The following is a 256,532-nucleotide window of genomic DNA, read 5'->3' as shown; positions in this document are numbered from 1 at the left end:
GCCCTGACTGAGGTTTTGACCTTTATCACAGGCACGTTTGAAGAGCAGTCTTGCCTGTCATGTCCATCTAACCCTCCTGTCTTTCTCCTATAGTATGGTTCTAACAAGCCACACTTATGACTCGGTTGCTTATCACTCATTCCTAACCCTTGTGTTAATCACTCCCAGTTGCTTCTCATTAGTTCCCTCGTTAGTCTCGTATATATGTGCTTCCCAGTCCTATGTTCCATAGTCCAGTCACTGATGGCATTCCCTCATGTTGTCTGTGCCCTTCCTTGCTACTCTCCTCCTGTCTAGATCTCTCATGATCTTATCTCCAGTTTATGTCTGGTGACCTCAGTAAAAACCTCCCTTTGATTTGCCACAATGCCTGCCCTTGAGTTCTTTGTTTTTCGTGCCAAGACCTTAAACCTTGTGGCTATACAATCAGCCCTTCCAGACTTCCCTGTAGCCCCCATGGACCAGATTGTCAGTGCTCCTCGGATCCAAAGACCAGCAAGTTCTCCAGAGCTGTGGGGTCTGCCAGAGCCACTCCACCTGCAGGCTGAGGATTACTTCGCCCTCCTGGACCAAGACCTGATGTGGAGGTGCAACCCCACAGTGTGGAAGGTGCCCAAGACAAGCACACTTTTCCTGTGGGCAGGGGTGATATTAGTGAGGCTTACCCCAGATGCAGACCCTCAGAAGTCAGAGGACACAGGCAAATTCGCCTGCTGGATCCCCGCAGCTCACTGCAGATTTGCCCACCAGCTCCCTGCAACTCACCATAGATTTGCCCACTGGGTCCCCGTAGCTCGCCGCTGATCTGTCCGCCAGTTCCTTACAACTCGCCACAGTCCCACTTGCCAGTTTCGTTGCAAAAGGATATAATGGAGGTAGTTGGCTGTGCCTGTGGCTGTTACCCCACCTGCTCTAGTGCCTCCAGCACCCAGCCCAGGAGAGATTGCCACCCCACATCTGTTGCCCAGTCCAGGAGATATTACTGCCATACTGCCAGAACCTGGCCCTGGAGGGGTTGCCGTCGTGCCTCCAGTGCCAGGCCCCAAAGAGATGAGGCTGCAGCTACGTCTACAGAGCCCAGCCCAGTGGGGGCCGCTGCTCTGGCAGATTGCCTAATGTCTGACTTGGGAGAGGCTGCATGCATTTCTCTCAGTTCTCTAGAACCTGCTATGCCCTTGGCACCCTCTGGCCCTGTTGGCCCCTCTGTAGCAACCAGTTCTACTAGCCTCCCATGATTATTTGGACCCACCCACATTTAACATAAAATATTAGTTTTATGCCATTGTGTCCCCCCCACATTCAAAATGCTTCTGACACACCTGGTCCAATCAAATCTTGTAATCCGGTGTCCAATCTGTCAGATGTCCTGTAGGTCTGCCCTGTTCGGTCCCTTTGGTCCCCTCCTCTGTTCGTTGTCCTTGCCCAGAGCGCATGTTTCAGGCAAGTTGTACTGACGCATCTTGCCCACCATGTCCATTTCACTTTCCTGTCTCCTAGGTTTAGCCTTAGGAAGCCACGCATGTTACATTTTTGTCTTACCTCTTGTTCCTAACTCTCATGTTATTCACTCCCAGCTGCCTCTCACTTGCTCCCTCCACAGTCTTGTATATATGTAACATTCCTAATCATGTAGTTCCCAGTGCAGTCTTTGTCACGTCATCTTTTGACATCATCTCGTTTATTTCCAGGTTTATGTCCGGTAACCTTAACAAATCTCCTTTTGTTGTGTCATAACTCCTGCCCTCAAGTTCTTCATCTTTCATGCAGTACTAAGCAGGGTACTTCTCCGAATAGACAATTTCTATCATATTCCCATGTTTTCCAGCCTAACATGCACATACTGCATGGAATGCTGTAGAAGTGTTTATTCACCTAATCACACTTTTAATTCTTTCTTGACCCAGAGTCTTTAGATTTTATTCAGATCTCCATTTATATAGCTGGTGATTTACTGAACTATTTCAGATAAAGCACTATGCTGACAGGTACAACTGCTCTTTTCCTCCCAGGATTTCAGCCGGATACATTTTGAAAAGCTTTCTAAGGAAGCTGAGCCTTTTGTATGCTGAATTGTGGATTATATTTCGACAGGGCTAAGATTTGTGTGTGGCTACACATTGGGACACCATCAACACGCTCTGCACATCTCCAGCCCTCTGTATTCAGAGCAGTTTACTTATAAGAGTAGTCAGAAAGTCCTCAGGGCCTGTTCCCAAAACCAGCGGCCCCAGTCACACGAGGAACCCATTAGTCGCACACCAGTCTGCCTCCAGCTAAGACGACGTTTCTGCATCTGTTCTTTTGAAGTTTTTGCAAAACTAGGCAAAAACATTTTTATATAATATATAGACGTGGGAATCTTACAACATTAAAATTGATTTACTTAGTCCATCTTCCATTTCCAGCAGAAGTTCACAGTGAGCATGTAGCCTATCGTAGGAAGTACAGAGCACAGGGCAGAGAACAGGATGTCAGTCCATCAAAGTGCACACAGAGTGCACACAATATATGTAAATGACACAAAACTGCATAACTATACGTTTTTGGACAGTAGGAGGAAACGAGAGTATCCAGAGGAGATTTGCACTTGATCCTGCTTTAATTTGCTCTTAACATGGTCTCTCACTGACATCACTGCTCTGGCTGGTGACCCCGTAAGCACCCATCTCCAATGGACAAAGTGATCCCAGTGATTGACTAGGCTGAAGCTTGATCCAAAATGTAACCCAAGGCAGCGACTGATTTTCCCAAGGACTATATTAAGTTACTCCCCAGTGTTTGTTATGCAGATCTAATTATCTGTCATGGCTTCCTGTATAGATACAAATGAGGAGGATGGCTCAGAAGAAAGGCACGAGGGAATAAGTTCACATACATTCATTCTCTCTTTTCATTTCAGTTACATGCCTTACCGTTACATTACAGAATTTAGTAACTTTAGTAACTGTGTATTTACACATTGATTAGCTACCTAACCATTAAGTTTAAAATGAGATGAATTTAATGTTCTTTAATGTTAAAAAACCTTAACTGCATTTTAGAGTAGTTTCGTAGAGTAGGTAAGGCAGACCGAATGACATTAAACAAATTCAGAATCAAAATTTATCCATAGCACTGGACAGGTGGAACTCACAAACACACAAACCCTCTCCCCAATTCTTTCGTCAGGCATCACAAAAACAGGGCAGAGGCAGTAATAATAATAATAATAATAATAATAATAATACAAATTAAAATGCATTTTATTTATAATGCACTTTACATTTTCTGAGAAAATCTAAGTACTACAAAACCTAAACAATCTAAAAATGTAATAGCTATAAAGCAAAAAATTAAGAATGATCAAATCTGCTAAGAAGGCAGGTTTTATGTCCTTTTTTAAAACTGTCAGTAGATTATAAATGTCTTCAAAGCTGCCCACATGACACACCCCCCTTGCAAAAGTGAGGCAGTCCCCAAGTTAAGAACAGCACAAAGGACAACTCGTTCTTACGACTGGACTGCCACAAAGCACATAATAATAAACATTTGGATTAAATGCAATGGTTTATAATAATGAACGCACACACTACTTTGTGAAGGTTGTGAAAACATTGTGTGGCTGCGTTGGCTCGAGGTACAGTACAGTACCATATGTAGTTACTTTTATTACTGTACACATTATTATGTACTCTCATTTTTCCGATTTACCTACAAATTTGACTTAAAGACAGACATAGGGAATGGATTTCAGCCTGTATTTTGCTGTTCAGACCTTTCCTCTTCAGCTGATATTCCTCATACTTGTAGTACACATGAGGACCAGGGCTGACTATCACTGACAGCAATTTAAGCTGTAGCACTTAAGATGTGCTGAAGGATTAAATAAGGTTACAAGATCCAAAACACAGAGCTGAAGGGGAGAACCTACTAAAATTCCAGGACCAAACAAACAAATTCAGATCCAACTTACAGATCCAAACTAGCGACCCAAGAAATTAGGCCAGAAAGTCAGACCTTAACCTTTATGACATTAATAAGAAGGAGATTAAATACAGGTATGCGATTACTGTCTGAGCGCAACCAATGGTGAAAATAAATAGTGTGCGAGGTTCTGGACTGGATGTGACACCAAGATGATGAGAGGCCACATCCCCACCTCTTATGCATTTGTTTGCATCCATCCATCCATCCATCCATCTTCTTGTTTGCATCCATCTGCTTAACCTGATCAGGGTTGCAGGACTTGCTTGTAGATGTCATTTAATTTAATATGATTTTATTGGAAATAAATAACTGGCCTCCCATCCAGGGTGGCCTTGTGCCCTGGGCTTCCTGGGATCAGCTCAATCAAAGTGGTCATGAAAGATGGATGGCGATAAAAATCTGACTTGGCTCAGCTTAATAATTTGAGGGCTAGAACCTTGGACAGGTGGGAGTCAGTGAGGGTAGATGAGACAAATATACATAAAAGAAAAGTTGTTGAAAATATGAATATATGTAATCATGACGCTGATAGCTCGCAAATGGACATGGTTTCCCCAAGGAATTTTTGGGAAGAAGGTGAATATAATAGAATTGTTGGACAGCTGTTGCTCTTGTTAATAGACTAATAAATCCCTTTGGTGTAATTAATTGACCAGCTCTGGGCCACTGTCCCATGCAATGTCACATATGTTTGACACCATCTGCCCACATTGGTAGGGTGCTGGGAAATAAGCTGGCAGTCAGATCCATGGAGTGGCCATGACACGTATGAGGAGACAGACCTGAAGTCTAAACAGATACAGAGAACCAGTTAACCAGAAATCCATCTCCAGGCGGCATCATTGTCTCTCTTTGCCTCGAAGAGAAATGATATCTCCTCCATCTATGACCCCTGTCAACTGCACTCAGATATTGAAGGCAAGAAATGTCCTGCATTTCATCAGCAAATCAGAAAGCCTGAATAGTGCACAACGTTTTGTGTACAGTCCACAAGGACCAGGGTTTTCATTAACTATGAAGGCAATTAAGGGCTCACAGTTTCCTGATTGCATTAAAAACATCTATAAATATGTATGAGACGTTTATACAGCAAATAGCAAATGTTACTGTATTCTTCAGGACACTGAAACATCAGATCTTTTTTGGTTTTATTGTAGTTATCTGCTACCTAGCCTGACACTGACACACGAGGCCATCTTTCCCCGTTTTTCAGGGTGTTCCTGGCCCAGACACCACTGTCTCATAAAGCATTATTTATTGGTGTTTGCCTTAATGAGCGTTTTGCGAGCATCTGCAGCCTGGGCGCCATGGGAAGTTAAATCAGCTGCTGAGCTGGAACAGCTGAGCTCTTCTGTCAGTCCCCACAATCGATTACCGCTCCAGGCACAAATAGAATTCCCTGCCTTGCTGAAAAAATGCCTTGCTTTGATTCAATAATGCCCGACTAGAGCCACCATTTTGAAAAGACGGTAAGTGATTTACAGGCATGTAATGAAGACTCATTGTATGAAAGATACATTCTAATGTCATTCGTATATGGAGCAATTTGGACAAAATCAACCAAGGAACATTTCCAAAGCAGCTCAGACTTCATGTAAATTCTGGGAGGAGGTTCTTCGCCCTCCGTTGTGATATTCAGGTGGATATTGACAGGCCCCTGTAGCTGAATGGTCCAGCTAGGTCAACTCAGTCCCTGGGCTGAAAGGAAGGGGGCCTTTCTCAACTGTCAATCTGAGCTCCTCCCCTGATTTGTGGGGGGTGAAACACATGGGAGGGGGGGAGGGCAGAATGGTAATCAAGTAAGTACACAGTCCTATTTGGTGACTTGCTATGCATTAAAACCCCACTGGTCACTGAGAAGTGCCACCCAGCCGGATTCTGCTGTGTGTCAGTTTTAAAATGACTCTCTGCAAAGCCTGAACAGGAGGGGACACTAACAGCAGCTTGTTCGCTAGACTGTTGGCCCAAGCAGATCAGTGCAATGCACTGAGACTGGAGCTGTGCCCCACTGCATAAACACCAGCCAGGACAGGAATCAGCCAATCAGCCACTCGCACACACTCTTCAGTCATTCATCTGCATAAACTCATCTGAAGAAAAAGGGGTAAAAATTTGTACCCTTGTAATTTTGCCTTTTAAGGTACCGAAATGGACTCTGAGGAACATGACAATGGTACAAACAGCATTAATGTCCCACCAATGGTACAGAGTCCATTTCTGCACCTTAAAAGGTACAGTTACGTACTGCTAAGGGTACAATTGGAAAACCCTTGAGGGTACAGCCCCAGTAACAAGCAAAGGTACACATTTTTACCCTTTTTTCTGAGAGTGTGGACATTGCTGGAGATACATAGTTCTGTATATGTTTTCTAAGGTGTTTACCTTCCTGATGAGTTACTTTATTCAAGAGTATGTAGCCAAAAGTAAAAGCAATAAGATTAAGAAGAAAATCTAAGTGTTGAATTGTTTTATACTGCACTATGGATTTAAATGACTTCTTCTCTTTCAGGCGCTCATCCAGGGTGTCCTGTCCCTCCAGGGTGCAGCTCCGAGCTCAGCCTGCACTGGATCAGTACAGGAGGGGCTCCGAGCTCAGCCTGCACTGGATCAGTACAGGAGGGGCTCCGAGCTCAGCCTGCACTGGATCAGTACAGGAGGGGCTCCGAGCTCAGCCTGCACTGGATCAGTACAGGAGGGGCTCCGAGCTCAGCCTACACTGGATCAGTACAGGAGGGGCTCCGAGCTCAGCCTGCACTGGATCAATACAGGAGGGGCTCCGAGCTCAGCCTACACTGGATCAGTACAGGAGGGGCTCAGAGCTCAGCCTACACTGGATCAGTACAGGAGGGGCTCAGAGCTCAGCCTGCACTGGATCAGTACAGGAGGGGCTCCGAGCTCAGCCTGCACTGGATCAGTACAGGAGGGGCTCCGAGCTCAGCCTGCACTGGATCAGTACAGGAGGGGCTCCGAGCTCAGCCTGCACTGGATCAGTACAGGAGGGGCTCCAAGCTCAGCCTGCACTGGATCAATACAGGAAGTGGATGGATAGTGAGATGTGCGTAACTCTGCAGCAGTATTCATGCCGCTGCCACACCAATTGTATCTATTGGAATAGCTACATCTCAGGCCAGCTCAGTGCAACACGTCTTCCCCATCTTGCTGCCAGCCTTCCCATCCCCCCTTGTGCATTAACTTAATTAGTTTAAAGGATGGGCCAGCTCTCTGCCTGCTCCTTAATATCATTTGTGCTTTGAAGGTTACAGGGTCCACCCTGGAAGCCTCTGATTTGGTTACTGTTGCCATGAGCAGACTGTGGGCCAGGTTAACCAGGAGTAAAGCAAAACCCAGAAAAAAAATAATCATTAATACATAAACCATTAAATTCCTCCTACAAATTTGCTGCTTTTGAGTCTGTTTTTTTTTGTTATCTTTTAAAATCTATTATCATTTCCCTCCCAGTGTGTATAAACTTTTTCTGTTCTATGATACACGGACCTTTTCAGACTGGACTGGGTAAGTGGTTAAGTAACATGAAAACAGAATGGATAAAATGTTCATTTGAAACTGAGGCTTAAATAAAGAACAATAATATCAAATGCTAATCCAACGTAAAAACAATCATATCAGGTATTTTATCTGTGTTCTATAAGCATATTTGTCAGCAGTCTGACGATAGATGGATGATGGATGGATTGATGCTCAGTGTGTGTTGATTGGTTGTACCTCTGCATACACATCACTGCAGTAGTTGTGCTTGATTAATGCTGCACAACTACAAACTCACAGCTGTAGATCACAATCCTGTTAAGGACATTCACTTATAAAGAAAAAGCCAAATGGTTTCAGCCTGCTGAAACTGTTGTGGTGCCCTTCAGGTGTATAAATGACGTGAGTAACATTTATGGAGCCTCATACATTATATCAGATAGACTTGTCACCTGAGTGACCACAATAAATACAGTGAAATGCTAACACTGTCTCTCCCGGGTGTACAGAGTCCCTGGGCTCTGGGCTCACAGACTCCACCCTAAAAACCGTCGTCGATTTTTTAACTGTCTTTTCAACAGATGACCCAGACAGACACGCAGACCAGCAGAGGTGGAGACCCCCCACCCAGCCCCCCATAAAGTGTGGCTGATTACTCTGATTGGGAAGAACCTGTAGGGCCCCACTGCCCCCCTCAGAGGATGCTTGACTTGATTAAGGCACAAGGAGGCATTGAACTAGCAGGTGGCCACAAATAATCTCTCACCCTCTGTCTCTCATTAAGTATAGGCACCACGATAGCATCTGGCATGTGTGAAGCAGGCATTATGATATTAATTAAAGATTTAATTTGCATCAAAAGGAGCCATATTTTGTGAGGTCTTATTACCAAAATTACTGCTTTCACATTATATGGAAAGACGGTATAGCATGTATGCACGCAAACCCAAAGCATTATCAACTGTACTCAGCAGAGAACATCTGCCAGCTGATTTCCCATTTCAGCAGGTATTCCACATCACCTTCCTGGGTTGGGGGGGGGGTAGTCAAGGCATCACATGATGTGACTGAAAGGTGGGGACTTTGACTGCCACTTAACAGGATACAAACTAGGCAGTTACATGACTTCAGAAATGTTGCCCAACCCTATGCCACCTTCAAATGCAAACATGACTGAAGTTTTGTTCCCTGTGTTGCCCAGTTCCCTTTGTAGGTTTATTTATGGTTCTGTTTGCCCCTGTTTAGTTTGTTCCCCTTGTGTCCTGTTATTGTGATTTTGTGTTTGTTTGTTTGTTTTAGTTTCACCAATGAACCCATGTTGTCTCAGAGCCGCTACGTGTATCGTCAACTTTTCCCTGTAATCGCCGTGACACAGAGTTGTATGGAGCGGTACTCATGTCACTTTGAAATGCAAACATAACTTCGGCATGTGCGGAAAAACAAACGACGTGACGTATTGTGTCTGGATGGTTCTCCAGAAGAAAAACATCCAGAAAAACAATTAGGAGGGTTTACATTATGCACAATTAAACAAAGAAATCTTGGCTCATCACACCGAAACGCAATGGTCATTTTTGCTTTGCAGTATTGCTCATTTTCATTTTGAAAAAGTACATGCTGAAATCCTGCCACCACGAAATGCAATCACTGTCCAATCACAGCGCTCTAACAAGCAGGGGGTGTGGTCATGGAAACCGGGCTGGGACACTTAAGATGTAATCGATAAGGTGACAGCCACTATATGACAGGCTACGGCTAAAACCACTACACCCCAGCTGTAGACAGCTGCCTCACTTCAGAATGTTTTTTACAGAAATAATTAGGCAAGAAATATCCTCCGTGTTCCAGCAGGTAGAAAGTGATGCTGTGAGCGAGCATTCTGTCATTTACAAAGTGGCTCCTGGAACACTGGCAGTGGGCAGTGGCTGTAACTGGCCAATATTTTCAAGACACCACAGCAGCTGTCATGTCTATTCTTGAGCAGTTTCAAAACCCGTGTTCCCGGGCAAGGAAGTCACTAACATCCACATCCCTTGGTGGCATCATTCGATACCTCCAACTGGGGCTGAATGTTCAAGTTAAAATATATGAATCAATGCGTCAATTAACTGTTCAGCCTTAAATTTGTCATGTTTACATCTATACGTTGTGCAGATATAAAGGGAAAAGTTCACAGTTTGTCAATTTCAGCCTCTTTCATCCAATGGCCAGTTACAGCTACCACCCGTTGCAAGTCTTCCAGGAGTCACTTTGCTGTATAAATTGCAAAATCCTTGCTCACAGTGTCGGACAAAACTTCAGAAACAGGTAAAGTACAATACAGGGTAACATTAGCACAACGACCAGAAAGAGGGCAAGCACTTGAATATGACACTAATGAGATATGACACGGGACAGGTGGGAACCAATAACTCAACCAATCACAAAAGGTGCAGGACAACAAGCAAGGGGTAAAATTAATAACACTAAATGAACACAAACTGAGAGGCCAGCAAAAACTGAAAACCATAAAGCTACGATGCCTGATGGCCAAACATGGAAGGAACACAAAGAGCAGAATTGGATGGGCACTGACCCTGACACATTGTGGGGTCTCTGACTCGGCTGCATTGCATATTTCAGCTTCTGCTGTAATTCTTATCATTGTTTTTTTTTGTGTAGAAAGTTGAAATCAGACTATGGGCCCCCACTTGAACCAGAACATTTCAACCTGGGCCGTCCATCCGTCCCTCACCCCAGGTTTCCTGCCCCCCAGCCCCTAAGACCAACAGTCCAAACACTGCTGGGAACCAGGAGAAACAGGACACCTCCAGGATGAGGTGAACTAGAAGGCAGACTCAAGCACAGAGGACTAAAGATCCTGGCCCAGAAACCAGGGAACTCACACATAGAAAACCCCCAAAGACAGGACATCAGCAACACAGCACACAAGCAGTGGAATGCTGGTTATTTGGAACCATGAATACTTTGTCCAATGTTAGCTTTCTGTTCCTATCTCTTATGTTAGCCAACCCATGTATTAAATCAGCCATAAAATACCTTCAATAATAATTTATCGTCCAATTTGTTTCTTACCTCTTGGTTACCTTGTTAAGTTTCCTTATCCATGAAAAGATTGGTTTTAATATTTTTGGTTTGGCTTTCTGGACCTTTCTTTTGACAGCACACCTCTCGTTTTCAAAAAAAGAAAAATAATGGTAAAATAAACCTCAAGAGAATTATATAAATAAACTGAACTGGTCTTATCTTGTCTTACATGTCTGGGCACGCCTTGCCTAGTGATTTTTTTGTATTTATTTTGTTTAAATACAGGTTCCTGATGCAGTACACAAATTTATGTGGTGCTTTTATACATTTTAAACTTAAAAACAGGTCCGCGCCGACCCTAGCACCATAGGAAGGATAAACAAGAAATTGGCTAATCAGAAATACAAAGCAAGATGCAGGTCAACAAGGACCATGAAACCCCAAGCCACCCAAACCATCATGCCAGTACCAGCTAGTAACTAACAAGCACAAAGGAAACAGACCTACTCCATCTATTCCCACAAAACAATACTCTGACTAAGAGCCAGCTGAGCCCTATGCTCTAAGAGCAATGGCGATAATTGAGCAGTGAGAATTGCTCATTACTATGATTAAATAAGGTTGGGCTTTAAAGGTGTACTTACACTAGGCAACCCATACCATGCCCAAACCCGTTTGACCCTCAAGGTCGTTTGCTTGACTTGAAGACATGGGCCCAGGCAGGGTTCTATTGGACTCGGGTACGGTAAGCATTCAGTGTGATCGCTAACTATGCCCAAGCATGGATCAGAGACATGATGTCAATGACGCGACAGGCACCCCTACTGTATGCGTACAGGTACACTATACATGAGCTGAGCCTTGAAGGAACAGCTTAGGTAGGCTGTACAAATCGGATAGTGCCAAACATTTAACAAGCATTGCGGCCAACGGATCAATTTGGTTTACGGGCTGATGAGAGTATCCAGGAACAACTGGATGCAACACACTAAAACTCTGGTAAATATACGGTACTATGTTTATACGTGCAGCATGATTAAAGGAAAATCACTGCGTTGCAAACTTGATAAATCTATGAGTACCATGTATCACTGTGCCCAAAACAACCCCAAATAAGCCACAAAATAAGGACATTAATCATGAACTCCATTGCGCTGTTCAAAGCTGACATTCTTCCTATGTTTTCTTCAGCACAAAAATTTGCACGGTAATGATGGAAAGCGTGCTCTGGCCAGGAATGTTAAGTGCAATGTGAACTCAGACCAGGGGGGAGTAGACAAGGGGGGAAATCGTGCTCAGGCGAGGCACGAGGCAACCAGGCTAAGTGTGAGTATGCCTTAACCGCGACCAGCTCACAGCAGGTGCAATTACCTGATTTACTAATCAGGGACAGGTGTGAGAAATAGCGCAGCAAATACAATGACTACCATCATTATTGCTGGTGACGTAAATCAAGTTAAGCTAACTTTTATTTTTGTTCAAATGCACCTATAAATTACTGTATGTATCTAGCAGCTGTTAGCAGAGTGTTATTTTGTAACAGTTTTTCAAACCGTGTTATGAGGTTAATTGTACGTGGCATGCAAAATAGCACCCAGGATCAGATAGAAACCCCCTTATATTCATTAAAATAAAGTGTATATACTCTGTATTTTAATGACAGAATAAAATGAATGGAGTTATCTCTAAAGCCTTCCTGAGTATTAACAAGACAGAGTATATGTTTTACTTTGTTAAATGGTGGCACCTTTCATTACGTCAACTTTAAGTGAATCAATGCTGTGTCCGGGTCTCTCTTTTCTGGGTTTTTTAAAATGACAATTGTAGAGCCTCGTGCAAATATATTCCAGTGTGACCCATTCTGGGCTCTCCAGTGATATTTGACCAATCACCCAAATTGTACGTTGATGTCACACTGACTGGTTTACGGTATGTGTTAGCTTTAGAACAGGCCATCTGAATTGACATGCCCTATAATACCCAAGGTTATCAATAAGGTAATTGTGAGGAGATAAAATTGTAAGTATTTTGTTGGCTTCTGTCAACTAGGATGCTGTCTCAGGGGGTAGGCTGGATTTAACCACACAACAGTGTTATTTGTTAATAATCCTAAAATAAAACAGAAAAGTCCTCCATGTTATAAGGGATTAAATAGGTAAGGCATGTTACGCCACTTGTTACCGTCTCTTTGCTCATGTTTCAAAGTGAAATATCCCAGACGTTTACTAAACAGAACTCTGTCCGTTTGTGATCATAGGAAAATTAGTAACAATTTAGACATTCATAGTCATAGGATAGACTGGCTATTTTTAAACTATACTTACTACATTTACGTTTATATCGCTTTTTTTCGATGCGTAACTACGTGCTGGACGTTACACGCAGGTGACTTGCCTGAATGTGCTGCGTCGAGCTGAGAAAACAAACCGGTAAGGATGGTTCACTTTGACAGCTCTGGACGTATGGCTGCTAATAAATCGGCAGCCTGTCGCCACCGCTATTTCGGGGCCGGGAAGCGGACGAAGGAGTGCTGTCCCGCTTGTGAATCAAATTACGGGGGAGTGGAGATTGATCAGCCGCGTCGCATCTCTCCGGAGCGGGCTGCAGAGCGCACTGCTGCGCGGGGACGGAGATTGATCGGCGGGAGCTTAGCTTGCGATCGGAGGGTAATTGAACGGAAAGCTCCAACACTTAGCTGACGATGTAACGTTCGGTCTCTGTCATAGACTCTAGTGTTTTCGGTAACATTAGGTAGGTTTCATAGACACAGTAAAGCCGATAGATTTCGTCTTAAAAGCTACAGGTCAATTCTGATGTTAAACCTGTGGAAAAAATACCGCTCCTTCTACGTTTGGCTTGACTTACATTTACGTATTTTCAGAAATACTCTTATTGAAAGAGAAAACATGCTTTTTAGTAGGAGAGAAACGACAAAAACCTAAACCCATCTTTTACTGGCCCGCAGCCTTGAGTAAAATTAATCGCGGTGTTATTAATGGCCTGTCGGTGAGCACTCCTTTTAATAAACTCCCCGACTACGCCTGGGGGTATCTGGGAAAGCACTGCGCCCATTTAAGCAAAGATTCTGGGGGAGGGCGAGCAGTAGCGCGGAACGCAAAAAAAACACGTCACCTGCGCTTGCGCAACATGTCTCGGTCTTTCGAGTGTTTAAATCTTTGGACGAAAAATTTTGGACCCAACCCAGCACAGACACTGAAAGAGTAAGCTAAGCTTAAACTTCAAACAATTTTAACGAGACTCGCAGTTATACTGCCCATTTCTTACAGCAAGAGGTGGATTATCAAAAGAATCATCAAAAGAAACTGCTTTAATAGAACTGCATACGGTGACACTGCTGACTGTTCCATCGTCATGTGTCTGTAACTATAGTATATTAACAAAGGGAATGCATTAATATGCTAGACAAGTTGTTAAGGCTGTGAAGCTTCTATTGGCTTCCATAACATTCAGCAGTGACACTGATGTGTGCATTAGTGGGATTACTCTGCGGCACACAGAGGACATGGCGGACAGCACCGCTGGACGGGCGCTGCCCCTACGTCACCACTCCAGCTACCTTCCTTAATTACCTATGTTCAGATTTAGGTCCCCACCCCCAAGGAAGGAGAGCACTCACAGTAATATGAATGACACTGGGCTTATTTTTAGTGCTCCATCGGTAATGAAAGGGAACAGACAGACAATGGAGCACTGCTGTAAGTCTGACTGCACCTCTTAACTTCCCCTCCCTGGTTTTGCGCCTTCAGAAGCTGCCTTTTCTTAAGAGCCCCTTTGGGAGGTATGAGGCCCAAACCGCAATTCTGTGTATATGCACCAGAAACCCCAGACACATGGGGACTGCTTTAGGGCAGAGCGAAGCGTTCCTGCTTTTGTGATGGAGCTTCCTCTGTACTTGATGCCATTGTCTGATGTGACTCCCAGCCTTACATAGGGAGCAAAAGACCAGGACATTATGCTTTCTGTGATGGTGATATGGGAGGTTTTGGTAGGTTTTTAGGGTGATGTGGGTGTATTCCGTAGATTCATATAACTATTCGATGCTGACTTAGGAAAAGCAGAACGTTTTCCACCTGTAATTATTCTGTCATCCCGTGCATATCACACACTACGTCATTGATGTGATATACAGTTGTCCCAACAAACCAACCGTTCCTTCCTCTACTTCCAGACTCTCAGCAAGGCCACCGGCTAATGTGTGTTACATTCAGAGATTTAATTACATTTTTGGTGCTTCAGGTCTTGGTGGGATTTCTCTACATGAGCCTCCACAGGCTTAGAGAGAATTAGCAGTTGCGTAAAATGTCACAGGGGCTTCCAAGATGAACACAGGAGGGTCTCTCACTCATACGTAAAGCACAAATCGGTATGTCAGGCCTCAGGCATGTCTCTGCACTATTATACACAGAGTAAAAAAATAGCCTTCCGAAAAGGCTCCTGAAGATCTGCTCCATGGTACCCAGCAGTACCACATGACGTGGGAGACTGCCTATGAGAAAGAGGAAAAATATTTCCAATGAAGAAAGTATATATGTAATACAAACATTGTACACAGCAAAAGCCACTGCACTAAATCAACTCAATCCATGGCATTTGTAAACAAGATTAATACAGGTGTTATATGAGGTTGTAAAATCCTTCATGGACAAACATTTGCACAGCTATTAATGGTGTGGGACAAACATTAATTACAGTGACACAGAATAATGGCTGCTTTGTTTGTATGGAAGCACTCGCGAATGTTCCTGCTGTTTCTGAGGAAGCACGGCTTCCCAGCTCTGCCAGTCTCTGGCAGTCCATCTCTGCCTGCTGCACGCTTCGGATCCTCCCATCCATCTTATATAATCCAGAAGCAGATGAAGTTGCGGTATTTCCTAGTGTCTACGTTTTACATTTCTGTGCTGAGCTGGAATTTGGCTGACGTGAGGGTGTTGGCTAGCAGCCCCATCAGGCCACTTTGCTGCCACACCAAGATGATGTTTTATCTCCGGTCGGCATCCAGAGGGCAACATCAATCAGGAGAAGCCACGAAATTTAATATGTGCAGCTGGTGGAAAACCACATCTATGGGGGTCATAAAGAAAGAGATGAGGCGGCCGTCGTCCTCATTCCTGTGGAAAGGACCGTGTCAGACTTGGGGGGCCGTCATGCACAATTGTCTGGAGATTAAACTGTCACATACAAGATGTGTCATTCTGCCGGCGCACATGCAAATCCCAAATTACAGTGACCCCCTGAAACTTCAAGGGATAAGAAACCATGGTCAGGAATGTCCATGAATGGCCAGAAGAGCTCTCCTCGTGTTATCAACTTCATGTCTGTAGATGCTTCCCTTTTTAAATGTGGAATTATTCTTCTATGGAACAAGTGATGTGGACATAAATGTGTTTTATCCGCCTATTCTTTTTACACGTCCCCTGTAGGATATAGTTTTTACACAAGGATGAAACAACACCAGACGGGATACTGATAAATAATATAATTTATTCAATATAACTTACATTTTGATCACAATAATTTGTATAGACACTCCATAAATAGAGATGTAAGTGGTGATTCCCCACCAAACTGAAAGGCGGTTTATACAGGTACATTTTAAAAGTCTATTGCATTATTGAATACACATATATATCTCTTTACATATGTATAATAAAACAACGAAAAAATCACAAGTATTTGTCTAGTCACACAGTAATTTCTGGTCACTTTATAGATGTAGAGTGAAACACTACATACTAATGTTTCTGTCTATTTAACCCTTAACAGACTGTACATTCACATTCAACAATACTTCATAATACTCTCCACCAGTACATTGCATAGAGTCCCCAGATGAATAAGGCGGTTAATGCATTTTAAAATCTACAGTATACTCATACGGAAAGCACACTACACATATATTTCACAATATGAAAACATTCACACATGTCGACCGAAATATGATACCATAACTAGTTTAAGCATCTTTTCCTGATACATCAGTTTTATACAGGCCAGACTAACACACCCTGAAGCAGCTTTAGTTCCCCGTTGTCTCCATGGTAATGACCGCACACTTGATCATATTTAGAAGAGACAAGCAGAAGGTTCTGACAAGCTGGGGACTCCCACTGTCAGTATTCAGCAGGACACGTATAGCACAAGAAATACAGTCACGTCATACTTTAACAGAAGTGTAGCTTACAGGAAGGACAGCTGGTGTCCATCTTTTCATGTTAAAAGGCTTGGTTCATATATACGGTATGTCTTCTACATCTTTAATAACAATGATATATTACCCTTACCAAGCTTTGGTTTTTTTTATATATATATATACATGTACAATGTATCTTTCTTGTTTACTGACTCCTGTGTGATGCCAGCTGGAGTTGTTTGGCACTGTTCGTACACCACAAATGGCTAAAAGCACAGGACTGGCATTTCAGCTTTAGTAAAGATCTACTACTGTTAGAATGTACCCATACATGTTTGCCTGCGTGAACACTTGTGAACTTCTTAAAAAATAAATATTTTTCTAAGAGATGTCAAAATAGCTTCTATGAGTTTTACCACTAATAAACATTATGGCTCTGGCAGTTTGCTCTGTCCTAAGCGCTACCTGCTGAAAGGTTTGAGAGCGTTCCATACATACCCACTGGACGGCTAAGTGATTCATGTCATTCACCACCATTCCCTGATTCTCCTCACTGCTTCTTGGTGAATTCCGCAGTCGTCCTCTCACTTCGCCCTCCTTCTCTGACCAAGTGTTTTTTTTTCTTTAAAATGTGTCTTAGCAGCAACTGAAGTGGATGAGAAACTGATTGGAGTGGCACATTTCACTGAATTACAAAACTTCGCTGATACTGAGCAGGAGGGTTTGATTGTGTCTTTACCCTAGCCGATGGGGCTCTAGTCGATGTCGTTATTAGAGGTATCGGGGCTCGTCTCCCCTTCGCTCAGCATCTCCTTGTTTGTGAATGTTCCCGCCAGCGTGGTGCTTAACCGCGGTTTCACCGGGGCAAGCTCCGACAGCGTGATGTTGTCACTGTTCATCAGAGTGGTCTTGTCCATGATCTCTCGGCTGTGCCTCGAAAGGACGGCATCCAGGAAGTCGTACTTCGGAGACAGTTTCCCGCTCTCGAAGAGGTACTTCATCAGGTAGGAGAACGCCACGTTTGCCAGGAAAGATGCAAGCATGGACATAGTCTTGAAGGGGAACTGCTGCACGACCACATATTCGACCTCCCTTGTGAGGTGGTGCACCTTCTCCTCCAAGTGCCAACCAGGGTAGTAGATGAATGGAGGCAGCTTGAGGTAGGGCTCCCCGCCCCCTATGCGTAGCACCAGGCCAAAAATGTAGCCAGCGACGGAGCCATATGTGTTGGTGCCCTTGACGAAAAGTACGCTGAGCAACTGGGGGAAGATGATGACGTAGACCAGGTCGGAGCTCAGGTACCACAGGCCGTACACCGTGCCTGTCAGCAGGGCCATCGCTGTGGCCAGGGCGCCAAATACGAAGATCGTGACCCTCATCACCCACACAATCTCGCGGTCCGATGCCTGTGAAAGAACCATCAACACTCAGGTACCTTTAAAGACTCCTTTAAGTGTCATTAGTGCGAGAAGCCTTTCACACAAATTTTCTGACATTCTTGTTGGTTTTACTGTACCAATCAATACTGTAATTTTATCAATAGCAGTATTTAGCAATATTGTCCCCTAAGTAGTAAAGCTGGGAAATGCTGCTATTTATTGTGATTGAAAAAGACAACATCCATCCATCATCATAACCGCATAGTCCCTACTGGGATCGCGGGGGGCCCGTAGCCTATCCAGGGAGCATCAGGCGCAGGTGGGAACCAACCCTGAATGGGCGCCAACACACCACAGGGCACACACACTCACATAACTACAGGGCCAATTTAGACATGCCAATCAGCCTACTTTGCATGCTTTTGGACCTTGGGAGGAAACCGGAGTCCCCGGCAAAAACCCACGTGAACACGGGAAGGGCGTCCAAAGTCCCCACAGAAAGGACCCCGGATTGAACTCGGGCCCTTCTTACTGTGAGGCAGCAGTGCTAACCACTGTGCCACCGCACCACCCAAAGAGAAAACAATGACAAATTAATAAAAAGCAACATATTCCAGATCCCAGAAAAATCCCTGGCGGTGGTTCATTACTGAGTCTGACACATTATAACAAGATTAGCATGTTGGCTCAGATGTTGCTAATGGGTAGCAAGCTGTACTCATTGGAGAGGACCCAAGGGTGGATTCCTCACAATAAAAACTGCTTCAGTAATGTGAAAAATGGTTGAGGTAGACTGTACAGGACACACATTAGGCACTTATACATTTACCTTTTTCCTCCAAAACAATTCACCACAAATATCCTGGAGAGATTTGACTGAAGGGTAACTGACTGCAACGAAAAGCTTTTATCCAAAACACACACGCACACACACAAAGAACCTCTTACCGACTGGCGGAAGGCCAGCTGGTAGATGTTTCGTGCAAACATTGAACTGGCAGAGAGGATGGATGAGTCAGCTGATGACATCACTGCAGCCGATACTGCACCCAGGCCAAAAAAGGAGATGTAGGGCGGGCACAGGTGCTGGAGCACGATGGGCAAGATCATGTCTGATTCGTCCTTCTCCATGGGCGGCATGGCCCCATAGGTGGTCATGTTCCAGTCTGTGAAAAACATAACAGAGGCCAATTTGGTTTCAGCGGGATTTAAGTCACAGCGATGCAGCATTCAGCATTAAATTAGTCATCTCTGTCCATCTTCAGTACATAGTTACATTAAATTGCCCCAAAACCATGTCAGAGTAGTTATACAGAATCATACAGTTACTGTAAATAAATGAGGGGTGGAACAGGTCCTGAGTTAGCTACCACACAACCTTCATGCATGTGAGGCAAAATCAAGCAGCACCTAGCCAGTAGGTTAGAGGAATGTGTCCTTCATGAAGCCAGTTATTCCCCAATGAGCCACTGAAGCAATACCTTGCTCTGGGGTCATGTTACAAATTAGAGGATTAATGTGTGTTTCAGCAATCATTTCATTTCACACAAACTGTCTCCAAGTGACCATAATTTGCATTTTTTCAAATCACTGTCTGTAAACCATGTCCCTGGACTGGCAATCTGATCAAATTCAGCTCACAGCCACTTGGCTAATCTTATACCAGCTTTTTAAAACTCTAATCTGTAAGCTGTCCTTTCACAAACATGGAGTCTCGGTTTTACACCAAAGCATGTTTTGTTATTTTATACTCATCCATAAAGTCTTTTTTCAACCTGCCTTTTCTTCTCACTGGAACTGTGGTGATCAGCTGTGTCTTTGATGGAAAAACCGCAGAGCAAGACGGTTAATTAATGTCATTCAGATGTAATATTTACGGAATTCATGCCATCAAATGGATACCCCTCAATAATAGATGACAGGAACCATCTGTTGTAATTGACTTGCTTGTGTGTGAAGTGTTTTTAAGATCTAATGGCAGAAGGAACCAATCCTGGGTGCAAACGACAAGGGCAGGAGGTTGGGAGGAACTTCTGGGGCCATCTGAGGTGTGTATGGATTATGGATTCAAAACGATGATGTTGCACTCTGCTTGCGGGAGAACCGCCCGGCATAAGATGTATGACTCATCATTAGATAGAAGGCTCTTCAGTCATGCGTGACTTTGTAATCATGTAAAAATGTCCTTAAAGCATGGAAGTATAACATACACAGTTAAATCCCATGTGTAACAGAGGTAATGCCGTAACTTGGTTTGTCCTTTTGCTAAAGCCTTACAGTGAATGCCACCAAGAAGCTCCTCTGTAAAGAGGAGAAAACTGACAGGAGGGGTCCTGCAGACCCTTTCAGAGAGCTGTGACTTAAAGCAGTCGTCGCACAGAGCCACTGTGGACGCCTCGCTGGTGTCAGCAGCTCGTCACCATGAGGACGCCGGGGGCACGTTTACCTGTGGAGGCCCCTATGGCTCCTATCAGGACCGAGGGCACGGCCATGACCAAGCAGCCGAAGGCAGCCAGGAAGGAGAGGACTTGGGCGTAGGTAGCTGAAGAGGCAGAAAGAACCCGTTGAAAATACACCTGCCAGGGAATCCCCCCCAACATCTAGAAACAAAAACGCCATTGTAAATACAGACACCAAAAAGGCAGCGAAAACAAAGTAACAGCCAAACATCACATTCAATACACAATAACTGTTATATTAGTGATATAGCACTAACACTGCAGCTACACTGATAACAGCTCTTACTGGGTTACATCTAACACATAGAATAATGCTAAGAAATGCATTTTTTCTATAGTTTTTAAACAATGCCAAGATTAAAATTAGCTTTTGATTAATTCAAATAATTTCTAAAAAGTCACTTGGTCTCATTACTAATTCATAAAGCAGACAAATTACTGTTATTTTAACTGTGTTTAGGATCATATGGCAGCGAATTGAAATTTGCCCTAAAGCTGAATAATCAAGCTAATCTGAATTACTGCCAGCAGTAACTAGAGCGTTTCAGGGCTGAATTTACCAGCAGGAAGAAGTTGTCAAGCCACATCCACATGTCTGAGGACTTGAGGCTTCCCACCCAGGGCTTCTGGTAGATCTGCTTGACTGCTGTGACCGTGATGTCAGACACAGCTGGGTTCGATAATGCGAACGGCACGCTGACCCACTGCAAAGGGAAACGAGGCAGAGCGTGAGCTGTTCAGGACACGACGGATGGTATTAATCGGCAATTTGTCACAAAGACGCTACTGCTGCATGGGCAAACGGACCCGAGGCTGCAGTTAAATGTATTAACCATGTGTATTTATTTCCCCAGCTGTTGAGATAACCATACCAGATAGTCAGGTCAGCAGACCTAGTGCGTGATTCCTAACCAAAGGAACCAAACCAAACCAGTTGAACTTATGTTACGTTTGTCAATCGACCGAAATAATACTTCAGTAAATGGGTGAAAGTTTATATTTGTGGTATTCATAAGCCATATTTTGATTGTACACTCCAAGCTATTTTGAATTGATCCCACATAATATACTGTATTACTAGCGTGTCCATAATTAATCAGTAGGTAAGTCAAGTGAAGATGGACATCTATCAAGGCAATACTAAAGTGGTTACAGTTATGCTTTAGCAGGTCCAAAAATTAACAGTGTGTGTGTGTTTTGGGTTATGGAAAAGCCTCTAGTTCTTGAAAAAGAAGGTAGGTAGACTCACCAAGCCAAGAAAGATGCAGAAGAGTTGAACCACATCAGTGTAAGCCACCGAGTAAAGCCCTCCCACAAGCGTGTAGAAAATGGCGATGAGGGCTGAGATGACTACCGACATGTTGATGTTGATATCCACGATGACACTTAGGGTGGCCCCTGTCACGTTAGAGAAGCCAGTAAATGGGTGATCCTGACTCTGGTACAACTCAAGTTGAAGATAAAGTGTATGCCTTGGAACTAGTAGTCTTTGATTACTGTGAGCATTGACACCAAGATGACTGTCTGCATACCCAGGGCTGAAAGAATCGCGGCTGACCAGAAGATCTCGCCCATGAGTGCTGGGATAAAGAGAAGACCTCCCATCCTTTTCCCATACAGCTGCTGGAACGGGTCGAGCATGGTCACGTAGCCCTTTGACCTCATGGGCTTAGCGAAGAACAGGCCACCTAAACGTTCAGGATGTACAGCGTGAATCCCTATGCTAAAGCAGCCCTCTGCTATTATACTATGCGTACTATACTATTATACAATTATATTATACAATTATAGCATACTACGATGCTATAATTTCATCCCCTTCCAGAATACACTATTTTTACTGCAGTAAAAAATTAACAATCAAAGTCTGTTTTCCAGTTCTGTATCTCCTAAGGGTTCAGAGCATTGTGTGACTGACGCATTAAAGACTTTGCAAACGCTTCATTATGTTTGGCAAAAAAGCAAATGTAAACACAATTTTTATTACAACACAACAAACAGAGACGTGCCTTTAGCGATCATCCTTATAAACGTATAGCCTTCTAAAAGTAGCCAGAAAGGCACTAGCTACCACAGCTGCACGCTAACGAAGGATCACAATAAGCTACACAGGAATGGGGTTTAATAGTTCGCACCTACAACCAGACTGAGCGCGTATCCGAAAGGAGCTTGCGCCCATGCCAGCCCGTAGCCCGGCAGGTACACATATTCGGCGGTGCCGTTTATATAGCCTCCTCCGACCCATGTTGCTGAAAAAAGAAAGAAAAAAAGATTCATTTATAAACTGTTTCGCCAAAATGACTTTTTGTTTTTTATGGGTCACCAGTAAATATTAAAACGCGAGTTTGTCTCTTGGATTATGCTTTATAGGCATAAAAAGATGGAACAAGACTGGTGACTCAAAATTGCCACAAAGCATTTTATTAAGTTAGGCTACACATCAATAATTCACAAATCCTCCGTTTAATAAAATGCATCTAAGTCTACTTTATCTTCGGGGCTTCCGAAATGAGGAAAACAGCATCAAAGAAAGTTTGTTGTTAAAATCATAAGGAGCATTTAATTATCAAATCAACGCAATAAGTGAGTTATTAAAACAATTATTTTGCTAATCAAACACACTCGAGAAAACACCTATTACTATGTGGCACTCTAAGCACGCAAAAGCAAATACTTTTACAAGATGAATTTTAATATTAATGTAATATCTTCAAAATTTGGATATTAACGATGAGAAAGAATGTATTGATGTTATATTTTGTTGCACATTTTATTTTCAGTTGTTCTCAACCACATACATAAATATATTTATGGGTTGATGGGTGGTAATACGAAATTAACTGAACTGAAAACAAAAGTGGCCCACAAACAGAGCAGGCAGGTTGCTGCCGTACTTACCAGTCATTGTAAATCCTCCTACAAACAGCCCAATATCCCTCCCGCCGACCATGATGATTTCGCTGCGGTCTGCGCCTTCCTCCACACCGGAGTTCTTGTTCTTCCACGCCGCCCATATCCCCACCAGGAGAATCAGCACGTAGAAGATCACGATGGCCGCCAACCCCTCCACGTGGATCGTCATCCTCGACCGTGGGGATCACTGTGGACTGGAGCACGCCTGGTTCATGGACAGCTGGGTGAAGGGAGCCAGCGGCAGGTCAGGCTGCCCCGACTACCAGCAAAACGAAAAAGAGAGCAAAGTTAGAGATTCGCTGAAACACGCCTAATTTGGCAAAATATGTTCATTCATTAAGATTTATTGAAACGATTATTTTAACGCACCTCAAAGAATTTATATATAAATGTTAATCTGACGTGTTTTCTGATTTATGTGTATTATAAAAAATTATAGGCTATAACTACATTTATTAAACAACGTGGGCTTTGAACCGCAGCATGCTTTAAGCCTGATATTTACTAAGCAAACGAAATAAAATTGGTAATGTTAGTGATGTGGCTTGGGTGAAGAATGAACTCTAACTCACTATCGTCTCATTTTATGAAAGAATTTTTGAAGGTACACGTTTAAGTACAGCTTTTATTTTGTGGCTATGGTGAAAAATAAATGATGGTCTCCTTATATTTTCACTGGTAGAGTAATAGACCGCTGAAGAAATGGCAAAAACGCAAGCAAATGCACGCACGTAACTTACTTTAAACTAGAAGTGTCCGAATTCGTTTTCATTTAGCTACTAAGGCATTTTTTCGTATTAAAACAACTTTTCCTTAGAATGTAACAGATTCAGTTGGACCTTATTCAGAAATGGGAAGACTTGGAAAGCTTTGCTTACCTTTGGAAATTGGTTCTTGAGATTGACTCCAGTAACACCTATAAACGACGGAAATCAAAAAAGAATACAAGAAATATCCAAGAACGAAAAACGTGGGGAAGTTGCGGTGAAGCCTCTTCTAATCCAGGAAATTGACACAGATTTTTACCTGGGTCTTATAAGGGACCAGTTTTCGTCAGAGGTCTGTGGAAGATTAACGTCAGAGAGATGTGAATGGAGGCCACTGTATGAATAAGGATGTCAGTTTGTGCAAATGAGGAGTAAGTCTCTGAAGGTCTTCCAGGGGGTAGACAAAAATAGCCCGATTGGTTAATTGAAAATAGCATGAGGCAGACAACCAGTGAGTTTATAGATGTATGTTTTGCAGCTTTCATTTACGTGCAGTGTCTACTTACTGTTACTTCATAATTTATTCTCTTTATATGCCCTGTTATGCAAACTTATTTATATACCACAAGCTGGTGATAAAGTGTCCTTTGACAGCGAAAGACTCTATCCTTGGTGCTGAAGTTGAGTTATTTGTTGCGGTGGTATTCCTAGCTGAATTACAATTATCATTATTTGCCACACCTATCACAAACAACCGCTTTCACTTATAATAAACGGAGAGTCTAAGTGCAATATGTTCCATCAATTATATATACAGTACTACCGTATGGTATTGCATTTAATTTTTATCCAAAATCGATAGTACCCCACTGTTCTTATTGTTGCATGCTATCTTCATTGTCTCGAACATTCTTGTATGCTAATTATATTAGACCGTATTTATACTGATTAGGCCTATATTAAATTAGACGAGGAACAGGACGAAGTTGATGCATTCAAATAAAGCGTAACAAACTATTGTTATATATAGTGTTCAATTTAATGTAAGTTAAAATTCGTTCTCTAAAGCGAGTCTGAATCAGAATGGTAAAAATCTGGTGAAGGCAGAGTTTCTTTAAATTTGGATTATCTGTGTATGAAATCTTTCAGTTTATTTTATTGCTTTTTAAGGTGTTTACAAGTGCTGCTGTTTTAGGTCACATTCTGTTCTAGTGGTTTGTGACTGTTGCATATAAATCATATTTGGAATAGTCCACAAATGATGGCTGGGATAACCAATGGACGTTAAACATAAAGCAGGACATTTGTGGAAGAAGCCAAACGTTTACAAACAAAACGATGAGCATAAACAAATTTTATACATACATTTTCCACACTTAGTTAAGACCGGCAAACATCACTTGCGCGAGCTGTGTTCTGGACTGAATTTTCTTCAGCATATTCAAAACCCGTACGTTAAACGGAGTCCAGTTCTAGAGAGTAACACGGGCTACTGTCTCCCCCTAGTGGTCACCCAAAGACTAACCGCGGGTACTGAGTAGACCAGGGGAAGCAATTTTATTCGCAAATGGTCAGTGTGTATGCGGGTTTTTGGGATAACCTTTAGGTCATCTGTTCAAACTCAGGTGTGAGACTTTCAGCCAATGAGTCCTCTAATTAGTAATCTAATTAGGGAGATGCAGCGAAAACCCATATACACAATGGCCCTTTCTGTATAAGATTGCCTACCCCTGGCATAAACGGTTGTGTCTCACCGGGAATGATTTAATGCACAAAGCTGTCATAGCAAGAGGAATAACAAAGGAGATCCATCATAACAATGACATTTTCAAATTTCTCAAACAGTCAAAAAAATAAATAGAAAATAAAAACCAAGCTAATGTATTATGGCATGGAGGCACAGCTGTTAGCACTGTTGCCCTGCACTTTTGGGTCAGGTGTCTGAGCCTTAACTCTGGATTCATGTGTGTGGAGTTTCGATGTTTCTCTCCAGAACCAGACTCCTGTAGCTTCCAGGATAGGCCCTCTGACCCTGCATAGGACAAGTGGGTACAGACAATGGGTGGATGGATATGTACTACTAAATGAACTAAGAGCAACAATTTCTGGGCTGAGAACAAGACATAAGTTTGATCTCAACATCAGTAGGGACCAAATCAGCTCAGAACCCCCCGCCAAATCACACACAGTACCCTCACAATATTGTTAGGGACATACACGTACTGGCCATAGCCGAGGGATATGCAAAAACTTAATTTAACCGATAAACTGGTACACAGTGCAAAATACTTGCATAATATAGATTTTTGATTGAAAAGTAGTTCTGCAAATAAAACATAATTGTATTGAATTGTATGGCTAGGGTTTGTTATATGTCTTGCCGATTCATATGTATCTGATAAATTTTATTGTCTCGTTTACTTATTTTAATTCACTTTAATGTTGCTGCAACCAGTTGGATTCATATGTAAGACACGAAGATGATGCATATAGATTTTTGGTCCAATATTGCATTCAGTGGGTGAGTTGGGGCTGTACTTCAGGAATTCAGGAATTAGTCACACACAAAAATTGCCATTTAAACTGTGAGGAACAGTAAGCATGATCTGTTTTTTGGTAAGAGTAGTTCCTTGTCTTAATGAGGCGAATGAGACAGTGTTATCTGTTTCTTAATAGTGACATGGTCTTACATGTTACTTCTAAATATATGCACCCCAGGTTGAAAACCACTAATAGTATGACTTTATATAAAATATTTCTTAACAAAAGATCAGAGAGAAAAGCACATACAGTCTCTGGAATCTAGACAGATCATACAGTACAGTACTGTGCAAAAGTCTTAGGCAGTCAAAAGATATGCTGTTTATGTGGGTAGTAAGTGCACTTTTGCTCAGAACAAAACACAATTTAGCATTAAAACATGTACAAATTAAGAGTAACGCAATAAAAACTTTTAAATTAAACAGAATTTCTTCTGTTCTCCAAAAAGTGACTTTGTAACTCTGTCGGACGGCTACATGAATGCCACTTCAGGTCCCAAGGCCCTCCTCAGGGGCACATCAGCTATTCCATGTGTTTATTAAATTTCACCACCAGCTCACTTAATTAATTGATTTAATTAGTTAAAATGGTCAGTGAAATATTGATTGGCTATACGAAGTGTGCATGTGGTCGAGTCCAAAAATACTGCAAACAAAAATGTGTGCAAACACTGTGAATTCCTGCAAGCACTGGGGTGATTTGGGGAGAGGTTTTGAAACGGCTAAGCTTCCGTGTTTGTTCCTGCCCAGTAACTGCACAGAATAGCGGAGGTGCGTGAAAATCTCTGGAGGTTGGTAGAGCGTGTCACGGAGAGGTGGCTTCAACAGATGATGCTATGCAGCAAGTGGGGCTCCAAGCTGCTGGTTCCCTCTGGGGTAACCTCGCCTCTGCTGTCAACCCCAAACCGGAGGAAGAAAAAGAAGCGGAAGGAGAAGAGACTGGCAGAAGCCCCGACGATTGTCCTGGGAGCTTGCTCTCTCTTCCCCGCTTCTTTCCCTGCCAGTGACTGGGGGGAATCCCTGATTACCTTGGACATCACCGCCGCATCGCCCCCGCAACCTGTCCCGCTGGTGCCTGATGTGCCTGTCCAGCCTGTCCCCTCGCTGCCTGACGTGCCTGTCCTGCCTGACCCTGAGCCGCACAACAAGACTCCAGTTCCTGCTGCAGCGCCCCCTGCTGGTCCCGAGTTGGTGGTTCCTGCAGCGGCGCCCCCTGCTGGTCCTGAGTCGGTGCCGCCTCCGCCTGCTGCTCTGCCTGAGGCCCCGGTGCCGCCCACGCCTGCTGCGGCGCCCAAGGCTCCACCTCTGCTTGTCCCTGCTCCGTCCAAAGCCCCTCTGCCTCCACCTGTCTCGCCGCTGAGATTCCTCTGCCTCTGCCTGTCTCTGCTCTGCCCGAGGCCCCAGTACCTGCTCCACCCGTCCCTGCTCCGCCCAAGCCTGTGGTCCAGGCGCCACCTCTGCCAGCTACTCCACCCGTCCCTGAGGCTCCTGCTATGGCACCGCCCGCTATGCCCGAGGCTCCACCCGAGGTCCCGGCACCAAACCTTCCTGCTCCTGATCATAGGACCCCAGTTCCTGTCCCTGAGGAGGTCCCAGACTGCTTGACCGTCGCTCCTCCTCCCTGATGGACTCCACCAAGGGGAAGACTCTTCCACCATCGCTCCAACTGTGGTGGATTACAGTCTGGTCCCCGCCTTTCGGTGTCCCGTAAGGGGAGGGGACACAGACGTAGGGACCAGGTCCCGCCCGCCCTGCCCCCTGGCTCACCCTCACACGCCTTGGCTAGGGCTTGGGGGGGTCCCCTACAGGTTCAATGGCTCCTACTCGATGGTCACCTGCGGGTCCCCCTCCAACGCCTTGTCGGCCGTCCTCAGTCCTGCCTCCGACGCCTTGTCGGTTGCCGTTGGGTTTCATTGCTTTGGCTCCTCGGTCACCTGCGGGTCCCCCCCACTCCGACGCATCGGTGGACGGCACCTTCGCCTGCTGTGACTGCGCCGTTGCTTGCTGCGGCTTCCATTCCCTCCTTGCCTTCGCCGGGGTCCTCTCCGACTTCCTCCTTGCCTCCCCTGGTGCTCCCTCCGACTCCCTCCTCGTCCACTTCAGGTTCTGTCATGACCTACGTGTCCAGTCCTCATGTGTGCCATGCCCCCGATCATCCATGTGTGCTTCACCGATTGTGCCCAGCTGTTTTCTATCAGTCTGTGTATTTAGTCCGCATCTGAGTCCGAATTCCCGAGATCTGTCATTGATGTTGTGTGCCGTATTCCCTCGTCTGCCCTTCAATAAACCCTCGTATCCTGAATCCTCGCCTGCCTGCCTCGTTCTTCCCCACTTCCTGCCTGCCCGTCTGCCGCTGGTCGCTACAAGCTGCATCAGATAAGCCCTATTTCTCATGACAGTCAGCCTTTTACGGGGCTCCCACTGGCCCCTTCAAAGGAACAGTAAAATGCTGAAATTGATTATAGGTTGTCAGGCATACCATTCCAACATCTGTACTTCTTTCAGTCATTGACAAACATTAAAAATCTATTTGTTCTTTGATAGCTGACAAAACTATAGAACAAAATTCTACAGTAGATAAGCAGTAATAATTATAGCAGTTATTAATTCAACTGCACAATTTGTCCTAGATTGCTGTATGTGTATGTTGTGCTTAAATACTTACATACCTAAACAACAGCAAAGATTCAATCAATCAGATAAAAACACAACGGAATGAGATTATAATGTTAAATTTAATGCATGTTCCTTTACTTATACATAGTGAACCTCTAACTTCAATCTGTACAGCTGCTCTAACTGCCCTTAACATCCATGTTCATGTTATTCACTTTTTGATAAGGTAAACTGTTGCTTTAGCTAAAATGAAAAAAACAACAACACAGCAAGACAAAGAAAATGCATTACAGAGAAACATTTTATAAAAGACTGCATTATATCACTAAGCTTCAAAAGGAAGGTCACGGACACGTGGATGTTAAAGACAGTTTCTTTAGGAGCCAAAATAAAAACTGCCAAATTAAACTTATAATAAAAATACATTTGTAATTTATTTACAAACAAAGAATCATATTATCTATGTTGCTTTCAGTAACAATGGCTGCTTATGCCACGCACCAGCTAACTTGTCCTAAAGAACTTTATATACATGGCTCTCCTCATTTCATGACAACTGTCTGTGGGAATTAACAGATGGGTGCCATACTATAAAGTTTCTCAGTGACTGGCAGGAAGCCACAGATTAAACTGACAGCTGGGCAGTGTCTGAAGACCCATGCTGCCCATCAGAGCAACGGGGCTTATGCTGCAAATTTGCACAGTTGTAATTAATGGGTTGCCTCAGATGATAGCACGTTATACCTTCTTTTTTAAAGGTATGGTTTGTCAAAGCTTGTTTTTTACAGACAGTCTGCATCAGGAGGATTTGGCAAAGAGTGCCCTTTGCTTTCTACACAGCATATTAGTTTCTCTACCTTGCTCCCCCAGGTCCTCAGATTTGCCCATATGGTGCCCTCTTCAGGTGATGTGCACTAAAAACCTCTAGTTACCTTTTTTTGGATGAATACACCTCAGCCAGTACAGAAAATATCAGCTACAGCATTTCCACAGTGCATCACCCAACAAATCATAAATCCAGCATTTCCCAATTTCTCTGTGTATCTCTTAGCATAATAACAGTCACTGTAAACATGAGAATCAGTCTGTATTTCGCCCCAAGTCCCAAGCTTTAACATCAATGAACCGAAAGCAGGGATGCCCACCTTTCTGGGTCTTAACATCTTCATGATAATCTCTCCCTCACCCTGCTCACACATAATCACTGAGCCTGTAGCCACTGCTGGAGGTTGAGTAATGAGACAGGGCATGATTCCATTCTGCAGGGGGATGGTAGTCAGGAGCCTGAAAGGCATTATGGGATTGGGGGATGTTTTTCTTTGAGTCGCCACAGAAGAGGCAAAGCAAGGCCCCGCCGGTGAGGCTAAGGCTGGCGGAGACAAACCCGACGTACACAGCCTGTCCCATCTCAAACTTCAAGGCATCAGGCAGGAGGGGGTTGGCCAAGTTCTGCATGACCTCGCTGGTGGTCCAGGACACAGTCACCAGGCAGAGCAGGCCAGCGATGGCAAAGCAGCTAGCTCCCGCCATGGCCAGGCCTCGCTTGGCTGGGGCCCGGTGGACACAGCGCGTGCACTCCATGCCCATAGCAGCGAGGGTGATGGCCAGGATGGAGCTCAGGCAGGATAAAACCATGAGGCACCGGGCTGCCTGCAGATCCTTGGGCAGACCCAGCAAGGAGCGATGGGTCTCGCATTGGTAGACACCCGCACTGTTCCACACGCACTCCATCCACAGCCCCTTCATGTACGCCATAGCCGTGATGATATTGGGGCCCACGTAGTCGGCGCATCGCCACTGGGGCATCACCATGGCAATGACTGTTCCAAAGAATCCCAGCATGCCCAAGAGAAAACCCAGCAGCTGGAGTGCCATGAGGGCCATCACTGCAGAAAGTTCCAGAAGTCTTCAGAAATGTCCAGAGGTGTAAACGTGTTCAAGAAGTACTCATGGCTAGGACATCTGGTAGGCAGGCATAGAAAATAATGAAACAGTAGTTAGCCAAAGAAACATGTAAATTGTTAAAGAACATTTAAAGACTAACAGTAAATATGACAATGCACATTTGACTTATACTCAATTCCTTCACTTTGAAATGAATTTCCAGCAATCATGTAAATTCCACTGTCTGGCAAGTCAGTTTTGTCAGTCAAGGGTTAACTGTCCCAGCAGTTAACCTGCTATTTGATGACGTTTCACAGCCTCAGGGATCTGATAGTTACCATGTCGGTATCCAAGGCTCCCTATGGAAGGAAGGCAACAGTCCTATAATCACGGAGCTTGGGCAGTATCTCATTTTCCATACCATCCAGATATTATGCAGCAGTGTATGATGTGGTATTTTGACATTCGGTATGAATTCTTCATGATACAATTTTCCATGTGGGCAGGGGGTCCTAAAATACTGAGGCATACTATAAGGTGAGTATTAGTCAAGTGGGACAAAGGGTAAACTGGCACATTTGTATTTTTGATACTCTGCATCAGGGGTGTCCAATCTTACCTGCAAAGGGCCGGTGTGTATGCGGGTTTTTGCTACAACTCCCTTATTAGATTACTAATTAGAGGACTGAATGGCTGAAGAGTCCTCACACCGGGGTGTGAACAGCTGACCTACAGGTTACCCCAGAAACCTGCATACACACCGGCCCTTTGCGGATAAGGCTGGCCACCGCTGCTCTATATCATTATACCTCTGTGGTCTATAAACTTAAGCTCAGTCCTTGAGCATTCAATACTTTTTTTTGATATGTATAATTAGGATCATATTTTTGAAGTGGAACAAACAGTAAAATTTCATAAACTGTTCCAGTTTACAAACATCCACCCTATTACCCTAATACCATCCAACCTCTCACCTAAAAGTACTCAATTATATGCATAGAAAAGCATGCAATTATGCACAGAATACATGTTTGTATTTTGCTTATCTGCAATGTCATATAGATAATATTAAAAAGATAAAAAGAAGGCACTCTTCCCTCTATTCATTCCTCCGAAAGTCCTATAACTTTGTCAGTCAGTCAGTCAGTCAGTCAGTCATTTTTTGTGATTTAACTTTACTCGAGACACAACCCTGGATGCCTCAGCCGGGAACAAAACCAAGAGAGACACAAATGGCAATAATGACTTCCTCTCAGAGACAGACATCAGGATGATGGTAATGCAGAGCAGAATGGACTTTTAGTAAGTTCTCCTCATACAGCAGGTATCACTACAGTACAGCAGTTTGAGATGCAGGAGGGACTTCGCTTGAAACTTTCATACGTATTTCTCAAATCAACCATGCCAGCAAGCGAAATGGCATATGTATTCTATCTGAAACAGGAAAAAATACGGTATACAGCAACTCAACACGTTTAGATGGGTGTGCCGATGTTTTTGGCATGCGAGATCAGCTGGCAAGACAGGAGGCAGAGAGGCTGCCCTGTGACATTGTTTTCAGTGCTGCTGGCACCAGCTTGCTCAGCAGAGATGTGACAGGGGGGCTTGCAGGACAAAGCAAACCCATGCATCACTGAGCAACTTCAAAAAATCAGAGTTTATATATAAACAAAAACAAACAGGACACAGGGCATTCTCTCTTATGCTGCCTCGAGGAACTGAATTTATGATTGAGAGCTGGATTAGGTACATGACTTGTGATTAACTTAGTAAATGTTGTTGCTAAATCCACATTGTGGAAACTGTATAATGAAATGTCTCAAAGGTCCAGTTATCTGGGCAGCATTTTTTTCCATAAACTTTATTTTATAGGGCTACTGGAACAGCATGTTTAATGAGATCTTTCAGCTATGTGGGTAGTTCTAATATACAAATTCCTGATGGTTACTGTAATATAAGTAAAATATAAGGTAACCTTGAGATACATACTGCCATCACCATTCTTCTGATCTATAAGTGATTTTAATTAAAATGTAGATTTTTTTAAAACTATTCCATCTGCTAACCTCATGTCTCTTTCTGGGGCAACAGTGCACTCAGTGTCCTTTCAGATCAATGCTTTATTCAAAAGCCAAGCTCTGTGGTTTTACACAGCATGCACACTGCGTTTTAGAATCTGTAACACATTCAGAATACAAAACGATGAGTGAATTTCTCAGTGTGACTGCCAGCTGCACACTGCAGGATGAGAATAACAGTAGCCTACAGTTAGATTGTCAGAAATTACTAAAACACGCAAAATCTTGATGAGGATTTTATAAAAGGTCTCAATTTACCACATACTGTACTGCCGGAAACAAATTATCTGAGAAACGTGATCCAGCTCCTATTTTTATTTTACATCTCACATTCACGGAAATACTATTCCTTTCCGACTTCAATAAATTAACTTAAACGGAGAAACTAGGCTCAAATCGGCAGGCAGAACACTAGCCCAGCGAAAACCCAGCGTCTTACCTGTTGCGACTCGTAAACCATATTCGTAGTCCTCATGCATGCACTCCGTACTCGCAGGCGCTCCGTTTATAGCGCGTAGCTGCGCCGAGATCACCGGCATCGGACCGAAACTGCCGTCGTTCCAGTTGCCGATCGAATGGAGGTTATTGTACCGTCAGGGGGGCAGATGCACACAACACTCACACATCACTCACGCTGCTTCCTGTGCTGTCAGAGCCATCCGAGATGCGGCGTTATACAGACATTTCACACAAAGCGCCCATTTCAGAGCTCAGCAAAAGTAAATGTCTCTGAAGCTTGAGATATACGACACGGATTACTGAGACATTAATGCTCATTGTTTCACTATCATAACTCATTAGATTGCAAACGGGCTGACCGAAAAAGCTTGCCTGTCGGAAACAGCAATATTACACTAAAACGGAAATATTTGCAACTGGGGTTTAATTTAAATGAGCTTTGCAGTCTTATAAAATAATCAGTGTCTGTTCATGTAGAAGTATTATATTTATGCGTAATATATGAATCTCTTTTTATTAATCGCATTATTCATAGCTACATGTACTTGCTACAATTTTAATGGGGAAACTGTCAAAATGTAGGCTAACGTTATAAAAAAAACTGCGCACAATACTACAAGCCATCTCAAGAAAAATAAAGTAAAATGAATGGTGGTGCAACAGTTAACACTGTTGCCTCACACCTTTGGAATCGGGGTTCGAGTCGCCACCTCGGTTACATGTTTGTGGAGTTTGCATGTTCTCCCCATGTCGTCGGATAGGCTCCGGACCCCCCGCGACCCAATAGGATAAGCGGTTTGGAAAATGGATGGATGGATGGATGGTTATTTAGGTTTTTGGGGAGTTATGGTAAGGCAGGGGTGCCCAACTCCAGTCCTGGAGGCCGGAGCCCAGCACATTTTTGGGTTTCCCCTCATTTAACACACCTGATTCAACTCCTTGAACTAATTACTACACAGCTCTTGAGCTGAATCATTTATGGTGGAACATGGAAGAACTAAGCTATACAGGGCTCCGGCCCTCCAGGACTGGAGTTGGGCACCCCTGGGGTAAGAGTTAGGGCTATCGATTAGCTCTACGGTAGCCTAAGTCTACAGAACACCTGCCAGAGCGGCTGCCCTGCGGGCATTAGGCTGTCTGCTCCATGAGGCTATTTAGGTCTTATATAGAGCTTAATAGGCTTGGTGAAGCGATAATCCTCTAAAAGGGGTCATCTTGGGCTTGCCTTTTTTGTGCACGAAAAGATGTGGCTTTATAACACAACTTTTAATTCTACATTTGTAAAATTAGCATTGTTCAGTACTTAAAAAGAAGAGTGCTTAACCAGGGTAAAACTTAATCAAACACAGCAATGATGAGCTCAGCTGAGAGGAAAAAAAGCAGCTTCTTCCACTACGTCTTGTTTATATCCCAAACACTAACACACTGGCAGTTTGGAAACACAATTTCACCTAAATATGCATTTCTGGGGACGGAGTTAGGGAGTCTGAGTACCCAAAATATCGCACATCGCAGGCAAACATCCTATCGGGAAATTATTTTAAAATAAAAGAAACTGCAAACAACCAATTACAGGACATTATGTACCGCCTTTGACCCTTTAAAAAGTGTAAGTTTTTGAGTGATCTTGATCTACCAAGGATCTCATTAGGCGTTACTGATAAGCAGCACGCTCCCCGTCGTTTTGGCGCGACTACGCTTGCAGCTCCCCGCCTCATACAGTCGTCTGCCTCACGCGCGCTCCGCTCACGTTACCCTCCTCAGGCGGCAGTAATTAGCTAGCAGGCCGCCGGCGCGCTGCATGTGTGAGTAGAGTAAGGGGCTTAGACCGAGTACCGACTCGCGTCATTACCTACACTTATTTGTAAATTATCTCCACCACTCTAGCACGTTTTTATAAAAACGTAATTACGCTCTTATTGTCCAAGGTTACAATTATTTTATTCATTTTAGTGTAAAATACGTGTGAGGTAGTGGTTCCGGGGAACGGTATTCGTATTGTGGTTATATCCATTTCAAGGGCTAGAATAATGTAAGTGTTAATACGCCTCGGAAATGCGGCGCTAATGAGGCTTTCCTCAAGACCCAATGGCTTTCTTAGGTGGGGTTAGTCAATTGTACTTCGCTGCTAGCACTGGCTTTTAAATGTTTCGCGAAGGAATCAGTCATACCGTTTTTATGCGCTTCTAGTATTTCTATCTGGTAGTAGCATATCTGACCGTAGCAGCATTTATGGATTCAAAGCTCAAACTCCTCAACTTTTCTAAATCCATCTGAACCCTTGTCCAAACTGGTGCCTCCTGGATGTGCTTGTAATGTAAATAATAGGTACATGTCCCCATTTAAAATTTTTTGCATATATCTGTTCACTACGTTTTGTCATGCAAAACAATTGGGTATGATGTTTGAAGTTAGGAACTACAGGGAAAGGTCTGAAGTGCAACATGGATGTTCTACACACTATTTTGTTCCCACAGTGTCAGGTGAGAGAGCACCTGACCCAATGGAGTCCATCTCAGGGAAGTTCACGGTGACAAACAAACGTCAGTGCAGGAGCAGGGCTCAGCGGCCATGCCCGGCCAAAACCGTGACTACACGCCGCCAGTCCCGGTCCACACAGGGATTCTTTGAAAGGTTGCCTGCTGAGGTCTTCGACATGGTGCTGGAGCTCCTTTCCTGTAGGCAGCTGGAACCGGTCATACATTTCTGCATTATCAGACCTCTGTTACTTTAAATAAATTAGTGTCTCCATTAGTTTTTCCAGATTTTTTGGACTGGTGACTTAAGTTTTATTTAATTTGTTTAAAGATAACTGCTTTATTAATAGCTGTGAAATTAAAAACTTTGGTGCCCCCTGACAGTGATGGAGACCAGTGTATTCAGCATGGTGTCCAAAGCAATCAGCAGTTACATTGTGAACTACATTTCCACACATACCTGGAGAAACAGAATGATTTTACGGAAGTTTCACTACTCATCTTCAAAAGAAGAGTGTATTTTAGATCACTATAAATCACTAGGTAAGAACATCCACTGCTTCACACATTTTTCTGTGTGATGACATCACACACCATAATTGTTTTATAACCATTTTTAAACTTTTGTCTCAGGCTTATTATTCAAGAGATGTACTCTCTTACTCCCAACAAAGGACAGGTTAAAGTTCATATGTAGCAGTTTTTCACAGGTAAGAATAGCTTAGAAAAAAGTCTACATAGAAACTTTTGCATGTACTGTATTTGAGCCCAGAGCCTTTTATAATCAGGCATATCTTAAGAAATCCTTGTATTAATAGAGAACTGGTTTGCCATATTTAAAAGTATTGCTAACAACAGAAATCCCAGAGAATTATTAGTACTCATGTTTGTCTTTTAACAACATTTAGGAGCATTTTAATAGATGGTAAGTATTACTTATTGTGCTTCAGGTTCCATGCTTCATGATGGAGGGCTGCACAGCATCCTCAAAGTGTTTGGGCTTTGCCAGCTATGGGGTGTTTTTGCAGGTAATAGCTTTCATATGATATAGTTGGAATTGAAGACGTGGGATTTAGCTATACTTCTTGACCACTCCTGGGACATACCCTTGCAGCCTAAAAATGTGTGGTAAAAACCTTTATCTGTTCAGACATTGATAGCTGGATGGGATGAGCTGGAGTGTCACCGGGTTTTTAATTTCCTCTGCAACTTCACTAACCTGCCCCGCAAGATGGAAACCACTGTTACAGGAAAACCAGGTGGGGCCAAAGGTTCGTAGTGCATTCCCCAACAGCTGGCTGAAGAAGTGATGCTGTGTAAGGCTGAGGCCGTCTTTCTTGGCAGGAGCTTTACAGAGGCTGGAGTTGCAGATCAGACTTTTCTGCAGGAACGTACTGCTGGACCCCTGGCAGAATGGACGGGACACTCTGTTCTGGCTCACTTGCATCCTGAAGCCCTGGCCTATGGTCAATCAGGCACGGCTGCTCTTCATCCTCTACGGCCCGCTTCAACCAAATGGTAGTGCCTTGTTTGTAGAAGGGTTACTTTTAACTGTCTGCAGCCTATTAACCCTCGCCAGAATCAATGCTGTTATACAGTTAGGAGGAAAGGGGGTGGCAGCCTCTGTGCTTGGGCTAACGTGTGCTAATTTTACTCCAGGTGAAATTTTACCCCAAATAAACTGTAGTCAAACAGAACTTACCTTCCAGTAGAGTCTGTTCTTAATGAGAAAGGCAAGTCAGTAGTTTTAACCATAAACGTTTAAAACATTTTTAATTAGGAATTTCAGTGAACATGAAGATAGCAGCACAGTAAATAGCTTCTCTTACACATGTTGCAGTGTGAAACAGACACAAAGCAGTCCTTAAAAATCATTGTGGGATCCAAAAAAATTCCCATACAGTAAAAGATGAATGTCATTTAGTGATCAGTTCTTGTTCATTTTTCTTCAACCGCAGTTAAATTAAATTTCTCAAACACACTACACTGTCTATGAGTGAGTCCAAAAGCAAGGACGAGAATGATTATCACTGACTTGTAGAGCACATGCAAAGCTCATGGAAGTGGAAGTAAAGTTTAGGTTTTCAAACACAGACTAGAAGATCTTGAAAAGGATCAATCACTAAAATTACAAATCTTGGGAGTTTTGTTTCCAGTGAGAGAGTAAAAATGCTTTAGTGTAACTGACTGGTCTCAAGCCAGCTATCACAGTACTAGTGATGTAAGAATTGCATGTGCACGCAATGTTGATTTTAATGTTGCACTTTGTGCAGGCATAGTTTACCTGCCAGCAAGTCTGTTGTACTCACTTTAGGTTGAGGTGATCATCTTCCATATGGTTTGTATTACACATTTTATGATTTTTTTCTTGTCTGCTTTTTCAGCATAGACCAGTGACCTATTTTGCTTTAGCAGTAAAGAAAAGTGCTTGTCTGAGATAACATGACTAGTTGAACCTCCCAGGTAAGATTGCCTGGCATGAGGTAGGGGATGGTGTGCTGGCACAGGGTGCCTTGTGGGACCTGGCCAAGGCACTCCTCCTGCTTCATGCAGATTCCAAAGACTGGACTGCGGACACCATCCTGAGTATCATTGAAGAACTGACAGGTAGCTACTTGGAAGGACTGCATTATTTTATATGGATTTTGTACCATCACTTTCCATCTTGACAACCCTGCAATGACATGCTGTTGAAAATCTAGGCTCCTTTTCCAGCATGTGTTGTTCACCAGTTGCGAAAGATCAGTCCTTTAAAACAATTAATGGTTATTGTAAGTAGCAGAATGGAAATGCAGCCATGTTGTGAAAACACCATGTTTATACAGACACCCCTCACTTAACTGTTTAATGGCCGCACGTACTTAGGACCAGCTCTCCGACCAGTCGGTATTGTACAGTGTAAAACTTCTGTCACGTAAACAGCAGCACAGTGTCTCAGCGTAAAGTATCTCATCTCACCTCACATCACCCTTTGTCAGTCAATATTCACTATACTAGCATTTGCCGTCTCTAAGACTATATATTTTGTCTATAAATTTGTACTTTACTGTGCCCACATAGTACAACATATTGATGAAAATAAATAAAAATGGTTAACTGCTACCTGTAAACATTTATAAATGTACAAAAATTTTTATAAATGGTGCAAAGGTGACATTAAAACAATATCTAGTTGACACAAACCCACTACCAGTACCGTAAGCTCGAAATATCTGTAAAGGGTGGCTCCTCGCTTGTCGACCAGGTCATAGGAATGGAACTCTCTTGTGAAGTGAGCAGTGTCTGTAATTGCCATAATGTCACTATTTGCTTTACGTCTGGTTAAGACAGGTTTAGGATATGGTCAGGCTAATCAGCATCTGTAAGTTGATTTTCATATTGTGTCCTTCTGCATATTTGGCAATTGATGTTTTCCCAATGGCTCACAGTGATGCCACAGGCCTGGCACACGGAGAACATGGCACGTCTTCTCATTCTGTGTGGAAACAGCATTTGCTACAGTTTCCTAGCCAGCAAGGCCATCAATGGAAGGCTGTTTGAGATTGCTAGGCTCATAGCATTTCTTATCCTGGTGAGTGCATGCTTGAGGTTATGGTGTACAAATAATTTTACACAAACTATCTGATAGAGCATATCTGGTATAGGATTTTAGGAGACATCTCAGTGTTCAGCCTGTTTATGGTCATCAGTGTATCTTTTGAATAATATGCATTATCAGGTATGTGAGAAGGATGGTTACTGCATGAACTGGTCAGTGAAGATGATGCAACACCTCTCCAAGTTTTTTTCCACTGCCCCAGACAAGTGGTCCTTCATACAGAGTGTGGAGAACATGTTCTCTGAGGTCACCATGGAGATGTATGAAGTGGTCCTTGCAGGTAAACGCTGAGTGGAATGTTACAAAACTGTCTAGTACGGCTGCACTTTAGTTATGTAAAACTATAAAATTACTTATGTACTGTATTTGTATTTCTTTAATTATTTACTAGTTTATATTCATATGGCAGTAAGTTATCCATGTATTTTATTTTTTCATATTTTTGCTTATGTTTTCCTTTGTGTTTTCCCTCTCTAAAGCAAATCATAATGAGGATTTAGACTCCTTCCAGAATTTGTGTAGCCTCCTGAATGCTAGTGCTCATTTCCACACTGAGATGATCTACACATTCCTTAAGGATTTATAGAGCACTTTTAGGTCAGAACAGAATATTTCTTGTTCTTTCCCCTGCATATTTCCACAAATTTAATCAATACTAATCACAGTTTATTCATATGCTTATGTATGAAGTCACGTTCAGCATTATTATATTTATTAATATGTTTTAGTAACTTCAAATATACTTAATGAATAGATATTTGAATGTACAGCTAAAGTTTAATATTATGAATTTAACTTAGTTTACTGTTATATTCTGATTCCATATTTTGAAGATATTAAATTTACAGATGAAGTTTTAAAAGCACAGAATAGATGCCGTCCTTGCTTAAACATAAATTTAAGATGCTTTGATAGGTACAAAGTGACATCCACTCGCTTGCTGAGTTATGCCTTAAGTACATGAAGACTAAATGTACTTTGTTGACAGTGTGTTGTATTTTTTTAAACATAAGAGAGATTAGTGAGCAATATGTTTGAAATGTTTGCACAAGTTTAGACCTTTGAGCCACCTTGGTTAAAACTGCTGAGAGGAAATTTTCTAATTATGCATAATCCCTTTTGACAAACCTCCATCGTCCTTTCCTATCACACAATTTGCATGTGAAAATGCCAGGCTCGCCAAATGTTCCAGTGAAATCACTCATCTTAAGAGATATACATTATACAGCACAATAATAGATCCATTGTATAACCACAAGATTGACTACTTTTGAGTTTACAGAACAGCCTAGTCCCAATGCACACAAAATAAATGAAGTTCACTCGACAACTCAATTAAACGAGGACAACTGTTGTCACAGTCAAACACAGGGAGAATAAACAAGGAAAGCAGGTTCACACAGTGTATTGTACATTATTAATGTACATATAGCATCTCTGATTTAAACTGCTGGGCTATTCCATGTCAAATTATCACACTTCCGGACTCATGAAACTGAAATTGGGCGTGTCTTGGATCAATATTCAGGGAGATTTAAGCAAAAGACCAAATTTTAAAAATATGGGTTTTTTGTTATTGTTATATAACCAGTTATGCCATCTCCATTTGAATAATTACTATGTAATATTATTTGTTCAATCTATAGAGCTGGACAATAGCTTTTAAACAATATGAGGACCACTTACTTATGTGCAGCTTACATTAAGGTAAATATAGCCAGTAAAATTCATAGCCCCCCCCCCCCCCCCCCCAAGTTAAAACTTTGTTCACTTAAATCTCCCTCAATATTGATCCAAGACTTGCCCAATTTCAAGTTTATGAGTTACTCATATAACCAAATCAGCATGTCAAGTTTCATAAAAAATTTGTGACGATGAGGTCCGAAAGTGTGATGATTTGACATGGAATGACCCTGCTTATACAGATTTTAGGTTTACCAGACCAGTTTCTCCAGAATGAACACCTATGCTTTTGCCAGTTTGGTAAACCCCATTTCTCCAGTACCAATTCATACGAATGAAAACATCTGTTTGAATGTACACCAAAGAGGCAACGACAATGGTCACTGAGTCACAAGCAATAGCTGCTCTTTATGCTATTTCATTAAAGACTTACTTAGTGTACTGTAGAATGCAGCAATAAATTGATATTCATTATCTAGCTTGTGAAATAAAATTGTTTAAAATCAATTCCCTTTATTGAAATGTTGTTAAAATTATTTTTAAAATTACTTCCACAAGTACTGGACAAAATTTCCCTGAGGGTAGGTTTCCTTATCTGATTCATTTATATTGTCTTGATTAATTAGATTGATGATATTTATTTGAAATGGACAAAAAGCATATACAAGCATGATGAACTAGGCAAAAGCCAACCTTTAAAGGTGTCATTCTCTAAAATATTGAGTTCCCCAAATAGGCTTGTTGTGCTGTGAAGACACCAACCAGACACAGCTTAATATGCATGCTTGATATCTGAGGATCAGCCATACACAGGGCACCCAATCCTACACTACAGCATTTATACTGAGTCAATGTGACTGTATACTAATGCCACAATTATTAACCAATCAAACATCTGGAACTTCAGCTGTTACATTGTTCCAGCAGAGATGGGTCATAAAAAACAAGCAGATGAAAGCAACATAAAATGTTAGGTCAGGCTCAGATCAGAGCACATGTGACTGCCTGCCATAAAAGCTAATTTGCTGGAGATACAGTAGATAATAAGCACATACTAGCTGGAAATGGTGAAGTTATAATTTTCTCAGACTATTGTAAACTACTATTTCATTTTCTATAGAACTGTTATATATGCCATGCCACACTTATCTGCTGAACTTGCAAACAGAATAAATAAGTAACTATGTCTTATGCAGTGTCCAGATAAAGTAACTACTGTTTTGCAGGAATACGAAAAAAAAAATATATATAGTAAGCATTTGTTCTACCTAAAATAAAAAATAAAAAAGACCTTCTCTTTTAGCAATGTGGTCACTACAGAAGGCCAAAAGTCCAGACCTACTGGGACATAGCTCAGGCTGAATAGGACTCTTCTGGGGACAGCTTGAGACCAGTCTGAGAGGATGATGTTGTTGTTCTCATGCTGTCTCAGTTCCTGTCCCGATGATGCTCATGTTTTCAGTGTTCTGATCTGATCTGTCAGGGAAAGGATGAATGAACTTTTGTAATTACCTGTATAAGTATTTCGTATAAGTGAGATGGAAAAGGCAGACATACATAACAAAATAATCTTCTATTATACCACAATTTCCCATTACATATGGAATGAAGGAAAACAAGTTTACAAATGAAAATAGCACCAAAATAAAATCATAGCTGTCCTTCCTTCAACACTGTCAGACTAAGAGAGAGCCATTTTGAAAATGAACACTACCTTGAAGCCAGTCCACACCTTCTTGCAAGCCTTCACCTTTCACAGCATCACTTGCACTGAAATGAAAATACAATGGAAAAATAACCTAAAGCATTATATTAAGTTTACTTGTATATCACATTTTCAAACAAAGGTCATTCAGAGTTCTTTATGGAAAATAAAATTAAATGCATACAGTTAAATAGTTATAAAACATGAACAAAAATAAACAAAAGAATAAAAGTTAACATTAAAAGTGAGATTGTGCTAGTCGTGTAAATTGTGAAAACAGAAGAAAATAAAACTTTTTAGCAAACACTTAAAAGTAACATTTGGAGCATTTTATATATTTGTTGGAAAGTCTAGCTGCATAATTACTAAATTCCAATTTACCCTGCTTTGTTTCAACTCTGGAAACCACTAGCTGACCGGTCCTTACTCATTATAAAAGATCTTCAGTACTAAGATTATATTCTTCAATCATATCAGCAATACAATTTGGGGCTAAACCATTCAGCGATTTGTAGTCCATAAGTGGTACTTTGAAATCAGTTCTGTAGAAGAGAGGAATGGTGTTATTTAGGATTCCAGCAGCAACATTTTGAAAGAGTTGAAGTTGTTTGATGGTCTTTTGGGGAAGACCAGTCAAGAGACCATTACAATAGGCCAATCTACTGGAGATAATTGTATGCACAAGTTTCTCGAGGTCTTGTTTACTATACCTCATCCTAAAAGAACCAGAAAGCTTCAACTTCCCAGGGCAGATCAGAATAGTGCCGTGAAATACTTACATCTCTACACACTGAAAGCAACTGCTTACCATATGTGCCAAGGCTTGTCTTTGATATTTTCCAAGCAGAGCAGCTGTGAAACTTTCACAGAGGACAGTGCATCTCGCAGATCCATCTTGTTTGCAAAGAACAAAATGGGAATCCTTCTGTGTTTTATGTCTAAATATGAGGGAAAATATGTAAAGGAACAGTTTAAAATTGCTTCATTTCACTGAAAATCACATCACTTGTGAATTCAACCACAATTAGCTATCAATATGAAATAGCACAGTGCTCATTTACCAAAAAATAAGAAGTCATTAAGAATCCCGATGAGAGACCAATAAGCATGCAGCATAACAAGGTGTGCATCTCTGCTAGGCCTGATAACACAACAACAAATGATTTACCTGGGTGATTCAAAAGTGTGTCAAGTTCCTCTTTGGCAACCACCATTCTTAGCTTGTCCCCACTGTCTATGACAAATATAATGGCCTGCCCCTCCCTGCAAGCATAATTATTGCTCTTTAAATTTTTGTTTACGACAATTCAGGTTTAAATATTTTACAGAAAAATCAATACTTGCTTGTAGTAATGTTCCCACAGATTCCTGTATCTGCCTTGACCCGACATGTCAAAAACTGTGAAGGACAGACTTGACAGGACAGCAATAAGAAATGCATAAGATTGCTGATAATTATTGAAAGTGGGTTTAACAAGATTCATATTAAACTAAACTAAGCAAGCAGATACCTTGATGTCTTAAACTTCTCTATGCTGAAGCCTATCGTAGGGACTATATCTTGTGTCTGAGCCTGAAAAACAACCATTTTTTCCCATTAACAAAGACATGACTTGGTAAACATTTAAGCAATTAACTACAATAAAGGAAATGAATTTTTTTTCTATCCAAAATAAATACACAATGTATTCCCAAAGAGGGGTGGCATGGTGGTACAGTGGTTAGCACTGTTGCCTCACACCTCTGGGACCCGGGTTCAAGTTTCTAGTTAACTAACTGCAGAAACAGCATTAACCTCATGTCTATTATAAATTAATTGGTAACACTATACTTGACAGGGCACACATACTTAGTAACTGAATTACTACTGAATTGCAGATTATAAACAAATATTGTTGATATTTGAGATAAATGATGCTTCATGATTCATTTATGATGAACAAATATTAGATCAGTATTTAACTTGTGTTATTCATGACCTGGTCCTTCAGTGGTTCACGAAGTTTACAGAATTAACAGATATAGTAACAAATATAGTAACTGCTTGAGATAAAACATGCATCACAATTCATTAATGATGCATTAACGTGAGATCAGCATGTAACTAAGACTTAGTTTAACAGAAAAGTAATACTATATTATTTGTGCCACGTCAAGTGTTACCAATCTATTAAAGAATAACTTTTCTCTATACACTGAACATTATACATAAACCTGCAAAAATATTCTTAAAACAAAACACTTTTTTTTTGTTTATGGTGAAGGAATTAATACACATATGATGAATTTATGGAATAGATTTTTTTTTAGATATCTTCTGGAGACTGCATTATCCAATAAGTCTATAGTTTTAACCCATTTTAAATAACCATGCAGTGTATTCAAAGTTAAAGGTGGAGGAATAGTTGTAATTAAAGCCATTTAAGCTAAAGATGCCCCACATTCGACGGCTTGAGTTGGTTGATGATGGTGGTCTTGCCGCTGTTGTCCAGACCCAGGCAGAGCACGTTCACTTCCTTCTTCTTCAAGCCGAGCCATCCAGCGAGTTTGTCGAACAGGCCCATTGGGGTCACCCTGTGACACAGTCCTGTTCAAAGCATCAGGTAGAGTTATTCATTTGGTTTAACTACCAGCCTGCTTTCACCTAAAGTCTGCCATTTTGATGGCGTTTATGTCAGAGATCCTAAGGTACCATGACTGTCAATACAGATGACTCCCATCTATATTTTTTATCTGATTTCGAATCATACATGAGATTATCAGACAAAAGAAATCTGCTTCTCGACAATGAAACAAATCACGGTACTATGGTAGTTCCAGGACTTGTATAAAAAGCATAAAAAGTAAGCGTTTCAGTGCGTGTTAGGTTTTAAACCAAATGCTTGTGCAAATGTCTCAAACAGGTAGATACGGGGGGGGAGGGGGGGTTGCTAAGAACTTCACACAAAAAAATGTTATTTTGGATAAACGAAGTTCATGCAGGTTTATGGGGTAACCTGTAGGTCAGCTGTTCACACCCCTGTATGAGGACTCTTCAGCCAACCAGTCCTCTAATTAGTAATCTAATCAGGGAGTTATAGCGAAAACCTGCATACACACCGGCCATTTGCGGGTAAGATTGGACACCCCTGCTTCACACAGTACACGTAGCAGTCAGTGATACTCTGTAAAATGGCTCTCCAGCATTTTCACCCGCTACCCATCGTGCAGTTCTCTGCTTTTATTTTGCAGAGACTGCCGTGGATATGTAAACATGATAATCCTCATTGAAGTGGACTAGCAAACACGATATTTCTTACGAGTTATGGCAGCATAGCGACTCGCTTGCGATTATCAAGATGAAATTATGGAGCTCACGCGTAAGATATATATTTTCCACATCTGGCATGGTGAAAATGAGAAATGAGACAAACATACGCAAACCGATAATCAAACACAAATATGCAGAAAAAGAGGCCGCTCACCTAGTAACGGCAGTAAGGCCCGGCGCCGCGGAAAACTTTCGGTTTCACTTTCGAATCCTCCAGACAAACGTGTACGTACCGGCAAACGTGGCTGTCCTGCTTTATTTCTTAATATTTCCCCGTTAGAACGGCCACGGCGGCAAATCCGCAGGTTTTCGAGAGGCGAAAAATGTACGCGACGTTGCTAAGATACTACAAAAACGTGCTCAATATCGCCACCTAAAGGAAAAAACAGCACTTTAACCGTCCAGATGACAATGACAGGGAGTAAAATCAAGAACTACCCGTGGCCTGTACTACGAAGCGGGGTTACTGGCTTACCGAGGTAATTTGTCGGATTTAAGGTACCACAGTTTAAATGGACTTAATATTCGTTCGCTTAAATTTTGCCCAGACTACCTTAAATCCGACAAGTTACCCCGATAAGCCAGTAACCCCGCTTCGTAGTACAGGCCACTGGTGAAGAGGGAATTGTAGGCCTGTATAATAACAACAATTATCATTATTATAACGTTAACGAAATTAGATATTGTAAAAATTTCCATAAACGTTACATGCATATTTATATAATCTATATTTATAACCTCTTATAATCAATATGTATTTCCAGGTTTTCTTATTCGCACATCTCAAGTCACACATGGATTTAATTTCTTTTTGATTTCTGTCAAATACTATTATTGAAACCAAATTAAATGCCCCTTATATAAATATATGTACTATAATCTGATCAATATTTTTTGACAATGTGATTCAGATATAGATGAAGTAGGTTTATCTGAAATGCAGAGGCTTACTAACATGGTAAGAGAACCACCTACAGTTTTCTGCAAAGCTGAGCATGTAATCAACCCTGGGTGGCAGGAGGGTTGATGGTAAAATTTTCTAAACAGGGGTGGGGGTGGAATTAAATTGTATTTTGGTCTGGTCAAGAAAATACAGCACAAATCACATCCCCTATTGGTTTAAAATGTCACTGACCATTTTATTTTTCATCACGGGATGACAGGAGGCAACTCCAGGTTTAAAATTTAATTAAACATAGTTAGACGAGGGCCTTTTTCAGCAGAGATCCCTGGGCCTCACCCTGGGTATACCTGTGCATTAAAGCTCCCCTGCTGAAATTACAATCACAACTGGAAATGATATGAGATCCACCATGCATCATACAGAATTTCAAAATGATTTATTCTGCTATTTTTAACTATGGAAGGTATTTTCTGCAAAAAAAAAATTCTGCGGATTCCGTTGTCATCGTGTTTCTTGCGCAAAATCGCCCAAACTAATGGCAAAGTCTAAGTTAGCCACTTATTTGTAGCTTCCGGTTCATTTAACTTCTTATTAGTTTGGGCGACACGGGCAACCATATTCATGGAACGCAAGGACAACGAGATCAGCAAACACACTAAGAAAACGCAACAGTCATCCATAGCTCCGGCTACAGCCCAGCTCTAATTAACATGCATATTGTAAACTTGAAAATTAAAAAGTAGGAAATAAAAAGTCTAATTTGAAAATGAAAAGACAAATAGGCTTTTTAATTACGTTTTGGAATTTTACACATCTGACTCATAAATGAGTGGAAAAATTAAAATTGAAATAGTACTTCTTTATTTTAATTTTGGTAGGGTTTTTAGACTTTGAAACTTAAATTGTAAAGTGGGGATTGTATTTTCATTTTATCATTTTCATTTTTGTAGAAAATACCTTCCATATTTAACCATTAAAATGTGTATATTGAATTCTAGAACATATTAGAGAGAAAATTGTGGCATCAGAAACACAGACTAGCTATATCACTAGCATGGTGAGTGAAGATTATTATCATTGTTGTCATCATCATAATTATCAATATTAATTCCAATACTACTACTACTAATAATAATAATAATTATTATTATAATAAAAAATAATGGAAAAACAGACTCGGGTACACAGAGACAACAGGTCACCACCAGAACTATTAACTTTTATTTGCAAATGAATATCTTCATAAATGGGCGTATATAGTCTGTAAGACCTGACAATGCCTCTTTGGAAATTATAGAAAAATAAAATACAAGAATTATAAGTACTTGTACTTTGTACAAAAGATTGCCTCCCATTGCTTAGCAGTACCATGCTAAACAGTGTTTATCCAGTTCCAGTGTCTCTGGGTGTCCTGTGTGAGAAAGCTTGAAATATTACAGTAAAATTCTGCTATACAGGATCACTAGTTTAGTATTCTTTTTGTCCAGAAGAAGGCTTTCTTTCTCATAATAAGAGGTATGGATAAGGGTGCTGCTTGGCGTGAGTGTGTGGAAATTACCATTCAAATGAAAGTATATCCCAGAGTAGGTTCTCACTTCTCCCTCTTGCAGTATGTACTGAGGATCTGTATGGGACGATGTAATTCTTCACAACCTGCATATAGAAACCCTACTTTTTTTAATCATAATTTTTTTGATTGGTTCGGTCGATTGATTCAATCATTACCGTTTCCCAGTTATGGAGAAAATCATTGCTCAATTCTTATCACAACTGGACAATACTTGGCCTGCACGTTGATGATGAAGGACGAACACAGACCCAGCTTTTGTTCATACAGCAAACATGAGGTCCAAAAGAAGGATCTAAAATCTACAACCATTTTCAGCTCTTTTCAGCTGCATTTTTAAAGCATACATATTTCATAATATAATTGTTGAGGTGGACAGTGTTGAATATTTGTTAAATAGGACAGTGTACACTTTTAATGCATGTCTTTGCCTGAAACAACTGCATATATTGCTATGATAAAGAAAACTGTAATTATATATCTAAGGAAATATAATTGAAATTGACTAGGGTTTCCACATACAGAACATCACATAGATAAATATCAGGTTAAGATAATAATCAGTAAATGGATTATACATGTAAAAGTTGAACATTCAATTTGTACTTAAAAGTTGGCTTTTCAAAGATTTCAAGTATCTGCATACCATATATTCTGGGAAGAAGTTTAATAAATTAAGAAGAACACCTTAAAACATTTACTTATAAAAAATCATAAGTATATCAAGGACAGTCCTTTGATTTCACATCTGATAGCAGCTACATGGTCACAAAACATGGAGAAAAAGTGTAGGTCACATTCCCGCATCTACCAAACAACTCTAAGTATCAGTTTTGTTGCTGAGTGGAGAAATGTCATTACAGCAGTTCCTTTTGGAAAAGCACAGTCAGTAGTACACTGTCCTTTGTCTGGCTAAAAAAAAGAAAAGAAAAGAAAAGCGGACACTTGTTCTTCTAAACAATGTTGATTACTGCATTGGTTTATTGGAAGTCAAAGGAAGCCAGAGAGTCATTCGAAGGGGAAGAGAGGCCTTTGCAGCGAGAGCACAGAGATGGGTTGTGACAAGGTGACTGAGGCACAGTCCTGGGCTGCCGGAGCGCAGTCTCATACATGAAACCCCTTTTCCTGGACGTGAAGGAGCTGCAGCCTTAACGCCTGTATACTGCTCACTATTCTCCTCTGGTGCCCAATTAGAGTCACGCCGATCTGCCTGATGTCCCTGAGCCAGACAAACAGCACATGGACAAAGTCGCCAAGAAATACAAGGTTAGCACACAGGCCTGCTCTGACATGACACTGGTCTTGGGCAAACTTAAACATCTTGCGCAAGATGCTAAGTCTTTTTCAGTAAATTTAAAAATAGATATCTGTAAGTCTCATTGCAGACACGTAAAAAAGTAGTAGTTTTTTTCCTCCTGCCTGTGTACATTCCATACAGTGTAGTGCACTGCCATCACTATTATTGAGAAAAGGCTCACTCACTCAATGCTCATTCTGGAGACGGAATCCAATGTGGCGAAGCCTGCAGCAAGGAAGTTGTTCTTGTATTGGCTCATTTTAATGGAGTCCAGCCAATCATCGATTGAGATATATAGAGGGTAGGCATGGACCTCTCCAGGAGAATCTGGTAAACTATAAGGCACAAAAATATTATCAAGGACTTTTTAGACATTCTCTAGAAAATGGTCTAGCTGGAAAACAAATGCAACTGTCCACTGATAAAAAAATAAAAAAAAATTTAGGGGAAGAATCATGTAAGAATAAAACGTATACAAATGTTTTTCCAAAACTGCATAGTTATTAAAAGAAATTCTAAAAAGCATGGTTTTGTCACATGCAGCCTAAAAGTCAAAGTTAACTTTATTGCCATTGTACACATGCGCAAGAAAATAAGGTAGTGTCCTTGTGCACGCACAAGACATAATAAGCAGCTTAATATTTTCATATTGGGATTTTCTGTGAGTGTGTGGATTATGCTTATATTGCTTTGTGGGGACCAAATGTCTCCCCCAAAATGTGACAAAAACATATTATTTTGACATTGTGGGGACCATTTCCCTGGTCTCCACAAAGATCTGTGAATGCAATCAAAAAACTAAAAATGCCACAAAATGTCTCACATTTTGTTTGGTTACCTATGGTTAAGGTTAGGGTTAGAGTTAGGGCTGGGTTAGGGTTGTCATGTTGGGATTAGAGTCTTCCACATAGAAATGAATGGACCTGTGTGTGTGTGCGTGTATACCCCTCTACACACACACACACACACACACACACACACACACACACACACACAAAGACAGATAACTCTATATGCACATAGTGCTGGGTAAAAAAAATGGGTCAAACCCTAATTGCACAATATTAAGCTTTTGCCCATTATTTTTTGCCCATAAGTACATATATCGTTAAATGATTAATTAACAAGCAAACAAACAGATAAATGTAATAATACACACATAAACATAGGTAGTAAATATACATAATGTGATACACATACAGATACAAGCTGTAACATACATACATACATGTTTCACACAAACAAATGAAATGGCAGCCAAAAGAAAAGCCTAGAATAGTCAGCACCCCGGCACCTACTGATCTTGTCTCTTACCCCTGGACATCCTCCACCAGTGTGAGCAGACTGCTGGGGGTGCGGATGAGCTTGTCCAGGAAGCCCACAACGTCGCTGAATTTGGGCCGGTGGCTGCGCTCCTTCTGCCAGCAGTGCAGCATGAGCTGGTGCAGGGCCAGGGGGCAGCCCATGGGCGCAGGCAGACGGTAGCCCTCCTCGATGGATAGGATGACCTGCAGGAGGCAGCACCCACATCAGGCACCTGGACTCCCCTTCCAGCACACTCAACCTGAACTGTCTGTGAACTCCCCCGTCTACAGAGATGGCTGGAACGAAGCCGCAATCTACCACACGACAATGTTAATAACGAAAGTAATGCTGAAAAGCACATGCTCTGGCACTGAATTAACTGGAAAACTTCAAACGATTACACAGCTTTCACAAGATGTTTTTTTTGTAAAATCTAAACATCTACCATAGAATTCATCTATTGCTATTTGCTATGTTTCTCTGACTGCTTTATATATGAGAAATTAAATAGCTTTTGAATACTTTACTTATTTGCATGTCAAATTTAATTTTAACAGTAGTTCTGATTATTTAGTTTTAAATGTACATTTTATCTGGCAGACACGTTTATGGAAAGCGACATATATTCTTTAAGAAAATAGGATCAGACAATCCCTGGACAAATTGGGGGTTATGAGACTTGTTCAAGGGCCTAACCGCAAACCACTGTGCCAACCCTGGGATTCGAACCTGACCCCTTCTGATCACCGGCACAGAGTCCTAACACATATCACCCCTACAAAAAATACAGAACACATCACAAATGTGCATGGCATCCTTGTGCAAAGGGCCTAGCTAATCTGGTCTGTTTCAAAAAATATATATAATTTTATGTATCAATAAATACATAAAGCAATGCAGGAAGTACGGCTTACGCCTTGTGATCATTTTAGACTCTGCCTCGGGATTGAGGTTTCGGTTTAGTAAAGGGCCACGCTGAGCAGCATAAACAGTCTCCCTCAAGCTCCCTCAGGACGTCTCCATCCCCCTAAAGGACCGGTGTGCTGCCTGAAGTCACTGTAGAGGCACACTGCCGTCCCCCGGCCAGTGCTGCCCCCGCCCTCCTCAGGGAGATGCCACATTGAGGCCATACATCAAGCTGCCACCGCCCTGCGGTGGGCACTCGCTAAAGGAAGCTTCCAGCGTTCGTGAGCCGTGTGCTGGATTACCATCCCGAGCTGCCCTCGCCAAACCTTCACGCGCTGCTACCCATGAGTTCAAGGGCTGTCTTGCAGCCTGATTTATGGTGAGGAAGATGCAAAGTCCACATTCAATACAGAGAACCTTACCAAATATAAATGACCCTGATCCATTAGCTGCAGGCAACAAATGTATAATATTTCCACTTTAAGACACCACTTTCGATTTTCAGCCAGCTGGGGTCCTACCAAGTTAATGGAAGAAATGATTTTGTGGTACAGAGAAGGTCTATAATGATGGGACGCTGGCCTTCTATGTGGGCAGCAGAACAGGTCAGTCGCTGCCACTGCCCCCTGCCAGCCCTGCACCCCAAGCAGGGCGGCTGCTGCAGGCGGATAGAGGAAGGTCTTTGTCTGTGAAACCGCTTCAGAGCAATTCCCCCAGAATGCCCAAATCCCCACACAAAGGATGACCGGGTGTGAATCCGGTCTGGGTAGGGGGTGGGGATTAAGGGTGGGTTTTTCTACTTTGTAGAGATAGGCCAGCAGGATCTGCACAATCCGGCTATGAAACACCTGAGACGCTGCAGCTCAGAAACCTTCCCCTTCAGCTGTCACTTTCCTGGTTGAAAGCGAAAATCAAAATATTAACCACGTGCTTTGCAGGGCCGAGACCTCAGCCAATTCGCAGGCCCCTGCGGATGGTGCGGTGGCTTAGCTGTTCGACGAGAGCAGACGAGATACTAGATATTAAGGTGCAATAGCATAGGAATGACACTCTCCATCTTATCATGCCCTTAATCCCCGGTGGAGGCAGAAGGTCAGCGACTCATCTCTTACAGTGCTGCTCGCGGCTCAGTGCAGATATCTGCGAGCTGAGGGTACAGCAGGAAAAACAAGGCGGATAAACATGGCAGTGGCTTCCTCGGGTTTCAAGGCAGACGCTGCCCCAGAAAAATAATGCAAATTGAAAATCGAACAGTGCTGTACATAGATGGAGAGGCTCAGGGATTTACTGGCAGTACCGAGGTGACCCCAGCCTTGCGCCCCATGCTGCCTGGCACAGACTACAGACCCCCAAGTGATGCTGTCCAAGGATTGATTTTTTTTCAATACAGAAACAAGACAGAAATATATTGAACATCTTGACAAAATACACCTAATAACTTCAATAGTAATGTAAGTTCAGGTAAGGACAGGCCATCCTAATTCTAATGCTGTCATCTAATACTGCAGCTTCTGATGCCAGGCCCTGGAATAATGTAAGAATATAAAGAGTGACGCATTCTGAACCATCGGCTTCAACCATTTATTTCTGAGTATCATCCACTCTCATCCACACCTACTCTGGGTAAGTGTGCCCTTGGCTGTCACAGACATCCCCATTTAAAGGGAACTCACATCATTTTCTCTAGACCTCCAGGGCATTAGTCCTCTTGTTACCATGACAATGGCCACATAGACAAAATATTATGACTAATGACAAACTCTAACTCACATCCTGATTGGACATTTCCCAGTAGGGCCGCTCCCCATACGACATCACTTCCCACATGACGATGCCGTAGCTCCATGCATCGCTGGCTGATGAGAACTTTCTGTAGGCGATGGCCTCGGGAGCGGTCCAGCGGATGGGGATTTTTCCACCCTAAAAAAAAAAAAAACAAAGTCCTCAAGAGTGAAGAATTTCCCTCACTTTCTCTTCTATTTCACTCAGTGCACACTTTTGTAAAAGCTGAACTAGGATATTGGCAAGTGTAGTTCTTGTCCTGGTTAATTTTTCTTCTGACACAGACTGTATGAAACATAATAATCAAGATGTAAAATTAATGAGAAAGTCTTTTTCAGGAGTCACCTTTCTAGTCCTTGGTATAAAAGTACTTTCTAGTCAATTAAACATAATTTCATGAGAAGCTGCATTTTCAGCCCCCAGGCGTAAATCATATGGTCAACTATTTACCAGCTTCTCTATAAGCACTGTCATTCAGAATGTGAGGCCGTCCTCTTCTCAGTGAGAATGAGCAGATGGCGGTGTTAGGGAGGGCGCCTCTTACAATAGCAGCTCGGTGGTGCCTAACAAGTCTGTTATGAATGACGCAGCCTTAGCTAGGCTGCCCACCTCCATCCATCTGACTGTCTAGCATAGGGGTGGGAGAGGAGTATGACGATGAAGGGGCGACAAAAGATGGAGGTGGAGTTTGGGATGAAGACTTGGAAAGAAACAGTAGTAAAGATGGGATGTGAAGAGTGTAGGCAAAGATAGTGGTTTAAAATAGGGTGACGTTGGGAATAGAGTAGGCTACAGATAGAGGTAGGCGTGAGGGCTGATGCGTTGGTAGGGATGAGACAGATTGGGGGTAGGCTGCGGATATGAGGGTAGATATGGGTTATGGATGAGAACAGATATGGGGGAAGAGGTGGGGGCAGAGATTAAGAAGCCTGTGGGGATTCTTCAGGTTCTGCTTTGTGCTTTTCAGATAAGAAGGTATGCTCCTCATCTATCACCTGCCAATAATTATCACACTGCCCGGGCACAGTGCATTGCCCAACTGCAAACAGCTACAGAATGACATCATTCTTCTTCTCCCTTAAAATTTGGGTCTGAGACAGATCCTCCGCAGATTACGGCATGTGCACTGTGCACCTGCCCCGAGGGTGCAAGGAGCCTTGCACAGGAATATTTCAAAAATAGAAGCTGTAAATAAATAAATGCCCATGTTTTATAATAAGGATCACGTTAGGCATAAAACATGTCATTCTTAAGAAAATGAAGCAGATTTGCTTAATTTGCTGCTGGAATTGCTGTAATAGTAACGAATACTTTGCCAGGACTAAGAACATCTTACATTGACCTGCTCTGCATTTTTATAGTCTGGGTAAGGATATCCCCAGCGCGTTTTCTTGCGTAGATATGTGTAGACAAACAGTTTGCTGTCATTTTTACAGTAAAAAAGAAAGCATCTCTCAGCCCCAAGTGTTTTCTAATCCCGATGATGAAACGGTCTCTGGGAATTGTGCGAAACTACTCATTTCTGGAAGCAAGGTCTGAATGCAAGTTTATGTAAGAACACTAGAGGGCACTGTGGGTCTGAATGTCCTTATGTACAGAATTTTCGAGGCCTCAAGTCACTGTGTGAAAGAAGCTTTTGAGTGTAAGTATTAATCATACTGGAAGTCCTAAGTGTTTATCAATTCAGAGGTTCACATATGAGATTCAATCTATTTAACATTTATGTCATTACTTAATATCACTATCCAAAGATTTCAACTTATGAGATTAATGGGACACCTGAAATCTTTCAAAGTGACTTCCATTACACAAAACTACACTGCTGCTTTCATTTATCTAACATATAAGCATACATGAATTATATTGGGAGGCCATAAATTAAGTACAAATCAAAAATATGAAAAGTAACAAATCAACTGAGGCCTCTTGAGATCTCCACAGACAGCAAACAACGGACATGGTGAGATCTTTAGAAGGACACGTTCTCAAAGGAATACCCAAAGAACTGCTGCATTCATATAATCTGGATGTGGAATGTGTAGAAGGTACCAAAGTATGGGTAAAGAAAGGCAGCCCGTTATTGCAAAATACTCTGAAAACACAATTCACCTCTGTGAACTCCAGAGTCAGGGATCAACACAGTGTCATAAGTAGGAAGATTAAATTCACCAGTGCTGTTGTAAACCTGGCAAATGTTTTTGCTTTTTTTCTCTTAGGAACAGAATCAGTGTCCTGTTTCCAAGAAGTTTTATTATTTCCACCCCCCCCAACACAAGGGTAAAGTCAAATAAGAAGCAGAGCCAAACCCAAACCCTTCACGCCTGGTTTTCGGATGGGACCGAAAACCAGCCTCAAAGCTTGTGTGCTGAGGTGTCTGTCATGCAGAAAATGGCTTATGGGTTCCAGAATGCAATATATCCTGCAGCAAGGGCCAGAAGAATAGAGGTCACGGCGATGTCAGCCCTATTTAGAGAGCTGTGTCCTGCCTCCCAGGGGATTGTGGGATACAAGTCTCAATGGTGGGGAAAAAGCACAACCGTTATATGCCTCATGTAAATCAAAATCAAGCCCATCCAAGTGACTTAATTAACTGAAGAATTCAATAAGGTGCACTACTCGGAAGTCCGTGAGGACTTTGTTTATGACATCAGGGTGCGTTCAAGGTGAAATCCTTACTACAGACTAAGTTATGCAAATAGTAACAGCAAAGAGGGCATTGAAAAGAGACTGAACTGAGACAGATTGGTGGCTTTTTTCTTTTTTTCTCCTTAAACAGGAACTTCAGGACTTACAGTAGTGGTGTAGGCAGCCTCTGGGTCGTCCTCCAGCACCCGCGACAGCCCAAAGTCGGACACCTTGCACACCAGGTTGCTGTTGACCAGGATGTTGCGGGCGGCCAGGTCCCGGTGGACGTAGCCCATCTCAGCCAGGTACTTCATGCCCGAGGCGATGCCGCGCAGCATGCCCACCAGCTGGATCACCGTGAACTGCGCGTCGTGCTTCTGGAGACGAGAAGAGGCAGGATGCGCCCTAAGACCAGGGCTGGCCCACAAGAACCTGCTCGCTGTGCTCAAGGCAGCATCAGGATCAGCATCGGCACGAACGGCATGGAGTAGCAGTCAAAAAGAGTCAAAGAGTAGAGGAGTCTCGAGTGAACAGCAGTCTGGAGTGGGAGCAGCAGGGCTGCAGGTTCACATGAACAGCAAACAGATTAACTGTGATATGTTACTTGTGAAAAGCCTGCCAAGTAAATATTATGGAAAACCAGAGTAACCACACTGAGTCCCAGCCTGAATTTTTAAACTCTGCACGTATAAGTACAGTAAACTTAAATAAACACAACTTAGAAGCGCTATCTATTCTCCTAACACCCTATTTCAAAATAATGACACACTACCCATACACAGCAGATATGTCACACTTCCAGATGCTTGGTGTAAACAGCTGGGAGACTGAATCCTCGTTAAGATTTCTCTAATAAGTAGCACCAACCAGACTCCAAATTCAGCAGATAGCCCAGCACTTCTAATGAATAATCCACTCATCAGAATTCAGAACTGATAAATGATTCAACCAGTTGGTCCATTTGAGAAAAGCGACATCAAAAGAACGTGACTGACATGTCAGAGCAAAGACACAATGCAAAGTGATTCTTTTCATGAGATAAGAATTCAGATGATGAGTTTATTGAGGATTTTTTTTTTTAAAGAGAGGAACATTCAACACACTCCACCAGGCGAGATTTTACAGGGAATTTTATAAATAGCATCTTGTATGGAGTGTTCTGATCCCCCACTGCCTCAATCAAAGCCCTGGCAGAAAGTGCCAGGATTCCGTCTACACATCCTGTTCACACTGCCGCATGAGCCTGCTGGAGTCACAGCTGTGGGTGAGACCCAGAGGAGTGAAGAGGAGAGTAGGAGTGTGTGTATGGGGGGGGGGGCAGCAACAGTCACAGCCTTCCAGAGGAGTCCGACACTATCATTAATGAAGTGGGTATTGTTTTAGGAGAGCTCAAAGGAAAAGGTGATGCTTCGGGCGAAATCACAGATGACATACCCCGGCTCTCTCTCACTGTGACCCCAGGCACCGCACCATCTTACATATCCTTATGGACATACTCTTAATGCTGAGAGTGGATGTTTACCGACAGCTTTCTTAAAAATAGATTAAAAACTGGCACTTGCATGGGATTTTTATTTGTAGTACAGAAGCAGGCGGATCTATTTGCAGTGGGCTCTTTGCACAGGACAGTGGTCGGATCATTGTTCTTTGTGTTTAATGTTATGAATCATCTTCTCATCTTCACCTGAAAGATAATGTTTGCAAAATCTAAACCTGTTTGCGTAACTGCTGGTAACTTCCAAAATGGGGAATTTATGTGCATTTATGCAATAAATTTGAACATTTTCCAACATTTATATATAGGATAAGGGTTTTGTTTTTTCAATATGGACATTTAACAGGGATTTTTACTTTGTCACTTGTATATATGGAGCACTTGGAGCTCCAGTGGTCTGTGATTGTAGGATGGTTCGCCGTCTTGCCTGGGAGAGTCAGGTGACTGGGTTCGTTCACATTGACTCAGTCCAGCTGGCGCTCATTATTGTGGTCCAGGTTAAACCAATGTGCTCGGTCCTTTCCAGGCCCCAGTAAACCTGTACAAACCTACATGCCAATGACATGGTCTTTCTCTGTGTTCTGCTGACCCCATGCCATCCCTGAACACTGCAGCATCACTTCCTACCATTAAAAGTCCCTCTTCCATGTCCCATCCCTGTGCTTTTAGTCCTGTGTTACTCCTGGTGCGAACCTGACTGGAGCCAGTCTTAGAGTAGCTCTTCAAAAAATCTCTATGTGACTGATGTACTGTTTGTGATTAAGTGTGTGTGTGTATATACATATATAAATATATATAACATATAAAGTCGCCATTTGAATTTTTGGTTGGACCGCCTTTAGCTTTGATTATGACGAATACTTGTCATGACATTGTTTCCACAGGCTTATGTAACATTTGACCCTTTATTTTCATCCAGATTTGCATTCATTCCTCACCGAGATCCTGCATTGACAAGAGAGTTGAACCTCCATAAAGCCTCCTTCAGCACATCCCAAAGCCCTTAGGGCCCTAAGGTCACAACTCTGTGGTGACCAAGTCATGTGTGAAAATGATTCCTCATGCCGGCTGAACCACTCTTTGCCAATTCGAACCCAATGAATCTTGGCATTCTTGTCCTGGAATATGCACATGCCAACCGGGAAGAAAAAACCCATTGGTGATAGATGGAGGTGTAACCTGGCCATTCAGTAGATTCAGGTACTCAGTTGACTTTACTTTACTGCTGCATAACGTTGCTGAGCTGTAATAATGATCCAGTCATTGGCTCTTAAGTACTTGCCGATACGAATTCAAATGGCGACTTTTTTTTTGGCCAGGCCGTGTATATATGTATGTATCATGGGAGGGGCACTTGTATATGACAGGTCAGCAGTAGAGGTGAGCCTTCCTACTGAAGGCTCAAACTGAACCTTACCCTCAGAAAAGAGTCCAAAGATCCATTCTCCATGTACTCGACCACAATCATGACAGGCCTACCTGTGAAGAAAGAAGAAAAGGACACTGGGAATCAAAGCAGCACCACTGTCTGTAAGTAGTGAGATTAGGCAGTTGGCAGCCAGTCTTCAGCAGCTCCCACCTAGGGAATGTAATCCTGGGCCGGGGTAACTCGGCCCATAATTACAGCTCCGTGTCTTTGTGAAGGAACAGAAAGCTGGCTTTTGGTTCAGGCCCCAGAGGATCGCGTCACTGCTGTCACATGACTGCTGCCAACGGGAAAGGGCTTAGTTGTAGGTGTGTCTATTGGATGGGACATGTTAGCCGTTAGCCGTTAGAGGATCTGCACGCTGCTCTGCAGGATGGTCTCGGCCCTATGGTTTAACAAATGAGGCGGCATGCTGAGACTGGAGGCAAGACTGTGGGAGAGGCGTGATAGCATCCACTCACACAGAGGAGCGTCTCATGCTAAAGAATACCGCAATCCAAACGCAACCTTTATGAAAAAGAATGCATGGGAAGATAAGAAAAAATACAAGGGCAGAAAGTGCAGCTACTTGGCTCCAGCCACAGCGCCCCCTGTCTGTCGGATGTCCATCGTAGCTGCGGACACGTGCCTGAGAGGGCGCCAAGCACCCGGGTCTCTCCTTACACGTAATTACATCAGACGGATATTTCGTTAATTGCTGCCGTCTACAGCCGTTCAGGCGTCGGGCAACCCGATCTGACCTGACCCATCTCCTCCGCCTGCGGGGGGAGGATGTGGAGCAGCCTAAAGCGCATGATTGGGTTAGATGGGCATCAACCAGTCTGGGCGAATTTGGCGCGTAAGTAATGGCCTGACTGGAAGCCTGTTTCTCGGCAGTGATTACCTGGCTTCCAGGCCGTGAGCAGCCAGCCACCCCCACCAGCCCAGTTCCCACACGTCAGCACACTGCTTTCCAGAAGAGTCCACAGCAGCGAGCTCACACAGAACAAAGTGAAGCTCTCCGGGCAGCAGGGGTGAGATGCGTCCTCATGCCCCCTGTAGCCTAATCCCTGGACATGAAAAATTCCCAGCTGCTGGCTCCGTTAGTGAAAATTTGGCGAGTGGAAAACGTGGAGAGGATGCCAGCGGAGGATGCCTCTAGGACACCTTCACTGTGCCATCACTCCGCCGGCCAGACTATGTTCTGGACTCATTCATCAGCTTTTCGTGACCCACCTGGACTGGTTTCCCTATGTGGGGTTCTGATGAAACATTATCTCCAGGCTCTTATCTTCATTTTGCCTGTAATATGCCGCTCATGTCCTACACCACACATTAAAAGCCAGTGATTACAAATACCAGGTGTCTAAATCCTCACTGCTTAGGACAACTATGCGCCACCAATCACTGTCTGATCCAACCAAAGTGAAATTAACCAATAAGCAGTGGGCTATATGAATTAACCAATCAGTAGTGGGCTATATGATTCAGCCTTGAGCCAAAAAGGACAGATTTCAAAAATTATGATTCCATAATCTGAGAATACTACTATATGTAGGAATGCTTCTGAAGCGTGGAGTCTAAAAAAACAAACTAACATAAAAAACAGATTCTAGACACGTGTTGATCCAGATATCAGAGCTGTGGGGTAGAACAGCATTAAATATCCACCAAAATATAATCCCCGGCGGCAGATGCTGGTGTGCAGTGGAGCTGGAAAGGTCTATTCAATGAAAAGGACAATGCAGAGGTATGACGGGTGTGAGCACAGAGCTAAGAAATAGAAATCCCACATCATCATTCTCTACAAGAAACAACAACACAAGTGTTAGGGCTTAGCGTGAAATAACTTGTTCCACTACCTGAGTCTATATCCCTCTAGGTCTTTTAATTTTCTGACCCCCCCCACCACCACCCCCTGGCAGCCCCCAGGCACAGACGGAGGATTTGGAGTGCGCACATTCTGCTACCTGGTCTTACCGCGTAGGTACCTTTCACGTTCACTTCAGTACCTGGCTTGTTTAATTAGTCTGCAATAGCGGGACAAACAGCAGATGGTGTCATGCTGCAGAGACGGAGGGTAAAGATGACAGAGAGGAGGCGGCGGGAGCCGGAGGTGGCACTGGACTGGGGGCACGACCACACTGGGCGGAGCCGGTCCTGATACGGAGCATCAGGAACATCTCGCCCATCAAGCCCCCTCCAGCAGAAGAGGCCACCTCTGAACCATGTCTGAACCACGGGAAAGATTCAAAATTCAGGGATATCAGACATCAATTATTGGCCAGTAGGGAATCCTCAATAGGTTATTTACCGAATGCACACAGTCCTGCTTGTGTATATGACAAGGAATTACACTGAATTACATTCTTAAAAATAAACATGTATCAGTTTGTGTTTTGTCATATGTAAACTGCATCTCATGAACCGCATCGTGAAATATGACTGATAAATGCTGGGTTATTTATTAAAGGAATCATTGCAAGCTTACAAGTTTTCCCTGCATTTAATTTCTTACTGTTATTCTGCATCCTGACATGAAAGCCATGAACAACAGGGAGCAGGATTAATGCAAATATATGTGCAGGGAAGAGCCAATGAGACTGATCGAAGCTGGGGGGGGGGGGGGGGGGGGCGGACGGGGGACGGAGGACGGGGGACGGAGAGCCAGCAGAAGCTGCCATTGTTTGAAAGCAGCGACTACCTGCCGTGCCAAGTTCTGCTTTATGTGATACGTGTCCGGACACTGACAGGCCTTACATGTAACGGGAGACTGACAGACTTCACATGTACAGGGACACTGATAGGTTTGTAACAGACAACTTACACATGAAGGTTATAATAAAATTACATTATTTAACCAAGACCCTTGTGTTATTCTATTGGACTATGATAAAACTGCCCAATAAATTTCAAACAATTGTTCAAAATTTCCAAACATACCACTTCACTGCTACAGTCTAATTTCCTAAATATGTAACAAATATGTAACTAACAGCTTCTCTGTGAAATGCTAACTGAATGTTTTGATAATCCGTTGTGAATTCAGGGCAGCGTCATACCTCAAGCACTCATGGTTTTTGCAACCAGGAAGGAATACTAAAAAAGAAAAATTATATTAAAAATGTACATTCAAAATCTTTGCTCATGCTTTTCTCCCATTTGGTTACCACAATTAAAGCATGTTGAAACGCAGAAATAATGTGTGCCAACACATTTATATATTATGAAGTACATGGGAAAAAAATTCTCTAGAAGAGAATTCACAGAAAAGGAACATTTTTTTTTTTATAAACATGAGTTTATAAAGAAGTCAGAGGTTTCTGGCTTCTGTCATGTCAGCTACTTTCTGTGTATGCCTGGGAACGATCTGCTTACCACAAATTTATAATCTGTACCCTTCTCATGTTATTTACTCCTAAAACACCCTTGTGCTTGCTGGGCACGCTCTGTAAAAGAATCAATAAAACTAATATCAGCCTCTGCGGCGCTAGATGCTAACAGATCTGATTTCAGGGTATCACACCTGTCATGAGAAGACCAATGAAACATTCGCCGGCTAATCGCTCCTTTCCCGTGGTCGGGTTTTGCAAATGGGAGGAGGGCAGAAAGTGATTGGGCTGTGATCTGCAAAGATTCTGTTCCCAAGGGGCACGTGCCCCTTACCCTGCATCAACTGGGCTTTCTGCCCTGGAAAGGACGCAGGAAGACGGAGAGCAACTGTCGCTCCTGGGGATTCGAACTTCACGGTGAAGCATCCCCCTGCAAGCAAGGACAACATGGCCTCTTTGTAAAGACTACAGTCACCGCTGCTATTGCCTAGGGGTGCACTGAAGTGATAATGGATTGAAAAGACTAATATTATCTTTCCTGTTGAGAGACAGGAAGAGTGAAAGAGGGAGAGCAATTATTTTCCACCCCGTTCCTTCAAAAGCAAGATTTATGGCACATTCGCGTGAAACAATCTGCTCCTCTTAACGTAGGCGCCAGTTTTGGGGACGCTCCTCTAATTACGGGGTAATAAATATCCCACGGCTACGCTGGAAAGCACATTGACGCTGGACATCCACTGCCTGCCAGTGACACGTGCCCAGGCTCCGTGGGCTGGCCCACCATGCAGAGGCTGATAGCGGAATCGCTGCACTGCGGCTGATAGAGGGCGGCGCCCGCAAGCCGTCAGTCAGCTGCACTTATCTCAGCCTTGGGTTCGACAAACTGCACCGGGAGTGGCGATGCTTCAGCCTGAATTCCCGTGGCCGTGTTATACCTTCCAAAAGATAAGAATCCATACAGGGGCCAGACAAAATGGTGCAGGACAGCTACACACTGGGGGCCCGTAAGCAGCCCCACCCCCCAAGCTCACGGCCGTCTGTGTCTCAGCGGGAGGCAGTCTTACTTCTGGTGACTACACCTTCCAGCCTGATGATGTTGGGATGGTCAAACTGGCCCATGATGCTGGCCTCCCGCAGGAAGTCCCGCCTCTGCCGCTCCACATAGCCGCCCTTCAACGTCTTGATGGCCACTGGGATCTCTCTCTTCCCCGGGGTGCGAAGACGCCCACTGCACACCTCGCCAAATTCACCTGCCACAGGAAGCCGAGCACCTCACCAAAAACACACATTCCTGGACACTTCATGCTAATGATGTTCCGCCGAAAAGCTCACAATTAAGTATTTTTTTACTGGTTGTCCACTGGGGGGCAATCATGATGTGTTAAAGCAAAGTTTTGTGTAAAGACGTGCTTTTCGCACTTAATCCATCTACTGAACAACATGTATCTTACAATTATGCTATACTGCAGCATCTTTCTGCTAATAAAATGAAATAAAATACATTTGAATCAAGCACAATAATAAAATAATCTTGAAAAGAACAAGAATTGTATAATATACTGAATACATTATGTATGCATTTCAGAATGAACAAAGAGTCCTTTACTCTGTACAAACTGAGCGAGTTTGTTATAATCTAGCAGAACATGGACCTGCAGAATCTAGCGAAACAGTAATATTATGTCCTCTAATATAAGCTGTGCATGTCCCTCCCCCCCAGATGCAGGAACACAAACCTGCACCGATCACCCTCTCAATGCGAATTCGAGCCGGCTCGATCTCCTTGGCGAACTCGTGCACAGCCTGCGCCGGGTCCTCGTAGGTGTCTGGGTCAATGTATGTCTTCATTCCCGGGAAGGGGACTGCAGTGCACACAGAGAGCGGTCACTCACATCGACGAGAAAAATGAGGTACGGAATCTCGGCTCTGTGGATCACAGTCCCAAAAGGCGGAAATGGGGCAACTAGGGGGCACCGTGGACACCAATGAAGCTAAACAGAGTCCTTATGCATTGTAGTCTGAACCGGCACTGCAAAGACTTGCTCACGTCACTGAACCCATGTGCAGTGCACTGGTCAGTAGACCTAAGCATCTTGAAGCTTCGGGTCAGCTGACGTAACAAGAGGCTAGGGGCTTACTGTGTAGCAGTGTGCAGCTCAGTATACCTGGCAGACTGTCAGTGTGTGTCCTCCATGCTGTGTGTGTGTGAGATTCGCATGCAATGTCAAAGCCTTGCCATAGACAGAGGGGGAATCTGTCACCACACAGTCAGGATTGGAAATTGGGAATGGCAGGAACAACCAACCACAAGACGGACGCCTGACGCCTCCAACAATGTTTATTTGCACAAAAAGAGACATTGACATTCCTGGGCGGGGGTGGGGGGGGGGGGTGGGGGCATGCTCGCAACCAGTGCATGGCAGACACACAGCTAAGACTGTAGGCATGATGATTTCATAAGACCCTTATTTATCGAGCACCTCCACAGCTGCACTGCCTGCACAATGTTGTCTGCCTCGACACTCTGCTGTTTCATCAATCTTTCATCATAGGAGTGGAAAAAAAGACTTCTTTTGGGGCCGGGTACATCAAGCAAGGGAATAAAGAGCTCTGGCTGAACTTGGGAGAAAGGTGAGAAGGAAATGCACACGGGAGGCTTTAAGGTACGTCCTCCTGGCCCCCTACTGACCCCTGGCAGCTAAAAATGCCTCAGAAGTCTATTGTTTACAGAAAAGTGATCCAAGGGCTGCACATGATCACTCATCTGGCCTTTTCGCCCCTACTGAGAATTTCACTGCTGCCCACAATTAACTTGTGCTATCTTAATTTATGATGCAAGTCCTGTTAAATCTTTGTGAAGGCTTTGGGACAACTGTGTTTACTAATAGGGAAATAAACTGAATAAAACTGGAAAGAGAATGATTGCCGTTCTGCTGGGAATAGGCAGGGGTGCTCTCTGATTGGAGGGGGGGGGGGGGGGCAGGGCTGCTACACCCTGTAAATGTGAACATGCAGGACCCTTTATTGCAGTCTTTCCTAACCTGGTCTTGGGGACCCAGAGACGGTTCACGTATTTGCTCTTTTCCAGCTCCAGGTAGGAGTAAAAACGTGGACTGTCTGCGGGTCCTTGAGGACTGGATTGGAAAACACTGCTTTACAGAACACCCAATAATTAACACATCTGAATTCTGGAGAAACATAAGCCCCCTGCACCTCAGCAGTTCATTGGGTCTAAGCACAGAGAAAGCAGGAGGATGTGGAGACGGCACACAGCACAGTGAGCAGACTTCTCTTACCATGTCCGTTCTGATAGGGGCTCCTCCTCTTCTCATCAGACTTCATCTTAGCCTTTATATACCACTGACACCTAAGACCACAGCAGGAGCACTGGTTAGAGATGCAAAATGCAATTTTAATCCCACCCCTGAAAAAGGCACTGCTGCAACACAGAAACAAATGACAGTGACACAAGACTGTCTTTCCCCATCCTGCACATTTCATCTGTGGATCAAAGTTCTGTGCAGCCAGAGGTCAGGGATTACAGGAAGGCAAAGCCCTTAATGGAATTCACCTCATCATTCCATCCTTCAGCCGGGCGTGCCGCTGAGCTGTAAAGCTCGCCCCGGCTCCCAGTCTATCCTCCGCCCTGCCGCTAACGCCTTCAGAAATTGAACATCAGATCTCCTCAAAATAACTTGACAAATCTCTCTAAAGTGGTGTGAACTCAAGAGGGCTGGAGACACCTCCGTTTTCTCTGCCCTAAACACTCTGTGGAGCGGTGAAGCTAGAGCAAGCAGGGGGCGACGAAGAGGCAGTTACACCGGGAACTCCGGCACCAGAAAAGGAGTCCCGCGTCCAGCTGACCTGACCTCCGTACCTCCTGTGGCGTGCAGACGTGCGGCTTCAGGCTGGACCATGCTGCTCATTAACCTGCACTTTCCAAGCCTTCCCCGTGCCCCCTCCTATGATGTCACATGATTTGCTGTAGGCTGGCGGGGGGGAGGGGGGGGCTGCTGATGTCTGTGCTCTCTCACAGTTGCTACATCCAGCTGGTCTGCAGTGATATTATTTCAGATTCCTCTACGTATGGGGCAACTGGATGGCTGGGGGGGGGGGGGGCAGTGCGACTCAGCAGGTTAGGATTCTGTGCCCTTGGTTGAAAGGTTGCCTGTTCAAATCCCACAGTGATTTGACCACTGGGCCCCTGAGCGGTGCCCCCAACCACTGAGAGCGCCACGGACTGGCTGATCTTACTTTTCCAACTGTACATCACTTTCGATAGAAGTTTCTAAATAAATGTAATATAATATAATACACATACGACTAATTATACAGCTGTATTTACACATTACTGTTTACTAGCATACTTATTTACATCTAAGAATAAAATCTACTAAATACAAAGTAGCTTTTTCAATTCAAATGTTTGCAACCTACCTCAAATGCTGCTTTTCAGTGCTTATTAAATGAGACATGATTGGGATATTCATAAATGCATTATACATCTAAATTGTATTAGCTGAGCTACAATTTTTTTATTGGATGAATCAAACAATAGAAAATCTAATGTTATTACGTATGTACTAATAATATTTATGTTCTCGTTTTATTCTGGTAACACCTAAATAAAACTGAATAAACGCTGATCTTTCAAAAAAAATTATATAGAAACATGTACTTGTTTTCCATCATCATTTTTATTCCTAGCAACGATCTCGGTCTCATACTACTGTGAAATAAAAATGATTAACATCTTGAGTTCAACGTGTTTTTGTGTGATTCATTCAATCAACAGCTTGATGAATCGCAATTTAAATTGGTATCACGTGAACCTGTAAGCAGAACAACAGAAAAGTCGATATTCATAGAAGGAGCAACACTTATGCAGGCGACGTTAATGGGAAGTAAGGTGGGAGATGAAATGGTTCCACGCTTGGCGTCAATGATGCTGCATTCACTTCGGCTCAGTCTTCCTGGCGGGATTGCACCTGGACCAGTTTCAGTAAATTTGATTAGTTGCCTGGAGATGTACTGAAAATCCCCACCCAAAAAATTCAATTGGGATATCGTATCCATTTTAAACACCCAATGCTGCTGCCCTAAAAATTAACAATGCATTTTATTCATAGCTAAGATGCATATTTTTAGGTTTGTGAAGTGAGAGAAAAAGGGAAAAGTTGTCTTTGGCAGGAGTTCGCTTGGTGACGGAGAAACTCTGCGACATTAGCATCTTGTTTCACACTTGAGAAGTTGCTGGCGGGATTTCTCTTCCATACACTTCCTAACCAGATGGGCATAGCTAATAACAGGCTGTGCTCAACACGTTCACACACTGCGTTCCACATCAAACTCCCCCACTTCTTCCTTGAGCTTATTGATTAGCATTCCCACCTTACCTAGCAGCAAACTCATTTCCTTTAATTGCTGCTGGATATAATTACGATTTACGTAAAGATTGCACTGAAACCTGTGAGGCACTGGGCCCACGATTACATACAGAAGAAGCAGGCAAACATCTTTTTTATTCTCTGCTTCGGACGGCCAGCTCAGGTTGGTTTATCGATAAAACAGAATCACGTGTTTCTCCAGCTAATTGCTGATAATTTAGCCCGTCACTATCTGACCGATATCTCGTCCCACACGAGGGGACTGAAGCCAAAGAATTCGTTTGTCCCTTACCTGACCCTGCATCTCTTCCCCGGTTATGCTTATACATAAAGAATCATGTGCCTGGTGCAAAAAGCCCCACAATGTTACCATGGTGACAGAATTTTTTGTGAACTGTCAAACAGAGCTGCTAGTTAACGTATCACCCTGGCTGGATAATAAGTAAGCCGCAGACTGGGCTGTCGATATAAATGAACGCGTCACCCAATCGGAGACACAGGTGCGAACGTGTTCCATGGATTCCCCGGCTCTGCCTCTTTCTTGAAAGCAGTTTGGCATTAAAGGGTCCTGCTGCAAAGAATGGGACATTTGACAGACAGGTTTACCAAGCTGTTGACTGACAGAACAGCTGCATACTGTCCCTCCCCTCCCCCCCACCCCACCCAAAACAGGCACAGCTGTGGTGTCTTTACCCTTCATGCAGGAGAGAAGCCGTGCTATTTTCACTGATGATGGAGAGCCAAGGAGAGCTCTTCCACACACGCACACGTAAATATGATATCGGAGGTGCTGTGAGTCTCTCGCCCAGCCTCCTTGCTCAGTGCTGTGTTGGAGATACATTAAACTGTCGGCGTGAGTCTGGACGACCTCCTTTTAACGTGTCAGTGGAGGACAGAGTGGGTGAACATCCACCATGCAGCTGTTTGCATGTCAACGCGCCCACAGTCAGAGAGCATAACGAACAGCTAGAAAGAGACGCTTGTGTCCAGTTCCAGGCCCCTGCTGAGCTGCCAGCATCAAGAAAAAGTTCCTCAAGTCTGCCATCCTGAACCAGTGAACCAGTGGACCTATGGCAAGGGCGCGGCGGGGGTGCAGGTACCCTGGCAGATTCCTGGGGCCCATTTCTTTACAAAAGTTCTTTTGAATACGCAAAATTATATGTAAAATTGGCCTTGGCGAGGGGTGCAAGGTGACATTTTGATAGGGGGCCCTTGCAGTTATTTGGGAGGCCAAAGCAGAGATGGAGGGGGCCTCATGAATGCAGGCGACAGCCTTCACAGACACGTAACGAGGGGGGGCACCTGCCTGTGTGGGAGCATGGGGCTGGGCCAGGCAGTGCATCAGCATGCACAGGGGGCGTCTACAGATGTCTGCAGGCTTCCGTCCTTGGCCACAGGCACACCGGCTTTTATTAACTCATGAACCGAGTGGGCTGAGCTGCTGACTAAACAAGCAAGCCACTGATCACCTCCACATACCATTTTTTGCTCAATCCAAATGAACTCTGAATCACTGTGGCGTGATGGGCAGGGCTCCCAAACCGTACCCTGTTTATCCTCTAGTGTTGCTGTGGTGACAGACAGAAGCACAGGTACGGATTTCTGCCAGGGTGGGGTTCGAACCATGGAGACCTCTGCTATACGTCCTGAGCAGTTTTAGCCAACATGCAAGAACCCCCCCTTCAGGCACTTGGGAAGCCCAGGGGGGTGTCCGATGCCCCGAGGATCATCTCTAATCATGTTCATGTAGAGCTGTGTGCCATACGTGCACCTAAGCAGGCATCAGAGCAGTAATTTCACCGTCAGTGGGTGGGAAAAGGAGACGAATGCCGATTGCAGATCGTGTGAGATGGGGACAAATGGAGCAGAGGCACCTGCACACAGCACCCTGGCTGAAGGGGGACAGATTAGAGTTGAAACACTGCGAGGTCACTGTTTGTTAAATCCACAGGCTGAGGACCGGGGTGTGACAAGCCGGGATCCTGACGCCATTCATTTCTGCACGGAGAATCTCAGAGCTTGGAGCCTGAGGTACTTGAAGCTAAAACAATCACAGCTCGAACATGGAAAAACACGCTGCAGAAGAGATTATAACAGATTATCAACGCCGTTAAGGCAGCTCACACGGCCACTAATGCGCGGGTCGCGGTAATAAGCCGGGGAAGACGTGTTGGGCGCCGTTTCAAAAGGATCATTTGACACGCGGTTTGCTGAATAAAGCTGCTGTTTCCATGGCAAATAGACTAATCCCATTAGGGGCAGCGCTGCTGACAGCCTGCTCAGCACACGGTCAAGGCGACAGGGCCACACTGCTCGCAAGGTCACATGACTCAGGGACCCTTTAACTGGGAACAACGAGAACATTTTATTAATGTTACTGAAACAGTCCTTGTAACAGGGAGGCTGTAACCCCAGTCCCATACGGTTATACGACGTACAGTGTTCTGCTGGAATCTTTTCTCCCGATGGATGACGTGTGGGAGGCGATCGTGGCTGAGGCATCTTATTAAGAGTGATAATGTGTTTAACCTTATTTACAGTAAGAGCTGCTTTTATGAAAAAAATAACATGGAGAGCTACAATTGGCTCCCTGTGGGCTACTTCTACCTTGCGAACAGTGTGTTGGTGTCACCCCCCACCACTCTCAAGTGCTACCTGCATGCCAAGGGGAGTAAGCTTCCCTGCGTATGATGTTGCCGTCTGTGGCCAGTCACCAGCGAGCTATAGCTTTCCTCACATGCGAGCTCAGCCAGAGACAAATTATCCCCTATTTTTCCTGCTTGTGTGGAAAATAACGCGTGCATAGCGACATAGCTGAAACCCTTTCTAAAAACCATGGAAATCTAAGCTAGACATTTTCCCTATGTATTATTACATTGATTTGGACAGCGTGAAGTGCATCATTGCAGTGATTCCTGTTTTTTCCTAGTTTGAATGATGGGCATTTATTGTTTTAAACTGTGAGTAGTTTAGACTGTGCTGTCTTTCGCTCAGAATAAGCCAGGAATGCCAACATTAACCCAGGACTCGTGCATCGCCATAGAAACAAACGTGTACATAAACAGCAGGGCTGCCAACTTTGGTCAACTTGCTGGCATGAGATTTTCAAGTCTGCGCAAACATGCATACACATTTAATGCATGTAACGGTTTTATTACCTTGTAAACTGTCTATAGGGTTTGCAATCTCCTGCAATGCTTGTGATGTAGCAAATTTTTTGTTTATAATGGAATGATACAGACTTGCCGTAAGATTTCTTGTGTGAGCATGGTAGTCAGAAAGCATGATTGTCACAACAGGTGAGAACCTTATACAGTAGCAGGTGGGGCAGCCTGGCAGTGACAGTGACGCAGTGAGGCAGCCGGGTCAGTCAGTGTGCCCCCGTGTGACGGAGGTCCCCTTCAACCCGTGCAAAAGGATCATTTGAATGCCGGCACAAACATCATTAAGCGTGCACACCGTGACTAGGGAACCTGCTGCTCCTTGCTGCCATAATTCCAAAGGCATCCTGTCTAACCGGCAGGAAAATCAATGGGGTCAGTTGGCAGAGAGGGCGATTGCTGTGTGACCGTCAGCCCGTTAATGGGTACCTCAATGGGCCAAATTGAATTATATTTAAAGACAAGTGCAGCGATAGCTGTCAGACAGCCGGAGGTGACTGGCCTCTGGTCAGTACTGAGGTACAGCCCCACCAAGTCTCTGTGGAGGACTGACCAGATGAGGCTACATCTCAGACTGTCCACCTCAGGACCCAATCACACCATGAACTTCTGTTCACCACCGCAGCCAAAAGCAGAAGTGATCCCAGTGGGACACCAGGGGGGTTCCCCTTAATGTAGGCATATGGAGAACAGAGTCATGTGACCCCATGTGAGAACAATCGCTCTACAGCACTCTAAAGCCAGAACGACTCCCAACAGAGGATTAACAGTCACCACCGAGTCACTTTCAAGTGGACAATGTCAGTACAAGGTTGCGCTATACAACTTTAAAAAGGTCTTTTATTCCTGAGAATACAGCAAGCTAGGTTAATGCTGCTTTGTAGCAGTGATATATTTAGATGTGCCTATTATAAAATGCATTTTTCATTGCTGAGGGCGCAAAGCCCTGTTCCTCCTTCACAGTGAAGGTGCCTCGTGGTAACAGTGAGGAGGTCCCGACTGCTACGTATATAAACGCAGCATGTGCCATCTGGGAAATGGAAGGGGCCTCTCTTACCGTCCTGTGATGAGGAAGAACAGGGTCAAGATGACCAGCAAGGTGAAGCCGCCCACCGCTGCCGTGACGATGACCAGGACCTGGCCTTGATCTGCCTCCATGTCCGAAGCTGGAGGGCACAGACAGCACAGACATGGGCACAGAAACCTTCAGCTTCCATGGATGCTCGGGGACAGCCAGTCATGTGGTTGGCTGGGGTAATGGCCATGTTGTCCTGCAGTGGCTAAGAGGACAGCCTTTCTAAAGTGTTTTTAACACATTTTAATCCAGGGGCTGGACTACAGGAACTTAAACCTGATTGGTCCCTGGAGTGTCCCTCTGTATGAATTATGGCCCCTCTTATGACCCCCACCGTAAAAAAAAAATCCTAGATTTACCCCTGTTTCAATCGCATACAAAGGGCAGCATGCCCCCTGCTGGCAGTGTATGCAAATAGTCCACGAGACTACACCCGATTTCCAATCAGCCACCAATGCTCAGACATGTCAGACCAATAATGTCTTTTGGATGGAACGGTGAGCGAACCGCAGACTTGGCCAATCAGGAAGAAATCACCACTGTGAAGATTCAAAAAGTAAAGACAAAGGGTTTCAACCACGGTCAAACTTTTATGAGATCAAAAATGTACTAAATTGCATATCATCATATTTTGAAGGTTAAACCTTGCATGTGGTTTTCTCCTGTTCAATTGGTTTTTATTCATCTCATAAAATTGCAATTTGATTGCCTTGAATGGAAGTAATTCGATATTCAGGATTCCCCATTTATTAGGAGGTTATCAAGCATCCTTAATCAATGATAATTGAAATGCAATTGTTGATATCTGCCTTTTGTGTGAACAAATAATGAAGATCAATTTGAAATTAAAATGTAGGGTCATGTTGCAGATGGATGTCAAGAAACTCAATGAATTTAAAGAAGAACATCAGGGCTGCTTAGATTTCCCCGACAGGCTCTGGAAATGATTGCTCTGCTTCTTATGAGGGGAAGCCGGCCCGTGCTGAATGGTGGGCGGCTACACAGACACTGTGGCCCAGCCAGGAACCTACATGTCCTTTACAGCCGTGAATAGCTGGACTGGGGTGAACTAACGAGGTCTGGAGACCTGCAGGATGTCACATGCCTTTGGCAGGAGTAAAAAATAAGGAGAATCTCTCAGTCTTCATTGTAGCCAAGCTCGCCTTAGCCCATAACAAACCCACAACATCAAAAGAAGATATAAGAGCTTCAGAGGTGAAGGTGGAGGCATGGTGGTGAGGATAGCCCCCCAGAGAGGGACCCCCAGTAGCAGGCGGCAGTGCCTTACTCTCGTCTCCTGTCTCGTACTCGAACTCGGGGCTGTAGCCGCTGTAGCCGGTGGCGGTGCGAGCCCGGATGTGGAAGATGTAGCAGGTGGAGGGCCGCAGCCCCGTGATGATAACACTGGGGACTTTGGTGCGGGTCGAGGAGTAGGTGAGCTGCTCATGTTCCTGCAGGGGGGGCCAGAGTGCGGGTGATGGTCACAGACACGGGTGTCCCCTGGGTGCACATGCTTATATTTCACTGAACGTGATGTTGCTTCACCGCCTTATCAGAGAAGCACAAACTGTGATGCAATTAGGTGTAACATCTCCTGTTCCATCCCCATCCGAAGCACAGGTGTTATGTGGAACAATCACTCATCATTGCTGCTTTTCCATCTTTGTTTCAAAATCACATTGGCTGTCAGGCATTCTGACTGGATGAGGAAATAGCCTTAAAGGATGAACTTCATTATAACATTGCATTGAATGACTCCACTGGTTGTGTCCTTAACATATTAACTACAAACTCTTATGGTTACAGTTTTAATCTGTCTAATAAATATGAAAAACCAGCTACTGTACCTTTTCGTAGTACTTGACTTCATAGTCCAACACAGCCAAATTGGGCTGTTCTGGCTCCTGCCAGGAGAGGGCGATACTGTTCTGAGAAGCCCAATCCTTCCTCACCATGCCTATCAGCAGGGGACCTGCAAGGCAGGGTATAGATGATCCCCAAGGTCGCAGCGCCGGCCCGCTCTCGCACCCGTCTGCCGCTTGCCCGGGCTCATTAGCACGTGTTAATGAGGGCTCTGGTAACGCCAAGCCCAGAACCGGCTACACACAGCGCCGACCCTTTAACAAGATCTGCTGCCTGATATGCAGACAGCCTGGCAGGTGAGACCCCTCAAAGTGCCTCGTCCAGTAAAGCAGAAGACTGGCACCTCTAGCATATGCTGTCAAGCCCAATTTAACTCGGGTTCCGTGTGCCCATCATCATAAACCTGCTTCAGTTAAGTCATTCAGACAGAGCAGTTCACAAATTGTACGATTTTGACGTGACACTGAAATACAAACAGCACAAACACCTAAAGAACATCAGCAAGATGCTGCTGATGAATTACCATGGGACAGATGCTGAGTATAGAAACGATTAAATTGTTAAATGATTAATGTTTCAATCAACCAAATGGCATTTCACGAATTAAACAGGTAAGGGTTATTTGTTAGAGACAACATGAGGCACACACATATATTTTGCATTCATGCTTAAAATGTATGGAATGGTTTATAATGGGGAATTACACTGATGCTTTTCATTTTCGAGTTTTTCATTTCTTAGTACCAAAATTCAATATCAGGCCAGCCTCCATGTTATTATTCATAGCAGAGAAAGAACAAATATTTAACAGAGAAGATTAAATTTGTATTATCGGTACTGATTGAATTTTTTCTTCTAAATATTCACCCGGAGCCCACTAAAGCAGCCAAGGAGCAATAACAACTTCTGTCCTGCTAATTAATGTCTCATTAGGTTTATAATTGCAAACAGAACAGGCCGGTGTTATCGATTCCAGGGTGTCGATGCTTACCACTGACGCTGAGACTCCGAGGGAGGTTGCTGCCGCGACGCTGCACACCTTAATACTTCACACCCCTGTCCGTTCCCTGCCTTCCTCCCCAGCGTGCAGGTTATTTTGGCATCTCAAGGTCCCGCCCCCCACGCCTGTGTCTGGCAAGTCCACCGGCTCAGGTGATCGACTCATGCTGGGAGAGAGAACCAGCTGCCGAGTTGCTGATAAGCTGGCGTGGAAATGCGGGAGGAGGCCGACCGCAAGCATGTGGCACCGGCTGCAGACAGTACCGGCAAAGAATCTCCCCTGCGCTACAGGCGACCTGCCGGCTGGCTGCCCGGAGAAGCTGGAGCTTTCAAAGGCCGCGGAGGGGGGAACACCCAGTGACTGGAGCGGTAAATAAACAAAGCGGGACCTGGTCTGCTGGAGCGTGTGTGTTGAATGGGCAGAGCCAACCTGCTCTCACAGACTGCAGGATTTGGGTGTTACTGCCAAGGGACACCAGACATCCGTCCCCTGAGGGGTCATGCTGTAATACCAAACAGTCTGTTCATTGTAGGTAAACTTCTAAATGTTATATAATGTTATGTAATTATTATTTCTAATTCCTGTTTTTTTCTCTTCACAAAAATCTCTTTGCCATCACACCACTGGAGTATTTTGGGACCATAACACCAGTAGGTAGGAGTATCCATGTCTGTTGTTTGACCATGGACTCTGGACCCTGCTTCTTATTTCCAGGTTCTTCTTGAGAAACTTTGCCACAATTCTGGACAGTAACTTTCCCTCTCTCAGGCCACCGCTCGACGAGGGTGAATGCCGTCCGATTAGATAAAAAGAAGCTGTCAGTTACTAGGCAGACTGGTTGGACCTGGCAATCAACCATTCTGAAATTCATAAGCACTAGCTAAAGTGAACTAATATAAACTCGTTAAGTGTGCTTGACCTGCATGCAATTTTCAATTAGCTTTTGTCCCCTTAAGGTTTCCATTAACTCCTTAAAAAAAATCAGTTCAGTCAGGTAAGTGCTAAATGAGGTGCTAACCCATACGATACACTGTAAACAGCACGTAAAGCTGCTCTGAGAAGCATTCGTGTGTTAAAACACCACTTCAGCCTTTGCCTTTAAACTTCAGTGTTTGTCCGCCAACGCTGTTACATTTATGCTGCATTAGAAGAGCAATATACCACAAAAGATATAGAAGACAGAAAATCAGGCAAAGTGCTGTAGGTTCAGCTCGCCTGAGATATGGGAGGACAACCCCTCATTATCAAGAGCAACTACAGTGCTGTGATTCTCTGCTTTTCATACCAATCACTCTTTATGAGGGTGCTGGGAATTCATGCCCAAAATGAGCCAAAGCTGGTAACTTCAGATCAGCAATGAGCAGCAGTCATTTCTAATCACCAAACCCACTGTAAGGAAATAGATGCAGCCCTTAGCTACCGAAACAATCCCTGGCACAAAATAAAAGCCAGACATGAAAAACAAACTTTTGTCTAAAAGTTTCGTTTCGAGCCTACTAAGCATTTTCAAATAATGGGCGATTCAGCCATACCAAGAATGTAAAACTAAGCCCAATATGCTTATAGGAGTTTTATACAAAACTGTTTTGGGGGCATAACGAAAAGGTTTCCTTCTCATACAGGCACTTGCTCATTAACCCGTCTTTGATTAAACAACCTGGACAGATTCAAGACGTACATCATTTTGTTTCTTCTGCTTTTGAACAGAGTCTGATATGATCTTGATAAATCCAGATCTAAGCTTCTTCCTTCACATTCAGGGGATCATTTAAGCTACAATTCTAAGACACCTCAAAAACACCACAGCACCAAATGGCACTGCACAGTGCAGCAGGTTAAATGCCAACCCCATGACCCAAGGGCTGCCATGGTAGCAGTTATGGTAGCATACTTGTGCAAGGTGTTCAGCCTAAATGGCTCTTCTGAGGTACCCAGCTGTGTAAGAGAGCAGACTAAGCTGCTTTGGATGAAAACATCAGCTCAGCAGCTAAACGTTGTTGTAGTAGTTTGTTCAATGGGCCATTTATCATGTGATTTACTGCTGTGCCTATTCACTACCTGTATAAGTGCTTTTTGAAATATGGTGAAATAGGAGTAGAATCAGGCCTAAATAATTCCTCCAGCCAACAAAGCTTTGAAAGGTCCTCACTCAAAATGTAAAATACTACATGAGAAGACTCTAATAATCGAAATACACAATGTCACACCCAGAACGTATGATATATTATGCATGATACACCAATACTATGCACACTCATATGCACCCAGAGAAATTTTAAATCCTTGTATTGCAGACAGACAGGCAGGCAGGCATACAGACAAACAGAAAGATAGACATTATAGAGTCTTGTGATTAGGGCCCATCCCAAGATACTCGTGATTTTAAAAAATACAATTACACAGCAGCTATGGGGTTCCAGGTTCAAAATTTCACACATCAAATATCCAGTGTGTAAGATGCAGAGCACTGCCAGCACAACCCGGAACCCAAGCAAGATCCTGTTCAGGCTCCAAGCGTCCTTGTGTGAAAGGGTAGGTGGAGATCTGGCAGCTTCGTCTATTAGTGTCCTTTTTCTAATTTGGGTTGTGGCTTTTTTGTCCTCACAAAGCTCCCATTTATGCTCCTGTAACTTCCCAAAATCCAGAGTGTAACTTTTCAAGGGGGATTTTAATATCCCCCTACAGAAATGTGAAACAGCTACACTCAAAAACCCATCTCACCGCCACTAAAGGGAACAGTCGGTGTTTCAGCTGACATTGAGGAGAGATGCCGATTGTGTTTCTTTAAAAAATAGAGTGATTAATATTACCTGAAAGCTCAAGCTGATAGACTGAATTTCCTTTGAAGGCAACATACACTAAGGATTGTGGGCTACGATAGTTAGCAATGCATTAGCACCTCTGCACTGAGGCCTGCCAACTCCAATGTGCTGACCAGTTATTTGCAGTCACATATCCCTTTACAAAACGGACCAAATTTTCAACTGATCACACACTATAATGCTTTGCCTCAGTCTTGAAGGTCTCCTTAATACATGCGCATAAATTTTTGGTAAGAAAAACAAGAGAAATCTGCTCTATTTTAAAAGAAGAAAGTCAAATGAGTTTGGGTACTAAAACTCTGCTCCCTTCCACCACAGACCTTAAGTGGAGCCCTTTTCTGTTCACGGTGAAACAGCAGCTGCTCTGATCATAGCTCGTATCCAATCCATCACGCACACCCGCTGAGCGCCGCTTCCTGGCCAGGTGTACTTAATGGGTAATTAAAACCATCAGTCATGGAACGGGGGCCAGAAGGATTCCCCGTCCATGAGAGCCTGCGACGGTTTGGACTTCAGCCCTCTCAGAAGCTGACAACTGTTCCAGGAAGGTAGAAACTGAGGGTGACACGGGCCAGGGCAGGCCGGCGAGGCTGAAGGCGGCACGTCCTAAATGGGGCCCTGTAAAGGGGACACTTCATCTTGTTTTCCTTAAATGGTCATTTGGAAATGTGATGAGACGTTCTGGCTGGGTGGCAGAGTGTGACCCCCGCCGCTCCATAAGAATCGATACTCATTTGCCCTCATCCTCAGGAGTAATTAAAGGAAAGAATGAGATTCTCGTGCCAGTGCCGATTTCTGTGCAGGAACAAATCATCCTGCATTTTGTGATCTTAAGAGCTTCATTAAGGGCAGATCACAGTGGGACAGGCCTGCCCCATGATGGAGAAGCAGCACCTGACTGCCTCTGGATCACTCCAAAAACAGAGGCTGGCATAAGTCTTCTTCGTCAAGCAATAAAGTGCAATTTGATTCTACTGCTTTTTCTGAAGGAGCAGCGTAAATCGTTTTCATTGCTAAGGGAACAGCATGTTCCTTTTAATAACTGAAATATTTGTCTTTTGCAAAACAGAGAAAAAATGAAAAAGAGCATGGGGGCTTCACACCCCCGCACATCTTAATTACAGCATTTCGAGGATCCATTACGCCAACCTAGGGTTCTGATGCGCCTCTTCCAGAACTATAATTTTCCTCGATTCGGCTTTTCAGACACATATAAATGCAATATGAGGGACAGATATGCCCTCCACCCCCCATATCTGTTATCTTTTACAAGTGGAATTATTGCATTAAGGTAACTTACACAGCTTTCCACAGGCTAACTGGCTGGCGAGCACTCTCAGGGTCAGCATGCTCTGCTTCAGTGTGCTCATTTACTGTGCTCAGCATCAGTGTGTTCAACCACACCATGCTCAGCTTCAGTGTGCTCAGCTTCAGCATGCTAAGTCACCATGCTTACCTTCAGTGTGCTCGAGGTCTCTCTCTTCACCCTGCTCAGCTTCAGTGTACTCCAAATCACCGTGCTCAACTTCAGCATGTTCATTCACTCTGCTCAGCTTCAGTGTGCTCGGAGTAACTCTCTTTGGCTTCAGTGTGCTCGAGGTCTCTCTCTTCAGCTTTATGGAGCTCAGAGTCTCTGTGCATGGCTTCAACGTGCTCAAAGTTATCGTGCTCAATTTCAGTGTTCTCAGAGTCAACCTCACCATGATCAGCTTCCGTATACACAGTGTTAGTGTGTTATGGGTCAAACCCCTTTGTGTTTATACAATTTTAACTTACCATGTAGCAGTAATTAATGAGCTGGAAATTATCTTAATAGGCAATAATTGACTAAAACTACATTACAAGTGCTGTTATAGGAGCTTCCAATTAGAATTTAAATTCTCAAGGATATCAAGAAGAAGCTGTACAGCGGGGTGTTTTTAAATTAAGGTAATGCTAAGGTCACGTTTTTCTCCACAACTCAAGAAAACGGCTCCATGAATGAACTTCAGTGATTAGTCCTTGGGGCACTAATATGTGGGAATGGAAAAGTCAATGAGCAAGTGATGGGGGGGTCTGATGAAACAGTATCCCCTTCCCTCAAAGAACTTTTCGAAAAAGAAAAAGCATCCATCACTACCTCTTAGGCAATTAATCAACTCCATTTCCATTAATGAGTCAATCCTTAAAATAGGACAGTCATTAGATGAAAGGAAATTGTCTATGCCAAAGGAAGGATTGCTGATAAAAACTCTATATTAATCTATGTCAAGGGGCAAAAGTGGATGAAAGTTCCTGCTAAAGCTACGCTAAACACCTGGCGAAGAAGCTTCATGAAGGTGGATCTCTGATTTGGCTTCCTTTACCAAACTCCACACTTCAGCATATTCCAGCATACTCCACCCAAACTCCTCTCCTAACCTTTTAATCCAGGGTATAAATATCAGGAACCCATACCATAAGTGATATTTGAAGAAAAACGGAAAAAGAGTCCAGTTCAGCTTGTGTGATATAACAGTGTATTTAATCACTGGGCTCGGGCAGGTTGAGCAGATTCTCTTAAAAAAAAAAAACAAGGCAAAAAAAACAACGTTGAGTCACAGTCCTCAGGATCTGATGAACGTCACTGCAGTACACACCGTATTTAAGGTAAAGGACCACGAAATGTGGTTTAGTTTTTAAAAATACTGGCTTCCTGAGTGACTGCGAAGTTATGGCAAAATGAAACCTCAAAGCAGTGCACTCTGGGAAAGTTACGGAAACTAACTGTTCCCTCTGGTCCCCCTCTGTAAGTGTGATGGGGGTAACTGCCCCCCCCCCTTCTGGCCCTCTGCATCACCTGCTCCTTTGCATGCTGTGACTGCTTCTATCTTTAATAAATGACATAAAGCTGGGTCTTTATTCACTGTGCACATCTGCATGCCTGTGATTCATCCTCTGCCTTGGAGTAGCTTTGTCTCATCAGGCCTGCAGCAGAACTGCGCTTGCCTAACAGCCCCACTGTCTCACTGGCGCTGTCTCACGCCGCCTCCTTGCGATGGGAGTGTAAACAATGCCGCATGGAGCTCCAGATGTGCGGCCAAGTCATTGCCCGTGGCTGTCGCACCGGGCTCTGACTGAGACCGCCGGTGCACACCAGTCGCCATGGTGACACAAGGCCATGTCCTGACGTGCTCCCAGGCTGCAGTCCAGATGGGCCGAGACAGACGCCGCCGGGCCCAGGGCCCCTCAGGAGCAACCACCATCAGGGTCGGAGCAAGGAGAGCACCTGTGGGCCCACGGCACTCAGGTTCTCTTGCAGACAGATTGGCCACCCCCCACTCTCTCTTACCCCCGCGAGCTCATAAATGCTGCTTCTGCTCCTCAATTGGTGGCAGACGCTGCTCCCGCAAACTACATCGTCAGCACCACGCGGGCAGGAGTGACACATGCCCTGGCTTAGCTGGTTGGGGTACCTGCCTTATCAAACCACTCAGTGCTGCCCTCCCCGATGCCAAAGGCTGCACTGGCCAGGTGATTTGGTGATATGTGCCTCCATTCATATTCATGAAGTATGAGGTTTATTAATGTCTTCTGGTTTTAACATGTAAGGAAATTAAAGTGAATAGAGAAAATCACAAATAATGTCACTTATCCTGCTCTCCTTATCTCATTCGGCATCTAAATCTTATGAGCTGGACTTATGTTTATTCAGTGAGAAAAGGTCTTATCGGTAGGAAACACATTACTCACGGCTTAAAGACGGGGCTCCCTTTAATACCTAGATCTAATGTAAGTCTTTATCTGTCTATTCTCTGAATTTATGGCCTATTTTATATATAGATACATTTCACATTAGGATAGTGATCTTTACATAAAGTCCAACAGCTTGCTTGTCTTACTCAGACAGCTAGGGATCACCTCAGTGTTGCCGCTATAGAAAGAAAATGCAGTGTGATAAATACCATTTTATTTCGGTTCCTAATGCCCAGGCACCTTAATGTCAGGGTTAACTATTTACTAATGGATTCCATCTTTGCAAAAATATGGCTTCAAATATTGTTCAAGCAAAGGTAACGCGAAATGACTGATTTATGAAAAGTTCTTATAACTGTCAGGCCTGCCAGTGTTGGCAATCTGTTGAACATCAAAACACCGATGTCAGTCTTTCATGTTACAGCATCATATACACAGAAATTGCAAGTGAAAAGAAGGCTTAAAAAACATGGGGAGAGCTGCATGGATACGGCAGTCATTTTGCAAGCCTGCTCTCGTGGCGGCATGATTACGGCAGATCCCCGGTGGCTCCCTGATGTCACAGCCTTCAGCCAGTATCCAGCTGAGTAACCGTGAAGCTCAGAAGATGGCCTTCCGCTGTCAGAAACCTAACTGCACCTCACTTCTGCAGTTTTCAAAGCCAGCGCTCTTAATTGGGTCTTTTTATCACCTGAGAACCTGAATAATTCAACACAGAGCCACAGTGGACATCCTTCAAACAAATGCAGGAATGCCCTTACAGAAATATCTGACCTTTAGAGTTAAGCCCTTAGATCTACAAGCGGATAATGACTGTTAAACAAGTGCAAGAAATGTTGTAGATACAAGGGGCAGACGAACTTACTTATACCCTCGAAAAATACACAGGCTTTAAGGTAGCTCACCCAGTGTGGTACACAAGCACAGCGGCACTTTACGAAAGAAGGAAACCTCACAGCACCAAATAAGGTTCTGCCCATTTTCACTCCTCGCGTTTTCCTCTATGCACTACATGCCGGTGACAGCTATTTGACTTAAACAGTAGAAGCTTTCCAAATGACACCCTAAGCATCTATTAATTACCGCCGACTGTCTGTCATTTCAAACAGACTGTGTCGGCTGGTGGGGTAAGCCTGACGAGTGTGTGCTGTGAGGCCGCTCATTCACTCCCAGCAGTCCACGGCGAAGACCCTGACAGTGGAAGCCTCGCTTTAGCCCAGAAACGAAAAGCCTGCTCATCACACTCTGTGTCACGCTGCTGCCTTGTCGACTTCACTTTATCGGCATGGCACATCTACAGCCTTACTGCTTGTTCGCGCCGTGCTTTAACGGTAACTGATGTCTGCTACGAGTCATGGAAATTATCCTAGACGATGCTGTCTGTGTAGCGGCAGAGTTTAAAGATGCTATGATCTCGTGTCAGCCAGGACACCCCCCTCACTGTCCTGCCCCTTTCCTGGATGGTATGAGTACAACAGCCCCACTTACTGGGCTTAGAATCTTTTTCGACAAACAGTAATCAATGACACTCAGAAAAGATTGCAAATGGGCCTGTGTGTAGGGGCCACACTTATTAAGAATTCTCACCCAACACCTCTCAGATAATTAAAATCATAATGCCTGAATACGCAATGTCCAAATGGTGAGCTGCAAATTGATTATTAATCTTACCGAATATTTTCAGGTTATGCCAAGTCGAATAATGCTTGGCTAAATAATAAGCAAACAATCATTCTTTGGCAAAACACAGAAAATACATTGGTGGCACTGCAATCAGTCATGTTGACAAGCAAGCGGCTACATAAAGCTAAATGACAGAAACATGGTCAAGTTAAAAACAGTGGCCTGAATAATCTTGGGAATTAACAAGGCAGCAATCTGATTTAGGACAGCTTTTAGCTAAGAACAGAACAATATGTCTGCATTACTAACTCAAAAAATGTTCCACAGTCACTTTTAGCTAAAAACAGAACAATATGTCTGCATTACTAACTCAAAAAATGTTCCTCAGTCAAAATGATCAGGAACATGTACATGAACATGAACAGAAGGTAATTTTGTAAACTACTGGGGGAAAAAAGTCAATTTTGAACTTGTTGGAGGAACGAATCCCACGATTCATCTACAAAGGAGACGCATAACCCTGCATACAGCACTCACAGATATCCAGCAATCTGCTATGAGTCTATCTACTAGATATGTGCATCCATCAATCCTGCAACCATTTATTTAGTACAGGGTCACAGGGGGCCTGGAGCAGGTCCCAGGAAAGACAGGGCACAAGGTAGGGGACTCCCTGGATGGGATGGCAGTCCATCACGGCAGTCCATTTCTATGGGGAAGACTCTATTCCCAAAAAGATGACCTTAACCCCTAACCTTCCTGCCCTAACCTTAACCATAAGTAACCAAAATGCCTTTTGGTATTTTTAGTTTTTTGATTGCATTCACAGATATTTGTGGGAACCTGAAAAATGGTCCCCACAACATCAAAATAACAGGTTTTTAATCATATTGTGGGGGACATTTAGAGGCAGCAACTCGCAGCCTATCAAGGCGTCATGTTACTTGAGATGCGAATGCAGAGTTTTTTAATTATCCCACATATACATTCATTACGGTCACATTCAATTACCTAAGGAAATACAGTCGTACTTTATGACTTCAAAAGGGAGGAACACACACCTAACTAATCAGGGGCATCACCCTGATACCCCGAGTTTTACTGCTTCAAAGCCAAAGGTCTGAATTAATGTGTAAAAGCGTTAAGATGCTAAAAGCTAGTTCTGCACTGTGTGCAGGATAACAATGGTTAAACAGCGTAATTAAATGGAACAGAAAGACAGACTAAATGAACAAGTGATAAAAATAGAACATGTACTACCCACATGAAAGCATGGTCTATAGAAGGCTATCAAGCATTTTTCTTATTTCAATTATATTTGTCAATAGATTCTTTATATGTTCACCACAAGAAAGTGTTTCTTCTTGTATGATTATGGCCACATTCATGCAAAAATACACACCTAACATGTAAGGCACTCAAGGGAAAAGCATAAAGGAAAAATATAAAACTTTCATATAAACTTTACATTTCACCAAATGAGTTAAGATATCGCTCTAGGACATGTAGGAAATACATGTCTATTGTTTGCTGTTTCTTAATAAAATTTTATACTGCTTCAATATTATTGTAATGAAAGACATGTATGATCTCTCCACACTTGGTCGGTTTAATTAGACATAGGAAAATTGTGTGACATTAACTCAAATTGAATAGATCAGATGAAAAAGGATGTTTCCTTTTCAAAATACTCATTCTAGTTGTGTGGAACAACTGTCCATGATTCAACTGAGTACATTCAGAGAATTCTGTATAAAAATGAATACTGACAAAATATTCACTTACAGTATTATGCATTATACATGTATATAGAATAAAAATTTCTGGCAGCATTAAATTCACATGTATTTTACGTGAATAAAGGACATATATGTCTACTGACACAATAAGTTTACAGTATACGCCTTTATTTCTTATGAGTATCACAAAAAGATCTTGTGTAACTTGGGTAAAACACGTCAAAGTCACGTTATTTTTAAACATCTTTTCCGTATGGATATAACTTAGCTTGTTCATGTAAGAAATCTCACTTCTGACATGCTTATATTGCAGGTACACAGACTGTTGCTTGCGTACACAAAGGCGCATAAATATACTTGTCAGATGGTCATATTTAGCTAATTTCATTAAATGTTGTCACTGTATTTGAGCTCCATTACGTCTTTCATTGCAGTTATTTCAAGCGTACGTCTTTCAAAGTAGTAATCAGGTATATTACACTATTTAATTAGACTGCAGTCATAAAAAGGATATGGTCCAGCAATCTGTGTATATAATCGATAGATACAGCAGGTCACTGAGGCTTGTGTTCCGCTGCTCTATTAGACCAGGGTGGGGGGTGGTTTTCTTGAGATAGCATCAATCCAACCCCCCAAATGCTGGTGTTGACTTCCATGCACAGCAAGTGTTCTGTGGATTCAACTGGACCTCTGTGAGTCTGCAGCAGTGCTAAGCTCTCATTGCCCCCAGTCAAGAGAGGGGGTCCTTCCCTCACCCCCAGGCCAGCTGCCTCTTGCCCCCCACTAACCTTAAACCCTGGACATTCGTGCATATCCTGCCCCATCTTTACTACCTGGGCTGCAGCTCAGAGGCAGGCCTCAGAAATCCTCATGGCTCAAGTTTACACATCACAGCCAGCATTATTTAAGTGTATCGCGATCTTTAAAACAAATCCCACTAACTGATCTATGCATAAGGCCAGCTCATTAGCAGTTGTGCTTAGCAGCGAATTCAGGCTGCATGCTGCCCTGGTTGAAATACAGAGAGACAACTTATTTTGAAGTCTAGGGAAGACGAGCCACTCTGTTAGAGACAAGGGTCCACAAAACATGGAATAGAAGCTCTGGGTTTGATTTAATGCCACTGACCCAAAAACAAGGAACCAAAGGAGACAGAAGCAGCCTTTAGAGAGGAAGCCTCCACCTCACACAAGCTGTAGGCTATTCCAAAGAAGCCTTCTTATTGAATGGGGCCCCAGTACTCTGCATCTGATTGGCTGAGGCACCTCAAGCTTTTCCTGGGAGAGAGGCCATCCCTTCCAGAATGTTCTCAGAAATGTCAGCAATAGTGATGTGCTTCACTCCTTAAACGCTCTAATAATCTCCCTGCAGCTTCAGACCAGATCCATTTACACGTGGCACCATAGCAATTGCAATATGGCCGACACGACGCGTTTCCACCTGCGTGGTTATATTTTGTAATCCCCAGCTGTACACATTCTAAATCTCAGTGCATCCAGAACGGAGATATAAAAATATTCAGCTGTGTGAAGTGGCTACCAAGGATATAAAAAAATAGATTAAAAAAGAACATTATACCATGAAAAACCACCAACACTATTCACCGTGTCTCACATGAAAACATCTCCTGTGCACACATACCTTATAATTTAATCATTTAATAGCTGGCATTTCAAGGTAAAATTTATTTGATTTCACAGCTGCTCTGTCCAATTTAGTCAGACCGACACACATAGACACGCGCACGCGCGCTCACACACACACACACACACACACACACACACACACACACACACACACACACACAAAGACAAACAAAGACGACCACACACACAGAGAGCACAGACAGTACTGCCCTGGTCGTACACTCTGTGCAGCCACACTGCACTAATCTCCAGCAGCTTTCCTTCTCCTGTAGCCCTCTTGCCCGTCTCCCTGGACAGAAGAGCACAGCAACAAAGCCACTGCCACTTAACCAGCACAGTACTGTCTGAGGGCATCGCCAATCTCCCAGGTTTCATTCAGACCCAATCAAAGGCTGGCAGGTAGAAGGTGGCCGTAGAGCGAGATGGAGCTTCTGGCATCGGCCTGTTCAGGTTCTGTTCTCTGCACTCCTACATGTGAATGTTCACAGAACCCCTGAGCTTCGGGCCCTGCTATGCCCTGGTGCTGGTTCTACAGGCCTGTCTGGCCCATCAGAACTGCCTTTTCTGCTGATGGACTAAACATGGAGAAAAGGCCGAAGAAAATAAAAACCAACTAGTAAAATAGCTGCTGTCAAGCAGGAAGCCAAAGGGGGTGGCTACCATGGCTGTCTTGTCTGAGCCCCCCCCCGGCACACTCTCGGGTCTCCTGTCTCTCTGTCCCAGACTTTCTCTCAGTCCCCCCTCCCCCTCAGGCTGGCCAGGCGTGTTTCCATCTGTCAGTGGCACCCTGGGTAAGTACCTGCCAGCAGAGATGCCTCACCCCCCACCCTCCCCGCCCCCCCCACCACTACCGGACAAGACAGACAGCCTGGGTGGCCTTTAAGCTGACAAAAACCTCAGAGCATGAGACACAGGTGAGCACATGGTGATGATGACGATGATGATTATTATCATACAGCCACAGGCTGAGGATGCTGCTTCATTAAACCGGGTTAATTAAAAAAATTACACACTCTGAAACTCTAATGCAATAACCAGCCAGCACTGAGAAAGAAGTTACAGATACATGTCTGTGAAAGGCAGGGGCCTGATGCCATTAACAATAAAAATCACAAAACAGATTAAAGGAAGTCAATTAATGGGTGACATCACAGACGTGAAACTGAGCTGTAAAGAATTAAAGACAAAAAGACAATTTAATAGAACGCAAGGAAGAGAAGGGGAGCTTTTAGAAAGGCTTCACATGGTATTAGTGGGAGACGGAGAAAGGACAATGGTGATGATGGTGATGCTGGCCGTCTAGCAGGCGAAGAGCAGACAGGGGTTGCTGCACTCTCTGAGCCTTGGAACAGCACGCCACATGCAAGCTAAATGTGCCTCAGCAGGTGTAGAGCAGGTGTAGCAGATCCCAAAGTGAGACACGGAGCCTCCTCCATCCACGTCTGGGTTTGGCGCCACCTGTCTGTAAATGTGTGTCCATCTTCCTGGAGCATGTGTCCACATATTCGGTAGTACAAGATCTATTTAAAACTACAGTCTCCATGCAGAGCAGGCAGGTCTCAGCGGGGCTGCTGTAATAATGCTTTAATGGCTGTGCCATCAATAACGTGCATTCTGGAAACGCCACTGCGCGACAGCACAGCAAATAAACGAGCAGCTGCTGGGGAGCCGGGCGAATAGGGAGACTCGTACTTTTTCTTCATCAGATTAGCTGCTAGAAACTGACATCTAAGAACAAGGGGCTCCTAGAGCTTCACACTGCAGCCTGCAGCATGCGGGATAAATGCTACTGTTCCCAAGCGGCGAGCCTTCCGAGTGAGGAAAGAGGGATGGGCACTGCACTGTGGGCCCTTGCCAGCATGATCCAGCATGAAGCCACAGATGTCTGAGCTCCCAGGATGCGTGCATCATGCATGGCCCTCAGACACACTCACAGCCCTTGACATGCACGCATGGCCTCCGAGATGCAATCATGGCCTCGGGGACGCACTCATGGCCACTGAGACACACTGAAACGCAGCTTCTGGGATAAACACAGACAGACCGTGTCCTGGTACTGAATCAGCACTATGGCCGACAGGGTTGGACTTGGATTAAAAATCTGCTCTGGACGTTGGCTCCTCCACAGTAAATACTGCCAAGTGTGTGGGGGGCGAGGGCCACAATGAATTTTGCCAGGCAAGATGGCTAGTCCAGCCCTAGCAATGGAAGATGGGATCATAGATGGACCATCATGTGGTTTTATTAAATCACTGTCCAGCACTGCGTGTCAGGAAGGACTCCATAAAAAATCCAATTTAACTGACCAGAGTCATATTCTGTGGTGTAAAGAATTAGGGATCAACGAGGAGGAAGTTTCATTTTGACACTTGTAGCATACGAACAATCCACCGACTAACTGCTTGAACTATGGACAAACAATTTCTTTGAATGGATTTTGAACGAATGTCTATAATGGGACAATAAGCATCCCCTCTCTGGACATTGGACATGTGGAGCATCTACAGCCATAATACAGCTTCTCTCTGCTGATTCGGCCATGAGGGACAGTTCAACACTGTTATGTTACAGTCAAGGGGTGCAGCCTTGATCTAGGGGGAACAGCTTATTCTCACCAAAATGTGGCTTGATCACACCAGGATGTTCAGTGTGCATGTCTCTGTAAATCTGTAAGTCTCTGTAAACTGCAGGTTTCTCCGATTTTCCCGGAAACAATGCAGATCACGGGGCACAGGACATCCTATCCGAATAACGGTTAGACTGCTCCGGGTTTAACGTGACAGTGAGAAATACCACTCTGAGTCAAATGGCACCTACAGGAATGGATGCGTATGGCAGCCTTGCCACAGGAACGCAGGAAGAGCTTGTCTGATAGTTCTATTTGTCATGGGTGTTTCCCTGCAGACTCCGCTGATACCCACATGGCTTTGCAATTAAAACAAATGAACTTCTCACTGGAAGGGATAGCTGACGAGGAGGCCGGGGACCTTTGCGGGGCCCTCGCTGTGTCTGATGGGCCCCATGCACTCCCTCCCTCCCCTTCCTTCTCTGTGGCTGCGAGCAGCTGGCGCCGACTCTGTGGGTGCAGCTCCATAATTACCCAGGCTGCCTGGAGGCAGAGTGCAGGTTATCTCAATCAAATTGGCTTCTTGGACAGAAATGAAGATAAAGCCCCATCTGAGGAGCGATTATTACAAAGCGCTTCCCAATCGCAGCGTAGGAAGCCGCCGCTGCATAAAGACGTCCGATCTCATCTATACACAACGTGGCAAAACACTCTGCTAGCCTTCTGACATCATATGGACATTTCAATGACATCAAGCGTCATGCTTCACTGTATCCCCTAGGGGGCGCATGATTTATAATGTGCTTGCTGGCCTTTTTAGGTTTACTTAGCTCTTTATGCAGGGTGACCGTGTGGAAGGTTTTTAGGGTTAGGGGAGATACAGTGCAGAATAATGAGCAATGAAAAAGTAATATAACTTTTTATCACTGGTATACTTTTTTGTGAATATATAACTAATGGGCACATATCAGAGCTTACAACAACATCCAGAAGAAAAGTGCATCCAGGAGGCATCCAGAATTTGAACTGAACTGTACCGAACAGCAACCAAATCATTCATTCGTCTTCTGTAGTGCTTCTGTAGTCGCAAAGCCAATTCTGGAAAAAAGCGGAGACAAGGCAGAGTAACCCAGCACATGCTGGCAGCTCATCACAGGGCATACAGACCATTCACACCTACGGACAGCTGCATGCACTTTCAAGCAAGTGAACCCAGAAGCAACCATGCAATAACATTGGGAGACGTGCCTAATGCACATCCTTAGAGTCAGGGCTGGGAATCCAGTGCAGGTCTCCAGAGGCATGTGACGACTGCACTCAGCACAGCACTACCGTGCAACTCATAAGCGAGTCAGTTTTCTTTATAGTCACTGGACTTTGCCGGCGAGGCCTGATGCTGTGAGTGCAGGGATGATGCAGCCTGACACCGTCAGCGTGATTCACCGCCAGTGTGAGACAAACGCGCCTGGTGGAAGACCGGGCTGGTACTGAAGTGCTGAAGGCTCCCTCCTGCCTGGGGGGGCAGAGTTAGGTGCCACTTAGACCGCCGTCTCGTAGGAGACAGATAGGCACGTGTGTTGGTCTGTCGCCTCCCACAATGCATCAGTCAAGTGGACAGTGGCATGGTGGAAATGGCGGGGGTGTTATTAGCCTGGGGTACATATCATGTGCTGCTTGGCAGACATTTCACAATGCCTCAACTTTGTTGGGTTTTGTACTTAGACACACAGTGAGTGTCAATGATCGGCATGATCTGAGCAGTCAGGCTAAAATAAGGGCCACATTATCCAGTGCCCTCCAGTTTTGGGTTCAGTCACTCCTCATGCAGGACCTAATGGCTGGAGATGTCCCCTGTATCGGTTCTGTTCCCCTGCAGACATGCTAATTACAACACACCAATTATCTGTGTCTGCTGAACAGAGATGGGGTGACCACAAGTCACAGATCAGGCATACGAGTAGAATGAGATTAATCTATTCAGACCAGCGTGAGCGCGGGGTTAATTATCAGCCAGAGGGCAACATTCAGACAGTTAAGAAGCTGAACGCTGCATCCAGAAGTTTCCTGTTCCCTAACACGGATCCATTCTGTTTTAAAACCAGGTTTTTGTATCGCACCACAACAGGGCTTTTTACAGTAATGAATGAAACCTTTAGTCCCATTGTACCCAGGCTTTCCCATCACCACCCCCCTGGCTTAATCACTCTCAGTCACCCTCCACCAGCATATACACTCACCGGCCACTTTATTAGGCACACCTGTCCAACTGCTCGTTGATGCAAATTACTGATCAGCCAATCACATTGTGGCAACTCAATGCATTTAGGCATGTTGACATGGTCAAGACAAACTGCTGCAGTTCAAACCAAGCTTCAGAATGGGGAAGAAAGGTGATTTAAGTGACTTTGAACGTGGCATGGTTGTTGGTGCCAGACGGGCTGGTCTGCGTATTGCAGAAACTGCTGATCTTCTGGGATTGTCATGCACAACCATCTCTAGGGTTTACAGAGAATGGTCCAAAAAAGGGAAAACATCCAGTGAGCGGCAGTTCTGTGGATGAAAATGCCTTCTTGATGCCAGAAGTCAGAGGAGAATGGCCAGAGTGGTTCGAGCTGATAGAAAGGCAACAGTAACTCAAATAACCACTCGTTACAACCAAGGTATGCAGAAGAGCATCTCCGAACGCACAACACGTTGAACCTTGAGGCAGATGGGCTACAGCAGCAGAAGACCACACCGGGTGCCACTCCTGTCAGCATAGAACAGGAAACAAGCTACAATTCGCAAAGGTTCACCGAAATTGGACAATAGAAGATTGGAAAAATGTTGCCTGGTCTGATGAGTCTCGATTTCTGCTGCGACATTCGGATGGTAGGGTCAGAATTTGGCGTCAACAACATGAAAGCATGGATTCATCCTGCCTTGTATCAACGGTTCAGGCTGGTGGTGGTGGTGTAATGGTGTGGGGGACATTTTCTTGGCACACTTTGGGCCCCTTAGTATTAAATGATCATCGTTGCAACGCCACAGCCTACCTGAGTATCGTTGCTAACCATGTCCATCCCTTTATGACCACAGTGCACCCATCTTCTGATGGTTACTTCCAGCAGGATAATGCACCATGTCTTAAAGCTCGAATCATCTCAGACTGGTTTCTTGAATATGACAATGAGTTCACTGTACTCAAATGGCCTCCACAGTCACCAGATCTCAATCCAATAGAGCACCTTTGGGATGTGGTGGAACTGGAGATTCACATCATGGATGTGCAGCCGAAAAATCTGCAGCAACTGTGTGATGCTATCATGTCAATATGGACCAACATCTCTGAGGAATGTTTCCAATACCTTGTTGAATCTATGCCACGGAGAATTAAGGCAGTTCTGAAGGCAAAAGGGGGTCCAACCCGGTACTAGCAAGGTGTACCTAATAAAGTGGCCGGTGAGTGTATATGCGTATGTCTGCTTGCCATTGGTCAGCTTGCTGTTTTTTATCTCTGCTGTTCTTCCTGTATCCTCTGTTGTTGGCTAGACCCACCCTTCACAAAACATAACCCCGTGCCCTACCATGCTATGAATCGTCATCCAGCCCCTGTAACGTGTTTACAACCAACCGACCACTAGGATTATCAAACTGGCACGTCACACACAGGCATGCATGAGATTGCCATATGCATCCAGGAATAGCAGCTAGAACCGCAAACTACAGATTTGTCTGATTTTCACATTTGTACAGAATTTGTGTATGATTACACCGGCACATGTGCCAGTCTCTATTTTCTGTGCTGAAATGATAAGAGTCCTTCAACAGAAACAAGTGTTCTTTGGGTATAAGTTACACAGCTACAGAGAAAGGACCGTTCGCTTCTCAACGGTTGCTGTAGACGTGTCATGCACTCTGCCATTAGCCATTAGGGCTGCCTTCAGTTATCCATAGACCGAGTCACTCTTCTTTGTCTCAAAAAAGACCATTTTATTATTGTAAGCAGCAAGATAAGGCAACGGTTCTATTCCAGCGAAACGGTACTGTCATAAATCCAGTTATAATTTCACATGATGCTTAACTAAGTGATTCTGTGAATGGGATTTACACCAGGCCAGCGCACCCTGCTGATAATCCCCTGCCATATAAAAGTCCCGTTGGAATATGTGGACATGCTGAGAAGATGAATGTGCATGTAGTTTATGCCCAAATTACAGCCAGTCCATGAAGATCTTCAGCACTGTGAAGGGTACAGTAAAGAAAGGTCAGATTTGATATACAGTTTTTATGGGGTATTTTTTGTGCAGATCAGGAGAACCATGAATATAAAATATCAGCCCTGCAATGGAGAAAAGGGTGCAGTGTACGAGTCACACATGAAAATATAAACATAAACAAATCTTAACATGCTAATTATTGCAGTGTTGACAAATACAAAAAAGAACTGTCAACATCGCGATAGATATATGGCGACAATAAGTGATGTTTACACCTTCACTTCAGAAAATGGCTTGTGAGACAGGAAATCATTTAGTAAGCTGATGCCCTTTCCTCCCATGGGAGAGAAAACATCAACCTAATTCATCATATTCCCAGGGCAATGGAAGAAGCGGTGGCACTCGACTCCGAAAGTGAACGAAAACTGCAGTGTCTCCAACACTTCCATTAATGACCTGCTAATAGATTTCACTGAACACAGACATCAAAGAAACTGTATTTTGGTCATTATATTTAATTGTTGGTTGATCTTTCACATCTTTCTCTTAAGCAGCAGGTGTTTCAGTCATTCAGAAAGACTTGGGAGGGCAGCACGGTCTGGTTGGAGCACACAGATAGCATTCGTAGCCATCTGGATTCGGCACAGAAAGAAGAGCATGCTTGGACATTCCCAGCACATCGCTGACATTTCAGGCCAGGCCGCGCTGCCTTGTTTGCCTCTCTCCGCTTTGTTGTCCACCTATTTGATACGTCTGGCCAGCAGATCAAGCCACTGATCCATTCCCATGTCCTGTTTATACACACAGAGGCTGCTGTCACACTGATAAACTACCTTTAATTGAGCTCAATCTGATAGCGGTAAAGGTGATGGGATAGCTATGGGAGGGCGTGGGGGGCAGCCAGTGGAGGCCAGGTGTGTGTGCGTGTGGGGGGGGGGAGGTCACTCAGAAGACACACACACACACACATCTTTGTTTTCATATATTTTTGTGGACCATCCTTTCATACCTATGGGAAAAACCCTAATCCCAACAATGTCAACCTTAACCCCAACCCAGCCAAAACCTTTACCCTAAGTAGCCAAACAAAATATAAGAAATTTTAAGTTTTTTAAAAACACAATGTACCCACAATATCAAAACAATAGGTTTTGAATTACATTGTTTTTCCACAATACCCCCCCCAACAATACAGAATATAATATATACATACCACCACCACCACCACCCCCCCCCAACACACACACACACACACACATACCCTCAGTCATGCAGAGACATATATATTTGTCTCCATTTACACTCATCAGAACATCCCAGTAAATTCCTCTGGGTTTTGTTGACTTACATATTGACCATACAGGTTTATATGATAAATGAGATGTGGAACAAGGTGCTCCGGGTCATTTTGTGTTTCTTTTTGCTTTTTTGCCAGCACTTTTTTCCAATAAACAGACCATTAATAAGCAGCCGGACAGTGTGAGGTGGTGTCTTGGCATTTCTTCACACTGGGCGGTAATGACTTCGCAAGCAGCCCAGCGTAATGGGGGTGGGCAGGTTTATACTGTATGGTCTCTGGACAAACACGGGGACGGTGGGGGGGGGGGGGGGGGGGGGGGCGGGGTTGGTAAACATGGCATGCGGCTGTGCCATTATGAAACACGTCCCCGAAGTCGGGAACCCTGGGAAAATGTCAGGGGGTGAGTACTGAGGCGTGAATGATGTGGCGGCACGTGGAGGAGAAGCGAAAGTCGGCTGCTGTCAGAGCTCAGGGGCGGCTGACACTCGCGGGAACCGGGCGCCATGCAGGACTCCGAGGTCTTAATGACCAGCTAGATGTGCCCAGAAATGCCTTCTAATGCTGACAGATTAACCGGTAAAAAAGTGTCAGTGAGACTTACCGCCCTGGTCGGTGTTGATGGTGACGGCCACAGCAGTCCGGGGGGATGAGCTCTGGCCGGACACCCCATTATGGGACTCAATCTCGAAGGTGTAGTTGGTGTGGGTCGAGAAGTCCATCACAGTGACGGAAGCTTCGGTCAGGCTGCGAGACCGCGGCACAAATCGCAGGTCGCCACTGCATGGCTGACAGCGAGGGGAGTCTGCGTCACATCTCTTACACACGACGCTGTAGGTGAGGTCCCGCCGCCCCCCCGTGTCGCTGGGGGGGCTCCACTCTAAGAAGAGTGAGGTCTCGTTAAGGCTGAAGACCACGTTGCGGGGAGGCGATGGGGGCCCTGTGAGAGGGAGCGAAGGCAGAGCATAACGCAGTCGCCGGCAGGGTTATTATCGGTGACGAAAACAAAAAGTAAAAGAAAACATATTGGTAAGCTTACAGCAAACCCAAAACTATAGCCTAAACGTTACCTCAGAAAGTAGCTAAAATAAAATAAAAAACAAACATCAAGTACTTCTCATTACTGATTTTTAATGATAATTAGCATGTTAAGATTTGTTTCTGTTTAAGTGATGATTTGTTTATCTTTAATGACCATTAATAATACCTGAAATATATTTTGCCCATCTTTAGGACATTAGTACATAATGAGCTCTCTATACTCATATAGTATTCGCAATTACATAAAATAGCTCTAAAACTTTCAGTCTATGCCTAAAAATGAAATTTAGAAAAACTTAACTGAGCTATATAAAAACGGAGTAGAAAGATATGTTTGAATAATAATAAAAATAATAAAGCCTAATAAAACCATACTGAAAGCTGACTAAAACTAAAGTAGATTTCAAATAAAATTATTTCAAAAGATCTGGCTGTTGGACAGCGGATCAAACGTGCCGGTTCATTAAGAGCGAATCGCCTGGCTTCAGAGGGATGGAACCAGAAATTCACACTCCAGAGCCACAGGAGAGACTATCAGTTGTCGTCTACCTGTAGTGCTGGAAATGAAACACTGATAGCACCACTCAGCCAGGCGATGCACTTTCTTAAAACGCATCATTTATTTTTTGGCAGCATGTGTGTATGTGTGGCACAGATGACCTTCCAGCAGGAATGTGCAACACTCACACCTACCTATCCATGATCAGGCTTTCAACCAGGGAAGGAAATGTGGATCAACATAAACGATAAACAGATTGAAAACAAGCCCTTTAGTGTGTCACTGTTAGGACTGCGCAGTGTGGTGGCCTATCCTTAGCACGCAGGGTAAGAAACTTCACCTTCGGAAATTCTACCATCACGTCACATCACGTTGGACGTGCCGGCTGACTGCTAACACTGAACACGGGGCCCTTTTCCTTAACCCCAAGACAAATAAAACCAAAAAGCTGATTATCTCCAGCATCTAGGCCGCCTTGAGGGATTTTTCAAGGGGCACAGCAGTGGAGGGTCGATGCCCACCTGAGGCAGGGCTGTTCAGAGGATCTGTGTGGGGACCTGCACGGTGGCAACGGCCAGTGGCCCCAGTGACACGAGCTGGACATGAAGCCTGTAACTAAACCCCACAGACAATAGCTCTTTGTGAGGCGCTCCCCGGACAGGCCAAGGGGACGCCTCCTCCTCTGCCGAGCAGCGCACGCCGCTATCTGCTTCTTTTCTTTGCATTGACGGCCTGAGAGCTGCCACGGAATGCCATCCATCAGCTCGGATTTGCTGCTGGGCCGCAGATGCTTATCAGCAAAGCCTTTCACACGACGCGGCTGTTTTCAGCTGCAGGGACACTGATTGCACCCTTTTAAGCCCATTATTAAGGACAGACAAAAGTCAACAGTAAAGCCGTACCCAAAGAATATAAGTGAAAATATCTAGAAGCAGAGATGCACATAACTCGTACACAAGTACACATTCACCTTTAAAGACAATACATACAGCAATCGATTGGCAAATGTGCACGTATTTTATGTGCATTTACGCTGCAGTGACAAGAAATCACCGTGCATTTTAAATGAAATATGAATTAGCACGTAAAGGTTAAATGCACAATATGTTGTCAAATCAGCGCAAATGTACATAAAATAAATATGCGTTTGTGCTAAAACTGATTTCAGCACATATCGCTTTTAATGGTGAATACGTACTTGTGTACCTGTTATCTCTGCCTATAAGCTTAGTTTCCTCCCATTACTTTTAATAATAAACATGGTATTACACTGACAAACTCGTGATACTGCTACCTGACGTACCTGTCCTGCTATATCGTATTCAGGCAGACAGCGAACTCATGTGAAAAAGAAACAGAAAGTCTATAACATTATGTTTCGGGATTAACACTTTTTAAACCACACTTGGTGAGAAAGTGAAGTCTCATCTCAGCCTGTGAGTAATTATTTTTCTGTTGGTTGCATTTGCTTAGCTAATACAAAAGTACACATATAACAGAATAAGTTATTACCAAAATGAGATGAATACAGTTTGATGACAATGGTTTTTCCTGAGAAGTTTCATCCAAAAAGCAACAGAACATAAAATCTAAAAGTAAAAGCCTGTGTGTTAAAACAACAACAAATGGAATACAGCAAACTGTGTAAATGGCTTTGAATAAAATACCCCTATGACTGTCATCCTGTCCTGAGTGTCCCCTGCCTGATGCCCTGCGATGGACTAGCATCCCATCCAGGGTGTCCCCTGCCTGGTGCCCTGCGATGGACTAGTAACCCATCCAGGGTGTCCCCTGCCTGGTGCCCTGCGATGGACTAGTAACCCATCCAGGGTGTCCCCTGCCCTGTGTCCTCCTGATGGACTAGCATCCCATCCAGGGTGTCCCCTGCCTGGTGCCCTGTGATGGACTAGCATCCCATCCAGGGTTTTCCCTGCCTGGTGCCCTGCGATGGACTAGTAACCCATCCAGGGTGTCCCCTGCCCTGTGTCCTCCTGATGGACTAGCATCCCATCCAGGGTGTCCCCTGCCTGGTGCCCTGTGATGGACTAGCATCCCATCCAGGGTTTTCCCTGCCTGGTGCCCTGTGATGGACTAGTAACCCATCCAGGGTGTCCCCTGCCTGGTGCCCTGCGATGGACTAGCATCCCATCCAGGGTGTCCCCTGCCTGGTGCCCTGTGATGTCCAGGATGTCCCTGTTTTGGTTTATGAGACTACCAGAGGCTGTAGGCTAACTGTGGCCATGTCCTGGGTAAGAGGCTGGACAGATTCAAGAATGAATCAGTGAGAGTAACTACTCAGATAATAACTACAATAAACGTGGCCTTAAATCCTGCACTTGATTTGCAACCACTGGCCAGGTTTACAGTTCACACTTTGTCCATAGACAGGAAGCATGATCTGGTGTTCTTCAATAAAAAATATATAGCAGTTTAATTGACCACAGTTTACTTTCAATAAATGGTTCTCTAACACCTTTGTACTAAAACCATACATTGTAACTGCTTTATGTGTGTTTATATATAATATATATAAAACAGACTTAGGAGGGTGGTCAGCACAAGAACTCACGGGTACACGCCATGGTGGGAGGGTCCTTTTCAGCACGGAAGAAGCCCTTCTCACAGATGCAGAGCGTGGCGCCCTCGTCAGGGCTGAAGCTGTGTGGGGGGCACTTGGCACACCGGAGATTCCCAGTAAAGGCTTTGTAGAAACCGGGTCTGCAAGCTGAGGGAAGCAGAGACAGATGGACAGACAGCCACATACAGACAAGAAAAGAGACAGACATAAACAGACATACAGACAGACAAACACAGACAGTCAATCAGACAGGTAGAGACACAGACATAGAGAAAGAGACAGACAGACAGAGAAACAGACAAACAGGCAGAAAGACAGACAGACAGGCAGAGACACAGACAGACAGACAAACAGGCAGAAAGACAGACAGACAGATAGGCAGAGACACAGACAGACAGACAGACAGAGAAACAGACAAACAGGCAGAAAGACAGACAGACAGATAGGCAGAGACACAGACAGACAGACAGATAGGCAGAGACACAGACAGACAGACAGACAGAGAAACAGACAAACAGGCAGAAATACAGACAATCAGTTAGACAGGCAGAGGCATAAAAAGTCAGACAGGCAGAGACACAAAGAAAGACAGACAGGTAGAATCACAGACAGAAACAGACAGACATAGACAGAGGCAAACAGACAGACAAACAGACAGCCAAAGAGACAGACACACAAAGAAAGACAGACAGGCAGAATCACAGACAGAAACAGACAGACATAGACAGAGGCAAACAGACAGACAAACGGACAGACAGGAAGACCGAGACAGACAGACAGTCAGAGACAGAGATAGAGAGAGAGAAGAAAAACAAAATGTCAGCATGCTGTTTCATCAATGACATCTACTCTGGTATTTAATGGAATTTCAGACCAAAGCTCCCCTGCCAGGGGGGCATTTTAAGCCTGACTGTGGTGCATCACTGTATCAAACATTTTGGATTTGGAAGCATTTTGGATTTCTTATCGTTTAATACTAAGAAAGACGCTTGTTAATATATAACATGTATACAGCCTTGCTGTATAGTTTTACAAGCTATTTGCAAAACACATGCACCATTTACTTCAAAAGACAAGTGAAATAAATAAATATAATTAAAAAACAACAGACGCCTGTCACATGGTGCATAAAGCCAGCCAAAGTAAATGCACTGTGCCTCCTCAGAGCTTTTTACATCGTTTCCCTGCCCCCATTTAACATCGGCAAATTGAAATAAATGTTTCAGGATCAGATGCAACCCTCCAGCTTGTGCGGGAAACAGATGTTTCCTGGAACCCAACATTTCGCAGACACCTCCACCTCTCTGGCAACAAGGGCAAGACAAAGGCTCCTGCCCAGGAGGGCAGAGAGAGGAGTCCAGGCTTCCTGTCGGCTTAACCAGGCGATACACAGCAAGCTGCCACCTCGAAACGGTGCATAGCTCTGTATTTTACATTCTTCCTAAAGATAAGTGAACGGGCTCACGCACAGGTGAGGTGTCCCTGAAATGTGCCTCACCGAACAGTGACAACTGGATGAAGTCATCATGAAAACCAGACTATTCATATGGAGAAAGATATAACTTCTGGAGGTGGCTAGATGCCTTTCACCCAATAATGCTTTGGTGTCCTTCAGGTCCAAACAGTCACACACTTTGTCCTCCCAGGTTTTGTCCTAGCAAGTTACTGAAATGATTATTGCGGCATATTCTTCAGTGCGTGACCTTCAAATAAGTATATTTCAGATTCAGATTTAGCTTCACTGTAATCAGGCAGTGTACAAGTACTTTAAAGTATGCTTTAATGCTTAAACAATATTCTTTGAGCAAAAGATGTGTGGTACATGCTAAATGGATCCTGATATACCAAGGTATTGGAGCAAAGTCATTTCATAATGAAAGAATGAGCAGAAACTTGGGAAATAAACATTGAAATTAATTTAGGAACAGAAATGTGAACTAACATCTGACATCCAACACGCCTTCTAACTAAATCACTAAGTCCACAAGTCACCCCAGGTCTCTCCTCTGGCTCCACTTTAGTCCTCTGTGTAAATTCGGGCCAGCTGGGACTCGGCTACGAGTAAGTTTCATGGGCTCAGGCTCTTAAAATCAGTAACGATCAATAAATCCACCTGGGTAGATAGCTTAGGCCAGTAAAAAGCTCAGGAATTATACAGGAAAAAGTCAGTCAAACTTTCTAAACACTAACTACCTTGTTACAGAACAAAACAAGCATCAACCATTGATTATTATGATTAACTTTGATATGCTATCAGACATTATCTGCCATACCCACAAACTACCCAGCATATCAGTATCAACACCAGATAAATTTAGCCTGCCTGTCATGGCATTGCCTATTTTTTTAACTAAACAGAGCATATTTAAAACATTTTTAGAGCCATATACAGTGAGAGTAAGCTTAGCCTAATGCTATATCATTGACTATTGTTGCTTTGCAATACACAGTTTAATGAAAAATACCATTATGTTATTACTTCGGGCTTCAAGACAGCACCCACAGCAGCAATGGACCTCTGGCAGCAGAAATCTGGCAGTGAACCAGCTGATGCAACTGGAACATCGACTGCACTCAATAACTGGCGGGGAATCACTACAGAGTCACGGGAGGTAGAGCTCAGACCGGAGGAGGATAATGCGTCAACCTAGAGGGCTCAGCTAATTCCTGTGCGAGCTTCCCAAGGTTAATTAGGTTTGGAAGACACCCAAAATGACAGCCTGGAGATACAGTGCCTCATGCCGGCCTTTCAGAACCTTGGACAGAGTTCGCTGCTGTGCCACAAGCGACCCAACCAGCTGAGCGGGAATTTTACCAGCAGTTTGTCTCCAAATTGTCCTTCTCAGTTCCTGGGCAGACAACTCTGCACAGCAGCACCATAGACCAATGGTTCCCCAGTAGAGATCCCTGCAAAGCACCATTAATGACCAACGGTTCCCGGGCTGAGATCCGTGCACCACACCAACAACGACCAACGGTTCCTGGGCTGAGATCCGTGCACAGCACCATCAATGACCAACAGTTCCTGTGCTGAGATCTAGGGCTGCCACTAATGACTATTTTTCTATAGATTAATCTATCGACAATTTGACCCTTGAAGATTCTATTTTGGCAACAACAATTAAACCGTATGCCATGGCAAGGCTTTAGACAATGTACACCGGGTTTTCGGCATTATATGAACACAATGTTTGTCAACAATTCGATTAATATTATGCTAAAAATATTAATAAGATGCGTATTGTGATGCTTAAAAGTTGGGTAATCTGTATAAAGTTTTGTAACCTCATGCTTAATATATTCGGTTAGCGGAGCACTTCACATGCGTCACAAGTGATAGCCACTTAAAGCAGGGACAGAGCAGCAGCCGCAACATCTTTTAAAAGAGGATGTACTGTGGTTAAACAAGGTAAATATATATTTTAAAAGATGGTGGTGATGTGGCGGTACTTTTTGCAAATTTAAGTCCAACGCGTTTTTTTTTTTTTGTAAATATGGTTTTTTTTTACCTGAGCTCACGAATTATTTTCTTTTTAGTATCCGTTTTCGTTAATGATAACGACACTATTCCCAACAAGTTCAATGCGCACGAACGCACACACTGGCACAGTCAATCAACGTCGAATAAGATCAGATGTTAGCCTATACATTTGTGCAAACACTTATTCAATGAAGATTCGTATCAGGCAGACAACTTTATGGTTTTATAAATGAGTATATTTAGCAGCTACAAGGACAGAAAATATAAGAAGCTCTCCGTCCTAATGGTAATTTAATAAACATGAATAGAAGACACGGTGGTTTTGCCTATTCTGGCGGTGTACAATACAGCGCCTGCATGAGTGTTTACTCTTCTGGTGCTAATGCATAGCGCTAGCACGTCCGTAATATATATGACACTTTTGCACGTTGTAAAACAACCTTTTTGTTTTGAGATAACTTTAACTACTCCCATATCACGTAGTGATATTATAGGAAAACATTATATTGAACTTAAGCGTGTTTGAAATCATAAAGGTAATTTTACTGAAATAAGAAACGATGCGCCGATTTAAAATATTGATGTCGACGACGTCATCGACTAATCGCGGCAGGCCTACTGAGATCTCTGCAGTGCCATCCAAAAACAAAGGTTTTAAGACGAGTAATGTATTTCAACAATTTATACACGGTCACACGGACAAATGTTGCAGAGCAGTTTGAAAACAAAGGATCCGGAACAGGATGTAAGCAGGCAATACCTCAAAGGGATTTAACCCACAAATACAACATAGTTAAATTACTCTCCTTTCTATTTCATCCCATACAAATAGGTTATCTTGCTTACTGGATGAAAACATTGCACACAATATTGTGTTTTTCATTAGAGCCAGAGGCAACAATGGTGACTTACTGTCAGTGATTATATATGCCATTCAAAACAAGAGACAATCCTTCCACAAATATAGTACTTGGCATTCAGCAGTTCTCAATAATAGACTTGATAATCTTATCTGTCTTGTAGCTCAGCAATTCTGTTGCTGAGGACAGTGTGTGGCTCACTAGGTTATGCTACTTTGTCTGTGATCGGAAGGTTACTAGTTTGAATCCCAGAGTTGGCTGAGTAGTTTTGAGACCTCTGTGCTAGGTCCTAAGGATTGACTGACCTGGCTTTCTCTCAAAAATAACACTAGGTAACAGTGTCTAAAAAAATTAAAACGGTAAATGATCATCATTAGAGCTGGGAGGTATAACCAAAAATGTATATCATGGTATTTTTGTAAGTTTCACTGTATACGACGGTATATTTTTTTTAAGTGTGACTGGGCGTTTACCACATTTTACAGGATTTTACAGGACACATTTTTGTTTTACGTTTTTGCATTGTTCCCACATTAACTATATTATTTTATTATTAGCCATTGCGCTATCCGCTACCTTAATGATAACATACGGCTAACGTGTTTGTTGACTAATTGCACATAGATGAACAGCTAATGTTAAGGTGTGCGCCGGCCAAGTTAACATTTTTGATAAGTGTTTAATAGTTCAGTGTTGCTGGACCACCAGCTTTACTGACCTCGCGAAATTTCTCATAAAGACTGGGGTGACGGTCTTTAAGATGCTTCGCCAAGTTTGACGTGCTACTTGATTTCGTCGCCACAACTTTGTAGCACTGTTCGCATCGAGGCTTATCGACATCCTTAGCCTTTCCATGCCCCTCTGCAAAATACTTCTTTTGCATTTTTTATACTAAAGTAGCTTGCGAAGTGCCTTCGACTGCAGCATATACCATGTTCGGCCAATTTAGTATGTGTATGTTAACCAGTGCAAATGCGTTCAGCCGCTATTGAGAGGAGAGGAGGAGCTGCGCGAGTGTGTGCGTGTAAGTACGCCTGCCCTGTAGTGGTGCTGTGTGAAGTGTGGCGAATGAGACGAAAACTGCACTGTTGGTATCAATGATGGTGAAAATGAGTATCTAATCAGATATTAATCGATTTTTTTGACAACCCCAGTGTCCCATTATTTTCAGCTCCAGCGTCAGCTATATCTGTTCCGTTTCTGACGTTTGTCAGACGGTACATTTTTAGCGGTGCAGTAGTGAAAAAGGTCCTCCCTTAAAATATCCAGCTGCGCCACTTTCCGAACGTTATGTTGGCTATTTAAACCGGTATTGCGGTATAAGAAAAATTCCATCCATCCATCATTTTCCAAACCGCTTATCCTACTTGGTCGCGGGGGGTCCGGAGCCTATCCCGGAAGCCATGGGCACGAGGCAGGGAACAACCCAGGATGGGGGGCCAGCCCATCACAGGGCACACTCGCACATCATTCTCTCACACATGCACTCTTATGGGCAATTTAGTAACTCCAATTAGCCTCAGCATGTCTTTGGACTGTGGGGGGAAACCAGAGTTAAGAAAAATTCATATAATAAAAATAATAATAAACGGTTTTCGGTATGAACCGGTATACTGCCCAACACTAATCATCGGATTTCTTTTTTCTTCGGACATCCATGTAGCTGAATGAATGCAAGCATAAACTGCCATGTTTGTCTTAAAATGGATGGAAAAGCCGACTCTCACTGTTATTTTAATTAATCTACATAAGATACTTTGCATATTTAAAAAGGCTAATTATTCAATAGAAAATAAAAGCCCTTTCGCTGGTTGGAAAAATCACATACAAATTAAATTATATACTAATATAGATATCACTTATTTTCTTGATTTTAATTAGTGCTTTTGCTTATGTTAGGTGTATGAATACTAAATGGCACATTTATTGGCAAGTTAGTCAGGGTCATTTGGAAAATATGTGGTAAAATATAGAATTCAGGACTACTTCCCACACAGAGAAAGTAATTATCCTGCTTGTTCAACGTTCCTATTAGTAGGATGTATCTACGGCACCGATTCATGTCGATGAACTTTCCAGAAGGAAAAGAGATGTCTTTTAAAAAACAAGTAACACTCATTTATGTAATGTGCACATTTGCATTAAAAATGTGTCATTAGCTTACTTATGATGATCCTATTTATTTATTTTAATATAACGAATGAAAAAGTGATATGGTTTGGGCGTTTCAGCGAGATTTTCTCGAGGTGTCAGGTGTGGGTGAAACCAAGGCGCTTGGGAGTTTCTATTCTACTGTGACGAATTAGATAAAACTCATAAAGCCTTGTTTACACAAGCCACGGATGGGTCTTTTCGTGCAAATGAGGGCACGCTAAAGCGGGGGCTTACTGAGCTTTAGCGTGCGGATTAGAGATGGGGGATTCACAGGCCCCTGTCAGCAGATTAGCCTCCGAGGGCTGCCAGTGACCTGACTGTCAAACTTCCACAAATCCAGTGTGCGTATCAGGCGTGATCGGTAGCACGCCACTCAACTGCTCAGGCCTGGAACCCATGTGGAATACTGAACTCTCATTAGTGCTGAGCAGAGTGGCACATAGACACAATTCGCAGAAATCCCATACAGACATAAAATTAAATGACCAGTGACGATACCAACCAAGATGCTAATTAAGATAATTAATGAGCACCGTGTTGCATTCAAATGACTGTATTCACAAACAACAAAGCACATGTCTATTAAAGATTTTTACATATATTACTAAAATCGAGCCCGATTTCAACGTACACAGACGTACTTAGAAGGGTGTTTAAAACAATGTGGCCTGAAAGTAAATGATATTTTAAAATTCACTGTCAAGTGGAACTGAAGAATATAAATACAAAGAAATCAAAGTGATGAAAGACACACACTGGTAATTATTAAATGTGCAAACATACGACAAAGCAATGAGGGGCGCAATGCCTGCATTTTCTGTATATTATGCATGGTGATCATGTATGAACAGTAAAAGTGTATTTCTCATCACCATATAATAATGACTTCAGTCAGATGGGAATCAACTGCACAGCTTGCAGTCTTGCTGCCATAAAGTGCTTAGTTATCAGTATTCTCTAAAACTGGCACCTCTAAATTTACCCTTAGAAAAAATCCTGGAAAAAAAGTGCTTTTTAATTTCCCCCACATAAATCAAGTTGTTTTTATTTAGAAAATGGTGAATCTTCATCAGTCATGGTTGGAAAAAAATATTTACAGCAACTGCCTTACAAATAAATGCAAACAGATAATTCTGACTATTCTATATCTTTATAGATATGGAGATGTAAATAGCTGTAAACAAATAGATAAACATATAAATAGATGTAAACAGACGCAAATAAACATTAATAGTTGTATTTTTAAAACAAATGCATGTTTTCATCCAAGCCCAATGAAGATATAAACCTCCATAAAAATGGGGCCACACCCTATGAGAAGTCACATTTTTCAGAGCCTATCCACACACAGTTTATATAAAAAGCAGCATATCCTCATAGGACTGTACTGAGCTACGGTACTGAACCAAATTCTCTTCAACATCCTTTTCTGTGCTGGTCAATGGGCCCTGATTCAATTAGGCTTTTGTTATCTGGTGTTCTATTGCTGGGTGACTTATTCCACACACAAAATACCAAAAATTTAAATTTGAAATGTCCACACTTGCTGTTAGGCATTTAAAGACTGAGAATGATTATTTAATCCTCTATTTCTGAGAAAAAATAACACCACTTTCAGTTATTACATGGTGTAAATTCAGAGGTGGAGATTTCAGATCCAGAGAGTACAAATCCAGACCAAAATTTTGTTTCAACCAACCAGTTGAGTTTAAGGAGTCACAGAGTACTCAATTGGTGGTTGAAACAAAATCTTGGTCTGGATTTGTACTCTCTGGACCTGAAATCTCCACCTCTGTGTAAATTAAAAACCAGTCAATTAGGAACAAGCACAAAGACAGCTGACCGTTTCAGACAGCCTGAAATAGTTCACTGTTCACTGCTTCTTCTGTCAGGTTTCAACACAGAAGTGTTGATATCAGCTCATTGTAAAACCAGATATTCTAACATGAAACAGACATGCAGTCATTTACTGAAGTGTTTATACAAAGTTGTTGTGCTTAGGACTCACCAAAAACCTGCTCTATGATAGTTTATTAGATCATAAGGTCTGATGTCTGAAATCAGGAGCTACAAATGAATATGAATTTACTATTGGCCTGGATTTGCACTAATCATTAGGATACAAAGTATACCAGCCAGTATCACCCCAACTAGGCACAGCTATCTCTGTTCATTGAACATGCTGTAGTCTTTACTACCACACAACTCATGGCTCTACAAATCACTGATATGATTCATGTCAAGAAGGACATCTCTGCTTAGAGGAACTCAATGCACTTCACTAGTGAAGATCATCCATCACCATAACCACTTAATCCCAACTAGGGTCACCAGAGCCTCTCCTGGGCAGAAAGGGCGCAGGCAGGAGCCAACCCTGGGCAAGTCGCCAACACACCACAGGATGCATGTACACTCACACAACTACAGGGTCAATTTAGACTCGCCAATCAACCTGCCCTGCACGCTTTTGGACCGTGGGAGGAAACCGGAGCCCCTGGTGGAAAGCGTGCAAACTCCACACAGGAAGGAGGACTGAACCCCCAACCTTCTTGCTAGGAGGCAGCAGTGCTAACCACTGCGCCACCATGCCGCTAGTGAGAACCAAGAGAACCAAAAATGTTAACAACTGATGTAGTTAACTGTAGATGACATTAAAAAAAAAAGTCTGTTTTGGCTCAATAGTTAAAGAAACTTGAGTAACTCCAGCAGCTCCTTGTAAGGACGCTGTCCCCTCCTTGCTTATACCCCTGATCGGTCTGATAAGCATTGCTTCAATCTCAAGTGACAGTCTTTGCAGCCTCTCTGCAATACACCTGCTTTGTAGTCATATGTCTCTTAAAAACAGGGATACGTTCAAAGAAATGCATTGTTAGGCACTTTCATTGTTGTGTGAACATCATAGCATTTACTTACACAAATCTAGATGGTACTGCCAACTATACACCTAGGCTATGTAAAACAATAGAAAAAAATGCAGTATACTATATACTAAATACATAAACCAATAACATAGTTGTTTATTATCAATACCAAGTATTATGTACTGTACAGAATGTGCTATACTTCTACACGAATAGCAGTGCAGTAGGTTTGTTAACACCTGCATCACTTCAGACATATGAGTAATGCATTGTGCTATTATGTTTCAATGGCTACAATGTCACTTATTTCATTATAATCTTATGGGACCACAGTCTATTCAACGACCACAAAAAGTCTTGGGACATTTGCTTAATTCTGTAAAAATGTTGCTAAATTATTGGTTGCATAGCATAAGTCTACTGATAAGCAATGTCTAAAATTTCTGCACATATCTTCCACATGGAAATATTCTTTTTATTAAGTGTAATTTTTTTTTTACTCATTCAGTGCTGTTCTTAACATTTTGCTATTAATCGCAACTGTACCCATTGATTCCCAAAGGGATACTAAACACAAATTTAGTTTTATGTTATTGCAAAGATGTTAAATCACATTAAATGAAATTAAATTAAAAAGCACCCAATGAGACTGATTGTCAATGAACATTTGAACTCAGAACAGCTCTTTTAGAATGAAGGTTTTTGTTTTCAATTTATTATTACTTTATCAATGTTTTACTTAGAATTACTGGTTGTTTCTAATGTGATATATATATATATATGAATATGAATAAAGTGATGAATTTTGTTATAAAAACAATAAATGTGCAGTATTTTTACTGAATCAAGCAAGCGCCCCATGACTTTATGTGAGCACTGTATGTGTCCGACATTGACAGAAACGTCGCCCTGTGGTGCGTATGACTTGAATTTTTTTGAGATTCTCGTTTTGTCAAAGTCTCACTACCATTTGCAAGCTGATATTCTGACATTATCAATAATAACATTCTTAAATGCTACACTTACCTATCTGGCCCTTTCCCTGGCTTGACATTTCAGAAATGATACTATACTTTAAGTTCCCTCTCAGATACTCTAAATCTTTATGGTGTAATACAGTCAATTACAACCATTTTATTGGAGAATGGAGGATAAAAAGGCTCTGAATAACGAACAGAAAAGGAACCTGAAGAATTACAGTCCAGAGTTAATGGCCAGGATGTATAAAATAACTAGTCAGTTTTATAACTGGAAGGAAATCCACTCAGACTTACAATGGTGCAGTGTCATCCATCACTAAGAAATGAAAGGTAATTGAAATTCAGTGTGTGTTCGCATGGCTACTTTGATGGATATCATTCAGGGACTCCCATTTCTACTCGGTTTAGACTCTTTCTTTAAACAATTATCCCATTTAGTTTCTATTTAGTGAGCCATAGGGCAATAGAAAGAAAGCATGGAACTGGTGACAGAACAATAAGCTGCGGTTTATGCTTTGACATAAATCTTTCATCATCTATACAGAGATGGCAATAGGAAATGGTGTTACAGGTGGTTATTCATCTATTTGTTATAATGTAACCCTGACTGTCAATCACAAGATATGATTACATAAAAGTAGCTTGACATATGGCTCTTGAGATTCAAATTATTAATGCAAATTGCTGTATTTTCCAGATAAGGAATACATACCAGATAAGGAATAAACCACCTTCACAGCCACTTATCTTGCTAGCATCATAACTCAAAAACATTTCACTGATCTTTTTCAAATTTTGCAGACACGTCATATGGAGCTAATCAAATTTTATATTATATCATACCAAAATTGAAGCAACAATGCTTAGTGGCAGCAAAGGGAACGGTAATCATAGAAAATACTTGATCTTTATGAAAGCAGTAACTGAAGAAGTATTTAATACATCTTATTACTACGTCACAAAATATTACATGAATGAAGATCTACACTTGATTACATTCTGAGACAAATCACACTAAAACTGAAGCAGCGGTGATGTGTGGCAGCAAAGGAAACAATGGCTCCAGAAGACACTTGACCTTGATAACACAGTAACTCTAAAAGTACTTGATGGATCTCTTTCAAATTTGTAAAGTTTGCAAATTACAGTATATTGGTCTTATCAGATTTTGCAAACCATTTCCACATAATTGAAGTAGAAATTCTTTTTGGAACCAGTTCTTCCTCATCAGCCTTGTCACAGATTCTATTTATTCAACAGTGTAGCTGACCCACCTATAGGCCGTGTGGTGTTTATCGCATGACACAAGTACAATATTTTTAGAAGTCCATTGGTATATACTTTTTTTCTCCCAATTTAAGTAGTTGATTAGAGAAGATTTAAATTTAAGATCTTTCTGACTGCTCCCTGGCTAATCACCAAGTTGAGATGATTGGGGGTCTATTTCATTTTGAGACACCAAGATTCAAGCAGTGTCACTTAGTGATGGCACATGAAAGGACAGCCCCAGATGGAGGTCTGGGCAACCTGATTACATTGAGACATCACACAAAGTTGGACTTTTAATAAAGATTTTTTGGAGAGGTAGGGAAAGTGTGTAAGGAAGCTAGAAGTTAGGGAGTGTTGGAGGAATAGGGATTAGATGGGGGAATGTGGTTACAGGGCTGTCTGAGAAATTCACTGTTGTTGTCATCTAGGCCATACTGTATAAGAACATGCATGTCTCCCAACCATATAGTTGTTTTCAATTCTATGTGATTTGTCATTCGCAATACTTTTAGCCAGAAATACCTATCCATCTTGTTTAACCACTTACTCAGGGTTGCAGCAAACACCTAACACAGGATGGATAAAATAGATCTTTCATCTAAAATAGGTTTCAACACAATTATCCCATGTCCATGTTGGGATTCATCCGAATTAATTTCAGTTAAAATGACCAACAATACCCTGTGACACGTTCATGCATTTTTAGCATTTCTCACTAAGTTCACGGAAACCTTGCCACAAAAATGCTACAAAAATTTCACTGCGACAATGTCCTTAAGCATGATAGTTGCTGATAAATGATTTGTCTTATAAACAAAGATAATGATCATCTCCAAGAATGGTGACAGCTATCAGGAATTGGTTGTAATGCAAAAATAATTATTAAAATTATCATTTCGGTTTTTTACTCTTATCTTGTATATTATTCTCTCAATTTTAAATAACTGAAAATTTCATAGGATGATTCCTGAGTGACCTGCCCTTGCTATCGAGGTGAGCATTTTTCAATGGAAGCTCCCTTGTGATTCTTCCAAGACCATCAAGATGACCATTAAAAACCCCACATAATTAATTATATCTGTGCATTTAGTTGTCCTTTTTGTTTATACTGAAATGCTTCATGTGTAAATAATAGAGCTCACTATTTTGTAAAGCAGCTTCCCTGCACATCTGGCAGCAGTACATTCGGCAGTAATGACAATGACAGCCAGGGCTGTCATATCAAAATGTACTTCTGCCTGCCAATGCAAAACAAAGCACTTTTAAGATAATCACAGCATGTTTGTAAAACAACTCAAAATAGCCGAGACTTTTGAACACAAGGTTGTCCTATTCTCTCTAATTATTTCTCTGATAATATGTACCACTGTGAATACTACAGCTTGAATGTTGGCTTTCAGTGCCTTGGCAGAGGTGATCACTGCCATTTGTGTAGACATTAACCCACCAGCACATCTGGAATCAGACAAACTCCCATTAAGATGCTACAGGATTCGTGGCTAGAGCAGTTAATGTGCACTGAGATGGACCTGTGAGAGATCAGGGATTACCAGAGAGAAGCATTTCTTCCAATAGCTGAGCTCACAGTATCTATAAAACTCCCAACCGAGGCATCAATGAAAAGACAGAAATTTCCAAATAAAGCATCTCGAGATCTCTCAGAATTAACCTGGCAGTAAAGTAAACATGGTGCTCACATCTTATCTGAGACCACAATGCCTGGGAGGATCATGGGTGTTGAGGTGGAGGGGGCCACCCCTCAGAAGATGCTACCCATCTTGCCCTTGCCAGGATCTGCCTCTGGGCAATGTAGTGAAGCTATTTTTGAAGGTGAGTAATTCACTGCTAACTGGGACTACTTATAAATTTTACTTCTGACCACTTTGTTCACCCCTACAAAACATTCAGCACTCCAGATATTTACCTTAAAGCCTGTGTATTGTAACTACTCCTATGTATCTGCATTTTGTATGGAAAAGCAGAATTAATGAATAGTTACAAAGGCCCATCACAATCTCCTTCCTCTTGACTGATCCTTATAAGACTGTTAATATTGCATTAAATCATTCGAAATGGGATTCTCGCAAAATCGTATTTGCATAAAGCCCATCCGCAGACCTAAATAATGTTCCAGAAACAGAACAGCTATGTCAATATTATAATGACAGTATCCCAGCTTGATCGAGGCCTGAGTTGTCATTACCTAGATTACTACCAAATGAAATGAACTTGCATGTGTACCTGAATGTCTTTTTCCAATGCATTCCTCAAACAGAAACTATTTAGTGACAAAAGTGTAATGCATAACATGACAGTTGCATGTCTGATTACTTTTAAGCAGTTTACAGGGAATAAAGGTGACAGGGTGAAACTTCTCAATGGTGCCTTCATTCCATAAAAAAAGATGTGATTTATAGCACTATTTACAGCTTTGAGAGCAATTAAGAGAGATAACCTGGTGCATTATGGTAAAAAGATGACTTCAGCACACAGGCTTTCCGTGACATTTAGATCAAAGTCACAGACTATGAAAAATGTGACGCACCAGGAAGGCAAATTGAGTGCAACTGGACACGACCTCTTTGCCTCCAAGTTAAAGAAGCGAACAGCCCCAAAATGACAGCTGGACCATCTCTCTCCTGCCATTTAAACACACCAGCTAGTGTCGGTTTCCTCAAGGTGCTCAAGTTTTCTGCTGCAGTCCATAAATGTGTCATTGGGTGACCTGCTGTCTTTAAATGGCATGTTTGGTGTGTGCCCTTTGTTGGACCGGTATCCCCTACAGTACCTTGTGCTCTGTGCTTCCTGGTATGGGCTCCAGCTCACCCCTGCCCCCTACTGGTGAAATGGTTAAGGAAGATGGATAGATATGTGTCACATATCTTTTGTATTCTGGAAGCTTTGCCAGTATCAAGCTACTGACCTGTCTGTACTGTGTTTCTTTTTTGCTATTGAAACCAGATGCCCCTGTCTGAATGCACAATAACATATATATTTATCAATAATGTTTACTAAACAAAGCTCCCTCTGCTGGCAAGGAAACAGATCTGCTGACTTTGCCATTCGGATTTCACCTTAAAAGCATTAGATAAAAACAGGATGTGGAAATCTAGCATGTTAGTGTCAGGCCTCTGCACGTTTCTCTGAGCTTCTGGTGTCACGATCTCCTTTAGTCTTGCTTCGAAGCATGCAGGCATAGAGGTGACACACTGAGCTATCTACATGTGACGAGCAGCTGCAGTCACACCGTGCCTCTCAGGGTGATGTTCTCCTCGGGTTCTCTGTCTGAAATGCTGACTGCTCACTTTTTCATTGTTATAATCACAACAATATTGAGTTGTCAGATCTCCTGAGATTCATTTGTCTGTGTTTTCTAAAAATAATAATACAACACATTACTGCAATATATATAACTCACCGTTTCAGTTTTAAATTGACTTATAAGCAACCAGCTTCAATTCAATTCATATTTAGTCACGACACATCATGGTTATTCCCAGTTTTCCTGTTATTTTAGAAAACCCACACAGGTATTAAGAGTGCATATTCAATGTACCAGGCTGGTTTTTCACATGTGTCACATCCTGATGTCAGACACCTTTGTATCTGGTGAGTCCCTGCGTCCACAAAGCCCTAGGGAATCACAGGAACCTGCTCATAAAAGGAGCAGAGAGAGAACCAAATCCAGATAGCTGGACAAAATACAAAGTGGGGAAATCACAACAAGGGATCATAAACACAGAGGTCAGAAGTCAGAATGCACAATTAGAATGCTCAGTACCGAGAAACCAGTGTGACATTGAACAAAGTATGGTATTTATAATATAGGGAAGTTATCAGGTGTTTTTATTTAACTGGTTCTACAGAGTCTGTGGAAGGTACAGTTGTGTTCAAAATTATTCAACCCCCACTGAAATTGAGTGTTTTGGCCAGTTTGACATTGATTTTGATCATTTCAGTCATCTTGTTTACAATTAAATCAAAGAGGCACTTGTAAGTCAGACAAATATAACATAACATTTATAATGAATTTCAACGTTTCAACAGTGCCCTTTGCCTTGAATTTGCGAATGATGCTTCCTATGGTGTCTCTTGGAATGTTTAACATCTTTGCAATCTTCTTCTAGCCATTGCCCTTCCTGTGAAGAGAAATCACCTCTTCTCTTGTCTTCCTGGACCATTCTCTTGACTTCACCATGTTTGTAAACACACCAGTAAATGTCTAGAAGGAGCTGAGTATTACAGTCATTTTAAATCTGCCTAATTGGTGCTTATTATGCTTGATTGCTGCTCGTTGACATCCACAGGTGTTTTCAATACCTGATCGAAAACACTTGAATGAACCTCTGTTCTTAAGAGTGGTAGTCTTTAAGGGGTTGAATAATTGTGTCAATGAAGAAATCACAAAAAAACATTTAATACTGTTTTACAAAAACAATTGATGTCATTTTAGTTGCATTTGGTTCTTTAAAAAGTCCTTGTAAGATTTCATTCTGAACACAATTACAAATGTACAATGAATTCCCTAAAACCCTTTACAGCATTGGGACTTGAATAATTCTGAACACAACTGTAACTTCCGGCCACATCAGAGCCCTCAACAATAAGTACTGACACAAATATAACTCAGTTTTAAAATCACATTCAACTAGAGCTGATAAACTTTTCTGCCTTTGTGAGTTTGCATTGAGTCACAAGGTGTGATTGCAGGCATGCGGGGCTGGATTCCCACACAGTAAATGTTCTCTGCATGTGCTTTTAAAAAACACGATTAAATATATCAGGCTAAATTAAGCTCAAGCTCCTTTTTTTAATCTTTCTAAGACCTGACTTTTCCTTGAGACCTCAAAGCACACAGAATGTACTGTAGTATTGCAACATGAAGTTTACATTAAAAAGCACAAGTAGAAATTTCTGTCAGTCCACACATGGAAAAATAAGACAAAAAGGTAAGCAGCCTAAAATTACGACTCAGTTTTCAGCCACAATGCAGTGGAGAGGCATTGAATGAAACCGCTGTAGACAGAATTAAAACAGTGCCCCAAAAGGAGCAATATGGTATGCGAGTTATTGATAACAAGCCCACAGGCTCTACTGTAGATAAGCTGTAAATCCTGTAGGCATATATCAAATAATAAGTATGGTGCTAAATCAGGGTCAAAACTGTTCACATACATAGCAGATTTATGTATGGAGAAGGGTCAGTGGCAAAAAATTATCTATTACTAGCACTGAGGTTTTATGAAAAACAGTATTTATCCATTATAATAGTCAAAATAGACAACAATAGCAGCATGTTATCTGCATGAAAGATTTAATAGTTTCCAATAATAGTTTATGGAGGCTGGATAGTACACCGTTTGTGCTTGGAAGAACAAGGCCACCGCCATGGCGATCTGCGGTAAGTGAATGATTAGCATGTTTGGCGGAAAGCAGGCAGTCGGCAATTACAGCACACGCTCCTGTGATGTATGTAGCTACGGCTAAATGACTGGACTTAATTTGCATTCAGGTACTTAGAGTGTGAACAGAAAAGCCTTAAAATGTAATCACACGACATGATGAAATCGCACTCTAAAGAACTTCCAGGTTCTAATTTTGCTGATGCAAAGCCAAGTCCCCATTAAATAATCTGTCTCCGACATACTGTGTTAACAACTCGCAGAGGTGTTATTTGAGTGTTTCACATTTAGAAGAGCCAAATAAAGAGCTGTGAGCATTCATATTAAAAAGGGGACTTCAGCTCTTGCTGAGGAGTGACTTCAATTTCAACATTTATCTGCAGGTAACAAAAGAAAGGGGGTTCAAACAGAGGCACTCGGTGTTTTGGAAACGTGAAGCCTTTAAATGAAATTGAAGAGAATAGTTCAGATCAAATATGAAGCACTCGACCAGGTTCAAGGACATAGCTTTCATCTTTCATTTTTCAGCAAGCCTGCTCACATACACACACACGGAACAAGTAATGAATGAAAACATGGCATTAATTTAATTTCAGAAAATTTTCAGCCATGTTAGGGGGAGTGTGTGGTATCCAGGTTAGGATTCTGGATACCATGCCTGTGATTGGAAGGTTGCCAGTTCAAATCCTGTGATTGGCAGAATGATTTTGCCATTGGGCCTTTAAGCAAGGCCCCTAATTGCTGCAGGGACTGGCTGACCCTGCTTTCTCAGTTGTACCCCTGCTTTGGATAAAAGTGCTAAATAAATTATGTGTATCATTTTTGTTACAGCACCATCCTGAGATGTTCTCTGTCTTGTGTTCTTAGCTTCAGGGACAGGCTCCGGACCCCCACAACCATGAGCAGGACAAGCATATAGATAATGCAGCACATCTTCCCTGAAGCCTCATGAAGGAAAAACTTCCATCTGTTTCTGACATGTAGGACTGAATCAGAGCTGCTGGCATATAAAAATGATCATTTCATCGACCAGATCCAATCGCAATGATGATGAGTCCGGTTATAGGTTATCACGATCCCTCCTACTCCGGGTGTGTCAAGGCTATTTACAGCCACTACCACATCCTCTATTTGTTTATTTTCTTCACTACCAAATTATTAATGAATGCAAGCAAAATATATGCAGACTACTTTAAAGAATCAATTGAATATACGGTGTGAGAACCGAAATGGGTGCAATGCGTTCATCTCAAACACCAAAGCTTGCCTGCCAATGAAGCTGGAACTGCTCCTTCACCAATGTCAAACCGGCCTGTATCTTAGCAGTGCCTTCGGGACATCGCCTTGTTGGCAACAGACACTGGGACCTATCAAATGGACCATAGGCTTTACAGTGATCCGGCTAAATGTGAACAGATGTGTTCCGCGCAATTACAGAGACAGAAACTGTTGTCATTTTGCAAAACACCCGTGACACACTGCTCTCTGCTGAGGGCAGCCGCCACAGGCATTAATCGGCCTTCATAACTGGATCCTCAGAACATTTACGCAAACAGTTAATAAAGGAAAGAAAATAAATAAAGCATCTTGAGGTCATGCGCGTGCCTGCGGCTTCAGTGATGCGTGTCAGGCAGAGCAGGCTGTGGACGACGATGGGAGGCCAAAACGAAAATCCGAGCTCTGCTGATCGATGCCAGTGACATCCAGAAGGACGCGATTCCGGGAGCGGTGCTGGGTTTGGGGCAGCACTGGAAATAGGTCCGGCTCTGTCACCGCGGCCGGCCGGACTGGAAAAGCGATCCATGCATCCAGAGAGCAGCGGCGTGATTTTGCTGACAGTAGAACCCTGCCATCAGCGGAAACGTCCGCCATTACATCACAGTTCTGACACCAGATCTGCCTGCATTGGCATAGCGTTTAGGCTCTTTGATCCTTTTTAGAAGCACAGACTGAGAGACACTCCACTCTCCAGAGCCAGTACTGGGCCTCTAGGGTCTCCCTGACAACCCGTACTGCACCGCTACTGCTTGTCAGAGCTCTCCACAGCGCCTCCTCTCAGCAGACACTTCAGGACAGCGCTGGCAAGGAGATGCGCCCAGAATGCTAATGACCCGCACGCAGCAAAAGACTCTCTCGGAATGTCCCAACTGGCAAAAGATGTCACGTGGACCGGCAGTAATGAGCCAGTCTCTGCCGTAATGTCTCAATTAGGCCAGAGTGCGGCCGATGGCTACACCGGATATGGTGCTATTTCACTTTGAGGAGCAGTAACTGTATAAACACTTATCACACACAGCGAGTCCACAAACACACTGCTAATGCAGGGAATTGCTGTGTGTGGAGCAGAGAACACTAATACACAATGGAGTGCTAAGGTGAGGCACATTTATTTACAGGGCAGATCGATAACACCCTTACGTAAACTGGCACTCGGCAGATAAACAATGCATTACAACGTCAGAACAAATTCGCTTTTGTCTTTAAAGTCATTAGAAGCCTTTTCAGCCGGTGAGCATTGGAGCTCCGCGGCCAAGCAGACAACAAAAGTTTTATCCTCCATACTTAAGTTTCAAATAAAAATCCTTTTTGCATACCTTACGTCAGCTGGTGGGGATCACCAGCAAGTGGCAATTTGGTATGGGGTGAGAAATGTTACACCCAAATGCAGGGGGGCAGGAGGTAGGGGGCAACCCTGCACAAGGTTGATTTTAAACAAAATGTTCTTAATCATCAAGGGAGCCACTGGAGGCCTCAATGTCAAAAACATTAATTCCATACAGATCAACCAAGTATCTGTACATCCCACTACTGTGAGGTCATATGAAAACTCCCAGAAGCCCTTGCTGTCGGTATTATTCATGGCTGGTCCAGATGCAGAAGTGGTAAGCCCAATAACCATGGTGACCTCTCAAGCAGCCCAAAATGATGCACTGAGATTTTCACATATCCAGCAAAACGACGCACTGATACGTCTGCCTGCTCTTTACATTATGGTCTGTAGTAGTATTATGACCTAACATGATAACTGGACCCAGCCCTGTTACTACTCACACTTTTTCATTTCAGATTTTGACATTTCATGTGTAAATTTCATGCAAAACATGTAAGAATACGGAATTTGTCTAACATGCACAGTAATATACCACATTCCAGCTCACACAGTCAAACACATGACTACAGTATAAGCTGACGAGACCATATGCTAGGCAAGGAACACTTCAGCTTCTCCAATGAGCACCATAGAACTCTTCATGTAAAACTGGACGCAGAAACAGCAGCATTGCCAAACGGTGCTTTTCAAAACAGGTTTCACAAGGAGAACTCACAACTATGCTGGTCTTTCCACTCATTAATATTCTGTTTCATTATGGAAGAGGCGCCACGTTCATTCCTCTAAATTATTTAAACGTATTACAGCTGAATTTCAGAAAAAAAAAGTTTTGCTGTAGTGTACACATTTTGCTGTAGTGTATATACAGTATGCTGAAACTCTGATTTGGGTAAACTGCAAGCGGACCACTGCAGGATGTTCTAGCTAAAGCACATCTCCTGTAGGTAGGTTTCACCTTATCTATATGCCATTAGACTGCAGGATTAACTGTACGAAACCTGCATGGCACAGGGGGAGCATGTAAACTCGGCACTCACAGGGAGGGAATGATGTTCAGATAGACTGATGCTCTGTAGTGTGACACAAAGCACCTCCAGCAAAGAAACATGTCAGCCAGCAAATGAGGGGACGGAGAGGAACAGCAGCAGTGACCTAAAACACACATCGGAGCAGCAGAGATGCATCAGCTCCACACGGCGTCCCCCTCAGCTTAGCACTGCATCCGCTGCACACAGGTCCACATCACACTCATATTTCCTGACACATAATAACAGCTGGCTTGCTCGTGTCTGACAGACCTGTTTCATCTTCCAAACAGACTTCAGTGGTTTCGATGATGTCAGGTGTTTTATTGGGATTTATGTTGGTTTGTTACAGGTGTCACCCGGGACTCTCTCAGGAAAAAAAAATCCCATAACCAGTCCGCACACCTGCTTGAGATTAAAGGAGAAAGGGAAATCAATCTCTGCCTTTAAGTCTACAGATGAAGGACATTTTTGGGGAAAAAAAAACAATCGTGGGTAATTTTCTTACAAAACTGCATTTTATTTCAGCAGTTATTATCGTGGTTAATTACCTTGTTAGCAGACTTTAGCCAAACAAAGCATCTTATCCAGTGAGACACTTATGTCATGTAAATCATAAACCGCATAGACCACACAAGCACGCAGTGAAATGCTGGGAACATGAAGAGAAATGATACATACATTCATTCGTTCATCTTCTATACTGCTTGTTCTTTACAGGGTCACCGGGGGGGGGGGGGGGGGGGGGGACAGAGTTTATTCCAGCACAATGGACATATAAAATTCAAATATTTTTTGCATAACAGATGTAAGCAGATGTGATATATGAAAAATGTGCACTTTCATGCAGCTGAGGTACCTTAAAAGGGTTTTTCACTAGACGCAATCATTATATGATCTGGCAAGCAAGGAAGAACATTAAACTGCAGAAACTTAACAAAAGGTCTTTGAGCCATGTGTTTCACCAATGAAAGCTGTGAATGACCAATAGACAAACTGACAGGTTTCAAGGCTTTAATGAAAACTGTTGCATAATTATGATATAAATTCAGGTATTTTCTGAGTGCCTTTTTGAAATGGAAGGGAGAAGTTGAGGCTGAAAGATGAGTGATGCCCTGCAGGAATGAGAACACCACATTTCATGGCAGTCACAGCACAAGCTGAGGTAGAAATGATAAGGATCCAATTCTCGAATTCCCTGTGTGAGTGCGTGTGCCCTGCGAGGGACTAGTATCCTGTCCAGAGCATCCCCTGCCCTCAGCCTCCTGGGATGGGCTGCAGGCTCACCACAACCCTGTACTAGACACGCGGTATGGAAGATGGATGGATGAAAAGATGGTAGACTATGTTTTAATAAAGCAAAATGGATGCAGAAGAGATGTCACTCAAATAAATGTCCAGGCAGTGTCCAGGCAGCGGGTGGAGTGAAGCTCAGTAGGGAGGGGCAGAGAGCAGAGTTGGGGCCAAACACAATTATGGAAATCGGTGCATTATAAAGCTGATTCAAATGAGTTTGAATACTTTTATCTCATGTAATATGTCCAGTGCTCGTTGAAGCCCACATGGTGCCCTAGGTAAGCATCACCACCTTCACCCCCCCCCCCCATCCGAGACAAAGGGAAATCAGCTTACTATGTTGGCACCCCCTCAGAAAGTGGCACTCTAGGTGGCTGCCTATGTTGTCTAATGGGACTGTAAAAAGCGCATGAAGGAAGCAAAGTTACTGAAAAGTTATAATATTAGGAGGTTACTGCTCTGTTATTAAACAGGGCAGTGCTTCCTAACGCTGCACCGAATGCTTTTGAGATGCTGCATGTATAGTTTTAAAGATGAATAAAAGAGCGAGAATCTTTAGGTTTCTATCGCATGACAATGATATATCATCGTGATGTCGTTCCACCATAAAGAGGATGCTGATATTAAGGCAAGGTGCATTGTGATGTCCTGATGCAGAGCAAGGTAAAAGCTCGGAGGTAAGATGGCACCTTCCTGCTGTATGCCAGTGCCAAGGTCACAGACTCTGGTCAATGACGCTGGGGTGAGTTAAGCCAATGAATGTTTTTGGGAGTCAAAGACCAGTTATTCATTAATTTTCCAGGAAAACATTTTTTTTTCTTAAAATTGTAGTGAGTGCTATGTCATATACACTGAAATATATACATTATTGGCACTTGCACCAATTCTTTTAAGACAGATTTAGATTCATGGTGACTTAAAAATATTCAGATGAGTAAAGAGCTGAGTTTGTTTTTTGCCACTGCTGTGGATTTCTGCAGCACTTTCCGCATGGGGTTGCAAAGAAGGGTAATTGTGTTTATGGTGCTTACTCAAATTGAATTTTTAAAATAAAATAAATATATATAATTAAGTCTTTGAGTACATAAACCAATGAGGCAATCACACTAAATGCTTTGTTACAGCCCTGATGTTACTGGAAGGATAGATATGCATTCAGCATATGCTGCATTGCATGCAGAGTAGCGTATCAGTACTGTACTCAAAGCGAGCCCCGTCTCCAAGGGTATGAGTGTTTAATAACAATCTCATTACTCGCTGACAATGCCGCTCTCTCATGCACACGCACAGTGCAGGCTCCATCTCCTGCCACCCGACACGTACAGCACGAAAGCTGGTCTGGCAGGCCTGCGAATGAAAAAGAAAAAATGATATAAAAGTACATGTGGCGGGTGAACAAAAATGGCTGACGGGTTTGTCACAAGTCATTATCCTGTCAATTTATGCCTTTTCATTTATCTTGGGTGGATGTACATGTACTGTATGCTACTGTATGAAGGAATGCATGATGTACTCAGAGGAACAGAAGGTAAGTAACAGAACCAACCACATACAGTACAGTACTGAAAGCCCTATTTAATCTCCTGCTAGATTATAAAAACTGAACTAAAATCATGGCTATTAGTTCTTGATTTATTATTACATTGTTATGGGCTGATGAAATATACTTTAGTGTTATCATTATTTTATTATTATTTGCTGTTTGCTCGGAGTCTCTCCACATTTTTGTTGGATTGCGAAAACCTGCCAGCCGCATGTCAGGTGACCTTCCTTACAAATGTCAAACTCCAGCTACCGAATGACGGCCGGCACCTCCACAGCTGGACCTCGGCAGGGCAGGTGATCTGGCAGCTCAGCGCTAAAAGCCCCCTCATGGGTGGAGTGGGCCATGACGGTTTACCACGGGGAGGCTGGCATGAGTGATGGGCCTCCTGGGGGGGGAGGGGGCTGTTTAGGGACCTTCACGAGCGTCTTTGCCTGCTGATGGGAACTGTGACTGTTGACAACAATATATGCATGAAAGGCTTCTAGAAGGCTCCTGCATCTTGTTGATCGTGCTCTGATAGATTCGCCGAGGGCAATGGGGCACTGACGCATCCTGGGCCTTATTTTTCCAACAGATGGAGGTGAGCCAGGTTCAATAATCCAGGTCTGAGTGAAGGACACACGTGCTATGGCCAGTCACCAGTGTTGATGGGAACTGTCACAGCAGTAGTGGATGTTAGACAACCTAGTATGGTAATGAGGAAAACTGAAAGAGGGCCAACAGCTACATGGAAGGTAAAGCAAACCACTGCTGAGCTGGAAATGTTCAGTCAGAGACACAGATCCTCACACCTGGCTCCTTTCTGACATACACCTATATGTATCTTTGAACTTTTTCGGGTTAAATACACATACTGTATAATACAACGTGTCGAGTCCTTGAAAGCGACCGGGTGACAGCCAATAGCTTCCCCAATAAATATGAAATTCAGAAGCAGCTGCTTCCAAATCAGCTTTGGGGGGAAAAGTGATTTTCTGTTTCTGTCTGAAATACAGGCCGTCACCCATCAATACTGCAGTGGGGATCCATTAAAAAGACCATGCAGTTCCCAAAGCACATGTGAGCTTGAGTCGCAGCTGCTTCTGTAAGGGTTTCTGTAGAACCAAGGCTATGATAGAGCCTATTTCCTCCCATCTAGATACCAGTCATGTTTCGCTACAGGCCAGAGACATACATACAGTTCAGTGGACTGACTCCATGACCTCGTACACGAACTGCCCTGTGACACAGACGGCCGAGTCTTCCAGGAACGATCCTGCCTTCCGCCCTGAGCTGATAAGCGTGATGCTGCCCGCTCAGTGCTTCCTCAACAGATACAGCTCATATATTTTTGAGAGGAGTGTTTTCTAAAAATGTTAAACTAAATAGTTGGTTTCTGCGAAACTCTGTGAAGCTGAGCTTCTGTATGTTTTGCCTTAATTTCTGAGTATGGGGTGGTGGAGTGATCAAGTCAATTTAAGTCCCCAAAATTTAACTAGAATGTAACATCTGCCTTCTAAGTAAAGTTTAACCAAACATAGCTATGGTGAGCAGGGGTGTAGCTGGGAAGGAGGGGGTCGCCACGGTAGATTTTACTGAGGTGGGGGAATGTACTGAGCTGATGTACAATGTTTCCCGGGCATGTTGTACATTACTATTTTGCTTATTTAGCAAGAATGAGCAAATCGATACTAAAATATCGATTCGTTTGATCTTAACGTTTCATCTAGAGAACTGATTCTAACGTTAAAATAAATGAACATTTTTTTACCTTTTTATTTAAAAGTTTATTTAGGGAGTCAGACATGAACTACTACCACTGAGCAGTGGAACGGGGGGATGGAATGATTGATATGCTCAATGCATTGTTCGTCTACCGTCAGCAGTTACATCATCAATAAAGATTAAGTGGGCCAGCACCTGTGGCAGCCATACATGCCCAAACCATAACACCCCCACCACCATGTTTAACAGATGAGCCGGTATGCTTTGGATTTTGGCCAGTCTCCACACTTTCCACTTGCTATCACTCAGACACCAAGTAATCTTCATCTGGTCTGTGCATGAGATCTTTTTCAAGAATTCTGTAGGCTCTTTTAAGTATTTTTTTCTGAAACTAATCTGGCCATCCTGTTTTTGTGGTTAACTAGTGGTTTGCATCTTGCAGTGTAGCCTCTGTATTTCTGTTCATAAAGTCTTCTGCAAATATTGCCTCCTGATTTGTTACTGATCTGTCGGACAGGCATTTGGGGATGTTTCTCTACCAGAGTGAGGATTCTTCTGACACCAGCAGTGGAGGTCTTCCTTGGCCTGCCAGTCCTTTTGTGATTACTGAGCTCACCAGTGCATTGGTTCTTTTTAATGATATTCCAGACAGTTAATTTTGGTAATCCTAAGGTTTGACTTATGTTTATAATGGTTTTATTCTTGTTTTTCACCCTCATAATAGCTTCTTGGACTTTCATTGGCACAGCTTTTCTCCTTATGTTGAACAATGCCAACTGAAGTCTCCAAATGGTAGAAGCAAGCCCAGGTATCTTATGCACTAATGTAGCAATGGAACACATTTGTAATCACAAACACCTGCCAATTGTCCCAAACATTATGGTGCCCTGACTTGAGAGGGACTATGTATAAAGAGTGTTGTTATTTCTACATCGGTGGAACCAGAATGTCTTGCAAAGAATTCTATATGAAAGTCTCGAATGTGCACTTGAATCATGTCTGAATTTAGAATTTTAAAGGAGGAGCAGAGAGGTAAAATGAGAAATGTGTCTTTGTCCCAAACATTATGGGGGACACTGTAAGGCTTACATCTATTATTATGATCAATCCATCCCTCTATCTATCTATCCAGCAATCCATCTATCCATCCATCCACTTTCTGAAACCGCTTGTCCTATTCAGGGTCACGGGGTGTCCAGAGCCTGTCACGAAGGCTATACTGTAGGTGCAAGGCAAGGAACAACCCAGGATGGGGTGCCAAGTCATCACTGTCTATTATTATTACTTTTAATTTGTTTGTTTGTTTTACTTCATTTATTGTTGTTTTCTGAGTTCATATCTTTTTCAAGACGGTGGTTCTATTGCATTTCAGTGGCAGGCTATTTGCATAACCAATGAACAAAGAAAGCGTTTGCAACTCTTACAGTACCCTAAAGTACCATAGTATCAAAAAAGTACCACAGCTGGTTTGACACTTTAGGTACTGTAATTTTTGGTACTGGTGATGAACCAGAAGCCAGTGGAAGAGGGAAAGCACTTAAGCACAGATGAGCAGTTCAGAACAGTTATAACAGTGAGGGCTATTTCCCACTGCATCAGGAACTGTATGATGAGTACCTGATGCAGTGGGATAGAGCACTCACTGTTATAACTGTTCTGAACTGGTCAACTGTGCTTTAAATTCTCTAATATATCATGATGGAAATGCCTTAATTTGTCATAGCTTAAAAGCTACCCACCTACTTAGGTAATCCATAGACAGAAGTTTTAAGATGGAGATGAAGATGCTATAGGTCATCCAAGCATCCAGTGGGAAACTGTTAAGTGGCTTTTAATGTGATGGTGTTTGCATTATTTGGAGAAGCTAAAACAGATATCAAGAGAAAGAAGAATATAAAAATATCAGTCTGCTAATTCATAACACTTAGAAAAGCTACTGCCATATACAGGAGTAATCAGGTACAGGGGCTGCTTTAATGCACGGGCCGACCCGGGCTGAATCCCAGGGGGATCAATCTCAGGGGGCTCAACCAATCTTGTTTAATTAAATTTTAAATGTAGAGGTACCACCCATCCCATATTTTCTAGGATCGTCCCATATTGGAAAATAAAAAGCTGTGTCCTGTTCTGGTTTGAACCAGTACAGAATCCAATGTGTTCCATATTTTCGTGTCTGGACTGAAAAAATGGCCGCTCGATCGTTCTCCCCAAACATTTTTTTAATTTTATCATTGGGACTCCTCCCCCCCAGTTGAGAACTTTTACTAGCAACCACCCCCCCCTGTGAAAATAGTATGGAGCCCTCTCATAGCTTAAATAGTCCAGGGGGCCTCTGGCTGGGTTACAAATCAGATTTGTTGAAATATTTACTCTTCATGAGGCAGCAGGCAAGGTAACCCTCCGTATGACTCTCACAGTGAAACACATTATCACGCAACATTAAGGCCTACTTCACGAGACCAGGTGCCAGAGTGGTAAATTAAAAGACGCTAGTATGGACTGCAGATCTCAGGGTGAACGTGAAGATCTCACTGATGACAATCAACACCCTTCCCTGGATACACTTAGACTACCGGATGGCCTTCTCTTGCCTGGATCTGGACAGAATTTACCTCTTCAAAAGAGACGAGGCAAGCTAAAATTTAACTTCCAAAGCCGTGTAATCCTGCACCGGTTTCCAGCCTCCTGCAAGACCAGTACGCTTTTTAAATGAACCATGAACACAGCCTGGTGCATCTTTCTGCACACCTTGGTTTTTATTCAGAAATAATTAGCATCCCCTTACTGCTGAAAAATACCCTCCACTCTTGTGATATCCATTAACAAATGCAGCACATAATTTAAGCCAATTAAAACAAATCCCATTTGGAGGGCTCTTTGTAAGGGTTAAAGTATGCATGCATCATTAAAGCCCTTTGAAGAATAAGACAGGGCTTCTGGTAGCTAAGAAAATATTTGTATTCTTGAACAGGCAAGGTAACGGTATTAATCATACTAGTCACAGACACACAATCCTGGGAAAAAGGTCCGGTCTCTGGTGAGCTTTCAGAATAGATCAGGAGAAATGTCGAAAGGAACCATTTACAATCTGAGGTAATTAGCCAAATCAACCAAATCAACAGAGTACAGATAACTGATTAATCCAAATTAAAAAAAAAATTTCTCCAGGACAAACAAGAGTGCATCACACTGCATATACTTTTGCTGTTCCTTCCTTCACCTGCTTTTGCCAGTTTCTGTTTTAACGCAATAGTACAAAACTATAAAAAAAACACACGAGTGGTTCTTCCACCATAGTAGTTAGTAATGAAATCTAACAAGTCTGTAGCCCTCTGGATGCCATTCTTGTTGCGATGAACATTATCACAAAACACATTGCTAGCAACCAATAGCCATGCATGTTACTTACAGTCAAGCTAACAGACAGCTTACTGGAATGCTAATTCAGCAGAACATAATCCAAGAACATTGTTAAGTGAACTGGTGACTCAAAATTGGTTGCAGTGTGTGATTGTGTGTTTTACAAGTTTATCTTAACATGACATCTTGTGTTTTCTGATAAATGTTGATCTACAGTATGTGATCACATGATCACCTGCCAGAAAATCCCTCCCCTGACTCAAAACACGAGAATATGCAAAGCAAAACTCGAAAAGCGTGGTGCAAATTTAGAAACTTTATGTACAATTTAAGTTGCTGTCAGTGTTATTCTGGTGCAGACAGGAAGAGAAAAAAGTCACTGCTTCCAGACTGAAGTGTGGGGTGGGGGGGGGGGGGGGGGGGGGGGGGAAGATAACAGAGTCACACAAATAACTTATGCATCCCAGTGCATGATGGGACAGCTGAGTTGTGCAGAATTCTGTTTAAAATCCACAAACAAAGTTGTCAAACTTTTTAATGATGTAGATTCAACAGGAAAACATGAGAGCCATCCAATTGTCAAGTCTGTGGGCATCGCAGCCAATTAGCATTTTATCCGAGCTCTAATGCAGAAGCTTGGAGAGGCCTGGATAGCACCGCAGAAGGTGATGGGGGGAGGCATGATAGCTTAATTTACTGGGTTCAGAGGCACCCCCACCCAGCTCACCAAACACCTGAAACCAATCTGACAGCTTCCACAAATAAATCCTTCCCTGGATCCCATTTAAACTAGAATGAGAGTCCCCTCTTTCAAAACCTCTGATGTCTTTGCTACAACTCATACCATGTGATTGCTTCATTACGGACCTTCTCAGCTCATTTGCATTTCGCCATCTCTCTAGGACGAGTCTTAGAGAATAAGGGCTTCTCTGCTACCTGCACAGTGGTGTGCTGATCAATACGCTAATGGCTGACGGAATACCTCTGTCCGGGAAGCCAGTCTGACTCGATTGGCTCCTGTTATGTTGGCTTCCGCAGACCCTCCATTCAGCCTTGAGTAAAGGAGATCAGTTCCCATAATACCCAGTAATCCTTATCCCGTAACTGTACGCTTGTATCGCAGAAGAGAAATGAAACTTTAACTTTATAAGTAGTAACAAATGTATTCAAGATAATTACTTTAACCAACGTTTATATTGATATTTAAAAATCGATTTTTTTGTTTCTCGTAGAATAGTGATTTGTAACTAAACTGATTTCCCCCCCCCACCCCTAATAAGCATTGATAGATGGTTTAGTTGGGTAGTAGATTGTCATGTTTTAAAATGATCTATCAACGTGTAATGTGGACATTAGTTGTCCTTTTAAGACATTTAAAATCACAGGGTCACAAAAAACTGAGTCCAAGTGCAAGTCTAGGTCATGAAACTATGAAGTCCAAGTCCGAGTCCAAGTCGCGTACGTCTCAAGTTTCTCAAATTCTGAGTGACACAAAAATATAAGTTGATTTGGATTCCTCGAGTACTACATCCTTGTCACTTGCACATGTTTACTGAAATGCTTCTTTTCACATCCCGCGCATCACTGTACCTTGAGACATAAACACACAAGGTTGGGGTCTGAGCAGAGTGTCTGCAATTTGCGTGGTATTCTTGGAGCATTCTGGGCCTTGCTAAAGGACCCAACACAGATGTGACTATTCCACCGAGGTTGGGATTTGAACCAGTGACCTTCCAAACACTAGGACAGAGGCCTCACCTGCTGAATCACAAACCCCTTAAATTCGGCCACCAGCCGTCCAGCTCATCAGGAAAGCAGTGACCCTGGGTGGGGAGTCAGAATTCAGGTGAAATCATTTCTATCACACAGCAGGTTGCATATATGTACTGGAATGCACACACTTCTGCAACCTCCCTGAAGATGGCGCATCTGCCTGGTTCACAGCGGCCCGGCGACCTGGAGCTGAGGGTGCTGCAGTACTGTATGCAGATGGGTCTGCAAGGTTGACGTTACGGGTTTTATCCCCTGTGTCTCATGGGGGTCCGTGAGCAGATGGAATTGTAAAGAATGTTTACTCGCTGGGAGCTGCTTTGAAATGCAAATGAGGGGGTTCAGAGAGAATGGCCAATGCACTGACCACTGCTTACCACAGACGATACATACCCACCCTAACCTGCGGGCTTCTACACCGGAAAACGAAAAGCCTCATAGTCTGTGTGCATAGAAAATGGGTTCATATAGCTACTTTGAAGAATAAGCGGATCTTAAATAAAAATATCTATTCATAGTTGCTAATCCTGTAGAGGGTCGGTAATGGGGGGCCTGGAGCCTACCCCTTTCAGCATAGGGCATGAGGCAGCAGGACACCCTGGATGGAATGGCAGTCTGTCAGACACTCTATGGGGAATCCAGAGACACCCATAATGCTACCTGCATATCTTTGGACTGAGCATATTTTTAAACCCAGGGAGAACTTCACATGCACATATTGGAGGTGGGAATTTGCCACTGTGAAGGTGTGATGCAGTACTGGGGCTGGATACAGGACATGAGGCTTTCCTCATCACGTCTGCGCTGTGATGCTGATTACAGGGTATTCCTGGCTGTTTGCTGCAATGGTCAGCTCCTCTACGTGCAGATCAGGAAACTGTGAGCTTTACGTGCCTCCTGCCTGCTCCTGTTCCGCTGCAGTGAATCCCTCCCCGGCCCTGAGCATGTCACCTTCATGCGTGGGAGTCATGATTTTGAGTGGGCAGAGGGGAGGATCTGGGGACCCCGCTTTGCCGCTTGGTCACGGCTGTCCACAGGAAGTCACGGTGCGCTGTATGAAGGTTGCGGAGAAAAAGTGCAAAATGTAATGTTAATGGGAGCCACTAAAATAGCTGCTCACGCCTTAAGGTGCACTCAGCTTATACAGTTGGGCTGGTTTTAATTGGAGCCTGAGCCTGTTATAATTACTGTTTAAGACCCTAGGTATCCTACCTGCCCCTCAATGTCAGGCATGGAAGGTATCTCGAAAACCTGAGCTTTGAACCGTACTAATTGCCGGATGTTTCCAAAGGTCTGGCTTTCGGAAGGCGGACCGGTGGAGGTGACGCACTGTGGCTTTGATCTCCTCTATGGCATTCCCGCCAGTTCACAGAAACCCCGCTCATCCCTTCAACCGATGCAGTGCGGGGAGAGCTCGACAGTGCCTTTAAGACATGCATTATTCACCATCACGGGTCTTTGAGTGCAGGGCCATGCTGACAGTCTCACAGGGGGCGGGTGGCAGGTGAGCTGGCCACTACTCTAATGGGCTCACTAATCAGAGATCCATGTTAGATCTGACGCCTCTACAAAAAGCCATATGGTATCTTTCCCAGAAGCCCCTGCTGAGGTCACTGCAAGGCGACCAAGGCAGACAAACTCCACCTCTAGTCCGTGAGCATGAAGCAGATGAAACATCTATTTGTGCTGCTATAGCAATCATGTCTGCTCCATTTCTGATTGCAGATACTCCATTTGCCTTCTCATATAATGCTAACATGCTGCTGGTGTTTTTTTTAGACTAGACGTACTTGGAGCTACGTGCTTCATGAACAGAATGAGCCCGACTTTACGCCATACATTGAAGTGATGACAACTCTTCCAGAATCCTAAAAGTTTTAATGAGGACACTGCACTCTTTTCTATTATAACTTTTTGTGACTTGCTGTGACTGTTTGGGACTGCAGAGCTGAAAATTCCTGCAGGTCAGGTTACATGACCCCCGAAACATGAATTCTTGGAAATAGTTGGTGCCGAGGGCCTCAGAATACTCAGATTATTAGGTGATTTAGTCTGTTTAAACTGGATTTTGGATGGTTACAATCATGGCAGTCGTCAGTGCACAGAGGTTCAAACATTAAACGATTAATCCTAGGATATTAAGATCATAGACACACTCATAGGGATCAATAAAATTTGATGTCACTGCAATAAATATTGCTGCAGCCTATTCGATTTGGTCCCATTTACTAGATCCTCTTCAGCAGAGTCACTGAAAGTTCATGATAAATCCCCAGAGGACGCGATTACTCATACCCAGCATTTCAAAAAGTGACCTACTTTACTTGTGTGGAGCGGCAGTGTGGGAGAATGGGCCAATCAGCTTGGCGGCCCTGCTGCAGTGTGGAGAATTCATGGGCACGTACATGTCTGCTATGGCGCAGACATGCTGGATGTATAGTGGCCCCCAAACACGGGACTGCGAAACTCGTCTCAGGGGGAATGAGGAGCCTCGTCAGCGGTCCCGAGATACCAGTTAATAAACAAATACTCACGAGCTGTACGTAAAGGGTTATGGGAAAAGCACAGTGAACGCACTTGCTCTCAGCGGCTGCTATAACGATAAACGGTGTCTTAACAATGATGCAGCTCCTCCCTTTCTTACATTAAAAACATAAAGCCATGGCCATTTGTCTGTTGAATTTTGAAGATCTAAGATGTAACTTTTTCTTTTTAAACACTGATATTATTCCGCATATTATTAATAATGTTTTCCTGGTTTGCATTAAATTATTTGAAGCCAATTGGTTCTCACTGCCTTTTTACTGGTTCCAGGGCCCGCGGTCACACATGGCCTGGTAGCAGCTAGTAAACTTTTCCTGGCAGCTGGGTTACCAGAGGGTTCCTTCTTTGGTGGTGTCTGCGTTACATAAACCACCATATCTTATCTGGGCCGTGGTGCAGAGACTTCAATGCCGGGCGCTGTTGCATCTTTTGGGGCCGGATTCGGAGAAAAACGGGGGAATAAAGAAAAAGTTCAATTGAAATGTTAGAAAGTCTGACAGCACTTTGTTAGCAACATAATAAAACAGCAAGTGCCACGCTGCCTTTGTTTTGCTAGCAGAGGAGGCTGTATTTACGCGCTCGCTGGTACGATGGGGAATTTTTTTCCCCCGTCTTTGATCAGGGCAGCCTTTGAAGTAACACTCAAAAATAAGAAAGGAAGGAGAAGTCATCACGAGTTCACCACTCAACTTGCTGCAACTACTGGCAAACACAAATCTACATAATTTATGCGTGAGATTAAAATAACACAGACGCCTCCTCCAGGCGTAACCACCCCCCCCCCCCCCCCCCCACATTCCTCGACCAATTACACACCTTCGACTCCTATTTACCCGATACCTTTGTACTTGTTTTCATTTTTAGTTAGGAAACATAAAATTTAAATTTGGACAAAGACCCGTGTGACGGGAGAGTTAGATGAGACGGTCAGATCAGACGCAGACACTGCGGTGCTCCGCCTGTCAGCAACAATCCTTCCATCACTCCTGCTGTCATAAGGGGATGGTGGCTCCAGACGACAACTGCTGTTCGCTGCTTTCCTTTTCGTAAAGCAGGACGTGTACGTGTCAATATGAGTGACACTGAAGAGGAGGAACACCCACGTTTAAGGGCTAATCATTATGCCGAAAATTCCTTTCCTGCATGATTCACAGTCACATCTAAATACAAAGATTACCAAGACACCTCAACCTGAAACTGGGAAAGTATTTCAGAAAACTGAGCCCTATATTTCCTACCTGCATTTACTGGAGTAGTACTGATGCGAGATGTGTGAACTGAAGTCATAGGGCTGGAAAACACTGGAATCCAACTTAAATGTCATTGTTAAACTTTTAAAAAAGTTGTTCTGTCAATGTTAACAGAAACTGATCAAGCAAGGCAACAATACTCCTGTCCAGTAACATTTATAAATCACCGTTTTGGTGCAAAATAAGCTTTGAAGTTTTACAATATGAAGGTAGCAGAAAGGGCATTTTCATTTAAATCCTGGATAAAACGTAAAAAAGTAAAATCTCTGTCACTGAGGGCAAGAGGGAGCCTGGAAGCTCCTGTACCAACCATGAAAGTTTCCCCTAAAACGAAAGTAAAAGCAGGTAGGAACCAAGAAAGCATGAGAGAGCGTGGCAATTATCCAAAGCCATGGCTGGTAGGTGTCCCGAGAGGCACCATCACGAAACACATCCTCAGGTCATTACATGATTAGTGTCCGCTTTAGCAGGTTTAAGGCACCTGGACCAGGGTTTCTGTCCAAGCCGCCAGCCCTGGCCTCTTCCCCTGCCGTGGACAGAGTGTCTCCTCCAAGGCCATTAACATCCCTCCACTTCTGGGATCTCCTCCAGCTCCAGCTTCTTGGTCGTGGGCCGCCGGGCACGGACTCCCCCGGTGTGTGCGGGAGTGGGGACCCCATCTGTTTCCAGAGATTTATGGGAGCGACTCACCAGCCCCAGTGCCAAGGTCCCTGCTTCTGCACGAGGCCGGTTCCAATGTACGCATTCAGATTCCCAAGCAAGAGTTTTAACGACAATAGTCTAATTCTGAGTCTTTCTTAGAACTGGATCATTTTTTAAGTCACTGAACTGTGTATAAGACAGGAAACTAATTATGGGATGTTTTCTTCACCTCAACAAGGAATCTTTGGATGTGCTGTCTATCAAAGTCCTACAAACTCATGATAATATATAACTATTACTTAAGACTTCCAGTTGCAAATTCAGTATAATAAACACATTCCTGAAAAAGTCAGATTTTACCTCAGTAGTATTATTGCAAATCATGCAACTGTAGTAAGAGCATTTATAGCCTAAAATAAGCAATTTGTAATATAGCTGCTTTGCAAGTATTCTGCCACACAAAGGTAAACACAGCTACTGCATATTTTTCAGAGTTGAGTTATGAAATCTTAAAATTGGGTCCTGTCAGCTCTGTTTTTTCTCATGACAAAACATCTTAGTTCGACTATGCTTGGTTCTGAAGAAAACACTATCACCTACCTACCAAGTACTAGACCTGCACGATGTGCAATGTTAATGTCGACATTGTATGCTGTGCATATGCAATTGTCACATCACAAGGACCGTGAAAGTCAGCTGGGTTGAGATTAGTGGCATATAATTCTGCATACCGTCGTACCATCCAGATATCATACCATGGTGTATAGTATCTTGACAACAGCAATGCTATTCTAGTATTTTGAAATTTTGCTAATAAAATCTGAAATACCTGAAGACCTGAAATACCACGTATACCATATTACTGTACCGTAATACCGCCCAAGCCTATTTCAGATCATCAATAAGATTCGCTACATTTTCACTCTGTCACAGGAAAATTTAGCAAGCTTTGCTATTTTAATCACTGTTCCTTTTCAAGATTAGCATATATTGAAAATCAGTGTAAAGTTTATAACTGTCCATTTTTCATGAGATCAGCATGCATTCTTGGAGTCAGTCTTGATCATTTTCATCCTTGCCGTTTCACGCAAATCAAATCAAATCACTATCACTTGACGCTTGTAAGCACAAGTGCGTGAAAAGCTTTTGTGCAAAGACCCACAATAGCAGCGACAGAGTAATGCAGGATAAAAAACAGAAAGCAATAGTTCAACTGGAAGTATACAGGAAGTGTTAATATACGGTTTTGTATTAAAACTGTGTGCAACTTGAAACAACATAGACTGTGTGGATTGTTTGTGAGCGATTTAACAAAAAAAAAAAAAGTGAGGAGGAGAAAAGTGAAAAGGAACCTGGTCACCACAACACATTTGCCTTCCACTGGATGAAAATATTCTGGATTCCACAAAGCAAAAGATTTGTCTGCACTACTTTGTGTCGGCACAACTCACGGCAACAGCAACTTATTTGACAGAGTCTATTGGTAGATAAGTTCCCTTTTGACTATTGTTTATTTTGGGTAAATTTTCAACTCTTTCTTGCTTCATAAATATCACTACATTTATCCCAAAAAAAAAAAATAACATCATGGTATTTGAAATTTTTCCAGCATTGTGCAGCCCTACGTACTACACGTATGTGTGGCCAAAACATATAACGCCAAAGCCCTTTATTCAGTCGGTGTAATTACTGTGTTCTACCTTTCTAGCACGGCACTGGGTGATGTGTTTTTAAAACGATTACATAATTACATATTTAACTAAGTGTACAAACTACATATGGGAGGAAGGAATGGAGACTTCTGTTAAGGATGAGATTGGGAGGGGTAATAAAGTGAGGCTACTGCATCAGCCTTAGAGACGCTGGGGGGGGGCACATATGTGATTAAAAAAGGGGCTCCAAGTTGCATGAGAGTTACCACTAGGGACAGGCATCGGGGGGGGGGGGGGGGGGGGGGGGGGGGGGGGGGGAAAGCAAGTGCAATCTGATTTAATGGCTGGGAATAAGGTTCAGTGGAATCAACTGGCATTGGACAGGGTGTCCACCCCCCTTTCCCAGAACAAAGCATGCACTGCCGAGCCAAATGAAAGCTGCTATCTACATCTGCACAGTACCTTTGGCTCCAGAGTTAACTGGGACAGCTACGTTAAACCTTGTCCAAACGTTGGTGAGGTGCTACAAGATCCCATATTTCAGCTGTTACAGCTGTTAGCTGCATGTAAAATCAAGACTGGACTTAATGGGCCATGTGGGACGACGACACTACAGAATGTGAATAAATGCACAGGCTTAGTTATTGCGGCTTTACGGAGAGGAAAGCTAGGCAGTAAACATGAAGGCAGGCAGGGTGCTGACATCCCTATGATACTTACCAAGGTCCAAAGCTCTACAGAAGACCTACAGCACTATGAGGCAACAGGTTGTCTGCATACAAAGATTAGATTAAACATAAAAATTCTACACTAGTGGGAAAAATTGTGGAAACACTTCCAGTTTGCAGAGATTGCAGAACTTTATTCTACTTACTTACTTAATTAATCCAGTGCATGATGTTTGTTAACATTCTTTGATTGTTTATAAACATTACCTCCAGTATTCATGTAGAACTTTTTAAAGCGTAATGCCAAAGATACTGGGTGTTTCCATAATTTTGGCCACTAGTGTATTTAAATGTAATCTACCTGAGATTATTTTAGATATGAATTTCACACAGAAACTGTATACATGCTGATCTCCATTAAATTTATACTGTTTATAAACCTATATATGTCACACCACATGTATGCTCTTGTACATGCATCATTTCCTGACCATGAATAGTCATAGATTGCACATACTTAAATCAATGATAATTGTCATTAGTTCCGTAAAAGTGCATTAAACTATTAGTAAGCAGTAAATTCTGACATTACACAAAAGAAGCTCCCTGTGAAGCTTTCTGTTCAGTCGCGGGAATAGTCAGGGCACAGAGCCGTTATGTTTCAGAGCTGTGTCTGAAACGTATTTTAACACTGTCGCCAAGTGTCTGTGTCATGCCTGTATTTTATAATGATATTAATAAACAGTAAAAAGTAATTCTGCAAAATAATGTCTTACACACTGAAACTGTCCATCAATTGATTATTCTTGCACACGCATCCACATGTATAGTATATAACATATATTATTTCCCATCTTTAGTGTATTTTTTTTAAATTGATTGCTTGAAAGAATATAAAATGACGTTCCCTTATTCTGTGTTTCCACTGGTGTTAATCTATGTATTCTACAGTGGAACAAAAAAAAATTAGATGAAAATTAAACAATGGAGTTGGCATGATTGTTCATGTACTATACGGTATTAACAGCATCATGTGTGTGGTCCATGTGAGCAGGCTGCCCTGTCCCCCAGCAATCTAGAGGGGGGGGTGTCAATGCTAGGCCTAGCCTGCACAGCTCTTCAAATGGGACGCCGAATGCCGTACTGTCACTCTCACTGCAAACTTTACCCCAAAAGACCAACACAAGGAAACCACTGTGACTGAAGGCACACAGACAAACCTCTCAGGCAGGGTTTGGGCTTCCATGTTCAGCCAATGAGGAGCCAGATTGTGGGCTCATCATCAGCAAAGAAAGGGGAGGGGTCACGTATGACATCACACATGCAGTGAACGAAGTAAACCCTGAAACAGACTTATTTATTAATCCTCAACATACAGCATATCTGTTAGTAGCAAAACACATAAAACACAGCAAAAACGTTTTATCCTCTAACATGGAGAGTTTCAAGGTGACACCCCTTCTAAAGTTAAAGGTACATAAAATATAAAGTTTACTCAGCTGATTCCTCTAATGGCATGAATCTATGATTTTACTGGATGATAAGCTTTCAAATTAATGCCTCATGTGGTGGACTGAGAGTTTTTACCCATGTGTGTTTACTGCGGTACGTTACCGTCAAGGAGCTGCTCCTCACATGTCAGTCAGGGGGCCAAAGGTGGCAGTTGGCACTGATTCGGTGTTTGTTAGTACTGCTTTGGGTGGTGAAGGGTCACTGGGCGGTCAGACAGCCAACGCAGGTGAGGTACATCTACAGTCATGTTATTCAGCTCCCTCACCTTTTTAAAGGAACAAATCCTGCAAGTACAAGAACAAGACTTTTTTTGCAGATTTAACAAAGCTACGAGTTGCAGGAATGTGCCCTCACATCTCCTAGGTAGCGCAGCAGGGTCGCTCAGCGGCATCAGCACATGTCTATGTGTCCGGGCTTCAAATCCCATGTGTGCGCCATGTGCAGCTTGCATGTTCTCCCCATATTTTTCCCGTGTTCAACGACAAGCTGAAGATGATTTTTTATCTATGAATTACTGATTGTCTGCGTGTATGAACCCTGACTCCCCTACTGCACCCTACTAGCTTTTTGTAACTGTAGTTCCTATTAAGGCATCTCACTAATGATTAGTTCAGCGACGTAGTCGTACAGTTTACAGTTCCTGCTACCAGCCTGGGCATTACTGCCTCGTCTGCTGTTTCCCTCCGGTTGCTATGCACTGACCTAAACCTCTAAGCCTGCAGACAGAAATCCAGCTACTCTGTCTTCACGCCCCTTGCACCAGAATTAGTTTCTATAAATGAGAGACAACGTGTCATTCAACATGACTTTTGTCAATTAAAGCTTACTCTCCAAGGCTGGTCTGTTTCTCCGCCAGGAAACGTCAACTTGTCTGCATTATATGTTTAAATTTTCCTTGTGAGTGGCCCCAGGGACCGTCCAATGGCACCCAGTAATTGAAAATTTCACCTGGAAACTGCAATCCTGTTTTTAGCAGCCTTAATGAAACCCTAGGCAGCCAGCATAAAGAGTTACACCAGGCACATAAAGAGCTTTTTACTTCCGTTCCTTTATTGTGTTCTTTTAATTGCCTGGTTTGAAAAACGCCAGGTAAGAAGTGGAATAGGAGTATCAGTGAGGCATTAGCAGCTGAGAGCACGGCCGTCCTTTCATACGCCACATAATCCAACAATTAAAAAGCCATCAGACACAGCGCTGAGCGGGAGACTGCCAGCACAAAGCTGCCCACCACCTCACTGCTGCTGCGTGAATCACACAGGCTCTCCCGGAACTCCCCCCCTCCCCGGGCACAGTGTCTGCCCCCCCCGACTGGGCACGATCCCTGCTCCCCCCCCCGACTGGGCACAGTGACTGATGTCCAGAGCATAGCGCATGCTCTCCCCCTCACTGAGTATGATACCTGCTCCCCCCACACTGAGCATGGTGCCTGAATCCCCCTCACTGAGTATGATACCTGCTCCCCCCCACACTGAGCATGGTGCCTGAATCCCCCTCACTGAGTATGATACCTGCTCCCCCCACACTGAGCATGGTGCCTGAATCCCCCTGACTGAGTATGATACCTGCTCCCCCCCTCACTGAGTATGATACCTGCTCCCCCCTCACTGAGCATGGTGCCTGAATCCCCCTCACTGAGTATGATACCTGCTCCCCCCACACTGAGCATGGTGCCTGAATCCCCCTGACTGAGTATGATACCTGCTCCCCCCACACTGAGCACGGTGCCTGAAGCCCCCCTTACTGAGTATGATACCTGCTCCCCCCTCACTGAGTATGATACCTGCTCCCCCCTCACTGAGTATGATACCTGCTCCCCCCACACTGAGCATGGTGCCTGAATCCCCCTCACTGAGTATGATACCTGCTCCCCCCACACTGAGCATGGTGCCTGAATCCCCCTGACTGAGTATGATACCTGCTCCCCCCTCACTGAGCATGGTGCCTGAAGCCCCCCTTACTGAGTATGATACCTGCTCCCCCCTCACTGAGTATGATACCTGCTCCCCCCTCACTGAGTATGATACCTGCTCCCCCCTCACTGAGTATGATACCTGCTCCCCCCACACTGAGCACGGTGCCTGAATCCCCCTTACTGAGTATGATACCTGCTCCCCCCTCACTGAGCATGGTGCCTGAATCCCCCTCACTGAGTATGATACCTGCTCCCCCCACACTGAGCATGGTGCCTGAAATCCCCCTGACTGAGTATGATACCTGCTCCCCCCTCACTGAGCATGGTGCCTGAAGCCCCCCTTACTGAGTATGATACCTGCTCCCCCCTCACTGAGTATGATACCTGCTCCCCCCTCACTGAGTATGATACCTGCTCCCCCCTCACTGAGTATGATACCTGCTCCCCCCACACTGAGCACGGTGCCTGAATCCCCCTTACTGAGTATGATACCTGCTCCCCCCTCACTGAGCATGGTGCCTGAATCCCCCTCACTGAGTATGATACCTGCTCCCCCCCACACTGAGCATGGTGCCTGAATCCCCCTCACTGAGTATGATACCTGCTCCCCCCACACTGAGCATGGTGCCTGAATCCCCCTGACTGAGTATGATACCTGCTCCCCCCTCACTGAGCATGGTGCCTGAAGCCCCCCTTACTGAGTATGATACCTGCTCCCCCCTCACTGAGTATGATACCTGCTCCCCCCTCACTGAGTATGATACCTGCTCCCCCCTCACTGAGTATGATACCTGCTCCCCCCACACTGAGCACGGTGCCTGAATCCCCCTCACTGAGTATGATACCTGCTCCCCCCACACTGAGCATGGTGCCTGAATCCCCCTGACTGAGTATGATACCTGCTCCCCCCTCACTGAGCATGGTGCCTGAAGCCCCCCTTACTGAGTATGATACCTGCTCCCCCCCTCACTGAGTATGATACCTGCTCCCCCCTCACTGAGTATGATACCTGCTCCCCCCACACTGAGCATGGTGCCTGAATCCCCCTGACTGAGTATGATACCTGCTCCCCCCACACTGAGCATGGTGCCTGAATCCCCCTCACTGAGTATGATACCTGCTCCCCCCACACTGAGCATGGTGCCTGAATCCCCCTGACTGAGTATGATACCTGCTCCCCCCTCACTGAGCATGGTGCCTGAATCCCCCTGACTGAGTATGATACCTGCTCCCCCCACACTGAGCATGGTGCCTGAATCCCCCTGACTGAGTATGATACCTGCTCCCCCTCACTGAGTATGATACCTGCTCCCCCCTCACTGAGCATGGTGCCTGAAGCCCCCCTTACTGAGTATGATACCTGCTCCCCCCTCACTGAGTATGATACCTGCTCCCCCCTCACTGAGTATGATACCTGCTCCCCCCTCACTGAGCATGGTGCCTGAAGCCCCCCTTACTGAGTATGATACCTGCTCCCCCCTCACTGAGTATGATACCTGCTCCCCCCTCACTGAGTATGATACCTGCTCCCCCCTCACTGAGTATGATACCTGCTCCCCCCTCACTGAGCATGGTGCCTGAAGCCCCCCTTACTGAGTATGATACCTGCTCCCCCCTCACTGAGTATGATACCTGCTCCCCCCTCACTGAGTATGATACCTGCTCCCCCCTCACTGAGTATGATACCTGCTCCCCCCTCACTGAGTATGATACCTGCTCCCCCCTCACTGAGTATGATACCTGCTCCCCCCTCACTGAGCATGGTGCCTGAATCCCCCCTGACTGAGTATGATACCTGCTCCCCCCTCACTGAGTATGATACCTGCTCCCCCCTCACTGAGCATGGTGCCTGAAGCCCCCCTTACTGAGTATGATACCTGCTCCCCCCTCACTGAGTATGATACCTGCTCCCCCCTCACTGAGTATGATACCTGCTCCCCCCTCACTGAGCATGGTGCCTGAAGCCCCCCTTACTGAGTATGATACCTGCTCCCCCCACACTGAGCATGGTGCCTGAATCCCCCTGACTGAGTATGATACCTGCTCCCCCCTCACTGAGCACGGTGCCTGAAGCCCCCCTGACTGAGTATGATACCTGCTCCCCCCACACTGAGCATGGTGCCTGAATCCCCCTGACTGAGTATGATACCTGCTCCCCCCTCACTGAGCACGGTGCCTGAATCCCCCTTACTGAGTATGATACCTGCTCCCCCCTCACTGAGCACGGTGCCTGAAGCCCCCCTGACTGAGTATGATACCTGCTCCCCCCACACTGAGCATGGTGCCTGAAGCCCCCCTTACTGAGTATGATACCTGCTCCCCCCACACTGAGCATGGTGCCTGAATCCCCCTGACTGAGTATGATACCTGCTCCCCCCTCACTGAGCATGGTGCCTGAATCCCCCTGACTGAGTATGATACCTGCTCCCCCCACACTGAGCATGGTGCCTGAATCCCCCTGACTGAGTATGATACCTGCTCCCCCCACACTGAGCATGGTGCCTGAATCCCCCTGACTGAGTATGATACCTGCTCCCCCCTCACTGAGAATGGTGCCTGAATCCCCCTGACTGAGTATGATACCTGCTCCCCCCTCACTGAGCATGGTGCCTGAATCCCCCTTACTGAGTATGATACCTGCTCCCCCCTCACTGAGCATGGTGCCTGAATCCCCCCTCACTGAGTATAATACCTGCTCCCCCCTCACTGAGCACGGTGCCTGAATCCCCCTGACTGAGTATGATACCTGCTCCCCCCTCACTGAGCATGGTGCCTGAAGCCCCCCTTACTGAGTATGATACCTGCTCCCCCCTCACTGAGCACGGTGCCTGAATCCCCCTGACTGAGTATGATACCTGCTCCCCCCTCACTGAGCATGGTGCCTGAATCCCCCTTACTGAGTATGATACCTGCTCCCCCCTCACTGAGAATGGTGCCTGAATCCCCCTTACTGAGTATGATACCTGCTCCCCCCACACTGAGCACGGTGCCTGAAGCCCCCCTGACTGAGTATGATACCTGCTCCCCCCTCACTGAGCATGGTGCCTGAATCCCCCTTACTGAGTATGATACCTGCTCCCCCACACTGAGCACGGTGCCTGAAGCCCCCCTTACTGAGTATGATACCTGCTCCCCCCTCACTGAGTATGATACCTGCTCCCCCCTCACTGAGTATGATACCTGCTCCCCCCTCACTGAGTATGATACCTGCTCCCCCCTCACTGAGTATGATACCTGCTCCCCCCTCACTGAGTATGATACCTGCTCCCCCCTCACTGAGTATGATACCTGCTCCCCCCTCACTGAGTATGATACCTGCTCCCCCCACACTGAGCACGGTGCCTGAAGCCCCCCTTACTGAGTATGATACCTGCTCCCCCCTCACTGAGTATGATACCTGCTCTCCCCCTCACTGAGTATGATACCTGCTCCCCCCACACTGAGCATGGTGCCTGAATCCCCCTGACTGAGTATGATACCTGCTCCCCCCTCACTGAGCATGGTGCCTGAATCCCCCTTACTGAGTATGATACCTGCTCCCCCCTCACTGAGCACGGTGCCTGAATCCCCCTGACTGAGTATGATACCTGCTCCCCCCACACTGAGCATGGTGCCTGAAGCCCCCTGACTGAGTATGATACCTGCTCCCCCCTCACTGAGCATGGTGCCTGAATCCCCCTGACTGAGTATGATACCTGCTCCCCCCTCACTGAGCATGGTGCCTGAAACCCCCTTACTGAGCATGCTCATGGCACCCCCTGCACACTGAGCACAGTGCCTACACCTCCCTGAGTGACAACAACTCCTCCCACTGAGCATGGTGCTTTATGCCTCCCTCACCGAGTACAGTGCCTTCCTCACCCTCCTCCCCCTCCCCCGAGGATGATGCCCTCCCCCAACAGATAACGGTGTTTGACGCCCCCCCCCTCAATGAGCACGGTGCCCGCTCCCCCATGAGTGACCACAGCACCTGCCCCCCCCCCCCAAGAAAAAAGTTAAGTGTCTATAACTCTATATATATATCATTCCATTTCTTTGCATAGTAAGATAAGTATGTTTTGCCTGGATCTATAGAAATGAAGGTAAAGGAATCAGCCCAGACTAATTTTCATCATCATTAGCCTTCATTTTTTTTTTAATACTCAAATATAGTAGATGTCTGTTTGGTCATATTGCATCATCAAAAACAACATCTAATCCTGCTGTTTACTGCTGAACTCCCTTCTTATTCATAGGGGAAAAGTGTCCCTCTTACATCCTTATCTTATTGGTAGGCAATTGAAAAACACTTCTCCCGACATCTATAGTGCAGACTGACATGATCAGTCATTCCCTCGCAGAGCTGTGATGAATGTGTGGGATGCAGAATCCTCAGGAAAGCTGTTTGTCATCTGTGCTGGAGGCGAGTGAGTGTCCTCTTATACACCCATATATATATAACCACACGTATGTGTATGTAAGGGATAGCGTTCTGCCTAGGGTTTCTCTCATCGGTTTTTGTAGTTAACTGGAAGATAACAGATTTGGTTAAACGAATCACTTGTGTCATTTATAATAAACGTATTAAGCCCTACAGGATCAGCTGTTACGGATGATGGATGGAGGAATATATCAAATCATACTCTGTGACATGGAGGAAATGCTGATTGGAACTCCATGTGAAAACACCGACTCCCTACACGTGGAGGAGCACAGCTCGATTTCAGGGCTCCGGTTCCTGCGTGGTGAAGAGCAGCTGCAGGTCAGATGTGAATTATCACATTCTCACAGATGGCCACCATCTTCCTTGCACGTGAAAACATGCACAGTCGGGAACAAGCTGATTTAAGGCTCGTCTAACCCGTTTTTGCGCTACTCGGCTTACAGAGTAACGACAGATAAATTCAGACGCCGGGTCATAAGAGCATTTTCCCAGTGAGAGACAGCCGACATTCCTTTGAATCTCCACTGAAATGCGGAAAACTCAGCTGGCTGATGGAATGAGCCCCAGCCCAGATCGTTGTTTATATTTTATTTGCTTATAAAATATGAACCATGTGATACATTTCTTGTCTTGTAGAAGGTTGTTTTTTATTGTTTGCTTTCATATAAAGATCTCGCCATATGTTCGGCTCGGCAAACATCTTTCCTTTCGCCCCTGAACATCTCCACTGCTCCCCGTGCTTACAGTGCAGACGATTGATTCCAGTGATTAAACGGTACATCACCGGCTCCCTATCAATAAGACGTACTTATATAGCTTCTGTTATACACGATTGTTCAGCTGCTACTTTTTATCCATTTATACTGCCGTACAAATGCAAAACACAGTCACTGCAAATTTTGATCAAAATTGAGTTATGACTATAATTGTTTCTTAGGTATCATTTGACAAAATATCTTAGCTACTTCATACTATCATTTACCTACTGTACCTAATACACATATGGGTGGACAGTCAAAAATGTCAGTGTCAGCAGAGTTACTGTGCTTGGCCTCTTGTCGTGTTCATACCTGGGTAGGGCAGTATACCATTTGCTATTTTACTGGAGCAGTTCAGCTTACGGGGTGCTGCAGTGGCTTAATGCTTAGCCTCCAGGGATGTGGGTTTGACTTCTGCCCTCAGCTCTCTGTGTGTATGTCTGTGTGTGAGGATCTTGCACATTCTCAGCTGTGGTTTCCTCCCGCAATCCACAAACGCACAGGCAGGTAAAGCACTGCCTCTAGCCTGGCGGTAATGTGCGACTACATGTGCGAACATACTTGTGATATTAGCATCCCATCTAAGCTCCTTCCTGAAATAGGCTCCAGTCCGCAGACTGTGGAAGGAAACTGGAGTACCTGGACAAAACCCACAACCTCCACACGCAAAGAACAGAGGCAGGATTTAATCCCCCAACCCTACCACCTGTGCAGTTAGAAACTCCTTTGTGCTTATTAAAGATGATCTATGTTGCTATTGGTCTACTAGAAATGACTAACAGCCAAGCAGACCAAATACAGAACAATGTGTGAAGTACAGTTGAACAGACTTCTTTCTGTCCCATTACAGATACACTAGAGTACAGCTGGAAATGACTGCTGGGAGAAATCACTCATCCCTGCAGAGCAGTGAGCCTTTCTGAGGGAGCTTGGGTCGTCCGATGTGGGGACAGGAAGCCAGTGCCTCACAGGTAGGCACTGAAACACACAACCATACACTGGGGGCGATTCAGAGGGGCCAACTAGCACAATATAAGAGAACATGCAAATTCACACCCACACACTCAGAGTGGGAGTGACAATCAGTGCTCCTAACCCTAGTAAAATGAATCAACTGCTGTAACTACTAGCCACACCTAGAAATGACTCATTTCAAGATGTGTGAAGCTCACATTAAATGCAGCTTGTAAGTACTGACCTCTATTAACCTCTACATTTGCCGACAGAGCTAAATAGTGGCATTGATTTTAAGGTCTTGCCCACGTTCCCCTGCAAAGATTCTGCAGCCAACTTTGCATGGTCAGTGTTACACTGGTTAATCCATTCCTTAGATGACTAACCCCCTGGTCATTCAGCGTTTTTAGGACACACAGCTACCCCAAATGTGTCTTTGCATCCCCATTGTGGCTTCAAGGCTTCATCGATTTCATCGTGCTGCCTGCTCACTTCAGAACAGAACATCTTTTTGGTTCTGATACTGGCTTATTGGAAATGCAGACAGGAGCCCATGGTGTGGATTGGGCCCGAATGCTTTCCTGTGTGAAGGGCAGATGCAGATGTTGCTGGCACCAACTTAGCTATTCCAAACAACGAACCTGGAACTTCCTAGTGATGTGTCCAATACTCTGTGACAGAACAGGACAGTCTGGCCCATATAGTTATGCATTAAGGCATTAAATCTTCTGTGTTTTTACGTGCCATTCGAGCACGAATGTCAGGCATCTTAAAAAATATGGGTACCTAACTGAGGTACTTGACCCTTCCTCAACGATTTATGCAGAGCAGAAGAACTACTGAGTGTATTCTGTAGACCTCCTACAGCCCCTAAACCATGACAGGGAGTTTGCACTCTGATATGAAGGACATTTTTCTTTCCTTGAAGGGTCCTGCAGCATCCCACTGCTTCTATGCCAGTCCAATACCATTTCAGGTATGGAATTGATGCATTAAGGCCCTTATCCTCCCTATAGGCAACTGTTTTGCTGTAAGTTTCAGGAGTATAATAACTCTGGCAGTTTGAACTGCGGAACAATGTTGAGAATAGGAGTCCTTAGCTGACTCTGCATAAAACACGGCTCCCCAAATGCCCGCAGGGCTCAACTTAACTCAGGTGTGAAGCCTTCCTCACAGAGGAAGCAATCCACGCCTCCAGAATGCACACGCACATCCAGCCTTAGAATACCAACCCGACTACAGGCATAAAGTTTACTTAAATACATAGTTGAGACATAAATTCTTTAGATCATTAACACATATGTCCATGATATGGGATGAATGGCTGTATGTTGTGTTTTTAATACTACATAACCTCAAAAAAATGTAAGTGGGCTGCATTAGCCTCAGCTGGAAGAAATCTGTACTTTAATAGTGTTTAAGTGCAGTGTAAACACCTCTGGTGAGGTAGTAAACAGTGCTATCGAGCAACCTTTCATCATACTTTCACAGTGGAAGGGATTATCATTTGTCAGCCAATGGCGTATTTAACCCAGTAGGAGCCCAATGACAGCTGGGTGAACCGGTTAGTGACTGACAGCCCTTGATAAGCCCACCCCCATGTTTCAATGCTTCATTTATCCTTTACACACTTTCATATCTATGCAGGTCTACGGAGACATGTAGGACACATAATATTGCACTTCAAAACCCAAAAACTGCTACCCAGATTTAATTACCTTACATGATTATAAAGTGATCTTTAGAATAAGAAATGTTAAATAATAAAAAAGACATTTAAAAAAATGCTCCTGTTTGAATAATAAGTGCACAAGAAGATAATACCTTTTTCAATTCTTTTTCAATTCCAAAAAATTAATTAATGATAAATGGTTGTTGTTGCTTTGGTCCTATATTCATGGTCATCTGGAGAAACACAAATCTATACTGACTATCCATCCGATATGTCCCATCCACTGCATGACACTTTACACCTTGAAATAAAGCTTATTGCCTCTGATTTACTTCAAAAACAATGTTATGTCGAGAAAGATTACAATAGCTAAACAAGAACCGTACATAATTAAGAACCATTCATATTTTTAAAAAGCTTTTTCAACCATGCATATTAAACACCAGCGTTTAGCAAATGGGACATTACAACATGTCAAAAAAGACAATATTTCCCCACAGCAAATAACAAGAGAAGCTTGCGTCTGATCAGTGGTAACTTTCAGGGTTTAGTATCTGATGGACATAATGGAACTCTGTTGACACAACAGATTAAAGCTTGTTTTTTAGATTTCATTATTCCTCGACTGGAATGTTCTGCCAACCAGGAAGGTGACTATGACCATCTTATCGCATCCCGACCAGTGGTGACAGCTTTTGTTCTTCATCACTTCTTCTGTAATTAAGCAGAGCACATATTTGTCTGACCTCTCCTCAAAGGGGGGCAGACCTACAGTATTTTTCCTGCAATAACAAAACGAACGACAAAACTGTTGCCAACCCTCCATACATTAGCACAGTGTTTTTCAACCCAGTCCTCAAGGCTCCCAAGACAGTCAACATGTTTGCTCCCTCCCAGCTCCCAGCGCACCTAAAGCAAACAATCGGGCAACCAAGAACACGGAATATCTGGTACAGGTGTACTGGGAGCTGTTTGGGGATCCCAAAAGACTGGGATGAGAAACACTGCATTAGGATATTATGACATCTAAAGGGCATCCAAGCTACGGGGCCAGACGGTCATGTATATGCCCATCTACACTTTAGCATATTTAGCATTCTGAGTGAGGTAATGGCCACTGTGACTCTACACAGGCACTTAAGATTCAGAGTGGATCCTTCAGCAGAGAGGCTCCGGCATCGGCAAATGGCAGTAAGGCCACACAGCCAAGAAGAACGCAGAGGCGCCGTGACACTGATGAATACTGCGGCGCAAAAAGCAGCCTATTTGTAACCAGGCTTTAAAATGTCTTAGGAAGGTGAGGGCACCACTTACAAATTCACTCTGTAGTCCCATTACAAACACACGGCCTGACAGCTGACAGCAACCTGGGACAGCAGGCTTAATCTATCAAGCGATGGATTCAGCTGATAATGCCGCAGGGAGGGTCTTGCTTCGGAGAACGCTGAGGCTGATCTGCGGCGAGATCTCCCTGACGCAGCCCTTGCCTGTTAAAAAGGACTGCTCCTTCATCCATAAAAAGAGAAAAACAGCTATTTCAAACAGCAAGACCTTCGCTTATTAGATCACAGCTGAGCCCGTTTATACTGAGCAAGCGCATCAACAGAAGATCAGGTGGGATTGGGCTGAGCTGGCGATGTGGAGATAATGGAGCCAGGCTGTTCACCGGCCGGGGCGAGATCCTCGGCCCGTTCCCGCGGCGCCAAGCCACCAGCTCAGCTGCCTGCTGCGCCTGGGTAAGACCACCTGGAAGGCTTATCCAATCGCTGCCTGCTGACCTGCGCTTTGACATTCGTATCGTCTTGTGTGTGTGGTGGTCCTTGTAAGGTTATGATTATCTCTGGTTTACTGGAATATACATACTGTAGGCAGAACCATGTCAAAAAACCTATACCATCAGAGGAAACAAGGCAGCTTGACAATCTGTACCACTCAGAGGTACCTCACTGGCCACCCGGTGAGGGCAGCTGGCTTTGCTGCCTGCAGTGTCGGGGTAAGAGCCTCGAGTCTGGCCACAAGGCTGCTCCCTTCAGCTCCCCAGCAGAAGTACCACTGCATTTTGTATTATATTTAATGGGGGTCTGTGGCACTATGCTTGCGATCGGATTCAAATCCCAGGGTTGGCAGGATGATTTCACTGTTGATCCAGTGCCCTCAGCCCCCTTACTCTCTGAGCCTGCTCTCTCATAAAGATGTGCTGCTTTGGATAAAAGCACCAAGCAATGTTTTTCTTTAAAAAAAAAAAAAAAAAAGCAATATGTACTTTGGCACGAAACACAGCGAAATGTACATTCCTTGAATAATACTATATAAAAAATCTGCTTGACAATATGATTAATATTTATTTAGTCATTTAGATTCTTGCTGTGCCTTGCTGTCACATCCCTGCCATGCCGAAGCTGCATTCCTCTCCCCACTCAGCCAGCTGTCACATCCCTGCCATGCCGAAGCTGCATTCCTCTCCCCACTCAGCCAGCTGTCACATCCCTGCCATGCCGAAGCTGCATTCCTCTCCCCACTCAGCCAGCTGTCACATCCCTGCCATGCCGAAGCTGCATTCCTCTCCCCACTCAGCCAGCTGTCACATCCCTGCCATGCCGAAGCTGCATTCCTCTCCCCACTCAGCCAGCTGTCACATCCCTGCCATGCCGAAGCTGCATTCCTCTCCCCACTCAGCCAGCTGTCACATCCCTGCCATGCCGAAGCTGCATTCCTCTCCCCACTCAGCCAGCTGTCACATCCCTGCCATGCCGAAGCTGCATTCCTCTCCCCACTCAGCCAGCTGTCACATCCCTGCCATGCCGAAGCTGCATTCCTCTCCCCACTCAGCCAGCTGTCACATCCCTGCCATGCCGAAGCTGCATTCCTCTCCCCACTCAGCCAGCTACATTTTATCTTCTTTATTTATGACTGCAAAACGTCACATCTTGACGTCACGGCTGCATCTTAAAGTCGCTAGGCCGGCAAAGCGCATCGTATTTATTGAATTATCATCCTCTCTGTCATTCTGCATAGTTAGTTTTCCATTTAAAAATTTTATGGCATCGGAAAAGTAATTACAATTGCTTAGCAACTGACTGGTAAAGTAATTATTGATTTGTGGTAATTTTATTTACCAGCATTGAATAACTGCTATTTAACTAACCAAGAGCAGGGAGCAGATTTATTGCTGATGTCCCTTACAAAGGTGCTGGAGCGACTGTCCCACATTTTGGGGAGATGACATCACGGCACGATGAGCGCAATCTGGGGCTGCAGGCGACCAATGTGACTCCTGGTAATCTGATGTTTGCGGTGAGCACCGGTTCCCGCAGAAAACCTCAGCTACCTCTCTTGTTATGACACTTCCTGCCAGCGCCCTCTAGGGAGAGGACAGAGGTCAGATGCAGTGCAGGTGAGGACACCAGCGTCTGCAGAGGCACAGACCTATATCAGCAAGCCTGTATTATTGTTCAGTCCCAGTGCACTACTCACACTATCAGGTTCATATATTGTTTCTTTCGAGATTCACCCGATATGATCTGAGGCGTCTCGTCATCCAGACTCGATCGGGGACACGGAGAATGACTAGAAAGGGGACACTCACGGAGACAGGTGCCGTCCAGCTCCTCGTGACCCGTGCTGCACACACACCTCCCCAGAGGCACCAGCCAATCGCCGTCCGCTCCGCAGTACAGCTTGGGCGTGTCCCTCTCCTCCGCGTTACGTACGCAGGCCCCCCGCACTTCCACCAACGAGGAAGAGTCCACACGTGGGATGGTGTCTGGGAATGTGGCCAGGTTCCGGAAGGTGAACGGGCACTTCTTGTAATAAACGCGCACGGACACCAGCGCAATGCATGCCCCGATGTCCTGGAAGGCCAGGTAGAAGCCCTTCCTGCTGATGGGTCCCACCTCCCGCACCTCGGTGTTGAGCTTGAGGATCCGGTCGCCCAGGTCCATCTGCGTAAAGCTCTCGTCGGCAGCGATGGTGTCGATCTTGGTGTACTGGACCGGCCTGAACTTGATGCCATGGGGCTCGTCGGCTTCCATGTAGAAGAGATTGAAGGTCTCTTTGCAGGTGCCCGAAACCCAGGGAATGCTGTTGCAGTCACGCAGTGTAAAGCGAAGCTCCACGTAGATCTTCTGTGCGGCCTCGCGGGAGATCCAGTTGGAGCGCAGCCAATTGTTCTGGTTGGGCTCCATCACATGGCACACCTGGAAGGTGTGGATGGGCCGGTTGTGCTCGTCCATCTCCGTAATGGCGTCCCACTGAAGAGAAGGCATAAGAAAAATTACTTATTGGGAAATCAAGAGTTTGGGATTTGAAAAATGCCAAAGGAGACGAAAGAGAAAATATTTTTGAATCCAACTGAACAGAATAGAAACAACATGTAAAAATACCTCGAATCCTGGTTTGATGTCAGAGGAAAATAAAGCACAAATGCCTGAATGAAACTGTCAATAGTACTAATAGAGCTATTAGCATTCAAAAATAACACTTTTAATTATTTGTCTTGGATCTTCGGTCTGTCCTAAATGTCACAAAAACACAGCCAAACATCAAGCTCCTGTATTGGAAAGCTGATTACCCTGCTGACCACACAGCTGCAGTCACACGGTCAGGCTGTGAAGTTAACCACCCAATTTCTCTCTATGTTTATAGAATAGAAAATAATGGAGTTTCCTTCTCCAGGTCATTCTACTTCTCCTTCTATTAAAAGTGAAACAGGTGCTCAGTGACCCAAAGGCAGCCCCAACACGAAAAAATGAAATGAACCAATGAGCTAAATGATGTACAGGGCAAAACGGGCTGAAACATTTAACCATATTCGGCTGTTTGTGCCCATTACATCATTCTCTGCACTCGTTTATAAGTGTTTCTTAAACCAGTCCTTTGGGACCCCTAGACTCTTCACGTTTTTGCTCTCACCCAAATTCCCTGGGAGTTGAGAGAGAGCAAAAACCTTGACTGTCTGGTTTAAATAACTTCTGAGTCTGAGGTACAACGCCATACTGTAGATTTTAAATACATTTTCCCAGGCATGTCTCTGATGCGTGTGGGTGCCATCCTTATTGGGTAAGGGTAAGTCAGGTGACCATCCCAGCTCTTCCTGATTTCTCTCACCTTTTCCTTATTAAACGGGTGTGTGTCCTGCCTTGCCCCCCCCCCCCTCCAGTTCTGCTTCAGCAGAAAAGTATTCTGTCTGTTGCCTTTTCCAGATCCTATTTTCCCTGCCCCCTCCCCCCACATCAATTTGCCCTATCCCCGAGGCACACAGGTTTTCCCCACAGTGACCTGCACCATAAGAAAAAAACATGTCATATGAAATGTATGCATATATATCACTAGACAGGAATGCACTACAATGACATAATCTGACACTGAGTGCTTGTGTGTTTGCTAGTAAGCCTTACATAGAGGCGGTAATCTGCCAACCCGGCAACGCACAGGAGACAGGTCACCTGTCAGAAGTATAATAACCCACATTAGCCAGTCAGGAACAGAACCTTGGGATAAGGCTGGGGAAGGGTTAGCTACCATAGTTACCATCAGGACAGATAAGGCCAAACAAGAAGCAACATGTGCTTATATTATAACAGTGCAGCTGTTTAGTGGATGTTACACAGAGGCAGAAATGTAAAAGTTCATATTGTAATTACAGTGTTATTTTCATAAAAGCCCTTCCACGACTTACAGAGAGGCGTCAGACATGCCGCCGTGTTCATTGTAATGACTCAGGACACAAAAGACGTTCCTCATGAATATGGCATTTAAAGAACTGCATTTGCTGTAATTATTCCATTGATAACTGGCACTGGTAATAGCTGCTGCCCCAGACTGTTGTTGCTTTGGCCCTTGATAATGCTAAGAAAGCATTAGAGCAGCTTTTCGATCTTCCCCTTTCTTCCTGTGTAATCACTCGACTCCTTTGAACACCATAATTCACTTACAGCTGGCACAAGCAGCCCCTACCTTCACAACATGGCATAAAGCACACAGAGGTCTATAAAACCTCATAAACTAACAGCATGATAAAGTCTATTCCGAATATTAAAATTTGATATCCTGATAGCTGCTGCTTTAATTTTATTATATTGAATTATTAACATAGCCGTAAAATTAAGTGCTTTCAGTCAAAGAAGAGTGTGTATCTATTTTGAAAGAATATACAGAAAAAGCAGAAAATCATTTTCAACCTCCGTCCTCCTAGTTCCAGTGAAAAATTACGTTTTCCGTTTAGTCACAAATCATCATTCTTCTTTAGTTTGTTTCAATAATTAAAAAAAATATTTTAAAAGAAGTCAGTAATCATGCAATACACACACAGACACACACACACATACATATACTTTGTATTCCTATCTTTGTGGAGACTAGCCCTAATCCCAGCAATGACGACCTTAACCCCTATCCAGCCTTACCCATAAGTAACCAAACAGAATATGTGACTTTTGGCATTTTTAGGTTTTTGATTGGTCACAGATTTTTTATAAAATTATGTTTCCCCTTGTGGGGACCGAAATGGTGGTCCCCACAATGAAATATATACATGACCCACAGATACATGTTTCTTGGTCTTGGATGGTATTATTCCCTTGATAAGTCCACTGTCCCAGATAAAATTTTCTGGGTGGGAGGTGGCTTCCTCCATGACAAAGTTTTCAGCGGGGGTGCGGCGGATCAATCGCCAATGTTACCGTGTGACAGACCATCACCACCCCCCTCTTTGTAGGGTAGCTAGGATTCTTCCTGCCTGCACCCCCTGAGAGAGACCCACTGATTACCATGGTGAGGATATCCAAAGCGAAGTCTCTGGGAGGATGCAGGTGGACTCCGCTGGAATACTCCAGGTCACAGAGAAGACCTTTCCACTTCACACTTGAGGAAGTATGCAGTATGCCGACCAATCACAGCTAACGCTTCTGTTCCCGAATGAGTGCCAGAGCGGGCAGCGTGAGATGCCGGACAAAGTAAATCACCTGAACTCATAGAAAAAGGCATGGTGAATGATCTTATGGCAGTTTTTGATGGGGATGTCAGCTAAGCAGTGCACCTGTAATAATTTACCCCAGCTGGTGGAGTTTCAGGCACGTTAAAATTCAGAGCATGTGCAGCTGGAGAGTTCATCAAATATACTCGCTGATTGACCAATCACGTTTGAAATGAAACCAGGTGGTTAAACATAATGAAGTGATCACCATCCTGTTAATAGTGCTAAACGAATGGTGTGGAAAGCGAACAAATCCACGCTTTAATCAAACCGCCATGTTAGACTACGTGTCTTGGCCCTGATTGTCGAGGCTAACATGTCTCTCCTTTTTGTGTTATCACTGCAGGAGACAACTCAAAAACTGATACATAAATCAGCTATAGCCATATTTGATGTCTCTCTACAGATTTTAGCTGCTTGAGCATTTCATCACTGCAGATAATATCAGTAGTTTTAAACCAGTTCTTTTCAGTGTATCATGTTTTGTACATCCACACATTGCATAGGTTATATTGTAGAACTCAAAATGAGAAATTAACATATAGAAACATAGATAGTTTATTTTTTTGTTATAACATTTATTATTTTGTTATAAATTTTATCACTATCTTAATTTTTATTTTATTGTCATTGTGTAACTTACAAAGTTTGGGAGCCACATTCCTCCAACCTACATTACTGGGTTTTGCCCACAGGAGATGTTTATGATGTAACTTAATTAATGTAATGCATTATTTCTCTTTTAAAATGCATACAATTACATTTTTGGCCACTAGTATCACGGTTTCATTACATGTATTTAATGTAATTGGGGTTATGTTTGGAATAAGTCACTAAATTTTGGAATTGGATTCCCCAAAGCCTATTTTTCCAATTTGATATGTGTATTTTAGTACGTAATTTTAGTGAACGCAAGGTTTTTCAGGAATGCACTAGTCACATTGTAGCAGGACTGATTGTAGCTGTAATGACAGTGGACGAGATGTGGAATGTAAATAGATGAATAACTACAGAGGTTTATGGGAAAATAAACTATAATCAGTGCACAATGGCACATTATAGTATTGCAGTAGTCAGTAATGCTAGTATAATTCCCCAGCATTAGAGCAGGGGGTGCTAGCTAACCATCACAGACACTTGTTTTCTGTTCATGTTGATGGCATCAGGATGACCTCTTCAGCATTTTACCTCATCCTTTTATGTACTGAGCTTGACTCGTGAATGGGTTAGCATTTAAAGCTGCTTTTGTGCATCTTTACTCGTTTTTGGATTCCCAAGCTCCAGATTTACATGGTCCGGTTCCCCAGACCGTGTCCTGCAGGTACGTACATCTTGGATGTGTGGCCTGCCTTGTAGGCTTCATCCCTCACATGTTCTCTTACTGCCAGCCAGCCTTTCTTCTGCTATTACTGCTTAACCCTATCCTCTGACCACTGCGCGGCCAGTAACATCTGTCGTCAGTCGGGACACCACATTTTTTGCAGGATGCACCCATTCTCTGTGCACATCCTTATATTTTTGGATATCGTACTCCAGGGTCCAGCGTCACAGGACTGACATGGTTACTCTGCTCTCCACAGGACCACCCAGACACAGGCACAGATACCATACTCAAGCTACAGAGATATGCCTCTCTGAAGCAATACTTCAGATACAACTGAGAAATCAGGGTCTATAACAGGGGTGAAGGGCTGTACTTAGTAGGGGGCTGCTAACCTTGGGATCTGGTTGATGATGAAGTGAAAAGTAAACTTACTCTCAGCTTTCAGTTTCAGCCATTCCTCAAAAATATGGAAGAGAATACATTTAAAAATCTTTTGAATATTTTAAGAGTATGCATTGTGCAAAATAAAAACTACATTTTGCACTGAATTATGCAAATGGTTGGCGGGAAAAGACACACCAATTCAGCCCAGATTCACACTTTGTTTACACTGCCAGCAGTCACCCCTGTGACACACTACTACTCATTAACACCCAATGTCATTTGTTTTGATCCACTGTAAACACTAATCACAGTAAATCACAGTAAATATACTTGTGATCACATTAACTCATTTAACTTTTCACTGTATTGGCATCAATTTGTATATAATTAGACAGATACCAAATCAGTTTGCAAATGCAAGGTTACAATGTGCAGTAATGGGCGGGGCATGATTGCATCGTCCTCTTGGGGGGGGGGATGGGTGGCACTGTTTCCGTTTCACCAGTGCTACAGTCCTTCCATCACTGTTCTTAGCAATAATTTTCTGTCAGCCATCAATTTTGTCTCTATGAACAGGAGGGGTCTTAGTATCCTGAATGCCCTCTTAAGTTATTTTCTATTGTATGTTAGTTTCCTGCAGTTTGTGTGAAAACTCCACTATTAAACTTTGTCACATATTCTTGTTTTTTGTGAAAAAAAATAAGATAAAACAAATAATTGCACTGTGTTACTTAAAAGGTAAACAGAAGTACAGTATGAAGGTCACCGAAGACGAACTAATTATATAAGACCCCCAAAGTAACTTATAGTTGTTGAGTGCTGTATTTACAGTGAAAACTGTAAACTGATCTCGGGCAATTTCAAGATTTAAGCCCTGCAGGCTTCTAGCAACAAAGAAATCCGATGTGCTGTCAAGTTAAATTTCCTATGTGGCCGAACAAAGGTGTTATAAGGTTGTGGCAAGATGCACTCCAGAATCTAATGGAGCTTTTTTAAAGAGCAAGCCTCCACTGTAAATTGTGCTTTTAATAGAGGCATAAATATGAGCCCGTTACCATCACCCTAATTCCAGAGAGCAAAATGACATAAGAAAAGCTTTTATGCTGCATGGCTTTCAAGCTGAGAGGTGCTTGAGGAATGCAGCCAAATCCAGTTCTGCTGCCACATTGTTCACTATTTGGTAAAGTCTGATTTACATTTAGCCCTCTGCTCTCATATCAAAAGCGACTCGCTTATCGGGTTCTTTAAGCGAGACGCCGTTAGGTATGGTGCCGTCCGAAGCAACCCCACAGGTGAGACGTGGCGGCTAAGAGTGATACGCAGCACATGCAGGGGAAGATTAAGGTTCATGCTGGGGGTGCATAAATACCCAACTTCACCAGAAGACTCCGGGGAGCAGTTCATTCAGCCGTGCTCCTCTGGCAGCAGTATATTCTCACAGAGTTTTTTTTTGCATGAGAGTAAATGTCAGTATCACTGGGAGCCTGAGTGTGTGTAACTACTTTAGCTGGATGTCATTTGTTACTGCCATGTCGGTGCCCCCATGCCCCTCCCTACAAAATTTCACCATTCCCCGTCACGTTTTCCTCAGAGTGGCCCACACACAGACCTCTACCCACCATATTAGTTCTACAGTTTCATTCATCAACAGCAACAGAACATGAGTTACTTGCCGCCCTCTGTGATAGAGAGAGAGGGCATCCTGCAGGAAAATCCATAGCAATAATTAACATTGTCTCTGTACTGAGCATATATATCGACGTACCCTTTGGATTCATGAGCACCTCCTACAGCTTATTCCTAAGAACACAGGCACATGACGAGGTTCATGAATACAAATACGGCACGAACCCAGAATGTGCGAAAGCAGACACTAGCCCAAGCAGACATTTTATTAATACAGTTTATGATGTCAGTCATGGTCCTTTCCTCCAGAGGAGTGGCTCAATTCCTACAGTATATTTAACACCAGTTGCGGGATCAATCAACTTACCTTGTAGGCAGAACATCTTTCAGTAACACAAGATACAAACTTCCTTCCTAAGGATTAACGTCTCCTAATTAGTTCATTTATACCCTTATTGAGTCATTTCTCTTAATTTGTTTCTCATGCAACTGGAGTCTAAGAAAGTCATGTACCTCTCTGTACTCGAAGTCCAGCTGCTGACTGCTTCTCTATATGTGAATTTCGATTCCTTGTGCAGGTCCAGGCAGCTAGTTCACATGAGAAACCTCAGGAAATAACTTGATTCTTCACAGATGCATTCATACTACATGTAGGCATGTTCAGCTAAATGTTACAGAAGCTCTGCACCGGAGAGGAGAAGCTGAATCTCAAACTGAGGAATATAACAGGTGAAATTTGGAGTCAACACCAACATCTCAGCTGGCAAGCCTTTGCATTTAAATTCAAGCATGATTCTTTAAGACTCTGGAGGTTACGGTCTGACTTGGACGACTCCTGCCTGCTGTTTCTGAGAAGGATCATTGCAGATGGGTCTGTTGTATATTGACAAATGGAAAAATACACACAACATAGCAATACAGTATATTACTGGGTGACTCAGTCTTCTTTTCTATATTCACTTTCACGTTTTCCACCAAGCTATTATGTGAATGTGAACAGTCTTAACGTGGATGGTTTTTAGGAACCAGTGGTCAAGCGTTGAACTGAAAACCTTGACCTGTCACAATGTATCGCATTCCCCCTCTCCTCAGAACCCCACTGCCCATGATCCCTGCATAGATAGATGTTGCCATAGCCTATGAATGATCTCTTCAGACCACTTTCCCACTGTACAGACGCAAAAGGCAGCTGTCTTCCGTCTGTCACTGTTACGCCTTGCAGTCGTGACTCAGGGTTTATGCCAACATTATACCCACTATTGCTCTTTGCTGATCATTTCTCCATAGGTTGACATCTCGCCGAAAAGCCTTGACATGCAGACATGATGTTCTCGCCAGGCGTTGATGGCAGCCACGTGCATTGCGTTCAGGTTTATGGAACTTCTCCCTGGGCTTGTATAAACTTTTTCTATCTTACTTTAGTAGCACCTTCAAAAGGCATTCCCTAAATCTCAGGCAGAATTTCCACTTAGCTGAACAAAAATACAATTTCCTCACTTTAATTTAGTAGCGACGTGAACACAGCTGCACTTGATTAGCCTTGTATTGTCTATCTTCCTGGTCACACTCCACTGTACTCCAGCAGACATTTTACACATTACTGTGCGAAAGCTATCAGCTTTAATATTGTACAAATAGCCATGATTAATGAACAAAACCTTTCCATTTCACCCAGAATCAGCCCCCTGAGTTCTTTACAGTGATCTTTCTCTAATCGGTGCCTACATAAAAGGAGAGCACACCAAATGCGTCTAAAAAACGTGTTCCCTTCATCTTATTTCTCCAAAAATCAGTACCTAAAGAAACCCGAATATACAAGTCTATCGGTTTATTTATTTCTAAATGTCACGCATCGCATTTTACCAAAAAACAACAATTTTAATATGCTGAACCTTTGCTAGACTAAAAAACATTCAACGACAGAGAAAACAGCAGATGTCTATTCATTATTAGACTATTTACTCGTTAAGAATATGGTGCATCTAGGAGTGTTTCCAGCCTGCGCTTCAAGCACGATGTTCCCTGAAGCACCGGCTGATCCTATGGGAAGCTTCCACATGCGCTCTGCTCACAGACACCTGGAAGACACACCTGCAGACCTGCACCCATCCTCTGCTAACGTCTCACAAAGCTGCCCTGCCTAACCCTAACTCCATCCACGTCCCACTGTTTATTAGACATGCCCCTAGTGACCGCAGGGAGGGTGAGGCTGAAGGCAGATGCCAGACAGGTGCTGCGTCTCTCAGCTGAAGCGGAGATGCTCTGACAATGCGAGTCCCCGCTGGCTAGACTGAGGGCCTGCGAGGCAGCAGGCTGCGCACACGAGGCGGCGGCCGTCTGCAAGGCGCCGGCTGTGTGTTTCTTGTGATACAGTGGAATAGCGCGGATTTCTTGCCTGGGGAGAAGAGCTCCAACATCTTTCAGCTGCAGTTTACTGCGGGAATAATCTAAAAACAAATCCCTTAGCCATGAAAGCACTGCTTTCCAATATGTATTAGTGCATTTTTATTACCGTTTAAGATTTTAGTATTGTTCATAGAATAACAGGATTTTCCAAGACCACATAAAATACAATCTGTATTATTTATATATACAAAACTTTACATCATCTAGTTACTTTCTCGTAAAACCCGCAATCTCCCTTAAGTATCTTTATTATTAAGGTTGCTTTCAATCAAGTTTAAAATTTATATGATGTGCTTTGATAAAGGCGCAATACTGTTTAAAGGTGAACGGCCACATAAAGTCGGAGGCAAAAAATTCATAAATACTAAAATACAAACTGCCCACAGACCTGCATGTATTCTTATTTGGTTACGCTGTTGCTTTCTGTCTTACCATCGCGGTTCCATCATGAACCTTTGTTTAAGCCACCGGTTACTGGTCATCAATACCACTGCTCTTGTCTGCAACCTAAAGCTTTTTATTGTACAAAGAGAAATGGGTTTCAAAATTTAATACAGCTTATAATGGAAGAAAAATGTTCTCGCTCCTTTTACACATCCATTAATTTCACATGTAGAAAGATTTGATTGAAATATTTGAGGAAAATATATTGATTAGCTGTAGCTTAGCTCCATCAGCTCAGAAGATAAAATATCTATTGGTGAAGTGCACAAGATGGACGGACAACTTTTGCATTCCCTCTAAGCCTCTAAGACCTAAACTCACATTTGTCTGTATTTGTGACTTGGGGCAGTAAGCCAGAGTCAAGTTGTACTTTGAGGAACCTTTTTGTCTAGATTCTTCATAGATAGAAGAGTGGAGCAGAGATATCTCCAGTACAAGTTCAGGGTCTATATTTTGCATCATGCTCATTTTTCATGGCTGCATACTTTGTAATCCATACAAATGGATTAAGTCTTTCACAAAGCAATTAACAGCAAGGTCTTCTGCAGGACCCAAGCATATGCTATGTAGCTGCTTCACGTTTCTGGTGTAGCTTCGGATTCAATGGCTGTGTTAAGGCTTTGATGCATCTGCAAAAAGTCTATAGCATCTACCAGGCCTTTGGTGGAAATGGGATAGCATGGTGGTTCAGGACAGTCCCGTAAAGTCAACGTCAGCGTCACAGAGGCCCTATTTTTATATCCTCTGAAATTCTTCCAGGAAATATATGTAAAATTATCAACTAGGCTGCATAAAGCAGGCACCTGTCCATGTCATGCAGGGAAATGTCCTTTTTTACAGCCCCATTTTTTAGTAGGTGGTACAGGTATGGCATTTCCATACACTCATGAGCCAGATCTGGCAAATATCATCAGCTTTCATTATTAACATCAGACTGTTTTTGTGACAGAAACAGACTTAATACGCTTATTTTTTTCCTGAATCACTATTCTGTTATTCTGCTTACATGGGGTCTACAGAATAAGCCTAATACTGTACTTCTCAACTAGGACAGTGGTGTAATTAAAAACCACAGGAAAAAAAAGAGGTTGCCGTCCTACAAAGGTGACCTTTATGATCTTCTGGGTACGGCAGGTACAGTGTGACGTCTCACTTCCTTGGGATGCTCCCTGAATTTAGGTGACTTCTTCGATTGCCTTAAACAATTGCCCTCACATATTTCAGAAATTGTGCAACATTAGAGCATGAGCAAAAATCATTATACTCTGGTAAAAAAAATAAAAAATGTGTGTGTGTGTATATATATATATATATATATATATACACACACACACACACACACATACATACATACACACACACACACACACATATATATACGAATGTACATATACACATATATATTAATAATTATAATATATAATACCTCCCACAGACTCAGCTGTAATTCTGAGCTCTTAACTGGCAGAACTGTTAGTGGTTTTCATTCGCATCTCAAACTTCTATCCATCCATCCATCCATCCATCCATCTGCCATAATCACTTATCCAGTTCAATGTCACGCTGAGCCTGGAGTCTATCCCAGGAAGCACAGGGCGCAAGGCAACCTCTGAAAATCAAACTGGTCTATCACACACAATCACATACTGAGGACAATTTAGAGAGACACTGATTCAATTGACCGTGTGATTTTTCAGATGGAAGGGAGAAATGGGAACCAAGGGGAGATCCATGTGCACACAGGGAGACGACACTCACACACACAGCCAAAGGTGCGACTGGAACCCACAACCCAGGAGGTAAAAAGCTACAGGGCTACAGACAGACATTTACTATATGATTTTAAACAGTAATCCTTTTCAAAACATGTAATATAGGTATCTTCACTCATGATTTTCATTAGAAGAGCTGTTCAAGACACTAGATACCTAACACATGGGTACACGATATAAGAACACTCCATATTGCCAATAGATCATGAACAAGGGGTTGCATGTGAAGAGAGAGCAGTGGTCAGTGGTCACATGAGCTAGCTGATGTGTTTCTGGTTGAGAGGGACTGACTGGATGTGGAAGAAATCACGTTTAATAAATTGAGATCTTCATTTGCTCAGTTTATCAAAGTACCCATAAGTGCTGTCAAACTTGGAAAGCACGTTTTTCACATCAACCCACATTCAATGTGCTCATAATGAAGGTGCCGGAGTTTTAAACAAGAGAACATATTGCTGAGGATTTAAATCAATGATCGGGACACACAAAAGTTACCTTTGAGAGTAATAATGTGGACGCCGTATGCTAATGAAGGCCATTACTAGCAGGAGCCATCTGCAGTGCTGTCAGTCTGCTTGGCATAGGTGCATGAAATGAAATGACTGTGAGGAAAGGGGGAGTTTGTGTGTGTGTGTGTGTGTGTGTGTGTGTGTGTGTCTGTGTGTATGTGTATGTGCGTGTGTAAGAGAAGCAAGCAAGGACATTAGAGTCAGCCTTGCAGGCTAAACATTTATGGACTAGCCATTTTGATTTAGGTTTGATTAATCAAAGTCTTTGCAACATCACACTAATTTTCCAGGGAAGAAAAACAAGGAATCACTTGAAATTATAATCAATTATAATCATCAGGTCCTCCAATAACTTTACAATCCAGTTTAAGTTTCTGTTTATTCACTGCTGTGGTTCGGATTCTCAACATTGCAATTAAACATTAAAGTCACTCTCACTCATTTTATGCTGTATCCAAGTTGCTGCCCCTCACACCATTAAAATCTACACTTGATTATGTTCGGTAACAACAATTAACTAAGAAATGGGCAGCAGTCATGAGTCATTATGCTGCCTAAGATGCAAGATAATTAAATCACCACAGATTAAATGAAAATATACAGAAATAAATATGGGATTCTAGTATAGAAGCAAATTAAAACAACAAAATGTGAAATCTGCCCTAAACTTCAACTAGAGAGTGGCAGCACTAATAAGATCATGGTGAGACAGTGTGCAGATTCCACAGACATTTCCCGCTTGCTCTATTTGAGGTCATCCCACGTGAAGAGGTTTTGCTGTCCTTGATGGTACCAGACTGTGGCAGCCTTTAAGCAGGAAATACAGCCTCTCTGGAATGCTGCTATCCGGTGTACCACTGCGAGGATGAAATCCATCGGAAGGGGGGAAAGCCAGGGGACCGGTCCCACGGTTTCCGCTGCCCCCTTTTGATCGATTGAGGCAATTCGACACCCATGACCGAATGAAATCCAAAGACCCTACACTCATCTCACTTCTGAATTCATCTCCTCAGACGAGAAGCCCCCAGGCCCATCCTGGAACCTCCATCCATCAGCTATCCCTCCATGGGGGTGTGGATAATGAATATCTATCGGGTGGAGTGCTGGGCCGGCTGTGCGGAAGCTGGACTCATTGGGACAAAGCGTGGCTGACTCTGCAAAGACGTGGAAGCAGAGTCCCCTGCGACTCTCATCTAGCTGCTGTGGAATCACCCCCAGAGGAAGCATAGGTTAGGTTTTGCATTGCTGCTGAATTATTATTTAGTTAATGTTTGAAAGATGTTTTTGTTCTGTTTCAGCAATATTGAAATATTAACAAGAAAACCATAAAATTTCAGCTCATGTTACTGGTACTTTAAAAAAAGTATTGATTTATGTTCGGCAAAAGTTACTATTGATTCAGAACATGCATTTATCTTTTTTCCAGCTATTTCCAAACCAGCACAGCCTTCTCCGAGTAGAAAATCCTATACATTATACTAGTCATAATTATTATTGGCAAGCAAAACCTCGATTTAACAAATCATCAGTCCTATTTTAATGGAAATTGCCATTTGGTACTGTTATAAAACAGCCAAGTCTCAAGGTTGTTAAATGTCAATGAAAATATATCTTCCCATTCAGATAATAATAAACAATCAACCTTAAATTGTTAGTGGCACACTACTAATGTAAATGTCAATTAGAGAGACGTATCACAAAAACAATATGAGTAAAGAAAATTAAAAAGTTAAAAATAAAATGTTATTGTTTATATTGGAAAAATATATACATCGAAAAACTTGTTCTTTCTAAATGGCAAGCATCTAATTACCTCTGTTTACTCCATGTGATGTTGCAGGTCCAGCCGTATGTTCAGAAGAGCTACAGTAATATCATTTCAAAACCACTGTGTAGATCAATTTTTTTTGCCATCGTTCCAGGTAGCATTATTGATTTTCTTTAGTAAAAAAATGAAAGTAGACAGTGCCTTATTAAAAACAAAGCATAATGAAAAATATAAACACTGATCTTTAAGAAAGCTTGTATGGCACATAGGCAAACTGAAGGGTGCATGAAGGGCGGCGACAGAACATGATGCAGGCCAGCGAGCTCGAGCTCTGTACTGAGCGATTCTTCAACCTGCGGCAAGCTGCCTCATCAGCCGCTCTCTGAAGATCTTCATTGAATCAGAGAACACAGCATTGCTGTGTTTCATCACACACAAGCACAGCACAAGGAGCCGTGCAACACACCAAATATATCTTGGTAACACTTTCTATGAACACATTCATAACACATTATACTGCATTCAAAACGCATTATAAACATGGCTATAAGTATTCATAAAAAGGCGCAACACATTGTAACCAAGTTTATGATGCATTATAAATGCGATATGAAGCTCTCACCTACAATGCACTATAGATACCTTCGTAGTGCAGTATAAAGCATCCTTAATTCTTATACCAATCATTATAAGGCATTGTGAAAGTGTCTATAGTGCATTATCAATGACAGCTTCATTGCATAATCAATGCTATAATGCCTTATGACTCCCAACAGAAAATGCTGTAATTCTTTATTACTTTTTATACCAACCATTATAATGTATTATGATGCATCGATAGTGCGTTATAGATTACAACTTCAAGTAAAGTGTCACCCCTAGCTCCTCTATCTATATATCCGTTAAGCACACTCCTAATCAGGACCACGGGCCTGGAGGCTACCCCAGCAAATGCCAGTTACTGAGCAGGGGACACCGTGCACAGGAAACACATTTTCATTTTGAGTCCCTCGATCATCTGATGGGATGTTTTTGGACTGCGGGAGAAAGCTTGAGTACCCGGGGGGAACCCACACAGACAGAGGGAGAGCCAGGGGCACGACTCACACCTCCCAGCACTCACACATACACTACTAATCCAATAAAACAGGCCAATAAAAACGTCAGCAGGCCATAGTGACTCAAAATGGTATAATTGAGGGTGACTGTCCAAGAATGTGTCATTTGCGAAGGCTACATACACCGAACATTGAGGAATGTCAGGTGCTGGATTTACGCGCTACAAAGCAATTGTGATAAATTACTGTGCTGAGCACGCCCACAGTAACGGATGACATTTGAACAAATCTGAGGCAAAACTCAATTTGACCCATGCATCCATTTTACACATCCGGTTTCCCTATGCAGCGTTGCAAGGATCCGGAGCCGAGCATGGAAGCAATGGGTTAAAGTGAGAGAATAACCCAAGATGGAGCACCAACCCATCGCAGGAAAATCTGGCAACCAGAGATCCTGGAGGAAACCCAATGATGACGTGAGGAGAACATGTCACAGAGGTGTGAGGTGACTGTACTGTACCATCCCTTCTGTTAGACCATTAACAATTAAAAATGTAATAGAAGTAATATATTAGCCTGTCATTTTCCTGGAAAGACAACACTCCCATAGGCTAGTGGATAACATGAAGTTAACATGAAGACTTCCATTGAAGTCATGAAGAATGCCATTTCCTACAGATCACTGTTGCTCTCCATAATACACAAGCAGACATCAGGATTCACTGTAGTCTGAGAGGAAATGCAAAAGGTACACATCAGAATAAATGATTCCTACACGTGTGTGGTGAAGATTAAAAGAGATGTGTGGCTGTCACTAATGGGGGGTGTTTGAGATATGTGGTCTTCACTGATGAGGGCTATTCAGGATATTCAGCTGTCACCAATGACGGGTGTTCGGGATGTGAAGTGGTCACCAATGAAAGGAGTTTGGGATGTGTGGTGGTCACTAATGGGGGGTGTTTGGGATGTGCAATGTTCACTAATGAGGAGTATTCGGGGTGTGCAGATGTCACTAATGGGGGTATTCTGGATGTGCGGTGCTCACTGTTGAGGGGTGTCTGGGGTGCGCGGTGTTCACTAATGAGAGGTGTTTGCGATGTGTGTTGTTCACTAATGAGAGGTGTTTGCGATGTGTGTGTTCACTAATGAGGGGTGTTTGGGAAGTGCAATGGACACTAATGAGGGGTGTTTGGGAAGTGCAATGGTCACTAATGAGGGGTGTTTAGGATGTGTGGTGTTCACTACTGAGGGGTGTACACATCAGAATAACTGATTCCTACAGTACACATGTGTGGTGACAATTAAAGTGCGGTGTTTGGGATGTACAGCTGTCACTAATGGGGGTATTCGGGATGTGTGGTCATCATTAATGAGATGAGTTTGGGATGTGTGGTAGTTACCAACGTGAGGAGTTTGGCACATGGTAGTTGTCACTAAGGAGGGGTGTTTAGGATGTGTAGTCCTCACTAAGGAGTGTTCAGGATGTGCGGCTATCACTAATGAGGGGTGTTTGGCATGTGTGGTGGTAACCTATGAGGGGTATTTGGGATTTGCGTTGGTCACTAATGAGGGGTGTTTGGCATGTGCGGTGGTAACCTATGAGGGGTATTTGGGATTTGCGTTGGTCACTAATGAGGGGTGTTTGGCATGTGCGGTGGTAACCTATGAGGGGTATTTGGGATTTGCGTTGGTCACTTATGAGGGGTGTTTGTGATGTGAGCTCACTAAAGCCTGATCAGAGCTGTACTGAAATGAATTTACCCCACTTACACTTAATGCTACCATGTAATAAATTCGGGCAGAGCTACTAACGTAGTGTAACGCATACTGCAGTTGTATTTAATATCAGCGGTGTTTGTTCTAAATGAAGCTGAAGACCATGGTCCTGGCCTGGACCCAGTAACACTTGAATGGCACGATTTTGCAAACATCAAACCCTCCAAATCAGCAGGAGCTCTCTGGTCCTTGAAGGGCTTCTCAGCGCTCTGAAGTACAGGACATCTCCTCATCCTCACTGGAGGAATCGCACCTGCTTCAAATACATATGTTTTATAAGCAAAGGAGGAGGATTCAAAACAGGATGACGAATCCAAGACTATTTGGCTTATGGCTGAGTTAGCCAGTGTTTTCTGTGTCTAAAGGTCAGTTAAACACACATAATGGAAACAAAAGCAGATATAGTCCCAGGAGCAGATGTTTCTTTTATTAGAAAGTAATGGGGGTTGTGAAACTCTAGAAAACAGGCTAGAAGGCCACCGACAATCTTATATTACAAAGACAGAAGACACAGCTAAATAAACTAGTACACACAGTTATATACAAGACAATATTTCCTGGACATGCACACATGATGGAGATTTAAGGGTGAAAGTGGCAGAACTAAGACAATAAATAAATGAGTGCTCAGCAGGATTCATCGTGGTTCCTAGAACAGCTTTAGATCCAGTACCTCAAACTACAGAATGCATGACTATAATAAAGCTTTGACAGGCCTCCCTCATGCGGTAAGACAGGGAGTGTTTATTACCAGTTTTTGTCTGGATAAATGAACGTTTCTCTGCAACATTCTTCGGTCTGAGTCCCCGGGGGGTCCCTCATCTTTGAATACTCCAGACATCACAGAATGAAATCAATTTAACAACAGTCTTTATCGGTTCATGTGTGATTACTGGAAATGAATGCAGAATGAAAAGAATAGCTTGCCTCGGGACAGAAAACAGTACAACAAAATATTAGTGAGAGGTAATATTTTTGACACATACGACACCACCTTTTTATCACTTTCTTCATTTTAGAAATAAAGTGATTCAGAAGTAAGGAATATCATAACAACCCTTATCCATTTCCAACACAAATGAAAATCTATACTGGATACATAGAGTGAGAAAATGAAGATTTAGACATTGTCTATAACTCTGCTGAGACTAGCTCATCTTACATGTTCACTCTGTCAGGTAGGTTTTTGTTAGAGGAGCAAATTGTGGGAAAATCACTCTCTCTCTACACTGTTCAACATGACTGTAAAGAGAAAACGGCTTCCAACCTAATAATGAATCTGATGTTACCATCCATGGTACAGAGGATATATGTAGAGAACAATGTTGGTGTTGGACCTATGAGATCATTGTTGGCATAGTTGTAAGGCAAAACTGAAAGGATCTATTTGCCCGTCATTCTCTGGAGAGGTCCTCTGTCTCCCGGCATCCAGGACCATGAAGTAAAGTCAACACCAGTGTCAGAGGAATCTGAGGTGAAGAAGGTGGCCAAGTGTTTGGTCAAATTAACGATGTGAAAGCCCATCGCACTTTTTAGATGGAGCATATAAATCATTCACAAATCACTGATCAAATCCTTTATAAGTCTCAGGGATGACGACAGGCCCCCCAAAAGGTCAGCCTTTCAAAAGAAGTACTGCGTGCGGAGGAGGGGAGTGAAATGTCCCTGTTCGATGCTTCAGCTCTGCTTTCATATGCTGATTAAGGGCAGGGGAAGCTCACATTCTGCCATTTAAAACACAGATTTTTCTCAGCGATTTTCTTCGCTGATTTTGTGTCTGAATGTAAATAAATGAATCATGTTGTTTAACCTATCAAACATACTGTATACAACCATTTAACCACTGATACTGCATCTATACAAGGCTCCATGTCCATGAACAGCTTACCTCAATCAAAAGCTCACTGAGGTTCTTGATTTTTGATTATAAAAGAAAACAAGCGCTTTTTTAAATTTCTTTGACAAACATTGATATGGGCATGCCGTATCATGAATGCAAACAAAGAAAACTAAAATTAGTACAGGTACATGGTCTAAAATATCTTATTTCATATGGGAACATTTTAAGCTTAACTGTAATCTAGACAAAGTCTGCAGCATTACAGTTTGGTCATACAGTCTGTGTAAAACCCACAGGTACCATTATGCATCATGATCAAAGCCCTAAGGGCAGCAGAAAAATGAGTCTAGTCTGAGGCTTTGGTCTATGATGAGCTGCTGAAAACAGGGGCCACAGGGTAGCTTGCGAAGCCCACACTGTCTGCAGGTACTGTAGGATTATCACTGAGGATCCATACACAAGTGCAAGTTTGAATTGTTTTTATCTCTTAATAAATAAAATATCAACAAGCCTGTCCAGATGTCAGTGTAATTATAGCATAAACGGACAATACATGAGTGTCTCAGACACAAAATATTATTTTACAATTTTTACAGTAATTGCATACTCTTGTGAATTGTTTAACCCAGTATTTATTGTTCCATTTAACTGTTCTTTGTTCTAGTTGTTTAGAAAGTGCGTGAAATGACAATAAAGTGATTTGACTAATATGGCATACTGTGATGTATGCATTGGTAATACAGAGTACAGAGATTACAGCAGGCGCAGACAGTATTGCAGGGCACAGAGAGTATAGCAGAGCAGCAAGTGTAGGAGAGCAGAGAGTACAGCAGAGCACTAAGTACAGTAGCACAGAAAGCACAGAAAATACAGCAGAGCAGAGAGAGTATAGCAGGCACAGAGAGTATAGCAGAGCAGAGAGAGTATAGCAAAGCAGAGAGAGTATAGCAGAGCAGAGAGAGTATAGCAGGCACAGAGAGTATAGCAGAGCACAGGTGAGCACAGCTCTGCTCCCTTATTCCTGAAGCAGCCCCCAAACTCATGCCTGGCCCTTAAAGCAGGAATGTCAGCCCATCTTATGGGGCAGAGTTCGACATGGAACACTGTGCCTTGATGAGGAAGGAGGGGGCACCTCTTTCCTCCAAGTAGTACTCTCTGCATGTACAAAAACTATTCTGCATATGAAATATGTCCCACTCGCTTTCACTCCCCCATGATGAAACAGGGCTGTGTCCCTCTATCTGCAGCACTACCAAGGAGGAGCCATCAGAATCTCCTAATTACTCCTGGTGTCTTCAGATGGGTAGTTAAGGAGTGCTATAAAAATTGGTTCTGGCGTCTTTGACAGGAAATGAGCCAATTAACTCATCCCTTGATATTGCTAAAGCCTTATAAGGACAGAGGTCATTGGAAGTAGAATTATTTCTTTAAAAACATACCCAATTTTCCCTCAGGAACTGCATTTATGATTTGCTTTTTTCCAGATATGACAGGTATATATGGGCAAAGTCCACAGTTTACCTGGTTAATTATTATTTTATACATATGGCCCCAATTGATGACTTACTGATGAGTATAACTGGTCATTATATTTGCTTGCACGCATCCCCCAGGATTCCCCAGAATCCCCCAGGACTCCTTAACTGCAAAACCACCTGCAAGTGCATTTAAGGAGACTACAAAACTTCAGGAGGCCTATGAATAAACATTATGTTAAGGATAAAATAGTGGAAGTTTAAGCCAAATGTCAAAATAAGGCAGTCCATAAGTTCTGCATGCGATTTCGGAAGCTGCAGTGTGCTGTCAGTCTTTGGGTAACAACATGCAAAACCAGGGTCTGTCTCCAAAGAAAACCGGACATTCCATTTGTCACACGTGCTGTATGTATTAGTGTGAGATTAACCTGCTTTACAATAACCAGCAAAAAATCCACCATGGGCTTTGTATGACAAACAAATAGCTTAGAAGATACCAAGTTTTTTTTAATTCCTTTAAGTCATTTTAGGTAATGAAATAAATATGTCCTCGGCCTGTACTCCTGGGAGAAGGTACTCATACATATTTGAACAGTGTGTCTGCAGCTGGGGTGGGGGGGGTTCTCATTGTGGCAGCCTGCAGACGTCCAATCAGGTGCAGTTTCCCCCTGCGGTTGCAGACAGGATGATTTCATAAATCATTCTGAGCGGGGAAGCAGACGATTACACTAGCTGGAATATTTTTGACTCGAGGAATTACAAGGAAATGCCACATTCTTCACTATATTGTATTGTTCACTTACATGTACGAAGTGTTTACCAGTTAGAAATTTACGCGCACATATCGACTGTATATTTCTTTAAACAAAATGGGAAAAAAACATCTCATTATAGTGAGTTAAAAATTTGTGTTCACTGTTTAAGGCACAATGGCAGTGGGTTATGAATCTACGACATCCTGGTTTATGCTCGCTGTTTAATCACAAAAACTGGCAGATCCCATTTCTGCTAGTCTGTGCTTTTTCTATTCATCCTGACACTGTCAGAAATGGCCACTCTCTCACACATGACATGCGCAAGTCCCATGATAGCTAACATCCCGATAAAACAATCCCTCCAACAGGTAGCCTGATGGCATGCAAATGCATTTGCCAGCCAGTGTGACTGGGATGTTAAGCCGTAACTTTTCATTAGAAAATGTTCTGTTGATGGGGGAAGTGAGGTTCAATTAATTAATTGATTGAAGCTGCCTAACAAAAAACCTTCTTTTTGTAGCTTCACTTTAACTAGAAAATTATCAAGGCTACTTGAGGATTTATGTGAAATATCCTCTCAGCAATGAATTAGGTACAGTACCTTTTTAGTTGTCTGTGTAGGAGCCAAACATGTTTATATATGCGGTCAGGGTGCCTTTTAAGTACGACCTGACAACTAAACAGACATCTACATCTTTATATCCACTGGGCCGGCTAAAAGTGAGGCCCCTTTAAATGCAAAACCAAAGCAGGTAGCGTTTCAGGGTAAGATTGGGATAGAGCAGCCCATCCACACCAGATGTAATGTGTCTTTCCAAAGCAATCACAGTCTGCCCTGGCTTCTTCTTATGCTAACTGTTCTGGTTTAGAAGGTCTTTGATCATTTCATTCATGGTTTTGGAGAAGAAGTGCTGGAATTCAGTTGACCTCAAAATCATGCCACGTGTTAGGAAACCATCTGAAACTGGGTGCTAATGTCACAGGGGAGCAGGGGCTTTGTTTTCAGCCTAACAGAGTGGAGGGACAAGCCTTCTCTGCTCTCCAACCGAATCGAATTTAGGCTGGAATTACCACCCGGCGATCTTACTCCGCTTTCCTCCTCTCCCCTCTTCACCTGCTGCCGTTAAATATTCATGGACAAGCCACTCTCCCCGGGCAAGAAAGGAAAAGTCTTGACAGCTTAATCATGGAGTCAGGGCTGCAGCCAGCCTAGCTCTTGGCTGCTGTCAGACTGGCCTACATGATGTAATAGTCTCTCTTTTGACACTGGGTAAAAAAAAAAAAATTAAATCTTCAGAAGTGGAAGAGTGGCACCAGAACTTGAGGGGATACAGACATACTGCAGATCCTCCGGGTTACTGCTAGTTCAGGGCAGAGGCACAGCGCACCTTCACATTTATTATTTTTAGTTTTATTCAAGCAGCAGCTCATCGCACAGGATCGTCAACAAATATTTTAAGACTCTTCATATTTATAGATGCACCACAACTATTCCTCTGATTTTCAAGAGTAAGGAACTACTGAGACATGTTTTTTTTCTTTTTTTCTGACAGCTCGAACTCTAAAGGAAGCATAAGAGATTTTACTCACATAAGACAATTCCAATATGCATGTGGCACATGGAGTGTCATTCGCTGCTGGTTAGCTGGAGCTGCCCCCCCGCCAGCTACAGCAGGTAGCACTCTCCCTGCAATTAACCTCCAATAAAGCCCTAATAGACGGACTCACAAAACAGAATTTAACACACATTGCATCTGTTATAAATGCTTATATTCGAAAAATGTCTCCAAGTGGAATTATGAATAAATGAGCAGTTACCGATTACTGCTTAAGAATCCGGCATGTTAAAACATCATAATAGCCAGGTAATACTGCCCAAGGAAACAAAAGGTTGCAGCTTTAACCGTGATGCCACTGCACTACACACATGAACCAAATAACTGGTCACGGACATCCATTTGAAAATGCTTTCCATGCACATTCACAGAACATATGCACAATTCTGCAGCAGTGAAAAAAACAGTAAAAGTCTCGCAGGAAAAAAATATTTTTTGTTTACAAAACAATAGGGAACAAAGTAAACAAAATGAAGCACTAAATAAAGTCTGCGTGTTGGTGTACCCTCCCCGTACTGGGTCTGCCTAAAACATAAGCATGCATGAGCCTAGAATACAGCACCTTATCTTACAAGGGCTGCGATCAAGTCCTAACATAATTCAGTGAGTCAGTCATTTGCTCTCATAAAAGCCACATCGCAGAAACACTCAAAAATCCTCAGGTTCAACAACTGCATTGATTTACAAAACTGTAAATTTGTTATGTTGCGGGCCAAGTGGACCAGAACATGAACTGTTCAAATTGTAAAAGTGACGCTCTGAGTGGCTGATGGAGGTGTGGGTGGAGATGGAGTAGAGTGACAGGGAACATTTATCAGACGCTCCTGACTTCTACTTTCTGCAGAAAGGTAAATGTCAGTGTCAGCTGTTTTGTTTCATCTACACCAGCCCCTGCCCAGTCAGTGCTTCAGATACCATTTAGCACCAAAACATTAGTTCTGAATTTGTTCAGATTTTGTGTCTGTTTCTTGAAGCAAGCCCCTGGATTTCCTGTTATTAGTGCATATTATATTGCACACAAACAGAGTGCCACCCCTCCTTCTATCCCTGAAAAGCCAAACCTTTTAAACTGACCCTTTGCTAAAGAAAAAATCCAAGAATTAAATGAACGTGAGATGTCCAGAGCTTTTGCAAACAGCTACCTCCAATAATTCTTTGATTGAATAATAAATACAATTTCATGACTGAACATGAAGGTCAGTTAGAACAAACAAAACCACACAGTGTATGACCCGTTAAATCTGTGTCAGGCACAAGATGCCATGCTTCACTTTTATGGCCTTAATTGATGCACATCTTTGCATGGTGAAACGTTTAATGCTGTCTGTGTATATTTTGCCCCCAAGGGCACCAATTACTGCAGTTAATGTGGCAATTAAGGACACGGGCTTGTAGTCTGTGGTCCAAGGAGAGCTCAGAGAGGCAGCACTAAACCTGAATATAAATAACAATAGAAACAATAATATGACCAAGCCTCTACTGGATACGCAGCTATGAAAGGAATAAATAATGAAATAAAGAAATAATAATAATAAATAATAATAATAATAATAAATAATAATAATAGGGGCGGCATGGTGGTGCAGTGGTTAGCACTGTTGCCTCACACCTCTGAGATCCGGGTTCGAGTCTCAGCCTGTGTGACATGTGTGTGGAGTTTGCATGTTCTCCCCATGTCGTCGTGGGGTTTCCTCCGGGTACTCCGGTTTCCCCCCACAGTCCAAAGACATGCTGAGGCTAATTGGAGTTGCTAAATTGCCCATAAGAGTGCATGTGAGAGTGAATGGTGTGTGAGTGTGCCCTGCGATGGGCTGGCCCCCCATCCTGGGTTGTTCCCTGCCTCGTGCCCATTGCTTCCGGGATAGGCTCCGGACCCCCCGCGACACAGTAGGATAAGCGGTTTGGAAAATGGATGTATGGATAATAATAATGAAATTGTGAGTACGGCTTAAGATCTGCTGACATAGACCTTCTTGGAGAATTTGTTTTGACGCCACAATTTATATCTTTTCTTTATCAAAGCAGGCCCATTTTGTCTGTTTTCTGTAATGTTAGTATGCCTGGGGGGGGGGGGGGCAGCCAGCCAACCTTGGACCCCCAGATGTTTTCTTTCTCCCTACTCCAAGGTTTTTGATTCCTCTCCTTCATTGTCTTCTGGCATTCTTTCTTTCCTTCTTCCCTTTTTTTCCCCGTTTCATGTATTATTCTGTATAAATGACGTAATAATGCATTACCATATACCCTTGCCGAGCGCCTTGGGGTGAAAGGTGCGATATAAAAATAATCTGAATTATCATAATAAAAATAACAACAACAATAAGTCAGGGGAGACCCAGGATGTGATGCCAGTACATCACAGGGAACAAGGCTGAGGTCCATCATAGAGCAAAAACCCACACACTTATGGTCATATGTATGGGCAGTTTAAGAACAACAACAGCTCACAATATACATCAGCTACAAAACCAAGGCGACTGTGTGGAAATTCTGTGACAGGAGCACACAAAGTCATCCAGACTTACCCCATTGATGGGATACGTTCTCCAGCCCAGCTCACCCAGAGCAGTGGTGGTATCCAGCAACACAACTGCATGGGGAAAGATGAAAGTGACGAGAGGACATTAAGTTATGTGAATTAGCAGTTGTGCACTTCGAGAGGCCGCAAAGCCAACAGACATCGTCTTCCACACGGCAGCACATTGCATGTACCGTAATTATAAATTCACATACAGTACAAAGGGTTTTTATATGTGGGTAATAAAAGGTATGCACTGCATGTGACTGCATTCACATATTAGGGACAGGCACTGCAGACAGAATAGCTAGCCAAACTTTGCCAGCCATTATTCGAATAATGTTTTGTTAACCCGCCCTCACCCCATCCCGGCCACACATAGTGAAGCGTGCGTGGAGCTTGATCAAAATATCTATTTCTTCCCATACAAAATGAGATATTACTTCTCGCTGCAAAAGGATAACGTAAAACATTAAAAAGTAGCTTGAATAAATTATACTGAAACTGAAATTAAATTAAACTTGAGAGATGGTTCAAGTGCAGTAGCGTACATTAACGTTTAACAGCCTATGCCTTGGGCAGTTACCGCAAATGCCAATTTATTTTTAACAAAACAATGATCACAATACTTCTCTGGGTTACATGCTACTCAACATATTTCTATAAAATTTTGATAGCACTCGTTGCTGCTAAAGGATCATTTAAAACATTAAAAGTAGCCTTGAAACTTGGGCTACTGGTACATTGAAAATATAATTATGAATAAAAGTTATTTAAGAATAAATTTCAAATAACATGAATTAAGAACATTTTTAACGACAACACTGACAACCTAAATGTACTTAGGAAATTAATAGCAGCAGCATAATCAGATTCTCTTACACTCCTTGCCGTGAGCTGTGCCGACAGACACAGGCAGTGCCGACAAATCATTTCTCTGCAATCTGAAATACTTCCATACAGTGAAAGACAAATGTCTTCTGGTGATCAGTTCATGTTCTCTTCACTCATTTTTGTTAAATTTCTCACAAACGTGCCGCACTAAGAGTGAGCAGGGATGAAAATGATTGTTACTGGTGGAGAAACCACATGCAGAGCTCATGCAAAAACAGCTGAGGTAAACTTCAGAGTGAATATATTGCAAACTTATTAGAGAAAGGATAAATCACAACTAATTATAGCTACAAAATAATACTTAAGATAGTTCATTTATCATTGGGTTTAAAGATTTTTTTAAATTTTGTAGAACACTGGAATATTCTACAATATCGACTATCACATACCCTTATTAGTCACATAAAAGGCAGCGTCAGAGACCCCTAGACAATTCACGTTTTTGCTCTCCAGTATGGAGTTGGGAGGGACCAAACAAAGTGGACTGTGTGGGGGTCCCCGATGGCTGGGTTAAAAAACATTGATCTAACAGATAAGCAGAGCCTTGACACAGCAGAATGCTGTGTTACTGTATTTCAAGAGAAACTAAATCCCACCTGTTATACTTTAAAAAAAAAAAAAAAAAAAAGTGTCTTCTGTAGGGCTGAGGAGAACAAACATGGGATGATATGGGGGCATCGTCGGCAAATGAAAGGTTTATTGAAGAAAACTTTTCTCCTTTTTCGGGGATATACAGGGCTGAACAATCATGGGCCTGGCATCACATCAGTGTAAAAACAATAAAAAACAAAATGTGCTGTTGAATCCAGGGACGAAAGGGAAACAAAAGTAGTCGATTTCAGTTATGGGTCTTGGGACTGGACAACATGCAAACCACTGAGATGTACAACCTGTAGAAGGAATTGGAGGGAACAAGCCTGACGTCCATCCTACGAAGGTCAGGCTTCACCTTTTAGAGAGGTTCATGGCAGTAATAATAAAATATTAAACTTTTCTCCCCCCGTATTTTAAAGGAATATGTTCTTGAAACTAGTCAGAGTACTATTTATCAAGTTATCTGGATAAAAACACTTCATACCTGTATGTAACAGATTGGGAATGAGGAACTGGGTTTCCTCCACTCAGAAATCCCAAACAAAAATGCCTGCAGAAATACTTGTCATTCGACTCCACTGACTGTTCCAAGAGAAGCTGATGGATGTGCAGTTTCCTCTGTCTTTATGGGCCGGGCTAATGATCCCTATCAATAAACTGTCACTTTTCGGGGTTGCTAAAATCTATAGCAGTCGGGCATTCACAGGTAGCGGTTATCCTCCATCCATAGGGACTTCATTAGCTGTAGTTTTATATGGGTGAAAGGAAAAAAATATAACACACAGGAGGAATTCAAACTCCACATGGATTACCCACAACAAGCACTAGCGAAGTTCACATCACCACATGAGCTGTTGCACCCCCCGTCGGTTCAGTGCATGCCAACGTAGCTGTTAACATACTACGTGCTCTAGTATTACACCTTGTTCCCTTCCGGAATCCTTGAAATCGACCAATTCCAGGCCAAACAGAGCAGCACATCAGTATCACTTTTTTCCTTGGATACCTACACAGGGCATGTCTGACGCAGTGTCCCTTCCACCACGTGTGCTGATGGCTTACTAACACCAGCTGGGAGGCCAGGCCGTCTCCCGATAGTCAGAACCTTTATTCCTGTAGTCGGCCTGCTAAGAATTTCCTGCATGAATAATTGAAGAGTACAAGCGCTGAACTATCAACACGGAATGATCGGACACAGGTAAAAATGAAACCGAGACAGATCAAGCAATGCAGCTCATTGACCTCGCCGCAAAAATAAAGCATGCCACAGCAAATAATTACATCTCCATCATCTGCTTGTACATCCATTAGTTAAACCTTAATTTGCCAGCATAGTGTATCTATCCATCTATCCATAAAACTGAATATGAGGAAGTGATTAGACTCGTGTTTCCAATGAAGTATGTACACTGTGATCATACATATGTCTTTTCACATTAAGATTATACAAGATTTACCCTCCCTCAACAGGGCAATGTATAGAAATGGTATAATGTATATAATGTATTTCTGACAAGGAGTATCGCATGAATATTCTGTGAATCCATTGCAATTCTAATTTTGTAAGCTTTGATCTATGGGAAAACGATTGGAAATCCAGGGCAGCTCATCAACTACAATGTCTTGTGTGTGTGTGTGTGTGTGTGTGTGTGTGGGGGGGGGTGAGTGCCCATTTTCCCATATATGTAAGAAGAAATGTGAAAGAGTGCTAGAATTATAGTTCTTTCATTGCATAAAAGGGACAATTATTGCAAAGTGCCCCAAGACAGAAAAGCAAGCATATTTATGCACAAACACATAACAACGATCCAAGGATGTATTCATCAGCCCTATTCAGGAAGTGTTGAAAAAAATGACTGACAATAGCAGCATGCAGTGTACTGTCTCAGAGAACAGAGAGCTCAGAGACTTCCTGCAGAAAGGAGGAGTGTAATTTTTAAATTGAATCTGAACAGCACTAGGCAGCCAGAGTACCAGTAACTGATGAGCTCAAGTAGCTCACTCTTCTCCAGACAGAACTGGAAGACCACTTTGGCGCCAAGAAACAAATTACATTATATCTGACTTGACTGCTGCTTAACCAGAGTGCAGAATTTCAATATTTTACATAATTTTCCCCACTAAACACGCGCACACACACACTGCCCTAGTATGAAAATGAGTTACCAAAACTGCATTATTCTCAGTTACTCCATATAACGGTAAAAGCCCTATATGAAATTCATGAACCGATATAATTAATGATGAACAAACATTGGATAAGTATGTAACTAACACTGGTTAATTAATACATTAAGCAAGAGCGTACTACTACAATCCTTGTGCCACCTCAAGATTCCCATACAGTGGAATACTAATGTGTTAGCGACCATTTCTTGTTCATCTTTCTCCTCCAGTCTGGATCTGAGAAAGAACTTCTTCTCACAGTGTGTAATTAAAGTATGGAATAGTCTCCCCGATGGGGTAGTGCAAGCAAGTAACACTATATTCCTTCAAATCTGAACTTCACAAGATCCTGCCAAATTTAAATTATTAGTTCAATTCCCTCGAAGCGAGCTTGATGGGCCAAACGGCCTACTCTCATTTGTAACTTTACGTTCCCGACTCTATGAATGAGTCCGACAGCTTCATTGGCCCTTTCAGCAATGGTCGTGACAGCACAACTTGTGGCAACACCAAATGATTTGCCAAACTATTGGTGGATATGTTATATGTGGCTATGTTTTACTTTGGGTAAATTTCCTACTTCTTTGTTTTAAAAATATCACAATATTAATCACAAATTTCAAAATATTCTGATGTAATATTTTTCCCGTATTCTGCAGCCGTACTTTGCAGGTAATTCATAACTCCCCATTCTTATCATTATGACCTCTACTATGTGTCTCATTATTCAATAATTGTAGAGCTTATTCAAGCCAAAACGTCATTGTGACACATTTCCTTCTTACTGCTCTATGAAGGTCCATCGATCTTCTACGCCCACTTGTCCTGTGTATGATCATGGGGGTCTGGAATCTGTCCTGGGAATTACAGATGCAAGGCAAGGAATAACCCAGGATGAGGCGCCAACCCATCACAGGGGACACACACCATTCATTCAAACCTACAATCTATTTACTTCAAATCACCTTAATATGTTTTTGAACTGTGGGGGGAAAAACACAGAACCTGGAGGAAACCCAGCGATGACACGGGAAGAACATACAAACTTCACACATGGGCCCAGGGGGAGACTCGAACCAACCCCAGTCCAATTTATGTGAGGCAACAGTGCTAATCACTGTACCACCGTGCTACCCCCTATGCCCTATAATATCACACCATGAAGGTGAAATTTTCATTTTGCTCAACTAACCATAAAACATAAAACATTTTCACCCATCCATCCTCCAACCGCTTAGCCTGTATAGTAACAAAGCATCCACAAAAAGCATAGGGCACATGGCTGGGATATACCCAGGAACAGATGCTAGCCCATTACAGGACACAAGGCTAGGGAGCATCCTAGAATGAATGCCAGTCTACACCACTTACCCATAGTGCATGTGCGCTTGATGTTAACTTCCGTAACTGCATGCCTGTCTCGGGATTTAAGTACCCAGCCGCAAAGGTGTGAGGTATGGTAGCGGTGCATCCTATTGCGCCCACAGCTTACACTAAGCATTGCGGAAATATAAAAGCGGAGCCCCCCCCCAAAACCTGACAATGAACCCTGTAAATGTAAACATTTATCAGATTTTCGGCATTACAGTATTCATCATCAAACTGCATTGCTTTGGCTCAGTGACCAAGATAATCCACAGTTCAGCCGTTAACAGAAGGCCATTCGGAATATCAGTCGGTGCCTTCGATAAGACACAAAAGCAGCATAAACCATCAATTGACCCTCAGAGGGAATATAACTTAAAAACACAAAAGACAATTTAGGCAACCAAGCTGAAAAAAGCACAGCTAAATTTGACCAAAATCTTACTGAAATTTTATTTCTCTCTTGGTTACAGAGAGGTTTAAGTCACCATAAGGGAACACCTACAACCCGAAAGCTGGGATCTCTGCCCTCTAGTACAAACAGAAAGGCTTCCTGTCCTACTCAGCCCAGTGGCTCTAAGGCATTTGGCACAGATCAGGTCATCGTGCATTATGACTAATTACAGCATTAAGAAACATCATGACACAGGCCAACATGACACCATCCAACTCATTTTGAACAGGATTATTGATGCCCATTTGCAATCACTGCAATATCTGAGACATTATTGCCATTAAAGTATTAAAAAAAAAAGATTAATTGAATTACTTTGAACTAATTGCTCAGTTTTTAATTGACTGATTCAAACTAATTGAAGCCACACATCTTCGAAATAAGTCAATCTTAAATTAATGAACTGACAGAAATACTTACGGGATCATAAAACACTGAATCGCCCAACATAAATTACACCCATTGTAACATAACCATCAAGTATCTTGACTACTGTTATTCGAATGGCTTGGAGTAAATTATCAGAATGTTACTAAGATCAACACATCAGTCTAAATGACTCATAGCTCAGTGCGCATTCTGAAGTCACTTGCATTTCTCTAAGCTACTGCCAACACTGCTAGGAAAAAAAAGTGAAACATAAGCCCAGAAGAGTAAAATAAGAACTCTAAAATTATGTTTTCAGTCTGGAACTCAAAACTGTACCACTGACAGACCTGCAATGATTTTGTGTAGGACAGCATAACACAGCAGGAGAAAAATCTGTCTTGTCTACTTCCAAAACAATAGTAAAAGCCAACTTTTTCCATCTTTATCGACACATTTCTGGTGTTTCTCTTAAATAGCTCCATCAGAATTAGATGATGTATTTTATATTCATTTATATTTATTTATTTATATTTATGATCAATGAAGTGGTGAAAAATGCCCAGATACACACACACACACACACACACACACACACACACACACACACACACACACACACACACACACACACACACACACGCATACATACATTCATAGACTATTCTAGAAGGCTGTGAACTTTTGAATTCTATAGCTTCTGTAACAACTTAATCATAAACTGCAGGTACACAGATCAGGATTCTCAAAAATGGTTCCCTTTGGTTTTGGTGTATACCAAAGCAATACTCTTATAACCTTGGTAACCTAAAAATGGACGACATTTTGGTTTGAACTGTATCGATGTAAAGTAAGTTTATTCCTGGATCTTCCACCACACATTTTCAGTTACGACATATCCAGATCAATTTGTAATAGGCTGGACTGCACCTGGAGAAGCACTGCACACTGCAGCAGGCATCAGACATCCAAAGCAGGTACACTGCAGGGCATTGAGGCATGTGCATGTCACAGTCACATGGCCACTGGTTTGGTCTGGAGGAACATGCGATCTGCCAGGCAGGATAATGAGGCTATACTGTCGGTCAAAACAAAACAAACTAAATACCGTCAAACGTCATGGTCTGAGAACATGTGCTTTGTCTATATAAACTAGCTGTTTTAAGATAATATGAATTATTATTAGTGATGATGATGATGATAATAATGATGCTGATCTGGATTCTGAGAACATACCTGCCGCCACATTAATAAAAAATATTAATAGCAGCAATTGATATGTATATGGAAAGATTTACAGTATATAAATTATCAGTAGTAAACAGACACTGCTCAATGCACTAGCATCACACTATATGCACACACAGGAACACAAACACACTAGTTACTAATTCTAGGAATTGACCCTTAGGGGGAGCTCAGCCCCTAGCCAGGTTACCACTTTCAGTCTCAGACAAAAAAAAATGCATTTTAAATATTGTCTAGAATCACCTACAGTATGCGGCTGACAAATGGATGTCTTTGGTTTTGTGTCAGAAAATACTGACCACAAGTGTTTAAAGTCAAAGGTGTTTTTGAACTACTATATATATTGTAACAGATTTGAAAACAATACAGCATTTGTTCATATCTTGGCCATCTGATAACGGAGACTTAAATTTTAGTTTTTTTTTTCCTTCTGAATTGTAGGCTCTGCTCATTATAATTCATGTTCATGGAGGAAAGACTACACACACTAGTTGCTGTCAGTTACCCGCTATTTTTAAAAAACTTCTTTTTTCCTCTTTGCTTTAGAGGGCTGTGAGGCATACCAAGTGACAGACGTTACTGGACAACACTTTTAGCTTTTAGCTTGCATTCAACCACAGGTCTGTAGACACCCAGCCAACAGCAGAGGGCAGAGTAGAGCAACGAGCGGTGAGTGGAACCCAACCACCAAGCCCACCCAAAAGAAGGTACATTACCTCAGAATTCACTGATGAAATACCTGGTAATGCATAATCTGTAACAAAATGATCAAAAGACACTTTCCTTTGCATAGACAAAGATGGATTTAGAAACGTTTTCTTGAAGTGAAGACCAAAAGTATTATTAAAATACCATTTCTAGTAATAGCTTCCGGTGAAAACATCACCTCTTGGAGATCATGCAGCCTCCCGTTTGAGGCTGTAGGCTCAGTCACTCACCTGCGCCGATGTGACAGGTGTGACAGGTGTGCGCTGGGAAGAGCTGCCAGACACTGAGGTGGTGATAGGAGCAGGGAGGTTAGCTGCCAAGGTGCTCCCAGTATGTTCCTAATTGGCCGTCTTTAGCTACATCCTCACACTGCCATGTCACACGACATCTGGTCACTGGGCATTTCTCACATCTCCATTGTACAGTAACAAATAGCAATTTGGGCTTAAAGCTTTAACTGTGGCTACTCAGTAATTCCCTGTGTGTCATCAACTGTTATTCTCAGTTGCAATGACAATAACTATTCAATATTTACTAGAACATTCTGCTTAAAGCACCTCAGTTAGAGACACATATGTACCATTCAGCAGAACAGAGGCCGTCAGCTAGTCTCCCTATTAAGTTAGGCATGCACCAGACAAGAACAAGGACAAGTGACAGGCAGAATAATAAGTCATAATACAATTCTCAGCTCATACCGGGAAAACACAAATTAAATAGTCTTCCTTAGTGCGGAGAATCACTAAAGCAGCCCAAGGGAATCCCAGAGTGGCTGGTTGAATTTGACTTATGAATATGTCAAGGGGGGCAAAAAGAAAGTCTGGACCAAAACTGATCAGTAAAACCCGAACAGATGGGTCTGGTGCCAACACTAATCTTGGCTTGGCCTGCGGTGCTTCTGGATGTGATCCAAGATGGCAGCCACATTAGGCTAACACCAGCATGTTGGTATCTCACCCATGTTGACTATGTCATGCTAAGAAAATCATGCCATCAGCAGTTTGTATAGTCCGATACTCAGGCCAAAAGATGATGAATGAACTTTCATGCAGATAGTGAGCTGTCAAAATTTTGCATATTTAAAAATCAAACGCAGTTTTAAAAGCATGGAAATTTCCTTCCACATAACCATGTACAATACTAATAAAACTGCTATGCTTATAAATAGATAAGATTTTTTGTGGTGCCTTGCAGCATATCTGAAAGTACATTTCAGGTACAGACAGTTGAAAAAGACCAAATGATGATTGGCTGGACCATTGACCACACAATTTCAGCCACAGAATACAGGACCTCAACTGTGGGATGATGAAACTAAACAAAGCTGGACCACTATCCATCACGTAGCTACAGAGACGCTTCCTTGTTGCACATCTGCTCCCTTTGGTCTCTGCCTGCAGAACAAACCACATGGATGGAAAACAGACCAAACATTTGTTTTATCTGAAGGAAATCCTTTTAATGACCAGTGCATTCCCTGGCTCCTATGTAATGCAATACACAGCGATTACATTGTAAAGGGCAGCGTAGAGTCATGGGTTTTGACGTATAATAAGTGAAGGCATTAGATATTCGGTTCTTCCTTCAGACACAAGTATGTCATGGATTAGTCGGGGGAGCATTATAATGCAGCCCTCAGGTCACGGCAGTCTTTGTGGCATGGTGTATGTTGCGTAACACTGCCATGCGTGATCGATGTCTGTTTGACATAAATGAAGACACATTAGAGGACTTTAGAAGGTGTGATGCTGAACTGCATGTGTCGCTTCCAACAAAGGAGTGAACGCCGGCAGCCCCATGGGCAAAGAGGGATCAGCTGGTAGAAGAGCTGAATCATCTGTAGGCTGGTAAGGAGTGTAAATTGTAGGAGTAGAAAAATAATAAAAATATTGCCTTTAATTTTAACATTTTAAAACCTTAAAAACGGTGGCACTGTAAAAAAAGATTGTATTTTATTTTCTGCGAACAGCAGACCCAAAATTAAAATAAAAAACACACATAAAAGCATTTATTTTATAAGCATATATTAATTAAGTCCGGGTTCCCAGCCGCTGCTCTTGTTCAGCAGCGAGCTTCCCCGTCCTTAAACGTCATCATACTACTTTCTGCACTGCGCGGATGATCTGGTGATGCCAGTCAACGAAGTCACACTAGCTGCTACATCCCATACTTGCTTCGCCTCGAAAGGCTTCTGTGTAACGGCGCTGCTCCCGTAGATGACGTGTTCGCGCATTTTCACCTCGTGCACGAGCACATCGGTTTCCCCACCCGAACAGGGATCTGGCTTGAAGGGGCAAAAGCGCCATTGTAAAGGCGATCCGCAGTAGATAACACGGCGTTGATTTTTAAAGGTGAGGTTACGCGCCATTCCGATTGGTTTATTGCTTGTTACACCCAAAACGTGTCTCTGAATAATTAAGAGAGTTATGACAACCTTTTTCCACCTTGCAGTGGGGCAAAGTTTGGGTTTTACACCAACCAAAAAATAGAGAAATAAATTATAACTTACAGTTAAATAAATATTGGTTCCACTTTGCGTTAGATCGTCAAAATAAAGCCTAAACGCACAAAAGGTCGTGGCACTCTGATGACACCCTAAATATATTTCATTTACCAAAAAAATCTATTTATGAAGACAAATCTCAAACAGACGAAAAACGTCTGAGTAATTTTTCAATCCAGATGAAACAAGAATGACATTTAAATTCTAATTAAGGTCTAAAATGCTGCCAGAGGCTTCCTAATGGTTACATTCTTAACAGCCTTATCTGATAACCACTACATATGACGGTTTAAGAATCTTAATGGGGAAATGCCAGCAAAACTTTGCCCAACATTATCCTGAAAAGGTGAAGCAAGACTAAACAGATTTAATGAAACGTAACCATAATAAAGCAGTACTGCAACACTGGACTAAGAAAGTTTTAATACATTTTAGGCTGTAACATTTTATTTGAACTTTCCATCAAAAGTTTTACATGATTCGTAATGTGGCATTTGACATATGACAGAAGGGTCATTAAGCAGACAGTAGTGAACTTATAACTTCTATTATGGTGGAGTATATACATATATCACAGCAATTATTAACTCGCTGTAGTTCTCTGTACCTCCTAACATAAGCAAAAGCAGGAAAGTCCAAACGACTCACCCATCTAGTTCACCCAACAGTTGTTTCTGTCCTTTCTATCATACTGTTAGACCCCCATCTGGGAGAGAACAGCAGGTGACGAACACAGAGAAGTCATTCAAGACAACAGGTGAGCCATCGAAGCCGGCAGCACTAACTAGACTGAGCATAGTGTGATTATTGTGCAATGCCCCGTGCACGCCTGCTTGACAGTGCAAACAGTCAGTCCCATTCTCCTCCATATGCAGAGAGCGAACACCCAAGGTAACTCTGTCACTGTCAGCTGTGGCCTGTTTGTTCACAATCCTTTCAATTTTTAAATATATTTTAAACTTGACGGTAATTTGGCTTTCTGCATTTTGGCCAAGTACAGACAAGTTTTGAAAATGAAGTGAATGCATTCAATGTAATATCTGGTGTAAAACCATTCATCAGGCAGAAGAATTTTTATATATAATTAGTGCTGTGATGATGCGTCGATGTAATGATGGCAGCACCTAGTAATTCTGAGTGTTTAATGTGTATTTCTTGATATTTGTTAGATTTATTTTTTTTAATTGAGTAATTATAAGTTTTTCCAGATTATTTAACAAATTAGTCATTAGAGTAGTTAACTAATGGAAAAGAAAGTACATCTGGCATGTGCCATAAAAGGGAAAATATTTATTAGTTTTAATCACAGAAGAAATGAGGGCTTTTATGACAATGTGGCACCAGAATGATTTACAGGGCTTCCAGAAAGTGGAACACATAGTAAACTGATTCACTGACAATCTGTTGATTTGTCAGCGTTTACCTTGTCCAGCAACTACCAACTATACACAACTGGCAAATTAAAACCTCAATGCATTAAAATCCCTGAGAAGCCTTGCCCTCTTGTAGTTTTAGAATGGATTCCCTTCTTAGGAACTGTGATTAATAGAGCACTGCAGTACCAGAGTTCACATCCTGGTGGCAGTACCTCTGATATACCTCAATATCACAGATTGCATAAATAGACAAAAAAAAAACATATTATAAACATAAGATTTACACAAGGGGGGCCTAACTCATTGATTGCGATCTATTGGTCAAGTATGATTCAGTGGCTCACCAGAGTATTTTGTTTGTAAAAATAGCTCTCGCTGCAAAAACGGGTTGGACACCACTGATCTACACTCTCAGATAACACACGTACTGAGAAATAAGGCTCTTGACTGAAAGGGACCATTTTAAAACATGCAATGAAAGGACGCCCACCCTATCATCTCAGCTGTGTTTCCTGGGGTGCCGAGGTTAGGCTCTACCCCCCCACCACAACTCTGTCCAGGACACACAGTTTGAAGATAAATGGTGGGTGCAAAGAGACATTAATGCATGGTCACATTAAGTACAGTCCAAGCAGAGAGGAACAAGCGACTGTGAATCAGGGAGATTGCTTGAAATTCTGCCCCCCTGGCAAAATGTCACCTTGGTGGCCCTCGGTAGGGTTATGCCGTGGGTGGGGGGACGGTGATAGGGGGAATCTGATGGTAAATTTTGGGGTCCCTATAAAGCAGCTCAAACAACTATTCGGGATGACACTTAATATGATATAAATGAGTTCTCCAACTGGAACACACACACACACACACACACATATGTAGGGTATACCTATCCTTATGGGGCCCGCTCATTCAGTTCTATGGGAAAAATGCTAACGCTAACTATGACAACCTTAACCCCCACCCTGCGCTAACCATAACCATAAGTAACCAAGCAAGATACAAGAGTTTTTGCATTCTTAGTTTTTTCATAGCAGTCACTGATTTTTATAAAATAGAGTTTTCCCTTATGGGGACCAGGAAACCGGTCCCCATAAGGGAAAAAAAAACGGATATTTATCACGTTATGGGGACATTGTGTCCCCATAAGGATCGGTATACCCGTTCTCACACACACCCACACACCTACACACACACAGCTTTGACCATAGGCAGATATTTAATTGCAAAGACAGACAGAATGGAAAAAACAACTTAGGAAGCCCTTGTGTTGGTCTCTCTGACAGATATTCCCAAAAATTCACAATACTGACCCACCTGGTAATTTAATAAGATACAGCATTTGTGTGAGGAACTGATAGACACTGAATGAAGAACATGATTAAGATCTATATAAAAAATCCCTCGAATATTTGTTTTGTAGAATCAGAAAACACAGTATTTACTTGTTATCCTCAAATTCCTAATTAGTTTCTGTAATCTGAGTTCAAGAATTTCAGATTCAAATTCATATTCAAAGGATGACTTAATGTGTCTCTCTTTAAATCTTTACCAACCAAGTAAATGAAATCAGTTTGTTGATTAACGGTCAATGCATGACAAGTCATACATTATACAACCCTAAACAGAAAGCTGCAGAAGTAAACAACCACCAAAAAGACAGGCTATGTGCCTGTGAAGGGTAAACAGGACAGTAAAATACGACTGGACTACAAGTGCATTACATCAGTAAATCATTTTGGTATTAAATCACTGACCACAGGTCCTGGTCCTCAGCCTGTAGCACTGTTGTTGGCGTCATCTAAATGCTTTTTAGCATTTTTTTTTTGCTTGTTTTAATAGTTTCCATTAATTTTAGATTTGTAGATGTTTTACATCTGGAACTTTAAGTACCACTAGTTAAAATTAAAGATTAAAATAGTTAATTTATTTACTACTGTAATTCTTCTGGTTGACACTACTGTATATGTGCAGTTACAGAAAATGAATGAACACCCTTCTGACCAATCAGATTTGAGAAATTAACAGTGGCATAATATAAGAAAAAATACAAACCCAGTAAACACATCTTGTTAGAGCTGATCATAATATCTATCTTCATCCAATCTCTACCCATATTTGTAATTAAGCCTGATGGGGGATGAGCAAACTTACACCAACACTCCAACTATCCAAGGTGACTACTTACAGTATGCAATACTGGCCCCATTCCTTTCCTAATAAACAGTATTAAATCTGGTCAAACCAATGTGGAGGATGGAGCTTTTCTGTCAGCGATTGATTAGTGCTTCTTTTAACCAGTTTCATCTATTTATTCATACCATAAAAAATCTAAACTTCAGTCAAATGTAGCCAAACATGTTTCGAAATAAGCATGTTTGACATAAAAAAAAACTATAAAATTTATTTTCCTTTCCTTCCTTCATTTAGAATAAAGCATGGATAATGATAAATCAAAATGCCAAACTCTAGCAAAAATATAAACACCAAACTCTTACAGGTTGTGGATTTAATGAGCCATGTCAAAAAACCATCATTCCAGGCCTTAAGCTTTTAAAAATTACTTCCTTTACCAATTTCCTCAGACGCTTAGTTATCAAACAAGTTTGACTGTCACAAGAAAATCTACAGAAAACAGCTAAACATTGTCGTCTTAATGAGTGTGTTAGTATCCAGCCCATTGCAGGCCACAGACTCGGAGACACCTGGTCACCTAACTGCATGTCTTTCAGATGTGGGACAGACCCGCAGCAGCTGGGGGAAATCCCACTGTCGAGCGCGATGCCGTCTGCTGGAACTTACGATAACATCTTCACGATAACCTGTGTTTTCAAAACGTTTAATGTTTATTAGGTGACCTCACTAAAACATTTCATACATGCAGGACCGGCCCTAAGTGTCCTGCTGCCACAGAAGTACCACCCCCACCCCCCAGAGCAGCAGAAAACAAATTTTGTCTGTTCATTTATATTAAAAATATTTCAGTAGCATGGAGTATCTGGCTGCTAACTAACTAGCTAGCATCTGTTTCAAAGGAAAAGTAGTGAAATGTTAAAACTAACTGTAATGTCACAATATGCAACCAGAGGTTGATTTTTTTCACTTGCTTTTTTGCACCCCCAATCAAATTATGCCCTTTTCAATCGACCACATCACCTATAGTGTGTCAGGCCTGCATATCTGTAAAAGAGTTGGTGATGAACTTCAGCCACTAAAATCAATTTGTACATTACAACAACAATAATAATAATAATAATAATAATAATAATAATGCATATTATGCAAAAAGTACATTGCACTCATCTGTTTCATTCAATTCTTTTTCCTCCCTTCATTTTTCTTTTAACTTCTCTTTCATTGTCTACCCCACTGTAAACAAGTGTCACCACTGCCTCCTGGTTTGCTGGACTATTTTGGACTGTAATGTCTAATATAAAAATACATATACTGACACCAAAAACTCACGACTGGCATCGTATGTTAAAGACACACTGTATAAATATATGGTCTGCGGTCTTCACAAAGAAACAGCTCCAGTATTTATCCTTTTCTTTCAGTGAGTTTATTCTGAAGAGATTAAAAGTGCAAGAAAGACATACCAGAAGTATCTGAGAAGGATACTTGGCCCACTAGGACATCCTCCCTTTCATCAGCAAAAATGAAAGGAACATCAGGCAAGGTAATCTCACCAGAAATGGGTCTCTATGCAAACAGGCAACATGTTTTTTATTATTAAGATATGGAAAGAAGGGAGGGGAAACCAGGAGAGCTGAGTGCTCATGTTATATAGCCACATTAAAGTGATGGAGTATTTCATTAGAATAACTGTGTACGATGAGCATAGAAAAAATTGCCTGGAAATAAAGCTAAAACAGGCATTCAATACTATTTAACTCCTGCTGCAATGGAACATTTCATTAACTTTGACCTAAAAACCAAAATAAAGCAAATTTCTGTGCAAGTTAATTAATTAAAAGTCAAAAAGCTGCCCTTTGGTGAAATTAACACACAACACATGCTAAATGTTTGCTCTTTTAAAAGGCTTCTAAAGCAAACTGTCCATGCAATTTCCTGTCCTCAGCTGAGCTTCACAGGAACTTATTAGTTGTGGAAATACCTCAGTATCAACATCCTTAATTGACTTTAATGGAAAAACATTCATTTTATATACAGCTGTGGAAAAAATTAAGAGACCACTCCATACTTTTAAACAAATCTGTATTTTTGAATCCCCTGGTTCTGCTGGCAGATGGCTATGTTGAGAAGCAGGTTGCTTCCAGGTTCAAGATTTCTAAGATAGCAGTACACAAGAATTAAGGTGAAGCAGGAGACACTGGGAACCAGAAACCAGCCAGGGCGGAAGCGACATTCTAATGCAAGAAATTATAGTTAATTTGACAGTTTCTCCTGAACAGGAGGGTGACATCAAGTGACCTTCAAAAAGAATTAGAAACATCAAGTGCAGGTGTGACATGCTCTGCTAGGACAGTTCGTATTGGACCCCATAGAAGCAGGACTGAAGTCCCATAAAGCAAGGAAGAAGCCCTTCATTAATGAGACACAGGGAAGAACCAGACTGCAGTTTGCAGAAGGAAATATATTATTCACAGACGCAAATCCGTATATTAAGAAATGAGTGAAACAAAAAATTGTGCTGTCGTCTAATTTTTTTTCCACGGCTGTATAGTGCATGGAGTCTTGTTGAGTGTATGGGGCTACATAGCCATGGATTGGACTCGTTGGTCCAATGCACCTCACAGATGCTAGATTCCTATCCAGTCATCCACATTATGCAACAGGGATTTGGTCCTTCTTCCATTCCTAAGAGGCCCAAGTCCAGCACAGTGGGCAGTGGTTTGCATGGGCACTCTGACTGGCCATTGGCTACACAGCCCCATATGTAGCAGGCCTCGATGCATTATGTGTCAGGTCCCGTTAATCCCATGATCATCATTAAAATTATTTTTGCGATCGGTGCCACAGTAGACCTTCTGCTGCCTCGCACCAGATGGGATAGCCTCCGTTGACATCTCACATTTAAGTATCTTGGCTGCCCAACACCCTGTCCGTGGAACGTGGTTTTTTTCCCCCACCTCAGTCTGCTCACAGTATGCATTTAACACGTCAACTACGAGTACCGAATGTTGGCTTACCGTGTCATATATCCAAAACCTTGACATGTGCCATTTCCACAAGATAGTCAACATTAAACGCTTCATGGGGGGTTGGTCACGTTTTGGCTTATCGGTGTTTAAATGATTAGAAATGCACTGAAGTTTCAAATTGGAGTTCCGTTTCCCTCACTGCAGCAGAATAGCTACGTTTTCCAAGTTCATCAGAAGGTACAGCAAGCTTGTGCCAAAATGTCCTAGAAATAACAGTAGTAAACTCCGCTTACCGCTTACAATACTGCTGTCATGCTCCTCATGTGCACACAGATATTAAATAACTTGGTAAAGCGATGAAAAACAGGATTAAAATAATAACATATTACACAGTCATGCATTACTGGAGTCAAAGACAAGAGACCAACCAAGGGACGTTAAATGGATATACGCAAAATACAGATTAAATATAAAACCATTAATTAGTGTCTGTGTATATTAGATGCTATTCAGGATTTGCTACGAATATTACATACACTTAGGATTACATTTGACAAGTGGGAAAAAAGCTATTAGAATTTCAACAAACTGCCCCATTGTAGTCTAGCAATTTAGAGGCAAGAAATGACTGAGGACCTCTGCGTTATGTGGCCAGTTACAAAACTCTCAGGAGATTATTCTCATTTTCTTATTTCGCTTATGCAGACTTTTAGGAGTGGGGGAAGGAAATTGATTCTTCTAGGTATACATTGGTTACTGTAATTATGTTGGTCACACTTGTAACTGCTAATACTGTATATCTGCCTAGTTGCACACACATTTTGTTTAGGGACTGACATGTCTGGCATGGTGCTATCATGAATAAGTGAGTGTGTACAGAGAATTTTCTAGCACTGTTTCAATTTAAAAGTTTGGGCAAACACCTAGACATGAGCACAGCTATAGGCAACATAAAATATTATGGTGATACTCGTAACACTGAAATTTGCCTGCGTTTTCGCAGAAATCAGCTTTGGATGGCCACATACCTGCAGCTACATGTCCAAGGCAACATCCCTCTGCATAACTTTAAATAATAGCCAAATAAAGGCTCTTTAATTAATGTAAGAAGATACAATCTTTACTAGAGGTGTAATGGTACATAAAATTCACAGCTTGGTACACACCCTGGTTTTGGGTTCACAGTTCAGTGCAATTTCGGTACAGCATGGAAACCAAATTCTTTTGAAATTAACATTTTTAAGAAAGGAACAGTTGTAAACCACACAAAACACAATTTTTCGAGAATGCCTGAAGAACAAAACTTGAGACGGTCAATTTGCCCACTAAAAATAAATGCAAAATCAATTAAAATATTAGAACAAAATGAGACTGCATCATAACAATCATAATGAACTAAATCCAGTGTTCTCTACTGCCGAGTTTGGTCGCATATCTGTAGCGATAAATACCCCTAGACTTAGTTTAACCTTTTTTTTTTTTTTTCTTTTTAGCCTGGTCTCGGTCTGAATTTCCTGGCAAAAGAGCAAAAGCACCTTAACTGCTATGCGGAGACTAACTTGCAGAGGCTGCTTCTGGCGTACTCTGTGTGCATAAACACTCGGATGATGTTGTCTAAGTGAGTTAGCATGTTGGATTTGTTTACAGAATCATATTCGAGTAACAGGGTCCACAAACAGTCTAGGTCTTATCAATCTCTAATGTTGGTGTCATTTATGGAGAACAAAAATGTTCCCTAACTACAGATTTAAGTGATGTGAGAGGGCCTTTGAGCGCTCTAGCACTGGCTGTAACCAATTCACAGCCACAATTAGCATAATACTTTCCGTATTCAGAAATTAGTACTTTAGGTTTTGCCCATGAAAAAAATGCATTTTCTCGTGCATTCCCAACCACAGATTATGCATTCGACTGGCACATGATGGATAAATTAAAGGTCTTGCCTTTATTTTAAATGTAGACCTGAAATGCTCTTCAGCAAAAATCACAATACATATTGATTTGCCAAAGAAATATTAAATATGAAATCGAATTGGGAGGTCTCTGCCAGTTACCACCCCAACAGACCTTGGACACCGTATTTAAGAATGCATTTGATCATGCCTTACTATATCTTTAAAAACATTAAAACAACGCATTTATACTTTCAAACATGAGAAAGACGTGGCATATATATATATATATATACATATACACACACACACACACACACACACACACACCCTATTTAGGAATTTAATTGATTCGATATTTACAAAAAGAATGACAGGTGACACTTCTTGACACTCTCAAAGCTCCATTCCCTTTGTCCTCTTAAATACACACTATATCTTTATATCTGGGAGACTAAATTGCCTTAGCAGAATACAGTCCCCTTTTCCATCAGCGTTTGTTGTCAGTTTGTTTTATTTGTTTGATTTTTTTTTGGGTATGTCTTTGTCATAGCATAAGGTCCCCCTGAGGGTCAGTCATTGCCTCCTGATTCTGAGCCAGGGACCAGTGGATTGGAAGCTACGGCTATTTCCCAGCTGCGACCCATCCACACGGTACATTTTTACAACAGTATGCTCTTTCGGTCATTTAAAAGTTCATCTAGAGTTAACAATTCTTAATTAATTGCCGTCTGGTGCTATTATTCAATGGATTATTTTAATAGAAAAATTGATAGGAAAACAAAACACGCAATTTGGTACCATTTTTAAAGTGCATCAGTGTATCACGAAGTGTCATTCATTCATTCACTCACTCATTCAGCTATTCATCTATCCATTTTCCATACCCACTCTGTTTACAGGGTCGCGCGGGGCCCAGAACCTATCCTGGAAACAACTGGCACAAGGCAGGGAATAACCCAGGACAGGGTGCCACGTCATTGTAGGACACACACACGCACACACCCACGCACAATTTGGCAACTCCAATTCAACTTAACACGTTTTTGGACTGTGGGGGGAAACGGAAGAACAAGGAGGAAACCCCATGACATGGGGAGAACATGCAAACTCCACACGTAGACACGGGAATAAAACCTTATTGTTATAAACAATCAAACCTGCCAGATTGTTAAATTTCCATGACCATAAAAACATCCTTTACATGGTAGGTCATTTCATATTTTATACAGAAATACAGAAAGAGATAGAGAGAGAAGACACAGTCCCCCCCTCCCCGGTGCTCCTCGTGAGCAGAGGTGGCACCCCATCTGTGTCTGTAGATTTTTGGGTCACTTTTCTTTTTGAAAACGGGGAAATGCAGATCCAATCCAATCTGATCCTATCCTATCTCAAAAGAAAACTTCAAAACAGTAATTAACAGCTGAATAATGACAAAAAAATGCTGTTCGTAGCCCGCAACCGCCAAGTTTCCCATTAAAGACATACACTGCGAGCAACCATAAACTAAAAGCTGCATGTAAAATGCATTCATCTTCCTTAGCAATGAATCCCTTGAATTTTCATATATGCTATAATGTAAAGATACAAAATGTGGATAAGTACAAAACTTTACAACTCAAAAACATAAGCCTATTGACTATTGTTTTCAGAAATCATTTATCATAGTATTAAAAAGAATGAGAAACACCATCCTAACTGTAAGACAGTTGGCTGTTATGCCCTCAAAGATACTCCACCTGCCACATTATTCATTTGGCATCAAACATAAAAGCCTCTTGTATGTAATTTACTCTTCTGACAGCTCGCAGATTATGACGTATCAAATTAGCATTTTACCATTTCATTCTTTTTTTGCCGTTTACTGTTTTTTTCCATCGCAACTTTCTGTTCTCTATTGCCTTATACAATTCATAATTGCCTGGAAAACTCCTAACATCAGAAATGGGATATATATTAAACAACAGCAAAATATGTGTCGATTAGTAAAGCATAAGTGGAATGTAACTATTGATTAGGGCATCGCAAACAGTAAATGTGGTGAGGCGGACGACTCGGAATCAGCTCTGAAATGTAACTGCTTTAAAAATGTATTGATATCTCTAAAGCTAAGGCTAACAAATCAAAATTGTAGCATTAAAATTAAACAATACATTATTCATTTTGTTAAAATGATGCATTTAATCGCCTGATCAATCATAAAAATCCAAACGGTAATGATGAACCATAATGAGCAACTTTGGATTCTAATTGAAAAAAAAGACTACAATTGAAATATATATATGATTCCATCAAGCTGTTTTCCACAATTATAAGGATCTTCCCATTACACATGTTAATAATATTCAACATGAGTGAAATTAAAAAAATAAAACTGAGACACAAAAACATTTTAACTGTCAGAATGTTGCTGATATTTCAAAAGTTTCTGAACTTTTATTTTGCTTCATTATACTTCCACTTAGTTACCAGCAACACTAGTAGAACAGGACAGCCACTGTTCATTTACAGTATTAATGGACTTTAATTGTGGCTTCAGTAAATTAACTTGCATGATTCATTTAATTATCGCTCACATGGAACATACATATTTCAGTGACAAGCTGACCTGTAAAATATTTAAGTTCTTAAAGATTTCTAAGGCCGCTGACTGTAAATTTTAGTGCGCTTAATTTTTTTAAGAGGTACTTGTCTCCCGCTGATACCGAAGGTGCCAGCTGAGGTTGAGGCGAAGGATTGAATAACAAACACTGATATTAAAGGTGCCATTACAGATGTACTATAATTAATCAATCGATAATCACGAAAATTAATCTGAGTTACCCTGCTTTTTGTAAAGGAAAAAAAAATCTTCAAAAGTACGTTACCAACAAAATCTCAATGACCGCTATTACACATTAACATACATTTTTCACTTTTCTTCTGAAAAAGCAGGTATTTGCCGAGTCCTTTGATTTATTACATTATGCCATTTTTCTTATGCTATATAAACCGAGATAACAGTCCACTTTTAATACTACTGCTGTTTAAAATGAGGTGGCTAAGAAAATGAATAGTTAGAAATATTGTGGATTGCCATTAAGTACGGACAATTGACTCATAATAAGTAATCAATTGCATCCAGCTAATCCACTTAAATAGCACTTAGGCTCCCCACCGTAAGAATACGGCATCTTCCTAGCCATTGCACTGCAAGCCTGGGTCTTCTTTTTTACCGTTATCCTCGATTACATATTGCATAATGCTGGCCCGATGCTGCAGAATATCAGTATTCGCCATCCCATGTACCGTCGTTCATTTTAAACTACGAGCCACATTTAATTACCTTTTGGTTGTTTGTGAAGTTCGCGTTTCAAAATGAAGGTAACGCTATATTATTCAGTGCAACACGGTTATTTCGACGAGGTAATAATCCAGCACTGCTATTATCCCTAATTAGAGTGAGCAAAAGTTTACCTACAGAAAGACTGCCTCTGAATGAAATGATGCACCGACATATTACAGAGAAAATTAATAACGAGTAATAAAAAGGTACTAGCGAATAATTAGTTCTTGATGACCGATTATACACCTGAGTGGGCCAATATTAAACCAGAGATCCTCGTATCCGTATATACTTTTAAGTTCGGCCATAATAAAACAATCTATTCGTGGTAAGATGTATAACTAATAGCCTGAAAATATAAGGAAGGAAGATTAAAAACACAAGAAGGAGAAAAAAACTGGGAACTTCACCTACGTGGCAGGACTGACCGGATACCGAATAAGTCAATAAAACTACAATTAAGTCTACGAATGCCGGTCATTAATTAACTATTCATTATTAATTCATTTCGTCATAGCGGAGCCTTACCTTGATTACTGTGACTTGGATCCGTGAAAATAACCCTTAGGAGCATAAAAATAAGGTAGACTTGAACTCCAAAAGGCATTTCTGAGGTGCACTAAGCTAGCTACGCTTCCTCCGGCTGCGAAAGGGAGCAGAATCCACGTGTGATCCCCTAAATGCGCTCCAGCTCCTCGGAGCTTTTACGGGCGTACGGCGGACTGGACAGCCGTCTACATAAACACTGTGTCAGATGACCGATCCATCCAGGCTCTAACCACAATGCAGGATGAGCGTTAATCATAAAGTTACTTAGATAAATAGCTGAAAGATTAGAGCTACATAAAATAAGCTCCTTAATGGTTCTTATGGAAATGTATTGCTGAACGTTACAACACTTGAATCAACTTTGACAAGACTACAGAAGTAAAATCGCATCACTTGTTTTTCTATTTTTGAATATCCCCGTTGCAGTAATAAGCAGCCTGTACCATCCTTATATATCCTGCATACAAGCGGTACTGCCTTTGACTTCCCGCACAGTGAGAGAGACGGACTGCTCTCCTCCACAGCACCGGCGCAGCGGTTAGGTCTCTGTAACCTGTCCGTAGGGCGCAACGTGGATGCAGCGGAGAACGGGATCCGGGCTGTGCCGAGAGGGGATCGGCGCTAGAGGGGGTTAGCTGACAAACAAACGGGTTGTTTCAATGAGGAAACAGGTGAGCCGGTCCTCAGGCTATGCGGGGGGTGCAAACCCGAGATATAGCAGGTTTGCGCCTTTCGTGACACGCTGTTCGTTCGAATCTTCCAATTAACCGTTGTCAGGTGTTTAATTTATAAAAGGTTTTACAGTATTTCCACTGTGATTACTGTATGCATACACAAAATATGTCGTAGTTAAACATGAATAAATAATAAAAAATATATATTTTAATCCTTTAATGGGTTAGGAAGTGTCAAACAGGGAAACATTTTTCAAGATATCCTGCCAACGCAAAATGTCAGCCAAGAGTTAGTGTGGTATTCCCTTGCCAACACATTGCAGAATGCACAGGCACATCTTTCAGGGTTCAGCAAAACAAGGTGCTTTCTTTTGATGAATTCAATCTATTTAGCCAGCAGTATGGATCCATCAACAAGGCCCAGTGAATAAATCAACACTGTTCGGACCCTGTTTTCTGAAAGTCAATCACATTAGCTTGTCCACAGGCATTACCCCGTCTCCGCACCTTGCAATTATGCCTAGAAACAAATTTCTGTGACGCTGATGAAAAGTCCTAGTGATGTCAGGTTCTGTATTGTGCAAAATCTTCGCTTGGCACTTACATACCAATGTTGCCTTGTGATGACAATTCAGTATGAACTCTATCAACTGATATAGTTTCTTATCAATACATGATGCATTATGTAGTAAAACCTTAACAACCAGAGAGGACTTTTTTTTCCAAAAGCATAAATGTACATAATGTGGGAAATCTGCTCTTTTGTTACTGAAGGCTACATGTGGCTAAGTTTAAATACAGAGATGGGGAAAATTATGTGTTTCACGTCAGTGATTTGCAGCCTTTGCCAAGGAATATTGAACTTTTTAAATTAATAATCCTATGCATGTTTAAAACACTGAAAAAGTTACAGCTCAGTCTAAAATAACACTTGAGGTGTCCAGGGTATTTTAGTATGGTGTGGTGTTATAATACTAAAAAATACCTTCAGATCTTCACACCTTTTCCTAGAAGGTACAATGCATTGTACTTGTTATTCATTTAAGTTGGGCTGTTATGTTTTTCTAAATAAGTAATATTCTAATATTCTGCAGATAAAGTGAATCCTGGTGGGTGAGATGGATATAATTTGCCAGATACTTGTGTAACTGAAATATAGTTTTGAAGTAGGCCTACACAAGAATGCTGCTAACTAGGGTTTAAATGTGTAGCTGTTGGGTCAAAAATATCTATCTGTGAAATCCTATATCTGAACTTCTGCTTCGGTCTATGCTTTATAACTGATTCTCATTCTGAAATGACTCAGCCACTTTAGTAGAAAGACTTTCCTTCTTTAGTTTTCTTAGACTGTTCTAGATGGTAAGAGTAATTTTTAGTTCATTACATGGCTTCATAACTGAAATCTGCTTCATATAATAAATACAACTTTTTGGGACTCAGTGGGGTCCACCAAGGGTGGTCCACGCTGACTGACCCTGCACTGTGACCCCCCCAAGCCTGCTCTCACCTGAATGTGTGTCTGTGTGTCTCTCAAAGAGCGAGATGGAATACTGTAGGCGAAAACAGAATTTTCTCCATGAATAAAGTATCACTCTTCTATTCTGCTAAAGCCAGCTTCTTTTATATAAATGCGGAATGTCTGAGTTTAGGATTCCACTAAAACAAAAGACTGCTATGCTAGTGTACATGAAAAGGAGTAAAACCAAGATGAATTAATTAAAAGTCAGACACACGCACGTCACACTGTTTCTGGTGCAGAGTGTGAGTCGCTCTGAGATGGTGTTAGAATTCTGGGTCCTTTGTAGCAGAAAACGAGAATCAGTTGAATTAAAATGGAGGGGTTACTATGAGTGAGAGATTATCATGGGTGAAATATGGAGAAAAAAAATTAAATGGAGACTACAATCATTAAGTTTAATTTAAATTATTAGCAGCTATTTGAAATACCTCAACAGTTAACAGTGAGGTGGCGGATGTTTACAGTGGGAGAGGTTTGTGTGGGTACAATGCAGTAATGAAAGCATCTGGGAGCTGGTCTTATATTGGTGCCATGCTGTGAAGGTGTTACCTCTGGGTTTAACATGTGTTTCACATCTCACTGGGAAAATCTATAAATGGTGAATGTAACACGCATAAGTAAGCTGAGCATTGCAGTTCTGAGTGGCTGTATATGTTCACTTAGGCTCTTCAAACTGTGGTTTTCAGTTTGACGGGGAGACGTATCTTTGTTCAGAAGCCATTCTGTTTGGCGGCTCCTCTCCCTGGTGTCACCTAAATTAAAGTACAATACGCAGTGAGAATTTAATCTGCATTTGAAGTTGGCAAGAGCCTGGCAACTGTCTGATTTACAGAAGACTGTAAATGAAGCCTTGGATTGATTTTTTTTTCTTTTTAAATTCTACTGCTGTCATCCACTTTCCAATGTACAGTTATTGTCTTGCTTATTGACTATGAGAAACAAATGCCATGACCATCGATTCTGGTGTCAGGAGAAATTTTGTGAGAACATTAGTGAAATTCAATGCTTTTTTTGTTTTGCTCATGCGAGTTTTCTCTCTTTCCAGTGCATACTCTGCATATTTTGAATAACCTTCTGGATAAACATTACCCTAATTAATTTTTATTTTAGAGCTCGATATTGTGCCTTTAAATATGCCCCCCCCCCCCCCCCTCAAGTTATAATTCTAATACTAAAACATGACTGGCTTCAGGAATTACAAACCAAAACATTTAAAATATTAGAGAAAGCTACAATAATGTAACATCCACCCCATTTTTACCAATAGTTTGCCTGTAACCAGGGGCATACTAACCGGGAGGGATATGTACCCCCCAATATTTAATTTGGCTTAATTTGTCCCTATTAATATTAAGTTACTGTATCCTTATGAAGTATTATCTGCTGCTTCTGTTATCTGTTGGGCGCTTCCCCCAAACATTCACCAGACTAAGTGGTGGAGAAAAATACATTTGGATCTTAGAAGAACAGGAAGAACTATGTTTCAGCAGGGAATCTCTTATGTCTGTATATTTCACCTGTAGCTCTAGTCCAGAGTGCACAAAAATCCTGGTCAAATTTCATGCTAATATTGCAAACATAGGCTAGCTACAGTAATTGCTGAATAAGTGGAATAGCCCTGGAGAATGCCATAGCAAGGGTAATAACTGAAACCTTAGTCCAAACAGATCAACACAAGATCATCATTCATGAAGAAGCAAATCACCTGCCTTGTTGGTGATGGGCAGTCAGTTGCTGACAGCGCAAAGCTCATTCAGATAGATAACAGACCTAAGACTAAATAACTGCGTAAGTGAAGTGAGGTCTGTGCTTCTCTAACAGCAGTGCCTAAAGAGTCTAGTTACTTCCTAGGGTGCCGAGATGATGAAAAAGATCTCCCACTGATATCCAGAACCAGGGGAAGGGAATGGGCCACTTGCCAGTTCAGCTGACTAAAATTGAGATATTAAAGCTTGATTTTAATTAAATTAACATTTGGCTTTGCATGATAATTCCTGCAAGACACTGAATATCATTTAAAATTTAAGTATGGTAAAAAGTGAATATTAACCAGCTAGTGGTCCCTTGTTTGGTTTTTTTCTTTGTACTGATTCTTTGAAATGCTATGGATCCTAAGAATGGAGGGAACCTTAAAAAACAGAGAGCGCTGTCTGCTGTCTTTTGGCTCAGCATTTCTATTCAGTCGGCCTTTTACTAGGAGTCCATGAAATAACCTAATTTCCATGTTACAATTATGCTTCTTCAAAATAAGTCATGATGTCATGTGGCATTGCAACACCTACTGTAATAGACAGCTCTAAGAATTAGATATCAATACCAGCTAAGCCCTTTCACACCCTGGTGTTCCTCTGTGGTTCACCTGCAAAGAAACAATCCCAACAGGTTCAACTATTCACTCTCAACCACATTCATTAAAACAATTACGTCTCCAAGTTGCTATCAGCATTCTCCTTGTTGAGAAAACTTTTTATGTTTGATGCCAGGATGAGAAGGAACTGAGCTCTAGCACCTGTTAGTGCAGGTTGGCTGGTAGCCAGGGATGCATACCTGGGGTGAATTACTCTAGGTGTTTGTCCTGGGTGTTGGCGTTTGCAGGTCAGTTGCAGTGCCTCCTGCAATGTTCCCTCAGCAGTGCTGACAGAGACACCACCCTCAGGATATGGCCACTCATCCCACAGTCTTCACCCAGAACTGTGAGAAGATCTTGAGCCAGGGATCATTGATGTAGTAGTATGAACACCAGTCAACTACACTGTTAGAAAAAAAGAGTATCTATTTGCACCTCCTGAGGCTAAAACCCTCAAGGGTCTGCCAGTTGTACCCTAGCTGTAGGTAAATGATCCTATTTATACTGAAATGGACTCTGAGGTACATTAATGTTGTTTATACCTTCGGGTACAAAAAGGGCTTTACCCTTTTTCCTGACAGTTTAGTACTTTAGGTCATTATTGAACAAAAATACAGCTTATGTGCCAAACAAAACAAAATACATAATTTATCTGAAGGAACTGTTCACCATTTGGGGTATTTGCTTAATTCGTGATGCAGGTTGCTCTCTTTGTCAGTGTGTATCTAGACAAAAGCTGAGTTCGGTGCAGCATCTATCCTTGCAGGTGCTGTCCTTTCAGTAAATGCAGGTGTGTCAAATCTGGACAGCTTCCACGTCGTATCTGTGGGTCCTCTTTTCCACCATGGTTTCTGTCTGTCCATGCTGCACATTTAATACATTTATGCTGAATGTTAAGACTGGATTATGCTAATATAAGTCTCATAATTATTCTTGAATTGTTCTTAAAATTATCCACATTACCTCTTGTTTTGTGTTCACGGTGTGATGCTATGCATAGTAAGAAAAACGAGGAGAGAATAGCACAAAAGAATTCACACTGTATGGGTGGACTATAAATGGAGATTCATGTTTAAATGACCATCAGCTGTCAATGCAGAAAAGATCACAATTTAACTTTTAATGGCCTACCTGTACTACTATAGCCTACCAAAGATAAGTGAACTCCTCAGGGAATTAGCAAATTACAAAACACATTTATTCTCTCAAATTATTGCCTACAGTATGAAGTCAAGATAAAGTGCTTTATGTCCAAACTATGTAGGCCTCTTACTTGGTACACTGTGGCCAGTTAAAGAGGTTACAATAAACTGAATTGATATTAATGGAACTCAAGCCCTTTAAGAGAATTAGAAAGAATGAGGTACGTGGGAGTGAAACGGGGAACTAGAACAGCAAAAAATAGAGCAAACTAAACTAAAAGGACTAAATAACACAAAAACAATATCATGGTACAACAGACACAGAGGTGATTTTCCACTAATCTGAACTTTTCATTCACTGCAGTTTGCCCAACATAAAGAGTCTGTTAATGTCCACCAACCAGGAGCAGCTCTGAGCCATTAATTACGGAAGTAGACTGCACAGGCCCAACGTGCAAAGAATATAAGACCCTATCTGATCGACTGCAGTGCTCAAAGACAGCCATGCCTCAGGACGCATGCAGTGACAAGAGAAAATGAATTATCACCTGACATATTAAAGCGAAGAAACAGATTTTTACAAACATTTTACATTAAAACTCTATAAGAGTCTATTTGCATTTACATGCCATCATATACTGAAGAATGTTTTTATATTCTTGAGGAATATCTTCTCAGATAACATCCTTGGCTGGAGTGGATTCAGTAAGCATCATGCACAATTACCTTGCAACGTCTCTGTGGAGTGTACTTCCCTAATGAAGCAGTGTTAAATCATTAAAGAGTCATTCTGAGCTTGTCATAGTCAAAGGTCTCCAGATTTGGACAAAGAACCCGTGACTTCATGGACTCTCTTGTGCAAACTGCATTCCACCTTTGAAGCCTTATGGGATATGCATGTTAATCTGAGGTTCAGCAAAAGTGAGCAGAGGGGAAAGAGTAAATATCGGACACTCCATTTCACACCTGCCATCCGTGGCAGTAATACTGCCAGTTAGAGTGTGTCCTTTAGCAAATCGTTCAGCGGTGCAGAAATTGGTCTCTTCAGAGACAAACTGTGTCAACAATGTTGTGAAATTGCCGGACAGCATCTCATTCAGGACATGAACAATCAATTTCAAATTCTTTCCATATTTATTAAGAGCTCAGCAAACCACTGAACTTGTTTAACTGAACTGCTTGTCAAATAATGGAGCGTAAAAATGACTGTTTCTTGCACTGTGAATCAAGAAGTAACAAACTGTGTAAATTTAAAACTCTGCAATGTTGCCTTGTTTTTCATAAAAAACAAATTTCCACCATCTCATCATCTCAGGCCCAGATACCAACAGCTCCACAACGTTCCAGTGAAAAAGGGCAAGGACCTGTCTGTTCTGTTAAGACAGATTATACAACTGCACATGCACTGATAGCTCTTCTATAAAATGTTTTTGCATATTTACATCCCAAGAGGACTTTGATTAACCAGTTTTATTGAAGTTCAGAACTGTTTAAGAAAGTAGAAATATGTTTAATTATAAAATGATGATGCAACAAGATGTGCACTATTGGTGATACAAGAGAAAGAAGAAGGATATTACAGAAAATTTCTCCTGAAACTGCTGGTAGCAAATAAATTTAAAAATGGCTGCTTGACAGTATGAATTGATGAAGAAGGAGATTCTTCTGTCCATGTATTAGCTGGTCAGATGTTGCTTTTGTCCAGATCAAATCTGATGGTGGTTAAACTAAAATACTCTGAAGGGTCTTTTTGTGTGTAAGTGTTTAAAGACATAAGAAGTGGCTTTCTTGGAAATGACCAGGCAGCGCTTCTGGCCTGCTTGTTTTAGCCATTAGACGGCACATTGACACTCCTGGGACTGAACGATAGCATTAGCTGCAGCAGAACCTTAATTTAATAAAAACTAGACAGGTAACTATATAAGATTGCAATATATATAAAATTAGGTGACAGTAGCTTTGTGTGTGTTTTTTATAATCATTTGTGGCATTTATTGGGTCTGTAAAAACAAAAAGTTTTCAGTGTTGACTCTGCTTTTTGTCTGTATTGATCCATTATTAGGGGGCAGCATGGTGGTGCAGTGGTTAGCAGTGTTGCCTCACACCTCTGGGACTCGGGTTCGAGTCTCCGCCTGTGCGGAGTTTGCATGTTCTCTCCATGTCGTCGTGGGGTTTCCTCCAGGTACTCCGGTTTCCCCCCACAGTCCAAAAACATGAGGCTAATTGGACTTGCTAAATTGCCCATAAGAGTGCATGTGTGAGTGAATGGTGTGTGAGTGTTCCCTGTGATGGGCTGGCCCCACCATCCTGGGTTGTTCCCTGCCTCGTCTCCATTACTTCCGGGATAGGCTCCGGACCCCCCGCGACCCAGTAGGATAAGCAGCTTGGAAAATGGATGGATGGATCCACTATTAAATTCTGAAGGATGGGTGACAGAATATTGCGAACAGATACTTGTTTTTTTCTTAAAAAACCAATCACATGGACTGAGTTTCGGAAACTTTCACTTCAATTTTTGTTTCCTTAACAATAGCCCTGGAGAAGCCCTGGTCAATTATGTTTTAGTTTTAAGAGGTTTCAACTATTTTTATTACAGTTTGTATTTCATGATTTAGTTTTAATTTTAGTTTTTAAAACAGTCGTTCCTCAAGTGAAAACAGTTCAAAATGCAGTACATAATACAATATATTATGGCAAAGCTTTAATAATCACTATGAAACTTACAGCAACAGTTCCCAAGCACCCGTCTACGATTAATTTCCAAAAATAAATGATATATTTTCAAGCTGAGGTATTTTTTTTAACGACAGCTGACATTAGCATGTTTTGTTTGCAAATGAAAAATGTAGTTACACATTAAATCGGTCCTGCTGATCAATCCACTCTTCACAATCTGTAAAATTTTTGCACAATGTATGCCAGTCTAGAATTGGCAAGAGAGTTCCTAATCTGATCACTTCCTGTGAAACATGGTTTAATCTTGCAGGAGCATGCGCAATTTTGTCAATTTCAGCTGCTTAACATAGACTATATCAACGATTATTTCAAGGAGGGACATCTGGGAGGCTAATACAGGCTAATATACTGTATAGGCAGGCTTTTAAAAATTAGAAACCACAAATTTTTGTGTCTACGCATGTTTGTTTTGTTTGTTACTTTTGGAGTTTGTTTTAATTTTGGTTTAGTTTTGTGTCTTTCAGTACTCATTAATGATAATAACCTTGGATGGGAGGTACAATGAAGTTAGGCATAAATCATTTAACAGTAAATTAGGTCAGGTACATCATTTCATGAAATAAATGATGCAAATAGTTCTATTATTTTCAATGCCCAGTCTAGCCCGTCCCAAGGAGGAACCTTAACATTGAAAGGGCAGACAAGAGTGACCAGTCACACTGGAGGCTGGAGGACACTGAAGGAGAGACCTGACAGGCTTTTTGCACACTGTTATTGTGCACGCTGTTACCCACACTGCTGTACTTTGCAGTGACAAACCCCAGGATCACCCCCTGGGTCAGAGCATCTGTTGATCAGTTGCACTTTCATCCCCACTTTCAAAACCAGAATTTAAGCCTTAATACACTGTCAGTTGTTGCTGCTTCTGTGATGCTGCAGTCATGTTTATGTTGCCTATGAATATATATGATTGAAATTGGGTGCATTGTGTAGAGAGAAGTTTAGGAATCATAGTTCAATCATAACAAGATTAGATTTTAATAACAGAAAGCTGTACTGAAACTTTCTAAATTGTTTTTGAATTTTGACAAACAGATAAACTAATAAACTAAAAAAAATGTAATTCCCTGCAAAACCAAGGAACAGAAAACACTATCAGACTCTTTGGCTTGACAGTTGGTAAGAAGCAGCAAGCCTGAGGTAACTTTTCTAATTGCTATCATAATATATGAATGTAATCTGTGGCAGTGGTAGCTACCTTTGAGCAAAATAAATGATGAAAACATTGCATTCCTCTTCACTGTGCACCTTCATAAATACCATGTAGTCAATGTAATTTTGCTCCAGCTGCATGACAAAAGTGCTAGAGCCCAAATATGAATTTTTTGTGCTCCATAAGGAACACTTGCTTCATCGTCAAGTGCACCCAGATTTGGATAGAACCCAGGCTCTGGTGCCCCCCCGTTCTCCAGAAGCTGTGTCTGCAGGTGCCCATGATGAGAACAGTTCTGGTTGTGGCCAGCCGTTGATGAACATAAGCTACAAGCCGGTTATCGTTATCACATCTTCCTGAGAGAATCGGAGTGATTTGTCTAAATGGAGCGAGTGCATGCAGTTTGCATGTCCTCCCAAGGGGTCTCCAGGTACTCTGGTTTCCTCCTGCAGTTCAAGACACACAGGAAGGCTAATTGGTGCCTCTAAATGGTCCGTAGTGTGCAAATGTGTCTGTCCGTATGTAATGTGACAGAATGGTAATGGCATTCCTTCCATGGTGTCCCCCTGCCTTGTTCCCAAAGCCACTTAACACTGGTTCATGCCTCCATGCAACTTATGGCTGGGTGGAAATGTATACATTGTATATTTTAAACAAAATAAAAATTGCACAAAAAAGAATTCAGAAACAAATGTGTGAGGTTCCGCTTTTCCTTTGCGTTATTTTAAATGTGGGAATAAGTTCTGATCTAAGGGTGCTGGCAATGGATGGCGCACATGCACCTGAGAAATGCCTCCAGCCTTCTGTGTTTTCAGCACTGCTGTTTCCTCCCAACATGAACATCAAAATGCCCATCAGAAAATGCAGCGGAAAATTGAGGAAAGCAATTACAGAACTCATTAGTCAGCAGTAGCTCATTATGGCGGCTTCTGCTGCGCCTCCCCAGTGCAGGCCTGTCCAAAACCAAGATGCCAAGCCCAAGAGGCAGGGCCGCCTGTGTGGGCATAGAGATGCACATTCTTCTACACCGTGTAGCTGTGCCAGTGAGCCAGTAATGACAGCCTGCTGGTAAGCAAGAGAGCTCATGAAAATTCACTGCCAGCTGGTGACATAGTGTTTAAAGGCATAGTCCAAAATACCAAATTGGGATACTGGTTCAAGTTCCCATTGGGAGTGGGGAAGGCTCCTCTGTACCCTTTACAAAGATGCTTAATCAGAATTACTTCAGAAAAATATCCAGCTTGATAAACTATAAACTTGTTTTTTTTTTGCATCCATTCAAGATCCTCCTCCTGGCAGACAATTCTGGATGCTGATTTTTTTTTTCCAGTCAGTCTCTTAATTAAGGGCTAATTGGCCTGTGATGTGAAAAGGATCTCACAGCATCTACTAAGAGTCACACTGAAAACATATAGCATGGAACCAACATGCATCCTCCCTGATTACTGCTCAGCAGCACGCTCACTTCCTCCGGTGCTTGTGACAGGCGAGATTGCCACCTTCCATCTTGTCCACATTCAGTAGTGTCCCCACAAACTGCATCACAGCCTGATTCAGATCCTGCAACACCTCACACCTCCAGTGGGTCCAATGTTACTATACTTTCGATTTTTCAGTTTAGTTTTTATGGTTATTGTCCATCCATCCATTTTCCAAACCGCTTATCCTACTGGGTCGTGGGGGGTCCGGAGCCTATCCTGGAAGCAATAGGCACGAGGCAGGGAACAACCCAGGATGGGGGGCCAGCCCATCGCAGGGCACACTCACATACCATGCACTCACACATGTATACCTACAGGCAATTTAGCAACTCCAATTAGCCTCAGCATGTTTTTGGACTGTGGGGGGAAACCGAAGTACCCGGAGGAAACCCCACGACGACATGAGGAGAACATGCAAACTCCGCACACATGTGACCCAGGCGGAGACTCGAACCCAGGTCCCAGAGGTGTGAGGCAACAGTGCTAACCACTGCACCACCATGCTGCCCCTATGGTTATTATATTATTGGTAATTTTTATTTGATATCCAATTTAATTTTAGTTTGTATTCAGTATGGTTTTAATGATTTTATTAGTTTTTATTTTAAAATACATATCCCTATTTACTGTAGTTATTATATTTTAATATAATATATAGTTTAATATTTTTTACTTGAATATTAGTATCAGCTAAGTTTTTGTGATTTTATTTCTAGGGACAGACTTAAAGTTGTACAACATTTTTATGTGTCTGGTCTTAAAAAAATCCTGTATGAATGTACAGTGTATATTATGCAGGATTGTCCTGAAAATGGGCAAAATATGTTCCAGGTATTATTAATGGTCATCGAATAGCAATATAATAGATTATGTTTCCTTGAATTATTTCCATCAAAGAGGAACGATAAAAAAAATCAAAAATTATTATTGACTCAATAATTCAATAACAAAATATTTGGCATTTTTTATTTAATTTCAGTTAGTTTTGAAGCAATATTATTTTCTTTTAGTTTTAGCAGTTTATTTTATTCTTGTTTCTTGTTTTGTTTACAAAAATGTTTACTTATAATTTTACTTTTTGTTAATGATAATACCCCTCAGTAGAGAGTACCGAAGACAGTACAGAAGACTGCTGGGACTACTTTGCCTACTCTGATGGACATTTACAATACTGTGTTCAAGGGGCTACTAGCAGGATTCCGGTCCATTGCCATTTTGCACACTCTTCCCACCTAATCCGGTGTTTAACTATATATTTTGTCTTATCTCCATGTGTAGATTTCACTGTCTTATATTGTAATACAATACTGTGTAAAAGTCTTAGGCAAAATAATATTCATGGATTAATTGAGTTGGTGGTGAAATGTAATATATACATGGAATGATTGTACTGTAGTGGCTTGAGGAGAGGTTCACCTAGCCAGCCAACAAGATATCAGCAACTTTTTTTGAGAACAACTTGATAGTGTTGCTGATAAAGTGTTACATTTTTCAAGAAGTCAGAGAATAAACAAATGACAACCAAAAAATTCAATTTCAATAAAATGTCAATGAAATGTTACACAAATTGAAATTGCGGTCAGAATTCAACCAGAAGCTCAGTGATGCTGAACATTTGGTTTTGTTGAACCTGATATGTTGAGGGATCTCTATTCCTAACCCTTCCATCCATATCATTTTACAGACCCTTCATCTGTATGAAGCTGGCATCACAGATATGTTCCTGGAAGCACTGCCAGAAACTCAGTGCCTCATACACTGTCAGAGAAAGGGAACATACCTTTTGTACCCCCAATGACACAAAACTGTTCCTCAGAGTCCATTTATGGACCTTAAAAGGTACATTTACCTACAGCTAGGATACAACTGGTAGACCCTTGGAGGTATATGCCCAGTAACAAATAACTGTACCCTCAAAGATATAAATTGGTACTTTTTTATGACAGTGTGTCACTGTGGTTATTACTGCTGAAAAAACCCAACTCATGGAGACTGTGTTGTATCCAGACTATTTCACTTATGTCAAGAGACACAATGTGTGGTCAGAAATACATGTTCCACTCCACCATGCTGCCACAACCAGCCTGCATTATTGACAAGGGCAGTATTAATAGATGTATTCATTCATCTTATAATCTGTTATCTAGTACAGGGTCATAGATGACTGGGGGCCTATCCCAGGCAGCACAGGGCACAAAGCAGACAGACACTCTGGGTGGGATCTAGGCACACATTCACCTGATTATATGGGCTGCAGGAGGAACATGCACCCAGTATGGAAAGATGAGGATTTAACCCCAGACCCTGAAGGTGTGAGACTACAATTTATCACTAAGCTGCCCTTCACAATGACGCAGTCCTTCTGTTCAGGTTGCTGTGTGCCCTGACAGACAGCCTTCAGGAGCAGCCTTTGCTCAGTACCCATCATGCCAGCCTCCACCTGCTGCTGAGATCAGATCCCTGTCTCCCAGCCTGTCCAGCTCAGTACCCATCATGCCATCCTCCACCTGCTGCTGAGATCAGATCCCTGTCTCCCAGCCTGTCCAGCTCAGTACCCATCATGCCAGCCTCCACCTGCTGCTGAGATCAGATCCCTGTCTCCCAGCCTGTCCAGCTCAGTACCCATCATGCCATCCTCCACCTGCTGCTGAGATCAGATCCCTGTCTCCCAGCCTGTCCAGCTCAGTACCCATCATGCCAGCCACCACCTGCTGCTGAGATCAGATCCCTGTCTCCCAGCCTGTCCAGCTCAGTACCCATCATGCCATCCTCCACCTGCTGCTGAGATCAGATCCCTGTCTCCCAGCCTATCCAGCTCAGTACCCATCATGCCAGCCTCCACCTGCTGCTGAGATCAGATCCCTGTCTCCCAGCCTGTCCAGCTCTGTGTCCGTCATGCCAGCCTCCACCTGCTGCTGATATCAGATCCCTTTATTCCACATCGTTGTCACCAGCCCCATCATTTTTTGGGTGGTAGACATCATTGTGCACGAAACCGCAGCATGGCAGCCATTTTTAATTAGTATCTCTTTAGCTGACTTACACACATTTACACCACTTATACACCACTTTAATCTTTTCTGTAGCATACTTTATGATACTGTCTTTGACTGAACAGGGGAATGAGACATGAATCTTATAAGAATGGATACTCGGTATGTTTGTATGTTAAATCATTTTGTCCTATTTTGCACAAATACCTAATAGTTATATCTATGAAACAAGTTCTGTGAAGTCACATCCTAGCTGCCAAAGTGAAATTCTGCAAAGTAGCCCCTGGCCTGCTTCACTGAGTAATGCAGCTGAATTACCAGATAGACAGCCTGGTTTCATGGTTATTACAGCATTTATCTTAATACTGAAAGATGGATGCTCACTGCTTGTGCATGCAGAATGCATTAATATTTTTATGATCATTCTAAATTCCCTATACTTAACACTTATTTCACATTGGCAACATACTATTACCAAAACAAAGATGGCCAGTTTTGCCTATTATTGCTCTATTTCACCTAAATGCAGTAGTAACATGTGCTTAATTTACACCCTCGAGTTTGACTGCATGAAAATGAGATGAGATAAGAGAAATACATTATTTGATGTTTAAAATCATCTATCTCAGAACATTGGTGTGGATTTTGCAGGATCATTGGAGTACTCGTCTGTTCACATCTCAACCAAAATCCCTCCATTGCCGTAAGGATCTATGGACAGACTGGGTTCAAAGTAAAAATCTACAACTTTGCCCAGCGGTACCCCCTAGTGCACTGAAATTTTTATTTAATAACATTGTTCACTTCCCCCCACCCCAACCCTCCACCTATAATGATGATTGTGAGTGGCAGCACTCCTCAGGTGGCCATTGGGAGGTTGCAGCCGAATGCTTTCTCAATGATAGCTAGAAGTGTGTCTAAGCTAACGGGATGAGACCAGGTGGGGGGAGAGGGATTGGGGGGAACTGTGAAGCATATGAACTGACTAATGTCTCTTTTGGCTGCTGAGTGGGGAGCTCAATCTCAAGTCAGCTGAAACACGAAAGCACAATGAGGTAGGGGACAAGGATCAAGGCAGAGGAGCCTTAAGTCCCAGGGAAGCTCACAGAGAGCCGCTCCAGTACAGGGGGAAGCCCAGCACGCGCGCGGTAGCCGCTCCAGTACAGGCGGAAACCCAGCACGTGCGTGGTAGCCGCTCCAGTACAGGGGGAAGCCCAGCACGCGCGCGGTAGCCGCTCCAGTACAGGCGGAAGCCCAGCATGCGCGCGGTAGCCGCTCCAGTACAGGGGGAAGCCCAGCACGCGCGCGGTAGCCGCTCCAGTACAGGCGGAAGCCCAGCACGCGCGCGGTAGCCGCTCCAGTACAGGGGGAAGCCCAGCACGCGCGCGGTAGCCGCTCCAGTACAGGGGGAAGCCCAGCACGCGCGCGGTAGCCGCTCCAGTACAGGCGGAAGCCCAGCACGCGCGCGGTAGCCGCTCCAGTACAGGGGGAAGCCCAGCACGCGCGCGGTAGTCGCTCCAGTACAGGGGGAAGCCCAGCACGCGCGCGGTAGCCGCTCCAGTACAGGCGGAAGCCCAGCACGCGCGCGGTAGCCGCTTCAGTACAGGGGGAAGCCCAGCACGCACGTGATAGCTGTTCCAGTACAGGGGGAAGCCCAGCACGCGCGCGGTAGCCGCTCCAGTACAGGGGGAAGCCCAGCACGCGCGCGGTAGCCGCTTCAGTACAGGGGGAAGCCCAGCACGCACGTGATAGCTGTTCCAGTACAGGGGGAAGCCCAGCACGCGCGCGGTAGCCGCTCCAGTACAGGCGGAAGCCCAGCACGCGCGCGGTAGCCGCTCCAGTACAGGGGGAAGCCCAGCACGCGCGCGGTAGCCGCTCCAGTACAGGCGGAAGCCCAGCACGCGCGCGGTAGCCGCTTCAGTACAGGGGGAAGCCCAGCACGCACGTGATAGCTGTTCCAGTACAGGGGGAAGCCCAGCACGCGCGCGGTAGCCGCTCCAGTACAGGCGGAAGCCCAGCACGCGCGCGGTAGCCGCTCCAGTACAGGCGGAAGCCCAGCACGCGCGCGGTAGCCGCTCCAGTACAGGGGGAAGCCCAGCACGCGCGCGGTAGCCGCTCCAGTACAGGCGGAAGCCCAGCACGCGCGCGGTAGCCGCTCCAGTACAGGGGGAAGCCCAGCACGCGCGCGGTAGTCGCTCCAGTACAGGGGGAAGCCCAGCACGCGCGCGGTAGCCGCTCCAGTACAGGCGGAAGCCCAGCACGCGCGCGGTAGCCGCTTCAGTACAGGGGGAAGCCCAGCACGCACGTGATAGCTGTTCCAGTACAGGGGGAAGCCCAGCACGCGCGCGGTAGCCGCTCCAGTACAGGGGGAAGCCCAGCACGCGCGCGGTAGCCGCTTCAGTACAGGGGGAAGCCCAGCACGCACGTGATAGCTGTTCCAGTACAGGGGGAAGCCCAGCACGTGCGCGGTAGCCGCTCCAGTACAGGGGGAAGCCCAGCACACACGCGGGATCACGTCCAGGGTGTATCTCTTCCACGAGAATTTTTGAAGTGCATGAGCTGCATGATGTACAGAAAGAAAAACTTTTTTTTTTGATGGGATGATTAATTGCATATCCTTAGAAAATCATAGGATTTAAGGATGTAACTGTGACTAGTGTTTAAAGCTAATGTAATGTGTATTAAAACATACTGACTGTATTCTTTGGGAAATACACTGTCATTTTATGAACCTGCTCACTGTTGCTCCACAGCAGAGTTCTTCTGTTGCAGAAGTGCAAAATGACAAATCTTCCACCTGACTTTAATCTGCAGGCTGCTCTGTAGATATGACTTTTCCTAGGTGTGAAATGTGTTTCAGTATGCTTGATTTGCTTCCATTGATTTTACTCTATGGGGCTGTTTTATGTCACTGAGAATGGCTTTATCCACCACTGGCACACTATGATCCAGGGAGAAGGACGTGTGCAGCACTAAGGAAAGATAGATAGTGATGGAACACAGTCTGGAGGAAAGGAACTAAGCCAATCAAAGCGAAGAGCAAAACCAAGGGGGCAACTTCACAGAAAATCGTACATCACGTCAGACCTGGAACTGTCAACGTCGGTGCCTGAGGTGTGTGACCAAAGAGTAGAGATGTGACATCTAGGAGAGGGACTACTCCTGAATTCGGAAAACGAAACATGAAAAAGTGACTCAGATCCACAATTTCTGAAAGTGTCACCAGCAATACTTATGTCATTCTGTCTGAAAATATTGCATTTGTTTAAAAACACTTGCTGGTATGCAAGCAGCATTTAAATTAATGTTAATAGAAAACAAAAGACTGAAGGTTACCAATTTTATGCCCTAAATTCACCTTCATTATTTCAGTAATTGCATGTTTGCATGTCCCCTCAAGAAAAATGTCCATAATTAGTATTAACTCAGCATTTCCATAATGGTGAATAAAGTTGGTGTGGGGACAAAAAGCAATGCCCCATCTATTGCAGGCTAGTTGGGACATTGGCCCCTTTTTATGACAACCCACGAAATAGTCCTTAAAAATACATTTGTGCTAAAATGCAATTTTATTGCTGCGATTCACAACAGTAGTATTGAATGATGTAGGAACTGGATAAAGCAGGAGCTGCTTGGAATCTGAGGGCCTGCTCTGATACTCCTAAGTAAATCTTGGAGAATGTGTGGAAGAGACTTAATTCATGAGTTGCATCTAGGCCTACCGCATATTATATACAACTACCTAAAGCAGTGTTTCCCAATCTGGTCTTTGGGGACCCACAGACAGTCCATGTTTTTGCTACTTCTGGGAGCTGGAAGGGTGCAAAAACATGGACCATCTGTGGGTTTCCGAGGATCGGGCTGGGAAACATTCACCTTAAACAACAAGGCTTTCGATTTTAAGATGCATTAGGTGTCATGCCCATAGGGACGGGACCGAGCAGTCATGGGCAATTGACAATCAGTCGCTCCACTATTTAAAGTGGACGGAACCTAGCAGTAATTGTAAAGTATTGTTGCCATGTACTGTATATGAGCCATGTATATGTTACCATGTATATGAGCCATTGTCTTGTGTCTTCCCTGTCTGTCTCGCCTGCAATGCTTGTCTCACCCGTCTTGCCTGCCTCTCCTGTCCTGCCCGCATCGCCTGCCCTGCCTCCCTTGCCTCGCCTGCCTGCCCTGTCCCAATCTCCCGATCTGCCCTCCTGGTTACCCCCGGCTTGTCGTCTCCCTGTCTCGTCACTACGTGTAGGATTGACCTTACCCGCAACTGTACCCTGGTGATCATCCCAACTATTCTTCCCGAATAACCCTTCTGGCTTTGGCGTACCTGGATTTATAAATAAAGGCTTGTTCTACCACATCTTGGGGTCCTGCTCTGTCTGCTTGTTATAACAGAATACTTCCCCTAGACGAGATGAACCCAGCGGAGAACCAGAGACTCCAACAACGAGTGGATCAGCTGACCGAGCTTGTCATTCAGTTGGTGGAGGGCTGAGCAACTCGGGTCGGCCTTCCCTCCTCCCCACCCAGATCATCGGTTCCAGTACCTGTAGCCATGCCCGAGAAGTACGACGGGAACCTGGATCACTGGCAAGCTTTTTTAATGCAGTGCGGGTCATACATTGAGGAGCATCCAGAGTGATTTCTTTAAGAGATGGTGTGGGTCCACTTCGTCATTTCTCTTCTCACTGGCCAGGCAAGCGATTGGGCCACAGCACTGTGGATGGACAACAGTCTGCTCCTTGATTCGGCATGAGAATTCCAAAGTGCATTTAGGGAGATCTTCAACCACCCAGCTGTTGGGCACAGCCTGGGTGAGCGTCTCTTTGATTTAAAACAGGGGAGCCAAACTGTTGCCAAATTCTCATTGGAATTCTGCACCATGTACCCTGCAATGGGCTGGCCCCCCATCCTGAGTTGTTCCCTGCCTCGTGCCCATTGCTTCCGGGATAGGCTCCGGACCCCCCGTGACCCAGTAGGATAAGCGGTTTGGAAAATGGATGGATGGATGGAATTCCGCACCATAGCAGCAGGACTACGCTGGCCAGAGGATTGCCTGAGGATCCTCTATCGCCGAGCGCTTAACCCCGAGATCCAAGACGAGCTAACATCTTGCGGCTCGACCCTTTCTTTCGAGGATTATATTGCGTTGTCCGTTACCCTGGACAACAGCATCAGGGAGCATCATCGCAGACATACCCGCCCATTGATGAGCAACCGGCAGCTCCTGAAGATCACTCAGAACCCACGCAATTGGGGTGCGCCCCCCTCACGACTGAAGAGTGAAGCCGATGTTCTTCAGCCATTGTTTTTATTGTGGAGCTCAGAGACATGCCCTCCGCTCCTGTCCGATCCGTCCCACTCAGCCAACACCGCACACAAAGGTAGGAGTCTCTGTTCTTTTGGGTGTGTCACTCGTGCAGTTAACTGTACCAGTGCAGGGGAAGTGCAGTACACCAGAGCATTGGTGGATTCCGGAGCCGCTGATAATTTCATGGATCTGGTTTTAGCCTGGAAATTACAGTTTCCTTTGATTCCTTTGCAAAGATTCATTTGCAAACGCTCTCTCAGCCTATTGCGGGCTTGGGGGTTAGTGGTGAACCTCTCCCCGGAGGACAGGTAACCTATCGCACTGGGCCGATTACATTACGGGTAGGGGCCCTTCATACAGAAACCCTGGACTTCCTGGTGCTCCCCACGTCTAAGGATTTGGTGATTTAAGGACACCCGAGGTTGTAGGCTCACAACCCGGACATCGATTGGTCCTCAAGTGAGCTGACTGCCTGGTCGGCCCAATGTTTCCACCAGTGTATGACATTATCTTGCTGTTCCTCTCTAAGAGTAAGTCCGGACCCGGAAGATCTGTCTAATTCCTGCTGAGTATGCAGACTTCCGTGGTGTATTTAGCAAGGAGGTATCCTTTCAGCTCCCCCCTCACCGGGAATCTGATTGTGTGATTGGTCTCCTAGAGGGGGCACCACTCCCTAAGGGTCGCCTCTACCCCCTGTCAATGAGAGAAGAGGAAGCCATGGAGGCCTACATCCAGGAGGGACTGGTGCAAAGTATTATCTGCCCTTCTATTACTCCCATAACAGCGGGAATTTTCTTCATCAAGAAGAAAAACAGGGGACTCCGCCCCTGCGTCGACTATCATGCGCTGAATGCCATAATGGTGAAAAGATGGGAGCCCTTGCTTTTGATCCCCTCCATGCTGGAGTAACTTAGGGAGGCTAAGTATTTTACCAAACTTGATCTTCACAGCACGTACAATTTAGTTTGGATTCAACGTGGAGATGAGTGGAAGACCTATTACAAACACCAGCTAATGAGTACCGGGTGATGCTGTATGGGCTACCAAATAGTCCCTCGATCTTCCAAGCTTTTATGTATACTGTATTCCGAGACATGATAAATCGTTTGTGCCCTTGAGAGGTAAAGTGCGCTATCCCACAAAAAGTTTTGAGAAAATGAGCTCCAAAAATGTCTCACCCCCAACCCACCCACCCCCAACAGGTAAATGGTTTGTTCCCAAACCTCATCGTTCCAATGTAATCTGATGGTTGCATCAGAGATTTTATTACCGATCTTCCACGCTCCCGAGGTAACACTGTCCTCTTCACTGTTGTCAATCGGTTTTAGAAAATGTGTTGTCTCATTCCTCTGGCTAAGCTCCCAGGACCCGCGGAATTGGCTGACATTCTCATAACCTGGGTATTCCGGTACTATGGGATCCCAGATGATATGGTGTCTGATAGGGGCCCTCAGTTTACTTCCCAGGTGTTCAGAGCTTTCTTTGCCAAGCTTAATGTCTCCCTCAGCCTCGCCTCGGCGTATCACCCCCAGTCTAATGGTCTGGCAGAACGGACAAATCAGGAGGTTTCTCAAGCTTTGAGGTTGCATTGCAAAAACATACCAGCCAAATGGGCTACTCAGTTCACTTGGGCAGAATACGTTCTGAACTCTCGGGTAAGCCCTGTAACGCGTTGATCTCCTTGGGCTTCCCAGCGGAAAGCTCAAGTGGACAGGCGTCGATGAGTCGCTCCCCATGAGTGGGGCAACCATCGAGTGGGGCAACATGTGTGGCTCTCGACATGCAACCTTAAACTTCTGTCCTGCCGTAAGCTGTCTGCCTGTTTTATCGGGTCCTTTAAGATCACATGACAAGTGGGTCCCGAAACCTTCCGCCTCTTGCTCCTGAGCATGTATCGCATTTGCCCTATATTTCATGCCTCACTGCTCAAACCCGTGCGGTATAGCCCAGTGCACCCCCCGGCTGATGTGGCGGTTCTAACCGCTGCGCACCCTGCAAGAAGGGTCTCGAGTGTACCAGGTCCAGGTACTTCTTGACTCTTGTCACTGGGCCGGGATCCTCCAGAACCTAATGGATTGGGAGGGGTTCGGCTTCGAGGAGAGGTCATGGGTGCCAGCGAGGGATGTCCTGGATCACGATCTGGTTGCTGCATTCCACAACGCGCATCCCTCCAGACCCGGCTTCCTGGAGGCGACCAACGTGGGGGGTACTCTCACGCCCAGAGGGGCGGGACCGAGTAGACGTGGGCAATTGACTATCAGTGCTCCACTATTTAAAGTGGATGGAACCTAGCAGTAATTGCAAAGTACTGTTGCCATGTTTATGAGCCATACCAAGCATCTTTTTGTCTTGTGTCTTCTCCGTTTATCTCACCTGCCCTGCCTGTCTCACCTGTCTTGCCTGCCTCGCCTGTCCTGCCCGCCTCGCCTGCCCTGCCTCCCTTGCCTCGCCTGCCTGCCCTGTCCCGATCTCCCAATCTGCCCTCCTGGTTACCCCCCGCTTGTCGTCTCCCTGTCTCGTCACTATGTGTAGGATTGACCTTACCGGCAACCAAACCCTGGCGATCGTCCCGACTAGTCTTCCCGATTATCCCTTCTGGCTTTGGCATACCTGGATTTATAAATAAAAGCTTGTTCTACTGCATCTTGGGGTCCGCTCCTGCTCTGTCTGCTTGTTATAACATTAGGTCAACTGTATCATTCTAATTATACTTAATATTGGGGTACGTTGATACTAGTGTCAGTATCGGGTCCAATACAGTGCCCATGTACTCATACTGATCCTCATAACAATGCATTGATGTCTATAGGATACCTCTCAATGACATATTAGCAATATTGTTCACAAGAATATTAGTTTTACCACCTGTGTTTAGCGTTTGTCTGTATATTTTTTATTCATGCTTCCACAATTTTTATATGTCAAAAAAAGTGCCTCACTTGGTGCCATGTGCATTTCATTTTGATATTATTATTTATCCAAATACCTTTAGAGTAAATCACTGCATATTCACTTTTCAGATATCTCCCTGCTCTAATCGGGATTGGTATTTGTGAGTACCAATTAAGCAAATATCAGTACTCATATTGTACTCAAAATTGTGTGGATGCGTCCCTATTAAATACCATTCTCTAGCTTTAAAATAGCTCTATAAGGTGCACTCTCCAAACCAATTTTCCACAGGTTCTGCAACATAATCTTAATTGCTTCTGATGGGTTGAGTGTGAAATGTACTGTACTGCGACTCTTTATATAGGTTGAGAAACCTTGGGATCATATAATAATGAATACAGTCCATGAAGATACTTTCTCATAAACAGACATATAATCATTTAATTATTTATGATTGCGATGGCTTCCATAGCCATCCTAAAACAGTAGCTAGCTGTAGAGCACTTTGCATTTTGGCTGAAGTGACTGAGGGATGCCACATTCTGTCACTCATTCTTCCATCCTGTGGAGCAGCAGTGTGTAAAGCTGCACTGTGTAATGGATTTGCATTTATTATCCTCAGTGTCAGAGGAATCATATTAATTTAAGCTTAGTGAAAGAGATAGGTGGAAAGGGAAATAAATGTATTTGCTTCCAAAAAACTGATAAAGCCTGCAGATTCACTGTTGAGATTTGGGATGTTTCTGCCCATGAGCAAAAGTGTTACACTTTATTTATTAATTGCCTTTATATTTCCCTGTATTATTGGATATGCAGTAAATTGCCATTATTAGATTAATGTGGGTTGGGGCAGGGATTAACATGGATTAAATAGGTGCTACCTAGAAACAAAGCTTTCAACTTTCACCGAGGTGTAAGTGTACTGTTACAATTATATTTTATTGGGGTTTTATAGCCATTTCAATTTGGTCTTTTGTATTTTGATACATCTATTTTCCCCTCCTAAAGTTCCCGAACATGAAGAAAAATTCTGTGGCAGAATGGAAGCAAAAGATTAGTTAATAAAAGAGCAGTAGAGAATAAAGAGAGATGACTTAGCTGATTTTCAGAGCTAATGATGAATTGCAACTGTGAAGGAATCTCCAGTTCCATAAGCCTGAATGTACCCGGTTTTCTGGATCACTTAGGTATAATGTATATTGCCTGTATATTTTATTTTCCATTGGAAAGACTAGAATGCTGTTTTGTTTACCAGAATAGCATATATTTTACACATGTGATGGAGTTTTCTGGCAGCCTTTCAGAGATGTATGTTTTCTTTGTGACTAACTACAGTGTCTTTTGAAATCAGACTTCCAGTGGCACCCCAGACATATTGCTCTGAACATGGATTGCTGAAGATGCAAGTTACAAAATAAGGTACTAGAGGACCACTGGGTATTTGCAGGATATAACATAATCGCCCATAAGGATGGGTATCTGACAATGGCTCTCGGCTGTGCATTGCACTCTGCTGCCTTTTCACAGCTCAGCCCGGCCTGCTTAGCGTTCCCGCAGGTGCACCTGCTGTTGACACCCCAGGTGAAAACCTGAAGGAACAACAATAGTACAAAAATACCCACAGCTTTGGGTCCATCACTTTTAAACAGACATAGCCTGGGTCAGATGTGTCTTCTGAGAGTCTTTCATCTGACTGCATAAATGGCTTAAACACAGATACAGGTCCCTTTTAACTGTAAAAGATGGACCTTACATTAAATGGTGGAATTGAAATTCTATTTCCAAGCACGGTGCTAAGACTGCTTATGATTTTGGAATAATTGCCTTTTAACGTACATTAATGCATTACACCAGCAACTTACCGCAACTACTGTTAATTCAGTTGGATTTTTGCTGAAACAACTGAAATGACTTGGAAATGAAAACATTTGTTCAGAAGTCCTGGCTCTTAGCCATTGGCTCCAAAGATTTTCTGCATCTTTTTGCCACGCAAATTATTTATGGAAAACCATGCATTTTGTTAAAGTGGATTTAGCTGCCTTTGTTCCCAAATGCAAAGACATACTGAGATGTTGACAATTTTTATACTAATCATTAAGGCATGAAATGTCCCATATAATCCTAGAAAAAAGGCACATCCATTTACATGCACCAGTGACCTCAGAGCAGCAGCAATTTTGAGGTAAGACAAATAAATCTATATTTCTAGCCCTGGTGATATTCGTAACACAGGTGTGGAATGACTGCAAAAACACATGTCAGCATTTCAGCCAGGTGACACGTCCTGCCGGTCCTGCCTGCCATGTCTACCTGGCCTCCCTAGTATAACCCTAACAAGCCACATGTGTTACTTGTTTGTCTTACCTCACATTCCTAACCCTTGTATTAACCACTCCTAGCTGCCATTTGTTAACTCCTTCGTTAGTCTGCTATATAAGTGCTTCCCAGTTTGTGCTCCCCCGCCCAGTCATTAATGTTGCTTTTCCTGTCAACCTGTGTTTATGGAATATTATTTAGCACTATATAACGTAGAATATAAGTATTATGATATTATTAAAAAGTATACCAAATATCCATGATGTAATCAATCATGTAAAATTACAATGTAAACATAATGTAATCAACTGTGTATTTGCACCTTTTGTTAGCCTGAGTTTCTGTTAGCTACTTTATGTTAGTCCTGAATCTATGAATATCCACTTTTATTAGCATATATTTTATCACTATGTTAAAGGACAAATATATTATCAACATTCTAGTTAGACAATGTGCAACAGGCTGAAACTGCCAAGGTTACTGCTGAAGGCAGTGAGTTCACCAGAAGTTCACGGCTGAGCATTTTTCAGAAACCAAGTGGAGATGGTCGCGCCACCATTATGTTCGGCTGATGGACAAACGGTAAAAGAAATGATGGACAAACTTATCACCTAGGGCTGTGGATTAAGGGAAAAAACAATTTTTGTGAATGGCTGAAGGAATGATGATGCTTAAGTGACGAGATATTGTTAAATGATGGTTGTAACTTCATTGTTGTAATAAAGACTGAATCTGGATGCTACACAAGAGGCCTCTGACTTCTGATTTTCTGGGGAAGGAAAAACAAACCACGACATGTTCAGTCATGGGATCTTGTTTTGATCCCATGCAATCTTGTTAATTTCTAGTCCCTATTTGTTTACATTCAATAAAAGCCCTTTTGTTTCGCAAACCTTTGCCCTCGAGTCATTCATCCTGCTTGTCATGATATCAAGCTACCTTGACTTTTAATCAGCAATTAACACTACTTATTCTCAATCCTGCCTTCATTAAACTGTGATGATCTGATTAAACGTAACATTTTTTCCCGTAATTGCTTATCGTTAACGGATGTTGCATGTAACAGTCTAAATCAAGCTAGTACAACTCAATAATTGCCCTTAATAAATGGCTGCTCTTAAAGTGTCTGATCTGAGTGAATCTCAATTTTTGAAAGAACAATTTAATACATGGTTGCGAAGGTAAGCTGCCAATGTATATTAATAAGGATAATAAATGTTCCAATTAGCCCAATAGCAGAATAACTAAACTGAGAGCTGTGTCAAAATCACAATGAAATCAAGAGACACGGTGCACTTTAACCTTTGTTCATTAATAGCTCCACTGTATATTCCCTTGATAAAATGAATCCAGACCTGATTATACACATAAACACATCATGCATCATCTCATGTTGACCGAATTAATATTCAGTTGCAGTCTGAAATAAAGCAATGTAAACAGAAAGCAGTCTCATTCCCCTCAAAAACTTCACATTACAATAAGGTATTGTGCTGAATTACCTGAATTATTATACAGGGCAGGAGAGAGCTTAATGATTAACCAAGTTGGTAACATTTGAAATATAGTTATTTGCACCACACAAGAGCACCTCTAAAATGAACCAATATATTACAGACATAATGTGTACAATTAATCAGTGGAAACATTAAACCTCAGAAATTACAAATTACACTTGTTGCCACACTCAGTTAATAACTGCCATGCAGTGTGCTGCAAATTACTAAGATGAATATAACAGTTGTTGTATTTAGTATGAGTACTAGATTTTGCTATAGTGTGAAAAGTGTGCTGAGTGCCCAGTGCTAACCTCCAGGCCGGTTAGATGTTACAATAACGACAGCATCTTACACCATGCTTTTAACCTGCACACCATTTCAGATGGCTGACACACACCATTTAAGAGCATTTCAGTGGCTGGCTGAACCAGCTGTATTCTCTTTGGATGCCACACCCATTGGTGCAATTTCTACTTCATTTTTCATTGCAGCTATAAGTATTCTGTGATTTTAGGCCCATATACAGTAGTTACCTCATGATTTTGCATCATGACGAGGTCCTTAGTTTTTGTGTTAATTTCGTTTGCAAAATCCCAGCACCATGTGTGTGGAGTTACCATGTTCTCCCCATGTTCACATAGGTTTCCTTTTGGTCCTCCAGCTTCTTCCCACAGACCAAAGGCTTGCAGCTCCTGGAATGTGAGGGTATGCCCTGTAATGGACTGTCTGTCGCCTGCCTTGTTCCCTAAGCCCTCAGCGATTAAAAATTGATAAAAATGGTTAATGCATTTTTTCCCAGAATGATCAACCCATTGTATGTGCAACACAAGTACTGAGAAACTGTGTTTGGCAGTTCAGCTGTGAAGTCATAAGGCATGTGCTCTGTAATGTGGGAAAGGATGTTATGATATTACCATATGCTCTAATGGCAACCCCTTACTGTGTTAATCGTGCTTCTTAGGGTAAGAATGAAAGGCTCAAGAAAATATAAACATAAACACACAGCTAATCGTTCATCCCTAACTCCAAACTTTTTTTGCTGCTGATTATCCACTATAAGAAATTCAGAATAATCATTAAAAAGTCAAAGACTATACAACATAATGCATTCTCTCCATGAATCGTCTGAGGATGTGTTGATTGCTTAATTCACCATGCACAATTATTTCCACCAAGCAATTACACCTCATTCAGTTTTTTTCCTGATTTGAAATCTTATTCAACGGGATGTTTAATGTAGCTCCATTTTCAGTCATTTGGTTGCATTGTGCCTATGCCGCTGTCACATAATAAACACGCATTGAAGTGCCTGAGAGATGTTGCATATTGTACAACTGCACGCTGAGAGAAAAGTCACACATGCTGAAAATGAGATGGAAATTTAAGAAAGTGCCTCCCTTATCCCTTAGGTATTCATATTGCTTTCAAGCTCTGAAATAAGTGCAAACAGAAAAGCAAGACTAAGAATAATAATGGTATTAATGACAATAACAATAAAAACGTCTGAAAAACCGTAGCGCAGAACTGGTCCTAATCGATGTGGCACCCTAGGTGAGCATCACCACCAGCACTCTCTATCTGAGGCAAAGTGAAATTGCCTGGCAAGTTAGCGCCCCATTAGAAGTTGGTGCCCTAGGCAGTTGCCTATGTTGCCTAGAAGACTGACTGGCCCTGCCTTAGCATGCCCAGGTGTGACAAAATAAAATGTACACACAGACACATACTGTAGGTTTTTGGTCTTGTCCCTAGTGTTCTCTTGGGTACACTTCTGAATAAAATTTTTAGAAAAATCTGATGTGGTCCTGGAGCCTGTTTCATGAGGCAGAATTTCTTGCTTAGCCAGATTTAAGGTAGTCTGCTGTAAATGTAAGTGAATGATGATTAAGTCCATTTAAACTGGGGTACCTTAAATCCAACATGTTATCTATAGCTAAGTAAGAAATCCTGGTTTGTGAAACTGGCCCTATGATTATTTCCTATTTAAAGCTTTTTTGTTTTATTAACATTCTTTCCCTTTCCTGAGCATGTTATTTATTGAAAACAGCCATTGAAAAAGCCTTTAAAGCCTTGTATAAATATAAACATGATTTTATAAACATGTGTTTCATAATCTATTTCTTGCTGTGGTCTCAGACATACACGGTTCAATGACGGATAATCATTTGGAAAGGGTAATTTTCAAAACACATGAAATAAGTTGGAAACTGCTCCAATTTTTTGACTGTTATGTGCGTAGTGTTTTGTAATAATGTGAACTTAATGAATTTTCACCCAGATTAATTTCCATGCTCTTGAAAAAAGCCATGTTATCTAACAAATGGTAGGGATTCTCGGTAGAGCGAACACCGCCGGGCTGAGAATCGGGAAGGACTCCTCCTGACTCCTCTGGCACGTCCTCCTGTTTGCGGTCTTTTCTTTGGGGCTGCTTTCGGTGGAGTCTGGGACACTTCCGGTAGCTCCAACAGCGGACCATAGGGTAGTCTGCTGTCTAGAGCTTTCCAGTACATTCTGGACTCTTCTTCTGAGCTACCGTATGTGCTCACGTACCTCATCTGTGAGGTGCAGGTCCTCGGACAGGGACATCCCCTCTAGGATGACCGATGAACGAGGGCACTATCCACGGATTCGAATCTCGGGCTGATTGAGCCAGTGAATCACCTCGTTCGCCAGACCAAGGTACTGCTCTTCTGCCAGGGAAGGCGTCTGATCATTCTGTCATTATTGCAGGAGCACGGCACGGGGAAGCAGGACATAAGCTGAGGAGTTGGGTAATGTGGGATTTATTTGGGTTGAAAACACTCAAAAACATGAAACGATGCCACACAATGTTAATGACCGGATTGCGGAAACATACATACAGTACATACATACATACGTAATCCTTACACTGTGTATTGTGTTTTTCTGAGATTACATTTTTCATTATACTAACAGGAACATTGCTTTATGAACTTCAGATTGTAAAAATGGATCCCGTTTAAAAGCACTTTCGCTTTTCAAGGTATGTTGTATCCGTTTTCATATTGCAGTAAGTTTGTTGATTTTTGCTACATTTTTTGGATAAACTTTATAACAAATTCTTTTATTAATTTCACCAGCATGACAGGCATATAGTAATAAGCATTGTTTTTAATAAAAATCCCTTGTTGTGGTTTGTCTATAGCAGGGGTAGGGAACCTGATCCATGGAGAGCCGGTGTGGGGGCGGGTTTTTGGGATGGCCTCTCAATCAGCCAATAACAGTGGATTCCAAGGACTGGAGTTGAGAATCCCTGCTTTATTATTGGCTGATTGAGAGGCCATCCCAAAAACCCGCACCCACACCGGCTCTCCATGGATCAGGTTCCCTACCCCTGGTCTATAGTAACAGGCTTTCATTTTATTTTAGAAATTTTTAATATTTAATTAGACCTTTTTCATATGCATGCTATCAGTGTGGAATAAATTGCTTGAATATAATTTAATTCAATTGGTTTATACTAGTATATTTTTTTGCTTACAGACAAAATTATACAGCGGTGCACACTACCATGCCGGGACAAGGGACATTATCACTGCCCTTTGTGCAAAAGGACAGTTATTCGCCGGGTTGACATGGAAAGGCATTTAGTGCTGAGTCAGAGTGAGCCTGCCACCTGCTGCACCCTCTGTAGCAACGGGCCTGCCACCTGCTGCACCCTCTGTAGCAACAGGCCTGCCACCTGCTGCACCCTCTGTAGCAACGGGCCTGCCATCTGCTGCACCCTCTGTAGCAACGGGCCTGCCACCTGCTGCACCCTCTGTAGCAACGGGCCTGCCATCTGCTGCACCCTCTGTAGCAACGGGCCTGCCACCTGCTGTACCCTCTATAGCAACGGGCCTGCCACCTGCTGTACCCTCTGCAGCAGTGAGCCTGCCACCCGCTGTACCCTCTGCAGCAGTGAACCTGCCACCTGCTGCACCCTCTATAGCAACGGGCCTGCCACCTGCTGTACCCTCTGCAGCAGTGAGCCTGCCACCCGCTGTACCCTCTGCAGCAGTGGGCCTGCCACCCACTGTACCCTCTGCAGCAGTGAGCCTGCCACCCACAGGACCCTCTGCAGCAGTGAGCCTGCCACCTGCTGTACCCTCTGCAACACTCGGCTGCGAACTGCTCCAGTGAGAGCTGAAGGTCACGGTCCGATGAGGCCAACAGAACCACATCATCTGCAAAAAGCAGAGACCTAATCCAGAGGCCACCGAACCGGACACCCTCAATGCCCTGGCTGCGCCTAGAAATTCCATCCATAAAAGCTATGAACAGAATCGGTGACAAAGGGCAGCCCTGACGGAGTCCAACCCTCACCGGAAACGAGTCCGACTTATTGCCGCCCATGCGGACCAAACTCTGGCACCGGTCATACAGGGTCCTTAAAAGGAAGCCCGGTACCCCATACTCCCGGAGCACTCCCCACAGGACTCCCCGAGGGACACGGTCGAATGCCTTCTCCAAGTCCACAAAACACATGTAGACTGGTCGGGCAAACTCTCATGAACCCTCCAAAACCCTGCTGAGAGTATAGAGCTGGTCCACTGTTCCATGGCCAGGGCGAAAACCACACTGCTCCTCCTGAATCCGAGGTTCGACAATCCGGCGGACCCTCCTCTCCAGGACCCCCGAATAGACCTTACCAGGGAGGCTGAGGAGTGTGATCCCTCTGTAGTTGGAGCACAACCTCCGGTCCCCCTTCTTAAAGAGGGGGACCACCACCCCGATCCCACCCCAGAGGCACTGCCCCTGATGTCCACGCGATGCCACAGATGCGTGTCAGCCAGGACAGCCCCGCAGCATCCAGAGCCTTGAGGAACTCTGGGCGAATCTCGTCCACCCCCGGGGCCCGGCCACCGAGGAGCTTTTTGACCACCTCAGCAACCTCCACCCCCGAGATAGGCGAGTCCACCCCCAAGTCCCCACACTCTGCTTCCATATCGGAAGGCGTGTCGGTGGGATTGAGAAGGTCTTCGAAGTATTCCTTCCACCGACCCAAAACGTCCCGAGTTGAGGTCAGCACCATAAATAGTGTTGATGCTGCACCGTTTTCCCGCCCGGAGCCGCCGGATGGTGGACCAGAATCTCCTCGAAGCCGTCCGGAAGTCGTTCTCCATGGCCTCACCAAACTCCAGTTTTTGCCTCAGCAACTGCCAAAGCCGCATCCCGCTTAGCCTGCCGGTAGCTGTCAGCTGTGTCTGGAGTCCCACAGGCCAAAAAGGCTCGATATGACTCCTTCTTCAGCTTGACGGCATCCCTCACCACCGGTGTCCACCAGCGGGTTCGGGGATTGCCGTCGCGACAGGCACCGACCACCTTACGGCCGCAGCTCCGGTCAGCTGCCTCCACAATGGAGGCACGGAACATGGCCCATTCGGACTCAATGTCCCCCGCCTCCCCCGGGATATGGGAGAAGTTCTGCCGGAGGTAGGAGTTAAAACTCTCCCTGACAGGGGATTCCGCCAGACATTCCCAGCAGACCCTCACTATACGCTTGGGCCTGCCAGGCCTGGCTGGCTTCCTCCCCCACCAGCAGAGCCAACCCACCACCAGGTAGTGACCGGTTGACAGCTCCGCCCCTCTCTTCACCCGAGTGTCCAAGACATGCGGCGCAAGTCGATCATCGAACTGCAGCCTAGGGTGTCCTAGTGCCAAGTGCACATATGGACACCCTTATGCTTGAACATGGTGTTCATTATGGACAATCCGTGACGAGCACAGAAGTCCAATAACAAAACAACGCTCGGGTTCAGATCGGGGGGGCCGTTCCTCCCAATCACGCCCCTCCAGGTCTCACTGTCATTGCCCACGTGAGCATTGAAGTCCCCCAGCAGAACAAGAGAGTCCCCAGGAGGAGCGCTCTCCAACACCCCTTCCAAGGACTCCTAAAAGGGTGGGTATTCTGAACTGCCATTTGGCGCATAAGTGCAAACAACAGTCAGGACCCGTCCCCCCACCCAAAGGCGAAGGGAGGCTACCCTCTCGTCCACTGCGGTAAACCCCAATGTACAGGCACCCAGCCTGGGGGCAATAAGTATGCCCACACCCGCTCGGCGCCTCTCCCCATGGGCAACTCCAGAGTGGAAAAGGGTCCAACCCCTCTCAAGGAGACTGGTTCCAGAGCCCAAGCCATGCGTCGAGGTGAGTCCGACTATATCTAGCCGGAACTTCACAACCTCGCGCACCAGCTCAGGCTCCTTCCCCATCAGAGAGGTGACATTCCATGTCCCTAGAGCTAGCTTCTGTAGCCGAGGATCGGACCGCCAAGGTCCCTGCCTTTGGCCGCCACCCAGATCACATTGCACCGGACCCCTATGGCCCCTCCCATGGGTGGTGAGCCCATTGGAAGGGGGACCCACGTGCCTTGTTCGGGCTGTGCCCGACCAGGCCCCATGGGTGTAGGCCTGGCCACCAGGCGCTCGCCATCGAGCCCCACCCCCAGGCCTGGCTCCAGGGGGGGGCCCCGGTGACCCGCGTCCGGGCAAGGGAAATTGTGGGTCCAAAATCTTCCAGTGATCTCAGGAGCTATGTTGTCTGGGGCTTTATGCCCCTGGTAGGGTCACCCATGGCAAACAGGTCCTGGGTGAGGAACCAGACGAAGTGCGGCTCAGAAGACACCTATAAAGAAGAACACGCAAACCCCTCCACCACGATAAGGTGTCGGCTCCAGGAGAGGAAAATTTAGCAGTTGATTGAATATAATTATTATATGTTGATCATCATCTATACAACTATTGTGTGTGTGTGTGTGTGTGTGTGTATATATATATATATATATATATATATATATATATATATATATATGCACACACACACACACACACACACACACACTGCTCAAAAAAATTTAAGGAACACTTTTTAATCAGAGTATAGCATCAAGTCTATTAAACTTCTGGGATTTTGATCTGGTCAGTTAAGTAGCGGAGGGGGTTGTTAATCAGTTTCAGCTGCTTTGGTGTTAATGAAATTATCAACAGGTAAACTAGAGGGGCAACAATGAGACGACCCCCAAAACAGGAATGGTTTAACAGGTGGAGGCCACTGGCATTTTTCCCTCCTCATCTTTTCTGACTTTTTTTTTCACTAGTTTTGCATTTGGCGACGGTCAGTGTCACTACTGGTAGCATGAGGCAATACTTGGACCCTACAGAGGTTGCACAGGAATTCCAACTTCTCCAGGACGGCGCATGAATACGTGGCATTGCCAGAAGGTTTGCTGTGTCTCCCAGCACAGTCTCAAGGGCATGGAGAAGATTCCACGAAGCAGATACTCAAGGAGAGCTGGACAGGGCCGTAGAAGGTCCTTAACCCATGAGCAGGACCGGTATCTGCTCCTTTGTGCAAGGAGGAACAGGATGAACACTGCTGGAGCCCTACAAAATGACCTCCAGCAGGTCACTGGTGTGAAAGTTTCTGATTGTTTGGTCAGAGACACACTTCATGAGGGTGGCTTGAGGGCCCAACGTCCTCTAGTGGGCCCTGTACTCACTGCCCGGCACCATGGAGCTCGATTGGCATTTGCCATAGAATACCAGAATTTGCAGGTCTACCACTGGCACCCTGTGCTTTCACAGATGAGAGCAGGTTCACCCTGAGCACATGTGACAGACGTGAAAGGGTCTGGAGAAGCAATGGAGAACGTTATGCTGCCTGCAGCATTGTTCAGCATGACTGGTTTGGTGGTGGATCAGTGATGGTCTGGGGAGGCATATCCATGGAGGGACGCCCAGACCTCTACAGGCTAGACAAGGGGACCCTGACTGCCATTAGATATCAGGATGAAATCCTTGAACCCACTGTCAGACCCTATGCTGGTCCAGTGGGTCCTGGGTTCCTCATGCGCCAAGAGCATGTAGGCAGTTCCTGGAGGATGAAGGAATTGATACCATTGACTGCCCCTCACGTTTGCCTGACCTAAATCTAATAGAACACCTCTGTGACATATTCACCCATAAACGCTTCCATTTATATTAAACAGTTAAGAAATAACCCCTCTGGTTGAGCATCTGCCCCTCCCCACAACACTGGTAAAACATGACCCCATATGAATGGGAAATGTATTGCGATTGTTTTTAATTCTGTGGCAGTTTAAGGTAAAATTAAATAATGAATATATAAATAATAAATTGAATATGAAAATACAAAAAATGTAATGCAGGATCAGAATAGAGGTCAAAAGTGCTGACCTAACTGTTTCCTGTAATGTATTGTGGTTATTGGATTTGCAGAACGTTTTACTGAAAACTTTACGTTAGTGTGCTCAGTGGTAGCTACATGCATGTGCAGTATATATACACGATATTGCAAAAAAGTATTTGGGCACCCCTCCAAATCATTTATTTCAGGTGTTCCAATCACTTCCATAGACACAGGTTTATAAAATCAAGCACCTTGGCATGCAGACTGCTTCTATAAACATCTTTGCGAAAGAATGGGTCACTCTCAGGAGTTTAGTGAATTCAAGTGTGAAACCGTGATAGAATGCCATCTGTGCAATAACATTCATTAAATTTCCTTGCTACTAAATATTCCACGGTCAACTGTTAGTGGTATTATAACAAAGTGGAAGCAATTGGGAACAACAGCAACTCAGCCATGAAGTGGTAGGCCACAGAAAATCACAATCACAAAATCACAGAGCTGGGACAACGCATGCTGAGGCACACAGTGTGCAGAAATCGCCAACTGTCTGCAGAGTCAATAGTTACAGACCTCCGAACATCGTGTGGCCTTCAAATTAGCTCAAGAACAGTGTATAGAACTTCATTGAATGGGTTTCCATGGCCAAGCAACTGCATCCAAGCCTTACAACAGCTTGTGCAATGCAAAGCATCAGATGCAGTGGTGTAAAGCACACTGCCACTGGACTGTAGAGCAGTAGAGACGTGTTCTCTGGAGTGACGAATCATGCTTCTCTGTCTGGCAATCCAATTGACAAGTCTGGGTTTGATGGCTGCCAGGAGAACGATACTTGCCTGGCTGCATTGTGCCAAGTGTAAAGTTTGGTGGAGGGGGGTTATGGTGTGGGATTGTTTTTCAGGGGTTGGTGTTGCCTCCTTAGTTCCAGTGAAAGGAAATCTTAATGCCGAAGCCTTCAAAACCATTGTGGAAAATATCATGCTCTCAACTTTGGGGATGGCCCCTTCCTCTTCCAACATGACTGCGTACCAGTGCACAAAGCAGGGTCCATAAGGACATGGATGAGCGAGTCTGGTGTGGAGGAACTTGACTGTCCTGCATAGAGCCCTGACCTCAACCCGATAGAACACCTTTGGGATGAATTAGAGCGGAGAGTGTGAGCTAGGCCTTCTCATCCAACATCAGTGCCTGACCTGACAAATGCTCTCCTGGAAGAATGGTCAAAGATTCCCATAAACACACTGCTAAACCTTGTGGACAGCCTCCCAGAAGAGTTGAAGCTATAGCTGCAAAGTTATAGCTGCAAAGTGTGGGCCAACTCTGTATAAAAGCTTAGGTATTGAGAATAGGATGTGTGTAAAAGCAGGTGTCCCAATACTTTTGGCAATATGGTGTGTGTGTGTGTGTGTGTATGTATATATAATTTATATTTATTTATTTTGTATTTTTTTAATCAAAAATGATGTTTTCTGTTTTTTTTCATGATTCTACAATAAGATTTCAGCGAGTTATAAACTGAAATACATGAAAAAGATACGCGGCACCGCCGATGATGCAGTCGACCCTACATGGTCTTTTGGTGGTCATACCACATGCCATGCAATTTTGTCAATGACATACATACAGTCCAAAAGGTGCATTTTTCCAGATTTGAAAGAGACTTAGTGGCCTTCTACATGTGTCCAAGGTTCACTTACATTATGATTTGCTGTCATTTCTAGTTCTTGTAGGTTTTTCAAAATTAAACTGCAAAATGGCCTCTACTTGACAATTGCACCAACTGATTTTTCATATAACAAACATATGGGGTCATAGATTTAATTAATATCATGGAAATAATGTCAATATTACAGGATAAACATTCAAAAAGAGTTTCCAAAAAGTATTCACAGTTGGAAAATTGCACCACATGATATTTTGGGCTTTTAAACTAGAAAAAATTACCAGTAATTAAAATGTTAGGAAATACTAAACATACATACATACATACACATATATATATACACATATATATATACACATATATACATATATATACATACATGAATATGTGTGTATATGTATGTTGTTGTGAATATAAGTGTAGTGGTAAGATCGCCGCCTTTCACACGGGAGACTGGGGTTCGAATCCCGGTTGTGGCCTACCTCCAGTAGGGGTCCTTAGGCAAGACCTCCTCACGCTATACTGTGCCTACCTCAAAAATATGAGAGACAAACAAAGGAATAGAGTCACGCCGGCTCAGACGTCGCCCGGATTAACAAGGTCTGCGCCAGATGTTGAGGAACCAGGACAATCTGACGATAAGTGGGCTACTGGAACAAGAACAAGACATGCATGGACAAGAGATGAGAACAAGGGACTGTTGGAATGCTACTATACAAGTAACCCCAGTGAAAGAGGTTACATGAAGCGGATGTGGGACCTATGGATTCTTCGACACCCCACATCAAGACTAACACCAAAACAACTAGTAGCTCAATGTTCCAACATCCGCAAGAAACAACTGCTATCACAACTAGAGATTGATGAGGTACAACGCGAATGCTACGACAAGGGGGAGCCAGGACGACAGGTCAGGGGGGAGATATCATCATCATCATCATCATCCCCACATTCCGAGATTGGGTACCAAGCCCCAAGAACTACAAGCCCTAGTAGGCTGAATACAAGAGCAGCTGACCTGAGAAATAAGATCATGGCTAAGCTGGAAACCTGGACCCTCCGACACCGATTACCAAGAATGCGTGAAGTACCCTCAGAAGGTCTACTAGAAGATGTGAATGCAGCACTACGGACAATCCCTACTACAACCATCACTGACACCAACCAGCTGATCTACACCACAGCAACAGTGATCCTTGAGGTGTATCTTGGCTATAAGATGAACAACAGCCGCAAGGAGCAGTATCCCCCATGGAGGAGAAGGTTAGAGGCTAAAATCAAGGCAGCACGGAGGGAAGTTAGCCAGCTATCGGAATTACAGAAAGGTGTGATGAAAAAAGAGGTACCTAAGAAGTATAACAAGCTGTCCATAGCTGAGGCAAAAGCAAAAGACTCACAGCCTTGGCTACCCGTCTGAAGAGGTACACCAGAGATATAGAAGCCAGGAGAATAAACCGGACCTTCTCCACTGAACCATCCAAGGTGTACTCTCAGTGGCAGGGTAATAGCATGAAGATAGACCCACCAAGGCTGGAGACTGAGCAATACTGGAAGAGCATATGGGAGAAAGAGGCATCACATAACAACAATGCACAGTGGCTTGTGGAACTAAGAGCAGACCACAGTAACCTCCCTGAACAAGCCCCAGTAACCATCACATTGGCAGACATCCAAGAAAGAGTCTCAAACATGAAGAACTGGACAGCACCAGGTCCTGACATGATCCACGCCTACTGGCTAAAGAAGTTAACTGCACTCCATGAGCGCCTGGCAGCACAGATGAACCAGCTGCTAATGGATGGGACCCACCCGGAATGGCTGACCAAAGGTAGGACAGTCCTGATACCGAAGGGACCGGTCCCATCCAACTACCGACCAATAACCTGCCTCTGCACAACATGGAAGCTCCTATCAGGCATCATAGCGGCTAAGATGAATAGGCACATGGATCAATACATGAGCGGGACCCAGAAAGGAATTGGTAGAGATACCAGAGGAGCAAAACACCAGCTACTGGTAGATAGAGCAGTCACTCAAGACTGTAAGACCAGACATACCAACCTGAGCACCGCCTGGATTGATTACAAGAAAGCCTATGACTCAATGCCTCACACATGGATCCTAGAATGCTTGGAACTGTACAAGATCAACAGGACTCTAAGAGCCTTCATCAGGAATTCAATGGGGCTGTGGAAAACAACTCTAGAGGCCAACTTCAAGCCAATAGCACAGGTTACCATTAAGTGCGGGATTTACCAAGGAGATGCCCTGTCCCTGCTGCTGTTCTGCATAGGCCTTAACCCTCTCAGCCAGATCATCAACAAGACTGGCTACGGATACCGACTACGGAATGGGGCGAACATCAGCCACCTCCTCTACATGGATGACATCAAGCTGTATGCCAAGAGTGAACGAGACATCGATTCACTGATCCACACCACCAGGATCTACAGCAATGACATCGGAATGTCATTCGGGCTGGATAAGTGTAGTCGAATGGTAACAAAGAGGGGGAAAGTAGTCAGAACCAAGGGGATCGTACTGCCAGAGGGCAACATAGCAGACATTGAGGATAGCTACAAGTACCTTGGAATCCCGCAGGCAAACGGGAACCATGAAGAGGCCACAAGGAAAGCAGCAAAAACCAAATACCTGCAACGAGTAAGGCAAGTCCTGAGAAGTCAGCTGAATGGGAGGAACAAGATCCGGGCAATCAATACCTACGCCCTACCAGTCATCAGATACCCCGCTGGCGTTATAAGCTGGCCAAAGGAGGAGATGGAAGCCACTGACATCAAGACAAGGAAGCTCCTCACAATGCATGGCGGGTTTCACCCCAAATCCAGCACACTGAGACTATACACTAAGCGGAAAGAAGGAGGCAGAGGACTAGTGAGCGTCAAAGCCACTATCCAGGATGAAACATCGAAGATCCATGATTACATCAGGAAGATGGCCCCGACTGATGACGTGCTCAGTGAATACCTCAGGCAACAGAAACCCAAGAAAGAAGAGGAGCAAGAACAGGAACCATCATGGAAAGATAAACCCCTGCACGGCATGTACCACCGGCAGATAGAGGAAGTGGCTGACATTGAAAAATCCTACCAGTGGCTGGACAAAGCTGGACTGAAAGACAGCACAGAGGCATTAATCATGGCAGCACAGGAACAAGCTCTAAGTACAAGATCAATAGAGGCTGGGGTCTACCACACCAGGCAGGACCCCAGGTGCAGGCTGTGCAAAGATGCCCCCGAGACGATCCAGCACATAACAGCAGGGTGCAAGATGCTAGCAGGCAAGGCGTACATGGAACGCCATAACCAAGTGGCTGGCATAGTGTACAGGAACATCTGCGGGGAGTATGGGCTGGAAGTCCCAGGGTCAAGATGGGAGACACCTCCAAAGGTGGCTGAGAATGATAAGGCTAAGATCCTGTGGGACTTCCAGATACAGACTGACAAACTGGTAATGGCTAACCAACCAGACATAGTAGTGGTGGACAAGCAGAGGAAGAAGGCCATAGTGATAGACGTAGCAATCCCAAGCGATGGTAACATCAGGAAGAAGGAACATGAGAAGCTCGAGAAATACCAAGGGCTGAGAGAAGAGCTAGAAAAGATGTGGAAGGTGAAGGTAACAGTGGTCCCAGTGGTAATTGGAACACTCGGGGCAGTAACGCCCAAACTGGGAGAGTGGCTCCAACAGATTCCAGGAATGACATCTGAGATCTCTGTCCAGAAGAGCGCAATCCTAGGAACAGCTAAGATACTGCGCAGGACCCTCAAGCTCCCAGGCCTCTGGTAGAGGACCCGAGCTTGAAGGACAAAGACTGCCCACAAGGAGGGTGAGTGGGTCCTTTTTTTATATATATATATATATATATATATATATATATATATATACATACACACACACACACACTCAACAGTTGTTACATGTATTTTTTCACTTTAAATGAAAGAAAAATCTGTTGGAAAGAGAACTGACGCTCACAAAGAAGACGACTCCATATAGATATGTGGGAATGTTTGAGAAGCTTTTTTTCTGGCACAAATAACTGAGGAGCATGACTGTGGGTGTGCAGCATTTATATAAAATGACAGGCGTGCATAAAACTTCCTGCAAAGTGCACAGTCACACACACACACACACACACACACACACACACACACACACACAGAGCCCTGTATATGTCAATTATATAAGAAGACAAGTAGGCCTGCCTGGCTCATTTAATTTCTTTATTTTCAGCAAACGTAAACACAACAAGAAAGAAGAATAGCTATATGAATCCTTTTTATTTCTGACGCATGAGGCAAACATACCCACTGGACTGTAATACTGCCTCCTAGAGGTTATTCACTGTGTTCCAAGTAAAGTCATGTAACTGGTTAGCAGTGTCAAAATCAATTAGCCAAATTTGAACTTGTGTGTGTGTGTGTGTGTGTGTGTGTGTGTATATATATATAGTAATGCAAGACTACTAGTTCTCCATGGTCATTGTATTTTAGATGGGATTGTGCTGGGTTGTTGTTTCAAGTGTAGTGTAAATGTTGTTGTATATAGCATGTCTGTGTGTGTGTGTGTGTCCACCATACATATTAGGAGTAAGCAGGGTGATGGGCACAGTGGGCAGGTGGAGTGTGTTGTCATTACATATGGTACGGGTGCAATAAATGCCACCTAGTGGTAAAAACCCGCAACCGTCTCACGTCTGGTTAATACACGCAAAATGGCTCAGCGACCCACTTTTACACTGGTGTCAGAAGTGGGATTGGAGGCCTTATGATGACCAACAACTAGGGCAAGGGTTCCAGTGACAGTAGTGAGAAGCACCAGAAATCCAGACGGAAACTCGAGGAACCTAGCACTGAGCCTTCCGAGTACCCCAGCACAAGGGAGGGGGGTGAAACCCACGGTGAATATATATATGATACTGACATTTTGCAAGGGGAACAACAATATGAATTTTTAATTTAATAAATAACTGAGCAGTACCTGGCATCAAACTTCACTGCAGTGCAGGGTCATGAGGAGCCTACATCCTGTCCCAGGAAGTATAGAGGGACACCAAGGAAAGGATGGTATCCCATATGAACAATTCCCAAACCAACACAATGTACACATCATTTAAATTATGTTCTGTAAATTTGTTTGATCTCTTAAATAGGGATAAGAAACACATATTTGAAAGTAATCATGACAACAAAGAACATGCCACTGGTAAAACAGAGAGACAAAAAAGAGTAGAAAAGAGTCAGAGAGACAACAGAATGTTCTGGTATACATGGTTGCCAGGAGTCAACATCAATTTGTATAATAATAGTATGAAAGTATTTTCAATTAAGAGAAAAATGCTTGACACTTATGAGATTTGATCCAGAATTCATCTTTTCTCTTCACTCCCATGATTATGACGGCATCACACACACAAGCAGAAATTATTCGCAAGTTAAATGAGCTAACATCTGACAACATTTTCGTCCGAGTACTGTCTTGAATATTTGCTTGGTCTGCCAGACTCAGCTGCACACAATGTATGCCACTTGTCATCAAACCGTCTTGCAGTCACGGAAGGCACAGAGGAATACTTTGACAGAGGGCTACACAGTGCACTCCATGCGCAGTTCATGCCAGCTGACAACTATGTAATTTAACATAAAAGATGATGTCACTTTGACATCAAAAGTCACATTACTAGACTTCAATAACAGCAGGTACAATAACTGCTGAATTTTAATTAACCAGCCTGTCATATGTCATGCGTTGGTTGGGTAGGTATTATTTAGCATACATTACCTGTAAAACATTCTTGTAATATAAGGCATAGGAATCATAAGTGTTTTCAAAATGTTATATTTTTGGGGAAACAAAAAGGGGATTTACTGAACTCTAAGAACAAAGACTGGAAATAAACAGGATTGTGAAGGATCAAAATCAAGAGGAGTAGAACAAGGAAGGGCACAGGCAACACGATGGTTTGACTAGGGAACACGGGACTGGGAAGCACGTATACAGTATATGGGAGTCATTGAGGGAACTAATGAGAGGCAGCTGGAAGTGATTTCCACATGAGGGTTAGTAACGATTGGCAAGAAGACAGGAATAAGTGTGGCTTGTTCAAGCCATGACAGGGAGATAACGGGCAGGGATAAGACAGTCACAATGAGGCAGGAGCTTATTCCAAAGACAAACTAACCCCCATGGACAAATAAATAAATAAGTAATGTGTATATATAGGACACATGAACGTTTTGGCCATGGCTCAGTGATGTAATGGGAACATGTTTGTTGTATAGTTAAGCTCTCAATTTGAGATTTTGTATATTTTAAAAGCACCCATTAGATTTTTTATTATATCCTCAGTGTGACTCGCTCTAACTTCACTTAACTTGCAATCACTTAAACATGATCATTCTTATTTCTCTCCCTGTTCCACTTGGAGAATGCATATACAGTAGTCAAATAGACCACTGCAAATGTAAAATGTTATTTGTTCATACTGGTATATTCTCTACAATGTTCATTAATTCCAGGCCCAGTCACATGTGTGGTAGGCACACACCCACTACCTGTGCCCTTCTGGGGATGATGAGTATCTTCTTTCCGGCCACCCACTGAGTTAGCATCTGTAGTTTAAAAGGCACCGCCATGGAAACATTAAAATAGAGCCGTGTAGTTCCGCGGTTGTTTTTAAGGTGCTAAGACACCACAGACCTGAACTGGGTATGGCAATGTTTCAGAGGAAAGAGCGTTGCTTTAGAATGAGCCACTCTGACGTGTGTTTATAGTGTTTGGACGACACTGCATTTATTTATATACTAAAAATACAACTCGTGAAAATACCATTACAATTTTTTTAATAAAAGGTACTCCAAATTTCCTGTAATTGCCTTATACTATCCCACATGCATATTTCGGTAAATAATAAAGTATATGACAAAGACCTTAAATAATCTCTCAATTTCAAACCACCTGCAGCATGTTAACTGCTATGAAATCCCTTGCTACAAAAAGGCAAGTTTCCATATTTAATTGATTACAGTTTAAAGTCAATGAGACCGAATAACGCAGAGAGGAAGCACAAAGGTGGCTAATACTGTTTACCTCCTCAGTGAGCATGTGAATGACACCCCCTCTAGATGTATTGACTGTAACTAAATTTTAAATCAAATGCTTCTAATGGGGGTTATGTTGACATTTAAAGCTTTAGGGGAATTTAAATGATCCTTTCCATCATACAACATATGGGTTTCAAAATGACCCAAAACAACAAACTAAAAATACAATTTTCATGCTTATATCAGACAAACTGCCAAGGATTCTGTACCTAAATAAGGGCAAAAACATGACTGGAGACATAGTCACTTGCAGTGCTAACTGTCTGATGACTAATAAACAGAGAAAATTGTTCTCGTATTTCCATTATTAATTTCTGGAGACAATATTATATAATATCCATCCATCCATCCAGGCTTATCCTACTGGGTCGCGGGGGGTCCGGAGCCTATCCTGGAAGCAATGGGCACGAGGCATATTATATACCATTATAAAAATATTAAGACAATGGTATTAATTCATGTTTTGACAGCTGAATGTAAACATAGCAAGAACTGTAATGAGTAACAGGAGAATTTCATCAAACGTTCTTGTAAAATGGGTCAGCTACATAAATGGGCAAAATTGTACCATCTTCATGTGTGGCAGACTAGGAACCAAGAACCAGTTATGGCTCTTTTTACACTGAAGTCTGGTCCATTATATGTCAGTATTTTTTTCTGCAGGTATTAGGCTACTTTGAGCAGCCAGTACTACAAATATAAACTCAGCTACAGAAATTTAATGAACATCACATTCTACACCATGCAAGTTATTCTGGGTACAGACATCCAGTGAGTACCTGAATAATTTAATATAAAGGAGTGAGCAAGCCTACATTCTTAAATGAATGTGTTGCTTGCTTCAAGCCCAGGGCTTCAACCATAACCTTTATAATCACATGATACTCAAAATGAAGCAGACTATATAAATAATAAATGGGTATGCCGGCAGGGGGGCTTGGCAGTCTTAGGTGGAGAAGTCAGGTGACCATGCCCTTTCGTGGAGAGATTAGTCTCCCAGTGCTTTGTTCCCTTCTTTAACTATAAATAGGTGTGTCCTGTTTTGTTTTACCCTCAGCCCAATCTGGACCATAGTCTAGACCAGGGTTCCCCAACTATTTTTCACTGTGGGCCAAATTCCATCAGCAACACAATACCCAGGTCCACTGCATCTGAATGACAAAATTTACTGTGAGCGATAATAACATTCACCGACTGCATGGTCCAGTTTCAATTGTGCTGACCAGTGGTCTAAATACTAGCCATTGACATGAAGACCTTGGCTGTCTTATTTCGGTTTATTTTATCTCCAATGCAGATGTCTATGTCTGGATATTTTTTCATCTCAAGAAGCTCTTCCTTATTTCTGTAAACATTACATTACTTATATCCTAACCCAGCCCTGAACCCTTTGTGAACAAGCCCCTCCCTCCTCCCCTAAACCCTAAGTAACGTAGGTCTGCTCTGTGACCTGAATGCTTCTTCAAGTCCTCATATGTACAAATGACTTTCAGCACGTCATAAAAAAAAAAAAAACACGCCTTTTATGTGGCAGGTCAGAACTACTAGTCCAATCCAAACCTGCCATCAAAGCAGTCTTAAGAGTGGGGATTGTCAATACAGTGTGTCATTTGCCCTGTGTCAGAGGACACACAGGTGGGGACACTGCAGCTCCTGCCTTATTGACAGTTGCAGAGTCGATCTATATTCCAGGAATCTGAAATTAAGAGGATGCTGGAAGAAAAAAGGACGTCGTTCTATATTACAGCATTTCTCTGGACCCCTCACAGAATTCAAGTGATCAATGCCAGTTTTAACCTTGTGAAGATGCGAATGGGCGCTATTGAGCACATTTTTCTGATACTCGGGTTTTGTATACAATACCCACACGCACACACACACACACACACACACACACACACATAAGAGGCTTTAAGGGTGCGAAGTAGACAACAGTTGTGTTTTCATTTCATTTATTATGTGAGAGATTTATTGTGTGTGTTTGTTTCTGTGTGTATGTAATGTATACACACACACACACAAACAATCTCACGCACAAGAAATGAAATGAAAACACAAATGTTGTCTACTTCGCACCCTTAAAGCCTCCTATATGTATATAAATATGCATACACTGTATACGAAGCTGCTATTTTAATAAATGAAAGTGTGACTGTCAACAGCAACACAGTGCCAGAGGAGGCTCCCAACAATTTTATCCACCTTCCACCGTTTCAGTCTGAATCTTATGTGACACAAATCAGATGGTATTTACTTTGGATGGATTACCAATCTGTTTTTATCCTGAATTAAGATGCTCAGCCACACAAATACAGCTGAAAACTTGATGACTGGTGTAGAATATTTCAAAGCCAAACAAGCAGACAGGGAGGCAGAAGCAGAGAGTTTTTTTAATTTTTTATTTTTTGAGAAGATATCGACTCTGACCTCTTTATCCTCTTAGTGAATTTTCTGTTATCATTCCTCCACCTGATGTAAAAAAAAAACACTCACCCCCACCCTAGCTCCCCGTTCAATAATAAGGGACGACCTCAATGACTCCACACTAAAAGGGCGCAGAGGCCTGTGGACAAACAACACGCTTACAGGGGCAGCACGAGTAGAAACTTCCAAGCAGACAGAAACTAGATTATGCAAAAGGACCATCAAAAGACAAGGATGGCATGATGGTTTTCCATCAAGGACTGGCACACTGCCTAGAAAGGCCATGAAATACACTAGACTGTGCTATAGATCTGAAATGCAAAGGTCTTTCAACCACAGATTTTGGCAACCTGCATCACTCAAATTTACACCTTCAAACACCTTCATTGCTCATTAACACCTTCAATCTTCCCTCATCAGGCACTCATCAGCCATTGACAACCCTGTAACTCATGTGTATTCTGACTAATTAGACCCAGAATGGGCATCAGGGATTCCATTTTCCAGATGACCTCTCCTGCACTGCACTGTTGCAGTGTATAGATGCATGCATTGTCTTCCGCTTTGCAACCTTTACAGTAAATACTATACCTCCAGGGACCTGTCAAAACATTAATGTCTGAACAACAGCACTCCTGTGGGCATCATAATGAATGGTAATAAGGAGTGCTGAAGACAGTTGGAGCATCTCAGCATCCGATCCAATTCATTAGAAATCAATGATACGGCCATCGGGGTGGGTGAGTCCTTCATATTTCTAGGGGCCTTCATCTCCAATACATTCATGTTAGATGAAAACACCACAATCACCATGGAGAAAACATGCATTTCCTGAGTATGATGCAAAAGCTCCTCACTAAGTCTGTCTTGGTAAAATTAAGAATAGAAGAATTGGCTCATAAATGAATTAATGTATTAACATTCTGATTGGATTAGGCTACATGTGAGCATAAAAAATCTGGCCATCGTAATCAATACCTGCTATCACAAATTAGGTACAGCACAACAGAAAATAAATACTGGACAGGTGTTCAGTTAATGACTGTAGGTCCCCATATCGAATGGCTCTGCTCACAGACGTACACAAAATGCTAAGATCTGAATTTGTCTAAGACACAGTTTTTCTCTACAGACCTACTTTCAAACAATAATCCTTAAAGTAAACTGAAGATTTTCTTTTCTTCACAATTTTAATTTTCTCAGCGAGGTCACCAGGAGGACACTTCAGACATTTTCCCATTTTCTCTGCTTGGTCACGGTCTGATGTGTCATTATCCCTTTTGAGTTAATACTTATCCGGTCAGCCCTAAGGATACTGAAGATTCCAGAATCATAAGCTGGATTCTCTCTAAGCATTCTACTTAATGCCAGTCCCTTTATGCTTCCTCTGCAAGGGGAAGGCAAATAGAAATATTGCTAATTATAGAATAAAATGCGATACTGTATCCTTGTAACTGGGGTAGGATTTTCAGTGGTTAAGCTTTCAAACTTCTGCACCACACTTTGAATGTGTGAACTTTGCACATTCTACCTGTATTAGAAGTTTCTTCTCACTGTCCATAGACTTGCAGTTAGTTTAAGTGGCATCTCTAAATTGCCCACTGTGTTGGCATGTGACTTGTGATGGATTGGCATCCTGTCTGGGGTGAACCACTTCTTTTATTCTTCCTTGGGTTGGATCCAGATATCCCCACGACCTTGTTCAGCATAAGCAGGACTGATCTTAATAAATTCCCAGATCTTAATATGATAATACATGGAATACACCTTGTTACACAATTTTCATTCCACTGCAAAGTGTAATCTTTTACATAGCCATTAATGTACAAAAAAGCCACCACTTGCCAGTTTTATTTTTGCTATATAAAAGGTATAGCGTGTTAAATTTATTCAAATTATTACACCGATCGTTACACATAAATACATTATTCAGCCCTTACTGGCTTGCTAGTTTTACCCGAACCTCTATCACCTGCAGATGGATTTCAGGCACCCAGTTGTTATTGTTGGGTGTGCTGTGTACATTTTCCTGATTACATCCTCCTGAGTCTGCTATTTGATTCCTTCCTTACAGTGACCTTTTGTTTGCAGGGATAATTAGCTAAAGGTATGTCGTATTTAGAAATACTTACAAAAGCATGCAATTTGTGCCTCATTCTGTGTGTCTTCTGCTTGAACTTTTCCTAAATTGATGTTAAACAGATAAGCGCTTGCTAAGCAATGACGGTTTAGAGAGTTTGTTTTCCAGTTGGAATTTCTACTGAGTCATACATTAAAATATAAAAACATTATTTACATTATTTAGTCACAGAGCCTTTCGAAGATTTAGTGTTTTAAAAGCAGCACTTCTACAGTAGCTGAAAAAGTTAGTACATTATTTGATTTGTCACATTGCAGTCTTGCAATTAACCTTTTTAACTTCAGGGCATTTCTTGTCAATTTTGAAATACCTCAAAGCTAAATATCCAACTGAACACAGATGGCCCCTACAGGGGGTGGACAGCATTACAAAATTACCTAACAATGCATTAATATCAAGGACGTAATAAGGATTAGGGCCACCATTTGGCTTGAGAAGGCCTTCGACCCTGCATGGGAAGCTGTCATAGATGCCCTTAAATGTGTGGACTATTCTTCAAATAAAACCTCCAGGCTGTTGAGGTATGAAGGAGATGGAGTTGCACTTTACAACTTCCCATAAAAGTCCAGTGTTTTTTTAGTTCTGGTGAATATGAAGGCCATGGCAGACTTTTAAATTTATATCATGATCTTGATATTCCTTGGCTGTTATACAGCCCCGCAGAGAGATCAGACCTAATCACTCTTTCAAGATGGCCTGCCTTACCAGCAAACATTGTGAGTTCATGGCTCTGACTCTCTCCCGATGCTAATGTAATATGGAAGTATGAAAAATATTATGCTTTCTGTTGCTCAGGCATCAAAACTTTGTTGCCCCCTACACTGATTAATAAAGTTCTATCTATCTATCAAAAAAAAAAAAAAACAGAATTTCCCAGAGGAACCTTCCCGAGGGATTAATAAAGTTCTATCTATCTATCTATCTATCTACACTGGACTATGCATTATTGTTGTTGGCCTGGAATACATACGGTTTCCAAGTGGAAACCCTGCCATGAACTCCAGCTTTGTGATACTCACCACGTGGAGCTGAGGCCTTCCTGCTACTTCTCAGGTTATGCTACCTTACATCCTGCCAAAGGAACATTTTTCCTGCATGTGCCAAATGGAACACCTCCTCCCAAGCCATGCATCCTCTCCTACATGTTACATATATGTACACAGGAGCTAAGCTTTGCCTGTTTATTGAAATATGCAGAAACATGCTGCACCGTGGGAAATTTCAGGATGAGAAACAGCAGCCATGAAATGAAAACATTAAATTCCCCATTTATGTTTTCATCCAAGCATTGTTTCCTCACACCTCTGGGACCCGGCTTCACGTCTCCGCCTGGGTTACATGTGTGCAGAGTTTGCATGTTCCCATGTCGTCCCCCCATCCTGGGTTGTTCCCTGCCTCGTGCCCATTCCTTCCGGGATAGGCTCCAGACCCCCCGTGACCCAGTAGGATAAGCGGTTTGGAAAATGGATGGATGGATGTTTTCATCCATGTGCTGTAAAAGAAAATAAGTACAAATGAGAACAAACTGAGTATTAGATGTCCCTCAGCAAAATGCCAACAAATTGTGGGGACGCAGTCATACACTATGGAGGGGACTGCATGGTCCAATTCCAATTGTACTGACCAGTGGTCTAAATACTAGCCATTGACATGAAGAGCTTTGCTGTCTTATTTTGGTTTCTTTTATCTCAATTGCAGATGTCCATGTCTGGAGATTTTTTCATCTCAAGAAACTCTTCCTTTTTTCTGTTAATGTTACATTACTTATATCCTGTGTCAGATATTTTTAGCAAAGAAAAACTCCTTAAATTTCGAAAGATCGGTGATGCTCCCCCAGCTCCTTTACTCGGAGTGCATAAAATCGATTCACTGCAGCCACTCTCCACACCTGACTCAGCAGCATCTGACAACAGTAAGTCAGCTTCATTGTTATTTTTAATTCATCTCAAAAGTCTTTATTGCAACCAACACACAAAGATTGAAGACATCTGTAATGCCTTTGATGTCCCAGGAAAATATTAAAATCATATTAAATAAGGTCGTTCTGACAATTCACTATGCACCCTTCCACAAAGTGTAATAAAAAGCCCTACCATGCAAATATTTATGTTTTAATCTATGCATTTTTAGAAATAGTGACGCCCAATCAGGAGGCATAAGCCAGAGCAGATATTAGGCAGGACACCACTCCATTGCGGGGTACTGACATGAAAGCACATGCAAACACACACACACACACACATTTTTATTAATATCTTTGTGGGGACCACCAAACCCTAATCTCAGCCGTGGCAACCTTAACCACTACTCAGCCCAAACCTTAATCATAAGTAACCAAACAAAATACTAGTCTTTTGGCATTTTTAGTTTTTGATTGCAGTAGTTGATTTTATAAAATGGAGTTTGCTTGTGGGGATCCCCACAATGTCAAACTAATGAAATATACTGTATAATTTGTTGGTGCGGGATAGGGAGACACATGCCACCAACAAATATATTTTAATTATTGGGGATATTTATTATTGGCTAGACCACTAAGAGGATCAAGTAGGTTTCTTTCACAGCGTGTAACAAATCAAAGAATAAAGAAAAAGAACAAATAACATACATAATGTTCTATGGTTTGAATTTGGCAATAACTTATTTCTCCCTGTACGCTCTGGAATAATGGACAAAATATTAAAATAAGACGCTCAAGCTGCAAACTAAAAATACTATCTATGCTTAGAAAGTGGTACAAAACGAATGGCAGTGGTGACAAACTCAGTTACACCCGCAACTAACTTCTGTAGGTGTCTCAATCCTCTGGAAATTATCTGTAGCTACTCGGCACATCCCAAAGGTCGCTCTGATTAATTCCTGTTTTTTTTCCAGTCACGTACACGTAGTAATCCCAGAGTGCTTTGCAAAGCTCATTCCTCTACTACATAGTGACATTATTGTAGTCTTTTTCTCTTAAAGGAACATACAGCCCAAATACCATACAACTACGTATACATGCACTCATCCGATAAGACCCAACTACATTCTTTCCTGCTTGGTTGTCACTGTCCTCGGGAACGAAAATAGAATTTCTCACTTCCTTAACAGCTTCCCTAAAGAATACCGTACCTAGGCTGGCAATAATCTACAAAACTGCCACTGGACTAAGTGCCCCTGCCTCCAAGACTGATTTTGGTTCATGATGCAGATTTGAATGGTGCTCTGCATTCACTCTCTTACTCTTCCTAGGGACAGGAATAGGTCTACAGTTACAACTGGACTCTGATACAGGTGCACTGGGTGCTCGCTGAACCTCCACACTAAGCTCAGGTTCCGAGCCCCTTGTACTGGCAGACAATCCAACTTCCCTTGTTTCAGCTGGAGTTGCTGTTAGCATCCCCTCACTCAGCATTGGACTTAAATTGGAAAACACCACCTCTTCCACAACCACACCGTCATCTAACGCTTTACCTGCTTCTACAGCTATTGCTTCCACTACCAGCATGTCTCTGTCTTTACATCTCTGAGACCTACGTGGGCTGGGAACGGGCACAGCTACGCAAAGTCTAATGTCTACTTGGTTAACTCGTTTGCTCGGCCCTCCTTCCACCGGTTCCACTGTGAACGTGGTAGCCTGTATTTCTACCACTCGGTGCGAAATGGGCTTCCATGCATCCTGAGTTGTGTTTCAGCCAATTGGTCGATTCCTCAGATACACCGTCTGGCCTACCTCAATAGGAGGACAGTACACTTTAGCATTGGGCCCTGCAACCCACTCTGCAGCTTTCTGCTCACTGCATTCCCTCACACTCACGTGTGCTTTTTCCAGTCACTTCTGGTGAATGGTGAGCCAATCATTTTGTGTAATAACAGTCAACTCTCGTCCTAAAAGGCCATCTAAAGGAAGGTGTGGCTCAACCCCAAACAGCAGATAATAGGAGGAATAACCCGTAGTGGAGTGTGGAATAACATTATATGCATAGACTAACTCAGGCAGATATTCTGGCCACCTGTGCTTTTTCTCTGGTGGGAGGGTGCGCAACAACTCGAGTTTCAACGTAGCATTCTTTTGAAATGCTAAAATTGGAGTGTAACCCTGTGGTAGTCGATGGGCCGAAGAACTTCCACTCTCCAATACCCTTATCTGTCTGACCTTACAGCTAGAAATTCTTGCTGCTGCCATCTCAGTGTCGAGTTGGGTTCCCTTCTCTATCACATTGCAAATAACGACACAACCATCAAATTCCAAGTGTCAAACAGTGTCAAAAGAACTCCGACACTCCACAAACTGCACACCATCTGATTCACTTTAGAAAGAGGTGCTGCATGCAAACACTAGTTTACCAGGTCATGAAGTGGCCCTGCTATTTTTGAAAAGTGTTCAACAAAACATCTATTGTTGCTAGTAACCGCAGAAGCCTACGAACGGCCTTAACTCCTTCAGCATCATGGGGACAGCCCACTGTCTTACAACTGCTGTTTTATCTGCATCTGTCTCTATCCCTTCAGCTGAAATCTGGTGCCCTAAGAACTTAACTTTATGCTGCAGAAAGTGACACTTTCCTAGTTTCACTTTCAGACCAGTATCCTGGAAGCATTTAAGAACCACCTTTACTCGTTCCAAATGCTCTGCAAACGTCCAAGAGATTATCAAAATAACATCCAGAAACACTAGCATTATTTGAAATATGAGATCATTCATAGTGACTTGCATCAATCTTTGAAATGTTGCCGGACCATTACACACCTCCATGGGCATTCTCAGATGTTCATAAAAGCTAAAAGGTGTCATGAATGCTATTTTTTGCCTGTCTTGCTCAGCAACTGCCACTTGGTGATAACCACTTGCTAAGTCTATGGTCGAGAAAAACATCACGCCCTGTAAGGCAGGGGTATTATTTAAAGAGCTCCAGTTAGAGAAAATTTCTTGAAGAAAAGGTCCGGAAGATCATAATGTCTAACTACTTAGTGTGATATATACTAAAATAGCCTATTAGTTGCATGTACATTGCATGTAGTCAATACCTGACTGTCAAATCAAATTAATTCAGTACAATTCTAAAACTTTTCGACAATATTTATTGTCACATGACATAGAACTTGCCCTGCGATGGGCTGGCCCCCCATCCTGGGTTGTTCCCTGCCTCGTGCCCATTGCTTCCGGGATAGGCTCCGGACCCCCCGTGACCCAGTAGGATAAGCGGTTTGGAGAATGGATGGATGGATGGACATAGAACTTCGGCCAACTGGCTGGAGTGAGATTTTCAATTCGAGATGTCTGCACACATATGTAACAGTTCTTACCTTGTAAATAGTCTGCCTTTGTATTTAACCATATAAATACACTTTTGACATAGCTAATTTTTAGGTTTATAATGGAATAATATAGATCTGCAGTAGGATTTCCTGTGCGAGTCTGAAAGCATGAGAGTCATGCCACATGCTTGAAATTTGGCAACCCTGAAAACATACATTTTTTGCTTCACCTGAATTGATTTATATAACAAAAACATTACTTTATACAGTTGTTAAAAAACGGAAATTTTAACGAACAAAAAATCACCAATAAACTAGATATATTTATCCAACATGTTATATAATACATACTGTGTTTGGAAGCTTTTCTGCGGTATGATATCAGGACAGTTTTGGTTGTTGTATTTAAGTCCGTTTCAGAGTTTGTTTCCTTAGATCAGTCAATGAAGTCTTGGGAAGTGTTATACCGTCATCGCATGAGACCTGCCTGTTCCATGTTCCTGCACTATTTCCCCATTTAATCCCATACTCTCTTATCCGAATTCGAAATGGTCGCATTTCCGCATATTCAAATCGCATTCGCATGGTAATTTGATAAACAACGCAACGAAACGCAATCCAGATACATCCCCATCAGCGCCATAATGTGGGGGGATGTGGCCAGGTGTGAATGGCTCATGCATACACATGGAAGCTCCTACATATTCAATGGAAGGAGCCCAGAAATATTGACATGAGTTAGATTTTTCTTATTTATTTATCAAACTGAATGTTGCAACTACACCATTTAGTCATCTTCATGTTGTCAAGACTTTGGTAATCAGATATCTGGGATCAAAACAAACTGTCACCATTGCTTACTATGTACTCAATGTCTTTACTTTGATGTCAAATTACAAACTTCACATAAATCTGACATATTTACAAAGTATACTAAGATTAAGATGAGTTTAATCATGCCCCAGTCAGTGAAAGTGTCTTCCCTAGCCCTAGACCCCAGAGGGTTAATTAACCCTCACCCTGCGCTAACCATAACCATAAGTAACCAAGGAAAATACAAGAGTTTTTGCATTTTTAGTTTTTTCATAGCAGTGACTGATTTAAATAAAATAGAGTTTTCCCTTATGGGGACCAGGAAACTGGTCCCCATAAAGGGAAAAAATGGATATTTATCACATTATGGGGACATTGTGTCCCCATAAGGATAGGTATACCCGCTTGCATGGGACACACACACACACATCCTAAGTAAGACACCTTTTAGAGTAAATTGAATGTCCCGGCATTATGGAAGGAATCACTTCCATTTCTGGCCTTAGAGCACTTTGAGCTGAGTTCTATTCTCATAATGCCTCAAACATAATTTACACTTCAAAGCTAGTTTTTTATATTATTCAGAGATCCCAGTAAACAAGGAGCAAATTCACCACACACTGTGATTAATGTGACTCATATCAAAGTAAGATTTGTCAATTATTATTTATTTTCCGCTAAACTAACAAAGCATCTGCTGATTGCATTGTATCATGGCAAAAGCCAGGTGTTACAGTCGGTTCCACTGTGAAAATTCCATAGTGTCTCAAGAACAACTACCATAACAGACTGCCTTCCTTTTCAGCTCTAAGGTTAGTACCTGATTTCAACCTTTTCAAGTACAATTACGAATTACAAACAAGTTTCTAATTCTTCTTGTAATATACAATTTTGGGTCCAGAGAACTTCCTATCATGTTGAAGAATATGAACACTTAACAGCATCTACTGTTACCATTCACATTTGATTATGAAATGCTAAATAAAAAAATCAATAATGAAGAAATTTCCCAACAGTAAATAACTAATTGATTATTAGCTTTTATACCAAAAAATCATTTAATATCAATATAATTTCTATGTCAGGCAAACAACCAAAATGCTTGTGTTGCTATTCACATAAGGGTTAATAAGCAGGGATTTATATGACTGCTACACAAATGCAGGGTGTTTCTCAATATATCATGTTCCCATTTTATATCATCTTCCATTGCCAAAGACCAGTTCCAACACCAAGAACAGAATGACAGAGGATGGTAAAAAATCCTCGGATGTCATTCTTGCCCCATCCCAAATATCAAGGATGCATCAGTTGCATTCTCAGCAAATGAGACCAATTCCACGATTCATTGTGTCCCAAGTTCATTCATATTAGCAAGACTGGTCTTGCCAAGACCACTAGTATGCCCTTTGCGTTCTCGGTATTACGAAACACCCATGCATGTGTGATATATAGGTTCATTTTACTTGTGGCTTGTAATTGTACTGTGGGCCAGTAAAGTTCTCCTACACTAAACTCACCCAACCATGTCTTTATGTACTTTGCTTTGTTCACTGAGGCACTGTCATACTGGAACAGAAAAGGTTCTACCCCAAACTTTAGCCACAAAGTTGTAAGTAAAGAATTGTCCAAAAGAGTTCCCTTCACTGGAAGTAAGGGGCCTAGTCCAACTTCTGAAAAAACAGCCCCATACCCTTATCCATCCTCCACCAAACGTTACAATTGGCACAAGGCAGTCAGGCAGATAATGTTATCCTGGTATCCGCCAAACCCAGACATGAAATCATGATTCATCACTCCACAGAACATGTTTCCACTGCTCCAGAGTCCAGTGGTGGCATAATCTACACCAGCTGACACTTGGCATAGTGCTTGGTGAGGTGAGGCTTGCATGCAGCTGCCCAGCCATGGAAACCTATTCCATGAAGCTCCTGGCGCACAGTGTTTGTGTAGAGGTTAGTGCCAGAGGAAGTTTGTAACTCTGCAATTATTGATTCAACAGAGCATTGATGACTTTTATGATTATATGTCTCAGCACTTTATGTGGCTGTACTTCTTTGCTGAGTTTCTGTTGTTTCTAAACATTTCCATTTTAATAATAAATTAAATTTTATTAACACCACTTACAGTCGACCATTGAATATCTAGCAAGGATAAAACTTCATGAACTAAGTTATTGCAAAGGTGGCATCCCATGCCAGTATCATGCTTGAATTCACTGTGCTCCTCAGAAAGACCCATTCTTTCACAAATGTTTGTAAATCTGACTACATCGCTAGGTGCTTTATTTTAAACACCTGTGGCAATGGGTCAAAGTGAAGCACCTGGAATTAGTGATTAAGAGGTGCATCCCAATACTTTTGTCCATATAGTGTATATATAACAAATGCAAACTTGTATATCAGTTATGTCAATCACTGTTAATAAGGCCCAAGTCTTCTTTCCACCACAGTCTGTATACAGAAATGTTATTTTTATCTGCCAATCAGGAATTTTGACATTAGATTTTCTCTGATCCAAATTTATGGGAAGTGACAATGCACACAGAAAAGAAAATGGCATATGGTTTCCCTACATCACACACGATTTAAAAGAGAAATTGAAAAGTACAAATCTACACGAAATATTCATTTTCATTCAGGTTGGTACTTGGCAGTTTCACACCATTCTATGCTAGTGAAATGTGGGAAAATGAAACTGAGGAAATGTAAGGTTTAAGGTAAATACTGCACTACAAACATGCTATTTAAGCAGCTAAAGGCATCAGGTGACCGACATTCAGAGCATACTGATGTCAGTCAGATCATGCTGATGTTCTGAGAAAGACCACGACCTTGAAGAGTTTATTAATGCTGCTCTCCAGAGACATTTAAATAGTACTGGGAGGCTAGACAAGCGAGCCAGAAATGTTAAGAAAAGAGTGTTGGACAAACTGTCTTTGTACATGTAGAAAACCTCTGGGTGAAATTCACCTCAAATCCGAAGCAATATTGCAGGCCGAAACGGAAAACTTGTTTTAAAACAGTGTTCTTTCCCTGTGGCTGTGTCCTTCATCTCACTGAGAATAGTCTGAGGTGCTGAAAGCTTACAGTCAATTTAACATTTGGCACTCACCCCTTCATCAAATGCCATTAAGTAAAAAGTCTCATGGATCAGTGTCAAGGACTGCTAACTCAATGTACAACGTGAATTCCTCAAGAAACCAACCATATTTATTTTCCTATTCCTTCAGATACATTGCCCCTTTTAAATGATGCTTTCTGGAAACAATTCAGGGAATATAGAATTTATCCATGACAGAGCTCCTAGGATCCTGTTTAAATATCAATGGCTTTTAAAAATTAACTATTACATATGCGCATAGTACAGTTGTGGTCAGAAGTGGATTCATCAGGACCATGAATATATCATTAATTTTGGGCCTTTAATGATTTATTTGAACTGTTCTTTTTCCAGGGTGCAAAGATTATACAACATACATCTTCATTGATTTTTAAAAACAAGAATTAGGTGAACAAGTTTGAATTTATTTAGGATTTTCTGCAATCCACAAAGAGTAAATATTTTACCTACAGGTTCAAACATACACATACATTCAACTAAATCTTTTAATAAGTGGTGATGAAGGTTCTAGAATGTTTTTTAATTTAACAAGGCCAAGGCCTATTTATTTCTTATTAGTGATCGTGATTGACAGCTGGTAGTTTCCCTTTGCTACCATTAGAAGGATTTGCTTGACAGTATTCATTGGATTGACCAATACTAAGAACAATGCGAAAGTCCAAGGAACTCAGTGAAAATCTAAGAAGGAGAATTGTAGATTTACACAAGTTGGAAAAGTATTTTGGAACCATTTCTAAACAACTACATATTCAAGTTATTCAGGATGTGTCACCACTTTGCCAAGGTCTGGAAGAAAACCCAAACTGTCTCCCTTAGATGAAAGGAATTTGGTTAGGATGTTCAGGAACAACCCTCAAAACAAGGCTCAAACTTGTCATGAACAGGAAACTGCTGGAACAACAATGTCACTGTCTACTGTGAAGCGAGTTTCACATCACCATGGACTAACAGGGTGCCCGACCAAAACAGAAGACCCTGTTCCAAAATCAACACCTTCAAGCTTGACTGAAATTTGCAGCTCCCCACATGGACAAGCCAAGTGTGCCCTTGAGAGGTAAAGTGGGCTATCCCACATGTCAGTCAAAATTGAGTTTAGTGTCCAATATTAATTATTGAGGGTCTATCTATCTTTTAAATATACTGAGATCTGTGCTACCTATGATATACAGTATACTGTAGGGAGCTCATTTTCTCAAAACTTTGTTTTTGTGGGATAGCCCACTTTACCTCTCAAGGGCACAAATGCCTTCTGGAGAAAAGTTTTATGGTCAGATGAAACAAAGATTGAGCTATATGGCCACTATAACATGAGGTATGTTTCGGGGAGTGAAGGTAAGGCTTTCACACCTAAGCACACTGTATCAACTGTCAAGCATAGTGGTGGTAGCATCATGCTCTGGGGCTGTCTCACTGCCAGTGGTACTGGTGTATTGCACAA

General features: G+C 43.0%; 5 protein-coding genes and 1 non-coding gene across 11 annotated transcripts; 1 reads left to right on the top strand and 5 right to left on the bottom strand.

The window, feature by feature from the left end:
- Positions 1-15,961: 15,961 nt before the first annotated feature.
- LOC125704554 (high-affinity choline transporter 1-like) lies at positions 15,962-24,473 on the bottom strand. 3 transcript variants are annotated; one of them, XM_048970265.1, is made up of 10 exons: positions 24,408-24,473; positions 24,260-24,297; positions 23,367-23,640; positions 22,604-22,717; positions 22,001-22,156; positions 21,718-21,866; positions 21,029-21,172; positions 20,456-20,609; positions 18,958-19,175; positions 15,962-18,036 (listed from the first exon to the last, which is right to left on the bottom strand). In XM_048970265.1, exons 3-10 carry the CDS (start codon positions 23,548-23,550, stop codon positions 17,386-17,388), a joined length of 1,770 nt encoding a protein of 589 aa, XP_048826222.1. In that variant the 5' UTR covers positions 23,551-23,640; positions 24,260-24,297; positions 24,408-24,473; the 3' UTR covers positions 15,962-17,385. The 3 variants fall into 3 exon arrangements, with proteins under 3 accessions (XP_048826222.1, XP_048826211.1, XP_048826201.1); XM_048970254.1 differs by lacking the exon at positions 24,408-24,473 and having other exon boundaries at positions 15,962-17,276; positions 17,370-18,036; positions 24,260-24,398; XM_048970244.1 differs by lacking the exon at positions 24,408-24,473 and having other exon boundaries at positions 24,260-24,398.
- Positions 24,474-29,344: 4,871 nt separating this feature from the next.
- On the bottom strand, positions 29,345-33,823 carry LOC125744244 (claudin-14-like). The gene is made up of 2 exons (XM_049015995.1): positions 33,646-33,823; positions 29,345-31,206 (listed from the first exon to the last, which is right to left on the bottom strand). The coding sequence occupies exon 2, from the start codon at positions 31,126-31,128 to the stop codon at positions 30,436-30,438; it is 693 nt and encodes a 230-aa protein (XP_048871952.1). The 5' UTR covers positions 31,129-31,206; positions 33,646-33,823; the 3' UTR covers positions 29,345-30,435.
- Positions 33,824-34,614: 791 nt separating this feature from the next.
- On the top strand, positions 34,615-40,342 carry LOC125749038 (F-box only protein 47-like). 3 transcript variants are annotated; one of them, XM_049025882.1, is made up of 11 exons: positions 34,615-34,714; positions 36,143-36,343; positions 36,527-36,685; positions 36,776-36,852; positions 37,093-37,170; positions 37,293-37,401; positions 37,487-37,660; positions 38,606-38,749; positions 39,571-39,713; positions 39,861-40,020; positions 40,220-40,342. In XM_049025882.1, exons 1-11 carry the CDS (start codon positions 34,654-34,656, stop codon positions 40,324-40,326), a joined length of 1,413 nt encoding a protein of 470 aa, XP_048881839.1. In that variant the 5' UTR covers positions 34,615-34,653; the 3' UTR covers positions 40,327-40,342. The 3 variants fall into 3 exon arrangements, with proteins under 3 accessions (XP_048881839.1, XP_048881847.1, XP_048881856.1); XM_049025890.1 differs by lacking the exon at positions 34,615-34,714 and adding an exon at positions 34,975-35,470; XM_049025899.1 differs by lacking the exon at positions 34,615-34,714 and adding an exon at positions 35,480-35,993.
- Positions 40,343-42,045: 1,703 nt separating this feature from the next.
- Positions 42,046-46,860, bottom strand: arl6 (ADP-ribosylation factor-like 6). 2 transcript variants are annotated; one of them, XM_049025911.1, is made up of 8 exons: positions 46,672-46,860; positions 45,570-45,715; positions 44,640-44,701; positions 44,469-44,541; positions 44,297-44,387; positions 43,937-44,066; positions 43,138-43,193; positions 42,046-42,899 (listed from the first exon to the last, which is right to left on the bottom strand). In XM_049025911.1, exons 2-8 carry the CDS (start codon positions 45,690-45,692, stop codon positions 42,874-42,876), a joined length of 561 nt encoding a protein of 186 aa, XP_048881868.1. In that variant the 5' UTR covers positions 45,693-45,715; positions 46,672-46,860; the 3' UTR covers positions 42,046-42,873. The 2 variants fall into 2 exon arrangements, with proteins under 2 accessions (XP_048881868.1, XP_048881867.1); XM_049025910.1 differs by having other exon boundaries at positions 46,593-46,857.
- Positions 46,861-48,553: 1,693 nt separating this feature from the next.
- Positions 48,554-198,895, bottom strand: LOC125750984 (ephrin type-A receptor 6-like). The gene is made up of 17 exons (XM_049029381.1): positions 198,332-198,895; positions 175,821-175,885; positions 151,159-151,822; positions 99,258-99,413; positions 95,753-96,088; positions 74,527-74,651; positions 73,968-74,130; positions 72,662-72,770; positions 66,353-66,423; positions 64,793-64,918; positions 64,121-64,306; positions 59,737-59,798; positions 56,992-57,201; positions 54,188-54,337; positions 51,521-51,714; positions 50,392-50,541; positions 48,554-50,128 (listed from the first exon to the last, which is right to left on the bottom strand). Exons 1-17 carry the CDS (start codon positions 198,408-198,410, stop codon positions 50,014-50,016), a joined length of 2,961 nt encoding a protein of 986 aa, XP_048885338.1. The 5' UTR covers positions 198,411-198,895; the 3' UTR covers positions 48,554-50,013.
- Positions 52,292-52,394, bottom strand: LOC125706177 (U6 spliceosomal RNA). Its single transcript, XR_007381919.1, has one exon. It is a non-coding gene; the product is annotated as a U6 spliceosomal RNA (small nuclear RNA).
- Positions 198,896-256,532: the final 57,637 nt, after the last annotated feature.

This window comes from Brienomyrus brachyistius, chromosome 1, assembly GCF_023856365.1.
Source record: "Brienomyrus brachyistius isolate T26 chromosome 1, BBRACH_0.4, whole genome shotgun sequence".
Taxonomy (NCBI): domain Eukaryota; kingdom Metazoa; phylum Chordata; class Actinopteri; order Osteoglossiformes; family Mormyridae; genus Brienomyrus; species Brienomyrus brachyistius.
Note: the sequence above shows the minus strand (reverse complement) of the source record. Positions and strands in the feature narration are given on the sequence as shown.

What these genes read in the sequence shown, in the direction of transcription:
- LOC125704554 (XM_048970265.1), bottom strand. Translation starts at nt 23,550, where the DNA reads ATGACGATCCACGTGGAGGGGTTGGCGGCCATCGTGATCTTCTACGTG. An exon ending in CGCGCTCAGTCTGGTTGTAG is followed by an intron (nt 22,157 to 22,603) that starts GTGCGAACTATT and finishes CTGAACGTTTAG; the next exon opens with GTGGCCTGTTCTTCGCTAAG. An exon ending in TTGACAACTTCTTCCTGCTG is followed by an intron (nt 20,610 to 21,028) that starts GTAAATTCAGCC and finishes TTTTGTTTCTAG; the next exon opens with ATGTTGGGGGGGATTCCCTG.
- LOC125744244 (XM_049015995.1), bottom strand. Translation starts at nt 31,128, where the DNA reads ATGGCCCTCATGGCACTCCAGCTGCTGGGTTTTCTCTTGGGCATGCTG.
- arl6 (XM_049025911.1), bottom strand. Translation starts at nt 45,692, where the DNA reads ATGGGCCTGTTCGACAAACTCGCTGGATGGCTCGGCTTGAAGAAGAAG. An exon ending in ACCAACTCAAGCCGTCGAAT is followed by an intron (nt 44,702 to 45,569) that starts GTGGGGCATCTT and finishes GTTGTTTTTCAG; the next exon opens with GCTCAGACACAAGATATAGT. An exon ending in CACACTTTTGAATCACCCAG is followed by an intron (nt 44,067 to 44,296) that starts GTAAATCATTTG and finishes CCTCATATTTAG; the next exon opens with ACATAAAACACAGAAGGATT.
- LOC125749038 (XM_049025882.1), top strand. Translation starts at nt 34,654, where the DNA reads ATGGAAGAACTAAGCTATACAGGGCTCCGGCCCTCCAGGACTGGAGTT. An exon ending in GCTATGGGGTGTTTTTGCAG is followed by an intron (nt 37,171 to 37,292) that starts GTAATAGCTTTC and finishes TTATCTGTTCAG; the next exon opens with ACATTGATAGCTGGATGGGA. An exon ending in CACTGTTACAGGAAAACCAG is followed by an intron (nt 37,402 to 37,486) that starts GTGGGGCCAAAG and finishes CTTTCTTGGCAG; the next exon opens with GAGCTTTACAGAGGCTGGAG.
- LOC125750984 (XM_049029381.1), bottom strand. Translation starts at nt 198,410, where the DNA reads ATGCCTTTTGGAGTTCAAGTCTACCTTATTTTTATGCTCCTAAGGGTT. An exon ending in GAACGTATCCCATCAATGGG is followed by an intron (nt 151,823 to 175,820) that starts GTAAGTCTGGAT and finishes CCTTCTCTTCAG; the next exon opens with TGGGACGCCATTACGGAGAT. An exon ending in CATCAACACCGACCAGGGCG is followed by an intron (nt 74,652 to 95,752) that starts GTAAGTCTCACT and finishes CCTGCCTTGCAG; the next exon opens with GTCCCCTGCTGATAGGCATG.